Below are 249,445 nucleotides of genomic sequence, written 5' to 3' on the forward strand. Positions count from 1 at the left end.
TTCCTCTTGTGCACTGGGCCTTTACAAGGCTTCTTCAGGGTTCACCAAGTTAAGAGCTTTATAATTCCTCATAGATTGCAATTTAATGTCAGTTCAGAAAATATATGGGTTAATTCATTTTGAAACATTTAAGTTTTTGCTAAGATCTTCACTTGCCCACGATGACACAAAAAACTGTTTAACAATAGTGCCTACAAGAAAATATTTAAGACTTATAAAACTTAGACTTAAAACTTTAGTACCTTCTATGGTTTCTTTTGAAGAAACAATGTAACGTTTAAGCCATTTCAAGACCATAGTCATTTTCATTTTTGTTTCCTTTGTGGCTTCGTGGTTTTGATTGCTTCATATTTGTTGCTTAATGTTTCTGTTTTATTTTGCAGTGTACTTGAAGACTATAACCATGTTTACACCCAGTGTGGCTGGGCCCCCCCTCTTACCTCTACGAAGACGTGCAGCCTGGTGGTGAAGTGCCGTGCTGCAGGTCCTGATCAGATTTAGTTCTTGAGGTTGAGGAACTCGTCCAAAAGTACTGGCAGTGTTTAGGGATTTGATGGGTTATTTTTCCTCATTCCTGGTGGGCAGACTGAGTCTGACGCTGTTATGTTCAGTGTGCCAACCGTGAAAAATGAATCATCCTGAGAAGCCTGGAAATCTTGCTTCTTGGCAAAGAGGAAACGCCCACAAAAATCAAAGGAGAACGCAGCTAACTTTGTGTCAAATCACCATCCAACAAACCCTCATAATCCAACATAAAACACAACAGTCTTTTCCATCTTAGACAAAAAACACCTTGGAGCTTGGAAACAACAGTTGTCAAAACAATCTCACCACAAAGTGGATTAGTGGCAGTTCTGGGGCTTTCAGCTCTATCACGAGCTTCCTCAGCAGACTGAGTTTGCCTAACTAAATCTAAACACTAGAGTGGCACTCAGAGCGCACACGTCCTCCAAGGCCAAACAATCCTACACGTCTCTCAGATCTGGATAATCTGGATCAGCTTCAAATTGTACAAACTCAATAGATCTCAATGCATAACAAAATATTTTTTTCACATCAAGAGCCATACATTATTTCCAGACAAATTGGCAGAAATGTGAAAAAAAAAAAAAAGCACAATCATTCAATGTTAAGGAAAGAGATTTAAAAAAAAAAAAAAAATCCTGGATCTGCCTCAAGGGGAGCCACACCAAAATGTAATGGGTTCTTCCCTGGCCCATGGCCCATCCCTTCAGCAAGTTTCAGGAGTTTTGCGTAATCCTGCTGACAAAAAAACAAACATAACCTCCTTTGTACCCGTAATAATCACAGTCTCAGCTTTTATCACCAGCATGGTTGAAAAGTCCTTAAAGTGCTCAGAAAAAAAGAAATCTGAACATCTACACTTCTTAACAACTCCACCAAACTTGGTGGAGGGATGGAGCATGGGCCAGGGAGGGCCCCATTACATTGTGGGGCAGATCCGGATCATTTACTATGAATTAGTTTTTTCTCTGAAGTCTGGTGTATGTTGTTTCACACTGGCCGTAGCGGAGGACTGTGCTCTACTGAGCACATTTTTATAGTTTTGCATGCAGCCACTTCACTGACTGTTTTGGTATCAACATACTGCAAAACCAATGTATCAATTGAGTTGCACCCAGTCAGTATGTTGAACTTCTCTCAAGCCAAAAAACAAACAACCTGTCAGTCAACATCTAAGAAGGTCACAACTAGGTTGTTTATTTTATGATAACTGATACAGGATAAATGTTATACATTCTATTTTAACACTGATATTTTGCTTTTATTTTCAATGTCAGTATGCAAAAAAAGACAATGCAAAGTAAACATTTGGTGAAATCATGAATATGATACATAATTTGACTGCTTCATCAATATTAAACCAATTAATTTTAAGGACTCTGTTGCCCTGGTGATAATTTGTTTCGCTACAACACAAAAAAGGGAAAGAAAATACAAAAAACAAACTGCAAACATCAAGAGTTGGCTGACAGCAAACACTGTAAAGAACCACATGATCTTTAGATGTATCAATCAACTCATGTAGATGCATATATATAAAAAAAAAAAAAAAAAAAAAAAAAAAACAGGATCCCTGTTGTATATATGCACATACAGTAATGATGCAATTACTAGAGTTGTAGAGCCTGTACTGGACATACAAACAGACAAAATGAAGAGCAGGATACACATACATACACACGTTTACCATTATCTCTCCATATAAACACGCATGAACCAACCAACCAACCAACAAGCAGAAGGCTCTCTGGCTTTAGAAGCTAAAAACTACACTTGACTTAAAAAAGAAAAGGAAAAACAGACATTCACATTTCTGAAACAAATTTAATGATCTCATAACTTCTTGCCTGATCAACTGTCTCTGTCCACGAGTCTTATCAACTGTTAGTGCCACCAGAGAAGCTAGAATGATGAGGATGATGATCTCCATTTGTGCCGTTGTGTCCAACTCGTCCCATCACTCAGGGCCGAGTTCACTCTCACTGATCACTGCACTGTCTGTGTTGGTCCTTTGCTCCACATCATCACTCCTCTCACTGTGCACTCATTCACTGACTTGCTGTGTTTTTCTGCTAGTTTCTTCATCCATGAGTGAAAGTGAGTGAGTGAACATGTTGTGGAGGAAGGTGGAGAAGTGTGACTGCAGCTGTTTATGTCTGTGTTTAGTGTATGAATGTCCTGTAAGTCCATGCATTTACCTGTGTGTTCGCATACTGCACGTCCATCTCTATGCAGGCCTCTACGGTGAGGCCGGGGCTTTGCTACCGCTGTAATGAACTTGGTATCTGTTGACCGTTTGCCCTTTCACCTCGGTCGACAGGCAGGTAGTCTTGCAGGGGATCATGTCCTCCTCCTCCTCGCCCATTAGCCAGTTCTGCACAGAGCGTTCAGCCGAGGACGTAACGTGATTGGCCAGCCAGCCCTGGTGCCACTTGTCAAAGCGTTCGTGCTGGCTCGCTGCCACTCTGTGCTGCGACTGTGGAGGAAGAGAAAACACAAAGCAGGATTTACCCAAGAGAGAATGTACAAGCAGGGTTAGATTTTCCAGATGTCACCCAGATTCCCCAGAACACCTTTGACTCATCACAACATAAACTCGTGTGAAATTAAATGCAGATTGCACCCTACCTTCCTGGCCTTGACCAGCGCTCCTCGGCGGTACATGTAATCCTCAGAGTTCATGACAAACACCATCTTGTGAGTGTTGAGTTTAAAGCGACAGTCCAAACTCCCGGCGTTTTCCACGCCCAGCTGGCGGTGCCACTCTCTCCTGCAGCGCATTGCCTCCACCTGCCGCACCTGCCAGCGACGGAAACGCCGCAGGTTCCTACAAGAACAGACACATTTGAGAAATTCATCACATCTTAAAAAGGTTCATTCAAATCACACTATCTGTCCGACAAAATCTGAGAGCAACTGAATGACATATGAAATAGACCCTGTTAAACTTTACGAATGTTATCTGAGATGACAGGAGCTCTAACGGCAATATGACACTGAAGTCAGATATGTGTGGGAACAGGTGATGGCCCACTTCCTCCGTTGTGCAAATTCCACCTAAAGCAGATGTTTTGCAGCAAATGAATGTACACTGAAAGTATATTAGATAAAAAAGAAAGTTTGAATTCCTGCAGACTTTGATCACTAAGTTTTATTGAAAACGCAATGTTTTGTATGACCAAAATATTTTGTTTCTAACAAAACTTCCTGCTGACAGCGTGCAGAAATTCTAACTTTCTTCTGTTGTTGTAGTAGTGTAGTGCAATATACTAAAAAGTGTAGGAAAACATGTAGGAAAGAGAAAAGAAGCCCCATCAGATCTGTTCCAAGTGCATGGATAGTTTGGTCCTAACCACTTAAAAGGAGAAGTGGTTTGGTCTAAATGTCTTTAAATCAGATATGTAGAGACAGTAATGTCAAACCTGGGCAGAAATACGGGTTTGAAGAAGTAGCCCTCTGCTTGTGAGCACAGACTGGACTCTGTTCCTACAAACTGCTCCATGTAGCTCGACAGGCACTGAGGGAGAAAGAGGGCGAGTTCCATCAAGTTTAATAAATTCAGTTTAATAACTTCAATCAGAAAAGCAAGCATTTACACAGTTTTAAAGTTGTGTTTACCTGTACATCTAATGGGTCATCAGCCTGGGCCTCCTCAGTGTCCAGCAGCTCAATGGTCATCGTCACATGGCCCTTGTTTTGGATAAACATCACCTGATGACACAAGATGCAGAGAAACATAAGTAAAACAACCCAAATCAACTACAGTGGAATATAAAAGTTGTTTAAATCTATAAACACAGCTTTGGTACAAGAGAAAGATGCAGACAGTTATAACAGCTGATCCAATGATACATTTAAGTACATTTTTTAAAAAACCTGTTCCGTTGCTGTAGTACAACTGGCTGCTTATAACTAGTGTCACCTCTATGTCCAAATGAATACAGATTAAGCCCTATGTATAACATTGGAGGTGAAATTGTGACTAACTAAGCAATAGAACTGAACATCTTCTGAAAAATGAAGAGAATTAACTCTGAAGTAAAAAGATTGAAAATGATTCACATTCAGCAGCTCTCTTTTTCTACAATCATGATCATTATTCCTTAAACCCTCCATTACAAACACAGTTATTAGTGATGTACTTTGCTTTTCTGGGTGTATTTAGTGTTCTGAGAAATAGAAAACTATCCTCTAAAATGACACATGTACACAGCATATTTCTACTGCAGAGAAAATGGAGGTTGATAATAGAAAATTATTCGACTACTTCAAATAGCAGCAAAATGTCACAGCCAAATATATAACCCAGTACAACATTCATCAGGACATTGTGCTCACCTTGAAGCAGTTCTCCTCAGCCATGACTCTCTCAGCTTTCCACTGGTAGCTCGTCTCCCAAGCGGCTCTGACACACTGTGAGGACAGGTTCCCCCCAGCTGCCCCCCGCTTCCTCTCAGCCAGGTAAAGATCAACTACCTGCAGGCACACCTCGTCACTCACTAGGTGCTGCAACTGAACAATAAGAAGGTGGAGAGTTAGAAACAGACACAAGGGAAATGTGGAAGAGGACAACCTTGAGAAAAAAAAAGAAAAAAAGGTGAAAGTGAAATTTTGCTTACCTGCCGAATAATATTATGGATGACCTTGTCAATGGTAAAGCCGATGTAGGCATGGATGGTGAACATCTCTCTCAGTGTGTCTTCATACTGTGTGGAGTCCAGGTTGCCATCCAGCAGACTGCGCACCATGTCCAGGAAGGCTGGGTAATACTCCTCTAATTCCACCTCACCTGTGGAAACAAAGGGATGTCACTTCTGTTACAACAGCACATAATTACAATGTATTTAATGCAGCTATCGAGTGAGCAGTGTCAGCGTGGGTCTGTTGCCACAGCGAGGAGAGGTTTTGGACACTGTGTGCTCATCTTTACCATGAGTACAATACTGAAGTTCAAATGCAGTTTTCAGCCGAAAGCAGTGATTTTAATTGGGCAGTGTGGATATCAATAGTCAAAACTGATGCCGGATTTCTGCCGTAGTGCTACAAAGATTAGCCAATTAATCCATTAAAAGAAAATCAATCTGCAACTATTCTGATTATTGATTAAATGTTCAAGTCATTTTTCAAGCAAAAATACCAACATTTCATGGCCTTATATTATAGCAAATTAATTATTGTTGTGTTTTGGATTGTTGGTCGGACTAAACACACCTTATACCTGGTAATGATGTCACCTTGTACTCAATGATATGTCAGTTTTCATCATTTTCTGATGTTTAATTGATTAACTGAGAAGATTACTTGATGATTTTTGTCTTATTTGCAATAATTATATTGTTGTATTTTAATGTTTCTATTTTTTCGTTTTTAAATAGTACATAATTATATTATTGTATTTTATATTTCAGGTAAAAGTTGCTGTCACTAAGCAGCAGTTCAATGTTTTATTTGTCACATGCAGGTAGTGTACAGTAAGCAAAGCAGTGATATGAGGGTTGCACCAGCAGGGCAGACTGTAAAACTGGAAAAAAAAAAAAAAGATTTATTTTTCTCGATATTATGAAAAATATTTTTGAATGTCGCAATTCGATATTATTGAATACTGAACCAAGCCTACTTAGAACACCAAAAACAGATATTGTGCTACCCTCTGCTGTTTCAAATGTTGACGAGGCAAAGAAAAAGAAAAGCATCAGCCTTTCTACAGATCTGGAATAATTTTCAAACGAGTCTCTTTATCCCTTTATCATATAGTACCATGTGCTACGACTGTGTCCTGGAATAATTTAGGTGAAGTGATATCATCAACAGTTTTATTTGAATGTGCCTTATGAATCAGTGCTCATTAATTACATTAATGAATTATCTCCCTGATGAGGTAAAATGTATATTAAAGCTCTTAATCATAGGCCAAGGATCTGAAATAAAATAGCCTTCTCCTCTGAGCTTATTTGTCCTGTTGAGTCACATATGACAGCTGTTTGACCCAACTCAACTTCAAGACATTAACCATTTCAACAATTTGTATGACCAACCAGTGGCTGAACTTACTGGGCTGTTTGAGGCGGAGCTCCATGGCGAGATCACATGCTTTTTCCCTCCGTCCCTCGGCCATCAGCAGCCTCTCTCTGCTCTGCTCAGCTCGGTGCTCCAGCAGCTGCCGTTCTGCCTGTCGGTAAACCCTCAGCAGCCGCGAACACAGAGTCTGGTGCAGCCGCAAGAAGAAATACCAGTTGTTGTTGACGAAGAAAAGGTTGTAGACACCGTCCAGCTCCTTCTGGTGCTCTGCTTCAGGGTCACGCAGGTCCACCTTCTCCCCGGCTGCACCTGAACTCGTCTCCATAGGTGTAGATCCAGGGGTGGATGTGGTGGTTCCTGCAGGCTGACTCATGCTACTAGAGGTGGTGGAGGCCTCTGTGTCTGCAGGTTGGGATGGGCTGCAGCGCCTTCGCCTGGACTCACCGTTGAGCTGCTGCTGGGGTTGGGTCTGGGTCTGGGTCTGGGACTGGGCAGGTTGGGGTTGAGACTGACTACCTGTAGCTGCCGCTGCTCCTGATGCATTATTAGAATTACCATTTCCTCCCCCTGCTGCTGGTGCTGGTCCACCTCCTCCTCCTCTCTCTCCTCCCTCCTCAGGCTCAGCCTCCTCATCTGTCCAGTCTTCAGTATCACTGAGCTCACCGCGGCGGGAGAAGAACAGGTCAGGGACAAAGTGCTGGATGATGCGCTTGATGTGGTCCTTGTCGTCTTTGTGGATGGTGGGCTGACGTTTGACGTGGTAGATGATGAGCGAGGCAGCGTCCTCCAGGATCTGTTTGTCCTCGTACGTGAACACCATGTGAGGCTCGCTGGATGAGGCTGAACCAGAGCCGTTACGGCCCTGCTGGCCAACTCCACCTTCTTCTGTACTCTGCTCCTGACGCTGAGATAAACAGAAAAACATAGTTAAATGGGGTAAAATTCAGGAAGATATACTCCGACAGGCGGAGTTGGAAATTGAAAATCGTTGATTTTAATGAACCATTTTAATCGTGTTATTGACCTCAGGGAAATTAATCTCCTATCAACAGATATGACATTTTCCTCTAACAGCAGCACTACACAAAAGGATGAAAAAAAAATATCATTAAAATTATAATCATTAAAATATAGTGAATGTCTTATTTGTCCAACCTCTGGTGTGGCTTTACAAGCTAGCCCAAAAATTATACAGTAATGTCATGACACTGCACACTTAATTATCTTTTCATGTTATGATGTCCTCGTGTTAAGCTTGCAGATACGACGAGAGGCTTTACCTCATCATAGACGCTCTCAATCTCATTGAGAAGACTCTTTGAGCGCAGGGCCTTCATGTCATTCTGTTTGAAGTTGACTCCTTGGTGGTCGAGGGATTTCAGGTAGGCCTTCTCGTACTGCTCCCTCCATATCTTATTGAAACCCTGCTGGGCCTCTCTCCACTCCTCCTCCTTGGCTTTCAACCTGTAGAGAATGACACAACTTTCATGTAGCTACTTCAGAAAACACAGGCATGTTCATGAATTTGTAATGTTAACACATGTGCCAGAGCACTTGCTTGTCCAAATGTACAAAAGTTTCATTCTAAAGAACAAAGTATCAATGTAAGGAAACAAGTTTTACAGAATTCATTCTTTACGTAGAAGCCTGCCATGTTTAAAACACAGATTTCCAATTGCCTACGTGGAGTACACTGAGCACACAGACCCTTTTTAAGAGCTTTTGCTGGTATGGTTGACCCTTGTTAGCAGGGCGCACAACGATCCCTGCCTGTTGATACAAGGATCCTATTTATGCTATTGTAAAAACCAACATTTCCATCATATTGTCACTTGATTATACCTCCCTGCTAGTAGTGAAAATGTCTAAATGCAATGTGCACAAGCACAACAGTTCAATATGTGCTTAAAGTGTCCAGACAACATGTCCTATATGAAGAAGCTGGTGACATCTGAGATAGTAAGATCATAAACAGAGGAATTCAGCCTTTACATTTCTTTCAGTTAATGTTTAACCAGTGAGGAAATCTTAAAAAATGCCAACACCAAAGAGAAAAAAACAGTCCTGACCTCTTCAGCACCACAGGCACAGCGGTGGCGGGACTCCTCTTCAGTCCCTCAATGATCTCAGGGGCTTTGTCGCCATAGATACGATACACAGCACGACGCTGGATGACCTCAGAGGTGCCGCCCAGGCAGTCATCTAATCTGAATCGGTCTTGGTCCTCTGGTGAAAGGCGGGACAATTTCTTCTGGACGCTCTCTAACACCCTGATGGTGGCCAAGTTTGTCTCCAGAACCACGTCCAACTAAAAGCGGAGAATTACAGACGCAGATCTTTGAAAAAGACAGTATGTACTGTATTTGTTCTTTTAAAAGAGCAGGGTCACAAAAAGATAAAAAACATATTGAGTAATTTGTGATGTTTATACAAACCTCTCTGCTTTACAAGACACATACACAGATTCCCTGTTAGGATGTTCGTACCTCAAATCTTTCATCCTCACAGCGATGCAGCTGCTCCTCATAAGGAGTCTTCTTCGAGCTGACGAAGGTGGAGTCCTCTGACCAGGAGGGGAATGACACCCAGGTGTCATTCAACACCTACATACATACAGACACAAATCTCATTGATTAATCAATATCAACTGTATGGCCCTTTCCAAAGGGTAATATTTGACAGTCCATTCTATCATTTACTATATTAACACTAAATAAAGATAACCCGTGGAGTTTTTGACCACTAGTAGTGCTATAGAGAAATGTTTTTATGACTGGGTCCCTGTTTTGTTAGTACATGTGCACATTCATGAGTGCGCACAAACACAAGCATGCGGCTGACTTTTGATTTCACTGTATTTCACTGAGCTACAGGTGGTGATAATGTGCTGGAAAATGCAGCAATACACAAACAAGTGGCAGTGAAAACAAAAACATGGATGTCAACAATTGATGTTTCAAACTTTCATGTTTGTTTGACCTGGAGGATACACACAGTGTGTTTTGCTGAGAATCATTGAATGTAAACAGAAACTCTGTTTACAAGAAAACTCCACAGGGCACCTTTAAGCAATGCACTGATCTAGTGATTACTCTTAGTAAAACGTAAGTGGATGTACCTCCTTGCATAGGGCAGTGCGCCCGCTGCATTTAGGTTGCTGGTAGGTCTTGGGCAGTGCTCTGTAGCTGGACCCCAGGCGCTTGCAGGAGGCATAATCCACCTCCCTGCCCCCTCCCCCCTCCATGTAGCGATCCGACAGCCCTGACACAGCATGAGAGAGCTCTTTGTCCCCCAGAAATGACTTGAACTGTGTGTACAGTTCGGGAAACTTCCTGGAAGGAGATGGATGAAATCATGAATGACAGATAAATCAGGAAAAGAACAGCTGACCAAAGAGCAAGTGATTCTCACAATATGATTCCACCAATCTAAATGCGATGAGGTTTAAAATCTGTGTCGTATCAATACTATTGGAATCTAACATTACAAATTCTTAAATAGAACTGAAAGTCTTTTTTTAAATCAGCATTTTGTGCAGTAATACCATAAAGCCTCTTCTACAAGACCAGCATCATTTATCCAGCATCATCTTTCCATCCACTCACCCCAGGAAAGGAGTGACTAACTGTAGCAGCTCTGCTCCCGAAACAACTTCCTGGTTAAACAAGGCGATGCAGCGCAGGAAGTTCTCATACACTTCCTGGCTTTTAAACAGTCGACGAACCTGAATGATGGGTGGGTTGATAAGGAAATTAGACCAATCACATTATAAAACTTTTAAAAAATATGTAAAGACAGCAATAGAGGAAAGAGGAGAAAAAAAGGGAAGTACACTGGCAGCTGGTCAACAGAACAGTATGAACCAAGGAAAAAGGAAATCCAACATTGCTGCAGAGGAAAATGATGCCTCACCTTATCAAAGAAGGAGAATTCCCTTAAAACTCCATGTTTGCCAACTGAAGCAAAAGACTGATCTTTGGTACAGGAATACTTCATTTTTTTCTAAATAACAAAAAGACAACAGTACTTAATTATCTTTACAATTAAGCATCTGTTATCAAAGTTACTGTAGTTGGAGCTTTTGGGATGAAAGAAAGTGCTGTTGAACCTTTTGGAGATAAAGGACATGTATATGTGCACTGGTGCATAGCCTGAAGCAGGTATTCTATACACAGAATTTACCTTCAGCAGTGGGGACATGTGCTGCAGTAAAATGGGTCTGGGCCTCTTTTTGTTCTGCTTGGTTATCGTGTCGTCTTCCTCCGGCCTTTTCAGCTGCTCTTTCCCCCCTGTCAGTGAGCTCCCTGTGAACTACAGGAGAGGAAGCACACAGAAGTTGGGAAAGCTGATAAAACTATACTTCTCTAGACAAGGGCTGCAACTAACAATGATTTTCATTATTTTCCAAATTAATCATTTGATATATAAAGTGTCAGAAAACAGTAAAAATGCTTAAGGTTTTCCATTCAGCCGTTCACATTCTAGAAATCTTCATTTTACTTTCATCGATGAATAAAAATAACACATATTCACATTTGAGAAGCAAAAACCATTTACTTACTGACACTTTTGTTGAAAAATGTCTTAAACGATTAATCAATATCAAGATAGTTAACAATTAATAATGATAAATTGATTAATAATTTTGGTTCTTTTTGGACTGATCTGTAATGCTTTGTCAACTTCTGAGGGAAAAACACTTGTTTTGCACTCCATCTACAATTAAACATGAATATTATCGGCATGACATTTCAGAGCAGTAGCACAGAAATACAAAATGTCATTAGCAATTGTGACGCAAAAAAACAGAAAGGGATAAAAGTACAAACAGTACCAAGAGTGACCGCTAAATGTTTATGCCCCAACCTTTTTTATTTGTCATCTGTTTTGAAAGTGGAACATTATCTATCTCTGTCAACTGTTGCTTGACTGACCAGTGATCTCTTGGCATCAGGCAGGAACTGTCCAAACTCAGCCAGCAGGTCTTCTTGCCCCTTAAAGAGACTGGCAACTTTAGAAAACACCTCATCTTCTGTCATCCCACTGCTGCCCCGGCTGCCTCGACTCTCCTTCACCTCCAGCTGCTCCTTCTACAGGGTAGTAGGTAAGAAGCAGTGATCAGAGGTGAGGAACCAAACTTAATGCAAAGCCAGAGAGCCAAGGTGAAATTCTTTGGCCTGGCTACACATGGTCAATATTAGTGCAAGAAACACAATCATCGTCAATGTCCTCCAAGAACAGATTGCTGTGGAAATTTGACACTGGACAAAAGTACTTAAATTATGACTCTAATTACTTGGCTAATTCTTATTCAAAACACCATAAAGTAATTCAGAAGGGACTCATCTTTGCTAAAACTTTACAACAGTCAAAATATTTGAGGTGGAATACGAAAAACTACAACTCAGTAACTAAATCTTACTAAATCCTTCATATTATATTTTATTATGTTGTTATAATACATAACTAAAAGTAACTTAAGTCACCACATTTTATTTCCACAGTACCTGATATGTATGAAGAATCTCTAGGAAGGCTCTGTAGATCTCCGGGTGATCCAGAAAGCGGTTTTTGATCTTGTTTACGTAGCTGATGGCACTGTCAAACTCTACTGGGCTTGTCTCTGAGGCAGGTGGGGATACAGACGAGGTGGTGGCCTGATTCTGACTCTCTCTGCTAGTTAGGGGAAGAGAAAGTCTGCTGGGAGGCTCTGGAGGTCCTGCTGAGGTTGAAGAAGGTAGGGACTCTGATGAGGCAGCCTTGGCTTCACTGGTCTGGGCAGGTCCAGCTTCAATGTGGGCGGCAGAGGCACTACCTGAGGTTGCAGGCACTGCAGAAGTTGTGAGACTCTTCCCCTGCTGGCCCGGGGATACCTGCACAGATGAAAAACCGTAAGAAGATGACGAGGTAGATGACGAGAGGTGCATTAAGCATTAATTGTAGCAAATTCTTGTTTACTTCAGTTACAATTTTGAAATGAAAATTTGCTTGTTAACGCAAACGCAGGTGGTGGTTAAAATTTGGTGGTCAGCAATGTTAATGCACTACTACAATACACTACTGGTTTAACACTCTTGTTCACACACTCATTACTCCCTACATAATAATAAGACTAAAATAATTTTTGCATCCCTCTTAAAACCTTACAATTATACTCAAATTCTTTAAGGTGAAGCAGGATGAAAATTAAGAAAAACTCCATCTCTCCTTAACCAAAAAACCTCATGAATTTCATATTTTTCATATCTATAAAATGGTAAGCATTGCTTTACATTTTTAGGAAACTATACACTGCATAAATTAGACACTCAGGATTCAGACATTCATATAAAATGGCCCACGATAAATATAGTGCACTTAATAGTAAATAGAGAGTGATTATGGACGCAGCATCTCCATTACATTTCCTATTAAGAAGCCTCAAGCTGTAAAAAAAATATTATTTTGCACCATTTTGTGTTTACTTCACTTCAGTAATATTAGACTTATACTGAGTGAGATGTGTACATCCAAGAAGCCACTTTTAATGACCACACTATTATGTCAAAAAAAATTTTTTTTAAATCATTGTGACACTCAGAGATGCAGCTACTTTGATACTAACTCCTACATCTGAACTATATTCAGTGACAAATTCTAAAATCAATGTTGCTGTCAAAAACATTTTCGATGCAACAACTTCCACTTCTGCTCCGGCTGCCCAATCAAATTCCTTAGTCAAGCCATCCGCTTCTCAAATAAGAATGTCAATGACATTTTCTCTCCTAGAAGAAAATGTCACTGGCATTTGGTTCTTGGTTATTTGTTGTTTGCTAATGCTTGAAATAAAACCATGGATTTATATTGCATATAAAAACTGACAGAACTGAAACTAGCCTGTGCATTCCTTCCCACTTACTCTCAGCTAAAGGGCGCAAAATTTTGCTTAACGCATAAACAAAATATAAAATCATACCTAGTGTGAACGGAATTGAAACTGGATCTCCACTGAAGCAAACTGCATCTAATCAGTTTTGAAGAGCAGTGCATCAAATTGTTTTCAAACTTTTCGTTGCAATCATTTTTGTATTGGATTCTAGACAAGGTATATTTGTATCAAACTGTCCAAGACAGATAACAATTCAGTCTGGCATATTTCAAATTTTTTCAAACCTTCGGATCTTCACTAAAATTCTATTTAAAGGTTGGAATGCGTTTGTTTCTTCAAATCAAATACAGGAAAATGAGGCACTCCAATGGTAAAAGAGCAAAAGAATCTCCTCTATTTCTGTGACTATTATTTAAAATTAATAAACTGACAAATTAGCTGCCTTGTTTTCATATGAAGCTTTATTTGGAGTAATATTTTCAGACAGAGTACTGAACTGTTCTTCTGGGTGCAGAAGAAGTGCACCTGTTTCCTCTTAAGAATTTAAAGTTCTGTGGACTTAAATATAGAGTTATTTTCAGCACGCCATAAGTTTGTAGTGATGGACCTGCTGAAAGTTTCAAGTGTGGTCATTAATAAAGCACTAGTTTTGAGGATTTATTAACTTCAACTGTGAAAAGACTGTCTTACCTGTGTAGAGAACGGCGATTGGAGGAAAGCCATTCCATTCTTGGGGACCTCTATCCGATATCCCGGTGGGAGAAAGGCATTGAAGCCTAAGACTAAGTCTGGGTGTCCATGGAAGAGCTGTGACACGCGGTTTATCACCCCTGGTGTGTCGATGCTATTCAGGAGAACAGATAGAAGTCAACAGTGAACTACTAATCGAAGACAGTCTTACAGCTTAGTTTAAAAAGCAGTAACGCAGTCGAATTACTCATTATAACTTCTGTCATCCCACTATTAAAATTCATTTCAAGATAATATGAACTATTGCATAATTACAGTAGGAAGCCATCTGCAGATTCTTACTTATTGATAAAAGCTCTAAAATGTGTGGTTAATCCCTGGGTAGTGATGTTTTGCAACCTAATCAAATTCCACACACAAGCTCCACCATCACTATCTCAAGAGTATGTATGAGGAACCATCTCATTAAAAATGTATAACTAAAACTCGATAAGTTCTGGTACTCTTGAGACTGATAGTGGGTAAGTAGCATCTGGTTCTGTGCATCTCTGTATTACACTTGTATATTCTTTGTTTGCATAAATTGGCATAAATACCTCTGCGATTTGAACTCTTTCATGATGTCGAGAAACTTGTTGTATATGCCAGGATCATTTGCAAAACGAATTTTGACTTGGTCCAGATATGACAAGGCATCTTCAACCTAAAACACAAAGGAAAAAACAAAAGATCATTAATGCAGCACAAAGCATAATCAGCCTCATCTGGAGCTGTGGAGAAGCTTTTTGACAAACATCCTGCTGTGCTGTTGATGAAGCAGGATCTCACAGAGATAGAGCTCTCAGATAGTTTAACGTGTATAGCAGGACAATGGTTTGTCCATACATCAATGCTGCATTGTGTCTCACTAATAATAGTATATATCGGCAGATGCTGCCATCAAATTTCAAGAGGTGCCACTATACAAACAGAAATATTTGAATTTCCTAAGTGGGCATTTTCTAACATGAAGTTATATAAATAGGCAATGTTTGCTTTCTTCATTGTCAACTGAAGTGCTGTATCAACAAATGCACTAGTTAGCTGTACAAGCTGTACAAGTATCGCTATATAAATAAATAAAACGGGTGAATACAAGAAACGCCAAGCTGCTTTGGTTCACTGGATCTTTCTTTAATCACAACATCCTAGCTAGGTTAGGTTACGATAAACGACGTGTTCACACAAAGCATTGTCAGAAATTGTCCACATCTAAAGAGGGTTGTTGTAGCTAACGTTAGCCAACAGCCAGTCAACTGACGATAATAACTCCACTAACACTTACAACACCTACCCACATACAAATTTATACAATAGGTTTAGTCACAGCTGGTCTCTGGCCAACAGTGTCGTGTTGGCAAAAACAGTATAATAATATTCAAACACTGCGATAACAAAGAAATGTGTAATGAAGCTGCTAATGAACTGAAATAGCCGTTCTTGGCTAGCCTGGCTGACGTCCTCCACTTTGTTCAGGGTGGCTGAAAAAACGAACAAGGAGGAACTTCCCACAACCGAGGTTTGAGTTAACGTTTGCTTACAGTGGCTGTTATTGACATCGTAAATAAGAAACTACCACTAACTGTGCCGCTCGACTGTCACTCAGACATTCATTAATGAAACACAGCTTCCACATCTAACCTTAAATGTCAATGTTCGGCTGTTTAGCAATGAATTACTTTTAACAGGCCAGCGAGCTAACTGTCGTTAGCCAGCCGTTCCTTTCACTACTCTCGACGTTAGGGGAGAAAGAGAAAAGCCTCAAATCCAATGCAATGATCCGACGAACAAAATGGTTCTGACTCTGAGGGACTTTTCCCTTGTCGTGTCCGTTGTCTTCTTACCTTCAGCTTCTGGAAGTGCTGCTGCTGCACTTGCTTTTGTGTTATAACGTAAGGCTTGTCTTGAATTTGGTTTATTTGCTTCGCGGTGCTGTGCGCCTGAATCTTCGCCATTATCCCGGCGACAGGAGGCTTGAGAGCCGCTACCACAACTTGAGAGGGAAGCTTCGGTGTTACCTCCAGTTGTTGGCTAGCCGACAAACCTTCCTCTCGGTCGGGAAGCCAGCCTGCCAGCGAGCAACCCTACTTTGCCTAGCTGGACAGTCTCGGCTCAGCGCAGAAAAGGACGGAGTGGAGGGTGATGACAGACAAGCTGCTACTCGCTGCGACTTTGATTCAACATCACCATCGAATTAAACAAGCTAAGGCAAGAAGCGTCGGGAAATAAGCAAAGGGACAATGGTGGCCGTTTATCGTATTTAAAATAACTATTGCCTGTCTCTTTAAATTCGGCGGCAGCGGTCTGTCTTGGCGTCCGGAAGCCAGAGTAGGAGTGAAAAATTGAAAAAAAGGAGTGAAAAATTGAACTGCGCAGCCGCAACGATGGGAGGAGCTGAGTTCACAAGAATCAGATTGCTCCACTCCCCCTTCACTGCTACAAAGGAACAACGTTACTCCATGCAAACCGATAGCCACATACTTCACACTGTACCCGCAACTACAACATCAACGGTGGATTGAGCCGTCTGTGAGACAAATCGATACTAGGCTAATGATAATCTGCATCTTACTGGAGGCATATGAACAAAATGCAGCATGGACTCAGCTTGGTCTTCAACACTAGAGCTGGAGAGGCAGTATTCAACAACTTCATTGCATTTTAATGCATTTCAACGAAGACAGCAGGAAATACTTGGATTTAAAATTATTTATTAGTAAACGACATTCATATGGTAAAATATCAAGAGGAGTAATGATGAGAATAAACATCTTAGATAAAGTGTTGTTTAGTTACAACCACTACTGCTTCACAGTAGTGCTGCAATTAATGATTTTCATTTTCAATGAATTGAAAATAATAAAACCAAAAAACAAGTAATAAATGTCCTAAAGCAGCTGGAGACATCATCTAATATCTTGTTTTGTCCAACCAACAGTCTAAGTCCTAAAAAATACACTATTTATTTGAGTGTAAGCCCAAGAAAAGCAGCAAATGTTCATACTTGAGAAGCTGGAACCAACAAATGTTTGGTATTTGTGCTTGAAAAATGACTAAAACAATTAATCATCAAAACATTTAACAAGTAACTAATCATTGCAGCTCTGCTTTACACTGCAGCGTATTTGTGCATTTGTTAATTACTGCAGCTATGTCCAGATTAGCCTGTTATGGTGGCTCAAGGCAAAACTTTGCTGTGGGCCCCCATTGACCCCCACCTACCACCCTCTGAGCATGTGCCTTGCTGTCTCCATTAAGATCTGTGCAACCAAATCTCCCATGCTGAAATACTTACAGTCTCAGTTTGTGATAATTAGATTAAACACATCTTTATTTGGGAATGTGGTCCTCTTGAGGACAATATAAACTAAAATAATTAATGTGTTACAACAAATTTTTATCCCAGGGCACCACCACAAGACAGGACCTGACAATTAGCTAATAATGAACTAAAGGAATAGTGATGCAAATAACACATTTGTAACTAATCAAACTGCCAAACCAGTAAAAATGGATGAAACAGTGGCCTCATGGTCTGGGGCCCCCAGGCAGTTGCCCACTTTGCTGGGTTGGTAATCCATCCTTAACTATATCATGGACATTTTGCCACTGAAAGGTGCTGAGCGGGATCTCCTTTATATTTTTAAACTATGAGGTGTCCCTTAACAGGCGTTGGCAGCTAGTTTCCATCTTTGTAGCCACTGCTGAAAAGTCAGTCCTCCTCTATTGACATCAGGGAGGACATGCTGGACTGGTTGATCCCACCTACAAGTATGAACACACCAAACAAAAAATAAGTAAACCAGAAACTTAACACCTGAGCAAAAGCATAAATCCACAATAACACATTTATGTTCAGAAAAAAAATCTATACACAATCCAAGTAGTAAAGGCTTGACATCATTTCTGTCATTTTACTCAAACGTAAAATCACAAAATAATTGATGTTGAATTGAATGTGCTTGTGTTCCACTGTTATGCATTACGTCCGGCAAGAAAAACTTAGGTTCATAGTTCATAATTGCAGTTTGCATATCGTTAAAGTATGATTTCACTGAAACACAAACAATAATGCTGAATTATTGACCAGCCACAATTTGTCAATCACATGACACTTTATCTCCACAATGCAGTCTGTTCAAGCAAATGAAACGCCAGTAGTTAGATAATCAAATAGGTGTTAAACATATCTGAAGTTTAACACAGTTATTGAAATGACTTATGGTAAACACATCATCCATTGCATTGTAAAACAGTGTGTGCACACAATTACTGCAAGCACTATATCAAAGGTGAAGTTGTTAGAATACTAATAGATATTCAGAGCAGGCTGTTTGAATGAGAACTTGTCACATTTGCAGATGTGGTTTAGGTAACACAGTTAGACAGACTAGTTTCGTGCTGCTTTCCCTAATGTCCTCCACTGTAAAGCTGTGCCAAGGTAGAGGCATCCCCAGATCTCGACAATGAATGAACTGAAAGGACCAATGGTGAAACTATGAAAATAGACCCAGATTGAATTCTCCTTTATACACATTTGTGAATGCTATAAAAATGTAAAATGTAGTACATAGACTGTTTTACAGTACAGTAGATTATCTGCTTCAGAAATGTGCCTTACCAGTAAGAGATGGCAGTTTTGACTTGGTCCCCATAAGAAAGGCCCTGAGCACAACATTTAGTGAGGCCTCTGACTCTTGGGACGAGAGACTTTAGAAGCTTCCGATCCTCCTCCACGACTCTGGAAAGCAAGGCTAAGAAGCACAGTGAGGAAAAACAGTAGATTTGTTGTTACCAAAACCGATGTTTCTAAAAATGTATTTTTGCCAAGGTAATGTAAAGTCTGCATTAAAGACAGCATGTATACAAACAGCAAAATGCAGCACTTGTCACTGTGTCCCTTGAGCCTGATAAAAGCCTCTTTTGATTAGTTCCTCTGATTACCTTTTTGATCAGATGCATGCAGCATTTTGGCTTCCTTCTGTATTTTCTGCAGAGCAGCAGACTGAAGTTGAAGTAACTGACGGAGAAAACGTAACTCAAGCTGCTGGGAACGCGCCTGGAAACACAACTCCTCTGGAGCCTGAAGAGCAAGAAGAAGGAGAAAAATTAGTCTGTGTTAAAGTCAGAGAAAGGGGAAAAGGACAAGTAATTCCATATAAAAAAAGATAAAGTTACACAGTAGTGTTTGTAAAACTAGCAGATGTCCCTAAAAAGCAAACTCACAGCAGCCTAAAAGATACGAGGCTACTGCTGCTATGTCTCTGTGCAGTAAGACTGATTTTCATGGACATTATTTTTATCAGCTCTGTTAGTCAGAGGGCTGGGGTCAAGCGATGGCAGTGAGAGTCAGCTGGTTAATTAAAACCACTCCAGGCAGGTGGAGTTTAAGGAGCAGTATGAAGTGTGGGAGCTTCTAACACAACTTTTATACGAATCCAGTGAGTGTCCACAGGTAAATCTCACATGCAAAGTTATGCAGTGAATTTTCATGAGGGTGGGAACTGAAATGCATGGTTTAAAATGCATGGTTAGTTGCAATGTTAGATTCGGATGGTAATGTCACTGAAGCCAAAGGATATAAATAACTGAGACTGTTTTTTAATGATGAGCTGATTCCAATGATGTAATAAAAAAAAGACACACAACATTCAAACTGTGAGGTTTGATATCACGACTATGGGTTGGAAAAAGCTGCTTGACGGAGCAATTTTACCATAACTAATAACACAATTGATTTAAAAAGAAAACAGGTCTCTTGTGTTGTGTTTTTGCACATAACCAGAACAATACTAATACCATTACCATGTTATTCAATCTCAAAATCCATTCTCACATTGTCGTTATAGTTTACAATACATTTTTGGTCTATTATAAAGTAATTCATGCATATTAGTGCTCACCTATTTTATTATATTTATCATATTTTTTCCATTTAAAAAGAAAACATAATTTTCTCCTGTATCATTCAATAAATTTAACTATTATAGGATTATAACAAATAGTTACTCAATAAAATCATAAAAAAATAAGTTCAATTAAAAGGAAATTGCTTTGACCTGAATCATCAGCATTTAAATTATGAATTAAACAGATATAACCGAAGGACTGACATGCATGTATACTGCTGCTCTGGGCAAAAAGACAAAGGAGGAGAAGATCTCACTTTCTCAGCATTATATGTCAACTCTCACCTTGTACAGTGGGAAAGCCAGGCTCTGACACATTCTGCTGAAGGTTGAGGACTGCAAGCGATGGATGGACAACCACAATGCAGGGATCCTTTGAGTTCTTGAAATAAAAATTGTAAAAATTAAAAAAAAAAAAAACAGGAAAAAATGTCATTTTTCTATTTTTGTTCAGCACTTGATCAAGAGTATGATTAAAAACATCTCTTCTTGTGATACACTTTCTAAATGAAAGTCAAATGCTTTAGTGCACTGCAGCTGGAGCCACAGGTGTACCCCTGATGAAGGAGGATCATTTTCTGACAGATATTACTCTGCTTCTCTCATCTCCCTCCCTCTGTGAATTTGTAATTCATCTTTAAATCCAAAAGAACTCAACACAACTGAGGGGAAAAAAAAGAAAGTTGGCAGCCTGTTTTGTGTAAGCCTTTCCGATTTATTACCAAATACAGTTTCAGTTTCTGGCAGTGAAATATGTACTCAGATATGAAGTCCTCAGTTTGGGTATTGACTTAGGAACCTTTTTCTAAACTGGAACAAAAATAAAATTAGATTGCTTATGTACAAAATAGACAACTTTCTCTTACCCTTCAACAGTCCTGCGGTCCAGAGTGAGAAGCGAAACCACTCCAAACTGTCTGGCCTCCTTAGAAATAGAGTTCCTTAGTCCGTTTGCTGCAGTGGTGACATCTTCAAACTGTGGCAGCAACTTACCCTGGATGAATTCCTGTAACTGAAACAAAACAGAGGGAGAGAAATCCTCAAGAGATTCCCGGAAATGTGATACTTTGTGGCAAAAGCCACAAAAGAAGCCACAAAAGCTTAAAAACATCTCTTTCACAACAGCACAAAGCAAATCCTTGTCTACTTAAGTGTCACAGATGGAGAACATCCACACCTGTCTGTGTAGATGGATCAGCTCTGTCTTGGCCGTGGAGTTCCCCTTAATCAGACCTCTGATATGCTCCTGCCTGAGAACCTGTAGAGACACAACACAATATGTTTCACGATATATGTTGCAGAAATATTGACAGCTCTGCATTTTAAGTTCAGAAATCTGGCAATTCAAGATGTTTATCTCCAGAAAGTCAAAAGCAGACATAACCAAATCCTACAGACTACATTTTTCTGAATAATCACTGATATAATGTAACTAAATGGATATAAAACAAGAAGGAAATGGCTGTCAATTCACTCTCACCACTAGCTGCCTGAAGTCCAGGATGTTCTGCCACTGGCTGCGGAGGTTTCTCAGTGCCTCCTGTCGGCTTCTGGCATGTTGGTCCAGCTGTATACACCGGTCTCTGATGTGATCTCTGGCTGCTGCCTGCATCACACACTGGAGTTCCAGCTCTAGGGCTGACCTGATAGCAAAACACAGAGTAAATTCTTTGCAATAACTTTTTTATTTGACTAGGTGAAATAAATCTCTAATTTGACTCTTAGTTATATTTGTGTTTGCAACAAATGTATTATGACAAAGAGCAAACACTAAATGTTCGATCTTAACTTAATAACAACTGATAATAACCTCCTACTCTTAAAATAATTTTCCTGACTTTTGTTTTCCATCATAGGAAATTACTAGACTAAAATATTTGTGGGATCCATACAGTAATGTGTCTGAAGGTGTCTGATGCCCCATTACTCAGAATAGAAAATGTTTCAGAGGATGTATTACATTTTTGCATACATCTCAGTCTGGATTTCATGACCTGATCAATAAACTCTACAGTAAGTGGACTCACTGTGCCAAGGTGTCGTTATGGAGTTCATCTGCAATACCAGACACCTCCTGCTGAGCCTCCTTCTTGCGGGCCAGCAGCTGGTTTTTGAGCTGCTGGACTCTGGAGCGAGTCTGAGCCAGTTCCACCAAACTCTGCTCCACCTCTTCCCAGGCAGCCTGGAAACCCAGACAGAACCAACAAAAGAAAAATGCATTTTTCACAGATGTCAGAAAAGATGAACGTGTCCTCATTTTATATTATAATTTCATATTAAAGTGTATGTGAGTGTTTGTGTTTAGAACCTGTAAGAGGGTCTTAACCGGTGGCAACTCATTATCCTCTTCTGCTGACATGTCCAGCAGGTGATTGCTTTCATAGCGGAACCTGCAATGAACATGCCAAATACTGTAACACTGAAAACTTTGAATGAAATAGTCTGACATGAAAAGAGAGCATCATAGTAATATGGTGGTATGCCTTACCGCAGAGCTGTCACGTCGTGGGTCACATCCACAGAAGCCAGTTTGTTCTCTAGTTCCTTCTGTTCTCTGGAAGCTAAATATTGTAATGCTGAGAGGACATGGTTTGGAGGATAATCACCCAACAGGTTCTGATGCAATGACAAGCAACAGCATGTTAATTCAAAGTGAATATTACAGACATTATATACACAAGTAACAAAATATTTAGTAAAATTTGACAAATTTAGACCAACCTCCACAGCACTCAACCAGTAGTGAAACATGGCAGTCCTCTGCTCACGAGTCATACTGAGAGGGAGAGAAGAAAGAAGCTATTAATTCAAGAAAGAAGTTCACAATATTCTGAAATACAGTTTGTGATTAGTTGATTTCTCAAATACTTTATCCACTATAGTCCTTACCGTTTGGCTGCAGATTGCGCCGTTTTCAGTTCACTCTCTTGTAAAGACTGATAGAAGTGGACCCTGGCTTCACACAGCTCTCTCACTTCACGCTGACAGAGGAAAATAAAAGAAATGATGATGATTTTCTTCAATCAGCAGCTGATGTATTACAGGCATCTTGGACTGCATTACTCAGATTTGTGTAAATCATTTTTTATCAACTGTTTTTTTTTTGCTTCCAAATGTGCAAATTTGGAAGACTGAATTTCCAAAAAGCTGTCAAAAGAAACAGAAATCAAGATAAATAATGGCGAGACCAGCAGTAATTCATTGCAGTTTCCTAACAAAGATGGCATTCAGTCTATGTCATTTTGATGAATTAGTTTGTCTCCTCTGTCCACACACACTGTGTATATACTGACACTGCAATCGCCAGACAAACTGAACTGAGGAAGCTTCTTGGATGCGAAACGTCTTCAAGTATCTATAACGTCCAGTTCCTCAATTCAACCCTTCTTGGATAACCACAACCTGGATGACGGAGATGCAACACACTACTCTTTAAACTCTGCTCAGTAAAATACAGACCAGATTTCGGCAGCTCTTACCAGGACCTGCGCCTCTGTTGTGGTTTTGGAGTTGAGGTTGTCACCATCATTGCTGCTTGAAGACTTATCATCGAACAGAACTTCTACCTCTGCTTTCCTGTAATACACAAAACTTCCTTTTTTAAAATCTGAACTGCTATGTGATTATTATGGGTCTATAAATAAGCTAAATTTATTAGTTTCTATTTAACTTCAGCCTTACCTGGCCATCTGTTCCAGTGCCTGGCAGTGCCCCCTGATCTTTTGTGTATCGTCAGATAACATCTTGGAGCCCAAGACGCAGCGCTGCCTGAAGGCCTGGAGAAGCAGCTCTCTGCGCTGGCTTTCCTCCACCTGGCTCCAGGTACGACTGATAGACTGCTCTGTTGATTAAAGACAGTATAAAACAACAGTGTGCGAGATCACCCAGCATATTTTAGAACTATGAAACTTTTTTATATTGTGTACATAAAATACTGAAAGTGTATAACACTAAGTGAATACTGTAAATAAAGCAACTACCAAATGATACCCAGCCCTCACTGTATGAGATGGACTAACCTTGTGTGGCCAACTGTTCCTCTGTTCCACTGATCTGAGAGTCCAGGTGACTGATCTCAGCTCTCAGCTGCTCTATCTTCCTCTGTAGCTCTCTCTGCTTAGCAGCCTCACTCTGGTCCTCAGCCTGCTTCACCTGAGCAAGTAAAAACACCAACAGATAGAAGCACACTTCATTTAATCAGTGGCTTTCTTACTGAAACGAACAATTGCACATTCTGTATCATTAGTGCGATCATTCAGATTAATATTAATCAATCAGTACTACAACAGGGAAGGAAAACAAGTTGTAGCCTACCTCTTTGTCTTGAAGAACTTTGTACCTTGAAAATCATAGTGTCAAGGAAATTACCCAACAAATGTTGAACTGGCAGTGGTCATGGTAGCTGAGGAGATTCAGTGTATATTTGAGTGATACCAAGTATAACAATAAGACATATTTATAATTATTTTTGGGGGTGTTTATAAAATAGCCTAGTAGATAATTGTCCTAAGGTGGAGAGAAAGGGAGAGAAGGAATGGGATGCATCATAAAGGTCCCTAAGATTTCAACCAGGCACAACCAGGGAGCACCAGAACACCCAAAGAAAGCACACACTGTATATATACTGTCCTTTGCATACAATGACAGGACGAGCTGGGTGACAGTGGTGGCAGACACACTAATAGATTGATTGATAGAACATAAATATTCAAAAAAAACTAAAAAGTATCTTGAGCAAGATACTGTCTCTGTTCTACCTGATATGAGTGTGAGTTTTAGAAAAAAATCCAATAATTATATATGCTGGCCAGTAGCATCTTTCTATACACAATCCATTAATCTAACGATTACAATAAGAAAGGGCGTTTTACAGTTGAAAATAAACTTACAAACTATAGAATGGTGACACTGTTTAAAAGCATCCCTTTGGCATCTTTGTACAGTGCAATCAGAAAGTATTCAGCTTTATGCAAAAAAAAAAAAATCTGCTGTCAATCTACACTCAATGTCCCATAAAACAAAAACAGATTTTTTTTTTGCTAATTTACTAAAAGGAGAAAACTGAAATATCACTTTGACATAAGTAGTCAGATCCTTGGCTATGACTTGAAATTTAACTCACTTGCCTCCCATTTATTTTGACAATTTCGACATTTGGATTACTGCCTTTAAAACCGTCCCTCAGAGTGTGAAAGGATACCACTGAAGATTGCCACGCATGATCTTCGCGTTCCTGGAAAAACAGAAACAATCAAGAAGCTGTAATCCATTATTTGCCCAGTCAAAGTGAGCACAGAGGGAGAGACTGAAGTTTAGTTTAGAGACCAAGACATTTAGCAGATGCCACGATGTTCTTTATGCTGAACAGACAAACAGGGGCTGGGTTGGACATACAAGAAAATCAGCAGTAGGTAAATGACCAAAAGGTTACAAAACAGCAAGGCAGTGTGAATGCTAACCTCTGTTGGAAAACGTGTTGGATGACATATTTCCATATTGACTTCCCCGTCCCAACACAGAGCCTGGAAAACAAATGACCGACATTACTTCAACGCTGCAAAGTGAGCATCGATTGTGAGGACCTCTACTGTTCAGTGTTAACTATGATAGTATAGACATACTGATACCCACGTTTTAAAATAGCTGTCATTTGGCAGGCTGTCCGGGGGCAGATTGAACTCCTCTGTCGCCCAACGCTTCAACTCCTGCACAAGATTTCTGTCCGCCATTCTGACAGACAATAACAACAAGCTAGTAGCTACTGCCCCTGACAGCTAGCGAAGTTTGCTTGTGTCGTTGATCGAATTTAACCTGGCAAATTATAATCCTAAAACGAATCTCTCCTTTATAAGCCTAAATTAACTTGAAAAATGCATTTTTTTTATAAATCTGAAATTCTCAAATTTTCAACTTCCCGCCCGTTTGCGGTATTTCCGGTCAGTATATCCGTTGTGGCAGCGCCGCCCCTGGTTGTAGTCGGTTGTTGCTGGTGTTGTTGGTATCGATTTACAATGTTATGTATTTTGTTTTATTCATGGGGTAATTCCACTTGATAAAAATAGTGACTCCCCATTAATTTCATACAGTTTCGAGAAAAACTATTTGAATATGGTGCCACATAAAAAGAAATGAAAAAAATATAAATAAATAAAGAAGGTCGTGAAAATGTATCCTTTTTCACATATACACAGATATAATGTGCATAAACAAATACATCCAAAACTACTGTAGTCTGATCCACCAGTCATGCATTAAAAACTACCTTATAAATTTCTTATGTTCATTTTTTGATGAAACTGTTTTGGAGAGGTGTTGATTCATCTGAATAATACTGGAGGAAGCATTGCTGTTAAACTGACCTGCATTATAGTGCTATTTTTACTTAACCCTCACAGATATAAATGGTGTGGACAAAATACACTATGCAGCAATAATATGCAGCGTTATACAATCTAATCTAACATAATTGCAAATAAATTTTATTAGGTCCAAAAATAAATGGTAATGGTATTTGTAATTGAAGAAATCAAATATACACAAAGTCACACACCGGTTATTCAGTTCCATCATCTTTTATTTCTTCCTTTACTACAGAGAATCAACCATGTAGTATATGTCTAGATGCACAGCATTAGACTTTCTGGCCACAGTGGCAAACTGCATTACTTCAGCCAACCACTCTTCAACCTTAGTAATCTAAGGATCACAGTAAACATGGTGCACATACTGTAGAAGCCTTAGTAGGTGATTAGGTTTAGTTTTTATATTTTAGTCATCTTTTTCTCCACTGAATCTCCATTCCTCCATGACAGATGATTTGTTCATTGAATGTTTTACCACATAACAAGTGCGTTAAATAAATTAGACCTGAGTTAAACAAAAACTGAAAATGCTCTCTCCACATTTCAGATTCCACAACAATGCAAACAGTATCACAATATTTTTAAGTAAGGCGTATGATCTCTTGTGAATACAAAACAAATGGAAATCAACCCACTTATACATTTTTAAAAAGTAAAAATGTTTTTACAATCATCATGAAGGCACACACGTCAAAAAGAATCTCCCAAAACAATTATTAGCGTTAAAAAAAAATAGCTCAGTTGTTCTCGCTGCCATTTCCTGTGTGAAAAAATGCCACAAGATGCCTTAGATTGAAATGTTTGTCCTTAGCACCACGTTTATGAGCTGCCGAGTGATAACACCCAGGCACCACTCAAATTTGTATTTTTTTTAAGTTACCGTATCCTGGTGAAGAGATTTAAAACTGATACAGATTCCTGGAGAAAAAAAAAGATATAGAAACTTTGGTTAATTATTTTGCAGATCCGGGGACAGTGCTGAACGCTATGCCCAAACAAAGTGCTTTCTCACCTTTGTTGACCTTGTTTTGCTGAATACGTTCCAGAAGCGTAGAGTCTCATCTCCAGCTCCTGTCACTATTGCCTCGCCATCCGGGGACATTGCCTAAAGAAAAACTTTAAACATTTATGAGGCTGCTACCAGACTTTCTGGCAAAGATGGCAGGCTTTTAGCATTAATACGACCATCACTGACATCATGTACGAACACACACTGACCAGGTAAAGGACTCTGTAGGAGTGTCCTGTGAGCTTGGCCACCTGAGTGAGAGCTGGATATTTCCAGACCAAGATCTGGTTCTGAGAGTAGCCATGGGTGCTAACCTGGAAAGAGAGACAATAATTATAATTCACTGTGCTGTGTAAATTGTGCTTTGTGTAATATAATATCAGTAAAACATTACCACATTCAGTTAGAAACTCTACAGTGAATTTTACATTGTGCGACAGGAAGAGGACACACAGACCTCAGACCAAACGAGTAAAGTTTCTACGGTATCACAGTCAAATACTGAGAACAACTTTGAAGAACATTAGCACTAGACAGTGGCTACAATCATCTCACACATAGTTTCAAGTGTCAATAGAAATATGCTGTGATATCCTAATTAACAAAGCTATATAGTGCCTTTAAGCCTTTAAGGGTGTTTATAACCCTTGGATGTTTGAATTGCACTGGATGTTTTACAGAATTAAGCAGTGTCCTTAAAAAGAGTAAAACATCTTTACAAATTAATATAAATTAGGTGCAAATATCTTAAGAGACAAAATAACAAATTAAAGTATAACACTATATCACAGGTGTAGGACTGTACATCAGCTGTGCGCTGTGTGCATCTGAAGTGACTCACCAGCTCATTAGCATGCTTGGACCAGGCCAGGTTGCAGACCTGTGAGCCGGTGTCCATACACTGCAGCGGCTGCGACGTCAGCGTGTTCCAAAATCGAATACAGCGATCGGCAGTGCCGCCTCCAGAGGCCAGCAGGCCGTGCTGGTGGGGGGACCAGGCAATGGCTTTAACCGCAGCCAGGTGATCCATGTATGTCTGCACTGGGCTCAGTGAGGAGTGGTTCCAGACCAGCAGCTGAGATGACAAACACCGTCACCCTCATCAATGAGTACAGTGAGTAAATGAACAAAGATGAGAAGAGGCAGGTTTGATAAATGTAACAACTGTACCTTATTGTCATTGCCACCAGATGCGAGCAGCTGATGGTCAGTGCTCCACTTTAAGCCACACACTTCCTGTCTGTGTCCCTGCAGCCGTCTTTCTGACTGCAGTGGAGGCGTCCGTATGTCTCTTTGAAGAATCATACGGTCACGGCTTCCCGATGACAACTGGTCTGCATTCCATGCTAACGCTCCTGTAGAACAGAGTCAAGTTTAATTTATACTTGGTCACACTTTAAACATTTTGCTGTAAGAAGGCAGCTATCAAGAATGTCAAGCATTAATTCAGCCTAATGCTGACTGTGTCCAGTCTTTTGGATTCACACACTGTTAAGCCACTCTATAACCCACATTCAGGGTTTAAACAAAGCAAATGTTCACACCAACTCTAGCTGTGTGTCCTTCCAAGGCAAAGAGTTTCTTCCCAGCACCAGCGTCCCAGATCTGAACGTATCCTTTGTGAGTCCCCACTGCCACCAGGTTGCCCTAAAAACGAGAAGAATCATTTCATTAACAAAAACTAACTGAATCGAAAGTTCTGATGGCAGTAAGTTATGTGTACTTACCCTTTCAGACCAGCCAACTGATGTGACGGAGTCTCCTTCCACTGACAGATCACACAGCCTTGTTACCTGAGGAAAAGACACTTTAGTTAGAGATTAACTTTGACACCAGACAGTGATTAATGCTGCCAAGAAAAGCAAAGCATGAACACGAAACAGTTCTAATTCAACTTCCAAAATTAGGTGTACAGATACACAGAGTGTAGTACCTGGCTGGTACAGGCACTCCACAGGTAAACACATGTGCCTAGCCCGACACTGAGCACGTTGAGAGAAGACCAGTCCACTAAGTTGAGGTAAAAGTCGTCCTGCAGCTCTGGAGCATCAAGCACTTTAAAGGGGATCTTTGAGATCTTGCGAGTTGGCTTCCTCGGTGAACGTAACAATTTTTGACTGTAGCAGGAAAAAGTCAGACTTTATAAAATCCTGATACCAATATGTACATTTCTCTTCATTCACATGGTGACAACATTGATGAGTGATCAACCACAAAAGATCTATAAACCAAAATATTTGTGTATAAGTGCTTCTACCTTTTGTTGCTGACAGGTGATAGGGAGTAGGGGGAGATGCTGGTGCCATCATCTGGAGATGACCTTTTTGTATTGAGTGAAAACTGCAAAGAACAAACATCTTCATGTTCTCCACCAGCGTCAATAAAATAACATAAAACACAGAAGACAAGCTGTGCACTGAGTGAATAGTGGTGTTCTACTCTGACTTAGTTTTTCTGCCCCTGCTAAGGACCTTAAGGGCATGTCTCTGTTCTGACATGACAATAAATGTGCTATATAATCCAATATTTAAGGAGTATGAGATGAAATGTTCATACAGTGAAGAGACTCCTCTTCTCAGGGGTGGATGGCTGTAGACGTCTGTCTTCTGTCTGGGGGTCCTGAATCTTTTCTATTCCTGCTCCCAGAAGTTCATTTTTCAGCAAAGCAGAGTAGGCCAGCCCATCTGCTACATGCACACAAATATTATTTGATTCATAAGACAGTAAAAGCATTGAAGCATAAAACCACAATTCTAGATGCACATAAGCAAGAAACAGAATTTACAAAATTACATTTACAAAATTTATTTACCTTTGATATTATCAGAAGAAGCATCCTTTGTTTTTCTGTTCTGACTTGGTGACTTCTCATTTTCCTAAACAAAATCACAAAGATACTGTCATTGATGTGAGTCGGACAGAACTACAAACTATACACTATAAACAACTTCACCCAGACACTTTTTAACATTTTGAATACTGAATTACACATGAATACTATATTTCTCTTACAACAGCACCGACACACTGCTCAGTAAATTCACCCACAACATGTCCATACATTGATCCTGTGGAAGTTGATGTTCCAGTTGGCCCCCGCTCTGGTTGGGATAAATCGGTCTCCAAGCTTACTGGGTGAGGATAACGGGGAACCAGTTGGTGTTCGACTGTGATGACTCTGTATCAATTTCTGCAAAACCGACATATTACTTTAAAGTGTATTTGCTTATGAATTTATGGAAGCGTGGTAACCAGTTGTAATATATATTGCTGTACAAAACTTTTAGGCATATTAGATGTTTAGATTCTTATCTATCACACAGTGCTATCAGGGAGTTGACTGGTCCGGGAAAAAAAAAATCCAAATTCGGTCTGCAGCATGACAATGAGCCCAAACATACAGTCAGAGTTAAAAAGAGCTATGTTACTCAACAAGACGAACAAGGAGACCTGCAACAGATGGTCAGGCCTCCGTAGAGTCCTGATCACAATATCAGACAAATCATTCTTGGATTCTATGAAGAGACAGAAGACACTGAGACAGCCTGAATCCACAGAAGTACTGTGGCAAGTTCTCCAAGATGCTGGAACAACCTACCTGCCAAGTACCATGAAAAACTGTGCACAAGTGTAGCTAGGAAACTAGGATTTTTCTTTTCACTGAATTTTGTATGAAGTTAATTGATAAATAAAAAAACAATCGTGGTTTATCCTCACCTCACGTTTAGTTCCTAATACCTTTGCTCAATACTGTAAACCATCTAACAAGACAAAAGTTCAGCATAACTGTGATTAAGAAAAACAACTAACAGTAGGAGGAGGAGAACAGAAAGACGTTACTCACAACAGGACTCAAGTTGTCATTTTGAATGTTGATTTGGCGGAGGAGGCGATGTTCATATTCTGGATCCATCCTAGACCCTGATCCCACAGGCTGGGAAGATGGACCTGGCAAATACATTAATTAAAAACACTGTGTCTTTTTAGGGATTTCTAACCAGGGACTTGAACTAATGTTGAAAAACCATGTCACACATGAATTATTCAAATTCAAAGCAGAGTGAAGAACATGCCTGAAAATGACCACAATAACACAATTTTCCAAATTGTGATCAATACATCTATCTATCTATCTATCTATCTATCTATCTATCTATCTATCTATCTAACAATTAATTGCATATGGGATTGTTATTGGTGTTGTTCAACATTCTTATACTGAATGATTATGAAGGTAGCCGAGAGATTATGCAGTATCCTAATCATACTGATTTAAATCTGTAAAACAATGTTTAGAATGACAGTCTACAATGTTGGTGGAAAATGATGACATTTCACAGCATATTTCAAAGCCTCTTTTAAAGACATCTATGTAGCACTTAGCTTGATAATCACACTTCGTTAAATATCCCATAGTTGTCTGCATTTCAGCGTAAATAATGAAAATAGCATGACATATATCCTGTGTAACCTACTCAAGCGTTCCCACTCCACAGTAACAACAGATTCACCAACTCAGTTGTGACACGTCCAACTTTTAATAAGCTCGATGAACAAGATCGTGAAAAGCCCTGTAATGCTTATACATTTGGTGTGTTTATAATGTTTTTCTTCAGTCATGTTTGTACTAAAAAAAAAAAAAGCTAATGATAACTAGCATTAGCTAAGTTAGCTAGTGGTTAACTCATATTTGCAACAGACAACATACCAGCAACAACCGGGCAGCCTCTAAAACGGCAAACACCAGGAACAACAGTCGTCGCAGATATGTGGGATGAATTAAAGCGAGAAATGGAAAGTTATTCGCTATAAGAGGAAGGTGAATGTTTAGTTGAGGTGGAAAAGTGCATTGTGGGGGTTTCGTCACCCCCTGTGACGTACGCGTCGCTAATAAAAACACGGAAACGCAACTTACGTTTGTCTCCAGTAGGAGTTTAATAATCGCGACCAGAATTGATTAAGTTAAGAGTGAAGTTGTTCTGTGTTACTATCTATAAAATATAAGTGTAAACAGTGTAAACTCATGTGCAACACAGAGGTCCACGTGCAGGGATGAGATCGTACAAGTCTCCAAATACTCCTCCATTCATGAATGTTAAAGCCAAATATTAGGTTTTAGTTGAAGCGGTATTAATGAGGCATCTGCTCAACTTTATGGTAATCTTGGAGGCTGCAGTATGTGGTGCTGTGGACTTGTATTGCGTTATGATGATGTTGGTGTTTCTATTATTTTGTGCACCCCATTTATACTAGTAAGATAGGCTAAATAACAGACCGTTCTCTGTATAATGCAATAGTGTTCAACAGTACTACAAACTAAAGCCTCCTAAATGATCATACTGTTGAAGGAACACCTCTCTAAAACTTTTTCGACACAAACTGAACATTAGGACTGTTGTGTTAGATTGCATTAGTTTTAGCTAGGTGTAACTAATAAACTGATAAGTGAGAAATGAGTGAGTTACAAATAAGGGACATCACATGAAATCAAATGTTAATTTGTTAGTTTTTCAGCTGCAGGTGCAGGCTTATTGTCATTTCCATACATATGCATAACATAAATACAGGAAAAACAAAATGTCATGGACCTGAGTGCAACATAGAACAGACATAAAAACACCACAAAATCAATATCTGTTTAATTGACGACTGATACTGATGTAAATCGTTCATTTTGTAAAACTCAGTCTGACACACTGCCACATTTATTATGGATTTGTCCTCACACCAAAATATTTTGACTAGACCTTGGTTGTATTACTGCTTATGTATGTAATATTTTTGTTTGTATTATTATAACATGTTATTAGGTCTTCACACATTTTTTTTCTTGTAAAGTTATTGATTTTATCAGCCAAATATCACACTCATAGATTTACAATTTCTGGCAGCAAACCTTTATTTTCTTTTATTAAGGGAATTTGAACTTTATGTCAAAACTCTTCCCTAAACAAGAATTCTTCAGAAGCTGTGTTTTGTAATTAGCTTGTTCAATTTGATTTGACTAAGAATCCTGACAGACGTTTATTTTATTTTATTTTTTTATCTACATATCTTATCTCTATAATATTGTAATGGACTGTTTGTCCTTATCCTTATGCTTTCGTTGGTTCAATATTTACTTCACAGTTCAAATTTAAACAAACAAAAAAAAGGTTTCCTGCCATGTTGAAGTTTCAAACATAGAGGGCGTAATAGTTCCATTGTCAAACTACCGTCTGCAATGGTATAGCCTATACCTCACTTCCTAAAGAGTATGGGGCATCGGATATCTAAATGAACCTATTTTAACCATCATTTATCTTGCACCTCAGTTCTTGCCTGTAGTCTGACAAACATGGGCAGGCCTTGACATGAAACACCTTTGTGTGCCTTTGTATGAATTCAGGACACCAACAGCAATAAAAAAAAAAAAAACAACAACAAAAACAATCCTTTTTTTTGCAATAGACTTAAGGAGACACAGTATAAGAGATTGCATGAACAACACAGGACATCTAGTGTCTTGACCAAAACTGATCTCAGCTGGAACATATTTGCATTGCCTTTTGAGTTGTTAAAAAAAAAATCAATAGTAGGACCCTTCAAGCTGTTGAAGAAACTTTAGCAAGGAAATCTATTTAAACGGCTCTATGATAAAACTCCTACACAGTAGGAGTAGTGGTATAGGGACATTTTTAGAGCAACTCCAATAAAAAATGCAATGCGCTAAATTAAAAAGAAATGATAAAAGCTTCATGGAGCTATCGCACCCTATCATAAACCTCTTCCCCAGTGAGCTCAGTGACATGATCCAAAGAGGAAAAGCAACATTAGATTTTAGAGTCTGACACTTCTGTATGTCAGAAACAGATTAGCCTGTACACAATGGGAGTGAGTATGAATGTGTGAATGGTGTAGTCCAGGTCTGTAATCTAAGCAGTTACATTGTGTTGTATGTTGTTGTTATACAAATAAAACATAATTGTTTAAAGAAAATCCTGCTAAAACAGATATCAGTGAAATCCTGACTGTTCTGTGAAAAAAAGCTGCAGACTTGTAATGAAATATCTGATAATCTAATCAGCTGTGAAACCTGGTTTTGGGTATTTTTAGGTCTGATGGCCCTGCATGCAATCCCTCCTTCTTTAGATTATACTGTAACAGGATTATTTATTTGTAATGTGTGTGTGCGTGCCTGTAATAAATGTTTTGAGTTTGTTTACACGTTTTGTGCTGATCCAAAAGCACTGCTGAACGTACCCTCCTGTCACCACCCTCCTCTGTACAATAGTCTCTGAAATGCAATGTTAATGACCATGTAGCTATGACAAAAGCCTGAGCTCTGTGCCTTTAATGTTGGCAAGTGTAGTGATGATAATCACACACGGAGGGCACAGAGGGCCCCCTGTGAACTTCGCTGTGTGTTTTCTGGTGAGTGAGCCTATAGAAATGTACCGCATCAGACACACAACATAGTTCTGCAAGTGTGACGAAGCACCCCCCCACACCACCACCCCACACACACACACACACACACACACACACACACACACACACACACACACACACACACATACTCTGTCTGTCTGTCTGTCTCCTTCACACAGACACACCCACACAACACTGGCGCCAACTACCAACCCCCCTCCCCCCAACTGACCTCTAATTATGTCATGCGAAAAAGCTGTGTCCCATTGAAAAGCTCTCTTAATCAAACCCAATTAATTCCGCTATTTTCCCTTATTATCCTTTGCAGGGAACGCGTCTTTCCAATAAGACTGTTAACTCCAGCCGTGGCCCTTTCAGATCTGCTGGGGTGCAGGAGCGAAATAATAGACTGCACAATTAATCAATTAGTCATTAGGGACTCTGTTGTTCTTAATGAACACAGTAACCGTGTTGTGGAGGTGATTCAGGGCTTCCTCTAAACCGTTTGTCTTCCCCAACAACTTTTAACTTCAAAGATTGGCATCTTCATGACTGTGACCTTTACAGTGAGACTGCATTTGAATTGATCACCTTTCTGATTTTATATTGTTTTTGGTCATTCGGAGAAATATATTCTTTGTTGCTCTGCTCCTATAATTCCTAGGCCACCTGTAATTTCTTCACTAACTTGCAGAGCTGTTTTTGTTTTTTTTTGGAGCTAGTCCAAGTCAAGTCTTTGTGAGCAAAATTAAACAATCCAAAAAGTACATAGTGCATAGTACAGAGATGCTGTGATATATATATATTTTTTATAAAAAAAAACAACAACAAAAAAAACGTTTACATCAAATCAACAAATCTCATTGCAGTCAAATCTCAAGTAAAGTATCAAGGTACTTTGCTAAAGAAGGGCATAAGATATAGTCAAAATCTCCGGGAACAGCTCAGTAACCAGATGTTGGGTTTGGAGTATTTAGCACATATATTCTATATCCCGAAGGTCAAGAATGAGTCTCAATGCCCTAGTGTCAAGTCTTTATTCTACATATATTTCTGATTATATGAAGCCTTTTGCTACCCGTACTTGCAGGTGAACACCTTATGAAAGGCACAAGACTTTTATTGGTCATGTTTCAACAGCAATCGCTTCATTGTTGTGTTAAGAGACAGATTAATGTTCAGATTTATTGTCCTAAGTATCAGGTCAGGAGGATTAACAACTGTGCTTGTGTGTTTTAGCACCACAAGACTCAGCGTTTTTGCCATCTTTATTGTTCGACATCAAGCAACATGAGAGCAGATTGATTTGCTGTACAATCCAGATGTCCACATTAGATTAGGTTATGTTTTGGATGAACACATATGTAATACTGTAAAAAAAAAAAAAAAAAAAAAAAAAGAAAAAGAAAGAGAGATGCATCAGTCAGGAACACTGAGCTGAGACATTGTTACAGGATGTATTTGTATTTATGCAGGTAAAACAGGCATGTTAGGAGAAGTTCAGGAACTTCATGAGAGAGTAACTTGCAAAAATAGCATCTAATATTTCATTTTGGATTTTGCGTAGTAGAGAATAACTCTCCAGCCGCAATTTTTCATGTTGATCTACTGCAGCTCTTTTTCCCATGCTTTTCATTGTAGCACGCACTCCGGCTCAACGCATGCTTACCCCGGCCCCTGGCTGTGGCTATAGCCCCGACCTGGCCCCAGCTGAGCAGTGCCAAGCTGTCCAGTAGTTAGTTAGTGTCTGTTCAGGCCCGGCTCGGCCCGGCCTGGCCCGGGTACTAATCCCTGGGCTGTCAGAGGACCCCGCTCTGAACTCATCCTGCAACACAGGAAAACGCTCTAATTGGGGGATTTTCTACATCATTAACTCTGATGAGCAGCCATCCCACCCTCCCTCCCCTCTCTCTCTTCCTCTCCACTCTTACTTCCCCTCTCTCTGTCTCTCTCACTCCCACACTTTTACTCCAGCTTAATCTCTTTCTTAATGTTTCTCTTTTTACTTTCTCCCACTCTGACTTCCTCACATTCTCTGTCTCCCCTTTCATCCTTTCAAGTCCAAAGCATTTTTTTTTTCCATTTTCATCCACACAGGGTTATGGTTGTTCAGCTCTTTGAAAACACCTTTGAGATATGACCTCATCAAGTGCTACAGGTCTTTCTGGTCTTACATGTGCAAATGTTATAGTCATAAAAAGTAAAGTGCTATTTCCATGATCCCTGAGATTTGAGTTCAAATATGGTCTTTCTTTTGTTCCTCTTTACAGATGAAGTTATGTCACATGATAACTGGTTTAACTTTTGTTTTATGCCAACAACTAGTCTGAGTTTGTGCCTTTAATATATTACATTTGAGTCACAGAGCTAAGCCTTGGATTTTCTGAAAAATCAATGCAGATTTCTGAAAAACCCAGAAGGTTGTTTAACAACAGCCTGAATGCTTAAACACTCACATTCTGTCCACTGCACCATACAAAAGATTTTAAAACATTTCTCAAATTGTGATTGAATACTCCCAATCCAGGTAGCTGCTGGAAATTACATATGTGTATATATATATATATATATATATATATATATATGAATTTAAAAAACTGCTATATTCATAAAAATATTGGAAATAAATATCAATATATACCAATATATCAGTTGTATAAATCAAGCAAAGATGTGTTTGTTTGAATTTGGAAAAAGATGCCCAATTTGAAAAACTAGGTCAAAAACCTTATACTGTGCAGCCGACAAACTATTTTCTCATCCAGATGTTTACAGTATTTTTTTTTGGCATCTGTAAATGCCTTCAGATCAGCAGTAAGTGTTTGTTAAAAACCCTCTGGGTTTCCAAAAATACCAGTGGGTATTTATTTTTGGCATAATTGGATGCTTAACCAAAAACACACTGTTGTGTAATGCAGTATCTAATCACCTCAGGACACTGGCCTGTTACTTCCACTGGCCTACCCATATGGCCCTTGAAGTGAGGTCCTTCCAGGCCTCCATCTGTCCAGGAAAGTGATTCACACGCTGAGGAGACCAGCTAGCACGGCGGCACCAGTCCCTCTGTGAACATGTGTTGCAGCGGCTGAGCTTGCCGGCCTGGGGGCAATTAGGGAGCTGGGCCCTGTGGTCAGAGGCCCCCCTGGGAAGCCCTGATTGATTGGAGTCTCATCTTCCTAACAGGCTGGCACCCTGCCATCAAGCCACGGAACAGCAGAGAGGATTGGGAGGGGTAAAAAAAAAGAAGAGAGAAAGAGCTCTTATATGACAGAGAGAGAGAGAGACCACAAGTGTTAGAGGAAAAGAAAGAAAAATGTCTCTGCCCATGTATGTCAGATGATAACGATTATACTGTCGTAATCTTGGATTGCTCTTTAGACTTAATGGGGTAAAAAAAAAAAAAAAACATAGCGACTATGTGGGAATGAGTGCACAGGTCAACATGAAAGCACTGCAGTGAGAAAGTGGAGATCCATATTCTATCAAACTATATTTATTTTCAGTAGATCTTCATTCTTTCCAGAATATGGACATCAATGATCCAGACAAAATCAAAAAGAAAGGAAACAATGATATTACTAGGACAGATATAACTACAACATGTAAGAAACAAAACAGCCATACAGGAAAGAATATCCTGTGCATTTTCACATAAAAAAATTAAAACTGGCAAAGATCTAGTGCAGTTTTGTCCATTATCTAACCTTTGGCTTATTCTTGGTCCAAAATCACATTTATGTAGCATCCTAAAGAAGCTCTTAATGTGCAAGGTAATCCTCATTTCCTCTGTGGTCCTGGCATTGTCCAACAGGGAGTTTAAACATCACTAACCAACAACACTGAAAAAAAAAAAAAACTACATGAGGACTGATCATGAGCAGCAGATGTAACACTATGTTTTCCCTCTCTGAATGGTACAATAGATTTTCCAACAAACCAGAAATTACTAAATATTGTTGTTATTGTTTTTGCTGCTGATGTAGCTGTATTCACGAGTTGCTGTCAGCACAATTTTCACATTAAAGTGAAATATCACAACCATACAATGGGCAGTCTTGGGGAAAATGGGTCTCCTTTTAGAAAACAAAATATAAAAAATACAAAAGATTCTGAAATTGCACTTTAAGATTAAGGATTTTCTCTCCTTCTTGCTCCATAACCAAGACAGAAAAGTTACCATATAACTTTTGTGAGATGCTGTAGATCCTAAATATGTCAACACCAAATACTAATAAATTTAGCTCTACTCAAAAGAAATATAGGCAACTGTTTAGAATTGATCCTCTCTACCTTTAACACAATTAGAGCTTAACTCTGTAACAGATGGTAAAAGACCAATATTGTGTCACTAATGACCATAGCAGCTACAATCCTTGTTTCTCCTCCTTTGATTGAGAAAGAGAAAAAAAACTTCCATGACAAAATGGTTACAAGGGCCTATTTAGTGCAGCCTGAGACCGTTTCCCCCCCTTCAGTTACAGACAAAGAGGATACACTTGGATCAATTGTGCCGAACAAAGACTAAACTATGTGGGGTGACGCATCACACAGGGCTCTTTCTGCTGCCCTGCACGTACACGCAGCCACCCAACACTGAGCTGCCAACAGGTTTTCACCTCCAACAGCCACTCAAGCAAAAAGAGGGTTACTCCACTCACCAGCCTGCCTTCCTGCCTTCCTTCCTTCCTTCCTTGCTTCCTTGCTTCCTTCCTTAAAGCATCTCAGCACAAACCAGAAAAGGATTATAATCGTGCAGGATTATTTTTGGTATATTCTGCCCTGGCCCACTTAGAAGGTGGCATCATATCTCTGACTCTACTACAATTATGTATTTTACACTCTGTGACACCATAAGTGGGAGAATTTCCTCTCCCTGTAAATTGAAAACCATGAGCTGTCATCCTCCTCCAGTTATAACAGGTTATCTATTAACTGCAGGCTCAAATATCTAAACTGGGCAAGTAGCAACATAAACCGTGAGTGGGAGAGATGAACTGAAAACCAGTTGCACAGTTGTTAGAGACCAAGAGATGAGTGAGAGAGACGTGCATTTACACAGTCGGAGACATTGCCTTGATTTTCTTTAAAAAGCTGCTCTCACATTAAACCGAGACTGGAGCTCCATTCACAAAGTACTCAGAGACTCTGATTAGCTGACCCATGAAAATTCGACAATTGGATTAATTAGTAAAAACACAAACTTGCCGATGAAAATGGGAAAAGCAAAGAATGATCATCAGAATGTGATGTTCTGTCCGAATCAACCAATCTGATGGTTGACACAAATAAAGGAAAAACTGATGAGAAACGTTATAATACCTACAGCAGTGCTTCATTTAGGTGATTTTTTAAAATTATAGCATGTGTTCATGAACTGCTTTCCTCTGACATGAGCTGTGACAAGGGACAAATAAAATTCGCTAGACATGGAGAAAAGGATTTGACCTTTTCTTACATATAGGTTCAATGGCCCCTTGGAAAACCAATATGCCAATATTGCCACTATCAGCAGATAAGCTGTTCATGAATGTGGGTAGACCTATGCATTCAGTTAAAGGGAAGCATGTGGTTTGTTTTAAAGAGTGGTCGATAAGGAAACAATGTTGTGTGCAGCAGTTCCTGGGTTGCAAATAGTTTTTTAGAGCCTGACAGTTGACAGCACCCAAAGCAATGCATAACACCTACAGTTTGGAGGGAGAACAAGTTAAATTGAACAATTCAGAGTTCACTTGTCTGCTTCGTGTCCGTGAGATGACAAAAATAAGGGGGGAAAAAAAGAAAGTCCAAACTAAAAGTTCAAAAATCCTCAGTCTTCACAGTTCAAAATCCATTTCCTTTGATCCGTGGGTAACAGACACAAACAGTCACTGCCATTTTTTCCAACATTTGTTCTCAATGTCTGCCACCTTGAAACCCAAGAAAAAAATTTCAGCATCTCCCTTTCCCGACGTTACTCACATGGACTGCTAGGTTTGTTAGTCACATGGGTTGCCAGGTCTTGTCCATAGACTGGATGTGTTCCTTTGCTTTCATTCTCAGTGCAGCAATACTAGAGCTGCGCTGGTCCACGTCCTCCAGAGGGTATTTATCGGGGTACGGTGCTGGACACTGGTAAGGAGGAGGGGCCATGCTCTGCATCCCCTGACTCATGGACGGATGAGGATGAGAGTGAGGATGAGGATGAGGAGGATGAGGAGGATGAGGAGGATGAGGAGGATGAGGAGTGGAGTTGAGGAAGCTGTGGCTGGGGTAGCTGGGCTGGAGGCCTTGAGGTGGACCCATGAAGCCTGGGATGCTGTGGACCGGTGTGGCACTGGACAGGGGAGAGGTCAGCCAGGGGTCCAAAGGGAGGGAGTTGGTCATTGGACCCATGCTGGTGTGAACTGGTGCCGGGCGGTTGAAAGACAGCATGGGAGAGTCATGGAGCTTCATGGTGCTGGCATCCATTTTCTCCTGCCGACGCCATTTAGCTCTGCGGTTCTGGAACCAGACCTGGAAGACAAAATCAAGTTATTACTAACTGAACATAGATATAAAGAAGAAGTACATGAATTTAGGAAGTTGTTGAAGCTTCAAGCCCTGCAAGGATTGTCAATATGTGTTGACCCATGAAAAGAGTGACGAAGATCCAGTTGAGATCAAAATGTGCAGTATGCAGGTGTTCCTGCAGGTGTTATTCATTTCATCAGCACCATCGTCCAATAGCCTTGCAGCCACATGTGATGTGTGTACAATTACACTCCTTCAAGATTGTGGTGACCTATTCTCCATTAGCAGAGCCATAGCCTAAGCCCAAAGGCTTGGCACGATCCTGCAGTCCTTAAGTGCATCTCAAAGTTTGGAATCACAGCAATTTAACATGTGCTGTGAGTGTGAAGGCAAGATTAACACCTCCAGTTTCAACACGACAGCATAAAGCTATAAACAACACAAATCATAAACTATAACTGTCTGGTTACTGTGCCGCTGCTGTAAAACACAATGTAATAACAGCCCAACATAAGAGAAAACAATACAGCAACAAAAACAAACACTGACACCACAGACCCTGAATATTTACTTATGTAAACTGACAAAATATCTTAGGCTTCATCAATATTAGAACTCATGCAATGTACATATGGATCTCTGTGATGCTGGCTGTTATAACTATAGACTTGTTTGGATATGTTCATGTTGGTGCCTCTGATGTTGTGGTTCCTCTTACCTGAACTCGGACTTCAGGGAGGTTCACCTTCATGGCCAGCTCCTCTCGGCTGTACACGTCTGGGTAGTGGGACTTCTCAAAGGCACGCTCCAGCTCATGCAGCTGGTAGGTGGTGAAGGTGGTGCGGTTGCGCCTGTGTTTCTTCTTGGGCTGATCGTCCTTGCAAGGCTCCGGAGACTTTCCTTCATCACTGTCGGCGCTCTTCCTCAGCTCACTGAGTTCCTCGTCGCACTTATTTGTGAATAAGCCAGTATCTGTTAAGCACACAAGAAAAATAAACCAGGAGTTGGTATTTTCTTTATATATTTTTTATTTGCAAATGTTTATCATATACTCGGTATTCTACATGTGTAGGTGCAGTCTGAATATATTATATTAAAACTGAAATTTAGAAGAAAGGAAAAGCAGAATGGTTAGTTGAAATGAAGAATGTAGTTCCCACTTTCCAGTAGAGCAAACATTAGTTTGACACCTGCAACAATAGGCTACTGTAGGTCAGTGAAGCAAGCAATCCCCTGAACTTCAATGAAGCTCAAAAACATTCCTAATCGGATTTAGAAAACTTGTTTCCAGTGTTTATCTTCTCCAAAGGTAAACTGTCTTTTAAAAAAGACATTTGGAATCAACTGTTCACATTGTTATCGCTGACACAGGACTGCAAAGCCACTGTTAGTCAATTCCCACAGTATAGTTATGTGTTAGAAAGTATTAGTATTATGATCAAAGCAGTAGCCACAAGAGATATTTCTTACTCTAAAATGCATCCAAAACATGAGAATGTCAACAGTCCTGTGGACATTTGACAACACTAGCTAGTGACAAGCCTTTTACTGCAACTGTCCTTCCTCATGATCGTACAAGACAAACAACTTCCCTTTGCCTTCCTCTCAATTGTTCTTCCTCCCATTCATTCCTAATCTTCAGTAATATCTTTGTATATCACTGTCAAAACCAGAGAGAAAGATAAACTATCACCTGGAAAAGAATGAGGTCTAACAATGTCAAAACAAGATTGTGTGCCGAATCAATATTAATCTGACTAGTACACAATTGAGTTAAGCAAAGTACAAAGACGATGATCCGGCAATCAGATCAGTTGCACTTGAGAAGCAGCTACTTTACGAGCGTCTACATCTGCCAGGATCAGACCTGAATCAGATCCCATACGTCATTCAGGCTGTGTTGCATAAGTTGTAAATCACAGAAAGTATGTTAACTTTAAAATACTTTCCTGGCAGAGGCGTTAGGATTCTCAACGCAGTCCCCTGTATGAAATATAAATGTTACTATCAAAATAGATTAACAATTATTTGGCCAAATTATTCCCACAAGTGGAATAATTCAGAACTTGCATAAAATAATAAGTCTACACTAATACTTGTCCAATGTAGTTATGAACTAACTACCATATAGTTTGACAAAAATGTGCTAGCTGTTTTCAGAGCATTCAGTCGACGCTCACTTTCTTCTTCAGTTTGCTCAGTTGTCGCGAAAAGCAAGTACATGGATTTTAAACCTGAAATAATTGATTATTTGACTACTTAGGGGATTCAGAAAAAAGTTATGAGACATTTGTCACTGAACTTGTTAGGAAACAGCAACATTAACATTGATTTGGAGTCGTATTCCTGTCCACCTGATGAATGTAAGTGCAATATTCACTTTCTTTTGGCTCTGTTTTTGGCCTCTACCAACTCATGAGGGCAAATATCTGGCCCTTTAGCAAATGAAATGGTCCACTATATTCACCAGCTAATCGCTAACTGTGTGTCTGTCTGCAGTTCAATGCTCAGCAGGTAGTGTACAGTGGGTTTTTAGAGCTTTCAATGCAACGCTTTGAGGGAGGTGAGAATGAATCAAAACAGTAAAGTTGCTAAAAGTTGACCTAAAACTTGATGTAAAAGCTCTATAAAGGTTTGTCACTATGAGGGACGCCTTTCAAATTGTCAAATTGTGTTCACATTGTCATTTGATGCACTAACATCAAACAAATATCACTTATAGCCATTGTAAGTTACATTTAAGTTTCTAAAGTCAATAATGAGCCTTCATTTTTAACTACTGTAGACTTGATTGTTAATTTTTCTGATTATAGTAGGTTGTAGTTTGTATTTGTTCAATACATGCTGACAAGTCATTGTCCTTTCACTGCTTCAGTAAAAACAGAGGGTATATATATGTAAATGTGAGCTTGTTTCTGTTAATAGGATGTGTTGATGGAGAGAAAGGAGGGGGTCAACGTGGCCTTTCAACTGGCAAACGGGAGCAGAGGCAAAGGCAAAGCAGGATTTTCGGGGGTTAATTTATCCACCTCTCATTAAGCAGCTATGACAAAGGCCAGGCTCTGACAAAGGCAGAGGTCAGGTCTGGTTCAGTGACCAGCTCTTGGCCTGTCAGCCCATCACAGCCGCCGGTCTGAAGGCTGCCCACTGTTTATCAGCCAGCAGAACATCTCAGTACAGAGAGGGGGGCCGACTGACACCGAACTCTGAAAAGTTGCTCATTCAGGGGGAACTGGGCTGACTTCACAGGATAGTTACATACAAAAGGGTGATGTCATTGGTGTTGATGTACGTTAATCAAGAAAAACTAACGTCCTCCTGGATTGAGCTACTAAATTTGTATCACTTATTATCACTTTACTGGTGAGTCTATGAGGATATATCCATCTCCAGTTCATGGAAATGATATTTGTGTTGTTTCTGCCCCAAAATCACCAACCACCTGCCAGATCCTGCATGTGAAAATGGCTTCAGATTAAACGTGATAAATTTGATCCTGAGATAGAACGATAACAACACCCGAATGAACTACTGTACAATCTAATCTGCACAGAAGAGAAGATTAGGGGAATTCCACAAGGGGATGGGATTGTGCTCAGGGACATAAACCCCCTTACACCATCTTGTTCTGGGATTTATCTCTCAATCTCAGCCGGCACAGTTCACACAGCTAATGCAACAGGCTCTACACAGCAACAGTATGTAACACACTGATTCTGGATCTGCCTGTGAGCGGTTCCAAATGGAGCTGCACCAACACGTAGGATACAATTGTACTAAAATTGCCGCGTTTAAATTGGTCAAATTTCTAATTAATTAGTTGCCATTGTCTAACAAACAATGGCTCAAATAATGAAACAAAAAAATTGACTATTGCATGTCACAGGTCTCATGTCCACAGAGACATGGCTGCTGTTGTGAACACACAAGAACAGAACTGATTTCCCAACCCTTTGTTTATTTCAGAGAATTTGATAATTATTTATTAAAATGATGATCCATTGTTTGGTTAAATTGGTTTCATTTCTATTCAATAAACCTTTGGTAATGGGAAAAAAATATCAGATTCAGATCATAAAATTCAAGTAAATATATACACCTGCAGTGTATTGTGGATGTTTTTGTCTATATCTACATGTCTGTGTGATCTCTTTTAGTGGATATTTTATTGAAAGTTTTGAAAGGGCTTTATGCATTTATGTTTCCTAATCTTTTTCATGACAAGCCTTATACTATTAAACCTAACCAGTTCATTCTGGTTTTTGAAAAAAAAGTTTTGTTTGGACCATGAAAGACTGAACGATCATGTTCAGAGGTCAAGTAGTGCTCAGAGACCTCAATAGCCTAATGTCAGTGCACTAAACTCAATTGTATCTTACTCAGCTTTCCAAGACCAAAGGCGCTGCTGTATAATCAATACCCTTGACCATCACATATGTTTTGAGGCAAAAAATCAGATGATTAATAAACTTAAGCTCTGAAGCAATTGATGTGCACATAATGGGGACCTCCTCCAAAATAAAATGAGCACCCAGTGAAGTGAAACTAAGTGCTCTGAGAGGTGATAATGCTATAATAAAATAGACTCTGTTTTTCCAGGATGGAGGCCAGCATCACCATCAGCTTCTCTCACCATGGTACTGCTGCTGCTGCTCTGTGCTGCCATTTCTCAGAGACGAGAGGTGCCCACTGTAGGACGGGTGTGACGAGGGCTCCTGCTGCTTCCCAGACTCTGCCAGGCCCTCTATGTCCACTTTATGAGGTCCTGAGGCCCCAGCAGGACTGAGCAGGGGGTCCTGGTCTTTACTGAAACCGAGAATGACATCAATGCTGTGGACGCGGCCTCCTGCAGCGAAGCCCCCACCTTTCCCCATTTCGTGGAAGTTGCTGGGTGAGAGGCAGCTGTCGTCCACCATGCTCATGGTATCCAGTGATAAATGCATTCGAGCGTCTCGACACTCGCCTGGGCCTGAGGTCAAAGGAAAGGGGTTTAATTTAAGAGCTAAAGGTACAATAATGTGTCAGAGATCACCTGGTTACCCTAGATGACCGTGCTCATCCTTCTACCTAGTTGAACCCGATTATCCGCTGCAAAGGTGGCAGGGGATCGAGACTCTGAAAGCTACAGTGCATAACCAAAAGTGTACTGATGGAAACTATAGGCGTTTTTAAAGAATCCCTCGTAGAATAGTGCGTAAATGACATTGTACTGATAATGTTGCTTATTTCTATCACTTTTCAAATCGTAAACTCATAACAAAACAAGTCTTAATGGTCACAAAACCATGTCATGTTAAGTACAGATAGCAGCCATAGCCAGGATCCAAATCTTTAAAGACTAAGAAAACTTTTAGGAACTGCAAGTGCGATGTCTGAGGTTATGGGCTGGCAATGCATTCAGAGATTATATAACTTTTGAACAAAGTAATGCATGTTGGTCAATAAGAAATGAGGTGTCTGTGTCGGAAAAGATACAGTACATCTGCATTCAGCACATCATGTTGATGTTAATTAATATGCCCTGTCTCAAATAAATAAGAAATAAATAAAGTAAACTAAAATAAATTTACTCAATTGGAATCAGAAGGATTGTGTGAAAAATGGATTCTGTATTCCTTTATCTATTATTTGTATTCTGGTATGTAATTAAAACAAAAGAGTAAACTTCATGCCAAGAGCAGCTGGAGTATGTAGAGTTTTAATAAACTGTTCAGTCCATCCCAAAATTTACCTATTGAGCACACCATCTTTTTGGACTCACACATCTCCAGTTACTGGCACTTGCATGACAAATGACACAGTTGAACTTCAGTGTCAGTGAAAAGTATGACAGCATACAGTAAAATGAAATCGTGTCATAGCTTACCTCTTGGAAGTAAATAGGTTGAACTGTTGAAACTGCTGATGCCAGTGCTCCACCTGTTCACCCTCCAACCTCACTCTTCCTCGGATCTGCTATGTGCTAAGCTCACAATCACGTAGCCAGCTTTGCTTACCTTGCATCTCCTTAAATCATTTCTCTATGCGTGACAAACAGTCCCGACAAAAACACTCCAACAAAGTGCATGTAAATAAAACCACCCAGTGCAAAGAACATTCAACAAATGAGTTGAGACGCCATGCACTCCAGCTCAAAGAGGAGAGTGGAAGAGGAGAGAGACGGAGTGGGAGAGGTGGACAAAGCTGAGGGAGGGTGTAGGAGGTGAAACGAGAGGATTAGGAGAGGGTTATTAATTGGAATCCTTCCCCTTTAAGAGTGATTGGCAGCTGTTTTCTGCTCAAGTAATTGTTTTAAATGTTATTTCCATTCACCCCTACAGGAGGAGGCCCAGGCTAATGAACCCCGGACAAGACTTTCTTTCATAAATTTACTGTTTTAAAGACAAAAGAACCACTGAAAGTTTTCACTATGCACACCCAGCCCCCTTATTATTACTACTATTATTATGTGGAACTACATGGAAAAGGAAACTTTATTATGATAATACATGATGTAAAATGCAGTGCAACATACAGATTATCTTCATATAACAAGCTGATAATGATAAAAGACCTCTTAATTTGGGGCAATGTGTCACAGAAATGTATCATGTGGTTTAAACAATCTAACAAAGCATTTTGTTTTTAACTTTATATAATTTGCTAAAATTTTAAAAAGCATTACAAAGTGAGATATAGTCCTAAAAAAAATATTTTCTGACACTTCTGTGTGTGATCTGTCTGTGTTTGATCTGTGTCTGCTAAACCATGGCAAAATGACCGGAAAAGATTTTAAAAAGTGTAATGTAAGTGATACTGCTATTAACTGTAAACTCGAAAATAAAGGTGTCACATGCAACCACTCAATTATTGATGTTTAAAAAGGTGAAAATAGCAAATTTATCAATTAAAACAGTTCAGGCTTTGTTGTTTTAAATTTGCTTACATTACATACTGCAGTAGCCTATATGAAAAAAGAAAAAATGAAGTGATGTCACTTGAGTCAGCGTCTGTTGATGCTACTACAAGTATAAAAAAAAAAACCTGCTGTTGTGGAGTTAGAAAGTGAGTTTACCAGACATCTGTAGCCCACTCCTCACCAGCAGCTCAAGGCTACATTAGCCGCCACTAGCCTGACACAATCAAATCTCTGACCAAACTATCTGACTCAGCAGTCATGTTGCTCTGTGGGTTATAAAGGTGCCTCGTTTTAACCAGAAAGAAGAATAAATGGAACATGTTACAGGAGTACAATACTAAATCAGTGTAGTAGCTTACCTGTAGTGCTTTTACCTGATACAATTTGTACGTTTTGCTATTGCTACATAGCCAGTGTTAGCATTAACAGCTGTTTACTTACCAGTCTTGGCAAGAGCTTCAGCCGTTGTTGCATTTACAAGACAAGAGGTTATAATACATCCTATATATATATATATATATATACATACATATGATACTTCCTCTAGCTGGCTAGCATGCTAACTTCAGTACAAGAAAAGAAGTAATAGATATAGTGCCAAAACAAGAGGGTTGCTTTCCACTGCTGGAGACAGTTCGTAAGTTAAAGTTAAAAGTTAAAGAAGTTTGATGCTGAACTTGCAACATGTTTTCTAGACAAGTAAACAACTTTTAATGCTAACATTGGCTATGTAGTGATAGCAAAACTTACACCTTTGAAAAGGTTAACTGCCTCTGCACTACAAGTAAGATATATATTTATTGGTATTTAGGCTATCTATTCAACAAGTGGTGGATATAAAGTCTGGTTGTAACAAAGGGAAAAAGTTTCTTATAATATCAATGAAATTAAAATTTCAATGTAATAAAATTAAAGTAAAAGTCACCTTCAAACAAAATATTTAAATACATGGTTTTCTTGTTAAATAATTTAAATGAATAACCATCCAAATTTCAGAACAGAAAACCAGAGTGTAGCACAATTATAGCACATTATTTCTGCCTCAACAGCCCTTCATTACAAATACAGTCACCAACCAGTCTGTTGACAAAATGACTCTCATTGTCAACAATCTGACAGAGTAATGATGGTCGAAGGTGCTTGTTTATCGGCTCATGATTTTGTTAATACGTTTTTGTCCTTCCACTGTTTCTCTGTTATCCTAATTGAGCATAAATTGGTTAAGAAGGAGCAGTGTAGTTATCAAGCTGCTTAGTTTTATCAGATGACAATGTAAGTCCCCCTGATCCTATTAGGGGTAAAAAGCAGCTAATGTGTAAATGCGCAGTGTCAGCTTACTGAGGGAGGTGCAGAGAGAGGAGGCAGGAGAGAGAGAGAGAGGGGGAGAGAAAAAAGGTGAGGTGGAGGGAAGCGTGAGGTGGCTATGTGACAGGGGGAGGTGAACTCATGTGATCCACTAGTTCTCTGTCATGTAAAAGTGTACACACACACACACACACACACACACACACACACACACACACACACACACACACACACACACACACACACAAAGTCTCATACAATCTTTCTTCCACAGACATGTAAACAAACAGTTGACAGATAAGTAGCAAGTGCACTACTGCTGGCAGTTACATCTAAATAAAATCATTAACAACATTAATACATTAAATACATGAATAACTCTAATACACTAATTCGGCTTGTGCTATGCTCTTTGCCAGAAATATTACCTCCACTCTTCCATCTTCCACCTTATATGGTCAGGTGTGTCTTTCCAATTCATGTCCAATCAGCTAAATTTAGAAACAGAGATAAACACACTGTGTGATCCGTTCCTTACACTTGCAGGCAAATTAAAAAAGAATGGTCAAAATCCGTTTTACAGAGGCAAAGAGTTTTGACTTTAACTTGTGCCAAAAACAGTGGAACCTACACTCCCTTTAATATAATGTGTTTTTTGTTAGACCCTTCGTCCTTGCTAAATGTGACTTCCGCACGTCGCACCTCCTGTTTGCAGCGTAGGTTTTCTGTTATCTATGTGTCTTTTATTTCCCTCCCTCATATTGTGGGCATTTGTAAACCTTCAGTCACTGAATGATAACATTTAAGAAGCGGATTTTGATCCATTTGAGGATTATTAGAGCCACGGGCTTAGAAGTCATGCTCAAAGTTGTACTCTGACATCACAGGTAGTCTTTCAAGACTGAAGCCAAAACAACTTCATTACTCCTCTGCTCAGGTGTACATCAGGACAGTCATAGTAAGGGTGGGGTGAGAGGTATCATTGCCTTACTGCTACACCTATATGGCCAGTTACACAGTATGCAGTCAGTAAATTATTATATAGGCCTGTGTCTGTTGTACAGTGTGCAGTTTTATCTGAATTATTATCTATTTAATAGAAAATATATGTGTAGTAAAAAGTAAATGTAAAAATGTGTCAAAATAAATTTTTTCCCATAGTCAGTCCCCTTGTCACGCAAGCACCTCTAATGTCAGACATTGAGACAGATGAGAAAGACAGACTGCTCTTAACCTTATTCTTGTAATTGAATTACTGCTGCCCCCCCAGCAGGGTAAGCTTTCACACTGTTCACAGAGACAGCATGTTTAAGTTCATCCTGTCCTGATACCTGTTACAATGACTGTCAGCAGCAAAATATTTGCTGTTGTTGTATGACAACAAATTTGAAAAACGTGGACTATTTTTTCCCTAGTAAAGTTTTGTTCTTCACCGTTAGGATGTAAGTTGTTTCAGAAATATTTTAGCCTCCCAGCGTTAACTTTATTCTTCTTGACATATTTAATTCAAATTGTCTCAATTTGAGTTGTGTCCTCAGGAACAATTACTACATGATGACTAGGACCATTACAAAGACAGGCATGCATAAGAGAAAATGTGATTTTGAAATGCTGGCAATAATTGAAGTCTGTGACAGAGATGATAAAGTGAAAACCTCATTTACTTTCCCTTTTTTGGTGCAGTAATTCCACTCATGGACAAGTATGATCTGTTGCCTGTGAAGTGGCCAATCCAAAACTTATTCGCACTGTGTTAAGCCTGACCTACTTGGTACTGTACAGTATGTTCTTGGCTAAACATACTTCACACAGTTCCTAGGGCATTTTAGCAGGCAGTGAGCCTGTTGACTCCTGAATGGATTATTGATCTCTGTGGTATTACCAGTCAACTAATATAAAAATAATTTCTTTAGCATTCTAAACAGTAGCCATTGCAGATATCTTGAAGAGAAGTGTGTGAATGTGCACAAATACCAATGTTTGTGCATTTTTTGTAATCTGACTTCTTTAAGGTTTTCATGAGTAAGATCATGGAAAGAAAAGAGAGAAATGGTTCAACAGTTTTCGAAATACACTACTTGCATAACCATGAATGCCCACACCAACCTTCATGTACATCAATTAATAGCTATTGAGATATTTCTCTCGAGACCTCTGTGGTGGACCGACAAACCAAAGGATTCACTGACCACCACCACACCAGGGTGGCTAAACTAGTGTGGCTAACAGGGATGGAAAAATTATTCTTATCTTCTACCTAACTTATGTAACAGTAGCTATACCACCCTGTGAAAATCTGTTGCAAATGAAAGCTCTGCGTTCAAAATTTTAAAGTAAAATTGAAAAATCTGCTAATTTTAATTAAGTCATTTAGTAATTTTACCTACTTTTATACTGTTGAGTATTTTAATCTGTGTCATATTTAAGAAAGTATATAATATATTTAGTATGTAAAGTCATAATTTAAGAAAGATATAATTAAGTAAAAAGTACAATGTTTGTCTCTGAAATGTAGTGGAGTGGAAGTATAAAAGGAAAAGTGAAAAAAAGGAAAAGTAACTAAAAATTGTTACCGTGTCTCTTGTAACCAGAGAGAACAGCTTTAATTAGCTCATTATTATTCATTTTGTTATCTTGAATTTTTGCCACAACCTGGCTGCATAGTAGATTTCTGAAGCAGAGGAAAGAAGCTCCCGAGGGATGAGCAGCTGCTGAGATGATTTTTCTGGTTTTCTAAGAAGAGCATATTATGTACTTACATTGGCTCAGTGAGCTGGACCTAACTTGACCTCAGACCTCTGAGATGACCACAATCTACTTAAAGGCAAGAGTATCATATTACAGACAGAGATTTTAATGTGATCTTAAATTGTCCAAATACAGTTGTTCCCCTAATAATTGGGGGACAATTGTGTAAAACATATACACACAATAAACATTGTTCCAATTTCCTACATGTTAATATCCTAAAATTAAAACTGAAAGTCAGCACTTTCACTGTCCTACCACTTATGGACAGCACTGAATGTCAACCTCTGTGTTTTCTCTCTTTAGGAAAAACTGAAAGCAACAACTCACAGCTCACTCTTATGCCAATGCTTCGACAGATTAGCTCTTCACTAAGTATTAGTAGAAGAGCATACCTTGAAAAGGCATTAGACTCTGAGAAAAACATCTCAGCTCACCCATTAACATATGGGTACCAGGATAAAAGCTTTGTCCTTAGATCCCTACATCAGTGCTACCAAAACACACACTGACAAAGAGCAAGGACAAAAATCCTCCACCCAATAATGTATAACTCATCCCCATCAATGACACCAAATCTTTTATTATCGTTTGTTTTTTTTTTTTTAACATTTGGTTCCTTTATAAATCCTTGTGCAGAAGATTGCTGCTCATCCCATTAGAGAGCTTCGGGAAAACACAGCAGATTGAACAAATCGTGTCAGACCCTCACTCACACTGTATAACATGAGATAGAGGCTCTATTTGGGGTCTGTCTCCTGGGACAGAGACAAATACCGGGCTTACTTTGGCTTAAAACAAATCACATCTTTAGTTTGGTCTTGTGATGTGACAATAATCCCAAAGAAAGAAAGCTTCATTTGTGGTGAGTGGTCTTACATTTCATTGCATTTCTATTAAAAAGAGGCTGACAATTACATATTGTGAAATGAGTGATACATATCCTGTAATAAATACAATAACTATGTATGTAAAATAAACAACTGCAGTCCAAAACCTTTTCTTTTCAAGATAAGGAAAGCAAAAAACATTCTGTACCTGCAAAAAGAGCAAGAGATCCCAAGAGATGCTGGAAGAGGACAGCGGATGAAACAAAGTCGCTCCTATAATCTCAAAATCCCAATAAACAGGGAAGAGAAAGTAGTAATAAATACCGTATTTCCCTTAGATTTAATCTTACGAAACAAATTAAATTTGAATGAATTTAATCAAATTTGAATGAATTGAATCAAAGTCCGCCCCAAGTAGTGGAGGACAGAGTGGCAAAAATATTATAAAAAAAGTTGTGACTGCTGGCCTTCGTAAAAGTAAAAACAGCTCCCCACTTTAGGAGAAATAACCAAAGGCATACAGAGTATCTGCAGCAAATGAACTGTCAAATCCTCCCAATCTTCTTTGCACACGAGCAAAATGCCAACCATTTTTTAAACCCCTAAGTAAAATTCTTTAGTTATTATTTACCAGAAATAACATTAAATATTTTTCATATTAAGCCCTGAGTCCATGGCATATTGCTGAGCATTAGCGCCGGGATACAAGCAGATTTTGTTGATCTGTGATTAAATCCAGGATAAACATTTTTCCTTGTTCTTCAATTCTCTCTTTCCATCCTCTTTCCTACATACAGTATGTTTCATCTTTTTCTGACATCTCTCCGTGACATTACATCCAAATAACCCGTATTCACTGTTCATACACGTATGATACTCACATGGCAATAAACGGCCTTTAAATCCCAGTTGCTCTCATCAGACCTGAACTGACATTCAAACATGTGGCGTCATTCAAAATCAATGTACAGTCTTTCAAAAAATATTATGACGCTCTACTGTATTCATCATTCATACAGGATTAAATATTGCATTTGTTGGGGACTATTTTCATCAAGGGATTAATACACATTTTGTACTTGAGTGAGTATTTACAACAGCAGGACGATGTACTTGAGATCAACTCCAGTTAACTACAGTGACCATGTTCACGGTAATGAAGGAACATGTCACCCAGTGCAACAATGTGGCTCACTGGTGTGTTTGTAATTAATTTGGACAATGATGGAAGTCTGTGGCACAGAGGAGTAAATTATACCAGGCTTTGGTTACACAGACAAAACTTGTTAGAGGGATCAAGTCATTATTGGTTTAGGCTTTCAGGTGATTTGTTGACAATAAGAAAAGTGTACAATATCACCAGTTTTATCCTTTGATTTTCCCTTTAAAGTTTGACTATGTCTCACAAGTAGAAGAAAGAGTCTACAGCTAGCTAATGGCTCTGTGTACTTAGGCACTGTGGTGCTTTGAGCTACAATGCTAACATCAGCATGCTAACATGTGCACAATGACAACAGCAACCTGCCGATTTAAGCAGGTATAATATTTACCATATTCACCATCTTAGTTTGATAATTAGCACTAAACAGAAAGTACAGATGAGGCTGTTGGGAATGTTTTGCACAAACTGGCTCTTAAACCAATTGGACAAAGTGAAATTTGACCAGATGATGGTGCAAGATTTAAAAAAGGGTTTACCAAAGTTATTCAGCCTAATTGTGAGGGAGGACATGGATTTATGTACCAAATTTCATGGCAATCCATCCAATCCTTGTTATGACATTTCACTTGTGGCACTAGAAAAGGCAAGAGATCACTGAAGTCATTAGGACTTTTTCCTCTGGGGACCAGGAATGTCTGTATAAAGGTTTCATAACAATCCATCAACAGTTGTTGAGATATTTCAGTCTCAATATTAAAATGACCATACCATGATCTGATTCACATTTTGTTTTGCTCAGACCTGCTAAAGCAAAGTTAGTATATTCATGACTCCAATCATTAAACCTTTTCTTAGAGATATTACATGACGACCAGAATCATTGTCTCATCCTGTGTGCTGCGTTAAAGGAATCCAGTCGTACTCTAAGTGTATGAGAACATTTACTCAGCTGGTTCGTCTTGTGTAATGCACACCAACCCTGGAGCAACAATGTGTGGATAAGCTGTCCAAGAGGCGGCACTCTTCTCCGCTCATTGTGAGTTCAAGATTTACGACCAAGATCAGCAACCAGATCCAGACCTGATCCCATCTCGACGCTCTGACCCAGGGCTAGAGCTGTGTTCACCCATCTCTCGCTCAAGTTTCTCCCTCAGTTTGTGGAAAGCCGGTCTTCTGCGTGGCTCCTGCTCCCAGCATATCGTCATTAGGGAGTAAACACCAGGAGGACAGTCTTCTGGAGCCTCCATGCGATATCCCCCCTCCACTCTCTCCTTCACCTCCTTCAGAGACTACATGATCAGGAGCAACGAGGAAAGGGGGAAGTGGAAAGTGTGGTGACATTAGTTTGCGGTATAAATTTGAAATATTGGTAAGTGAAATAAACATTTTAAACAAATTTCATTAGTCGGGCAGTATTATAATAAAAAAAAACACTTAAACACTCTCTGAAACTTGATTACAAATAAAAAATGTTAGGCTCTTATCTGTACTATGTCGGTGAATAAAGTGTGCACACAGACACTCATACTCTGCCTCTTTGTAATTTTGATCATCTCTCTGTTCGCTCTCTCAGCCAGCAGATAACAAATTACCAGGTGCACAGTTTAATTGAGGTCAAAATAAACATGACCCAAATAAACCAACCCTCCTTAATGTTAAACAGGATGCAATAAGGAGATATTCATCTACGTTTAAAAGGACACCACTTTATGTAAGGTGCAAAAGAGATCAAGAACACGCTACTCTAACTGTCCCTTCAATTAATGCTGCCTGATCCTGCTGCCCACACTGGAAAAGACTAGCGTCCTCCTTTCATCCTAACAGAAGAACAGAAGAGGGACTTTAGTTAGCTCCGTCTCTCTGCTAAACCTCTATCCTCACTGACGCAGTACCATGATCACAGTGACCTGAAGTGGGTTCCTGCTCAGACGCACTAATTTGATCCACTGACGACTGACCACTACGGCTTGGCAGCTTTTCCACTGACACACCTACTATGTGATAAGACATGTATCCTGAGATGACATGCTAACAGAATTACGTAACACGCTTGATACTCCTTCCTGTTGGGTTTGGGGTGGGATGTTAGTCAGGAAGATGACAAATATTTGTCAGAACTTAAATGTAGATTTCTTACAGGGTGACTTCTCTCAACATCAACCTTTGTCATTCACACACACAGAGAGCAATACAGACAAGATGGGGGTCTGTGGTTTCTAAAAACAAAGGGTTGTGCAGTAATTTGACTGTGTAAAGACACAAGCACACACACGCACGCACGCACGCATACATCAACATTTGCATGTGCTACATACCATCTTAGGGTAAGGCAGACGACCGTATGAGAAGATCTCCCATAGAAGAACACCATAACTCCACACATCTGACTTTGTGGAGAATTTCTGCAGGATGGAAACAAACGTATGTAATGATGAAAGATTAAGTAGCCCTTTCTAAAAGGAACTCAAAAACTCAGTGAGTAGGAAACTTTGAAATCCTGATGAATTAATGCACTGAATAAAACTTACACTGGAGGAAAATATGCATCAGGCCCCTACAACAACCCGGCCCTTATTACCTTATTAATTACAAGGCATTAATAAATGATTGTTAGCCATTAATAGAATAATATTAAACAAACACTCTTTTTTTTGTTTCATTTTATTTTTAAATTAAGTAAAACATATGTGTAAAACCCAGTGTTTCTTTGGTGGTTACTTTGTTTTGGGATTGTTAGGATTTAGTGATGATCACTAAATGAAAGATAGTTAGCACACTTTCCAGCAAAGAAGGAGAATCAACTGCTGTTGAAATCAGCTGCTGGAGTATTTAGTTGAAATAACCATGAAAAATAATAATTACGGTTAATCAGTGAAGTATAGCAGGATGTAAAGATACAGAACAATAAAAGAAAAACAAATCCAGGGTAAAAGAAAAGCGGCATAGCAGTTATTCAAACTGACCTCTTTCCGCAGAGCTTCGGGGGCGGTCCATTTGACTGGCAGCTTGACATTATCTGACACCTTGGTGTCCATCTTGGTCAGGCCAAAGTCGCTGACCTTGGCCACACTGTCGTCAGAGACCAGGATGTTACGAGCTGCCAAGTCTCTGTGAACAAGCTTCTTAGACTCTAGGTACTCCATCCCTTCACACACATCACTGCAACATCAACATGCAAATACACACAAGCACTTCTCGTTTGACTTTCATAGAACACACTGTACAATTTTACACTGTCCATCCCTCGCCACAGTGTACACAATGTTTTGCTGTGGAGAACATTAGTAGAATTGAACTCACAGTGCGAAGCGGAGCAGCTGAACTGAGCTCACAACTGAACGTCCCCTTGTTCTGAGAAAGTTAACAAGGTTTCCCTGCAACACACAATAAAATAAGGTTAATAGGGTTCTATAAGTGAGTAAACTAAGTTCTAGACACACGGTTTTTAAAATGTCACCTAAAGACTTACCATAGATGAGGACAAGCCCCCAGCAGGCTTCTGGATTTTGGCCAGATTTCATTAACCAGGAGAGAAAGGCAGACAAGCTGCATAGCCATCTTTGCACCTTAGTTTGAATTTTTTGACTTGATTGCCCAGAACTAAATTCCTCATAACTAACTTAGTTTTCTAACCAGCTGCTGCTGCTGCTGTGATTTTGCCAAAAAAAGGCACATTTATTCACAGCTGATGAATCCAACTCTCTGTTTAGACAGAGGGTCTCCACAATGCTGTATATTATCTGATTAATATTGGTCAAAGAGGGCAAGCCTATGGGGTTTCACTTACTATATTTGGTTTTATTTTGTGTTATGTATTTTTGAACAGTTGTGCTTAGCACAGTATATGTTTTATATTTATATTGTATAATTATCTTAATCTACCTCTGATAAATGATGTGCTCACTGTACCTTAATCATGAGCTCTGTGACAATATGAAGCCCTTTGTGAAGAATGACACCCAACAACCGCACCAGGTTTTTATGCTGGAGTTTCCTGGAAGAAGTGAAACAACATTAAACTAATATAAGTACAGAGCAACAGCAGGAAACACTGAGTTCAGTCATCACTGAGCAAACACTTTGGGTGTTATCACCACTTAATACAAAGCTTCCTCAGATGATTAAGGAGATTTTGACAGAAGTTACAAAATGATGAAATCTTCAGACTCACGTCATAACTGCAGTCTCCTGCAGGAAGGCCTGAGCTGTGACGTCACATTTAATGGTCTTTACTGCCACCCTCTGGCCCATGTAGTCCCCTTCATAAACAGCTGCAGTTGAGAACCACACACATCATTTACCCATCAAATCTATATATATATATATATAATATATATATATATATATATATATATGTGTGTGTGCTCTAAGCTTGCTTTATCTTTTTCATTATACACCTTGTGGGGCACAAACATTGGCTGGTAAAAACAAGAGGGGAAAGCTCACCACCAAACTCCCCTTCTCCAATATTCTCTCCCAGTGTGAGCTTCGTGATGTCCAGCAGCCATCCAGCTGGAGAGGACAGAGACATGGACAATACTGTAAAGCTGCCGCACACTTTTAACTTGCTTTTATGCTCACTGCTATTAATAAGTGATATACTAAAAAAGATTCACGATTCATCTAAATGATTTAATAAAGAATCCCTCATCTTGTTAAAATGGTTTTCAGTTGTTTATATATAATTTTTATTAGGGCACGAATCTTAACACCAGACTTACTTTTAGACAGCTCTAACTCAGCTGACTTGGTTCCTTGTTTTTGTTTGGGTTTCACAAGAGTTGTAGCAATAGAGCCTTTGTTCTTTGAGTAGAACTGCAAAACACAAAACCAGATATTCATGAAACATACAGTTATTTATAATAGTTTTTTCAAAATCTAGAATATCATTTCGTCTGATATGTTCACACTTGGTTCAGTTTATAGAATGTGTTGCCAGATACCGTGCATGAGGTTTATAAACAAAAGAAATGTACAAAGAAAATACAGCTTGAGCTCTGCAAGAACACCTCCTCAGTTCTCAGGAAGTCATTTCACCTGTGGTCAGGGCTGTGGCTCTACTAGAAACCAGTGACAGTAAAACACAAAGCAATATATACCCTTAGAAATCATCTGCTCGAGGGGAAGGAAAGGGACCTTAAATGTATGAACCAGGACTACAATAGTAGTAGGTGCAGCGGATGGGGTTTCATCTCGTGGCAATGGCTAATCTGTCAATTGGAGGAACGGGCAGGCGTCTTGGCGATGGCCAAACAATGTGTCCATCATTTATAAAGTTAATCAAAGTTTGTTTGAACTCGTTAAAACTAAGCTATGTAATAAACAAATGCCTTAAGTGCACCAGGATGAGCAATATTTCCCAGTTTTGTAACAACCCCTTGGCTGGGTCACCCAGACGTAGTGTGAGAGAGAGCAGTTATAAAGTTTAAAAATGTAACAGCACTGAGTGACATGTCTGAATCTCTGTGTGCTACGTGTCCTCATCTACATTTGATCTCTAAATCTCACATATTGAGGGTTTCTGTGGCACCTCGAGCAGTTGTGTCGGGGTTCTGATTTAATTTCAGTTGTAAGATTTTCAGGTTTAAATCCTGAAGTTTTCCTGAGTTCTGGGAATAACCGCCACACAGTAAAGCATGAAGGCAGCGTCTGAATTAAACTGCACTGGGGCAGTAGCAGTTACAGTGTAACATGATTCAGCCCAAATGTTAATCTTGACTATCCTCCTTCTGTTTCCTCAAAGGACTAAGTCAGCTAGTCTTACTCAGACCTGAGGTCATCTGTAGTTTGCTGATAAGCTGCAAAATATGCTGCAGAGAGCTGTTGTCTCAAAATACACCCTCACGCAAACACAGGCCAAATACAGATAAACCAAAAAAGTGCTGTGCGTCAAAAGTTTTCCTGTCCGTGCTTCAGTTCGACACATGCTATATATATTTATACTGGTGGTTTTCAGGCGGACATAAATACAGCAGCCATCACAGTTTCTATGGCAGCTGTTTCCAACCTTTTTTGGCTTATGACCCCTCAAAATGAGGCAGTGCGCAGACATTCATGGCCCTCAGAGGATGAATCCTAATGACTTTGATGATCCTCTGACTTTTCCTCTAGCGCCACCATTAGGTTGACGTTTGAAGAAGAACTGAATGGACTGGATTGGATTGCCAGGAAATTTGGTATACAAAATGAATCCACCTCAGGATGAATTGTATTGAATGTTGTTACTGTTTTCGACCTACCAGAGCAGAATCAACTGGCCGAGGAGCATACAGGAAAAAGAGCTGAACTAAATTTAGGAGGTTGAATCTCCTGCAATCGCAGGCCACAAGCCAAACAGCTTTGGTCTCACAATAAAATTAGGTTCTTTACACTGCAAGTGTTGGGGAAGTTTTGTGAAGAAAGTGCAGGTGAAGCTGTTAAATGACACTGACTTTTTGAATAATATAGACTACATTTAGTCAGCAGGCCATATGTGCATTTTTTAAAAGACCCTCAGAGAAGTTGTGAACACAGCAGCTGTTTTTTTGTTTTTTTTCATCCAGCAGTCAGGTCATTTTCTCTTACCTCTATCATGTCAATGAGGTTGTAGAAATACTGTGTGTGGTCGATGGTCAGCTTGTTGTCCTGAAAAATGACCCGGTAGTGGATGACATCTCCAGAGACACTGATGCACAAGACATAGTCGCCGGGATGGCGGATAGACTCTCGCACCAGGAACAGGCCATCCTCAGCTGGCTGCAGCTTACCCACCGCCTCTGGACCAGAGATCTTCCCGTGAAACCAACTGATGAAAGACAGCACATGGTGAAAAAACCTTTGTCTCTGCAAATAAAGCTGATACAATATTCATTTGGGACCTAAAAAGCTCCCCAGCATCTCACAGATCCTAGTTTTTAACAGGCGGGAGGTGACTTCATGGATTTAACCAACATGCTGCAGCCAAACACTCCAAAAAAGGAAGTTAGAGTGATTAAACCTCAGACAGTGTTTGTTTGCTCATCAGCACATACTGTGTTGTCACAAGATGGATTTATGCTTACGTGAGCCCATAATGACACAGAGGCGAGCCTTCCTGTGACCAGCTCAAAGTTAAGAGGAGTAAAATTCAGAGGAAGAGGAGACGTACGGCATGAGGCTGAGGCTCGGGTCGACACGTAGAGCCTCTCTTTCACGAACATTGGTGGAGCTGATGAGTCCCTCCTCTCCTGTGGTGTTGTGTCTGGCCTCGTAAAATCCCTTCCTCTGCAAAAGAGCAGTCAAAGGTCTCGTGTCATATGGTGAGAGGAGGAAGAGGAACATTTAGTAGTGCGCATGAAATGTGCTTTGTTTTAAGAGAGCAATCACTTCTCTTCTACTAAACAATTAACATGGCTTGATTAAAACATGACAGTACTGTGTTCATGTCAACAATAGTGAGGATGTCTCCTTTGTGGTACGCCAGTTCTCCAGGTTTGGGTTTTCTGTGGTCTCCCTTTGCTACGCACTGCGTACCTGCAGCCCAGTTCATCTGCAGAGGCAGAGAGAGAATAATGACATAGACATCAACTCTACACTATCTCTGGGACTGTCTGAAATAATGGAGTCAGACTTTTAACTTTGTGTTATGGGTCTGTTATTACCTAATAATTTCTTGAAGAGCAATATCATTTGGTATTATTTATAGTAAATGTACGGAGCAGAGCCTGGTAATTTTAGTTTGCTGTGTTAAGTTTAATTGCCATTGTTGATTAGACAAGCCTACCTTCAAAGAATTGCTTAATTTAAACCCAAGCAAATATAAAAACATGAACTCATAAATAATTCATTACTAATAACTTTATTGTTGCTGCTATTTCCATGTTCTCCTTCACTGACTAAAAACTCTTGGTTATGCAACCTTTGCATTAAATTTGAATTAAAACATTGGAGATGTACCAACTACACAAACTCTCTCTATTTTACCCAGAGTTCCAATCAAACTGCGTAATTCTCTCCATGAAGATTTGTGTGACTCTTTGCCTTATACTATTATATTTATCCTTTTTAACCAGTGACAGTGTTTATATGGTCTTGAATACCTAATAGATCAAGAGATCTATGAGAATTTACGGAACCACTGAGTTCCCTTTCTGTGCCCAATGCACATGGAATAAATTGCAAATAAATTTAATCTCACTGTTGCTGTTCAGACAGTTAAACAGACTGATCTCAATCTATCAAATTTGATTCTAACAACATTATTCATCTGGCTGTATTGACAAACTTCACTTTAGCTCAGACTTTTTTTTCTTCTTTTTTTTTCCACATTCATGTTAATCTAGATAAACACTTTTTAATCTCTAAATATTTAACAGTTTAACCACAGTAACTCAGAGATCATGGGGGCTTGGTCCAGGCCCTTACATTATTCTATACTCAACGTGAACTACCGTATCAGCAGTAAACAGCTGCTGGTCTTTGCAGTACATACCTTTGTCATGAATAGGGCTGGAGGGTCGAGCACCTGTCAAAGAGAAAACTGTATCTGAATAACATAAGTGTTTGTGTATTATACTGTCGAGGAAAACAACAATAGTGGAAAGATGTATTTGTGAGTAGACAGGTAGTGACAGCATCGTGGCCTGCTGCTCCTAAAAGTAAGAGGCAGAAGAAAAACGCCTCGACAGCTCGTTTCGTCCGGTTTCTTGTCGACATGAATGTTTCAGTACCTACCTCCCCGCGGACAGACGCTGACAGCCTCTTCTCCTCGGGACAGCTGCTGCTGGGGCAGTAAACTGGAAGAAAGCACCGCCACGACCAATTTCAAGTCCTCAGCAGCTGCAGTTTCTCTTGGTCTCATTCAGCTCCGACATCTGTTGGTAAATTTCTGCGTAATAACGAGTCAGCACCAATTCACATCTCAGATATGTGGACCGCTGCTGTTGCGGAGCGAGCGCGGAGTCAGCCTGTCGAACCACTTCCTCAAAATTTAGGATAATGTAGTTCCTATTTAATGAGGTGGCGCAAGAAGTGATGCTTTAGATGACTTGCACGGTATTGCGTACTATGGCAATGTACAAATCGTGTAGTCCGTTACACGTCAACCATGATAAACACAAAAAAACCCAGGAGACAAAGTGGCTTAAAAGTGTTTTAATATCTCCCCTTAATTTTAGGCAACACTACAAAGACATTCAAATAATAGGACAGCAACGTTCACACTTTCCGTTTAAACAATACAAAAAATAGATCCTTCAGAAATAAAATAAGCAATACTTATATAGGATGCTCTTGGTAAATGAAAATCAAACTAAAACTGCACAATAATTTCTCTCACATCAACTTTTAAGCCAAAGAGTTGTGCAACAGTCCCTTCCCTGTCCTACATCTTTGTGAAATAAGATCATTACTATTAACCTGACAAAAACAACATGTTCCCCTTAGTCAGACCTCTGTAAAACACAACATGATGCAGGCACAAGGAAGAAAGTCAAAGGACGATAACCATTTGATCATTACAGTAGATATTCAGTCTTATTTTCTTACTAAAGCTTCTCTCTTCTGCTCTGGAAGAAAAAAAATGATTACTAGGTATATTATTTAAAATGATAAAATTATGGTTGCATACAGTCACATTGTCATTTCTTAAGTGCTTCATTCCCTCAGCATGCTACAGACTGTGCAAGGTAAGACTTGTCTCATCCGAAACAGATTTACTCTCCAGTGTGACCTCCACAGAAAACCCCACGGGGGATCTTGCACAAAGCAGAGTTTGTGAGTCTGATGAAACCTTAATGACAAATTTTGAAGGGGGAGGTTTTTTTTTGTGTAGTCTTCAGCTTAGGCTGCAAATGGAGGGCATTTGGTTGGATTTCAAAACTCTTTCATCTAATTGCCCACAAGTTTTCAAAATGTATCGGGGAAGTGTCGACAAAGGTTTAGAGGAGAGTTCAGAGGGAGCAAAGAGGGTGTGAAGAGTTCAGGAAAGACTTGTCAGGTTTGCTCAACAGCATCACACTATATTATTACTAATGTGTCATCTTAGGCACAATGAACATCACAGTACTTTATGTATGTAAATCCTAAACAAATTCAGTCTTCTCTGATCTCTCTCTCACTCTCTCGCTCAGTTTCAAACAACTTAAACCCAAACGTTTTTTTTTTTTTGAAACACAGACTGAAAACACATTTTAGTGTACATGTCATGCACCAACGTTACTTCAGTGACGCCTGACTCAAGAGTCGGATGGTAAAACTGAGCTGGCCTGAAGAGCATGAGAGTTCAAACTCTGGAAATAAAGCTTAAGGTGCTAATGATTTACTGGAGGCTTTAATATCATAGAAAACAATACAACTGTATGTGACAGTGGTGGTTTAACTATGGTGAATAAACACGGGAGTAATGGTCAGTAGTTAGTGTGCAATTATAATGAAATGGAATGATGCAATCAGTTATTTTCATGATTTTTTAACAGAGCCAATTTTCTGTGCACACTTTAAAATACACTACATCTGCAGGAAATCACAATACGGGAGAAGGATTTGCAGTACGGATTCTCAAACTTCAGTCCTCCTCCAACATATTATTCCTCTTAATTGAAGGGCAGACATGTAACATGTAAAGTCAGTTATATTCATATGTGTATAGCTGCGTGTTAAGATTTGTTTTGAAGATAAGAAAATTTTTTAAGTTGTGACATTCTACCAGTCTCTAAACTAGCAAACAGCTCCGCTCTGGAGGCAGAGGTCAAGCGCTCGCTGCTTCGTCCTTCTTGTCTTTTTTGCCCTCCCCCTCTCCCTCCCCTGTTTCGCTGACGTCCCGTCGACGTTTGCGGTTGCGAGCGCTGGCCTTGGACGCCGGCAGGGACTCCATGCCCAGAACCTTGTGGATCTGACGGAAAGCGAGCAGCCGCAGAGCATGCTGAAACCAAAGAAAACAGGAATGGGACATGTATGTTTGGTTTGGCTATTTTTGTTTTTATTCGACAACTGACAGCACAGACGCACACAGAAAACAGGGGGAGCAAGGCTGTAAAATAAGAACGGGATAATACCCAACAAGTGGTATATCCTTGCTGTCTGTCTTTCTCTCTCACACTTACCCGACACATCTCCCCATCTCTTGATTTTCTGTTCAGTTTTGCTCACATTTCCTCTCCAGTTCCCCTGCAGCTGCTCCTCAAACTCAGGCTACCAGCTCCTCTATAGCCAACATTATTTTAAAAGACCCGCTTTCTCTTACCGTTATTCAATGTGGACGTCCAGATTCACACAAATACCAAACACATTTGAGATTATTTTTGCGTGGTTCTCCCTGAGCAGCTATTTTATTTTGTCAGCTGTTGTTGGTTACACCACTAGCTCCAAGCTCTTTACCTACAGTTTAATACAGGCCCATTCATTTAGAACAGGAAATAACCAACTACGTCATAGGTGCCAGGTTAAACTGTGATTACTAAAAGTTAATCCACGCATTCAAGCCAATCAGAATAAGTGGCCATGGTATAAATGGTCTGTGTGGGTACCTGTGCGCTGGCAGTTATGTCCTCTCTGGCTTGAGGCATCATGCTTTCCAAAGCATCTGTTTGCTCCTTCTCACATGGGTCCATCAACCCTGGTCCATCTGAGTGAGGGATATATAAATTTAACAGTGAATTATTCCCCTTTCAAGGACAGATTATAAGAAAGAAATGACATGAGACAAAAGCTCTGAATGAGCATTTCACATTCATCAAATGGAGACATCGTCTGATCCGATGCAGCGTTGCCAGATTGGGTGGTTTTCCACCTAAGCGAACAAACTTTTTTTATTTGATTAGGTTTGTAAAAATGGTTTTGGGTGGGTTGTGATAGTTTGTGATACTTTTTGAAACATTTGGGCAGTTTCCAGTTTCCAGTCATCCGAGCAGTATGATGACTTGTAATGACTGATAACTGATTACTGTCAAAACCACACGTCATTTCAGTTCACTATAACTACCACTCTTCCCAATCATTATTCCGTCATAGCTCTGTCATGAAAGACTTGTGAAAGCTTACGTCTCATCATATGAGTAAAAACTCTTATTGCCTAATTATACAGACACATAGATAAAATAATCTGTGTATTCATGTCTCATTATAACTGGCTGACCTGGCAGCAGGATGCCTGTGGAGATGCACTCCAGGACTCTGCGCATGGCTTCCCCCGGGCTCAGCGGGCCTGTAGCACTACTGATCACCTTCTCCACCAGCAGCTCCATCGCCTGGAGGGAGAAAGACCACGAGGAAGATGTTTGGTATCCTCAAGCTATCTCCTTACAAGAGATACTGATACAGCTCATCTCATTTATCAGTTTTCATAAATATTTTCATAATATTTTCCCTCATACAAAGTATACAGAGCAGACAGGTTCACAAAAAAATTAAATTTAAAAGTCAAGACATAAAAGACAGATGAAGCCACTTACCCAGCTGGGCATCTTCCCCCAGGTGGGCACCCGCTGACATAAATCTCTCAACACCCGAATGATGATCACACACGACTGCAGCCCGTTGGCACGAGCCTTCAGAAATGAAGAAAAATATACATATCAATGAAAACAATAAATAAAACATACATTTTTATTCAATATCATAATAAAACATTTTCAGTGGAGACCAAGGATTATACAGAGCAAGTTAAGAGCCCATAACGAGAAAAGAGGGTTGGGCCTTTCCGACCCTAGACTACCATTTATCCTTTGAAATGGATAAAATAGCAAAATACTGGGATGTTAGGAGGATGAAGCAGCTCGGCTGGACATTGAACATAACCTGCGTTCACCATTCAACCCAACCAAAGCACTGTCTCAAACTGCCCAAAATATCACAAACCCAGTTCTTTTAGACTCAATGTATGTCTCGACCAGAAATAATAACATTTACACATAATTAACAAAGATACTCCTCATTATGACAGGACCCTGTAATCTGTATTGGAAAAAATACTGCGTAGTAGAAGCAGTGGCATTCCTGTGGTTTAAGCACTATCGGCGTGTGTTCCTGTCATACGATAATGTAGTGGAGTGATTTACCTTGGTAGGAAAAAGAAATTTGAGGAAGTACTTACAGATAAGAGGTTATATTATGTCTATAATGTGGCTCACAACTACAAACTATTTTAAAACTAACTCCTTCTTGAAAACCGAGTCTGTTAATCAGAATGAGAATACTTTATTGATCCCCGGGGGGAAATTAGATTACGTTACAGTTAAAATTATAAAGCTATATATACACATAAAATATAAGAACCATTAAGACAGAAACCTACAAAATAATGCTATGAATCACAACCCTATTTATATTGCTTAAATAGAGCCTCGGTCTGTTTTCAGCCTAAGAGGAAGTGAGAACAGTTCATCCAAATTGTCACATTTCTGCAGTATGAATGATGTCATCATCAAGTATAGACCCTTTTAGAATATTTTGACTTGTTAGAGCAGGATATATACAGGTTATAACTAATAATACTGATGTTGGCTCCAATGCATTCGGGTAGACCAATACTAGGGCTGTGTCCCTGGAACACCTTAATGAAATAACATTGTTAATGTTATCCGTTGCACCTGTGTAAAATGTGTGTTCTTGTGATCACATGATAACAAATCCCTGAACTGTTAATAATTACTTGTTTTTAAGTTCAATTTAATGCCAGTTACCATTTTGCACAATTAGATATTCTCAGATGTACTCGTTTTGTAAAATAACACTTGTTAAAAGAGGATCTATTATGGCAATCTTTAGTGTTCATCATTTCATTCTTGGTGTCTACTAAAATAGATTTACATGCTTTAATGTTCAGAAAAGACATTTTTATTCTTCTGTACATCTTTTACTATCCTCTATTCACCCTCTGTCTGAAATGCTGTTAAAGCTCAGGGCCCACGGTGGAGAACCGTGGAAAAATAAAACAGATTTCTGCAGGCAGTTGAGAACATGGTGTAATTTCGGCATGGCTACAAAACTAAAGAAAACTCTTCATTATAAGTAGTTATGTCGGGGCTTGCTTGGGGTGAAAGGAGAAAATTGGGTTTTTACCCCGACAGTTACTGCCTTTACTGCCTAAAACTCAGAAAAGCATAATAGGTCCCCTTTAAAACCTTTTACGGTCACACACAAAGACAGGACACTTCAGGATGCATTTACCTGAAACCACTTGGCGTGACGGAGAGCAGCCAGGTATTCCAGACATTTCCTCTTATTCAGAAGATCGGTAGGGTCCTTCTCAGCCACACCTGGTGGAGATAACATGTACTGGCTCATGACTTACAGTCAAACTAAAGCAAAACCCAAGTGATGACTGCAATTCATAGTAAGTGTTGTTACTGTTGATGTACAGTAGGGATGTCACGAGAACCAACACTGTGGTACCAAGATGATGCCAAAATTCTGTGATGGCACTTATTTTTTTTTACAGTACCGTGGGTACTGGAGATGGGATTCTTTTGGGACTGACGAGCCAGTATAATGACACTACTACTAGCTTCCTAGTCTGACAAGAAACTAGAAGAGAAGAAGAAGACTGGCAGACTGACTGTATGGAGGCGTGTGCGTGCATGTGAATGCACGAATGTGAGTGCAGCAGTCTCTGTTGTTTTCAGTTTTTTGCTCTGCTATCGAATTTGGTATTAAGAATGGTGGAATTTCATTGGTATCGGTACTGACTTCCAAATTCCTGGTATCACGACATCCCTAATGTACAGTCGCTGATCAGGGATGAGATTAAAAAGGCCCCTGGATGCTCATGTTTATCTGATGTGACCAGACATCTCCTGGAATCCTTGAAAACTCTCTGATTTGTTTCAGTTTGTTTGGTGAGAAAAACAACAAGGGGAAGATATGAAAGAAAAGGCAAGTATTTGACCATCAAATAAAGGAAGACTAGAGTCTATAAGTTTTACAGATATAGTCTGAGTGGAAAAAAATAGCAAAAAAATAAAAATAGCACAAATGTGTTTTTTTTAAGTGGAAGGTCATGGGTACATGCAAACATGAAGGAAATCCAAGGCATTCAGAGAAATGAGTGGTGGAGTTTTTGTTTTGTTTCATCTTTAGTTTAAGGTAACTAATCCACATGTAATATTTTTGCAGATTTGGTGTACACCATACAGATTTTAAATGACTTCAAATGAGAACATCTTTCTCCAGAAAGACATTTTGACTTGTCAAACAAAGGTGTAACTAATAACTTCACTAATGTCCACTTTCCATCTGTGTTTTAACGCCACAGCTGTGGTACCACATTTGCTCACTGTCACAGCTGAATGAGGCAGTTCAAATGGAACGAAGCCATTGTTAATGTTATTATTTACACCTTTGTTTTTTTTTTTCTGCTGTTGCAAGTCAACATTTCTTTTGTGAGAAAGGTCCATCAAATATATCTATTTTATGTCATTAAGCTAATTGTACTAATTGTAGCCTTTACTTCCTTTTTACTACACATATTTCCTCATTCATTATAATAACATTTCATGACTAATTTGTATGTAAGACCACATGTCCAAATTCAGCTTCTTTCACACCACCATGTGAAATATTTAGTTATTGTCAGCAGTTTTCCCATGAAGCCCTTTACTAAACTCCCACACTATGTGTTTTGGATTTCCTCTATTTTGCATTTGATCCTCTACTTTGAACGAGGGACTTTGACAGACATGTTACAGTAGATCCAAAGTATCTCATCTGCCACTTTAACAACTGAAACATGGACTTCATCTCTCCGAAGAACGGTCATCAAATTTGAGTTTTGGAAATAAGACCAGTTGTTGCATTCTCATTCTATACCAAATGTTTTTCATCGGCATTTATGTTAAAAGTAAAACTTCTCAAGCAGTTAAAGGCAACAAGAGCAAGGATATCATTCTCCCTTCATGCTTCCATAATTTAAAGGATAGGTTCACAATTTTTCAAATTTGTCTTCAAACAATACTGGATATTAAAAGATCCCTTCTTCATGTGCTTTCAATGGAAGTGATGGGGGACAAAATCCACAGCCCTTGTTCTGCGCAAATATGTAAATATGCATCCAAAAGTTCATCTTAACTTAATACGAGGCAGTCTAAGTTGGACAAATCAAGTGGATATCTTTCAAAGTTACAGTCTTTTTAGCATAAAATTCCCTCCTCGTGTGTGTGCCTGTCCATTCCCCGGGGAAGAATAGTAACATAAAGAGGAAATTCTGCACAATAATATTGCAACTTTGGAAGATACCCTCCTCACTTGACTAATCCAGACCGCTGAAGCCTCATTTTAGCTTCAGATAAACTTTTGAAAGTATTTTTGTACAGAATGAGGACTGTGGATTTTGTCAATTACACTGAAATCACATCAGGAAAAGATCTCTTAATGACCAGTAGGAACAGGAGGAATAATTACAGGAAGAAAAACCTACTGAAGCTGACTACTGTTTTAAGACAGATGTTCTAACCTATCCTTTAAAGTAACATTAACTTAAAAAAGCAAACCTATTACTGTGAAGTCAAATCAATTCAACACAATGTGACAAAGCCAAGGTTAACTGAGTGGTACTATAAATGTAGAATTCAAAGTTACGCTTGTGTCCGTGCTGGATTTCGACGTTCTTGAATGAATAAAAAGCTTTTGCACAGATTTAGGACAATTACAGGACCAGTCACCTAAAATGACAAATGACAGCTTTGTCCAAAACATTCAATTTGGTTACTGGTGACTACGATGAGGTAATATTTCACAATGCCAGCATTGGGGCTTTCCACACTTCCATGTTTACTAGAACTGTAGAAACAAAAAAAGACTTTTTTACAGGGGAAATGCATAACAAAAACAAAGCCACTTGTTTGAAGTCTACACTACCATACCACTTAGAATCAAAGACCCATATTTATCACGCCTCTTAGAGCTGGGATGTTTAATTTTGCAGCAGCTGAGCCCCTCTTATGGTAGTGAACAAGAGGGTTTTCCTACTCTGGAAAGCTTAATAAACATGGGCAACCTGGTTGCTTTAACTTTTCTATTCTTAGTGGTATGTGTACAAGTGTGGTCTTCAGATTAGCCTTTGGCTTGCCTAGGTCTGCTGATACAGAATTACGGGCACTGATCAACAAACCCAAACAAAATTTAAAAATGTAAAAGACAACGGCCACAGAAAACATTTCTACCATGTTTTCCAAATGGGAAAAACACATTAAAAATGCTGACAGTTGTTGGAGCAGGCAGAGGAGTGTTTGCAACACAATGATCTTGAAAATTACCTGCACTGTTGAATGGGGGGGAAATAAGGACAGTGGATTCACTATAGTCATTTTATTATTATTTCAGTACTGATCATTGTGAGGCGATAAAATGACACTCCAACACCTTATCACTGATAATGCCACACTATGATGCAGGGATGGTGGACAAGGGAATGGGAAGTCGCTGGACCTCAAAATCCCCTCATTATCATTGCCAAAATGCAACAAGGATCAAAACTTTTCTCAAGCCTAAAAATATTTATTTTATTTGTAAAATAGTTAATCAGTAGAAGTATTTCCATCCCTGGGCATTATCTGAACACTGACCATCACTTCAGTCGACTATCATAGTTTTCCAAAGGTGTTATCTGAGCATGTGTTCATAAAATAAACACACACCCGAGTGGCACAGAAAGGTCGGAGAGCCCGGCTTTTGATTCCCATGTTGTGGAAAAGAAAGAAATTGGCAACTAGTGTAACCGCAAAAAATGGGGAAAATGAAAAGAGTGGGACAAATGAATGTGAGTTCATTCTTATTTTAGGGGATAAAGGAAAAAAAAAAAAATCTTAAAAATTTTAAATGTGGTCTTAGTTAAAGTCCCACCTCTCATTCTGTGTAATTTAAGTTGTTCAGCCTAAAATTTAGGCTTCTAATGGGTGAAAAGGTGGAGCAAGGGTTACATATATGTAGTGTATTACACACATCGCTAACATTTGGTTGTCTGGTACTGAAAGCTTTGGCTTCTCTAACCTTTCTCAGCCGCTTTTCCTCCTGCCTGCTTGTCCTTCTCAGCAGCAGGGTCCTCCCTCATCAGCGGCGAGGTGAGAGAAATGGTCACCTGCATTTTGGGCTCCTTGCTTGAAAATATCACGATGTTCGCCTCCTCGGGGTGAGCCTGCACCTCATACTGATCTTCAGAAAATGTCTGCCGGTTAAAAGGACACTTGGGATTACTCACTACAGAGGAGGAGGGGTGTGGGGGCAAATAATGGCCTTGTTTGGCAAGGATACAGGGCAATACTGTTATGTTTTTAACCCTGGGTTTTTACTCTTGAGGCTATTGGGATTATAGTTCCCTTAGTCAAACGGGGTCAGAGACGAGAACAAAAGCATTTCTCAACAATAGTTAGGTTCAAGAGAGAAAATGGGGCAGTAAAGAAAAAATAGCCCCATCTCACTCTGTAGGATTCAGGTGTCATAACCAGGCAGTAAATCTAAAGATCAGTGAAAAGCACCTTCAGTGACGTTACAGCTAAAGCAGGAGGGAGGAAGAGTGAGGAATTAAAACATCACAACCTTGTATTTGGTACCAAACCTCTGTTTTGTGGGCCTTAAATGGAGGTTCACATGGGTTTTTCTCTTCAGCCAAGGGGCAGTTTAGTCATTTGTGAACATGGAAAAAACCTCCCAAACCTAGAATCCACACAGTTCGCCTAAGACATAATGTCCTTGGGATGAAGCCTAGAAATCTTCTAACAACAATAAATGGAAAACAGACTGAATAGGGTTTAAAAACTAGTTTTACTCAGTCATGGGAATGTCAGTACCAGAAAACACATGGATCATTTATCCACAGAGAACTGAAATACCAAGAGTCAAGTCTAGATATTTCATTCTCGACAGGAAGACGTTCATAATTGTAATTATTAATGCATTTGTGGAGGAGAAGCTTTTATTTCTGGCGGTGGGGGACAGTTGTACATGTTCACGAATGGCAAATGAACTGCTATAGCATAAGAGATAAACCCAACTAGCATGAAGTGAGTCTTTTTTCTGGTTTTGTCCAGTATGCTGCAATTACTACATCACAGCGTTCAGTTAATATATTTTAGTTGCTCTCCTCTATAACAAAAGCGTTAAGAGTAAAAACTTCTGTTTCCCATTCTATTTGTTATGCAACTTTAAAACCCATTTCAGACCCTTGGCATCTTGCTCTTATGACACAAGTCATAAGGCAGTGGATGACAAACAATGTGTTCCTCTTTTTTTACTGCACCTGACAAGATGATATTTTTGATTTCAGTTCTTCTATATGATCCCACAGACGGTAAACGTCAAAAAATATTACAATTTAAGATGAAACTTAAAATGTAAAAATGTTAGAGTTGTGAATTCCCAAGTAACCATAATCCCTCCCTCCCTCAACCTCACACACAACATGGGAAGAACAAAACATTTCCTAAATAAAACGGTCTTTTAGTTTACATGTGAGGTTTTCTTACCGCCAATTCCTTGGGCAGCTGCTTGGCGATGTTCTTCAGTAAAGAGATGGTGGGTTTCTTAGCAGTCAGCAGGATGAGCTCCACATTTCTGTCCCCACGAAGCAGCAGGCCTTTGGCCAAGATGCCCACCCTCATTACACCTTTCAGCAGCCGGGCTGAGTTCTCAGTACTGTCAGTAATATAAAAAAAGAGTTCAAGATAAAGACTCGCTGGGCTGGTTGTGCAGACATTTTTAATTCAATATTATCTTGAGGTGAAACTTCAGCAGATGCTCCGTGGATCCCTTTTCTGTTGCTGAAACTGATCTGTACTCAACTTACTCAGCCAGCTAAAGCAGCTGCATTTGGAGCAACTTGATGGATCTTAAACAAAGACAGAGTCATAATGAATATTTCATTTATGCATGGCTTCCACTTTCCACCTACTTGATACTCATGCATCTCTGCGTAGCTCTTTGTTTAAGTCACAACAATAAAAGTACCTTTAGGCTTCAACTTGCTTGATCCTTGTTTTCACCAAAATGCCCCCCAAAAAATGTGAATTATCTGCCAAAAGTCACTTTACCCTTTCTCCTCTTCTCCTTCAGTAACATCAGTGGTAACAGCTGGTGTCTCCTTCTCCAACAGGGAGTCAGACACCAGTTTCAGAGCTCTCTCAGAGTGGGAGACGATCCTCTGAACAGCCTGCAGCTCCTCTTCCACTGGGTAAATGGTGGAGTGCTTGGCCATGATGTGACGGTCATCAGGAGAGTCAGGCCGGCGCACACACGTCTTAAGGGAGACGAGAGAATCACTTAGCACTGACAAGTCTGTGAGTTTACACAACAAACAAAAGATGTGAAGTTGTGACGCTCACCAGTAATGGGGGCACTGGCATACCGGGGCGGCTCATTAGAGGTGGAGGAGCCATCCTGCGTCTCTGCTCCCCCCAGTACATCTGCTCCTCCTCCATCCTCCTCCAGTACATGTCCTCCTCATATCGCCTGCAGGAGAGGGAGATGTTTTTCACATCATTCATTATAATTTGTTTATTCCCATAGGACAATGTTATGGTCACCATTAAAATTACTCAGTTCTCCATAAAAACGCACTTTACCAAAACAATTACTCTGATCTACCACTGATCATATAAAATAAATATTGTACTGAGGTCTTTTCTCAAAAGCATTGCGTTAGCTGAAGAGGTCTAAAGTTAGAAAATTTACATTCCCTCCTGTAACAGAAGAATTAATAGACCTGGTACGACAAAAACGCCATTATACATAATGGAAACTGATTGGAGTGATTACCACTAATCTGGCGATGAAGTATTCATGGTAAAATCTCCACATGTAATTCATTTAATGACTTTCCTCTGATGGTTGAAAGACTGAATTTTACTGTACAATCAAGAAAGACTGTGTGACTAACCAAAGTCAGAGATTGAAGAAAATGGGAGAAGAGGCATGAAATTCCCTTTTTTCCAAGTGTACATGCGTCAGTCTAACAGTCAGCTGATGTACTTTAGGACTTCCCCTTTACTAATATTACCTGTGTGAGTGCATCTTTTCCTTATTAGTCTATTCTGTGCCGACCAAGGAAACTTGCAAACTTAATGTCAGAATGGGAACGAGTTTGGGTTTCTGACTAAGATGTTTGGCCACAAGTCTGACCTCATCTCCATGTGCCAACGCTGCTCGTCATCTCGCTGTCTCTTCAGCACCGCCTTCTGCTTCTGCTTCTTCAGCTTGCTCTCCTGCAGCTTCCTGGCGCGGTTACTGGGCTTGATCTCCACAGGAAGCTCTGGGTTCACTTTTTTCTACAGAAACACAGAGGACAGAACAAACCTAAGGCCAACGTGACGCGAATGTAATGTGTCAGTGGATATGAAATCCTGCATTTTGTCATGCCATTCCCACACTACTACAGATACAATGAAGAATAGTCTTTTTCTCTCGATTCTGAGCTTTTATTTGCTGTTTAAAGTTGAGCTGTTTTAAGCAATCGGCAGAATGACAACCTTTTAAGGACAAGGTCAAGTACTTCCACACAGCAGCTATGTGAAGAAGAAAACTTTTTGAAGCTTCCAATTCTCTCTGAGACTGCTCATATTGGGCATCAATATCAATGTCAATCTAAAGACTTACTTGTCTTGACAATGTCAAGGAATTACTTTAAAAGATAGCATTTAAGACCTGCTATCGAATCGTCATTTAATGGACACGACGTCTTCTTACAGCAGATACAGAACCAAATGTAACTGAAGAAATTTGCATTATGTATTTGTCCATAGTAAAGCTACAGTGAAGTGATCACAGAAAGAGTTTGAGGGGGATAAAAAGCTGCCAACCAAATTATCCAGACATTGCTGTCAAACCAGTCTATCGAAAGAAGAGCAAGAGATCAGACTGAGTGTGGGCTTGAACGTATGTATCTCAACCTTGCTCATAGCTGTATGACATAACTCATTCTCTTCTTCATCTCTTCCTTGGGCAACCAACCACACAGGGAATGAACTCAGTGATGTTTTAACCTTGTATTGCAGTCTGTGCCTTCTTCCCTTCAGGTGCATGTCTTTAGCATTGGGGTCATTGAAGCTGCACTCACACAGTTTACAGTGAAATCGAATCACTTTGCCGTCTTCGTTACGGACCTGAGAAAGACAGGGCAGAATTCACACCCATGCAGGACAATGATAATCTTATACAGTGACACTGAAGATTTCATGCATAATTCAATTACAGAGTTACAGGAATAATCATTACTACTTCCAACATATTTGCAAGTGAAACGTGACCAAAACTGGATATGTGGGAATACTTAACAGATTAATACAAAGTACAAATTTTGAGATCCAAAGTATTATTTTAAGACCCAGGACCAGCGTCTGTTCAGCTGTGATACACTACTTTGTTACTTTGAGACTGATATAAACAGGTTTATATTGAAAACCATGATAATTTTATTCTAATCTGCCTACCTCCTCTACATAGTCGTGTCCCACTGGCTGGATGTCTCCCTGGCCTCCTGCTCTATCACCGTCCTCATCCTCACTCTGAGGCTCCGCCTTCTGAATCGACTGCAGCATGGGCCCCTCCACCTTGGCAGCCACCACCACCGCTGCCGCTGCTGCTGTCACTGTTGAAGTGCTGGCAGGCTTATTAGCTGTGAGGCAGGCAAGACATTACAGTTACGCTTTATGCCCATTTGATTGAAAAAAAAAAATCATCTATTCTAGTCTAGAATAGTCCAAAGGCTGATGAATAAATTTCAGATTTCAGATTTACTATTTAAGATCTTACAATTCTTACAATTAAAGGAAGCATTTTGTCAGTATCTATGGTCAACCAACAATGTAAGGCTAAGGATTACAGAAGTACACATTAACGTGTAAAAGTATTTGTAGTGAAGCTGTAGGTATTCAGAATTAAATGGATCGGGGGGGGGGGAGTCCTAATTATCTACATAACAAATCAACAAACTTACAAATGACAGTTATTTTAGAAGGAGCTGGTTTCTTGACTGGAGGTGCAGTTTTAGCCGTGGCGTTTACAGCCACCTGTTTGGGTGTTGCAGTAGAAGTTGTAGTGGTTGAGACTGAGGCAGGAGCAGAGGTGGAGACCGGAGGTTTCCCAGCTGTTGAGGTTGTTACAACTGGAGCAGAATTCACCAACACTGGCTCAGTGGAAGGTATGGGTTTGCCCAGCTTGGTATGAAGTTTCACCACCTTTCCAAGGTTCACAAAGAGAGACAGAGGGAGATACAACCATTTAAGGCTGCCGATACTTAATCCCATCCCAAATCCCTCAGGGAGGTTTTGTTCCAAGACTTGGCAGCTCAGATGGAACATCACATGAGTACACCACAGCAATGTCCAGTAACAAAAACACATCAGTTTCTTCTACAGCTGCCTACATTTCCATCAATAACAACAAACATTGAGAAACTAAGACTAAGACAAAAACATCGGAGCTGTGCTAACCTTCTGGTGTTTGGCCCCACGGATATGGGCGGCGTAGGCATCCACTCCAGTGCAGGAGACGTCGCATAACTCACAGCGTAGCTGAGTCTGGACCCCTCTGGGCCCGTTGCTGGTCCCTGTCTGTCCCCCAGACTTCAGGGCTGCCTCTTTTTTCTTATGCTTCTGGCCCTCGAGGTGCTCCCGGTATGTCTGGTGCAGTAAATCAAACCAGTTAGCAAGATACGGTATCCAAACAGTGCAACAGTAGAAATAGTCATATTGTTATTAAGTGTTATTTTTCATTTGATTTGTATTTTGTTGATAAAATAAATCATATCAGATGACTGATGATAACAGTTATTTCATGTGGCCACTCAAACATGTACTCTGATCTCAAATGTTTGCATGGCACAATGACGCTGGTATGTTAAAAGAAATGGAATATTATATTCATAATTATGTTTTAATTAGTGTATAATCACATGAAGCTAAGAATCATTATGTTTTTGTTAACTTAAAATGAGCCCCTCATATCTACATAGGGAGTGGGTCATCTTTCACAGAGCCTGCCATGTTGCACTATCATGTTTCTACAGTAGCCCAGAACTAACGAACCAACCACTGGCTCTAGACAGGACGTTTTTATGTTACCGGACGGCCACTGTAGCTTCTCCTACATGCTTGGAAAGGGAGGGGTGAGGGGTATTCAGTTGGTTGCAATTTGAAACCTTACCACTAGATGGCGCTAAATTCTACACATTGGTCCTTTAATTCAACCTCTTATCATTTTTATTCTCCTACCTGAGGGCCTGCACAGCTGATCTTACAAATGTCACAGTAGTGGAGCTGCGGCTGCTTTGGAGGCCCTTTGGGCTTCTGCAGCTTGTTCTGGTGAAACGTTGGCTTTTTGTAGGTGTTTCCAGCCGGAGCTGTCACCATGTTGCTCCCTGAGTTGCTCCAGGATGAGCTTGTCAGTTGCTTGGGTGGCGGCTGGATGGGGGGCTGGGTCTGTTGGGGCTGCTGTGGCTGCTGAGGTGGAGGCTGTGGCTGGGCGAGAGTCTGCTGGGCCGGCTGGTAATAGGAGGGGGTGGATGTGGAGGTGTAGCCAGTTGAATCATAACTGGAGTAGCTAATGCCTGAGGGTGAGAGAGCAGAGGATGAGAGTGAGGATGGAGAGTTATTAGAGATAAGCAGGCAAGATCTGGGTCTAATATAAAAATCTGAGTCATGCAAACAAGAAGCTGCATTTTAATTTCACCAGGGGCAGCAGCCAGGTCAAATAAAGACAGAGGACGACAAAAACAATCCCAAAATTGATCCAACAATCCAACTAAAATTCTGTGACATGAGATTAAATCTTAATAATTTCAAATATCAACTGTAATTTATTATTCAAACCCAACATTGCAGATAAGCAGCCCAGTGTCCAGAGCCAGTAAACAGTTACTCCAACACGGTTGTCTATCTATTGGCCCAGCAAGCATGCTGGATCTTATCCTATGTTACATCTTATTTAATCTTACCTGAGTAGGAGGTGGCTGCAACGGTGGAGCTGAAGGAGGAGCCGAGGGTGTAGGATGAAATAGGCGTTGGGGGCTGTTGGACACTGGTGGACACTGGGTAGATGTTGTAGCTGGTGGACACGGAGCTGGAGGGGGCCAGAGGTTTCAGGGCTGTTACTTGCCTCTGAGGAGGAGGAGGCTGGCTGTACACAGTGGAGGGCGCTGGACTGTAAGCACTCTTCACTCCCACTGATAGAGAGAGAGAGATGGGGGGGTAAAAGAGGAGAGAGCAGGGTAGAGGTGGAGAGGAAGGGTATCAGAGCGTGGACAGAGCGAAAGAGATCTGAACCATGGGACTGCCTGTCAAAGTTTTTGGCAGGGCAAGCCGGATCCTCATTTCACTAGCAAATGAGCAGCTGACACATTTCACATATGTCATATTACTCTTCACAAGTGCAAAGTAAATAATACCAAGACTGATGACCGACAAATCCCCCAGCAAGACTAAGGTTTGTGTGTCGTGTTCTACAGTTAATTAGACCTGACACCCTAGTTATATAATAGTCAACATTCATTTTTGGGAAATTGATATAAAGCCTAAGTCTATAAAGACTTTGCAACTCACTCTTTTCTGTAGCTTGTTATAGTTGACTAGAAGAGAGCGGAGAGAGAGTTTTAGATACTTAGATACTAGTTTTAGAAACTCTCTCTCCGCTCTCTTCTAGTCAACTATAACAACCTACAGAAAAGAGTGAGATGCAAAGTCTGTTTTAATGTCTCCTCAGTTTTCTTCTCCGTGTTCTTACAAACCTGGCTGGGGTATTTTGCATCATTTCATTGTTGTATGTTTTACAACCATGGAGGAAATAAATTCCTGAAATAGAGTTGAAGAGGAGCTCAAAAAGACTAAGTCTGAAAAATGCTAACGGTCACAGGAAAGATCACAGTAAACAGTATGGGTTGTGTTTGAATTAATTAGAAACAAATTATGTGTTCGTTAGAATTAGTTCAAACCTGACTTTTTAAAGAAGTGACATCCCGAGAGTGTGAGGACTTTAAAGAACTGTGACGAAGATATTTTCTGAGCAGGACATTTTACAGATGAGAAATAAACTTTTCAGTGCTATCTAGTGGACAAACTATGTAATGGTGACACAACGAATAATTGGCTTTTCTGTACTTGTTGCTCTCAGGCATATAAATCCCAATAATAGGCTAAAATCCAGCCATAGTATTTGCCATGTTGATATAATATTGTTTGGGCTCTAAACAATAATACTGAATTATCACTCAGCTGCAGCACTGACTGACACATAATAATAAATATAAACTGACTCACCAGTCTGGTAGTAATTCTCTGTGGGTGTCCTCTGAGCTGGAGCTATACTCGTCTGGTAGTACTGTTTATTGTCATAGGTAGTCACAGCCGCAGGGCGTCCGTAGCTGTAGTTGTCCTGCTGGTGTTTATAAAAGAACATTCAATCCAATGGGAAAGCAGCATATTAAAGTAGATAACTGCAGCAAAATTCTATTTACACCAAGCACAGATATCTGAACACGACATTATCAAATACTGGCATAAGTTTATTGTTTGTGAAAAATTAGATAATGGTGATGAAAGTCAATGCAGAAACTGCATGCATTGTTGTCTATCCTGGTGTCTTGGCAGCTTTAAATAATACCGTAAAAAGTCACGTTATATGACTTAAAACACAAGCTGTTATAGAACATCAATAACACCACATCATGCAATTTAATAGTGAACAGCAGAAATCATAAAGGAAGCAGAAATAGACTGACCGTGTCTGGGTATACCTGGTACGTCTGTGGGGTGGTGGTGGGCTGTGGTGGGGCCGGTGGGTCTGGTTGCCTGTAGGCATAGTCTGGAGGGGCCTGGTGGCTCTGATAAGTAGGGTAAGGAGCAGTGACCACAGGTCGCGCTGCCTGGACTGGAGCCGGAGAGTAGGATGCAGTCACTGCATGAGCCACAGCTGGAGCTTGCTGGACGCTGTAACTGGCTGTGGAGGGATGGGAGTAGGCTGGGGGTGGCTGGGCACTGACGGGGGGGAGAGGGAGGGAAATTAGGTGATGCAAGAAAAACATTCACTTTATTACAATCTTTATCCAAAGGGAAAACCCTGAACTTGTACAAGAAGAAAAAAAAAATTCTGTTGGAACATTCAAACTAAATTAAGGCTTTTTAAAAACCTTTTTCAGTGTCTAACTGCTGTGTTGAGCTTTTATCGTGACAGTTTGAAAATCAAAGACAGCCTTCACAGCATCATCCATCTACGCCTGTGCAACACGTGTTCTGCTCAAAATATTTTTGCTTGCTTGTATAATGAGCACAGAAAAGGCAATCTGTGATCAAGTTACGTACATTAATACCAAGTGCTAAAACAAACTGCTAGATGATAGCTCAGTTATTTAAACCACAACCAACGCTGATGCCAAATTCCACAGTATACCCTGCATGGAAAGTGGCGTGGTAATCTGGATAATTTTACAGTTTCTTCTGATCATTCACTTTTTGCAGCTAACTAGTTTCACTGCACTTGAACATTTAAAAAAAAAATCACAGTCATTTCAGAGTAAAGCTGCAACTAACGATTATCTTCATTACTGATTAATCTGCCAATTATTACCATAACTATGCGTTTTGTGAAATTGTCAAATGTCTCAATTTGTCCAACCAACTGCAAATCATCACAGTTGAGAAGCTGGGATGAGGTAACACTTTGAAATTACTCAAAATAGTATCTTAATAGTTGTCAATAAATAAATAACCTACTAATGAATTGCTTCAGAGTAAACAAAACTGGCTTCAAATGTACATTAAGACACTAAACACAACATGTCAACATCAGACAAAGAAAGAAAAAACTGAGATTACATTTATTAATATAATGCAACTGACTGAGCAGCCCTGCACTGACCTCTCTCTAATCCCTTATGTCAGTCAGAAAACACAGAAATATGAAAACGCCACAGCAGTCTTGTCATTAGCATGTTTTGAGATGCAGGCAGCAGTTACTGGCAGCGACATCAGTGAGTGATGCTGTCAGCATTTTTCTTTATTAAGCTTTCTGTGTCAGGATGGACAAGAACAAGAGAGGGCTAAAATTAAACGATACCCTCAGGTCATAAAAGAGCGCACATGCTCTAAGAGTGATGACTGGTTTATCGTATAAAAATATACCAAATGCAAGCAAATACAGGACAGTAGAACAATAAAACATATAAAGGAAACAGATAAATACACACAAACAAAGACAACTGAGAAGAGACTGAAAAAAAACAATTTTTCCTATGTTGACTTGTCTGCATACTGTCAATTTAGCCTGATTTACTAAATTTCCAAGCTCTAACAATTAGATAGTAACATTAGAGTCTGACGCCATCCCAGATATGTCACCAGTAAAAATAAACAGGCAAATCAATAAGTTTAGTCAGACACCGTGCTGTTGACCTACTTGTCCGCTGTGGCCCGCCCCCACTACCAAAACTGCAACCAGAAAGCCTCTGTGTTACATGTTTTAAGTTCTGGACAAGCAATGCTTGCGCTTTTACTCATTGCTTATTAAATAGCTCAGAGTTAGGAACAACAGAGAGGCCTGGGCAATATAAAAATATATACTGAGAGACAATATAGATTACTTATTTTTACTACTTACTATTGTTTATACCATTGAAGCTATCCCTGTAATACCTGTGGGTGTGCCAGGTTACCAAGGGAAGATTTGCAATTCATGAGTAGACCTGCTTTATGGCAGTAATGTATTTTTGGGGATTTTTAGTACATTCATTTCTCAGAAATGTAATTTGCTGAAATAGTCATTCCTGTCAATTACATATACAGTGATGTAATGTGAATTTTATCCACATTTCCCGCATGTAATATACTGTAACCCTGCAAAGACTGGTCCAAACCAGGGGACTTCGGTGAATAAATTAATAAACAGGATCCGTGGAGAGAAATGCATATAAATGATATAAGGCTGTGGTGCAGAGAAGTCAATCCTCTCCTACCAAAGACATAATAGGAAACCTTCACATTTCACTGAGTGATAATTACATGACTTGCTATTTATTTATACCTGTCAAACTCACAGGTTGTCACACAAACTTGCCAAGCACCAACCCATGCTGCTTGTTTATCTTGTGAGCAGTGCTTATCTTCGTTTACCTAGTTTTTCCTTTGCAGCAGCGCGTCGTTATTAAACATGCAACTACAACAAATACTCTGTTTGTGAGACACAGGACCGTCAGTGCTGCCGAACCAGGGTTAGCCCTTTTAATCCTAAACGCCGGCCAAAACCTCACCCGTCACAACTGCAGCCAGCTCCCCCGACTTAACCAGCATCATGACACTTGCTGTAACTGGCCTTTTGTTAAAGTACACGAAGTGGTAAACAGTTGAACCAGCAGTAACAGCTTTCCGAGCGAAGACGACCGCACCGGGTTTCACCTAATGTCAGGCAGCATGTCGTGAAGCGCCGGCCTGCGGACTCAGCTCAGCGAGCTAACGTGGAGCTAACAAAGCTAGCTACGTCTCTCCACGCACTCAAGTCCCACTGACGACCCTGCCTCCGTCGAAACACACCCGCGACTGACGACTGAGGCTCCGCAGACATGCTGACACCAGCCTGCTTCGCTTGAATTACCTGTACTGCGGACCGGCACCATGTGTGAAGCCGAAATAATTGCTTGCAGCCATCTTGGCATCTCCAGTACAGTAGAGTAAGAGAGGCAGGCAGCAGTGAGGCTGAGACTGACTGTCAAGATAGTTCACCCCCCAGTCACCCCACCAACACTGCTCTGATACACCGGAACTGCGTAACACAAGACTTAGATCTCTCTCTCTCTCTCTCTCTCTCTCTCTCTCTCTCTCTCTCTCTCTCTCTCTCTTTTTAGCCAACCCTTCAACCCAGAACATAAGATTGGATCCCTCTTTCAGAAAGACATTGTCCTGTATGTTACTCATCACTGAGGAAGGTTTGCCTCAAATATCCAGTTGAAGAAAAGCTTTGAGACACTTGATGACAAACTAACTTAGAGTTGTTCTTCATCCCTGCGATCCAACAACACTCTGTTTGAGTTTAATTTATGAGCATCATGTTTTATAAACTCTCCATATTTTTGTATGTAAATCTTAATTTGTAAGGTAACTATAGGTGTAATAAACTCTGCAGCAAAAATTGCATGAAAAGTATGTTTCCCTCTGAATTGTTGTAAAGTCTAAGTATAAAGTAGCTTGAAAAGAAAATACTCAAATGTAGTAGAAGTAGGTTACCTCAAGTTTGTAGCCAACTTAATTACAGTACTTTAGTAAATGTACTTAGTTACATTTCACAACTGCAGTGAATAGGTTATTATTATATTATTATTAACAAATACACACAATGTCAATGTGTAATTTCAGGTCTGTGACATGATTTAAAGATCACTAGATAGTCAGGAACAGTGAAAACTGAAAAGGAATGAAGAACAGAAAATAAAGAGGATTATCACTCACTTCATTAAAACTAAATATACAGCAACAAAAAACATTTTGTAAATGTCTAGGATTCTGTTTAAATCAAAATTAAGAAAATAATGCTAAAATTATCCTCACGTACCCTACCTAAAAAAAATAAGAAAAACAAAAATAAGTTTAAGCGAATCCGGAAGTAGGTGGAAGTGAGTCCTCTCGCTTCGCTTGCATATTCTCCTGCAGTATCTGCTAAATGTCAGTCACGCTTGCACCGACTATAGAGATGAAATCTAATGTAAACCAAACTACCAAGCAATGAGTCTGTTGGCAACATATTTTAATAGAACATCACTTTCAGCAGCGCTGTCACTGTTGCAATGAACTACCTGCAAATCGTCATCTTACAGATGGCTAATAAGGTAAAAATGACCTTGAGTTCTGAAAAGGCAGCACATCAGGAGCGGCACATAACTCCAGACAAAAATGAAGCTCAGATAAAAATATAAACCTACTGATAATTATTACTACCGGGACATATAGGATTACATCAGATGCACAAATAACCTAAATTAGAAAGAGACCTGTTATAGGAACATGCAGAATAAGTTAGCATCCTATGCAGGGAAACTGAAGGGGTGATATGATTGGTTGGGTACAAATGAAGCAAGGGGCTGAATAATTAATGTGTGTGGGGAGAGTTGGGGTAGAGTAGGTATGAAAGATACTGGGGTGAGGAGACAGAGAGGGAGGGGAGATGCCATGGATGGGGAGAGATGCTGTTGCCAGGGAACAGCAGCCACATAGAGGACCAGTGAAAACCATAGCAGGGTTATCTAATGGAGTGAAGGGACACAGAGACTGGTGCTCATTTTTCTCCAAGTTGTTGTAGGGATCAATAAGCTGCTTCCATTGAGGGGTCCATTGAGGGACCATTGAGAGGGTTTGAACTGATTTTGAGGTGAGGGCAAAAAGATGCTCCAGCCACAAGCAGAGAAAAGGGGATGAGATAGAGAGTGAGATCGTGTTGCCAGAGCAGATGTAGTCTCATTTAAGGAATTTTGTGTCTTGGTGGTGTGGCTGTAGGAGCTGAGAGGCAGGCTGTCGGCTCGCTCTTCACGGCCAGTCTTTCCCCAACAAAGGTGGCCAGAGGCGGAGGAGAGGAGGGGGGGAGCCCAGCACAGAGGTGCCCCCTGTCTTCAGACACCTGCTGCTGGCTAGTAGCAGACATCGAGGACACTGTACAACTGTGTCTGTGCGTGAGTGTGTGTGTGCATGTGAATTAGTCAAAGACAGAGAGAGTGAGGAGAGATTTCAGCCCGACCCATGCTTTTCTGTTGGTGAGGGGAGATCAGGACTTACTCCCTTTGAATCCTTGCATCCATCTGTGACTGAGGAGGAAGGGAGGAATCACAGGCACGGACCAGTGAGAGGTTTTGAGGGGATCTCGCACCGCTCATGTGAGTATAGCCATTGACTTAATGTCCTTGCATTTCTAATCTGCTTGCACTATTTACACCTTGCACTGACTAGACATTGGATGTCCACTTACACATGAAATCCATTTGTTCTTTTTTTCTCTATTGACTGTTCCATTTGCGATGACCTAGAAAGGCTGTGGGACCATTTTAATTTGGGGTGCTGCATATTTGGCTCCAATTCATTTAGTAGATTTTCATTCAAAGTGAGTGGGTTGACAGGGGACAACACTTGTACAGGAGTCTTTAAATGACATGTAATGGGTTATAGATGCATATAAATACAATAAGTATAGTATAATATTAAATAAATATAGTCCATATTTGTCTTCAGGCAACGGTCAGTTTGTCCATAAAACAATTTTGTAGAAATCTTTAAATGGTTAATCGAAAAATTTCACATACAATTACTATTTCATGATTTTTCCAGCTGTCAAAATGTGCAAACGTGGTGTGAAGAAGAAACCTCATCATTTTTGAGAAATAACTGATAATGATTTAGTCTCTTTTCTTCATGCACCATTTTCTTTTTTTTTCCACCACTTTCTCTTTTGGGATTGTTGTCACATTTGATAATAGATGACTCTGACCTGCTACAAACAAGAGTGTGTAGTTCCATAGTGGATTTGACCGCATGCTGCAATCTCATATGTTTGCTTTGTTCCTCGTGTGTAATATAGGATCTGTGGAAATGAATGATTTCCTCTGTGTGAGACATGGCTGCCCTCCAGTTTATACTCAGCCACGAATGTCGCTGCCAAAACCACCAGAACCGCTGCACTCCTAGCAATTATATCGTAGAAATCCACTGCATGCAGAACCAGAGAGACAACAGGATGTTAGCTCCAATTAAACAGTAACAGTGTTCCTCTCCGACCGTTCACAGCGAAAACAGACCAGTTCTGCTGTTATTGATGTGTTACTATTGTGTACTGAATTACAGGGGTGCATCCTAGTCACACTGTTCATTATGCAATCAGTCACTGTATTGCCCAAAGCATCACTATGTGAATTCTCCATTATTAGATCCGAAGTGAAGTTTTTCTTTTAATACTATTGTTGACTTAAAACCTGAGTGTGACTAGAGATCAGAAAGGCAGCAGTCACATCAGTGAGGTAGGATTAAGGAGCAGTGAGGGAGGATTAGGCCTGAAAGTCGTCCTCCACACTGGCCTCTTGAATTCCACCAAGGAGCAAATTTGTACGTAATATTTGACTTTGAGGAGAGTGGAGCCCAGAAAATGGGCTCTGCCCGAGCCAGTCACATGCCTCTCACATGTGCTCCTGTGGGCAGGGGGATAAAACCCATGTGACCAACAGCGTTTGCAGCCCACAAATTGTAATGAAAGAGAGCAAATTATTTGGACAAAAATCCTCCAACAATGCTGACTGTTCCCTTTTCCATTTAAGTCAACCACGTGTCCCTGCGGTGCAACCACTGAGCTCACTGTCAAGTCAGTACCCTCGAGTTACCTGACAGTTTTCATCTGTTGTTGTGAATGGTGTTCATTAATAAATATTTCTCTTCACACCTGCAGGCCCCTGCTCTCCTCTCCGAGGGATGGGCACGACAGAGGCAACTCTACGAATGGAGAACATGGAAGTGAAAGACGAGTGGCAGGATGAAGACTTTCCCAGGTGGGATCCTTTTATTTTCTATTGGTCATCATCTATTCTGTCCTACTGATGTCAAATATAGGCAAGTTGTTGATGCTGAAAGTTGAGACTACTAAGTAAAAAAACTTGTGAATATGTGTTTGTATGAATTAACGGTACATATTAGTTTGTGGGTGAATATCTCATTATTTAAGATTAATTATGCATTTAATTAGTCATGAATCGCCAATTAACTTTATGAGCCAGATGCATAATATTATTTCCAGTTCAGTGATATTTATGTTACTGAATATTTTTGTAATATTGACACAGTGATACTTGACAGCCTTATCTTGTTTATGTTCTGCTTTCCAAGCATCAATGGATATGTGCAGATCGTAGCTGAAGGTTTTAATAACTGCAGAGTGCGACATTTGACAATGATCAATGATCTGCCACAGCAGTAGCAGAAACAGAGAGAAAGATAAATGAAGGAAAAAGAAAAGTGCACCATAGAAATTCATAAGGAATTAGAAAGCGTAGGAGAGGAATTTGATGTTCAGAGGTTTAAATGAGGAGCTTGTTGGGCAGGAACAGAGCACAAGAGAAGTGTGATGATAGTTAGTGCTGGGCTCCCTCCTCCCTCCTCCTTCCTCCCTCCTCCTTCCTCCCTCCTCCCTCCTCCTTCCTCCCTCCTCCCTCCTCCCTCCTCCCTCCTCCCTCCTCTGTCAGATGGGGAGGCAGGAAGCCAGAGAGCAGGTGCAGCGTCTGTCTGTAAATGGTCTCAGGCTACGTCATGTGACGCAATAGCAGTCGAGCATCGCCAGGAAAATGGTGGCAGGTTTTGGTTAAAGACAAACAGAGGCGGAGGAACAGCCAGCAGCAAATGGATTATTAAGGTAGCCGCAGAGAGATGCTCTACTCCGGCCTGTCTCTTATCAGCTGAGAGGACAGGGAATGAGTAAGCAAACCAAATATAAAGGTGTGTGAGGTTTAAAAGCTCATTTGAATCGGCTTTGACAAAAGCAGCCCTTGTACTCTCTCCAGAAGGTAAGCATCATTGGTTCATCCTGATATTGATGTTTGTAGATGAAGGACAATGCGGCCATAAACAGGAACAAAAGAGATTATCTAGCTTTTGTTAAAATAAGAAAATCCACATCAGTCTGTTGTGTTTATAGAAATGGCTTCATTTCTGACAAAGGAAGCGGTGGACTATAAATCACTGCAGGGGTCCCCGGGGAATAGATTCAGACCGTTCGTCAGTGCCTGTTTCTCTGGGCTAAAGCCAGTGTTGTTGGCTCAGGATGGGGCACACACTGTCACACACTGTCCTCCTGCAGATGGGTGGATGAAGCAGTTGGCTTTCACAGGAATGCAGCTAAAACCGCCTCTGCTGAAAAACACTGCGCTGTAGCTCTCTGCATCTTTTTTTTCTTTTTTTTTTACCATTTAGCTGAACAGCTGTAACTCGGTGTCGTTGCTGAAAGGCACAAAACAACACATGCATGTGTAAGCACATCCGTCATAATGTGCGTAGTTTGCTTCCATACAAATAAACACACGTCAGCACACAAACACACACACATGAGTATATGCAGAGGAATATTTGGACTTCTAGTCTGTGTGGGGTGTCAACGGTAAATAACTTGCAGTGTGAAGAGAAACAGAGCTTCACAACTTTGTCTATATGCAGTGACACACAGAGGAGTTCTTCCTCCCTCTCTTCCCCTCATTCTTTGTCTCCTATTCCTCCCCTTTCCCCCTCTCTGCTCTGCCTCACACCCTGCCCGGCAGCCATGTAATCTTCATCTCTCCCCAGAGAGACGTTAATTACCATCTCTATCCTCTTTTGCTTGCCGCTCTTTTTAGTGTTTAGCCAGATCAGTGACAACTCCCATGCCCTGACTGGCCCATTGAGCACCATCCTAATCACTAGGTTGCATTTTACAGTGTTGTGAGGCCGAAGTTAGAGACCAATGCAATGTGAAGAACAGAGATCAGAAAAATATATATATTAGCCAAAACCTATGGTTACTTTTATTTTAGGTCCCAGTAAGTGGGCAAAATCATGATTGTTTGAACCCCTGACGATTAAAATAAATAATATTGTACTAAACAAACTCAGTACTGGTTATCTGTATTTCCCTCCAGACCACTACCAGAGTACGGAGACATGGATTCCTCCTGTGGTCTCACAGACGACAGAGCGTGTAAGTAACACTGACCACTGGATGATCACTGATTGGAAACCCTGCTTCATGATTTAAGTTACAGCCTCTCCTCTCCTCTCCTCTCTCCTCTCCTCTCCTCTCCTGGTCTTGCTGCTGTAGCTCCCCCTAACTCCCTGAATGTGAGCCCACCCGGAGGAGGCGGCGGTGTGTCCTCATCCCACCGTAAACGCCGTACGTTGCTTGCCCCGGAGATGAACCTCTCCCTGGATCAGAGCGAGGGCTCTCTGCTGTCAGACGACTTCCTGGACACGCCAGATGACCTGGACATTAATGTTGATGACATCGATACTCCAGACGAGACAGACTCACTGGAGTTCATCACCAATGGCAATGAATTGGAGTGGGAAGGTCAGGGGTTAAAAATACATATGCTGGTTTATTTGCTGTTTTAACCCCTTTCATTACATATTATAATAACATATTATTTCCAAAACTATCTCTAAGATTATGTTTTGAGTTTAATCTGAATTTTAAAATGAACTTCTAATGCTGAACTACAGGGACTGTAATATACTGTATATGACTCTTCAGTGCTTGTAGATGAAGCTTGTAGAATCAGTAGCATATAATATCCTTATGCTAATTCCTATCCTAATTATGTCCTGAAAAACACTTTTATTTCCAGTTCTAATGTGTTTTATCGGTTTCATTTTTTTTCACTTTCTTAAAAACTAATTTTATTGTTGACATTTTATATTCCATACTTTTTTATGTTATGATCTAATCTGAATTTAACCGATCAAAACCTCTTTGAAAAGGAATTTACACTCAATCTGGGTTTGTATCTGTTCAGATGACACACCGGTGGCCTCAGCCAAAGCAGGTCCTGGCGGCGGGTCAGGAGACGTGGGTGAGGAGGGGAACGCCAACAACGGACGCCTCTGGAGAACAGTGATCATCGGAGAACAGGAGCATCGTATTGACATGCAGGTCATCAGGCCTTACCTGCGGGTCATCACACACGGAGGTCAGTGAAAGGGCAGAAATCAATCTGATGGTTTCTAGTAATACGCAAACATTGTGTTTTATGGACTAAAACATGCAACTTTTTACTTTTAAGATGTGTTATTGAGTTTACATGTAGAAGACGTTTGTCACTGTTGTTGCTGAAACAGTATTCATGATTTACTGAAACTCTCTCTCATCAGGTTATTATGGAGAAGGTCTCAATGCCATCATTGTGTTCTCTGCCTGTTACCTGCCTGACAGCAGCTGTCCAGACTATCACTACATCATGGAAAACCTCTTCCTGTGAGTTTGACATGGCTGCCTTTTATTTATATAAGTAAAGTGTTCGATGTCGTGCATGAATGGATTCCTGAACGGCTTGGTGCATAGAGGCTCCCAGATCAGAAAATACTGACTTAGGATCATCTTGTTGGAAATACACAGGGCTTGGATTCATACCGGCATGTCCCACTCTTGTGTTTTTTTATAGTTTTTTTGTTCCCAGTCCTTTTACATGTCTTAAAGTCCTTTCACGATGCTGTACCCTTACGTACAACTGTTTTGAAGTCAGTGTTTCCCTCGTCTCTTCTCCAGGTATGTGGTGAGCAGTCTGGAGATGCTTGTGGCTGAAGATTACCTGATCATCTACATGAACGGAGCCACTCCTCGGAGTAAGATGCCCGGGATCAGCTGGCTCAAGAAATGTTACCAGATGATTGACAGAAGGTGAGAAAAAGAAAAACTGCAGAAAAAAAATTGCTCCATCATATTGATTTGTGTCATGTGTATAAAACATTTCGTAATACTTATAACTACATTGTATGCTCATCTTAAACTTGTAAACACTGACCCCTCTCCGCTGACTGAATGGACTTGTTATTTGCGTTGTGACGGCAGATTAAGGAAGAACCTGAAGTCTCTGGTCATCGCTCATCCCACGTGGTTCATACGCACTGTCCTCGCCATATCTAGGCCCTTTATCAGGTGATGCACACAGAAACAACAACTGAATGGTTATACTTCAGAGTGGGCAATCCACAAAACCTGGTACACAAGTTAAAGTGCTTTTTGTGGTACTAATCACAGTAAACTGATGAAGGCTGGACCGGGCTCTTAGATATAAATATCCCTGTCATACAGAATTAAGTCACTTAAATTTTGGCAGTGACACAGAGTGCCTAGAACATTGTTGAAATATTATTCCATGTTTGTAAAGACGTTTCATGTGTCGGTCCGTTTGTGCTCATCTGTTCATGACTTCAATAATGTAACCACTGTAACTGTTGTTGTCTTGTTGTTGTCTCGTCATCATACAGTGTGAAGTTCATGAATAAGATCCAGTATGTCCACAGCCTGGATGAACTGGCAGAGATCGTCCCCATGGAGCATGTCCATGTGCCGGAGTGTGTGGTGCAGTAAGTGTCTTTGACCACTAGATGGAGAAAATGAGCTGCAGGAGTGAATCTCAGCCTCCAGGCGGCAGATGCTCCTGCTGTATGTCTTACCGGAAAATGATTATTCATGTTAATCTAATTGAGAACAAGTCTACTGTGATCTTATTTGAATAAATGTAAAATAAGATTACTATTCTAATTTAATGAAAATGGCTTAGGTGTCAGGATTTACTGTGTGAATTGGGAACATTACACTCTTACTCATTTTCAGATTTGACGAGGAGAGGATTAAAGCCCGGCGGGAAAGGTAAAATATATCTTTCATTTATCACTTGCACATACATATTACCTATGAAGAATTGCACTCAAAGTGAACTATGGTTTAGGCACTTAATCTAAACCAGTTGGCAAACCAAATGGGCATCAGCCCAACTGCCTACAATAACTCTCTCTTTCTCCCTCTTCGTGTTCATGTGCATGTGTGTGTGTAGGATGGAGCAGGAGCAGAGACAGCAGGAGCAGCATCAGTCAGTCCCACAGGAGCCAATTAAAAAGTCTGAGAGGTATTGGTCGTCTGTCATGAATTCACATTAGACAAGTTACTAGTTGGGGACATTCATCAGTTTCTGGCACAATGTTATCATTTCATCTTTTTATAAAGCTGTTTTTTTTCTTATTTCCAGGCCAAAGTCAGTGATTGTAGATCAAGGGTTATGAGAAGGACCATGATTTGCAGGTGAGGACAATATACTCCACTTCTGTATTTCTTATATTAGCCACAAGGTGGCTCTGTGCTCTGAAATGGATCCACCAGGTTACATTACCACCTTAATAGTGAGTAATTACATTTTCTAGTATATTGTTTTTCATATGTATTTCAGTACAGATCAGAATCACATATTTCAGTGCATGTGTTTGCTGTTTACTTGCAAGTTCTTTGTTACACTAGATCGTATAACATACATTTAGTAAGAATTCAGGTTTATCCATTTTGAGTAAAATTGTGCATGTAGCGGCACATGCATGGAAAACACACCTTGTCAATAAATAACATGTTGAAGTTGAGCAGAAATGAATATGAGTAACTGAATATTGACAATGTGTGAATATGTAGTGTGATATTATAATCTTTTGCACAATAACAGGATAATTAGGTGCATCTGTTGTTCATTAGACAAATGGGACTCATTACATTTGCATTCGCACAATGACCTGTGGAGAAAAAACTATGCCTGCTCCTTTAGATGCTCATCTGATCTGGAGCGTTGTTGGGGAGAGGTGCAGACAGAGTGAATGTGGAGGTGAAGGATTTGTAGTTGTTCGTGCAGGGTGTGAGTTGGGGCAGATAGGGGGTGTAACTCTATTTGTTAACCTGTTAACCATTCATATTCAGATTTGCATTGACCAACTGATATTCCTCCATTGTCAGGGAAGGTTATCTGACTACCTGTAGTTGGTAATGTTTAGCAAACCTTTTCACACTGATGCTCAGCCATTACATGAAGTGGCTTTTTAGCTTTTAGAGTGGCTTCTTTTGAATGCCCTTTTCTTCTCTTCAGTGTGCTCCCTCTGCCTGATTATACATTACACAGCAATGAGCAAAGGTTTCTTAGAACATCTTTCACATTGTGTAGCAGGATTACATTTATATATTTATATTTATTAGCTTGCAGCAACTTTTCACTTAAGCCAGAGTATATCCTTTATGGGAATTACACTGAGTGAAATATTTAAACTTAGACTGGTGTTGTGCATCATTTCATACACATTTCCCCAAAATTCAGCCTGACGTTATTGCAGTGCAATATCTTTTGAATCTTTGGGATCCCTGCAAGAATTCAAAATGTTCTGTTGTTTTAAAGAGTTTTTTTTTTGCTGCACAGTATGAGCTTGTAGTCGAGTTAACGCACAGCAAACGTCCTGGAGGGAGATGTCCTTACAAAGGCTGATGAAACAAAGGCTGCATGATATGAATAACATTTTCATAGACTGCAGCAAACAGTAAACATAAATAAGTCGTTTCCACAGCACTCTACTGAGTGTTAATGAGCTACTTACAGTAAGAGCTGGTTGATACCAGCTGGCTGAAGGATATACTGAGTCCGTCTAGCTGTCTGTCTGGGTCAACGGTCATAGAACTGAGACACCGATGATAAAATGAAAAAATAAAATAAAAAAAATACATAAAACTGATATTATATTGATTTAAAACAATAAGCAGTGTACAGGAGTCATTCTTGGCCTTGCAGTATGAAAAGAAGTTAAAACTCTATAGGCTAAATGGTGCCTTCACATAACTTCAGAGTTCGTCTGAGAAGATCCTTTTAGATCAGGATCAACAAATTGAACAGATAGGGAAAGTCAGGAAGGTCTTCATTTCATTAAATTCAGAATTTGATTGCAACATGTGATTGATTTGTGATTTAAAAATGCTGAATTTTAAATTTACAAACAAAATTATTTTCCGTAACACTGTATTCAAAATGATATTGTTACTAAAGACAGTTTCCTCATTCTCTTCAAAAAAAGGATCAGGCGTAGACAAAGTTGCATGAACATATTTCTTGGAATTATTAGTTTGAATTTGATTTTGATACTTGTTTTTAATGGTTAAATTTAACTTTAGCCTTAAGGGTAACATGTTTTTTTTTTTTTTTTTATTTATTGTCCTGTTTTGTTATCATCATCCACAAACATTTTCCCTCTCTTCATGCAGGGTGTGACAGAAGTGTGGAGCATGAAGCCTTTGATTTATACCCATAAGAAGCAGAAGTCTATATATGCTTCCTTGTTTTATCGACATCCAGCTGAAGATTTGTGCCATCACTTTCCAATCAAAATGGTGAATGCTCCATCTCTATTCCCTCTGTCTGGAACCCCCTTGTTCTTTCTCCCAGAGAGGTTTATATACCCAGCTTCTAAATGTATGAGGGAAGAAGCTGCTCTTTCGAGCTTAGTTTGCAAGAACTTGTTTCTTAATGGAAACTGTTGCTGAGTACATCAATTCATTACCCTGCTGTGTGGCATGACCTCGTGAGTAAAACAGTGAAACACTAGTTGTTTCTCTCATGTCTTAATATCAGTTGACAGGTTACAGGCTTGTCTCTCGGTTTCTACAATTCTGAAGTTTGTTAGTAACAGAGTACGTTAACTGGATTGTCAGCCTAAATTCCAGGGTGTTTTTATGAGTTACTTGGAGATACAACATTTTAGCCTGACAAGAGGGAGGTGTGCACATATTGTAACTTGACAGGACCAGAGATGTTAAACAGCAATGTCACTGATGTAACAAATGTCGAGCTTGGGTCTGTGTGAGCTCACCAGACCGCAGCGGTCACACACATTTATATTCATCCTGGTCTGTGTCAATATAATGTGTATATAACAACGACAGTATTCCAGTCGATCCAGATGCCTTCATCTTTATTTTTTGCCTCATAACTGCTGTATCATAAGGTCTTTCCAAACTCTCTCATATGCTGTACTGACATTTTGAAAATGTTAAAATGTACTAACATTCACTGACATAGGGATCATTTGATACTGTTTTTTCTGATCCCGTCTGCTCTGTGATAGTTTCCTCTGTGCCCTGCCATCTGTACTGTACCTTGTGTTATGATGTACCTCAGTCTTCTTGTGTGTAAAAAGGGGAGACATGATTTCCATTTGCTGAAAAACCTGTGTGTGAATATCTAGAAGAATCATATGTGTTGTAAATTATTTGTAGATGGAGAAGTGATATCTGTCTATTTTGTAGCATATGATTGTGGTCACATAAACAGATTTTATACATTACACGGACATGCATTGTATGTGATTTAGTTAGATTTTAGTATCACTATTAGTACCGCTATCTATTCTTAATAAGAAAAATACTAACCCTCAAAATACAAAACATAAAGAATAATGAATGTAATCTGTATGAAAGTGACTATAATCTGGACAAAATACACAAATATTGCACATATGGTTCTTTTACACAGTTTCTAAAATGTACATTTTAAACATAAAGTGTTGAGATCATTTATGATAAACTACATACTGGCAGTGATCAGGATTTCAGTGATTTTCCGGGCACTTGTGTTCCAAGTGTGCATTAGACAACACTAAGTTTAAGATGTACATTTTACTTTAATTCGCACAGATCATTTTCTTTACCACTGACTGTATCAGATATTAAGTGGCCTCTAAAAGGAAGGTCACGGCTAAGAAAGGTTGATGTTAATACCGATGGATGACCTTAATGTAGCTTGGGGTGGGGTCTTATTTGATTTATGATTTATATTGTTTGTTTGCATGCATAATGCAGTATGGATTGGACATTTTCTGGAGATTCCTTGATTTTTATCTCGTCTTCCATTTGTTCGCTAGTCAGTCAACTTATTGTAGCAGGAGAGCAGAGGAGTAAGAAATTTTATTTTTGTAAAGAACTACATACTTGTATTGCCTGTTGATATTGTTGTGCACTGCTGGATTTGGTTGTCGCATAACCTTTGAAGCATAGACTGTGATAGATTGGGAGGTGATGAGTCCTCTTCAATGTATTTGTGTTGTTGTAAAGGAGCATGACTGAATCATGCAGTTGTATTGTATGTTAGTGCGGCACACGCTTCTTTGGTAAAGAAAATAGGACTCATGAAATGTCTGTTTCTAAAGTGCCATTTCAGTTCTGATTTTCCTCTTGTTCTGTTGCCTTTTTAGTGCGTGGATGTTTGAGAAAAGGTTGGCCTTGTAGGGTGTCATGACACCAAATCTGAGCAGTTACATCAACTATTTATCATCCACGATGGAGCTGTCCTAGCACAGTAACCACAGTTTGTCATTCTTTGAGGGAAGGTTTCTCTGTTTGTAGTTTGTTGGGTGAACTGAGTGCCTATTTATGAACCAAATGTTCAAAGGAAATCCAGAATAAGTAAAGGAATGTAAAGTATAGCCTTTCCATTTATAGATTTGCTATATCGAATTACACCCAATATCAAAAGCAAGGTTTGCATATAAATGGATGATGTGAACTTTACAAAAATCTAAATGTTCATTTTGACTATAAAAGCACAATAAACATACAATTTATTTGCCTTCCATTTATCTGCTGTAAAATGTTTGCTCAGATTTAAATGGGAAAGATGATCTATCATCTTTCTAGATTGCCATGATTGTTTTTGCCTTGTAAATATAACAGAATAAATTGTTCCTCCCAAATTCTGCTACGTTGTTTGCCTTTATACTTTCTGTTTACTCAAACAGAGAGATAATCTGTAGTCTTTAGATGCATAAGTTGGCCTGGAGAAACCATACTTCCTAAACTACTAACTTACTAAATCTACCAGTAAAAGCCAAATACACATTTTGCTCTGCAGGATGTAGAAATATTGTAGATATGGTTAAAAAATGACAAAGAAAAAAACAGGTTTAAAAGAACATAATAATCCCAGTGCACACCAGAATTTCGAATAATTTCACATTAACATCATAACACCACATGTTCCAGATAATGTTGTTAAGTCTGTCTGAAAATAATATTTTTTGATAAACTGAGAGCCTCATATTCAGTTTTTACCTGGGTGTGTGAGCAGGCAGCTGTTCGTCATAGTAACTCAAAAGGTGTTAGCTTGTAAGGATACATAAGCATATGATGAAGACTGCGTGTGCATGTATAGCCTACATCTACATTACGGTGTATAATAAAATAGAGCAGTGCTCTCATAGGTCTGAACAGACACAGCAGACATTCTGACTTTCTGACACAGGTGTGACTAATAACAATAATTGCTGCACTGTATTACAATAATTTGGGGAGCAAAGATGTCGTTAACTTTCATTAGTTCCACCTGTGTAACATGAATGCCTGTTATTCTTAAAGCAAAAAGGGATGGACAGGTTTTTACAGGGAGGAGAAAAAAAAGCTGGAAATGCTCATCAAGCAAATGTGACTGTCATCAAAACATGATGATGACTATTGGTCTTGAGTTTACTGTCAACATGGCAGCAGCTTTTGTTATTCTTTTTCCATAAAATCTATTTTTAAGTAATTTAGAATTGACCAGAACATGTTAAGCAACCTCCTGAACTCATTTTGCTAGAGTGACTTCTTAAGTTTGAATGTCAAGCAGAAAAGCCACATCTCTAGCAGAAAGAAGACATGTATATACTCAAGGACAGGTTAAATTTGGTGCTGCCTTTTCTGAGAGAAGTTACCGTATCAGGAGGGCTGAGTACGACTCTGAAATACTTCTCTCTTGTGCTATGACATCATCAGTGTAAGATCGTCACAATCCCCCCCCCCCACACACACACCCTTCTCCCTTACACACTAATACTGACAGAAAAGGGAGACCCTTACTGTTGACCCCTGACCCCTGAAGGCTGTGACAGGATTCACATTGCACATGTGCCCAGACTCACAAATAGAAACATCCATGTTGCACTGACCAGGAAAGACAGCAAGGCTCTGGAAAGGAGGTAGCATTTTAAGAAGACACTGTACAGGTGAGTTATATCGACACACTAAAAGTATATTCCACAGTATATGACCCATAATGAATGCATTGTACATTACTGTCCCAGCTAGAACATTTGTGGCAGAAAAAAAACACTGAGCGTTCTGTATATCATTCTGGTTCACATGTGATGACATCTGTCCCCATTAGACTGATCTCTTCAAAGTCAGGCCCAAGTTTGCTGACTCACAGAGGGGCTCACACTGCCCTCACACTTCTGATACAGTTTACCCAACACATATAAGCTCAACTACAAAGTGACTATATTCACATAAAGTGTGTGCTTATCAGTAAGAAGCTATAAAGTATAGTATTGACTTTAAGATGTTTAGGGATGACTTAAAAATGTGGACATATATATCTATATCTAGATATATTTATGTATCTATATTTATATATAGTTATAAATTACTTTAATAATGTGGTAGTTTTCCACAACAGCATGATCATCAGGTGGATTACCTGCTGATCCTCCATCTCTGTTACACACACCAACAAGCTGCTGACGAATATGTCAGTGTGAAAGTTTGCGGGCTGTGATTGGTTGGTGGTCGGAGCTCTTCGCCGGATCTGATTGGCTGCTGCGACGACGTACAGAGTGGAAAAAAAGCGCGACCACGTCCGAGCACGAGAACGGTGGTGACGTAATAGGACGCAAGTTGGGTATAAATGGGAGTACCTCGAGTGCACAGTCTATGGAGCCCTACAAGGAAGAGCTGCAGTTGCAGAGCTTTAACTGTGTTTGGTTTTAAATTTAAAACTCCCCGAAGAGCTTAATTTGTGGGATTTTTTATTCTCGATCTTTGGTTAAAAGTAAGCTTTTAGACTGTTTCTTCAGCCGACGTTGAGCTGCCCCGTTGAGGAGTGACGAAAATATGAAATACATTATAGGAATTGGCGGGTAAGTTTAACGTTTTTCTTTTTTAAAATCAAACTGCCAGTTGTTTGATAATGTTTTCAATGTTTGCTAGCATCTGTAGTAATCTAAAATACTGCGACGTTATTGTGTTTAGACTGACTATTAGTTGAGTGGAGTTACCCGGTTTGTATAAGACAGTTGACTAAAAAGATCTTGTGTGCCATCATGTTATTGTTCCTGTCGGTATATTAAGTCAAAGTAGTGGTTAGTGGTAAAATTATCAATTTATGTAATAGCCTCTGGTCGATAGTTATTATCCCTTTAACCGCGTGTGTTATCAGCTGCCCGCCAGAAAGTTGCAAGGCTGGGCTGTTACACCGGTCTAAAGTCGTGTCCGGTGTGACTGGTTTGTTGTTATAAATCGAGCGGGACATTTGAAAATTCATCGCGAGACTCGTTTCAAAAGTGGAGGGAGAGGTAACATTTAGTGTTGTCCCAAACCAAAAACAGTTTAATGTTAACATTACCGTTTATACATTAACTTTAAAATGATGAAATGACAAATGTATTTTATTTTGTTGAAACAAATGCTTTTTATTCTGTCCCATGGTTCTACTAAAACGGTGCGACTTTTAATCACACATCACACACCAAATGTTCTTACAATTATTTATGCTACTGTATTTTAGCTACATGTACCGGTAACTTTTTCTCATATATGTACCAAAATAACTAATTAAATATAAAATGTAAACAAAGGGCGCCACATTTGTTACGGCAGAAAGATGGCACAACGGATTTATTAGAGATAATCAATGTGTATTTTTTTTTTTTTTAAAAATCACTTTTTGACTTTTATTCACAGAGTCACTAATGGTGGAAAAACCACCCTGACAAATAAGTTGATCAAGACTTTGCCCAACTGCTGTGTTGTGCACCAAGATGACTTCTTCAAGGTGAGTTTTAGCAGATGGTTAATTAGAGTTTTAAATTATAGTTTGCCTCAGTTTTCTCTTTAATGAACACTGCATGAGGCTTGCATGTAAGAAAAGTAATGGCTGCTATCCTGAATTACATCCCATCCTGCCAAACTCTGCTCTCTACTGTAGATATGGAAATAGATTTGATATCTATGCAAAGTAGTTTATTTTACCTGGTTATCTCTTCTTAATGCTTCAGTCATCTAACACACCTTAACTCAGTTAACTTTGCATTAATTCACCCTCCTTAATTTCTTCAGTTCTCAATCCCTTTAAGCACATTTAGGTTGTATACATTTTTGGCATTTCTCTTTTTCCTAATTTTATTAGAGTAATGTACTTTTGTAAATTGCTTACTTTATTTTGTGCATGCTCTTGCTATGTACCTTTTTTCCTCCTTTTGTGTGTGAGCGTGTGTGTGTGTGTGTGCACTCATTTGGCCGTACTCTGGTATGTGAGAGGGATCTGCATGTGTTCAGAGCTGTGAGGTTGCAGCAATGTTTTATTGGTGACTGTTATTTCAGAAACCCGATCAGATAGAAGTCGGGAAGGACGGCTTTAGACAATGGGATGGTAAGACTTCTCTGAGGACTGCCATTGACTCATTGTTTACCTTACATTCACATACCTGTCCCTTAAATATAATATACTCCCACCACCCAAGACTGCATGTATTATAGTCACATGACCACCATAATATCAAAATTAAGCTGATAATAACCTCCAGTAACTTGGAGAAAAACAACAAACACATTTCTGATATTTAACATTCTTTGCTTGTCTCTATTCTAATCTTCCCTCTGTCCTTTCTGTCATCTTTTCTTCTATTGATCTTGCTCTACAGTGATCACAGCTTTGGATATGGAGGCCATGACTAACACAGTAAAAGGCTGGATCGAGAACCCTGTGAAGTTCGCTCGTTCTCATGGTGTCACCCTGTCCTCTGTCTCTGACGTGGCCAACTCTGATGAGCAGATCCATATCCTGATTGTGGAGGGCTTCCTGCTCTACAACTACCCGTAAGTTTTTTTTTTTTTTTTGTTTGTTTGTTTTTTTTTTTTTTTTTTTTAATTCACGTGGTTTAACTCGTATGTGTGTGTGTGTGTGTGTGTGTGTGTGTGTGTGTGTGTGTGTGTGTGTGTGTGTGTGCTAGCCTAGAGGAACCAATGGCTCAATTTCTATACTGTTTGAACAGCATTAAGAAAGCTGAAATTTCAACCTTGGTTGCACTGTCCCACACAACTGACCTGCATGGATCTGTAATGATGATAATAATAATATTATCCAGTTTTATTAATAAGAAATGTGGTTTGTTCTTCCACACAAGTGTAGTTAGCACGTGTCTATTTGTGCAATTAATTCTGTGAAAGATCCTTTTTTCTAAATGTTACCTCAGATCTGTCAGTGAAGGGCAGCAGGCCATCTTGCTTTTTGTGAATTCTGAGAAATTCATGACAACAAACACATGATGGGCGGTGTCTTTTCTTTAGTGTCACGTGGTAATTTTTGCATGCTTGCTATTGGCACATGTACATGGACCCCTGTATTTAGACTTGGGCAGGTCCTGCAGTTAAAGATAAGAGGTTCAGCAGTAAGAGGCTCTCTGAGTTGTACTTAAAGCTGGGTGCTGGGTGATTGGTACTCTGCGTTCTAGGGATGAGTGTTGAGCCTACTGCAGAGATATAGATAACAGACAGCAGGAACAGTTGCCTAACTTTACTCCTTTACTCTGGTTTAGTCAAGGACATTATGTATCGTTGCTGATGACCTTGTTCATCACCTTGTGCATCTCCCCTTCAGGCCCCTGCAGGATGTTTTCAACAAGTGCTATTACATCACGATTCCCTATGAGGAGTGCAAGTCGAGGAGAAGGTGAGTGGATGTGAAAACATTTGGTTGTATTTAATCCCACATGTTCGCATGATCAAATCCTGTCATGGGAAGTGTTCTTTCTCTAACTGTGTGTTATCATTTTCAGTACAAGGCAGTACACTGTCCCCGACCCTCCTGGCCTGTTTGATGGCCACGTGTGGCCCATGTACCTGAAGCACAGGAGAGAGATGGAGGACAGCAGCTTGCATATTGGTATGTTGCAGCTGATTTAGTTTAATCTCTTTTTTTTAACATATGTTCTTTCTGAAATTGGGTATAATTTGCTTGTTCAGAAATATTCTGACAGTGTCTGTTATGAAAACATTTCTCATCTGAGCACTTCCTGTGTTGCAGGGTACCTGGATGGTTTGAAAACGAAAGAGGAGATCTACAACCAGGTGTATGAAGACATTCAAAATAACCTGCTCAATCGTTTATAGGTGAGAAGTCAACTACTATTTTTTATATATATATATATATATATATATATATAATATATATATATATATATATATATATATATATATATATATATATATATATATATATATATATTTGAGCCATGTTTTGTGCACTTTATCAGATGACACTAAACCGTGCAACTGTGCCTAACACTAACACTTTTTTCTCTGTTTCTTACAGCAGGAAGACTCCTCTCCATCCCTGTACAGATTTTGTAAATAGTCTCAAGGATTTTTTTTCATTTTTTTTTTTTTTTGTACATAGAACAAAACAATGTTAACTTATCATTGTCTTTTATTTCAATCATCTTCAGATGATCAGTGTTTTTTGTTTTTTTCCTTTTAAAAGGTGATTGTTGTACTGATCCATGTTACTGTTATCTTAAACCACTGACTTGTACTGGACCATTTATCTGCCAACTGCATTCTCCTACAAATAAATGTATTAGCTGCTGTTGACATACAGTACATGAAGCATTTGTGTGTTTGTCACCCGCATAAAATATTTGCTGCCGACATAATGATAGTGTTGAATTTTATTATATTGGTTATACTGAGTTGAGTGGTACCTCTGTCTGACTTTAATAAGCCAGTCTAGGCTTTTATTGCCTATACTTTAACACTGTCACATCTGTACAGTGGTTGCAGGTTGAATTAATGTCATTGTCATCAAATGATTAACATTACAGTGTTCATAGCTGAATTAATTAGTATTTGAGGATGTCAAGTCTCATGTCAGCTGCAACAGGAACAGTGATTTCCTACAAGGGTTGAAAGACGATTAACATGCAGAAAAAACATTTGTTTCCAATAGTTTTCATATACTATGTACTACTGGTAATACTGAATAGATTTACCCCTTCAGGCCTTTGAAGACTGTTAATTGAAACAATCCATGAAGGGAATATCGCTCTTAAGTTAAACTAGATGTGCAACCTTTGCGGAGGTCTTGTGAGTAGACATTATCAAGCTTTAAAGAGGCAGAAGCCAAAAAGGTTTGGGACTATTAGAGGGTGAACAAAGGCTGTGTTGTGAACTATAGAAAGAGAAAGTGGGTCAGTTTCAAGTGGGCTCACTACACATGGTCTAACTGGTGTGAAATTTAGCATAGTCATTTCCTGGATACCTGAATTACAGTATGCAAACAATCCATATGAACTACATCCAGGTTGAGCCAATTTTGCTCGCATCTATTTTAGAGATAGGAAAGGCCCTGTCACACACCTCTCTGAGCTCCTGGGGTTTTTCAACTCTGTAGCCCTGAAATAGCTGCCCTCACTTTCCTCAAGTAGATCCCTGAGTAGGTCATAGACTAACCACAAGATTTAGGCTATTATCACTAGATGTATAGCGCATGAGGCCTAGGGCACGTGCTGATATCACCTATGTTCCCACACATATAAATAGGCCAGAATAATTTCTCATTTCCTCTGAGGGAATACCTCATACTGTCACAGAGAAGACTGTATGAACTTCAGCTTATCATACCACAGTTAGGCTAAATAAAGAACAGGTCGGGTAGGTGCATGTATTTTAAGGGTTCATTTTCAAAGTGGATGGGAGTCCAGTAATACTTTCATTAGAGGAGCAAATGAGCATTTGTATGTCAAAGTGAGTCTAGGCTTTACATGTGTTGGCACAGTTGTTGGACTTGCTCCTCGGGGAAGTGACTTCTCAGTCAGAAAGCAGAGGTGATTTGGGTCATTTTGAGTCCCTATACAGAAAACATGAAGTTATGAATTATTAGATAGAAACGTTTTACTTCAGGAACCTGTCAGTTTGTCAGTGGGGCTTGAAGTGCATTTAAAGTATGAACACACTTTTCATTTCATAACCTCACTGTAACCATATTTTTTGACACCTGTTATGGTAACACCCAGTATCTCAGTTCCTCTCGACATCAGCTGTAGGTACATATAATCTGTCATGCGCGTGTCATGTGGAAATGGAGTGACAAAGTGGTCACTGTGACACTCTAACAGGTGGAAGTCGACTAAACCAAACTGGCCTGGACTCCTGGTGCTAAAAATGACAGCAGTATGTGCTGATGACTGTGAAACCACGCACTCAGGTGGATCTGCTCACCAAGGGTGAACCAGAGGATAAACCAGAGAACACACTCCAGAGAATGCGCAATAACATTTCTGTATTTTAGATAACAGTCATAAAAATATATCATCCTAACCAAAGGGTTTACATCAACTAATACGTGTTTCACCACACGCAAACAGGCAAGTGTGAAACAGTGGCTTTATTATCCCAAGCTGCTTTACAGCAAAGGGGAAACTTAAGAAAAACAAATCCAGTCTAGACATTTTCCCGGACAAACCTGACCGCATTTCTCACAGCTTGGGTGAACCATGTGACTGAAGCACATCGGTCAGCAGTGTGGGCTTGTCTGAAGTCAGTAATATCAGGTACGTGAACATGGCTGTGCCCAGGAGCAGAGTGTAACACTGAGGATGTAGGTTATTTTCTGTTTTTACGATGTCAGTGCTTACATGATCCTCTGTTTGCAGCATTTGTGCGCACATACAGAACATTGCAGTGTAGGTTTGTGTGGGTGCATGTGTTACGAGTCATCCTCTTCTTTCTTTGCTTTGCAATCAACAGGTATTTTATTCATTGTTCATTTCTTTTGTCCAGCTGCCATCTCCGAGATCAAGAATACACCTCAAATTGTGATTTGGGTTTTACAAAAAGTGTCTATCAAGATTTTAAATTTACACTGTCAACGAATTAGAAAGTCTGGCATTTGTTTTTGATTCACCAGCCTGTTCTCAATGTGCGTCATGGGACACAAAGGTTTATTACCTACTTGGAAAAAGTCTCATTCGCATCCAGACCCAGTGGCGGAATATAACTATGTACATTTACAAGTGCTGTACTGAAGTACAGTTTTTAGGTCATTGTACTTTACTTGAGTTCTTCCATTTTATGCAACGTTGTTGTAGTCTACTACATTTCAAAAGGGAAATATTGTACTTTTTACTTCACTACATTCATCTATCAGCTATAATTAATAGTTGTGGTGCAGATAAAATGCCCACACACTGAGAATGGACTTCATAGTGAAGTAGCAGGAGTCAACATGCGTCCAGAAATTAAACATTAATTATTAATTTTCTGGATTTACAAAGGAGGAGAAAGAGCAGATCTAATTTCAAGATGTTTTAATTTACTTCAAAAAGTACCAGTTGGGCAGAAATGGCCTATGTTGATTTTATATCATCATATATATTATTGAATTTTTGTAACTGGTGCATTAACACATAAGCAGCATTTTGATGTTGCTTTATGTAACTGCAGCAAAGTTTAACTTCTTTACTGTGTTTAATGGATCATATTTTCAAACTGATCATGTGCTTTGTACATATTAAAATCTTAATATGCAAAGGGACTAGTAATTATGTCTGTTGTATAAAAGTAGTGAAGTAAAAAGAACAATATCCAGGTTAATCTGGTAATTATGACAACAGAGAAACTAAAGGCAGTGTTTATTGACGGTGTCAGATATCATATGTGGGACATGAGTGCCAGGAGGCGGCGGCTTAAATCATGTGTGTCAACGAGTGCTTACACAGTGAGAGACCACCCGTCATGCTGGAGCAATGACACCCATGCGGTTACAACCTGCCTGATCCAACTAGACCTGCACCCCGTGATTGTATTGCACGAATCACACACACACAAACACACACACACACACACACACACACACACAACACACACACACACACACACACACACACACACACACACACATGTATCCATGCTTCTCTACTCCTGTTTCTCACACTTATTCATGGATTTATAATCACACAGATTGCTGAAAGGCTCTGAGTGCCTGCCGGGGTATGTGGGTATATTTAGAAGAGGGTGGGGGTGGGGGTTGTGGGGGGTGGACGTATCCAGTCTGACCTCCTATAATCTTCACTGTGTTGGCCGACTTCGTCACCATGCACTCGGGACTGACACCACGTTACTGGCTACCTGTCTGTTGGCACGTCCCTGCAGTATGCATGGGAAAAAAGAGGGGAAAGGTGAGGGGACTCTCACCTACGTCAAGGCAGTTGACAACCTCTTTATCATTGTATAAAGAGACAGATAGATGCAGCACAAAAGCCTGAACTACTTGTGACTGTCATCTGGTGACTGTGGTTTTCTGTGCTTTGTTCTGGTACTGTACGTGTGTTATGCAGGATTCCTGCAAACCTGGAACAATTCTTGAAAGTGTGCAGATTTGAGGAGACTATGATAAGGTGTTTTTAAAAAAAAAAAATAGACTTCATGGAAAGCATTTGACTTTGTCTTTGGTATTTCTCAGCCCCGTGAACGTCTTTCTGTCCAAGATGATGCCGACATTTAACATCCTGATTTAAAAAAGCACCTGTTATGTCAGTTGTGGTTTACAGGCCTGTTATTCAACAGGATCATAAGTATTAAATGAGGCTTATTGGACCAAAACATGACAGTGTTTCCAACCAAAACATGCTACTCGTGGAAAAAAACAGAAACAACAAATTGAGTGTCACTTATCATTGAATTTAGTGTCAGGGTGTGTGTGGAACCAGTGGTACTAAATTGCGATCACCAACAAACCAATTTCTCCAGCCGTCTCATAGCAACATTGTAGTAGTGTTTTATAACCCACAGTGGGTGCTGACAGATCAGATGCTCTGTCCAACTGTGTGACGGACACGAAGCACTATACTGTTGAAGTGGGCCGCATTTTGAATTCATCCATCCTCTAAAAAGGTGCTGGAAAGTTAATCATAGAATATACAGTAAGATGTGAGACCTGTATAGATTTATGTTACACAAACAAATACTGTGTGTTGAAGATTGATTTATATATATGGTCTGTAGCCTGTAGGACGTCAAGCTCTTTACAACTTTACAGAGGTTAAGGGCTATAAATATAAACTGACTTTGAAGTGTGTCACACAGCACAAGCTTTCATATGAAGTGTAGACATCTTTGGGGCAATAAGACAGATCTGTAGTGGGTGTTGTATATAATACACACATTGAAGAACGTACTTACGTTTCCATTGGTTGACAAGAGTTTTGAAAGTTGGAAAAAACTTTGATTCATGAATACAAGCTAGGAAAAAGGTTTATCTTGATCCCAAGTAAAAGTGGTTTTGAGTCGCATGTCAGCAGAGAGCTGCCGGTCTGTGAGGATCCACTGCCATCATGTGGTGAAGAGGGCGACTTGGCCTCAGTGTGAGGATTCAACAGGCTGAATACTTTTCAGTACAGGCATTACTGCACTTAAGACCACCAGTACCACTGAGCTCTATACTGCATCCACAGTGTGACAAGTACAAGGAACTTAAATTCCCTACAGATATTAATAGATTTATTGTCCTTCTCAGGACTCAAGTGTTTCCATTGTGGTCATGTTCTTTGAGTTTATATAAAATCATAAGTGCACCCACTGGCACCTTCCTCTTGTAGAATAGCCATATTTCATCAGTTAGGACATACATATAGGCTTATCACAGGAATTATGATGGTTGAATTCAATGCGCCTGTGCTTCATGACAGTTTAACATGAAACTCAGACAGAACTTCTCATGGCAGTGACTAAGCTACTACACTTTTTCTCACCTTGACATAATGTTAATAAAGAATGTGCTGAAATGGTTCAAAGGTGACAGGAGAGAGTGAGCGCCGCTCCTTGCGGTGGATGGGTGGATAAGTAACTCATATTACAGACACTAAACACCTCCTCATCAGAAAACACCTCCTCATCACACATGTCAAACTCAAATGTTCGTCGTTAATGTCTCAGTGCTGTAAATCTTCAGATAGAGACACCACCACACGGAGCCATGGAGAAGTTTGCCTTTCTTTTGCTTTTTCTACTTGATGTTCTGGTGTGTTTGGGTACCGGTCAACAACATTTACGCGCGAGTGTCGGACCTTGGAAACACCGGATTCAGTGGGAGAATAACGGTCAGCTGTACAGTTTACTGAGCACGGGGACTCAATATCGCTCCCCCGCACAAACTAGAAGACGCACCCAGCTTTTACTAACAACTAACAATTTTAACCGAGTTAACCCTTCCGTTACACCCAGTAGATCCACGAGAACCAGGTCAAACCTCGAGGACGCAGCCCGGGTTCACCCTCACCAAAACGACCTCAGTCAAATGGATGCATCAGTTCTCGGTGCTGATGAGGGTCCGTATTTACTCGCCTCGGGACGACCAGGGACACCAACTCAGTCGCCGCCGCGCGTGACCTTTCCCGTGGCTTTGAGATACCGTTCACACCACACTCCGTCAAATAATAGCGCCACCCAGGAGTTCTCCGGCAGCGGAATCCCACGCGGAGGCCGGAGTGCAACCGGAGATGATGCCGGTGCACAACAGGCCCCTGTCCCGCCGGCAAGATCACCGGACTTTACGCACAGCCGAGGCGGCCAGATAAGATCTGAGAACTCGGATTCAACTGCCGGGTCACCTGCTACGTCTGGACAGGTCACCATGGCCGAGGATAGTGAGAACTTACAACGCATCCCGCAGCAAAACGCTCGCAGTGCGCACAGAGCGCAGTCACTGACCAGAGTCACACCTGAGTTAAATGTTTCTCCCACAGCGCTGTCCAGTAATGCTGTAGAAATACACTTTCCTCGTCCAAGGCCGGATACAACACGGACTGCAGACATGAGCGACCCACGAGATCCACACAGCATTCATCACAGGAACTCGGTTTTCTATAATGTTTACCCACCAGACCGCAGAAACAGGATCACTGCGCGCCCTCCACCAGGAACCGGCTATGGCACCAGATTCTTCCACAATGGTGAAGCAGGCAGATAAGACAGAGAAACCAAAGTGTATAAAAGTAGTTAGCACGGTACCCAGAGTATGAACATAATAAAAACGCCCTAAAACCATGTAAAATCAGAATAATCATCAAATGCAACTCATTCTTGAGAAGCAGTGATTGGAGCTATGAGGCACAGATGCCTCATGCTCATCTCCACATTCAAAATTTAAATTCACCCAATTTATGGGCGTTTTAATGTATTTTTAATGAGAGTCAGAGTTAATACCCCCTTATGACAAAAGTAATGACTCCGGTATGAGAGCCTCTGAGCAAAGTTAATATTAATGGTTGGCTGGGAGCGAGTCATTAGTACTTATCCAGCAAAGATGGAGAAACTACATCTCTAAGTTATGACAGTGTAAAGTTTCCAGACTTTCCTATTCAATATTCTGCTCAAGTAGGTAGATTGCTGTTTATGCAATGTATGGATATCTCCACAGATGAATTTTAGTACAATTTCCTTTAGCCCTTACAGTACCAGCTGAGCTAAGCACAATCCCACTGACATTTTTCAAATGAGCCAACAGCCAAAGTTTTCCTTAACATCCTTTTTGTAATCCTTAGTCACAAATTGTTTTTTTCGATCTAAAAAAAAAGATCTGTTGCTTTTTAGGTATCCAGGATTTATGTTGTGCAGATTTCAGTGACACTGTATTCCTATGGGATTTTCAACATTAATAGTGTGTTTATGTGACTCACAACTAAATATAGTATGATACAGAAATAGCTGTCTCTCAAAAACTACGAGTTACATCAAAAGCTTGGTACCACTAGATTCAAAACAACTTCAATTTTAATAATAATACATGCTTTGAGTTTTAAAAAGAAAATCAAATTTGTCTATCAATTCCAGCATGATAAACGTGTGAAATCTAAATTTTGATTTTGTCATGTGTCTTGACAGGTTGGCAGCAGATTTTGTGTTTCCACCTCTAAAAGAAAAAGCTCTGTGCAGCTTTTCCTTAACATACTAAATGTAGTGGATTGTAATCAATGGGTTAAAGTATTTGATATTCAATGTTTAACATGATGTCCTCATTGACATCACGTAAACAATGCAGTAATTTTTAATAGTTAAAATGTGATCTATTCCCTATATTTGTGTATCACATTAGCAGATAGAGATAGATGTTATACTTAATAGATACATGTACACAGATAGATACATCTCTGTTGATTATTCCCAATCATTAGATATATAGATAGATAGATAGATAGATAGATAGATAGATAGATAGATAGATAGATAGATAGATAGATAGATAGATAGATAGATAGATAGATAGATAGATACTTTTTTTATCCCCTAGGGGAAATTCATTATGTTTAAAGCCACAACATCCTCTGAACCGTTTACTGCAGAAACCATTAAATAAATGTTAAAAAGTAAACGCCCCCTGTGTTTGTAGCTGAGTCCTCACATATCAGTGATTTATCAATATGCATTGATTTTTCCTGCAGGTCTCCCAGACTTGGTTCCTGACCCTTATTACATCCAAGCTGCCTCTTACATCCAGAGAGTGCAGATGTATGCACTTCGCTGTGCTGCTGAGGAGAACTGTCTGTCCAGGTGCTCTCCTTTATTTGATCAGTCATTCAAGTAAAAAGCACTTAATCCCATAATCTGTTATTTAATCAAGATTTCTGTGTGTAATATGTAATGATTGTTGTATCGCACTGTGTCCCTGTGGTATGGCTGACATTTTGAAACGCATCGTCTCTCTGCTGTGTAATGAATCGTGTTTTTAGACACAGAAATCAACGGGGTTCACATGTATGAATAAAAAACAAGATAACCATTTAGAATTCCTTTGAGGTTGCCACATTAGGATGTGTGTTGGCCTCCGTCCCGTTTGGAAGCTGCAGCTGAGTGACAGAGTGGCTGGACACAAACCTGGCAACCGCCCGAGATTCTCTCCTCTGATCTGAGCAGCCACTTTGCCAAGTAAAATAAGCACTGAAATGAAAGGCAAAGCATTCCTGAGGTGAATGCAGAAGCTTGTTAGGCAAGACCAGAAACCACCTCTGTCACTTTGACAGTGGATCATCATTTGTCTAATGGCCAGTGAAGGACGAGAAGGAGTTCAGTGTGCAGTGAAGTATATACTCTGCAGACTATGTGAGGTAAAGATGCCACAAACTAAAAGGCGACCCCGGCTGCGCACTCAGTGGTTCAGGTTTTCACAGTGTCATTTCAGCTCAGAGTGAAAAATCTTGGCTCATTCATTTCCTGTTTCCTTTTCCTTCAGGTCTGCGTATCATCCGAGTGTGAGCGACCTTGACTACAGAGTCCTGCTGCGGTTCCCACAGCGAGTGAAGAACCAAGGAACAGCGGACTTCCTCCCGGTGAAGCCCAGGCATGAGTGGGAATGGCACAGCTGTCACCAGTGAGTTAGGAAAACTGTACATTTATGTAAATACACTACCCCATCCCTGCACTCTGGTGTAGACACGATTTTACTGAATCAAAAGTTTTAAAAAGGCTTAAAAGTCAGTTGATGATAGGAAATTATAGTTTAAAATATTCCAGTGTTACCTTTACTTGTTTTAGGATCTCCATTAGCTGCTGTGATGTAGTCGCCCCTGTGTCCTCACAGATGTGAATACGACAACAAAACAGTCGATCTGCAGCACCTGTTTGGTGAAATAAATACAACCACCCTTCATGCACTCAAAATGAATGAATGAAAAGAAGGGTAGATTTCTTGAAGACGAAACATTTCTGAGCTATATTTCTGAAGAACTTGTGCTGTGTTTGATATCTAAGAGCCAGTCAGGTTGCTCTGTTTTATGACAGTTAAAGGTTGTTCATTTCTTTTTTAAGAGCCGATCAAACAATATTTTAAATGTGAGAAAATAAATGACTGTACAACTTTATCCAGAATAGAAAATGACTCACAAGAGGTTCAATATCATGCCACATTAATAATTTTCATCATTAAACCGTGAGCAGACCAGGACAACAAGAGAATGACAGTTTCCAGAATAAAGCTGCAGTGCAGCTGTTGTTTGGATCTCTGTCTCTCCCCAGGCATTACCACAGTATGGAGGCCTTTAGTAACTACGACCTGCTGGACGTCTCCACTGGACAGAAGGTGGCTGAGGGACACAAGGCCAGTTTCTGTCTGGAGGACACCTCATGTGACCCGGGAATAAGACGGCGCTTTGCCTGCACTGCTCACACACAGGTTGGTCTGCACCGTCTATGATTTATTTATTTTTCCATTGATCCATCCATTCATTGTTCTTTATTAATTCAATGATTCATTCGTGCATTTGTATACCACTGACACATTAAGACACACATACTGTATAATGATAATGTAAGTTTGCATCTTTCTCAGGGGCTCGGTCCTGGTTGCTACGATACATATCACGCAAACATTGACTGCCAGTGGATTGACATCACTGATGTACCACCTGGAAACTACATACTCAAGGTGGGTGTGTGGAGCTGCTTGATGAATAGGACATGATAAAGAAAAGAAATCTATCTGGAATTAAATGAAATATTTACATTTCGTGGCTATTTCTGCTGTTTTTTCAGGTGACAGTGAACCCATCTCAGCTGGTCCAGGAGTCTGATTTTTCCAACAACGAGGTTCTCTGCGACATCAGGTACACAGGAATCTACGTCCAGGCACGGAACTGCAGGATTACTGCGTGAGTGAAAGACGTACACTGTTCTCACCCTTTCATCACAGAGATGAGAAACACAAACACAAGCTCGCCTCACTGATGTCTATTCTTTGTTTTGACAGAAGCTGACGTGACTGAAGACAAATATTTCCCCACAGAAATATATATTAATACTTTCTTGTTGCTCTCAGTGTACAGTTGCTACTCTGTTGTGCAGCTTAAATGTTTACTATTACCTAAATTTGTTTGTTTGTATTTATAACATATAATATATTGTAGCTACAGCCATGCTGGGTAGATGTTATCTTTGTTGTAATTCATTTTCACTGGGTTTTTTTTAAGCAATGCAAAATTTCAGGACCTTGACGAAAGCGTGTTACCATAATTTACAAACGTGAAAAAAAGAAAAGAAATTAAAACTCAAAAGAAATTGTTTCATTCATACTTTACAGACTGGAATGGTGCTTATATTGAAGGAAACGGTGGTGCTCTTCTCCCCTGAAATATAACATTTTGTCATATTAGATAAAATTTCTGATGTTTAATGACCAAATATGTATAAGTGCTATTACAATATAGAAAGAGCAAATACTCTACTACTAATGTGTGTATTTACAGCAATAATTCTGTGCAGATTTCCCCAGCACAGTGTCAATGACAATGTGAAGTTTGTCTAGTGAAATGGTTTTGAATGCTTGAAAGGTTTTCAGCGTTTTTATCGTATTTTATAATAAAGTTTGTTTTTTATTTCTAGAAACCAAAGTACCAATGAAGACTGATGGCTTACTTTTTTTCCCCCCTTGACAACCCGGTGATCAAAACATAGGTTTAAATAATCACTAGCAATGGGATAATTTGAGCAAACACTCAAAAACATGAAGTCATTCCACAGCTTATGTCTATTAAAAACAACTTGAGTTAGAGTCTGGAGTGCTAAATGTCTTAAATGCTTTTGGAATAACACGCCTTGGAGAAATATGTGGGAATGATTCCACTCTGCATGTTTATGTCGCTCGGAAATAGCAGCGGAAGACGTACGGCCTCACACCACGGGCCTGCTGTCGCTGCTCTGTGTTTGTCATGTTGTGTTACAGCAGATGAGTGATCAGGAAAACATTTATTCACCCGGCAGTGACTCCATATGAGGTGTCTGGGAATGCTTCACTCTATTTACACTTTGTCACCAAAATCATTAGGGGCACTGTGTGAGCGGTACGTGGAAATGTATAAATAATCGTCAAATTTTTTTTTAACACAATTCATTCGTTTTGCTCTTTTACAACACTACTGTTTACTGTCCAGCACAAATACATTGCCTCATAGTCTTCCACTGTTAAATACATACCACAAGAGTAAGTGAAGTAAGAGGTGTTACTGTTTTTGACTGTTTGGACAGCTCCTCGTTTCGCCTTCCCCTCGTAAGATGTCAACTCCAATCATTCTGTGTGAACAAACGGAGGAACTCCTCTAATGCGTTCCACTTAGCAAAGCTTCAAAAGGCTGTCATGGTTGTCTAAATGAAACATAACAACTGGGGAGATTTGTGCCTCAACAAAAAACCCACTGGTGGTTTTCAGAAAGTGGGAGATTTCAGCAACTTTCACGAAAAAGCCTTGACGCGAAAGGGAATCAGTTTGAGGATGTTTATGAGATGAATATGAAGGCAGGTGGGCGCGGAGGTCATGGAGTCTGTTCTCTCTGCTGCTCTACAGCATCTGTGCTCTGTACACTGCTGTTCACACAGCTATAACCACGAAGACACAGACATGACCCCCATGACCATGACCACCAACGTCTCCACTCTCATCGTGGTAATGCTAGTCTCTCCGTCTCTTTTTTTAACCAAGTTTGCCGTAGGAGTTGGTGTTGACCATCTGTTGTTGTTTTTTCTAAGTATTTTTTACGAAGGCATCCAGAAAACCAGGAGACAGTTTTAGAGAATTCTGAAAGGAGCATGGGATGCACAGTCAGTCAGTACAGTGGTGGAAGAAGTATTCAGATCCTTTACTTAAATAAAGTAACAACAATGTAAAAATACTGCATTGCAAGTAAAAGTCTTACATTTACAATGTTAAGGAGGTAAAAGTACAGAGGGATTATCAGCAACATGTAGTATTCGTTCTGCAGAAATATTGTACATGTGACTGAAATGTCATCATATATAATATTACTTGATTATTGATGCTGCGTTAGAAGCGTTTTGCTGTTGTAGCTGTTTGCTGATTTTAACTACAGTTAGTGAACTTAGTCCAGTGGCTCCTGACCGATTGATTAGACTCCTCCAAACACTCACAGGATGTGTCTGGGGGATTGAGAGATGATTTATGGGGCAGGAAAAAGAGGAAAAAACAAAGGTCTGACATAAATTTGTAATAATTTTTCAGACTTTTCTCTGATCTTTGCTTCTTTGTGAAATACTGGATCATTTAATTTATTTAGGCCTTGAACAATTATTTAAATAAAACGATATAAGAGGTTAAGGGGAGAAATGTGTCTTTGGTTGAACTACTGACAACTCACAGGCATCTGAAACATGACGAGGAGCTTTAACACTTTTTTTTTTGCAAGGGGCCACAAGCCAAAAGGGTTGGGAACCACTTGCTCAAATTTTAACAATGTGTGGTATTTTATAAGCCTATTACGTAGGTTTTAGGGAAAATCTTAATCTGAAAAGTATTCAGGGACTTTATCTGTCAGATAAATGTAAAAGTAGAATAAAAAGTACAATATACAATCTCCTGAAAAGCAGCGGAGTAGAAGTAGCCTAATGTAGTTTCTCTCTATCACTACACTGATGAAGGCACATGGATGCAAAAGATGAAAAAGTATCAGAAAGTAAATTAAAATCTCAGTGCACCACATGTTGTATATCCACATCACACTGGGCTTGAACCCATTTTTACAAATCCCCAGATTTCACTCATCCCTATCCAAACATGGCCTCCCTGTCGAGCCCACACCATCTTTGGTCAGAGAGCCCTCGAGGTGAGCCCCCTGATGTGAATTTGAGTGTGACAGAGGGTCAGGACAGAGCCTCCTCTGCCGCTCCAGGTGCTGTTTGCTCAGGGCAGGCCGACGTGCTAAGCCTGCAGGGCGTGCAGGATGGGCAGAGCTGTCGGTCGCCCCTGCCCGCATCTTGTGGAGATGACGGGGAGGAGAGAAATTCCACAGATCCGCAGACGGCCAGCAAAACCCGACTGCAAACTGCTGACATCAGCAGCACCAGGGCTACACCGTCCTTATCACGGGCTGACTGTGTGTGAGGCTTAGCTGTGCCCAAAAGGCCTGACTGTCTGAGACTCCCAGTCAACAAGTGTCAGAGCCAACAGGCTAGACTGCAGTGACACATGATGGTGGAGTTTGTTCCCTGCACAAACCATCAATAGTGACTGCTTTAGCCTTCACACTCCTGATGCTTCCCTTTTGCTTGTGCCCTAGGGTAGAATCAAAGGTAGATTTAACATTTTTCTTTTCTTCAGCATTTTGTTATACAATAGTCCTACGATTCTGAACTTGCTTCACTTCAGCGATATCACACTTTATTAAAGCTGCGGTCATCGATGTTTTTGGATACTCAGGGCCAGCGCTTCAAGCCATAAGCACAACACTTTATTATCACCTTACAGAGTTGTTATGATGAATGCGCTAGCAAATCATTTCCAATGAACAAATCCAGCAGACACGAAGCAACATTAGTATTTATTCTGAGTCATGTTTCTGGCCACTTGATGAACATAAGTCCAGTATTCACTCTCTCATTTTTAGCTCTGTTTTGCTCTCCACCAACTCATGAGGAAAATATCTGTCTCTGCTTCATCTTCTAGTATGTTCTCTGACTAGTCACGAACTTATTCTATCTGCTGTTTGGTGATTGGCACGAGGAGTCCGGTGGGTTTTTAGAGCTTCGGTGCTGAATGAAACTCCAGAGTCTCTGGGGTTGGAAAAGTGAATCCATTTCTTACAGTGTAATCAACATTGTGCAAGTGTTCGTATGAGTCAGCATCCATCAGAGTTAATTTAACACTTTTAGATTGATTTGAACTCATCAGCTCCACGAGTGGGTAAAGAACAAGACAATCAACATTTGTCAACTATGACTAATCAGCCAATGATGTGACATTGTGGTGTTAATCAACCAAACAATGAGAGAGTGATTTTCCAGTGCTGAGTTTTCATCAGAGTTTTATTTTGGGTTGACAAGAACAGATTGGAACGCTGTTTTCGCCCCACAGAGCTGATTCAGCTCTGTAACAGCTGTTCAGGACTTATAAAAGTGTTAAATTAACTCTGATGTGTACAAATCTGCACATATATTAGTAATGACACACTGAAGTGTTGATTTTTAACGCTCCCTGCTGTGTGTGTAAAGTCTGGAATATGAGCTTGTGTCATTAGTGAAATGATTTGACGCCACCTCGGTGCTAATGTTCTGTTTCTCCGTCTGGATATATGGTCTGTGTTTACTTTACAGAGAACTGTTTGTTTATAGCAAAGAGAAGAAGCTATTTGTGCGAGCACAGTGGAAATGACTGAATATTTTTCTCTCCTCCTGGTAATAGAAGAAGGAAGAAGAATCTTTGCCTAATGACCCCTGTGCTTTCCCTCCTGGAGCTGCTGTGTAAATATTAAAGGACTAAACAGGCGGTCTTAGTGAATGCATGCTGTTATTAATCCTGTTATTGTATTATTTTTGGGCTGGGAAGTGGGAATGGGCAGGGAGGAGGTCCGGATGAAACTGCAAACAGGGGAGGAGAAGGGTGGTGGGGGCGGACAGGTTATTCAGCTGAAATCCCTCCAGTTATTTTTGTTCTGAATTTTGGTTCTAAATGCCCGTATTGTTTTATGTTTTTTTTTACACATGAGTGTCGGACAATGTTAAGGGGTCGCCGCTCGTACCAGACATCTGTTCATCTGTCAGGCTTCCAAGAGAAGGATGCTTTATGGCTCCAGACACATACGTATAAAAACACACGCACACATGCATTCAGAAATGCAGGAGCAGACGTGAGACTCTCGGTGTCTACTGTAACACAAGATGTTGTTCTACTGTGAAAATAAGAGGAATGTACATGTACAGTCATTTTTAAGATTGGACAGACATCTAACGCTTAGCTGTTGGAGAAATTCCTTGAGAGGATGATGGTCGTACTCACGGTTTACTATATTATGAACAATAGATCTTGATACAAGCAATACGAGGCACGGTTACTCAGAGCCAGCCATTCCTTCACAGCTTGTTTCATTCATCAGAGGATACACAGCTTGGTATTCTGATAGTGTTTCACAGAAACAGCCTGGTTTTAAATCCCTTGAAGACATTGCCAAAGATGTTTTCTTTACAACTGGTGGAGGATTTTTAATAATTAAAAGAAAAATCAATATCTTTCTGTATTCTCCAAATGACAGTACCTAGTTTATAATTAATGTGTGGTGCAATGAACATTTAATACAAAATTAATTAACTGTACATACATAGCCTAATATGTAATATTCTTTTACTGTTAATTGTAAGTCTAAACAGGCTGTATATACTGCACATATACTCTATTCATTATATTCATTAACAGATGTGCAAGTAACAATTTACTTTTTTGCCAGCTGTGATTATCAATATATTGTCTATTTAATAATCAAACCCAGGCAGTAAATAATAACAGACTGTGCACAAAAACTCAACACCCACTGATGAACCCTCAGACATCAGACTCATGTTGTGCTCCGTAAATAGCCTCCATTTATCTGTTTCCATCCAAACCTATAGGAACATATTGTTTTCTATGTTTTAACAAGAAATGTCAGTGACGTTAATGGATCTCATGAATTTGAGAGACAAGATGTACTCTCTGCCCTCTCCACTTTACACCTGCATATGACATCCTGGGCTGCTGCCAAGCAGTAAAAAAGAGATGCAGATATAACCACATGTTAGTGCGTGTGTATAGTCTCCTGACGTTTGCTCAGGTTTCATATAAAATAGATCTGATTTGTGTACATGTAAGCATTATTTTAATGTTGCTGCTGATAAAAGTGGGGTTCATTTCAAATACTTTATGTACTGCTGGGTATCTTAATCTATTAGAATCCATCATAGTTCCTTCATTGATTATATTTTGTATTAATAATTTCAACTGGCAAAAGAACTAAAGAAACTGAAGCTGTTAGATAAATATAGTGGAATAAAAAGTGTAAATATTTGCTTCCCAAATGCAGTGATGTACAAATATGAAATAGCATAACATGGAATAACTCAAGTAAATTTATATTTATTTATCTTTTATTTTTATACTTTACACACTTTTTTTAATTTATCTATCCACAACAGCTGACCTCAAGATTTCCAGCTGGGACCATCTCTAGACCCAGCCACACTCCACCCTGACAGCACAGGCTCCAACCACAAACCTGTACAAACGTACAAGCACCACAAAATTATATTTAACTACTAGTACTTGTCTGTGTAGTTAATTTCCAGGAATAGTGGGTCCTGATAATTCCATTTAACCTTTTGACACTCTCAAGGTGTGTGATTTTTCCTGGAGTGGTCTTACATAAATCCAAATGCAGATGTTCCATTGGTGGTCATACTGTCCTGTTACTGTAACAGTATAATAATACACCGTATATAATTGGTTGAAAGGGGGTGACACCGTGTGGTCAAGAGTATTACTGTACTATAACGATCGTGTAAAAATAATTTTATGATTATTATTTAATCCATAAGCTGAACCAAACAGTGGTAACTTTTCTTATGCCATGTGATGGGGGAGATACTGTTTTTTGGGGGGTGTTTTTTCATTGTTTTTGTTTATATTTTGTTTTTGTCTGATGTGTGACGCGGAGTGTGACGACACTCAGTCGACGGGGCACCTGAAAACCGGGGCTTCCACTCTCAACCAGCGCTACACCGCTACCTACAAGAGCAGGAAGATATGGCGACTGAAATTAACTTCTGTGTTGTGAACCTGGCGTTTCTGCTCGTGTTCGTGTCGGTTGTTGCCTCCGATCCGGCAGAGCAGATGAAGACGGTGGAGTTCAACGTTAAACCCGGAGGAGTGGTGTACACTTTCTCCGAGGGAATAGTAAGTGACCGTGTCAAGTATCCTCTTTATTTTACACTGTTAGCTTAAGTCTTTAAACACCAACTTATTCACAGCTGCAGTGATGCTCAGTCTAAATCTTTACCGTCCTCTGCAAGTTTCAGTGGAGTCCAGTCCACCGTGTATGATATTGTACTCGCGCCACTGTTCCTGAGTAGTCAGTCATCAAAAGACTAATAACAGTAGCAAGCATATTATGAATTGTACCGTGTTTAATAGTCGTGTTTCAGTCATTAAACTGTTGCACATTTCATATATTTGACCATCATAACAGCACAAGAGAAAAAACTACATTCATTGTGGTCGCAGTGTGATGACGACACAGCCCGTGAGCGGCTGACACGTCGCTGCCACAGCGGCTCCGCTCATTGGCTCACAGCTTGGATGAATGAGAGCTGCTGTGTCCGGGTTCATTTTCAAAGGAACGTTTAATGTGATGTCTGTGCATTAAGAGACTGATAACTTTTGTTTTTTTACTGTCATTTATTCATATCTATCTATTTTTCTATAATTGATCACGAATTAGTCCATAAAATAGGTTAAAATAATAACAAATGTAAATTAAAATAGGTTCTTTTTCACAGCAGACATTTTGACTGGTCCTAGCAGGAAAAGCACAGGTGTTACTAATGGTAGAGTAGAGTGGCTGTGGGTAGTGCTGCACAATATGGTGTAAGCAATTATTATCATATTACCGGTAATTAGGATATTTGCTGATATTCATAGGCAAATAGAAAGGCAAATGTATGCAAAATCACATTAAATAATCAAACTGATATTGAAAGCAGTGCCCTACGTACCCATGAGACTAAACTATTTACAGTACTTTGTACAAGTTTTAGGCACTAAACGTTAAGTGGGGATGCTTTTGAAAATAATGCCAGATTTCAGTTAATTTCATACAAAGTACAGTAACAAGAAAAAAAAAAAACTTTCATCAAATCAAGTTGATGTGACCACACTTTAGCCTTTAAAACGGCACCAATTCCCCCCGGTATACTTGTGCAAAGTTTTTTGAGGTACTTGGCAGGTTGGATGTTCCAGTATCTTGGAGAAATTGCCACAGTTTTTCTGTGGACTCAGGCTGTCTCAGTGTCTTCCGTCTCTTCATGTGATCAGTCTGGCTGCTGAGATCAGGGCTCTGTGGGGGCCAGACCATCTGCTGCAGGAGTCCTTGTTCTTCTTGTCACTAAAGATGATTCTTAATGTCTCTGGCTGTGTGTTTGGGGTCATTGTCATGTCTTAATATGAATTTGGGACTGATCAGACGCCACCCTGATGACACTGTGTGATGGATAAGAATCCAAATTTGATTTATTGCCGAACCCTAGCTTAGAACTGATTCCTCATTCACAATCCCAGGGATGTGAAACTGGCACATGTAAATTTAGGCTGCAACTAACGATTTGCTTCATTATCCATAAATCTGCCGAATAATTCTTCAATTATTCAATAAATCATTTAGTCTACAAAACATAAAGAAAAATGAAAAACCTTTAAAACAACTTTCACATATGACAAGCTGGAATCAGTGAATGTTTGGCTGAAAAATAACTTAGTTGTTACCAATTATTTTTCTGTGGAACGATTAATTGACTAATTGTTTCATCTCTCAAGAAAATGCAGCCATGTATAGTGACAGTAGTTATGTAAGTTAGGTTATTTTCAACCATTAAATCAACACTGACAGCAGTCTGCATTGTCCCTCCTGTTCAGGTCAACCTGTGGCACAAACAATTAGTAGATTAATGGAACTTGTTAATGAATATCAATATCGAAGTAATTGATATGTTAATAATGAATGTAATATGCAGGCTCAACTATGCACTAACTACCAATATGTTTCACTCTTTTATTACAGAGGGATTATGAATGCTCATTCACTTATGCTTCACAAGGGGGAACCAATGAGGTGAGTCTCTCTCTCACTGTCAGCCTATTACTGATTCATCATATTATTGATTTTTAATTACAGCAGCTTTTAAGCACGAATGTTTGTCTGCTTTTGTGCCAAACAGCAATGGCTGATGAGTGTAGGTCTCAGTGATGATGACAGACTGTTTTCCTGTTCTGTGTGGAGGTGAGACACGCGCGCACATACACACACACACACACACACACACACACACACACACACACACACACACACACACATAAAGAGCTGTCTGTGGCAACTGAGACTCCTCTTCAGCTCAGTGACCCTGATGTTCAGTGTCTTCAGTGAAAATCTTTCCCATCTGTCTCTGTTTACACTGAGTTGAGTTCTTTGATTTTGGTTAATTGTGACAGTCACAGGAGTTATTAAAAGAGAAATAAACCAACAAAGTTTCCAACATCAAATGTATTCATGCCGGCTTTAATAAGTGGATGAATTTATGCAAATGACTTAAAGATGATAACAAATATTTATTTTTTTGTTTCTGTCAGACCTCAGGGGAAATCGTACCTGTTTTTCACCCAGTTCAAAGCTGAACTGAAGGGAACCAAAATTGAATATGCCAACGCATATGTAAGTATAAAGAAACCCTGTTATATGCAAATGTTTTTATGGCGTCCTGGTTCTCAACCGCCAGTTTGACCGTCAGCAGCTGAGTACTTAGTCTGAGTAACTGGTGGATTTTTAATTTAACTGCTGCTGTTTAATGTTATAAAAACTGCCAGTAATGTCATCTAAACCATTCAATATAGGAATTAAGGTAACCACATACAACATGGCTTGTATATTAGTCAGTTATGTCTTAGAATTAGCACCATTGTTATGTAGATCTCATACAGTGATATCATAAAACAAGTTTAATGTAAACTTTACGAAACATAAACAGAAATCTTATACATGTGTCTTTGCCTCTTTCTGCTGACTCAAACTTAAAACTCCAATTTCAGAGCAGGCTCTTCTTGTGAAATACTGGCCTAATCCAGTCACTGCTATGTGGTGTATCTTTAAAAAATTGCACATCCCTAGTCCTCAATGTTGTAATTTGTTGGAAGCCAAATTGCACCACGGCCTGCACAATATAGTTATTAATACTCCTGGTGTAAGACATGACGAACCCTCGCCTGTGTTTTCGCTCCTCAGCTTTTCTCCCACTGAGTGATTAGTTGGAGTGGAGCTTGTGTTGGACAGCAAAAAGCTCAAAGGACTTTTACTACCTAACAAAGACAAAGTGTAGTAAAGCGTTTTTCCTTGATATTACCTCGCAGTTTCAGGCGCCCTGTCAGTGTAGAGATTAAAGCTTCTCTTAGCCGCCCCAAATAATTTTAGGGGGTAGAATTTAAAGTGTCTGCACAAATGTCAGAAAATCAAGGCAAAATATTCTTGACGATCTTTTTTGCATAGCCTGCAAGTAATAAACCATCCACCTATGCACCAGCAATACAGGGATATATTTTATAGGGTAAGTGATAAAATTAGAGGCAGATTTTTCCGTCTTGCAGTTTCCTAACTAAACGGATGGAAACAGCTGTCAGCGTGTTATCTTGGTTTCTGAGACAGCAAAGGATTAATGTATTGCTTATTTATCTGATTAAGCCCTTAAATTGGAAAATTGTTATCTCAATGTCCTAAAGCCCAAGCAGACCTCTACTGATTTCTTGTTTTGTGTGTCCAACAGTTCACAACCCAGATATTCAGTTGATGATGGTATAAATCAGATAAATGCATTAAACAATTAATCACTTGTCAAAATGTTTGCAGATTAATAATTGATCAATTGTTTAAGCTCTAAATTTAATATTTATTTAATTTTAAATGTATGCTTTTTTTTTAGCCAACCATAAATCAGCGATATCAAACTTACAACCAACAAAGTGTCTGCTTCTAAAAGTTTTCATTTCCCCAAATTATTCTGATTAAATTTTCTCCAGACGTCTGGCTCACCGAGTGTCACTTCACATCATCATCTCACAGACAGAGCAGCGCAGAACCTGGTTGACTGTAAAGTCCCGAGCAGAAGTGATTAAAACTTGCCGTCACTTGCTTTACTACACGTCCCCTCCTCTCATACTCCATGTCTCCATGGCAACCCATCACGCGCTCCACACTTCCCTGTACGTTGGGACGGTTTGAGCTACACTCCGGCTCGTACCGTCACAACAAACCCAAGCAAACAGAGACAGTCAAAGTAACACAAAAACTTTTTATTTGTCCTGGAAGTCAGACTCAGAATCGTCGTGTCTTTGCACATAATGTTTCATGGAAGGTTAATGTCTGAGCTCAGTCACTTAGCGGAGGTCTGCCGTGTCTGATGTGGTCGTCGGTGAAGTGAAGCACACCTTGACACGCCTCCTTCCCCCAGCAAGGACAGTCCTGACATTCTGCCATTAGTGAGAGCACATGTTTCCTCCTCCTGCTCTGGCTCCGTGCCCTGCAAGTAGAAGACAAACACACAGGAAATAACTTCACTAAATGATGGGACAGGAATAACCTCGCATACACAAACAAAGACACCTGCCACCCCCACACAGCATGTCATTGACCTTGTCGTCACATCCTCCAGCTTTCCCGGCCGGTCTGTTGCAAAAAAAACCCAAAAAAAAACAAACAAAAAAAATTGTCGTCTGCTGTGCCGCCTCTCATCCTGTTTATTTTTTTTTCTCCCATCCTCCTCTTCATCACTGCTGCTGTTTGTGTCTCCAGTCACAGACAGCGGCGGCGGGACAGAGTGATGTGCCTTTGAAGCCGGAGGAATTTACCGTAGGAGACTCAACAGGTGAGAAATTGATTGTATTTCCAAGTGTTCAATCAGCTTTCTCTGCTTGTCAGGTCGATCTGTCACTCTTTCTCTCTCTCTGCCTCTCTGCCTCTCTCCTTCTCTCCGTCACGTTGCAAGTTCCCTGCTGATTTCCCTCTAAAGCATATGCTCCAGCTGTGAGTGGGTTGCCATTTTGTCCCTGTAGCATTATCTGTTGTTATTCAGTTCCCACAGAAAATCCCCACGGTGGCTTCAGTTCCAGACTGTGATTAGCAACAAGTCACACCGAAGAGCAATTTACTGTAACTTCCATTTTCAGCAGATTAGACGTTACAGTGCAGAGGCTTACATACTTACAAACTCACAAACTATCACAGGCATAAGGATAATCCCGTCTCTGGAAAACAATTCCAGTCATAACTTTTAGGGATTTTAGATGCCGTAGAAGTTCTTAAGGGAGCTCGGTCACAAACTATAAATATGTTCACGTTTAGCAGGCTGCAGATTCTCCACAAGGGGGGAGCTGTTCAGTCATGGACAGACCAGCTTTTCCACAGACAAACCAGCGTCACCTACAGGCAAAGAAAGTAACAGCTGTTGCTTTGTGCCACCTGCAGGCGATGAGTATTACAACTGAAGGTTTTTATATCTGCTATCATGTGAAGTTAATTACTGAACTGAAGGAGTTGGTAGCCTCGGCCAAGCTAGCTGTTTTCACCTGCCCCTAGCCTTTATGTTAAGATAAGCTCACCACGTCCTGACTCCACCTCTGTACTTGACGCACAGACACGAGTTTGAAACCGATCTTTTCACGTCATTCTTCATTCTTGGATAATGTTGCACGGTATACGGATACTAGACAGGTATCACATTACCCTGCTGTTTGAAATGGTACTATGCCCTATTTTATTAATACTGATTCTTTAAGAATGAAAGTTTTCTAAAAAAGAGCCGTATTTCCTGCGTCAGTGTATGACAGTGGGGCTGTGTGTGCGTGTGTGTGCAGCGCTCTGCTTCCACTGACCATGAAGGTGACAAAACGAGAGGCATGGGTGCAAATACAGGTGCTCTTGCCGACGGTCCACGGGTTGTCGACAAAACGAAATATGGCATTGTTTCAGTTACATAGCCGACAGTCAGGCGAAGCCCATGGACACCACAAAGCTGTAAAATATATTCTAAATTTCCGCTGACCAAAAGGAGCCAAAAACATCCAACTCGGCAAAGCATCTCGCAGAGAGACGTGCCAACCTGTTTAAAGAATTCAAAGAGCGACAGGTTAGCGAATGTGATAATAACATAATGACATCATGTCCATGCCGTCGAGTATAAGTCAAACAAGTCATTTATTTTGTGACAAGAAACCTTTTTGTAACCATCGCAGTTTGATGACTCAATAAAGGGCAACAATAACTGTGTCACTTTGCTTCATCTATAATCTCTATGCAAATGCATTATTCACACTGGTAACGTTAACTTAACCATAACTTGCAAGCTGCTAAAAATCAGGCGAAATGATCAGTTTATATTCAGTCAGTGCTGGTAATGGCAATAATGGCATGCACATTTTCGTCAGTAATTATTCTGTTACTATCAAACATGCTCAGTAGAGCACAGACTTCCCCCAAGGAGGTGTACTGAGTCGTATTAAATGCTGTTTAAAAAGGGATATTTTGGCCTCAAATATCAAAGAGATCACATAAACTCAAGGATAGGGGACGTCAGATTTCTACATACCATGTAAAAGCTTTCATAACATTATGATCCTGTTCTAATTATTTACAATAATTCAATTATTAAATGTTATAAATATACTAATTCATTGTTAAAAACACACCTACGTGTATGAAAAACATACACACTCATAATGAACATAAATGATGTTAACTGAACGTCTGGGACTCTGGCAGCTCCCAGGATTATTAGGCTGCACTCTGCAGACGCACTAAAGTAGACTAAACACAAACGACTCAATACACCTCCTTGGTCTGCAATCTGCTTTTTAAAGATATATTTAAAGATGACAATGAGAACACATGCTGGTGGTATGGCGATATTTAAGCAGGCGTTGTATCAAAGTCATATTTTGGTATCGTGATAACACTGGAAATCTCCTAAAATGCTGAACTATTCTGAAAATTTTCAGACACATGAATGTGAGACAGGTGTTGTTGGATTGGAGAAATTAACACCCACCCAGAGCTAATTACTCAGTTCCACTACTCAACAAAAGATATATATAGATTAATACAGTTAACACCAACGTTCACATTAAAAAACATTGTCAGCCTGCATTGATCAATTTTTTCTCTTTGTATCACACCACTGTTTATCTATCTTTGGACAAATAAAATCTGGTGAGGACCTCCCACTCCTTTCATCCAAAGTTATCTGGAGAAGAGCAGATACACTGTGAGCAGAATAAAGCTCCTCCTTAGTCAGCAGAAAATATGCTCTAGTGAACAGAACTGTTACATTTTCAGGTTGAATATCTAAACCATAAAACCTCAATCGCACAAACAGCAGCCCTAAAAAGAAAACAAATGCAGTCATAGCGTTCATTGCCTGCAGGTGGCACAAGTGTCAAAGTTGCAGCAGCTAGTACTTTCCTCGCTTGTAGATGTTGCACATCTACATCTGCTGGGCGAATGTCCCCAACAGGCAGTGCAGGTTGGACTGGATCTGCAGGTCTGAAAGCTCTAGCTCTGCAGGTCTGCGGTCATATGATGCTGGCTGGGTTCAGGTGCTTTTCATCACTGACACTGTGTGTTTGTAATTCTGTTAATATATTGTCTGCTCTCCCGTCTGACCTCTAGTGACCCACAATGATGGAAAATTCAGCGCTCAACTCTCCAAACTGACCGCCATTGGAAAGACGCGACACGATGAGCTGTAATTGATCAGAAGTCGGACTCGGCTTTGGTCATGTTTCGACCAATCGGAGCAACTTGTTGAGCTGAGTCGGCCCTCTGCTCCAGCTCAGCGGTCAATGAAGGATGGATGTCGGAGACTTTTTCCCGAGTGACAACCAAAATTTGAAGTAGGATGACACTGATATCACCTTCACAGCACTGTGTGTCAGTACAATAATTACCTGGTATTTTTGTACCATAATGGATTTATGCTACTTGGGACAAAAAGAATAAAACAGTGAGGTGACAGTTGATTATCTTTTTTGTTTGTTTGTTTTAACATAATATCCTAGATTAAATTCTGCCATAAAATAAAGTGCTTCCATAGTTGTTTCTTAGTTTCTGAGGCTGTAAGATTTCCAGAGAATAAATCTGCCCTGATCCACTGGGGACGTATGTGAATGTATAGAGGATTGGTGTTGGGGGGTTTGTAGAGTATAGATAACATATTTAGAGTAGGGAGGGATTTATCCATCTTGTGTAATCCTGAGAGGAAAGTGACTAATCCCAAATATCGTCATCGCACAAACATAAACAATTACATTTTCTTCAGTCTCGTTCTGTTGTGAGCTTCTGTTGAGACGTCGTCATCGCTCTCTCTGTTTCTCTTCATCTGTTCCACATTACTGAAAGCACCACATTCGACCCCCCCCAAAAAATCACAGATCAGTATTATTTGTGATAAGTTTCTGTGGTGTTCTTGTTTTTGGCCTGAAGCAATTCTTGTAATTGAGCAGATAGCAGCTTCATCATATGGTGTTAAGAGAATAATAAATAGTATACACTGAAGATCATGTTTTTGAACACACTGTATGGCATTTTTGGATAAAGCTCAAAGAATATATAATAAGTGTAAAATAATATGTAAATTAAATAGAAAATATAAGAAGGCATGAAGTTTCCAAAGTCCCGAGAGATAATCTTTTTTTTTGTGCAACAAACTGAACATAGTTCACACACATCAGAAAGTCTTATTGATCAGCAAATCAGATCAAAGACTCTGCACGAGAACCAAGAAATCTGCCCCTCAGTCGATCACTTGAACTCATTTTCTGATGTTTTGGTCCTTAGACCTTTATCAAGTAATATGCAGATTTTACATGAAGATCTGAGGACCCAAAAATCAATAATAAAGTGAGAACAAGTGATCAACAGTGTCTGATTTCCTGCTTCTTGCACATTAGACAAAAATGCATCATTGTTTTGGACATGTGGAGCTCTTTAGGGAGAAATAACTTGAATTAGTCACATTTTATTAGAAATATCATCACTGTCAGTACACACCTGTAGCTGGCAACAGTGTTCACAAAAATCCCTTATTTCTTTCATGTTCTCGGGTACTGTTTTCTAATTTTAGGTTAATTTAGTGAACTTTCAGTGGCATTGTGTACAATGTGACCATAAAGCTAAAACAGTGAGTGCACAGACGTGGCGCTTGAGCTTTCATCCTTCACAGTCACCTGTGGATCAGCGAGGATATTGTGCATGTTTCAGAAGTGCATCATTATTATAGCCCCCCCCCCCCCCCCCCGCTCTTATGTAGCGAGTAGGATTGCCTTTATCTTCCTTACACTGATCCAACCTGCTTAGATCCAGAGGATGAGTTCTGGGGATTGATTTCAGATTTGAGGATTGTGCTGATTTGATTCTGCGGTCGGATTACTTTCTGAGGTTCGTACCTTGTTTGGTCTCGGTTTGGTTTCTCTCATCTGTCTAGATGTGATCCCCTGGAGTTGGGGAAATGCTCAGCAGGGATGTTTGTGTGTCCCTTTTGTCACCATCGAGGCTTCCTCCGGGATCACAACAGGAAATAAGCACATCCAGATCCTGACCCGGAGTGGAAAAAACACACGAGATGTTACTTATTTTGTACATGTTTTCTTTTTTCTACTTCTTGATTGTTCTGATTCATGATGAAATGTGATGGATGTTTCAATAAAGACATGTTGTCACTGTTCTGGAGATAAGTCAGAGTTTTCTGTCTTGTTATGTCAGTCATAATCTGATTGAACCACCTACATCTTCGTTAAAGGGTAAACATGAAAAGAGAGGAGAAATCTGTGCCAGCAAAGAGGCATTAAATATTCTGAGCACTGTCAGAGCCGGGCCAGAGCGAACATGGCGGAGAGCATTTTTCTGCCCCTGTCATATCTGTCCAAAATAACTGTAGTTTTAGTACCAGCACGAATGTATTCCTAAGTAAAACTCAGTTTGTGTGCAGCGTAAAGGAAAGCCAGGTTGTCTTCATATGAGACTTAACATTAAAATAAACATCATGAAGAATTCACTTGAAAACGTATTCTGCAAGCGTACTCAATTAACATATATTGTCCTCGGATAAATGTTTGCATGCGATAAAGCGCCTCCATCGTTTCTTCTTAATTTCTGGGGAGAAAGGCTTTGCAGGGAGGATATACTAAATCCAGAGGCACATATGGGAGTGTATAGTGCGGTGATCTTTGTGGGCTTATGGAGATATAGAATCAGGAGGGATTTATTCATCTTATGTTAAGCCAAGAGAAAATCAGTATTCTTGATTGTTCTCAAATATATACAGATACAGATACAGCAACTACATGCAATTTAGCAGTGTTTCAATGTAAAATGTAGCCGTGACTGTAACTATAAAACTATGAATTTTAGGTCGAGAAAATCTGTGAGTTTCAACAACATCACAACAAGCTGAGCCAAGAAACTCCCACAGAGTCTCCTATTTGTGATTAAAGCATCTTATAGCAAAGCTGTGACTATTTCAGACTCTCATTTCCAGCTTTGTGACCTTGTGGAAGAATATTTCACACTTTGTTCTCAAGATGGTTGTTCCATTGAGTAATAAGTCTTTGTAGCATAATAGTTCTTTGTTTAGTATCAGTTCAGTCTGACTCTGAAACTCAGAGCTGCCTCTGCTTTCATCCAAACCCTAAACACACATATCACTACTGTTAACCATCTGGTGTCAGCAGAGATGCTTACTTTTAACTTCCCCCCCCACAGCAGGACTGTCAGGAAAATACATACACTTGATGCTGCGGGCTTAGATTACGATGGCAAGCATTAAAGAGCTTTGATCAGAAACATTTTTAGCAATGCTACCAGCATGAAGCCGGTCTGTCCACCACTTTGGTCCAGACTGAAATAGCTCAACAACTATTGGATGGATTTCTATGAAATTTTATACCGACATTCATTATTCCCAGAAGAACAGTCCTACTGACTTTGGTGATTCCCTGCCTTTTCCTGTTGTATAATGCTTCATAACCTTTTTGGCGTTTGGAAGTCTGAAAAAATATGCACAGCTTTGTGTGGCATTTCCTTTTCTGTTCATCATCTCACAGCTCCACAGATTTACCTTCTGACCCATCATCATCATCATCATCATCATCATCATCATCATCATCATCATCATGATGTAAAAATTAACACCCATCAGCCTCAGTGGTCCTTTATGTCTACTGCTAATTAACAAATGTTAGAAACCCACTAAGATGAGTTGGTGAAACTGCTTAACATAAGCATGTTAGCATGCTAATGTTAGCATTTAGCACCTCTGTGCCTAAGACACTGGCAGAGCTACAACATATTCTATAATTTTCTATAATTTTCTTAATGTCGACAAGTCCCCTGAAAAGACCAGGACTAATAATGAATAGCTCCTTCTGACAAGTGTTATTTTGTGCATCTTTTGTTGTTCAGTGCCTGATACAGCTCATTCCTCTTTGCCACCGACCTCCACTGCTGTCCAAAAACTATTAAAAACACATCAGTGAGCCACGATGTTGCATATTGCTTCCCTTCGAACATGAGCACTGTGATTAATTTTGAGTCAATACCACATACACCGTCCTGCTGCCAGAAATACTCACAAGAGTATCGAATGTGTATTAATCCAAAGTTGAAAATAAACCCAACAAACGCACCATTTACTCCTGTTTCAGAAACGTTTTCTAAAATGGAGGCCTGTTTTTAGGAAATCACAGAGCATTTCTTAAAAATGAATACAACAATATATTTATATTTAATAACAAATGGGCTTGAGGCCAGACACGAGTGAGGAAGGCAAAATGTAATGAGAGATGGACTGACACATTAATGGTTTTGGTCTCTTTTCATTTGATTCATTTACAATCAGAAACACATAGAATAACACCAGCTTAATCCTTACACAAAGAGACAGATCAAGGCACTGAAATGCACTTCAGTAACATTTTTCCGAGAGGACGACATTGTATGAGCCAAATGAATGAGCCATCGATTTGCTGTGCTGTATTCATGTAATCAATCTGACTGGCCTTGCAGTGTTGTTTTCTCTCTCTTTCCTCTCACACACACCTGCCCCCTGTTTCTCTCTCTTTGCATCTCCTGACATTTGGAGGGGAACAGATGGAGATTGTGGCCGGGTCGGTCAAGCCAGAGGCAGCAAAGGAGATGGGATTTCTGTAACACCAGGGGCCTGGTGAAGGCTACATCGAATGGCCAGCTGCCCCCTGTCTCCCCTGACGCACACCCCGACGCCGGGCTGGTGACCCAGTCAGCACAGAACCACTCGGCCTGTTCGCTACTTATCAGGCCTTGCTAAGTTTCTCATAATATGAGACCTTTTCCGTCTCCAGATCTATCACAGATCTCCGGCCCCTGTGTGTGTGCCTTTCTCACCGCTGAGCCAGAGTATCCCGCTGAGCTCTGAGTTCTCGTTATACCATCACGAGTCCTGACAGCAATTATCTGACCCAGACATTACTGATACATGTGAATGGGAGTGTCTGGCTGCATAGGATGAAGTGCACAAAAGCAATCAGTTCTTACTTTGTCTTGTCATCTTGGAATAATTACAATTTCCCTCATATTTCTATCTAATTAGCCCTTCTCCTTTGCCCTTTAACTGTGCAATCTGTGGGAATCTGAGAGCTGGAGTGCAAAATGAGCATCTGTATAGAGGCTCTTGTTACCAGCGCAGTAACCCAGACAGATGTTATGATGCCCTGTGTATGTTCAGCGCATGTACTCTAGAGGTTTGTCTGGAAGGGGAGAGGGAAAAGGACGTCAGCAGAGCCAAGCTGTTCCTCCAGACATACTCACCCCAAGTTGCATCTACGTCCTGTCACCTTGGAAACTTGGTCTCAGCTCAACTTGGCGAGCCTTAAATCACTCTCCACTCTTGCGGACTCGCGGCTGGTGCTGTTAATATGGCTCTGTTCGATCAGCCTCCTCCCTCCTGCTGCAATGTCTCACACTGTGGTCGAGAGCAGCCTTCTTTTCTCTGGATACGGAGGAGCTTTGCGGGTCTCCTTCGCTCTCTTTGTGTGTTCAGAGAATCTGTGGTGGGGGTAAGGTGGAGGTTTGCGACCTCTGCGGCTCTGTGCTACGGGTGGTTTAGCTGTGGCTGCAGAGGCGGCACACACTTGTGAAGCTGTATGAGCAGGTGCTTCTGAGGACGCTCGACTCTCTCTGTCAGCGTTGGACACAGCTTGAGTTTCTGTATCGGTGGGTGGGCAGCTGGCACACGGAGGCTGGGTCGATGATGGAGAGAGCGAGCCAGCAGATGGGTGGTCACTTTGTGGGGTCTGATAGGACCCAACTTTGGTCTCTATGATGACAGATGGGCTAAGGGCGGGGGGTGCTTGAGACTTCGGAGACAGAGGGGAAGAAGGGGAGACAGGGCTGATCCTGAATGGGGAGGATGGAGCAGGGGAGTGAGGCTGAGAACCAGGGCTGTTGGGGGGATGAAGGTTTACTGTTAGAGGGGAGAGACCAGGAGTGGGAGGCCGTACAGGGAGGATTCTTTGGGGAGGCAGTGTAAGGTCATCGGAGGTGAGGCTTTGAGGTTGAGGTGGACTAGATGAAGGGAGACTGTTGTATGGCATCGGTCCACTTTGTCTGGGAGGAGACCCGAGACTACAGGTGAACCGGAGAGTTCGACTCCTCTCTGATGAAACACCAGAGGACACCGGGCACAACTGCACACTTGGTGGAGATTGGCCCCTGCTATGATGATCTCTCCTGAGGGTGCCAGATGAGTGTGTGGTTACTGGCTGGTCTTCAGGCTCTGAAGGCCTCTGATAGGTGCTGCCTAACGTCACCTCGCTGGAGCTGGAACCCGAACTGGAGCTGCTGTCGCTGGGAGGCTTGGCACCGTCGCCTCCTCCAGTCCCCTGCTGCTCCTCCTCATTCAGATCAATGGACGAAGTTAGATAGTCAATCTGCTGCACCACCTAGAAAATAAGAGCACAGATGGATAAAAAATACAGTATGATGATGAATAAAAAGATGTAACTGCAGATGGGAACACCACTGATTTTACACCTGAAGATCAGTTTACTTCTCATGAGTACCACTTGTTCTCTGTAGGTCTGAATGGGGATTTCTAATGAGAGTCCTGCTTTACAACCTGGAGGCATGGAGTTTGTTATGAGGGTGTTTACCAGACAGGGAGGGTGTAATCATTGAGTTGCATTATGGGAAATGTGACCCAAACTAGGGACTGAATGTCAGAATATCTTAACTACTGCTGCTTCGCTGAGCATTTTGTTTTTAATCTCTGTTTTGTGAGTCCCCCGACTTTATGAAAGTGCAAAATCACTGGAGTATCTTTGGAGACTTTCACATAGGGCTGCAACTTATGATTATATCTATTGCTGTTTTATCAGATTATTTATTTCTCAATTAATAGTCAATAAATTGTAAGAAGACAGTGAAAAATGTTGGCCACACTTTCCCAGAGCTCAACATGAGGTTTTGTCCAACCAACAGTCAAAGATGTTCAATTTACAGTTAAATGTTAAACAGATAAATGCAACAAACCTTCACATTTGAGAAGCTCGAGCCAGAGAATATTTGGCATTTTACATGATAAATGACTCACACGAATATGAACATTTCTGTTGGTTAATTTCAGTTGATTCTTAAACACTGTACTATTGATACAAACAGTGTTCTTTCAATGGGAGACAGGAAGGCACTCGCGCTGTCGCCTTAAAGTTTTCGGAAATGAATTTTTCTGCATCAGGCTGAATTCATAATTTAGAGCATTTTAGCAGTGAACTCTCACCATACGTTTAGCTCTAATCTGTAAGTGTGTCACGTGGAGTTTGTACTACTTAGAGTAAAACTGTTTACCTCAGCCTAGAAAAGATGAGATTACCATTATGGGAAATGTGTGAGCTAAATTTAGGTGGGTTTCCCTTCTAATACCTCTCACTGGGAGAGTGAAAAGCACACTGTATAATATATCATACACAGGCATATATGTCTCCATGCACGCATTCAAATGAGTGCAGAGCGTGGAGTGTGTGCACAACACACCTACAGAGACACAAAGACACAGTCGAGTTGCTACACACACACACACACACACACAAACACACACACACACACACACACACACACACACACACACACACACACACACACATGTGGAAAATGGATAGATTGGAGAAAATTACACTGGGGAAAATGTTTGACCTATCTCTCCACCTGCTCTATGTGCACAGATAAATCCTCGGCCCTCGCTAGAACAGATGAATTATTGTTTTGTTCTCTATGTTCAACAACATCCTTGCTGATGTCAAAAGATGACCTGGTTTGTCTTCTTTTTTTTCTTTTTTTTTATGATGTAGCTTTTTGGGCGAGGCATTTCATGTTACTTTGAAGTACAGCGTGTATATGCACATCAAGTGACTCTGGGCAGGTGCTGCTTGTTAATGTCAGGAATCAGAAGAGATAAAAGAGCAGAGGACCCTGGTTTTCATCTGCTGCTCCCGAGAGTGTTTATTAAAAACGTTTTTTGACCCCTCAGGTCTTCACGTCTAGCGCCGATGAGTGCTGAGGGATGTTTTTTCATGGTTTTTCATTTAACTCTTTCAGTTTAACTCTGTTGTTGTTTCCCTTTCGCGTTCTGAAATGCATTAGCTGTCACGGCTGAAGGGAGCAACGCAGACAGACACGTAAGCAGGTTCAGCAAAGGAACTTTCAGCGTAGAAACTGGAACATAAGCAGTTGATCCGACAAGTTCTGGCTGGGAAAACGAGCAAACTGGTGAACAGGTGTGTGAGTGGGCCGGGAAGGTGATTGGCGGCAGGTGAGCAGGTGCGTGTGGCAGTTGGGTCACTGGGATAGGGAGAAAAGTCTGAAGACATCTGCTGGGCGGAGAGAGAGCGGCAGTAGATGGAGGCCAAAATAAACATGGCAGGAGACAGGAATCCTAACAGGAGGGACGGTAAGTCGACCAAGAGAGCCCAGAGACCAATCATGACATTAGCAGATCGCTATGTGAAGTCATGTGAGAGCTTGCTTCTTGTGATGTTTTCTCCTCTTGCTGTGTGAGAGAGGTCGTAAGTGTTCCTGTAATATTTGTATAGCCTGTCTAAAATGCTTCGAAGGCTCACTCAAATTCCTTTTTATAACATTGATTGATTATTAAATAAAACTGAGGGTTGCTGCTCATGCAACAGAATGATAAAACAGGGCTTTGAAATAAATATGCGACCAAAGTCTTCTCTGGTGCCTTATCTTCCTTTGATCTGTCATCTCCGTTGTGAAAATTTGGGAATTTCTATCACAGTGCCTGCTTGCCCCCCCCACCCCCTTATTGTGTAGCCTATGTGCTCTTTCATCAGTGTTATATTAATACTGTCACACAAAACCTCACAGGCAGGATGATGAGGTTAGTACCTCGGGTTTAGCTACAACAACTGTAGATGCAGATCAAATGCCAAGAGGCGAGATTTTCATGTCACTTTTACTGGATGAGGAATACGAGACAGAGATACTCAAAGACATAAATGGATTATAAAAAGCATCGGACCCTATCCAGCTGTGCCTGGAGCAGCATCTGTCCATGAGGAGGGAGAGTGGAGGAAGAGATGAGAGGGGATGTTAGAGGAGCAAAGACAGAATGAGAGATGCAGAGATGAAGGCTTTGCCTAATGTCACACATCATCGTCTCAGCAATCTCTGAATGCATCAGGCAAATGGGGCATAACTATTGTCTCATTCACCTCAATGAAAATGTGGGCTTGAATTGAGCATGAGTGCAATATATGTTTGGAGACGGATGACAGTGGAGAGTTGGAGAAACAGTTTGCATACTGTGGTGGATTCATGCAGCGTTGCTGCTGACTTTTTAATGCATGTTAAATTCTGCTGAGGATGTGCATTTGTAGCCTGCATTGTTATCTGTGAGAGTACAAACCCTCCAGGTTTTTTAGCAGGACGAACATTTCCTGCAAGAGGAAATTGTCTGAATTAATATGAGAGGACATATTACTCTCTGGCTCTATTAGGTACTGAGTTGTTTTTGTTGTTCTCATCAGTCCTGGAAAGAAATGTGATGGTTTAGTAGGTGAAATAGTCAATTATGAGACACTACAGCTTTTGTCTTGTTGAGCTCTGCAGAATCAACAAAAATGTGTCACCTTACCTCTTTCATTTCCTGGTGAACATCCCTCAGTGCTGTAAGCACCTGCTCCAGATTGTTCACCACCCGTTTAATCTGGTTTCGAACCGCCTTCCTGCTGCAGCCTGCTTCTTTCCTCTGTGACTCCCCTTCACTGGTTGATCCGTGCCGGACCCACGTCTGGTTCTGGCCCAGGACTGCAATGCGCTCCGAGCTTGGTCTCGGTTTCCTGGGGCCTCGTAGAGTTGCGGTACAGCCTGGGTCTCTCTGAGGAACTTCAGTGGAGAAGATGACTCTACTGAGTGGCCCATTGAAACCCTCCACAGCTGGATCCCTCAGTGCTGTCAGGTCTCTCTGGCTCTGGGAATTCCTGCTCTGTTGTTTGATGTAGCTGAGGCTGGAGCTGAACCCATGCTGCCTCTCGATTAGTCCCCGAGTGTCTGGGCTGAGCCAGCTGCATGAATGGAGGTCTCTCTGGCGGTAGGTGGTCTGGCTGGCGTAGTCCCACACCTTCCCCTTCCTGTCCTCTGTACACACCACAACAGGCACCTTACAGTTTGACTCCTCAGCGAGCAGTGCAGGAGCAGGAACATGAGGGGGTCCCACCAGTGGGCCATATTTCCTCGCTGAGGCACTAGTCCTGTCATTCTGTGAGTGAAGGAGGCTCAGGTGGCTGCTGTGGTTCCTAACAACAGTGTGATTGTCCTGGGCAGAGCTGGAGCTGTTGTCCAGACCCTGCGGCCCGTCCCCGGGGCTGATCTGTGTCTTGGAGTCTGGGTCTAACTCTGGAGACTGGTTCCATCTAACAGGACTGTCCTCCCTCCGCTTCCCCAGACTGCCTGGCAGGATGTGGGGTCCCCTCAGCATCACCGGTAGCATCCTCGCCATCCCCACGCCATTACACCGTAGGTCGCCCTTCTTCGACCGGTCCTTTCCCTGGATGGAGAAGAACCCGATCCCTTTGGCTCTCTCCAGCGGGGTCAGATTGTTGCGGCCCTCGGAGTTGGATTTGTACGGTCCGTTGAGCCCCAGGTCACTGCTGTGGTGGGACTTCAGACTATTGCGCAGCCACGGGATGAAGTGAGGGGCGTGGGGCTTGAAGCCTCTCTGCTCCCCAGGTGCCGGAGCCTGGCTGTCAGAGAACATGGTGATGGATGATGTCCAGCAGCCTCACAGAAAGACAAAGATGCAGAAGAAGAACAGGAGGACTCCTGAGACACAGAGAGCTTCCTCCTCTTTTTCCATGAATCTCCCCCTGCCTTTTCCATTAACATCTGCTCTGTCTTTGGTCTCTTTTCTCCTTCCCTCTCCCTCTGCTACTCTTTCTCCAAAACTTTTATCTGCTTTTCCCTCCTCAGCTCAGATCCCACCCACCCAATCCCCTTTTCCTGCTTGAAGCCTGTTTCTGATTCTGTCACCCTGCCCTTTTCCCTCTTCTTTTCCCTCAGTTTCTGCTTCTCCTCCCACGATCCTCCTTGGTTGTAGTGCTCCTAAGCCCCTCACCCCCTCATTGGGCCGGCCTTGGAGATGCCGAGGGCCTCTCTCTCTCTCTCTCTCTCCCTCTCTCCGTCTTCTCTCTCAGCCTGCCTGCGTCTCACTGGCTCAGTAGCAGTGGAGGCTTCCTGTCTCTACATCTCCCTCTCTCTCTCTCTCTCTCTCTCTCTCTCTCTCTCTCTCCCTCGCCCTCTCTCCCTTCCTGTCTCTCTCTCCCCCCCGCACTGCGCTGCGCTGCCTCCTATCCTCGCTCTTTCTTCCTCCCACTCCCTCTCACTGCTCTAACTCCCTTTCTCTATTTCCCTCCTCTCTCCCCATCTCTGTCTCTTCTCCCTGTTACTCGCTGCTCTCATCTGAGAATCCGTTATCGTCCTCTGTCTTTGTAACTCTCTTCTCTTTTGCTCTCCTCTCTGTCACTCTCTTTCTCCCCTTCTATTCCCACCTCCCATTTGCCAGAGAGCAGCTGAACTTCAATCAAGAAGCCAGTATTATTAATCCCCGGTTAGCCAATGTATACCCACGTGATTCCCACTGCCACTGTTTTCATCTGATTACTCCTTCCCCGGTTCAGCCCTTCACAATTAAATGCTGCTTAGGATACCAGAGGGGGTTTAAAGGAGTAGGGGAGGATGGCAGCAGGAAGGGATGGAGGAGGAATAGTAGGGTTGTGGGCGGAGGGGCACATAATTGCGACCTACAAGATCAGAGATCAGCAGCAGTTTGACAGAAACTATAAGCTGCCCTGCTACAAACAACAGCCTGCCTGTGGCACGGCTCTCCCCAGCTTATTGTAACTGTCAGCAAATAGTATCACGTTACATCCCAGTTGTTTTCTTGTTTTATTTTCTGCTGCATATCCAACTTCCATTTGTTCCAATTACGCGGAGACAGCTGCTATTTTCGGGTCTCTCATTCAAATTCCAATTCTTGGCTGTCTGGATTAGATTTCTTGTGTCTGACAAGCCCAAATATGCCTCCTAGGTGCCTTTTCACTCAACTGCGGCTGCATGGATGAGTCCCTCCCTCTCTGGCAGCATCCAAAATGAAAAGACGGCGGCAGAGCCGCACAAAAGCCCTGACAGTTTGCTGTCACTCAGCAGTGAGACACTCAAGGCATCTGTCTTGCTGTTTAGTCAGCATGGCAATCTATTCCTCTGGTAGTGCCCTGTTGAAATATTACTTCATTCACTGACATATTCTACTATACAGGTATGTGGGGGGGGGGACAGACACAGGCTAAGAAGATTCCTGCCCACACGTTGACAGACTGCTGTCAGCCTGTAATGACCACCAGTCTGGATAAAAAAATAAATCAAGAGTAGAAGTGATAGAGCAGCCACTATTAATCCTTTCGAGCCTCTTGTTCCTCACGACATACTGGTGCACACAGCCCAAGTCTGTGTGTGTGGAACGGTGGGAGGTTGCTCATGCATTTAAAGATGTAACTGTGAGTGTACTGCATATCTATACGTGTCTGTGTGTTAATGTTTAAACGGTTTTGCGTCATGAGAGTAAATTTCACTTTGAAATAATGGTCGATCATTCAAGTTCAAATTTACTTCAAGCGCTCAGTCTCATGCAAAAGTAATTCGATGTGCCTTACACAGTGATAAAAGATAAATAAGATTAAAGATACATAGATACAGACACACACACGCATATATATGTATACACACATAAATGGCTCAATAAAAGCTGAAAATAAATAGATATTTTATATCTCAGTTTATTCAGTGCTGATGTAAACCATTTTTTAATTTAAATTTTTTTTTTCCAGGTAATCTGAAGATTACCATGTTACACGTGTGTGTGTGTGTGTGTGTGTGTGTGTGTGTGTGTATGTGTGTATGTGTGTGTGTTCATGTCTCTTAAAAGTCTCACTTTTCCTCCAATCAGCCACCCACTTTGTGAGGTCCATAAATAACATGGCAGCGAGACACACAATCACAGCTCATTTTAAAGTCATTGTGGAATAATAAGTAGCTGTCACAGCTGTCCATTTAAGGCTGGCTGGGCAGCCTTTTCTGAGTCTGGTCGTCTTTATTCCATCCATTATATTATTGTGCTGAATATGTGTGCCAGTGATTGAAGGACAAAAACGGACAGAGAGGGGGGAATAAATCTCCTTCTTACGCAAACTCTGCTTTTCAAACAGGAGGCCTTTTTTGTCACGCAGTTTTCAATATAGGTGCAGCGGTCGGGTGCTGGGGGAAGACAGACAGAGCATATGGCCTCATTATAACCTTGTCCACTGCCTCCTGTAGTGCTGCCTCGCTTGTTTTGAGTCGTGTAACAGGCCGACTGCCCATCGAGAGGCAGCAGAGCATGTAGGCTGGGACACTTCAGATGCATGCACGTGTGTTTGCTGAACTCAACTGCCACTGCAGATTTGTAACAGTTTCCTGGTCGAATTTCTTCAAGGAGACCCAAAGAGAGGGAGACAGACAGAGAGAGACAGAGAGAGAGAGAGAGAGAGAGAGAGAGAGAGAGAGAGCACCACTGAACACCTTACATAACTTGGTTGAAAGGATGGATGTAAAAGCAGTGCTTTGAAAGGCAAAAGGCCTCGTGTCTGTCAGAATTTCCTGCACAAAATGGCTTTTAGTCACAGTGTGAACGCCTCAGGGCACTTTGGGAACTTTCTGCAGCCACCTGGACAGAGAAAACGTGTTGTTTGGAAGTGATTATGTGCTCTCATTGTATTTGACACTGTACTTACAAAAAGTGAAAATGAGAAGTTTTCCTGAGAAGACAATGTTCTTTTATTGCAGCATCAAATATGGAAGCGAGCAGATGCTGTCTTCCCTGAAGTGTCCAGTGTCATGCTTGTGATAATCCTCAGGGCTTCGCCAGTGAGTTCTGTGTGTATGTGTGTGTGTGTGTGTGTGTGTGTGTGTGTGTGTGTGTGTGTGTGGTGTGTGTGTGTGTGTGTGTGTGTGTGTGTGTGTACAACACCGTCTTTCCCAGCCTCTCATGTATATTTTTGTGTTGTTTGCTTTTGGATTCCCCTCCGCCGTGCTTTTCATCCTTGAACAACACGTCAGTCAGGTGCTCTCTGAGGACTAGAGAGAGTGAGGAGAAGAGAGAGGCGTGGGGACACCAAGAAAGAGTAAAAGAGAGACAGAGAAAAGGGGAGGAAGACAGGGGGGGGGGGGGGGGGAGAGTTTTGAAAGACTTCTAACTTCGAAGCTGACTGTCATAGCTGTGCTTGCCAGAGGGGAGAGCACCTTTAAGCATACTGGATGAGTAACGATGTACAGGGACTACAAAAGCAAAGTAATACATAATAAGCAGCGCTCACTCTGCTCTACGCTGCCAGCTAACCTACATGAGATTGGTGTGTGTGTGTGTGCGGAAGTGCTCAAGAGGTCAGCGAATGCCTCGTGTGATAGGCTCTTCCGCGTTAACACTCTGCACGCACTGCGATAAGATTTAGAAAGTATGGATGTCACTGTGAGATTGGGATGTCAAACCCCAACACATGGATTTCCAATGGAAATGAGGAACAAAAAACAGACGATGTAGTGTCTAAATCAAAACGTGACAAAATGTTTTACATACTGTATGTAACCTCATTTATATTCAGACAATAATTCACTTCTCTACTTCAGGTACATCTGCTGCTGAGGAATATAAACCCACCGCACATTTATGCTGCAGCATAAATCAACAAACATATATTTCTCTGCTGGATTTATTTGAAAAGTATAATAAAGATATCATCACAGAAACAGCTGCATCATTTTGCAGTTTCTTCTGTAGTGCCACTCATCTTTTGGCAGCAATCCCAGTCCTGTTTCACTCATTAGGGCCTGAAAGGCATTTATCACTTGCATCCATGGTAAAGAAAATCTAGAAATATTACTGTGTGGTGTTGTATGAATGTGGAGTGTTGCCTGCTGTTTCAACACAATGCCCTGTGGTTTGTTTTGCTGCACCACCCAGAACTCAAACATTAGGGTGTTTGTGCCCGCACTGACAGGCAGCCAGACTTTGCAGTGTTATGCCAAAACTAACTGCCTGTATCCTTGCAGGGATAGACCGTGAAAATCAGGCTTGGTTTGTCCTTTCTAGCAGCGTCGCACATGAGCACAGCCAAGCTAGAGACTCATCCCTTTGTCATATTTGATCCTGGAGAAAAGTACAACTGCTCGGCTCAACTGTTTAGTTCAGGTTGGGAGTCTTCGCCACAAATCATAACTCAGTAATCTGTGCTTGAACACGAGTGGAAAGAGTAATGGGTCCTCTGCACACTTCATCTTTTCTGCTCCATCCTTCTTAGGATGCAGGACAGCTCCTTTGTAGTCACTTCATTATGTAGAAATGATAATTATGCCCCAGTGGAAGCTAGCTTCACCAAAATGTATTAGAGCCCTCATTCACATCCACTGATAATCAAGTCGTGACTGTCATTTTGAAATTTTAATTTTCTGAAAGTGTTTGAGCAAGACACTCACACACAGAGTAAAGTAATCAAAAATAATAAAACTCAACTTTTATCCCCCCCCCCTCCCAAAAATACTTTTACCACTTACACAACTGTCCTAAAATAGAAGGCGGGCACAAATGAATCATTCAAGTTGATGTCAGGATGTTTTTACTTTATTTGACATCACAGTTAAGTCAAATAAGAAGAGGAGGTAGCACACAGAGAGAAAACAAGATGAGACTGAGCTGAACTCACATCTCAGTTTAGTCAGAGCTCTCTGAGCCCGAGGGTGCATTCACTTAAGAAAAAAAGAAAGAAAAAAAAAAAAAGGAAAGAAAAAAATGCATGTTGAGATAATGACCATTAGAGGATAATTGGGCACTTGGTACTGCAGTAGCCTTTCAAGTGTGCTGCAGGGAGGATCTGCAGACGTGCTACAGGGCAAATTATCATTCTAAAGTCTGAGAAGCGGCACAAAGTCAATGACAGATTAAACTCAAACTGAATTAACACCGAGTGTTACTCCATATGGCTACACTTGAAATTAAACTACAGCTGAGCTGAATGTCTAAATTTCCAAAAACAGAAGCAAGAAGTCTTTCCGTCTTACTAATTTCCTGTTCAACCTTTGACCGCTGTGTGGGCTTTTTGAAAAAAAAGAAAAAAGAAAAAAAAGACCCAAACTTGAATTATTTGTCAGTCGGATGGGTTTGTGGTTGCTTTCATGGCTTCGTAACAATGCCGGAAGCATGGAGGAAGGGATTTTGCTGACTAAATCCAGGTCAGACATAGTCAGATTACCTTCCTGATCTGGCCAGAAAATACCAACATCCAACATACAAATGGGAATTCTCTCAGTGCTTGATCAAGAGAAAAAAAAAAAAAGGACAAGAAATGTATTGTTTTAAAAAAAGTAAACTGTATTATATTTGTTGTGTCAGGATACAATATAGAGACAGAAAAACAATCATATGTACATAAGTGAAAAAAAAAAAAAAAAAAACATTTCACAATTCACAATAGTAAAAATGCAATGTGAAAAGTATGCTTCATTTGAGAGCTTTAGTAAAATAAGTGAGGCTGTTGCAGAGGTTCCTAATCTTTCAATCGTCATGGATTTTAAACTGAGAGAGATTTAAACTAACCCTGAGATGTGGAGGGATTGGAAAAAATGGCATCCAAAGACAATTAAAGTCAACTGTTTTGGAGGACTTAAAGAAAAGGATTTACTTCAAAGCCTCCCACAATGATGCAGTCAGAATCAAATGGGTTTAACAAACAGGAATATTCTCAGGGAACTCGTCTAAGAATTAAAAAGGTGAATAATAGTAATTTAAAAAAAGGACTGAAACCACAACAGCCACCACCTTTGTCTTCATTATCACCATTAGCAGGGTCACAATGATCAAGTGCATACTGTTTTCTGAAGTGTTCCTCTGATAAAAGACTGAATTCTAAATAACATCAGTCTTCTTTTCTTTGGTGTAGCTGCTGTGGATGAAGTTAAAGTTTCAGCAATCCTATCTGGAAAAGCACAGCGCTTATTACACAGCTCAATTTCCAATTCTCTCACAGGTACGCACACAAACACACACACACAAACACACACACACACACACACACACACACACACACACACACACACACACACACAGAATACAAAATGAGGCCGCAGCACAAAACAATCTCCCAGACAGGCTCAGTGATACAAAAACACATAGACAAAAAGGAGAGACAGCTATTATGTGAGGTTGGAGAGGGATAGTAGTAACTATTCATATGCTCCTTTATAAAGGAAGAAACAACAACATCTTTCACGCCATTAAAGGACATGCGTCGCACAAACAGAGATGGTTATCTCCATCACATTACATGAGGCTGCTGTGTGGTGAAATGGAGTGGCTGCTCGACAGAGGCAGGCTCCATGCCATTATACCACCCCAGAGCGTGGAGCTATAATTGCAGTGGGAGAATACAATCAGGTGCTGTGTTTGTCTCTGCTCTAATCTCTATATCCTGCCTGGCCCCTTTCACACACACCAAGCTGCCGTTTTCGTCCGGCCTTTCATCTGACTGCTCATGGGGAGTCTTTTTAGTTCATATCTGTCAGAATTCTAACCAGAGTTTTTGTGCTTTTAGGATAAACCTGAGGCAATGCCAATAAATCTGAAACACAGCTGACCTGGGGCTCCAACATCTATTATGACGAGAGGTTTGCCAGCTCTAGTGCTTTATTCCCATCTGATAAAATGCCAGAGCAACCTTTGCACCTGGTGCCACATTGTGCCGCTTCCTTGCTGTGATTATGACATTTACAGTCACAAACTAGAAGTTTTTCTGAACAGATGAGACCTTCCAGTCAGCGCAGAGCCAATTAATAATAAACAGCACAATCAAATTCCTTCATGTTTACGGTCCCATTATGACCCAAATACTTCATCTTTACTGTGTTAGCTGCAAACCAGACGATTAAAGGAAAACTGGGTTTATAGGGCCTTCTAAACAAAAGCCTGGCCTCTCTACAAATTGGAGTTCAGTGCATGATGGTGAGAGCTGTAAAATGCAGGCTAAGCAGGATTACTCGACTGCCATGCTTCACATGGTTTCACTGTTGCACAAAAGTACAGTACAGCGCTTGTTCAGGATTGAGTGCAATACTACTTTTAGAAAAAAACAAAACAAACAAACCAAAAAAAAAAAAAATCACTTCTTTATGTCTTTGGGTATTTGGAAAAGACGGAAATTCACTTCCTCTCCTGGTGCTCCCAGAAACATTTTCGTCCATTAAAAAGGCACCTAACAGAGATATAACTGGAGGCCTGTGCCTGGATTCATGTCTTTTTGATTAAGTAAGAGAGCAATGATAATGCTCCTGGAATGAAGAAAATCTTTTTTTGTTGTTGTCTTTTTTCCAAGGCACAGTTGTCAAGACTCATACCCCTGCATATACTGATTAGAGCATGGAGTTTTACATTCATTAAAAAAGAGCATCTGCTGGGTTTTGTTTTCCTGTGAAATAACAGAAAGTCAGGCTGGAGAAGAAAAAGACTTTGGACTAACTAGCCAAGAGAATTTCAGTGTTACAGTAATATATCTGAAAGGCACACACAAACACAAACCAACAAATTAAAAATAAAATGTTCATGATTGTCACCTTAAAAGAATAAAACCTACAAGATGGTATAAGAAGGGTGACTAGAGGTAAAGGCGCCTGATGACGAGGCAAACAGAGGTCAGAGGTTCCCGTCATCGAGCATCTTGTTGACACCGTTACAGATCCTCTGCAGGTGAGCGCGATAAACCTCCGAGGGCCCGTAGAGAGCGGCCAGGAAGTCACAGTCGGCGAAATGATTGAAGACGTGGTTGACTCTCGAGTGGCTCTTGGCTGTCAGGTGGCGTTTGATGGCCTGGTGTAGCAGTTCACGACACTCATTCAAAATGGCGCTCATGACGCGGCGGTCAAAGGTGAACTCGATCTGGTGGAAACTGACTGCCGTCATGGCCAGAGTGTGGACTTTCTTCCTGTGAGACGACGAGAGAGAGAGAGAGAGAGAGAGAGAGAGAGAGAGAGAGAGAGAGAGAGAGAGAGAGAGAGAGAGGAGAGGCTGTCAGTTTCTAATTCTGACTGGAGCAGCAGAAGTATGTAAAAATAGAAACTGCTGTCTTATGATTTTCTTTAGAAAAGTTTTACAACCCCCATATATCAGTTATAGTATTGTCCTTCACAGCGATACATCTCCATGCTAACATAATCACCATTCTCCATACTGTGCACTTATGTCAGCTTCACATGCCTCCAAGCTCAGTTTTACTCTTTTAGTGGAAAATATATAAACTGATGTAAAAACCAATTTCCTTAATTTGCTTCCATCAGCAGGCAAAAAATGTTCTTGAACTGCAATCCCCTCCACTTTAAGCTCTCAAACAGGACTAAGTCCTTTTTGTTTCATTATTTCATTAATTTAACTTTATTTAATTTTATGGTAGGAGCTCTTCATTTAAGTCCCTTTAAAGAAAACATTTTGGAAAATACATGTATCTGCCTCTTTTCCAAGAGATTGATGAAATATCTCTCATGTTTAACAATGGAGTGACCTTGAACTTTGATCACTAAATTCTAATCAGTTCATACTTGAGTGGAAGCAAATGTTTGTGCCTTATATCCATATGTCATTCATTAGAGCGTCAAGCTACCATGACCTTGTGAGGTCACAGTGACCTTGACCTTTGCCGTCTGGGCACCATGAGTGTCTGTAGTAAGCTGTGTGGAAATACATCCAATAGTTGCTGAGATATATCAGTCTGGAGATATACTGCATATATCATGGTTTTATGGGAAATGTAACTATTTCTTGACAAACACCAGCTGGGGGCGGTGACTTCCTGAATGTTGTCATGTGACTCTACAAGTGTTGGTAGGTGGATTTTGGAACCAGTCTTTATGCTAAGCTAAGCGAATTGCCTCCCAGCTCTAATTGGTATCAATCTGCTCATGTAACTCTTGGGAGGAAAGCAAATAAGCACATTTTCCAACATGTCAGACTAATCCTTTAATGGCTTTTCCTGCATACCTGAAGTTCTCCACCAGGATCAGCTCCTCGCTGTTGAACTGGTTGTTTCTATAGAGCACTCCAAGCTTCACCACCATCTTGATCAAGTTCTTGATGATCTTCTGGGACTCTTTACGGTTGCGGGTGTACTCCTTGGTGACGCGGTACAGCTCGTCCAGCACTTCGCTGCTGGTGTCGTCGATGAAAAGGTTGGCCATGCTCTTGGTTGCCATCTTGCTCATCAGCTTCTTCTGCGCCTGCAGGGCTAAGCTCTTGGTGCTGAAAGAGTCCATGGTCAAGTCTGAGTCAAGATGAGATAGAGACAAGAGAGAAAAGAGAGGAAGTCAGTCTTGTTAAATGCTTATGCATTGCAGCAGACATTTTCTTCCTGCAGAAACCTTTTGAAATGATGTGAGCAAACATGTTTGTTTGCTGGTGTTCTACAGTTACCATCTAACTAGAAATGAAAATGAGCGGAACCTTTCCTTAAAAATCCGTTTAAACTTTCTCATCCTGAAAGCAAAAAGGGCCAAACATATTACACTGACAGCACTGCAATGTGTGAGGTTATTGCAAATAACATCTTCACTAATACTGTTTAAACTGCAGGGCCAAGAACTGTCCCCTTTATCAGATAATGAGCCGTGGCAGCTGTCAAATTAGTCCCAGAAACCCTCTGGCTCAGAGCCTACAAGGTAGTTAGCGAAGAATGTGTCATTACGCGTGTAGGAGTAAAAGTCAGTTACAGCACGACCACGCAGAGCAGACAGCGCAATCTGGACATCTCATTTCCTGAATGCATTCAGAGAACAAGGTGTGCATGCGTGTGTGAAAAAGTAAGCAGTAGACAGACAGCGGCAACTCATTCACTGCACGCGTACGGCTTGATTTATGTATGATGCTGTGTGTTTGTGTGTCTGTGTTGATGTTTGTGAGGTAATGCTGGGTGACTCAGTGAAAAGCTGTGCCCATGATGGAGGCTCATGAATAGTGGGGGTCAGGTCCGCAGCGTACCACATCATTTCAGCAGTCGCATCTCAATGCTTTGTGCAGGTCACTTCTACAGGTTTGTACTTTCTGTTTTTGAAAAATAAAAAACAAATCCATTTTCCCGTACACCCCGTCTCTCACCTTCACGCGTCTCCAAGGATAACCTGGGAGTAGAGGAGAGAAAACAGGCAACAAAAAGCAATGGAATTTGCTACAGATATTCAAGGTCTCTACAGGACGAATTCTAATGACCACAGTGATCCTCTGACTTTTCCTTATAGTGCCACCATCAGGTCAAAGTTTCCACTTAACCAGTGATATATCTCAGTGTTTACTGGGTGGATTGGCACAAAATGTGGTACAGATCCTCATGGTGTCCATACTACATACATGTATGTCCTACACATACACATGTTGACAATAACTGATCATTCCACTTCACAAAAAAAAACCAGAAGCAGGAGAGAAGTGAAAGTCACAGTCTGGGGAAGGACCTAAGCCTCCTTGAATATTTGAAAGGTTCCGCTTCATTTGTTAGACGAAAAAAGGGTTTTGAAGAAAAACATGTTTGTATTTCTCAAAGTAAGCTACTGGATAAAAGTATTATTTTTGTGTCATACTCCAACTCATAGGCACCTGTATGAAAAATGATACCTAATGTTATTGTGATGATTCAGAGGAACCAAGGAAATACACATGCAAATATCTTCACCTCAGGAGAAAAAAAATAAGCATAAAAACAGTCTCACCAGTCAGATCTTATTTCCTTCGTACATCTCCCTGTCACTGAAACGCTAACTGTAGCCTAATAGGCAACTGCCAAAGTGAAAACAAAATAATCATGTTTAAGCAAAGTGTCCCCTTCACATCACAATAGGGGATTAATCTTAATACAATATCCTTTCAACACTAAAGCTTCACTGCAAATCCGTTTGACTGGTAAACTGCCTATCCATGTGCTGGAGAATAATAAAAGTGCAGCAGAATAAATGAGTGGTGACATATCCCTGCTGGGTGACTTGTGACTTTTACTGTTGTTGGTACTAGAAGGCAGTGCTAGTATAGTGTCTGACTTTCATTCTGCTCTTTCTCTCTCTCGTCGCAATGCCTCTCTAAGAATATCAATAAGACTCCTTGGAGAGTGTCAGCAGGATGCTTCCCAGGGAGGAGACACATGAGGAGAAAGAGAGCAAAGACCGAGGCAGAGAGAAAAAAAGGGACGGGGTGTGTTATATATCAATACCTGAAACGTGGGGGAAATGTAGGTGCTGAATGAGAGGTCATTTATACTGCCTCATGCTGAATCTAGTTTTACTCCCTCTCTCGTTGCAGGTGCTGGATGTTAAATCGGGCCTCTCGCCGTGCTGATCAAGGATGACTAGCAGATCCCATCGACCGTTTCAGCGTGATTGTAACTCTTAACTTGCCAAGCTGCACTTGTTACAGAAAATCCTGCTCTGATGCAATGTGTGTGAAATGGATAACAAGGAGAGAGACGCTAATGATCAGGCTAAAAAAAAGAGAAATAAATACACAGAACTCGAGATATTTATTTCTATATGAAGAGCAACTGAAAACAATCGCTTAGTCCTGCTGTCACCCTCTAATCACAACAGTTCTCAAGAAAAGAATCACTTACAGCAACAGGGCGAGTCTACATTTACCTCCCTCTCTTGCCTCTTCACGCCTCTGCTGATGGATGTACAAGAGTTTAGGAAAGTGCAAATGGGTAATGGGCACATTAAGAAAAGCAACCTCTTTCTCAGATTTGGGGGGTGGGGGGGTGGGGGTGATTTCATAGTGCTCATTAAAATCCACTCTCGCCTGGGACCACAGCCATCATAGCTGTCAACTCGCATGAACAACAGAAAGAGAGAAAAAGAATGAGATAGGGAGGAGTGATTGTCTTTCATACCCATGAAAACAAACATTTTAAACACGGCTGCACTGTCTGATAGTTCACTTAAAACTGAAGCTTGACATAACAGCCCCGTACCACTCTTATCTTGAGGATGGAGGGAAATCCTCACTGTGGCTCTTGCTTCCTCCCCTTCATCTCCCCAAGGCAAGAAACTAAAGGCTTCATGAAAAAAAAAAAATCCTCAAGGGAAAAGTGCTCAGAGTGATGAAAAGGTTTTTGATCAAGGAATAATTTTTTTGGTAACTTTGCAGCATGAGAGTGGTTAGTGTCAAATCTAAATAGCTTGTGAAGTCCAGTGCCCAGCGACACCCTGGCCAACCCTGACACAATGTCTCCATAGTATACAGAGGCAATAATGTAACCAATTTAAGGCAGAACGAGACATGTCAGCAGCAAACACTGCTGAGAGTTGTTGCAAAAATATACAAGCCACAGTCATCACAGCACACACAAATCATACAAGAACAAACATCTGCACACATACATGCACATTACTGACAGGCCTGGTTTGCCAAGCAGCTGAAAATGAAATGAAAAACAAAGACAGACTGCAGCATAATAACTCAGCGTAATTACAGCAGTTAGACGAGCTACAAACTCATCAACTCACTCAAAACAAGCCAGCATGCATTCACAAGGACCAAAGCTCAGCAAACATGACTCATGGAAATGAAACCAGACCCTGCACAGTATTGGATAGATGTCTTGTGACAGTGAGAGAGTCCCTGGGTAATGTACCCTAGGACTCTCTCACCCTCCTGCAGGTGTAGACAGCACTGTAAAGTCTGCATGGCCGAGGTAAAAAGAGGTTGTGATGATGAAGAAATAACCTCCTCGTCCTCTCTAGTCCTTTGAGGATTAATGAAGCAGGGTCAGATGAAGCTGGAGAGGCCCTTTATTATCCATGTTTCATTTGCCTTGCCTCTTTGGGCTTCAGGGCAGGTAAAGCTGATGTCAGGATTGGGGACGCTTCAGCCGAAAGCTTTTCAAAATTCATTTGGAGAAAAGGGAAAGAATGGGATGACAACTCCTACTGTCTGCCATTTTCATTTAGTATTTCTATAATGTGGCCACTGTCAAGACCTTTGAGACTGACGCAGTGAATAAGGTCAGAAAAAATTTGAGTTGAAGAATTTCATAACTTAAAACCTACAAACTACACACATTGTGTAATTTAGCTAAATTCCACTATTTGAATTATATTTATTTATGGAAAAAAAAACCTATCAATAAACACTATTCATTTTTCTTCAAGGTGATTGTACGGTAATGAAAAATATATTACATTATTACTAATTTATACATTAAGGCTGCAAATAATGATTATTTTCATTTATCAATTAATCTGTTCATTTTATTTGGGCTTGATTAATACTTTAACCCCCGTTTCCAACCTGTGGATCGGGACCCAAGAAGGGTCCCTAGAATGATTAAAAGGATGAGAAAGAGTTTATTATTTCTGACTTATCTCTTAATATTTTCTTTTTTCTCGTGAAATACCAGATACTTTCATGTCTTTGTGCCTCTAAAATACTTAAAAAAGAATGGTCCGCCATTTTGGGAAGTACACTCAATTGTTTTCTTCCCAAATGTTATACAAAAAGATTGATAACACTAAACACACTAACAACAAACAAGGCTACAGCCAGCGGCTGGTTAGCTTGGTTTAGCACAAAGACTGAAAACAGAGGGAAAACAGCTAGCCTGGCTCTGTTCAAAGGTTACAAAATCCAACTACCAGCACCTCTGAAGCTCATTCATTGAAACTTTATACCTTGTTTGTTTCACCCTTAAAAAAAAAAAAGAGGTTTTAAAGAGCTTTTGTGCTGGGCTATTTCTTGGCCAGAAGCAGTGATGTAAAAGACATAGTCCAGCACGAAAGCTAAACTAACCAGCTGCTTATGCTACCCTTATATTTACTGGACAAATATGATAATGATATCAATCTTCTCATCTAAAAGCAAGAAAGTGAATCAGCGAATTTCCCAAAATGTCAAACTACAGCTTTGAACAAAACAATCTGACAAGGAAAAATCCATCTTTGGCTTGCAACTTATGCAACTTATGTCTCTTGAGCTCTTGAGTTTCGTTTTAAGTGGTCATACACACACACAAAAAAAAGAAAAAGTAAAGCTGAAAACCTCTAGTTCACCCTTTAAAATGTCAGAAGAAAATGGAAATAGTGTCACAGACCTCGGAAAACAACTTCAAATTGCTTTGTTTTGTCCACACAACAGTCCAGAAACCAAAGCTATGCAAATTATAATATAACAATCTAAAACACAGAAAAGCTGAAATTCCCGACATTTGAAAAGCTGGAAACAGCTATTTCTTTACATTTTTCCTTGATGAATACCTTTACTGAAATTGACCATTAATTGATCGACTTATCAATTGTTTCAGTACTATAATGATATTTTCTGTTCATCTGAAATCGGTGAACTTGCTGTGGTTTTTGTCGCCTGTATTGGCTCACCAATTCATAAAATCAAGAGATACAACATAAACATTCAATGATACTTGATATGAACTGCAAAATGCATTTGCCTTTGGCCTGCTCATATTTAGGGTAAATCCAACATGATGTGAGCGTGGCATTGGTTTTCCAAGAGGGGTATTGAGCTGAATCCAGGATGAAGCCTCTGCTTTGACTATATTCACTTGTCAGTCAAAGTAAAGCTGAGGTGTGACAGGTGAGAAAGGGCCAGAAATTGGATACACCTGTAGCTTCCGCCCACTCTAGACCATGCCATCATGCCTCATAAGGAAGAAGAGGCCACAGCACCCAAAATATCACCACTCTAATACCTGCTGCCAATTCAAACAGCTTGGTGGATACTGATAACAGCCAGCACAAAGGGAGAACCGGTGAAGAATGTGTTTCTACACTGCTTGGACACTGCAAGTTGCTAAAAGAGCTTTGGCAGAGATTGCAGAACTTTCCATGACACTTCATATTACAAGTGATTGGTTGATGGCAGCAGAAAATGTCACGACTTTTGTGCTCTTCAGGGATCACCAGTCACTGGGATTGGGGCACTCTGACCTTAAAGAGAGGACTCCATCAGCAGACAAAATCTTCACTGCTACAGACAAAAAACTGATAACTGAGAACAGCTCTGTATTCTGTGGTCTAATCAAAAGACTATGTTAAGGCTTTATTCATATTTTCTTTCTTTCTATTTTCTTTTTTCATTCAAGTCCTTCACATTCACAAAAGCACAATCCTTGGTGATCCAGAGATCTGAGACACATACCATGTAGCTGAGACGTCCCCAGTTTGAGTCCAGTCGATGACCTTTACTGTATGTCCTTCCCCCTCTTTCCCTACCCATCCCCTCCCTCCTGCTGTTTCCTGCTGCTGTCGACTGTCCAATAGATGAAAAACACTATAAATAGAATATTTTAAAGGCTCAAAACAGTTCAAAAACTGAACAGATTTCCCATAAGGTGACATATTAAATCTGCTTGTTTTGTCCAAAACCCAAAGATATTCTGTCTAATGTCACAGGAGACTAAGAAAACCAACAACTATTCACATTTGTAAGGCTCTCTTTAATAAAACAAAAAAAAAATCAACTATCACTGCAGATTGGTTTTACGTCCACAAACTAATCATTTAAAAAAATCTAGACAAAAAAACAAAAACAAAAAAAAATAAAACAGGAGCAAAGCATCATATTTGAGGAGCTGGAACTATGAAGTTTTTGCCATTTTTGTTTGAAAAAAACAAACAAAAAACAATCAGTATCATATTATATATAATCCAGCACTTGTGAGGACGGCAAAATAATATTAACACTTTCCAACACAATATAACACGCAATAACAATAAGATGAATCAACACCTCTCTGACACGGTGCCAGCAAAAAATAAACATGACAAATGTTTATTGCAAGGCTGTTGAACTGGATTGGATGACAATAGACTGTGTACACACTCTGTACATATTCTATTTGCTTTGCTGCCTTTTGGTAGAACTCCCACAAGTAAAATGTAATTAAGAAACAGCCAACGTGTGAAAATGGAGTCTACGGTACTACTGTCCTACCTTTTCCACTGCCAATTACAATAAAGTCTCACACAACATTGCACAGTTGCGAGAAAAAAACAAAATGACAACAAAATTGTGGGTTGTTGAGAGGAAGTTTGAAAAAAACAAAAAACAAACAAACAAACAAAAAAAAAACGTATGTCCTTATAATGAATTCATATCAGGGAATCTTGAATGAGAAAACTTCTTCCTCCACATATTCTCATGTGCTGTAGGCTATGATATAATCCGTCACTGATTTGTGAAACAATAGACAGTCCTGGTTGTTATATAAGGTACATCCGTGCTTTGTGTTCAGAGAGGACAAGTAACCACTCAAATGAGCTGTACTACTGGAACCACTTCACTGTTAGGGAATCAACAGCAGGATTTCAGGACAACTGAATGCTGCAATTTCATCTTTCATCAAGTTTTATAGTGTTTGTTTCACTCTTCTCTTGAGATGTTGCATAACAGAGGAGGTGCTGACTGCTAATAACAGAGGCAGTGCAGGGAACATTGTGTGTGTTAACAATTGTATATGGCAGGCGTCTGTGTAATGGTCTCTCTTTCTACACACACCCATCTAGTCCAGCAGTTCTGACACAAGAGCCATAATTGCGTCCAGAACAGATGCAACACACATAGGAGCACATGCTACATACAGGCTTTCAAATGCAGTCGATTTTTGTATGATGGTTGTGTGCGTTTGCGTTCTAATCTTCCCACACAGTCATCATCTGTGAAGATGTGTGCAGATCTGCTGAGAAAGGAGGCAATCAGCGCCTTTCGCTCAGACACCGTGCCCCGTCCTACCCTTTTTTAACAGTTTTCTCAGATCTGCCAGAGCCCGCTGAACAATTAATAATTAACACATCGGCATATAATGGATCGGGGATAAATAATTCAGCCTGCCGATTTGGACTAAAATAGACCCGAGGCTAAGAGGAATCTGCTACAGTGCAACAGGTTGGGGCAGAGATGTGAGAGAGGGATAAAGGGTGGACTATCAGTACATTAAGAGACAGTGGCTGCAAGCTGATAACATTAATTTAGGAACATCAGTCAGAGTTACGCATTTATAATAAGGCTGGGAATACAGTAACTGCTGCTCTGCCCAGGGGCCAACACAACACTCACTGACAACATTTGTTCTAGCATTAAAATTCATGTGTGCGTTGTTTTATGGTTACAACTGAGCTGATTTTATATAACATATCTGTGAACGGAGAAAGAATAATATAGAACAAAGAGTAAAAAGGCCATTCCACTCTTACGTGACTTCACTTTGACTGCCATGTCCAAGTTTTAATTACATATTATTTACAATATAATTAGCATCTTAACAGCACTGCAAACAAGGCAAGACATAATCAAGGTGCTAACCGGTGCTTGAGCTATGACTGATGTCTGGGCCAATGACATTTTAATTAAGGCCACCATAAGAGCAGGGCACATTATGACTAATTTTCCTTACTTCGAGCCTAGAGAGCATAATTTGTTAACTTGGTATGTTAATGGAGTGGCAAATACCAGTGTGCTTGGCTGCAAGAGCAGCAGGGATGGAGATGGAGAGTGAAAACAGAAGGGGGCCAATATGAGAGGACATGACTGTGACTAATACATGACTCAAGTGGGATCTCAAATGAGTCCAGTCTATTGGCAGATGACACTGTCCCTCACTCTCTCTATTTCAAACAATGGCATGATATTTGCAGGTGATGTGGCTCTGCTCTTTCAGACAAGGCCACATGCTCCGAGTGTTTCGGGTTTCCAGGGAAACTGCAGGCCACCTGCGTGCTCAGCTGAACTTTGCAGCCTAGTAAAAGCAGGTCAAACACTGCTCTTGTCTTGTCAATGAGTTACCATGGATTCTCCTCTGCAGGAACAACAGAGTCTCTACCACTATTGCTGCAATTTCAAGCTCTGCCCCTAATAACACTGCATGGGGAATGTCTGGCAACGTGACTGTATTGTCCTATTCTAAAAGACTCACAGAGGGGATCTGCACAGATACAGTTACACTGAAAAATACATAGATGAGGCCCAGAAGCCTCTGCTTAATCCTGCTGGGCAGTTATTGTATATTATTATATTATTTATTGTCTTTCAGAGTCATATTGTGCTGAAACAATTATAAAGCCATTGTGAAGCACAAAGCTATGATTAATGAAGAAAAGCAAATACTCATTAAAACCAGTCATGGATGAAATCTAAAACAAATGGACTTCTATTGTACTATGTTGCACTTTCACTATACTTCCATGCTGCCCAGGGCAATCGACACCACCATTATTTTAGGGCTATAAATGACGGTTATTATTCTTGTTATCAATCATCATAATGATTAACCAATTCACCTTTGATACAATAAATGTTCAGAAAATAGTAAAAATGGCCATCACATGCTCTAGATGGTAACTTAAGATAGTTTAGTTTGTCCAACCAACAGTCCAAAAACTCAAAGATATTCAATTTACAATGCAGACATTCCTTCTTTTTGAAGCAATCAGATGCCAAAAAAGGTTGGGAACAACTGGGTTAGCCCATAAAATGTCAGAAAAAAATAGTGCAAGCAATGCCCATCACAATTTCCAAGGAGACACCTTCAAATATCAAATTATCAAACCAGCAGTCCAAAATCAAAAGATATGCAATATACAAGGATATACAACAGAGAAAGGCAGCAAACACTCACAACTGAGAATCAGCTAGAGTATATTTTACAATGAATCAATTATCAAATTAGCTGGCGACTAATTCTGCCAATCAACTAACCATTTCAGATCTAGATTATTAAGCCTATATGTATGTTATACTGGTAGATATTCTACTAGACCCACAGTTATTCTGTGATATTCATTTTTGCCTTGTGTCAGCTCTCTGCTTTTCAGCTGGTGCTACCAACAACAAAAGACACAAAGGAAGCCCTGGCAACTAAAACACAGTGGGTTGAAATACGCCAAACTATTTCACCACTGACACTGCTAATGCAAGGAGAGAAGCAACTTCAAGTGCTAATGCAAGGCCATAATTCATTTGACATGTCTGTTGAGGCTATGCATGATAATGTGTGCTACTACCTGCCAGAGCCCAGACTGCACAGTGAAGCTATTCATCCACACTCAAGCCTTGTTCTGGAGAGGAACTTTACAATGTAAACACAGCAATGTGTTATAAAACATATCACTGTTTGCAAAACATATGTGTCACCCTTTTCTCTTAGTTTGCAGTGGATTACACTGAAACAACAAGGAGTCTTACTGTGCTTTCAAACAAGCCGGGATAAATCCATCTTCTTTATCTATCCTTATTTTCTTGTTCTCCTACACTTCCTCCATAGTGGAAGCATTGTGCAATCATAATGAATGTAAAACGTAAGCTTCTTTACAAATACTGTCTTTATTGACCACTTAATATGCACAGTCTCTGTGTGGCTAAAAAAAAAATCGTTTTATACAAAAAACAATGCATGTCCAAATTTGTCAGTGTCGTTCCTTGCAACATCCAACAAATATGAGGAACTTGGTTCAATCCAAACTAAAATTACATTGGTGCAAATGGGTGTACCAGCTGACAAGATATCAGGATACTTATCAGTGCCTTATAAGCCTATGTGTTAAATGTGGTCAACCACATGATTTGAAAAACCTAAAACTTGTTTATGAATGCTCTTTTTATCCTCTCATCACTTTATATGCTAGCTGCTGAACGGTAATGAGTTTCTAATTTAAACAAACTTAATTGTAGGTCACTGAATTCTAATATTGCCAGTGTGTGCTGCATTATGTCAATATCTCATAAATCAGTTTTATTATTAAAATAATCGCCCACTGTAATGGCCCTGTTCACCATACATGTTGAAAGCGTGTCTGTTGCCAGTTGCTGCTAGCTTCATCATCATAATGCTATATTTGAATCACGTCCCAACTGATATTTGCTCGAAACAAGACTGACCGTTACTTCCGCTAACTTAGTATTAAAAATACAGCCTGTGAAAGAAAGATAACTGACCTAGCAAACAAAACTGCTTCTTATTAACTTAATTTTGTCTGCTCCATCTTTGAAAAGGCTGTTCCAAATTGACACAGGTTAACTTTAGCGGTCAATTGACTCAGGAGTGATTTGACCACAGGCCTCTGATAAAGAGATCTGGCTGTTGCTGTGGCCGTTATTGTCCGTTGATTAGATGTTTCATTAAAAACTGGTCGAGCGTTAAGTTTAAGCAGCGACAAGGTGGACTCACCTTCCTCTCTCAGCTCAGTGGGACACAGGAGTGGTCAGTCAACAAGATGACAAGTTAATCTGAACAAAATCTCTCAAGTCTTCATCCTGGCAGCGCAGGGAAAAGTCTCTTCACAGCATGTTTTGTTGTTTGTTAGCTTGTTTTGTTGGATCTCCTCGATACAAAAAAAAAAAAAAACCCTTCCTCCTCTCGTAACTCCGTTTTTGTTCTGTAGCGGTGTATCAGGCACAGATGTGTAAATTATTGAAAGAGTGTTTCCTTGTCTCAGCTGCTGTGAGATCGTTTACAAGAGTTTGTTGTAACCCGATTCCACCTCCTTGTAAAAAAAAAAAAAAGTTTCAAACTTGAGGGGACTTGGAAATCAACAGATTGATGGGGGCTTGGGCCAATGAGGGCGCAACAAGGGGGAGGGCACCGGCCCAATCAAGCCCAAAGAAAGGAGCGTTTTACAGCCAGCACATTCCCTGCCCCCATTAGGGTTTCCAGTAATTATCCTTGTCCAGTTCACAGTCCCAAGGCTGAAAATTTCCCAGAGGAAATGGTGTTAAGGGAACAATGAGCAGGAACTGTGGGGAGCAGTTTTTCTGTCATGGCCAAAATGATTTACTGACTCGTTAAGTTACACATCACTGAAATACAATACTGAATTTTTTTTTTTTTTATTTCATAATTTGCATGTGATTTTCTAACATTAATTAATAATTATATTAATTACTACCTAGGGTAGCAGAGAGAGAGAGAGAGAGAGAGAGAGAGAGAGAGAAAGAGAGAGAGAGAGAGAGAGAGCGAGTGAGAGAGAGAGTGAGAGAGATTTTGTCAGCGGATGTTTTCTGGACAGGGGAAGTTTTTCCTCATCTGTCTAATGAGGACACCGGAATTCCCGTGGTCAAAATAACCTTGCAATGCATTGTTATTGAACGCTGAGGTAATGTTATTGTATGGATATTATGCACTACATTGTCAGAAACCCACGGTCAGCAACTGTAGTACTACCCCATACTCTTCGTATTGTATATCTAAGTATTAGCTGCAGGTCTCTGTCGTAATAAAACACAGGCTACTGTAAAACACCTGTAGTGGTGAAATGGATCTGGTGCGTCCTCTAGTGGTATAATATGATGAGCGGGGGAAATACAGTAGGCTAAGTGTACTGAAGTCTCACTAGTGGGGATACTGAATATGCAAAAAGTGAGTGAGTGAAAAAATTCTGCATGCCTTTATCAAAAACAACAAATAACAAGAATTATAGATTAAAGTACTGTCAAATATTTTAAAACATATACATGTACATACAATTGTTTTTATTTAATTATTTTTTACAATTGTTTTTCATTCCTTGTTTTGTCTGACCAACCGTCCAAATCTCAAAACTATTCAGTTTTTTCAAATGCATCTAAAAGTGAGAGTGATTACTAACCATCAAATGTTGCAGATAGTAGTTGACTTATTATTGTATCGTTAATTATACCACATCTAGTCAGTGAATAGGTTATCCTGGCCATGCCTTGTAACAAGTCTGATTTGTCAGCCTAGCTGCCTTTTCCTTTGAGGATTACAGTTTGGCCACAATAATGTACATCTGCATGTCTGAGAATTTGCTATTGGAGGGGTAGAGAATTAACTCGCCATTTATCAGATAATGCACCGAGCCCAGTAGCCTTCAGTTCACCTTTCATAAAAAGCCTAGCATGGCCCTAAATAGTACATTCATGGTTGATATAAAAACAAAATGGATACATAACAGTGCAGTGGTACCTATGTGGAGATATTTTTACGGCAAAACAACACAATGTGGTATATTTTAAATTGTTATACTATTAACCCACCCCATAATAACCCCCTGACAGAGTGTCTTCATATGCGTCGGTGTTTTTCTTGTTTAACTCCACTTCCCACAATCCTCAGTACCAAGCAGTTAGGTGACGCATTTTTGCTACGTGTCAGGAAGTTGTCTGTAGTCAACATGGCGGCGCAGCAGGGTGATGTTGATGAACTCTTCGATGTGAAAAATGCTTATTACATCGGTAGTTATCAACAATGTATCAACGAAGCTCAGAAAGTGAAGGTAGGTAACGTGAATTAATAGCTGAATGTTTTTGAAATGTTTCATTTTCCCCATTTTGTGCCTCTTTCGCTCACAGCAGCCAACACTGCGTTTGCGAGCAACAATGCAAACAAATATATATTTTTACCTAATATTTCTTTTAAACTCTGAATTTTGTTGCACCTCGTGTTTTGTCTTTGAAGCCGTCGTCACCAGAGAAGGAGACTGAAAGGGACATGTTTTTGTACAGAGCATACATTGCCCAGGTAAGTCTGAGTGCGATGTTAGCAAGTAGATAACGTATGTATCACACTGATCTGTGTCTTGTCATTAGCCGAGAGTTTGTGTATATTTCACCATCACTAATTAAAAACATGCTCACCCTCACCTGCTGTGTTCTCTGCTATTTCAGAGGAAGTATGCTGTTGTCCTGGATGACATCAAGGCTAATTCTCCGCCTGAGCTTCAAGCTGTCAAGATGTTTGCAGAATATCTGTCCAGTGAAAGCAAAAGGTAAGAGCTTGCATTTGACATTTAGTTCAACTTGGAGCTGAACGATATGCCTAAAACATAGGCACTTTGTCAGTATGCTGTACAAACAGTAAAACTCTACACATCCATTTATAGTTTTAGCAGAGGAATTATTTTACTCGATATCAAAATTCGACTAAGCACCAGATAACACGTAAATTATTACCTACCCCAGGTAATTAATATTATTACAAATTATAGAATATACTGTATCTCTTAAATGCTCAATATATCACCCAGCAACAGCCTTTACAAGGTTAAATTCAATTTTGTATTAGCTGATTGTCTCAGCTTTTTGCTTAGTTTGGAGTTTAAAGTCTTATTGTCTGGATAATTTCCTTGCTGCTATTTTCCTTTTTTGTGCAGGGATGCTATTGTTGCTGATCTAGACAAGAAGATGGCTAAGAGTGTGGATGTCGCTAACACCACCTTCCTCCTCATGGCTGGCTCCATCTACTTCCATGAGATGAACACAGATGCTGCTCTCAGGACTCTGCACCAAGGAGAAAGCCTGGAGTGGTAAGAAGGGATCAAGAGTTGACTTTAAAAAGTGTCAGCAAATTTTGTTTGCAATGCAAACTGATTTCAAATAAACACATAAAGAATAGAAAAAAATAAAATAAGACTGTTACCTTGTTCAAGGTACAACCTACTTCTATTGGAATTGCAACAAAGATCACATAGTAAATTTGTGTCATCTTTGTTCCTTGCATTTAGCGGTCATTAAATCACCCAGGTAATATGTACATGAATATAAAAACTGCATCATCATTGTCAATGCACAATGGTGCATTCAGACTAAACAGGTTGATATTTTCAAAAAAGATTATATAGAAGGTTTCTCCAGCCACAGAACTGCACCATCTTTGTATTTTACCACAAAAGATAAAACACAAAGAATTTAGTAAATTCTAGTTTCACCTACCACACCTGCTCCACAGAGCTCTCTGATGGATCACTGGATTTTGTGAGGTTGTTTTAATTTTGAAGACAGCAACATGAAACTGAGCAAAATTACATAATCATTTGTTTGGTTTTCAGCATGGCCATGACCATTCAGGTGTTGCTGAGTCTGGATCGTGTTGACCTGGCAAGGTATGGCTAAGCTCATAAACAGTAGATTAGCATTGCATTGTTAGGTCAGCTTCTTTTATCTGAAAACATCCTGGTATTTTCTGGCTGTGTTAAGTAATTTCATGATGAGAATGGATGTATTCTTCATTGTAAACTAACCGGAAATCTACTGTATATAAGGTTAAGTCTGAGCCAAAAGAGGCTTTTCTCACACAAAGTTATGTACTTTATTTTTGAATTGGGACTGTGTTTCTCAAATAATGATGGCATTGGTCTCTTTCTCATTTCCAGGAAAGAGCTGAAGAAGATGCAGGAGCAGGATGAGGATGCTACTCTCACACAGCTGGCCACAGCCTGGGTTAATATTGCTGTGGTGAGGAGTCAAACATCCATTCATTTGTATAACAGCACCAAAATTTATAATTGATTTATGAATAATTCTCTATCATTAATTATTTGCACCCCCCCCCACCCCCATACATAATGGAGTGATCGCATAATGTGTCTGTGTGTATACCAAGTACATTAAATTCCAATTAATCACATTATGAATATCCACGTTGTACTGTGATTGACTGAAGTTGCAATCAGGTTTGAAATATTTGGCAGGCAGGGGGGTGTGTAGTATTTCTTGGAGCAGTATATGGCTATAGAAAAGTATGACCAGTGTAAGAAGGACTTTGTTCCTTTGAAATTGCTCATATTATTGCTCAAACTATAGTGCTTACAACTCTGTAGCAGTGGGTAACCCCTACACCATTAAACAGCAAAACAAAAACAATCAAACACCTGGGATTAAGCACTTTTCAGCATGGTCACTGACTAACACTCAGATTATATCTCTTCTTGCCTACATTTTATTGCATTCTGCTTGTTGTTGCAGGGTGGAGAAAAGCTGCAGGATGCCTACTACATTTTCCAGGAGATGTCAGACAAGTACTCATCTACACTGCTGCTTCTCAATGGGCAGGCGGCCTGTTACATGGCTCAGAATAAGTGGGAGGAGGCTGAGGGGGTGCTACAGGAGGCACTTGACAAGGTTAGATGACAGTTGAGGCTTTGTTTTTGTCTCTGTTGTTTTGTCTCCTCCTCTCTTAAATATTAACTGACAGTGAACACACTGTGGTGTAAATACATGGGCAGTTGTTTATTCAGTTAACCATCTTGATGGCTTGTTTCAGAGGCTGGTATTAGATTCATATCCTTCATGATTAAATGGCTGCTAAACAGGGGACTTGTGCCAGAGGAACTATAGGTACAGGGTTGAACCTCATCACAAGATGCATTAAAATGATTTTAGAGTAAGGGAATATTAAAGAGGGGGTATTATGCAAAACAAAAAATGTCTAGGACTGTGCAATATAACGTAAAATCTCATCTCAATATAGGTCTTTTCATATCCAGATAACGTCATGATCATCATGATATAGCACGTTTTCTGTAAACTGTGTATCCTGGGTAGAGTCATGTAATAGCACCAAATCACCAAAACCCCGTTTCTCTACAGTGTAAATTGTGGCCATGTCTTTGCAGATGTAAGTTGTAACAGCAGCTATTACATCCTTCCATCTTTATGAATCTTTGCTTTTTGGTGGACTGCAGGCAAAAGCATCTTGCAGAGTCTAAACCTGTGGTTTGTTTTAGCACTCTGTGGCTCTCATCCGTCCTGTTTGACACGATTCCTGTGTAGGTGGTAAAAGAGGTTAGTGGGGTTTGAGTCTGTTGTGGGGACCATCTGTGGCATAATTCCCAGTATGGTTTTCTGGTCCATGTAAGACTTTTGATACCCAAACCACCTCCATGTGACAGAAGCAACTCCTTTTCGTACGAGCACCTCGCTTTGTCCGAGTCCTTCTCCTGTTCAGAATTACTCTGTTCTATATTGAAGAGTGTGATTTGTGATACAGTGAAATAAACAATAAAGCATAATATAAAGCGATAGACGTTATAGTGGGAGATTTTGCTGTTAGAAATATTATTTAAGTGTGGTTCAACCACGAAGATGATATTCCTCACTGCCATTTTTTTGTAAAAAAAAAAAAAAAAAAAATCACTGTGATTATTTTAGCAGATTTTGCGATATGAGTCATGGTTTCAGTTGGAATAGTCATTTTTGAATTTCATTTCCACTGAAAAATGTTTTAAACGATGATGATGTGATTTTTGCCTGGGCTTGTACCAAACAAGCATGTTCTGTTATGTATGGAGATTATGATTTGTAGCCTGGGGCGTCTTTGTAGCAACACAGGGCTTATTTATGGTATGTTGTGACACATTGTACTTTTAACAAAAAATTGCAGCTCCTGCAAGTTGGACATTGCACTATGCCATATTGTGATTTTAATTATATTTCAATTCATTGTGCAGCCGTAGTGCACTTTGACACGAAAAAAGATAAATTAACTGCCTACATTGTAACAGCAGATGGCATGGTTACGGTTTGACCATTGTGCACAATTCACAATATAGAACTAATTATTGAATTTTTGGTTGTGGTTTTTTTCTTTTTTTTTTCTTTTTTATATATTTTCTAAATACTGTTGAATGTGTTGAATCTCTGCTCTGTGGTTGTAAATGTTGCAGCTCTCTGCAACATGTTTTCTGTTAACACTAACAATGTTAGCAAGACGACATGAATTGTGAGATGACTTTGTGAAAGAGCTTAAAACTAAATCAGCTGTTTATGTCAACTTTCTGAGCTCCCTTTTTGGAATACCTCATGTTGGTTATCTAGATAACTTTGATAATTTAGTAATCCTGCTTCATGAGGTAGGCCCCAGGTTAATGATGCTTTGAGTGGGAGTCATACTGCAGCATTAACTGGTTAAATTTTTACAAAGAATTAGTTTTCCATTGATTTTATCTCTCACTAAACACACAGAACATAACAGAACTGAAATGTGACTATACATTAATAACGTCAGTGCTCACGTTCTGCCTAGCTAAACCATACAAATGATTTTATGGTGACAGATGGAATTAATAAACATAAGTTTTAGTGTTTGAGTCATGAGTACAGAAATATACACTTTTAGAGCAACACATAGTTTTCTGCTACTTTCATGGCAGATGTGTTAGACTGGATCACTGCACAATAGCAACCTGCACCACATTGTTGTCTGCTGTACTTATGACAGAAGAAATGAATCATTTCTGCTAAACAGAATTCTGCTCACTTTCACTGTCTAGTTCCCACTTGACTATTTAGCTTTGTGAGAATAATTCTCTGACTTCCTAGTCATCTTTGTCTTTTTGTCTTCCCCCCTTTTAGGACAGCAGCCACCCTGAGACGTTGATCAACCTCATAGTGCTGACTCAGCACCTGGGCAAAGCTCCCGAGGTGAGACTTTAGACCCAAAGTTGTTAAGGAGAGCACTTTCTTTAACAGCCATCCATTTTGCAGTTTCCTATAGACAAACTCACCCTTGTTCTAAGAAGTCTTGGAAAATCTTTGTCCAATAACATTATTCTTATGAGTGCAAGATTCACTTCTCAGAAATGTTATGCAGCATTGATTAAACCAGGAAAATGCGGTCAGGCAATTTCTTGATTGTGTTTGTTTTTCTATCATAAAAAAGTGTCATCTATGCATGTTTGCTGGTTTAGTGCTATGTGTGAGTTATATACCCTGGAACTCAGAGTTCATGAGATAAAGACTCAATTATCTTCCTTAGTTTTGATGGACTTGATAGTAATGCAGTATAATGCTGACCATTGACTCAAAGCCATCATTAAAAAGTTTCCAACTGTGATAACCACTGATTAGCACACCTCACCCAAGGTTAACTGGAATTATGTAGACATTTTTTTTTACAAACAAGCCTAATCCTCAGGTATGTTAGAAAAGAGTTATCTTTGAAAGGAGTTTTAAATGGTGTAATCTAAACTAACCAATGTTAAAGTTTGTCAGTCCTCCTATTAAATGGCTTCCGGACGATGGAGGAAGTTCAAATATTGTTAATTGTCTTAGTCAGCTACTTTTGTGCTCTGTTAATGCAATAGGGTTTGTTCTCTGTCTCCACTCACTCCCATCATTATAGAAATCTCACAAAAGCAGTTTGAACAATTTTAACACAACTATACAAAGATCAGCAGTATCTGAAGTACATCATGGCCTTAGCCAAGAGGCTGAGACAGGAGAGTTTCGTTGTGGTTAGATCTTATTTTATTGACAGTGGCCGGCCAACAGATGCAAACAACCTTTGGATTTTGAGTGAAACATCACCTTTTTTTTTTTTTTTTTTTAATAAACAAGCCTCATTCATTTCAAACTAGAGAGTAGAGCACAGGCAATAACACAACTGCAAAAATTTCTCATGTGACACAAACACACAAAAACAAACAAAACTGCAGAAACGTGTGCTTCAGGCACTGAAAAACAGGTTTGTTGTTGACAAGCTTTCATTACCTTTACTTTGTTCTGCAGTTTTAAATACCCTGAAAATCTTTAAAACCTTGTTCAGGAGTTTTTTCTTTCGCTGTTGTTTACTGTTTTCACTGTATACCTTTTGTGTGATCTATTTACTTCTATCCTCAGGTTACCAATCGGTACCTCTCCCAGCTGAAAGATGCACACAGAGCTCACCCATTCCTCAAGGACTATTTAGCCAAGGTAACTTGCTTATGTCAGGATGTGTTATTCAGTGTGCTTTGTTACACTGTAATTGTGGTAGACTTTCCTAATTGCTCTCTTTTAACCATCCATTCATGACTGCTGTGCAACTGTACTGCCATTATTGCTTTTGAACTTTTGATAGAGTAGAGTGATTACTGATTAAAAAAAAAACAACACAAAATCAAAAAATATATGAGGACACCTCTGACCGGTGGCCAGTGCTATTTGGGTTCACAAAAAACCACTCACAGTTGTTAACAAGCCTTCATAACCTTTACTCTGTTTATAATTTTACTACCAGGCTTGGTTGTTTTGATGGTCAAGCTGAGGTGACCTTGGAGAAAAGCCAATTAGAGCATTAAACTATAGTTAGCCTTTGTTACACATTGTGTCAAAAGTATACAAGTGTGCAGATGTACATAAACATGCTGAAACAGGGTTATGCTGTTACCAAACAAACCATGCGATGCACAGCTGTTCCTATAGTCAGATGTTTTTCCTGGTGTTCAACTGTTTCCTCTGCTCTTTGTTTTTCTTCAGGAGAATGAGTTTGACAGACTATCCATGCAGTATGCTCCCACTGCTACAGCCTAAGACACCTGCTTCTGCTCAGATGTGTCAACAATGGACTTAAAACACTCTCTGTTTCTCTCACACACACATAACTATAGTTGTTTTGATATTTTTACTAGAAAAAATGTGCTTAATTAAAACTTTGGTTGTATTATTTAAACCAGACTACAGGTCATTGTTTCCCTTGGGCATAGATCAAACATGTCTGATTTGATATCCATTCTTTATAAATTTGAATTGTCTTATGGAAATCAACACATCTGTTTAGTGTAAGCATTCCTTTGAAAAATAATAAATGTTTAATACATGTCTTCAAATTGTGGGTTTGTGAACAAACAGAACGGCTGTATATGCAGACATCACGATTTTAAGTCAAGGCTGGATTTCCCAACTGGGCAAAATGGGCAGCTGCCCAGGGACCCTAGAGCCACAGAGTCCAAGTCCAAGTGAACATATTCTTGTTTGTGTGACAAACAGTCAAAAACCAAGAAATGCTGCGTTTCCTGTCATAGAAAACTGTGACAACTGGCAAATATTCACATTTGAGAATCTGGTATCCAAGACTAGATTACCAACTGGGCAAGGCAAACTGCCCAGGGGCCCCAGAAGTCCCTGGTTTACTCCTTTAAGTACACTTCAAATGGTTCTATTGTGCACTATTCATTATAACAGTTCCTTCATCCTCTGTCTTGTAGCCTTGTTTTGTGCTCAAATCAAGTTTTAAGACATTAATTGTTTTCGTTTATATTGTCATATTGTATTAGTATATATTGTGTAGTTGTGTTATAAGAAGTTGCTTTCATTCTTTCTGTGTCTCTCAGAAACCTGTCCGTAAGGTCGTATTATTCTATCATAGAAGTACTATAAGGCTTCCACCGATAATTATTTTAATTGTCAATATATCTCATATATCCCTTTTTTTTATTAACTGATTGATTGCTTAGTGTATATAATGTCGGAAAATAGAGAAAGACATTCCTATCATTAATCCTTGATGTCTGACTAGCAGTCAAAAACCCAAAGATATTTTCTGTTAAAGCAAACTAACAATTATTCACATTTCAAAAGCTGGTAACATCTTTAGCTTAAAAATGACTTAAACAACTATTCAATTATCGAAAAATGTTGCCAATTCATTTTCTGTCAAATGACTTATTTCATTTCAGCTTAAGAGTACTGGCTGGTTCCTGGGTGCCCAGAGAAATAATGATACTACAATGTAATAGTTGGAGTCAACAGCAGATTTTTGCTTTAGGACCCCTCAGGAGATAAATCATGATTTAAGCCAATAATGAATAATAAGCCATTAATGTTGTTTTTTGTGCTCTCTGACACATTTGTATGATGATGTGCGTAGTCTTCTGTTCAGTGGTCGTCGGTACTGTCTCTTTAAGTCATCCTCTATAATCCTCAGTGCTTCAGCAGGGGGTTCAAAAAGAAGATAGCGGTCCTAATTATGTCACGCCCCCTCCGCTTTTTTCCCTTCCTTTCTCATAAACGTGCGCTGTCCCCGTTTCAACGGACCAGTTGATTCCTATTGAACGCAGAGAGCGGCTTGTCAATACGCAGCCTTAAATACGTTGACCAGCCAGGAACAGCGGCAAAGGCGGAGGAGGGGGGAGAAGCGACGGAAAGAGCCTTCTTCAGAGGATAATATTCTTCACACGAATTTCTTTCTTTCCACTGGAATAACTCGTCTTGTGTAGAATCTGCCGCTCTAACTCATGAGGCGGCACAGAGACGTTATATAAAGCGAATAACGGACAGAGATGAGACCGTACGTTACAGCATAGCGGCACAATAACCGCATGTGCTGACTGGGCTTGGCGCTTAAGGGGCGACAGAAACCGTCAGACCTCCACTTGAATTCGGTGATGTATGTGTGCTTCATCACGTTTTGTGTTAATTTATTCAAGAAGCGAGCTAGCTTGGGGAGCTGCTGCCAATGCTGGTCCATTCACTATTGTGTACGTTTGATTTAACCTAGCAAGGCGGCTAACCAGGACGCGCTTCTGCCGCTGACGATCCCGTGTGCGTAGCGGAATGATGGTCAGAAGAAACCTCCAACAGACAGGCGCTAATGGCTCAGATTAATTGTCAATTTAGTAATTGGTTTGTATGATTATCAAATCTCGCCACAAAGGCGGTGTGTCTGGTTAGACCTGGTGGGCCCTGCTATCATTCATAAAACTATCCTTAACGCGAAGAATGGGCCCATGTCGTAGTGTGGAAAACAAAGAATTAGGCTACTGAAGAGAGTAAGCTGGTTAGATAAGCTTGTTTTATCGTTTTTAGGTGAGCTAGCAAGCTGGTTGACGGATTAGTCACACAGCCTGGACTGAACTGCTCCCCGGACTCGCTCTGTCCCTCGGTTGGAGTTATTTCCCCCCCGGTTTCCACGTTTTTCTTGTCTCTGCGCCGCACCACAATGAGCAGTCAAACCGGAGACGCCGGGTCGCTTGAAGTGGAGCCCATGCCGGGGTACTTGGACCTCATCACCAGAGCCTCCTCGGTCATGCTGCGCGCATGGAGGGACTGTAGCACTTGCGGTCTGGAGCTCTCCAAACGGACTCTCCTGGATAACGCTTACATTACCTGGACGGAAATCGCCCTGTTCTTTTTTTGCGCCTTTTTGTGGACGCAGGTCAGGCGGGGACTGACAGAAAGTCTGTTTAAGGTGGGTGACACAGAATCACAACACATACAGATCCCCCAGTACCACAAGGGTAATTTAATTGCATCCTTAATCAATGGGTTTAGTAGCTAATTTCTCCAATTAGAGCCCCTGTAGACGTGTGGCCTCTGTGCCTCCCATCTCTCAGGACTTGTTACTGAAGGCACATGCTCTGTGCACAGCAGTCTGAATGTGAAGCAGTGAGTGTAAGCTGGTGAGTGGGTATAACATTGGTTAGCAATGGATCCAGCTGTAGGTTTAAGATAAAGAAAAAGTCAGGAGGAGCAGTAAGACAGCCTAACCACAACCATTGTCAGAAAATATTAACCTGACCCAGAGTCTAGCACAAACACAGCTGCTACACACACACAGTTTCCGATAGGTCCTCATTTGGGTCTTGTGAGTCATTCAAGATGGTGGCAGGTTCAAGTAGGGTAAGGAAGTGTTCAAATGTAACCCATTCAGCTCTAACAAATATACTGTGTACGGTAGCAGCCATGAGGTTCAAGGCAGATACCATGGACATGTTCTCTCTCTCTCTCTGTCTGTGTGTGTGTGGAGGGGGCTGACAAGGATGACAGGGGACTCCTAGGGGAAGAAATGTGTGCATGTTGGACAACACCCTGTTCTAAACCTATATTAGGCAAACATTTGAACTGATAACGTGTAACAAATAAAAATGAAAGTAAAGAAATCTTTTAAATAGTATTCACATTTTTGGTGTGGATACTTTGGAACAATATTCTGTAGTACATGTAATTGAACTACTAGCTTAATTCCCCACATACATTTTACATATTAAAGCAGCATCTATTTCTTGTGTATGTTTTTTTTATTATGATAAATACTGAGTATTATCCAAACATGCCTTTCTATATTCTTTTCCATCTTATCCCTTCTTAATAATATCGAGGCTTATAGATTTCTGTTAGTGCTTTCAGGTGCTTTTTGAGACATGGCAGCTAAATCATTAATTGCAACTATGTCAAATTGCAACTGATGCAGATGTCCATCATTAATCCAGTGTATATAATCTTATATCACATCATCAGTATATTGTAAAACAATTTTTTTTGTGGAAAAATTAATAGATAAACTCTGAGTAATACAACTAGACAAGCATGTGATTTTGGCCAAGTAGGCCTAAATGAAATAGCTGAGAAATCAAAGTGTTTCATCACATTTATGCAAAAATAATGTAGAAGTAAATTATTGCCATCAATGACTTTTGTGCATTGATTTGCAACATTTCCTCCAACAGCTTCTTACACTCAGCAATATTGCGTAAAGGGATCGTTCCTTTGGTTTAAATAGTTAGGAAAATCTCAGTAACCATTGTTGTTGCTAAACAATTTTATAGCATCCCACAGTATCAGTCATATTGGCCAATTTACAAATATGCATTTATTGCATCTACATTAGACTCTGAAACCTTTGAAATATGCTGCTAATGCAAGGGTAAAGAAAAATAATGACATTCTTTAAGTTACAAAGGACCTTAAGAGTGCACTTACAAAACTGCAGTGTCTCTAAAAGCAGCATCACTATATTCTTTCTAACCACAATATGTCACTGAAAGGGCAGATGCTCAGGCTATACTCTGACAGATTGGCCTTATGCCCAGGTCTCCTATATTCCCGTCATCCATCCAACTCCTGAGTACCTCCACCCAGTTGGTGCTCTCAGGGAGGGGCCCTCTCTCCACACATAGCCAGGATGTGGCCTCAGGCTCGTTATTCTGCCATCATCGTGGGTGGGGGTGGAGTCTCTACACGTGGTAGATGCTATGATGATGCTATAGCAGGCTGCTGTAGCTCAGGGCCCCATGTGTGAAGCCAGATGTGACCCGAGAATGCAAAGAATGAGGCCTGTTTTCCCCTTTACATTATATTTGTGTGTGTGTGATGCACTGACTCCTATGGATCAGTATGGAATGGACCCCGTTGAAGGCCTGTGAAAGACGATTTGAGTTTTTTAAATCTATACCAATTAAGAATCAGCCAGCATGCCCGTGGTTATTTAGTGCATGTGTAATTCCACCTTTACAGTACTTACATTATGGATAAAGGGGATGAGTTCAGTGTAAGGTCAGCCAAGCTAAGTTAATGCTATATGACTATTGTTGTTATACCTCACAAAAGCTGGGGTGACTTGTCAGAAGTGTACAACCACAGTATTTGAAGTCTTATTTGAGTACAGCATGTGCCACTGACCTGGACACAATAGGATGCTTTGTCACTTGTCAAGTCTAATGTTAAGTAAACTACAGTGAAATTAATATTGTGTCAGTAATGATTGAGTGTGTGGTTTTCAGTGTTGAGGGAAACAATTGCTTTGGGCTCAGATTTGGAGTAAATTGGCAATCAGAGGACAATAAATAACAGCAAAGACAATCAAAAGCACACATACTTAAATAGATTCAGGGCTGATGAGACCCTTTAATGTTAAATGTTTGTGTAGACATCGGTGGACAAAGTACTGTGTAATCCTATCCTTTTGTGATTTTGTGTAGACTGGTGTGATCTGAAATGTGAGAAATGAATGTTTGTTCCTCTGACATGCTATAAAACACCATTTAAGGACTTCAAAGAATGGTGTACCAAAGAAATTATTTATACATCAATAGGTCTGTCATTTAAAGAGATGGATATTTGTTTGTCAGATCATGGTAAACTTTGGCTCTTTTACAAATTTGTTTCTTGTCTAAAACCAAGCTCTACTAGCAGAAGTTACTGGGGCAATTAAGAATCTGTCTGCCACGAGAGCTGATGGATAAAAATAATTAGTTTCCTGTTTTGTTACTTACAGGACTCGCAGTCACGTTTGAAGAATGAAAGTTGACCCACTTAAAATCTCTTACTCTGGTCTGCATTTTCCACTGTACAGATCCCAGTTGTGGAAGAAGCCCCAGTGATACCTGCCTTTTTAGACTTTGTGTGTTATATGTCAGTTTCACCACAATGACAATATCCGAACTGTGGTTTGAGACATGTGACTCTTGGTAGAGCCTCTCTGCTGGACCTTATGCAAGAGATATACATTCTTCTTTATTTTCGGAGCTTTATCTTTAGAAAAAATACAGGTGACAAATCCAATCACATTAAAGCTCTCAAGCACACTGTGGGACATATGATGAAGATATATATGGACACTTGCCTTTGTGGTGATTTAACTTGGTCCATAAAAAAGGCTGTCCAAGATCTAAGAAATGAGGTCAACATTGCAAACCTGGGGGTTGGATGGATCTTCTTTTGGTCTGAATTGGACTCTATACGTTTTTCAACCTTTATCTATTTATGTTGCCCAAAGAAGGGAAACCAGATTCCACATGGCAGCATCATTTCACATGTCAGTGAGCATGCTGTAGAATGAGGTAATGCAAGTGTTGGGGGTGGGGATGACCCCTACGCACAGCCCCGTGTGGTTGAGGGAGTGGTTTTCATTTCATTGCACATTCAGTTTGATGTGTGATTGAATGTATTACAGCAGAACCTATTCAGGTTAAAATAAACACAACTTGTTGATAAGCCACTTGAGCTCTGCTGTTACATAAATACACTGTGGCGCATCATAATGTCCTGACTTATCCATTGGCGCTTTTAACATTTAAACAAAGGTAAATGTGTCCTTTTAAGCTAAGTGTTGAAAAGCTTACCATTCATCTCAGGAAATTGGATTAAGAAATTTTGAAATTTTCTGCTGTTGTAAATGGTACCTAGAAATCTTCTAAAAATGTTATGTCAAAACATAGGAAACTGTGAAAGTAGCTGTACTTGTTCCTCATTTTCTTTTTAACTTCTCTCTGCGCAAACATGCCTATAAGAGTGTGTGCGGATTTTTGCCTGCATGATTTAAATGGGTGTTCATCTGGTGGTTTATGAGTTGTAAATTGCATTTATATGCATGTGTGTGTCTGAGTGTGTGAGGTTTCTGATACTTCATAAGTTTGTGTGCTTATATTTTGTCAGTCAAAAGCATACATGTGCCACTTCCTTCTTTAGCAGTGCGGGGCCTCAGAGGATGAGAGAAGGAATCAGTATGGAGAAGGCAATGGGAAAGTAGTGAGAAAAAGAGAGTTTAAAAAGAACTGAGACAAAATAATACCACTGGGGTGAGAGCAGGAAGGTGGAAAAAGAGGAGATGGTGTAATCAGAGAGGATGAAGGAGCAAATAAGGAAGGGGGAGTCAGAGAAAGGAAGGGGGAGTCAGAGAAAGGAAGGAGCCGAGGAGAGAAGTGGGCTAATGGGTTGTCTTTCTTGGCCCAAGCCTGCTGACTCAGCATTCAGCACCCAATCCTCACATCACAATTTACACACATATGTGTATTTGTTGGTAAAAGGACATGCGGTTTGTCTCAAACACACAAGCAACTTCTGTTGACTGCCAAACTTTTATACCCAGCACCATCAAGGCACATATGAAAGAGGCAACACACTATCTGCTCAGTACAGACAAACAAGGCAGGCACTGGTCAAACCCTCTCAGTAGCAGCAGTTTATAACTGCCCTCATAAATGCCTCCCATACCCACTTCAAACACACACACTTGCACACACTGAAGCAGTCACTCAAAGAGGAGAACAGCAGTGTGCTTGCCAGCTCCTGCCGTGTTGCAGAGCTTATCTCCCTGCAGAGAACTGAGCAGCACCTCATCCACTGCTGTTGTTCTAAATGTGAAAGCAGCCTGAGGTTTGACAAAGTCCCCAACCACAGATCCCAGATCACCTTCCACTAAGCTCCTGCCCATTGTTGTGCATTAGAGCCAGAGAGAGAAACCTGATACTGGATTTGTGGTTAAGGGGAAGTGTTATCCATTCAGCCAATAGTGCCCACTCAGGTGATACTTGCTTGTAATTTTGACACTGATTGCAATAAGCTTTGGTTATTGTAAAACACTCACCTCTCTCCTTTCCTCTTCTCCTGTGACTCAGCTATCTAATTCATCATCACATGGCCTTTAGGCGAGCAGCACTTTCACTATCACCTGACATGTGATCTATGGCTCTATGTCCTTCAACCTGTCATACATCATAAATACAGAACACATAAGGGTCCACAAAACAGTCAGCCCTGCTGCTTCTGACAGCTTGCACTGCAGTTAATCATAATTTGTCGCCTTGATAGATGCAGCTTTGTAAGTGTAATTGTATCATATTGTACTATCATATACTGTATACATACAGCATTTTTGATTATGTTTATATTATACTATGCCTAAAACCAGCACCACATTTTGTTCCTGACCTCGCGGGTCTGCAGAAAGTTGAATGTCTGATGCCTTTCTGCACTGATGCTGGGCTTTGTGCACTTGTGGGATTGGCTGCCTGCAGGGTTGTTCCAGCTTGTAATGCACTCAGGATCAAGCTGACCAGTTCAAATTTTTCAATGATGTAATTGGTGGCGTGCTGTTTTCCATATACCCGCCAAGGGCTGAAACCATTACTCTATTAATCGATTGGTCAATGAACAGAAATAGGCAACTGATATGATGATTGACCGTTTAAGTCATTTAAGCCATTATCTTTTGTGGTTTTGGCTTTTGACTGTTCATACAAAACAAGCAATTTGATGAAAACACACAACTTTGATGGAGATGCAGCCTTTTTGAAGCCTCTGGACCCTTTGTGTTAACTATTTTGCCATTTTGCCCATTTTATATGTTAGTTGAACAAATATGTTGCAACATCAGCAAATTAAATTTTATTTGTCAAGAGAGTAGACAGTTAATATACATCAATAAGTCTATGGGTCGATGACGGAAAAGGGTATTGCAGTTTCAAGGAAATGTTCGCATTCAAAAGTTCTTTAATTTCCATGATTGATGTTGTTCAGTCACTTGTTTTGTCACATGTGGAGTACTGCCCAGTTATTTGGTCAAGCGCTGCTGAGAAACATCTTAAGAAAACTTCAAAGTGCACAGAACAGAGCAGCCAGATGAGCTCTTCATTGTTCTTTCCATGCTAATGTGTGTGAGATGCAAAGATGATTATCATGGCTAACTGTAGAGGCTAAATTAAAGTCTAGTTTTCTGTAATCCATGTAAAATTAGGAATAATACACCACATTTCTTTTGTGAACAAGTAGCATATACAGATTTTTAGCATGGGTATGATACACATGTCATCTGCTGGTGCCATGTATACAAACAAATTGTAATGACAGCTGTTCTTTTATGCTGTGACAGGCATTTTTTCACTTCTGTTTGACATTTCATAGATTAAACAAAGAAACAAAAACTAAGTAATTAAATAGTTTATGAAGCCTCTTTCACACACCCTGATGTAGTATGTGCCTGGGCTTGTAATCCTGAACATAAAACTAACACTAAAAGAAGAGAATGGAGAATGGTTGGGAGCTCTTTAACATGGTGAATCATAGCTGAAACAGCCATGTATACCACCAGCTACAAAGCAGGATCATGAATCAGCTCTGTTTGCGGGCTGTGACAGTCAGACTCTGCTGGTCAACAGGAATGTGCTGTGAGGCCTTCACTGCTACAGAACCACTGCGGCCGGCCTCTCAATCTTTTCCCTCTTCCTCTCTCTTTCTGTCTCACTTATTTTCCTCCAGATAGACACAGTGGACAGGCTGTGATAAGACAAGAACACACTGTCACTGTAGGCTTCACACTTGGCAGCTGTCTCTGTTCTAACAAGGCCGCTCTGTAACAGTGTGTGTGTCAGAGGAAACCAAAGCTAATTTTTGTCTGCAAAGATAACCCATCATATTTCATATCTGTTTGTGAGTGTGTGTGTGTGTGTGTATGTCTTTGCATGCTTGCCTGTGTGGTTCATTGATGTCCATGGTATTGGTAATGACGAGGATGCTTCTGTTTACTTTAGTTATGGACAGGATATCAGAAGCATTCTTGGGATGCAATTAGATCAGTTTTTGTCCCAGTCTCTCTCCCTGTCTGTCTCTGTCTCTCTCTCTGTCTGTCTTTGGAAGAGACTGTTAGATCCGCATGGTCTCACAATCAGAAAGGGAGCACTTTCCTATACTAAATGTGATCAGAATAGTTGCCTCTGGCTTTCTTCTTTGTCCTCTTTCCTATATTCACCTTATCTCACCTTTCTTTCTTTCTTTCTTTCTTTCTTTCTTTCTCCTCTTTCTTTCTTTCTCCTGTATATGTCTTTCTCTTAGGCTTGACCTAATTTTTATCAGTTGTGCTCTGCCCTCTCATTTCTTCTTCTCTGTCTTGTCCCCACCCACAATGTGGTATTGGGTTTGCAAAGCCACATAGCTAGTTAGCCCAGACCTGAAGGTTGAGAGTAGAACCAGAGGCGAACTCATCACAAAATGACTAGTGAGGGACTACACAGACTACTGACTTGTCCCTTGGCAAAGAATGACAACTATCTTCTAGTGTTAGAGGCAAAGATCAGACACATAGTGCAGCATATACAGTATGTGAAAGTCTGTGAAAGATAGGTAATATTTAATTATATACATTTAAGGACATTAGAATTAAATTGTCATAATACATTTTATACAGAATGTGTATGTTTATGTTTTACCTAGGTTTTTTTCTTTTTTTAGTCATTTTAAAGGTAATTGTTAGATTGAAATATTTTGATTGTCAAAGTGAATGAAAGCTAAAGTTGATACAGGATGACATTGTTTGATTAGCTGCTCAGGTTTATAGTCCCACTGTATGACCACACCACAGAACCCAGGGCTGTGCGTCTGCCTTATTCTAGGTGTTTCCCAAACCTGAACCAATAATCTAACCTTAATCCAGACATCTGATCACCATTTAACTTCATTACACTGTTACTGTAATGAGGCCTAACTGCAATATAGGAGCTATAATCATCAGCCTGAGCTCAGCTTCTCTAACCCGTAGAATATTCTGGCTAGTGCACACACACAAGGTATCACCTGTAGTGTCATGTGGCCTAGTAAGCAGCGTTAATAGTATTAGTGATCAGCAGGGAGGGACACCAAGAGGGATCTGTCAGTATGATACTATATTGAGATATAAACATACATTTGATGTACAGTGTGTATATTTATCATTGAAATTCAGTATCACCACTTTTATGATTTCTACTTTTTTGATCTTTGATGTGGAAGTGTTGATTGATACCGTCAATGAGAATCAATATCATCAGAAAGAAAGAGAAAAGATGGAATTTATGGGCAGGTTTCCGGATTATTCAGCTCCATATGGTGTGAAGCCAGATACTGTGGTGTTTATATTGGAGAAATATATGACTTTGTGATGACAAGGTTTCAAAACAGCTCTGATTATTAAGAGCTCGGATTCAGCGAAGTCAGTTGCTGCTTGAAGCTGAACATTTGTTTTCACTTTCCATCCCATGTGTTCGTACTCGTAAACAAGGAAAGAGTCAGCTTCATTTTTACCCACTTTGAACTAAAAGCAAAAACAACATGACTTAAATACACAGACTAAAAGTATTAGTGATAGAGTTGTGTGTATGTGTGTGTGTCTGTGTGTGTTTTAAGACGGCTTTAAATTATCTGTGGGTGAATAATTATGGTGAGTTCACGAACCCGCGTCTGTTGTTGCATAGTACAGTAGATTGGCCTGTTGAAGACGCACACATGCATTTATACTCATGCACACAGTCAGTCCTCATTCTCTGTGTGTTGCCTATGGCAAAGATACTGCATTATGAATGACAGCCATATGTTTTCTAGCTGTCAGTTTGGAGAGGGAGCAGCTTGAGTCAATATCTTCACACTTCACTGAGACGGAACCTGAGTATCTTATTTTTCCTACTCTCTTTCTGTTGCTTTTACTGCTCACATGTTAGTTTTGTTCCCTGTGGAGAGTAGCAACATATATATATAATGGCAGAGACGAAGACTGAGACACCACTATAGTTTTTTATATATTTCAGTATGGTGGTTATCAGACACAAATAAAAACCACATGACTGCACATCACAAGCTTGATGTGAACAGACAGTAGATGTGCAACTGCATCAAGTAAAGGGTATTTTATGCTACTTATTTGCTCCAGTGTGTCTGTACACCATTTCTGCTCTGAGTGGAATAAATATAGCAGGGTAGAAAAACGACTTTTTGTCTGTGCAGAATGGACAACTGTACAATCTTCAGCCAAAATCTCACAGCATGTTTAATGAATTAATAGTCATGATAATTAATATTAACATTATAAATTGTAAGGGATACATTTTCTTATTAGCTCCAAAAATTCATGTTGATTTTTTTTTTTTGTATTCACTACAGTATGTGCAGCCACAGGTAAACAAGATAAGGGAATGAAGAAATAATGAAAATAAAACTAAAGAGTGGAATGAAATATTAAGAGCTGAAGAGGCTGTTATGTCATTATGTACTATTCCTTATGACGCTGTGGTAGATGAGAGTTAGTGTTGCACAGTATGTGATTACTTAACAGGTCTCTGAGGTCTGACTTAGATGGTAAAATGTGCTGTAGCTGATTCTAACCAAAGCCAGTACATTTTTTAAAAAGCTCTGTCTTATGTCTAATGTCCAAATGTGGACATTGATAGTCCTCTTCCAAAGCTATGACACAATGAACAAAGCTGCTAATCTGTGAAATAATCAACAAAAAATGAATGTGAAATTGTTGTAGTGGAAGTAAATGTATGTTTACACTTCATCCAGTGAAAAGTATTTTGCTGTGACGTTCATGTTCATTATCTTTGATGCTCCAGGAGTTCATTTGAGAACCAAGTGTGGCGTTAATGCCTCCACTGGGATCAACTAATAGGCTAGACCAGGTGCAGCTGCTCTTTCTCTCTCTGCCCCCCCACACACACACACACACACACACACACACACACACACACACACACACACACAAAGTTCTGACATAAATGCTGGGAAATCACAGACATTCCCACACACTAAAGACAGAAAAGCTTCAAAGCTTTTCCTTATTTGAATAAGTAATGTATTTATGCGGCAGGAACTGAAACCATTGCAGGTGTAGCTTAGGTCTTTGGTGCATCTCTTGCTATGAGAGCCAGATAAAGACATGTGAATATGTGTGTTAGTTGCATTTGCTACACCAATCAACAGGCTTTAAAACAGATTCAAAGATTGAAATGCTCTTTTTCATTATTGAAGATATTTTGAGAACCTCAGGTTAAATACCCTGCATTTATTGTCACTTGTAGTGCGGTGTGGTCTGTTAAGTAGCTATGTTTGATCACTTTTGAAAAAGAAAGTGGGCTTGAAAATTTACTTAATCGGTGATGGTCAGTGGCAACCAGTGAGGTAAAGTCAGCAAATTCAAATATTTCAGAGAGTGTTTTTCTCACGCCATTACAGGCTGCTGCAATAGATGTTCAAGCATAAACTTTGTTCACTTACTCACTTGTGGAGGCTGGGCGGGTCACCGGTGCCTGTCCACTCAACTACTTATGTGCAAATTAGTTTGCTCAGTGGCAACAGTGGCTAGTATGATTGTGTTTTTAATCAAATCAGGTTCAAACGTTAAGCCAGACTCTTGATTCAACATCAGTATGCCTTCAGTGTTGGACTGGCCACCTGGAGTCATGAGAGTTTTCAGCCAGCAACATCCATATGGAAAGACAAAAAATATCACATGTCTTTGATCATGCATTAGGATAGCTTTATCCAGATGTGCTTTATAAATTTAAATTCATCAAATCCCATGATCCTCTGGAAACAAAATATTTTCCCTCAAGGTCTGTATGGTGGGGCTAATTTCTTAGTTTCTTAACTTAGCTGCAAACTTCATGACGGTGTGTTTCACCTTTCACTTACCAAGCTGATAATAAATTAAATGTTACCTTGTCAAATGAACATGTGGGGACTGTAGGGGTTTTCCTCCCATATGCCATATAAGATAGTAAACTTCACCACATAACTGTTAAACTTGCATTTCCTGTTGTGAAGGCACACAATCTAGGTGCAAGAGAGAGGGCCTATATATGCTTGTTTCTTGCTTTTCAGTTCACCCTGCAAAAATATTTCATTTCCAGCCTACATCAAGTTCATTCACCTGCAGCTATGTAGCTACATCAAATATATTTAAATGAAAAAACTGGTTCTAAACCATGTGGTGTCCCTGATCTGACTGGCACGTGTGTGTGTGTGTGTGTGTGTGTGTGTGTGTGTGTGTGTGTGTGTGTGTGTGTGTGTGTGTGTGTGTGTGTGTGTGTGTGTGTGTGTGTGTGTTCCTCAATGTTATTAGATCAGTGAGTGAGTTTGAGTTTTTTTGAGTTTTTTCTCCTCTGATTGGTCGGAGGCCCTCACAGGACATCTTTTACCTGTAGTCCATTTCTTCTTTTTTCTTTTTTTTCTTTTTTTTTTTTGTTGTTCAAGTTGTGTAAATAGAAGTTAAAGGCCTGAAGATAACTCCCAAGACTTTCAAGATGCACTTCAGCGAAAAACATCAGCCTCCTAGCTATGTTACGTGCACTGCTAATGCTGAAGATTACAATACTGAGAAATCTGATTTTACAATCGGCAGATTAAAACGGTACACTTTTAATTTTTGGGTCTATTGTGGTTGAATTCAGTAACCATTGCACTGCATTTTGTTAACAACTGTGACCACTCAGGTTTGCACCTCTGGACAGCTTTTTCTCCATGGCAACATGAGGCTCATGGGTATTGAAGTATTGTAGAGCCATTTGTCATGGCAAAATGATGGATAAACCACAGTTTCTCAGAAACAAAGCTGAAATGATTGAAACTGGTGGCCATAACATAAAGAGTCCTGTGTTTCTGTGTTGAGCAACATTTGGGTATTGTTGAAAATAAAAACTGAAATAGGAAAACATAAAAGGAAAAGACACTTCCTGCATCACATAATTAAGACAGAGATCACCTATTACAATATCATTCCTACCATATGGAAAATGAGCACTAGTCAGGGTTCCCAAAGATATAGACAGTCGCCAAAGGATCCTCTGGATCGTTCCGCCTCCGTCTGGAGCAAGATCTTCATCCCCAATGACAGCTGTCCACTTGTTAAGAACAAGGGGGTAGATGGGTGGGGTGGGGTGGGTGAGATCCTTTTATTTATATAGTGGCAGATATTCTGTTCAGGTTGAGGTAAAATACAAGTGTAATGAAGAGGATATTTGGTTAGGAAGGAAAAATAGCGGACTAAGGTAAAAATAGTTGATTATAACTTGATTAAGAGCAGAAGAAGACGCCTCAAATAGTATTTCAATACACTGTTGTCACAGACAAATAGGCCATCCATTGGATAGCCAATCTTATTTTCCCCTAGTCTGGAAAAACATGCGAAGAGAGCGTCCATATCAGAACTTGGTTTAAACGTGACGCCAAGACGGACAGAGTGACATCAGAACCAATAAGAAAGCTCGAAGCTAGATAGAGCTAAAGGAATGAAAGAAGGTTAGTGAGAGATCAAGCCTTATTGAACAGATCCACACATGAGCCAGCATCCTGACTCACTGGCCCAGTTTATCTTCTTACGCAACAGGCCAATGGAGTCCATTCTCTCCTCGCTCGTCACTTGCTTCCAGGAAGGGCAGAGGAGGGGGAGAAACTGAGAACTTTTTAGAGAGTGGAGGGTGAAAGGGAGAACAGTGTTGGTGCAGCTGCAGATTAGCAGGGAAAGAGAGGAGAGAGGGGAAAGGACAGATGAGGTAGGACTGAAGTGGAACAGAGTCACATAGAGCTTTGCCAGCATCCCTGCATGGTTGCTAAGGGAACCACTTATTTGTCGTCAAGTCTCTTTCACACTGACTCTGTAATTACTTTACTGTTTCTCTTCCATTTTCTTATTTTCTCCTCTTTTAAGGCTGCTTCTTTCTCCTTAGCAGGGAGAAAGAGATGGTAGCGGACAGTGAAATGAAAGCTAGTGATGCCCTGAGCTAGAGAATGAGTTCAGCCAGCGTCTGTCTGTCAGAGAGAGAAAGGAAGAGAGCAGGGGAGCCGCTGAATGGTCGTAGGTCCCAGCTGAGTGTAATTCAAGGCCCTGTCATTTATCCAACAGAGGACAAGTGGATTATCTCAGTGTCCTTGACCCACTATACCCCCATTCTGTAATGCTGGCATAGAAAACTAAAAGGGTATATGGATGGAGTGGGTGGATAGGACCCAGAGAGATGGTGGGCTGTGTGGCACACAGAGACAAGAATGGATGGCAGGCTGTTATATAATCTCAGAATCTGCATTTGAAACAAAGAATTTGTCCCTGCTGTGTCCTTTGGGCCGGGACTGGAATATAGAGAGACCAACTCTATTCAGAACTGGGAGTTTAAAAAAACAGCACATTTCACCAATAAACACCTTGAGTAACTAAACCTGAAACACAAATCTGCTCTCCTTTGTACCAGGTCATATCACTCACATCAGTCAGAGTGATATCACCTGGCAATGAAGGCCAGCCAGCAACAAATATTTTAATATTTAAATTTAGCGTCCAAGTATTTGCCTGTGAATATCATCCTTTGTTCAGATTTGACTTTGACTTTTTATCTATTCTTCAAAAACAAGTGTTGCTGTGATTGAAATGTTAAATGTTATTCCAGAACCAGCACTGCATTAAAAAATGCAAGGGGCTGCTTTGCTGTGGATGGGTTGCAACAGGTACTGATCAGCACATAAAATACAAACCAGTGCCAGTTAGTAACTTAAAAGTAAACCAGTTTTATTTTTATAAAACCATATGTAACAAATTACAAACTTGCCTCTGGGGGCGTTACACCCTTTGTCCTTAGCGCCTCGATTCTGATAAGGAAAAACTTTATGACATGGATGCCATATCAGAATGTCAGGTGTCCAGAAGTAGCAGTAAAGAGTACAAATTAGAGTACATTTACAGAATGGACAATCAAGATGACAAAATTATATATAGATTTTATATATGTGTATATATATATATATATATATATATATATGTATACACAGACGTATAGATATATATGGTTGGGTTGTAATGGGTTCATGAGTTCTACAGATAATCAGAAACTAAAACATTGCACAGTGTAACCTTGTGAGGAAGGATTTCACAACTCTGAAAGTTATCACAATGACAAAGTAAACTGTAGAATTTTCCATTCATTTTTCAAAGTAATTTAGCACGACTTCACTTGTATGTATTTGATTGGCCAATGCAGTTCTTTGTAGAATGACGTCCAAACTTTTGCCACTGGTTTGTGGCAAAAGTTGAGCTGGGTTCTGCTTTTTCCTGAATTAAAAATGTTTAGTTGTTTTCGTTTCTTTTGACCCTCTATGTTGGCACACTCACTGCATGAATGTTGTGGGTCCATAGAAATGGATAAGCGGGGTGCAGCTTTTATTTCTACATAGTGCTAATGTCAGTCTGAACATGGCCTTACAGGCTGCATCTGTAGTGTTGGTGTCTGTGACTTTCAGCTATGATTACTAATGTGAGACAATATCAACTCATGCTGATCTGAAATGAGTATAAGCAGATTAATAAACACAGTTGTTTCTTTGGCTAAACTTTCAGTTGCCATGAAAAATGGCTGTAACCATAGTACAGTTTACTAGTTTCATTACCAGTATTTTAAAACACTACTTTCGAAATCCCTTCCCTACACAAAGAAAGCAATAATTAGCAATAGCCAGCATGGTAAATGTCATACAATGATGATGTTGCAAACTGCAAGTTGACAAGTTGTAGTACAGTCTGGAGTGGAGCTGAGTTATTAGTAATTGTTTAAGCCAGGTTTCAAAACGGAAATGCCAGGCAGGTTCTCAAAAATGAGGATTTGCTCCTTTTCTTTTTCTTACATTAAATAGTGACAATTTTGGACTGTTGGTCAGACCTAAATTCTGGATTTAGCTGTAAAACATGTTTGAAACCTTTTTCATAAACAAACTCACTTCTCATGCAGGTTCATATGCAGTGTAGACGTTGCCACAGAGATACTTTAGATGACAGGAAATAGCATAGATGTGACGTCAGAAGAAACAGAACAAAGTGAAACAGTGGGTAGAAGAATAATGAGGTAGATGAAAACGATAGGATGCGGATATGTGAGCATTAGTAAGACATGTAACAGCAGCGAGATGGCAGTAAAGACATGAGCTGCAGAGGCATGGCTGGTGTTTGCAGAAACCTCTATCAGCCTCTGTTGTATTTCAGTCTGTGCGAGCGTGCATGAGTGTGCGTAGGCTTATGTTTTTGTGTGTTGGGGGGGCAGATGATGTGGTGGAAGACTTGAGGGGGGGGTATGCTGTGTACTGACAGCTGGCCTCTATAAATAAATGTCGCAGGCAGGGGGGTGGGGCATGAGGGCGGAGAGAGAGAGAGAGAGAAGGAAGGAGCTGGGAAGAATGAGACATAAAGGGGAAGGAGGGGGGAGGACGGGGGACAGAGGGAGAAGACAGAGGATGGGGGGGCTGATAGAGAGAGACTGATACAGATGTACTGAAGGACTTAAAAGACTGTGGTGAGTGTCCTGCACTCCAGTCATGACTTACTCAACATGCAGCACATGTCCCCACAGTCTCAACCAATCAGCAGCCCCCAGTGGGGTCATGTGCTCCCTGCATGTTGCCTCTCTTTTCTCTAAATGTGTCAACGACTGAGGACTGCAGAGTGTATTGCTGGTACATTTTAACTCACATCAGTGTTGCTCTGTCAGCTTCCTTCCCTGTCTTGTTTTGAATCCTTTGTGTGTGACGCAGGGAGCTCATCAAATCCAGAAAATAGAAAGAGGGGAAAAAAGAAAAAAAGGGAAGCAAAAGAAATAAAAGTTAGGCCAGAAGCAACAGATCAAAGACAGGACAGAGTACTGGTGTCATGTTTTTTATCACACAGACAGGAAAAGTATCAAACAAAATTCCTGTGAGAGTGACTGTGTAAGTCTACATGGTTTACATTTAGCTGTAGTCGCACTCCCTCGATTAATTTGTCATGTATTTGGTCACTGAGCCTCGTCGGATCATGTCCTGTAGACTAGCTGCTTAGTAACAAGTGATTGAGATGGACTGTATCGCTGACACAGGCCGCTTTCACTTTCATGCCTCCAGTTACATGGTTTCATTGCTTTCCAAGGGTGTGTGTGTGTGTGTGTGTGTGTGTCTGTGTCATTTTGTTTATGAGGCGGTGAGCTTGGTTTGGGTTTCCTGTCTGGCACAGCTTTGAAACATTGAACACCTGCCTGTCTCACAGACCAACGGATGTACCTATCTTACCTATTTTACCTGTCTGCCTGCTCGTCTTATCTGTTAACCTCTGTGTGTGTCTATGTGTGTTTACTTAACATGTCTGCCTGTGTTTGAAATCAATTATAAATGTCACATCCTCAGCATTTCCTTGATTATTAGTTGTTTTCTTTAAAGTGAATGATTGTCAGTCAGAGTATCTGCTGGCACAGCTGTGAGAGAATCTGAGGGAAAAGTAAAAATGGAAAGAGGTGGGAGGAAGAGGCAGTAAGACTGGGGAGGGGAAGTAGGAATATAACACAGACCCATAGCAAGAAATTGGGTGGGGTCAAGTTATCAGGCGACATCAGCACGTCTTCTCTTTGACTTCCTCCATTTTTGCTTGCATAGCAAACTATAGCAGACTCGTGAAAGACATGCGTCTTTGGGAAGTCACATGTTTGTAATATACTATAGCTTACTGATGATTAGCGCATGTACACATGTGGGTCAGGGAAAGAACCACATACAGAGGATAATGGAGAGCATGTGTGAATGTTGTGATACATGATAAATACTAATATATATGTTTAAACAACCTCCTGACAATGTTAGTAGTACTGGCAGCAGGTGGCCAAATAGTGGATCATCTTAGACTTTCTATTGACATCTCAATATAAACCGCTATAAAATTAATGAAGTTTATTCATAATACTACTAGAGTGTGAGGATTGTTGTTTGAGTTGACAAAACTAAAAGCTCAAAAGTGGTATTAGTTTCGCTGTTCCATTCTGTTTGTATCACTTCATGTTTTTTTGTCAGCTCTCTTCTTTCTGTCTTGAATACTCTGTGATTAAATTGTGGTGTTTTAATATGTTAACAGTGCTCTTGTGATTTCAGCTCCCATTTAGGCCCATTAGCTTTCTGTTGCCAGTGTTTATTAGTTCAGAAAAATGTGCCCTAGAATTGTTACAACCCCTTTAAAAAAAAAAAAAACATCTGTTCTCCAACCAGCCTTCGTTCTCAGACCTCTCTCTAAATGTCCGTCCTCATCTCCATTTCATAAGATGAAACTTCAAAAAACTATATATGGAAAAAAAAAATCTATAAAAATGTGTTTGTTTTAGCCTCGGCACTACAGCAAAAAACAAAGGCAGCTCTTTACAATACAACAGAAACAACTATTCCTCTGAGCTCAGAATCCACAAAAGTGCATTAACAGACTGTGAGCAATATGCGCAGTGAATTGTTCGCTTCAGCACACATATTGAATTGAGGGCCTCATATTGAATCTACAATAGTGAGAAAGAACACCATCTAAATTAATCAGTTACTCTGTCCAGAGACCTCCCTGCAGTTCCCCCAGCTGCAGGCCTGTAGAAACAGCTAAATGTCTATCTGAGTGTGACTTCCTCACACTTCCTCTCCCCTGTCTGACTCGTGTCCTTCTCTCTTTTCTGTTGCTGCAGCCTCTAGCACAGTGGTGTAGGCTGCTGCCCAAAGATGCTGCCAAGATGCCGGAGAGTACGTGGAAGCTGGTCTTCTACACCATGTCATGGTCCTACAGCACCTACCTGCTCTTCTTCACCTCCTACTCCTTTTTCCATGACCCGCCCTCTGTCTTCTACAGTAAGATACACAACAAACAGATAAAGTAACATCATTTGAAGTTAATTTATTTAGCAGTTTGTGCACCATTCATCTTTTGGACCTGTTAAATTGTTGCTCCTCTTCATCACTTAAAATGAAAGAAATAAAACTAAATCTATTTTCTGAACATGTTGAATAGAAATTGATTGTATGTATTCAATTCATTGTTTGAAGTTGGTCCATATTAGATAAATACCATAATCAGTAAAAGCATATTTTATAGCACTCTAACAGAATAGGTTTCTCACCTAACCTTTAAGGGTAGATAAGAAGCTGAAGTCATTTTATTTATAATGAAGCAGCAGGCAGCACAGTCTAATCCTATAGAGACTCTGGGGGTGGGGGTGAAATGTCACTTTGACTATTCAAATGGATAGATATTTATAACAGGTGGTTCATCTTTGTTTTGAGCCTTGAGTTGATCCCGTTTGTCTGTCATACACTAATCAGTGATGTGGTTATTGATACAAAAACTTTTATTCACCAAATTGAATCCAACATTTAGAGAAGAAAGTGTCGATTAGATAAGATAAGATAAGATAGGTCTTTATTAGTCCCACACTGGGGAAATTTGCAGTTGTGTTATGTTGTTTTTGTAGTCATAGAAAGGCATAGGAATGATCAACCCAACAGTAAAGCAAAGGTTTATAATATAATACATTAAGACAAAATGATCTGTATAAATGTTGCCTAATGGAGAATAGTCACTGTTAGAATGTTTTTCTGATGATTCTCATTGCATTGATAATGGAGGATAGATGTGTAATGGGGATTCCACTTATAATCCAGGGATGTCTTTTATAGTTTCTCTGCCTCTCCCATCAGACATGGAGGTGTCAGGGCTCCCATCTAGCTCCACTGCTCCGAGTGGAGCTAGCAACGCTGCCAGGTTCATCTTTCATAGCTGCAGTCAGCCTGAGATCTGTACAGAAGCAGTGTAATGTGGCTGGACTGTTAGGGAGCGAGGGAGAGAGAGAGAGGGAGAGAGAGATGTGAAGCTACAAAGAGAAGGTGAGAATGTGGAAAAGGAGGAGAAATCAAAGTAACAGTGTGGCATAAGTGAGGAGGGTTAGTGTGTCCTGAAGAGAAAAGACGGGGAGAAAAAAAAAAGCCTAAGTCTCCAGGAGAAAAGAAGGGGCTTGAGTTCCCATGCCTCCCCTTGGCAGCTCTTCTGTTGTGATCCATCTAGCAGCCTTCTTCTCAATGTTTAATGACGGAAGGACCAATCAATAAACATTACACGCAGCCCAAACGTAACCCCATCCCACAAGAGACAACCCTTACTCAAACATCGGAGGAGGAAGTTTCCATCCAACATCTGATAGGTTTCAGAGAAGTGAGCTGGCCTAGCAGCCTTAACATACATTTGGCCTGTTTCGCCTGTGGTACCTCAGAAACCTGCTCTGATTCTCTCGAGGTTAAATCCGATCCCTCCAGCCTCCTCCCATACTAACCCCCACCACCACCACCACCCACCGGAAGTCATTGTATATAATTCAGTATCTGGAAATAATGGTTATACTGTATTTGTGTCCAAATGGGTGTATATAACAATGATACTGCTGTATACACAAGATATTCGTCTGTGTGAGATGAATAATCTGTTACATCACTATGTGATGGAGCTTTTTCTTGTGGCACATTAACTGCATGTATCCATATGCGACCATATTTTATTCAAATGCGGACAAAACTGAAAGACTAAATGATACAGCAGGAGACGCATTAATTGTAAAACTGAATATTTTTAAGTTATTTTTCAAATCCACTTCAAAATTCAATGGCCTATTATTGAATCACTGAACAATAATAATGAATTCATTTGGATGTTTAACATTTAATCAGTTTATAACTTAAAGGTCCCACATGACATTTCCATGCCTGTTTTGATTATAAAGAAGACCCAGTCACAGCCCTTCATCAGAACAATCTTAAATTGAGATGTCAGGAGCTCCGGGAAGAAGCGTGAGGGGGGAGATGTAAAACTATGTTGAGATGGTTTTAAAGACGGTAGTTAAAACCGCAAATATATCTTCCTCTGGATATCAAAACTTCACATAAAACACTCAGTAGGTTTTTGAATTGCATCAGTGCAGATTTACTAGCCTTAAAAATTATCATTACCATTATTCTGTAGCCTCCACAGTCATTTGCAATATGTAATTTATTACAAATAGGCCATACAGTTGCTGAATCAGGATTAGCTTTGAGACATTGAATGGTGTCATTTTAATACTTAATGTTTGATTTAGTGCATATCTAAGATTTTGGGGGATTTTAACCTCACTGCAAAAACTGATCTTACATGAGAAAGAGGGTGACAACCCAGTAGACCACATTTTGGCAGAGACAGAAAGTGCCTCCTCTGCTTCAGCGTGTGCTAATACGCAGTGAGTCTGAAGTAAAAAGTCCTGTTGGCATGCCTGTTTCCAACTCTGTGATAATCCCAATGTATAGTGTGAACAATAGTCTGAGATCCCCAACAGGAAACAAGGGTTACACAGTTACAGTCTGTTCCCGAAAGCTCTAAGAGAGTGCATACCTCTGCAATTCCCTAAATTTATTATGATAAAAACTTTTTCATTTGTAATCTGAATCTGGAAGTAGATCTGTATCAAAATGCACATATTGATTGCAATTTATGGTGTCTGGCTGAAGGACTGCAAAATGAGTAGGACTTAACAGACTTTGAGCCTTACTTTATCATGTTGCTGCAGTGCCCCCTATAGACAGCATGCTGTCACATTTATTTATGGATCTTAAAATGAAATGCGCCATGATTACAACATAAAGGAAAAAAAAATCATTGCATGGCCTGTACAGATATATTTGTCTTGATCCAGAAATCTAGATAAAATCTTTGCTTTGCAGTCTAGCAGTTACCAGCTACAATAAAGTGGCTTACAAATGTCCACATAGTAGCATGCAGCACTGTATCAGGATATGCCTCAAAAACAAACCTCAAACATCACAGGAAGGAATCTCTCCTGGAGCTGCTTTATCAGTAGATTTTAAGGTGAAAGCTGAGATGCTTAGTGTTATGAATCTGTTCCTAACCGCTCCCCATGTCTTCTACAGACTGGAAGAGCGGTATGCCAGTGCCTACAGATATCGCCATCGCCTACCTGATCCAGGGCAGCTTCTATGGCCACTCCATCTATGCTACAGTCTACATGGACGCATGGAGGAAGGACTCTGCTGTCATGGTGGTGCACCACATCATCACACTGGCACTCATTTGCTTCTCCTACGCTTTCAGGTATTTTTGTTCAGTTCACTCTTGTGCTCGTCAAAACATTCTTTTGACTTTTATAGTTGTTGGATGGGCATAAAACTGTTAATCACAAAACAAAGGAATGTAAAGCAGCAGCTGTTCAAAGTGTCCTATCACTGAGAAAGGGGCACAGATGCGTCATATAGTGATGAATTACACTCTGGTCATTGTAGTTCCTTAACACGCTGTCAGCACCTGGCAGCATTAAATCTTGCTTCATGCATTATTGCACCCAAGAAAATGTAAAACAGAAACTTATCTGGTTGGCTGATTTTTTTAAATTTATTTTAGAACTGAAACACCAATGTAATACCCAACAGCGTGTGCATGTGGGGTTTTCGGCTTTCTGCCTGCAAATACAGGGGTTTTACAAAAAACATGAGACAAGAGCCACAGTTGACAGAGTTCAACGAGAACTAGAATAGAAGCAGGTAAACTGATGAAGCCAAAATCAAAAATGCTTCAGTGTGTTCATTTTCATTCATTAAATAAAAATAAAATGCAGAGCAACTGAAAGGAAATTGATTGTTAAATGTGGGAAGTGAGACACCACTACTGGTTGTGTTTTTGCTGACTGTATAATATCTAATTTATAATATCTAATTTACAATTACAGCCACTACAAAGGCCTTAACACTTTTCTTCTATTAAAAATAAGATGAAATGTACAAACAGTGTGCTGTATGTTCCCGCCCCTCAGGTACCACAACGTAGGGATCCTGGTGTTGTTCCTCCACGATATCAATGACATCCAGCTGGAGTTCACCAAGCTCAACGTTTACCTGAAGTCCAGAGGTGGAGGCTATTACCTGCTCAATGATATTTTGTCCAACATGGGCTCCGTCAGCTTCAGCATCACTTGGTGAGGCTCCACACACACGCGCGCACACACACACACACACACACACACACACACACACACACACACACACACACACACACACACACACACGTACACTGACTAATTTACTGTCTCTCTCCGTCTCTTCCCGCCCCATTCATTCAGTATCACAGCTGAGTGTTTTTCCGTCTGCCTCTTACTCACTCGTGAACATACTGAAGATGAATAGATATGTATAATATTTCTATTTCTGGTCTCCACTGTGTTTCTGTCAGGTTCTGGTTCCGTCTCTACTGGTTCCCTCTCAAAGTGCTGTACGCCACATGTGTGTCCAGCCTTCAGTCTGTGCCCAACATCCCCTTCTACTTCTTCTTTAATGCTCTTCTCCTCGCCCTGCTGCTCATGAACATCTACTGGTTCCTGGTGAGGAAACACACAGATACACAAATACAAAAAAGGATTCCAAGTTTATTGAAAACTTGCAAAGCATTTATGGCCAGTGTTTGTTTGTCTTAATGAAACAATGACACAATCTGATGCTTTCCTGTTTCCAATTTTCCTCCCTCTCTTTTTCAGTTCATTGTTATTTTCGTAGTGAAGGTGCTAAAGATGAAGGAGGTAAATGACGTCAGAGAGTACGAGGATGAGGATGGCAACAAGACAGCAGCAGGCCTGCACAGAAACCCTCAGGCAGCAAACAACGAAGATGATGCTGGACATCACAACTCTGCCCAGGGGTGAGCGACACCTTCAGATGCTGTTGATTGTTTAAGAGGCTACAGCTCAGGGTAGAAAAGTACCATCAGCCCACTGTTGGCAGGTTCTCACTGTAAATGGTGAGTTTGTTTCGAGTAGCAGGCAGTTTGGCAGGAAACCAAACCCAGCATCTTTAAGGTGGTGTTTGTAGAGTTTCCACATCACTGCATTATTACTTGAGAGGTCATTTACATGTAACGAGCAGGACGGTTGCAGTGACAGGTTTTCACACCAGTGTTAAGTTCTCCCAGAGCACTGCCTTGTACTTATGGTTGAACTAATGCTATGAGACGGAGAACCAGGGCCTGTATTTATCAAACTGCTGAAAGTTCAATTTTGGACTTTAGTGAAAGATAAAATAGAAATCTTTCACTTTTACTCTTAATCACAAACTTAGGAATAAAAACTATTTATCAAACTTCATTTGAAAAAAATTGAAAAATGCTCTTAAATGTAAGAAGCTGCTGAGAGTATACTAAATGCTAAACAAAACAAAACAAAAATTAAATAAATTGTTGGTGGTGGTGGTGACCCAAATATTGGAAAACAAAAGATGTCTATATTTGGGAAATTAAAATGCCAGTTGCAAAATCGCAGTTTGATTGACAGTTGACACATATTGTTTAATTTCCTGTTGTGCAAGTGTAAAACGGTGTAGTATAAAGTCTAGTTTACCGTGTGAACTTGTGGTAAGCTAATGCCACACATACTGATGTAACAGCACATGTAATGTTCACATCTTAGTTTAGCATTATAACATTTGCTAAACAGCACTGAACAAAAAGTACAGCTGTCATTGGCCACTACCACTGGCCAACACAAACGACTCTGCATTTATATGGTCTATCAACATAATGCAACTGGGCATTGCATTATTTTACAGTGTATGCCTGTAAAAATAACAAACGCAGGCCTTAGAAAAATTTGAATTTGTTTAAAATATCAAACACTTGCTTACAAAGACACACAGAGATCTAGCACGGGAGCTAAAGGACGAGCACAACTAAATACTGTGCTATTTTCTAGCTGAAATCACATTTGAATTTATCTTTGACATGACAGGAAGCTGTGGCCTTAATGGGGAACTGTGGTACTCATTTAGGAATAGACGTAGAGTACCAGTGGCAGAGCCTCTTTAACTTGGTCTCATGTGCTCACAGTAACAGTTACAGTTAAATGTACAATTAAACATTGATGTTGGAAAATGGTGCATGTAGCACTCGTAAAAAATGGTGGATTTGATCAACATTGGAGCCTGGCAGTCATTGCAGTCGGTGGATAATTATCATTGCTCTATAAGAGGGCAGGCAGTAGAATATTATGGGGCACTGCAATTGTTTTCTCCTTTTTCTTTGCACTGCATTGTGTAATACAGAGGTCTCTACTAATGTGTGAATGAGTACTCTGCACTTTTCAATAGTGAGCTTTAAACCAGAAAATGCTAACTTGACTAAAACCAAAGTATATCTGTTTGCGCCTTTTATCTGAAGTTGTGGATTCATCTGTTTTTATCTGTGGAGCTGCCTTTTAGCCTTGTATCTTCCCGTCATGTGTACCCCCTATCATCTTCTGATCATTATCATAGTAGCCTTTGACCAGCTCTGAAGACCCTGAAACTGCTGACGACTTTATACCCCAGTCTCTCCTCTTACTGTCAGAATAGTCACAGAAAAAAAAAAAAAACTTGTCCTATTGTGGTACAGTCCAAAGATGTGATAACTCGAGCGGGTTAAGAGTTCATCCCTTTTGGCTCTCCCTCCCCTCCTCAAGGCAGGTATAGATGCGGAAAGAGCAGATCGCCCACTGAGCTTGTGCAACACGCAGCGCTCATAGACAGATGGGATCAAAGAACCTGAGACCATATGGAGATGTGATTATGTGGCGCTCCTTATCTGCCTGGCCTTGAACACTGCTGATATCCCCTCTGCCTGCTAATGCCTCACATCTGCTGATCACCTCACCAGACAAGCTTATTCCTTCTCTCCTCAGTTCCCAAGAATCCTTAGCTTCACTCTCCGTTGTCTCTCTCTCTCTCTCTCTCTCTCTCTTTCTCTGTCTCTCTGCAGGAAGCACGTGCAAAACGGGGTCACCAAGGAGAAACATCTATAACGGGCTCTCCGTCGCCACCACCAGGCACTAGGCTACAAGTACAAGCAAGACAAGACGCCTTCCTGGGATGGCTCGCGCTCAAAACGTGGCTCTGAAGGGAAGAGTGTCACAAAAAGAAAAGGAAAGAAAATACAAAGTTAGGGCGCAATGAGTTTTTATTCCTTTTATTTGTTTTAGACCATTTCATTTCATCGCTGTCATTTTGTTTTCGGTCTTGTTTTTATTAGAGCACTGTGAATGTTATTTCAGGTGACCTTTGTCTTATTGTTGATAACTTTACATTCGATAGATTCAGTAGAAACAAACCAGTTTGAGTGAGACTTGGACTGTGATTGTCACGTACAGTAGTGCAGGGTGTCATATTCATCACTATCACCCTTAACAGCAGCACAACACCCAGACAAGAACAAGGTTTAGACCTGTGGGTCTGTAGACATTTAGACCTGCAGTAACCTGCAGTAACAGACAATATGCTGATTCAGTAGGGGTGAGCTGCGTTTGCCATCAGTCAAATATAATCAATTCCTTTCCTCCTCACCCCTTTTCAAACTCCGTCCATTTTCTCTGATTCAAGACATGAGGAGAAGAGGATAAAAAAATAAAAAAATAAAAAATCGAATCAGAGGGAAACATTACATTGTTCCGAGTACTGCTCTTCGGGCTGCAGTGATGCCGGAGAGCTTGTCTAGCATTGTCTGGTGCTGTTTCACCACATGTATTGATTTTCATATCATTGCACAAGTCAGTGGTGGCGACCGCATAGCTGTGGCCCCCCTGCGTCCATTAGTTTGAATTGAACAGCCACATTGATGTGTGTGCGTGTGTGTGTGTGTGTGTGTGTGTGTGTTTGTGTTTGTGTGTGTGTGTTAGGTGTTACAGGATGGGGAGAGTATGGATGTAGCCGAGTCTTTTAAACTCACAACATTTCACCTCTCAGTTTCTCTTTTACTGATGATCAACAGACATTTCAATATTCACTTGGCATTCCTGTACGGAAAAAGTTTTCTTTTCTTTTTTCTTTTTTCTTTTTTCTTTTATTGGCCCTTCCCCAGTGTGTGTTGCAAAGCATCTGTTGCTGCACTGACATGAAGGCATACAAGCTGATTGCTGGTTTAATGACAGCAAATAGCTAGAATTGATTGACTGGGTTTAAGTGTCATCCTCATGATTTAATTTGTTAAAACCGATATGGATCTGAATTACCTTTATAACCAGTTCATGGGTGGTGGCGGCTATCAGGTTCACAGGAAATCAGAACAGTAGCCCAGAATTTGTGTAAAGATAAAAATCAGTATGATTTAAAAAAAAAAAAACAATATGTATGCACACATTATGGTATTCAGGAATGCATGACATCGGAATGATTTTGGAAATATGCTATGAAATTGTCTTACAAACAAACAATGAAGAAAAAAACTAACTATGTAATCATAATGTCTTTATAAATGTCTAAAATTCATCCTAAAAGTGATATTTTTTGAAGCAGCAGTGACCACTGAACACACATAGTGTTGGCAGACAAATACATACAAACCAGTGGGTGACAAAACCTTCTTGTGGCATTTAAATGCGGAGAAGGAATGATACCGAAGTCTATTTTGTCCTAAGAAAACCCACATATGGGAAGATGTTAAAACTACACTGAAAGGGAACTATTTCATTTGACTGCTTTACCTGTATCCCACTGCTTTACTATACGTGTGTTTAGTGGAAAACAGCTGCTGCACCTGTAGAAAATAAGGGATATTTCTATTTCTTCCTACCTTCTCGATCAAATTCAAGCTTGTTTTGATGAACAGCATGCTTGTACTGCTGGAGCAGGCCGCAGATGACGTCTGTCCGTAGGAGAAGCGTCCGTTCTGTTTTAGTTTATTTTTGTCTTCCATGATCCCCACATCAGCAACTTGGGGCGTTGAAACTAACTTTTTATTTTACATTCAGCTATCATTATTATTATTGCTGTAGTTCAATTTATAATTGTTGATTTGTTTTGGAATTGCTGCTGTTTTTTTTTGGTTTTTTTTCCTCTGAGAGCACTGCTTGTATTCCAGTTGTTGTTTTTCTGCTGTGTATGAATCGCTGATAGTCTGTTCAGATCAGATATTTCCAGGGACCAGGGAGAGCTGTTTGTTCATCTACATTACGAACATTTAGATTTAGTATCAGATCTCTTCCTTTTAATCTGAATGCTGGCTCACGCCCGTTTTACTGTAGTCTTTACACATCTGTACTGTAAGTAACATGCTTTATCAGACATGTTGCTGTGTGTAATATATCAGATGTTCAGAGTCCCGTGGCTGACTGACTTTACTAGCATGGTGTTCTGTGACCTCTGAGGTCCTGCCTGCTCAACTGTGAGACTAGAGCATCCATAGTTTGCTGATATCTTTTGTTATATGATGACAGGTGACAGGTGAGTGAAGTTTGCAGTAACCCCACAAAGAACTGTGATCTGGATTAGGTGCAACTCATCCCAAAAATCTGGTATGGTACTATGTGCAAAAGGTGCACCTACAATTTCTCCACCTCTCTCCCACTGTGTCGTACTATAAACGTGATGTGTGAGTAACTACTACTAGGGGTGGGCAGTATGATAATGTAAAGCCTACAATAAGTTTCTGCTATAACATATTACCATATTTGTTTTTGTATCTTTGCAAATTTGAGCATTTCTCATTCGATTTTCGATGCAAGAGAAAACTTTGAATTCCCACACACTGTCAGCACTGAGTTTATTTGAGATATGTGTCCTGATGGATGCCCCACAATGTCCATGACTAAAATGTATCTCTAATAACCTCAGTGTGTATGAATTCAACCTTTTCTTTCACATGAAAGTATTTCCTACACACCTGTCTACAGGTGATCCAACTGAAATTTGTCATATTACCCTGTGTATAAATATTACATGAAGTTACATGTATTGTGAAGGGGAATTTATCCATATTGCTCACCCCTAACTTTTATCCAGAACTGACAAAACTATCTGGAAATTGAAGGAAGATTTAGATTGTCAGTTTATTTTTCTTTCTGACTGGATTTGGCTAATTCTTATTAAAATGTTTGACATTGGCAGTTTGACAGTTCAGGTTGTCTTTGGTTTAAGTTGTTGGAAAGATGTTGCCTGTGAAGCTCACTCAGTCAGACAACTCACCTGGGGAAGATTTATTCTGGGAATGTATTCTTCAGAGTTGATATTTGATGTCACTCTCCATTTGCATACACTAAGCTCAGCACAGAGAATCAGGGAGTGGCGATATGTTTGCAAACCGAGTAGTAAAACAGCAGCGATCACTGGACCACCTGACTGCAAAGGTCGCAGCGTGTAGAATATCATACATTTGGTGTCCTGGTTCTGACCTCGTCACTCCCTGTTAGCATACACTAAGCTCAGCGCTGAGAAAATCAGGGAGTGACTGTAAAAAATGACGAATCAGTAAACTAGTGTAACTGATAGGAACACCTTAATGCAAAAGCTGTAGTAGATTCGTGTAGCAGTGAGTAGAGTATGATGTAGTTGGTGTCCAGGCTCTGACCTTGTCACTCCCCATTTGCATACACTAAAATCAGCACAGAAAAGATCAGGGAGTGACGATAAAACTAAGCAGCAACTTTATTGAAAAGGCTGTGTTGGATGTTTTGTACTAAATATGACGAAGTTGTCTGTCTGAACCGACTCGCAGGCTCCACACCATTATGACACAAAATATCTCCCATCAGTGTCGATTGTGCCAAAATGTCCACCCAAATTAAGAAGCAAGTGTTTGTGGGAGCTGGTGATGAGTGAAGAGGAGAGCTAGCAGAGACTGACGGGCGGAAAAGCCCTGCAGGTATTTCTTATAAATTGCACTGTAATTTATTAGTATTATTTTTATTGTTCATTAGTAGATCAAATTTAGAAAAGGGAAAGGAGAATTTGGGAATTTTTATGACTTTCTGGGAAGAATCATTAACCAAATCTTTCATTAAAAGTGTATTTTAATGATACATATTTTTTGGACCACTGATATAAACTGTAAGCTGTACAAATTGCCCCATTTTTTTTTTTCCAAGCTCTTTTAAAATTTGATCACTTTCTAAATTCAGACCACTTGATAAAGACTTGCTCTTTTGTAATACAATTTTAATACCATTCAGCCAATGTTATCGTTTCATTATTTTCCCCATAAAATAAAACATGTCAGTAAACAAGACACGTGTTCCTTGTATTTTCTTTTCATTTATTTATTTTAATTTTTTTAATCACAACTGATATCATTTTCATTGCAAAGATCAAGTGTTGTGGATGAGGCGAAACAGAGTTCAGACCAGAGGAGAGTTCATCTCAGTGCACAAACAAAAACTGCTTCAATAAATTAAAAATTCATATGTACCACACAGTATTTCCCTCGTGTTGGTAAATAAAATGTCCTGTCGATGTTACCATGGTGATGGGGAGGCTACTGGTCATGCAGCAACATTTGGAAAATACAAAACTGTGGGGTGGGGGGGGGACAAAAAAAAAAAAACACCATTCACCCACAACAAGGCAAAACTAAGACAGAAAGGTCAAGGAAACACTACGGTAATTTTCACAGCAAATTCTCACTGAACTAATATTCTGGATGTGTCTAAGACATTTTTCCCATTTAATCCAACACCCTTTGTGTTGCTGCCCATTTTAAGACATCCAATGCTGCAGTGCTGGCTTGACCAAAATCTTAACACGGCTTTAAGAATTTCTGATTAGGTCACAGTTTTGCCGCAGTCAGCAAAAGTCCACGCACAGCACAACATGTTTTCTACTGATAAAAAAGGAGTAAAGGGGGAGTTTTATCTTGCCAGGATGTGTTGGCGTTGTACTCTTACACACTAGACACGTACATGCTCCGATTAGACAAGAAAACATGTTTTTTGCATGTGACCTTTTGTAACATGAGCTTTCAGATGAAAGCACTTCACGGACATTACTTTTTTGTTTAATCAAATCAGGATTTAAAAAGACTTGAGCGATGAAAATAAGACATCAAGTCACACAGCGACAGAGAAACAAACCTTTAAAAAGGTGACTCAAAGAGCAAGGAGGAAACATTTCAAGGTGGAATCTGCTTAGATTAATAGAACTATATATATTAAATGTGGAGAAAGGGGGAATTTCATACATACGCTAATTATTTGGCAAGGATTTTTGTCCCATTCAGCTCAATGTTTCTTCTAATAAATTCACTGACATCAGGATTATACACACACTACTTCACATTGTATTTAGACAACTTGTCATTTCCGTAAACTGTATTTGTGTTTGAGGAGTCATTTTCTTTCAGCATTTAAAGGACGAGTTCAGAATTTTTCAAGTCTGCCTCAACACAACACTCACATCCTCATATCTACACACAGTTATTGGCCGCTGCGCTCATTCCTCATGTCCATACTGGAATATGAGGTGCTCCCTTCCTTGCATGACTACACTTAATCAACAGAAAATTAAACGCCAATTAATCATTGAAGTCATAGGGACAAATATTTGCTGATTCCAGCTTTTTGAGGATTTTTCTACAATTATACTGTTGTAAATTGAACATCGGACCGTTGACAGAAAAGGATATGTGAGGATGTCACTTTTGGCTCGCACAACCTGCAATGGGCGTTCGTGTACTAGTTGACATGTTTTAGTTGTAAAGTTAATCGACAAATGATTTAGTAATTAAAATAATTGTAAGTTGCAGCCCTAAAGGTCCAAAAGACAAAAGGCCACTGTCCTTTCTGAAGTTGGTGAGGCTTCAGCAGTTTGAGTCAGCCAAGTGGAAATCTTCTGATATTACAGTCTTTTTAATGTGGCATTCTCTCTGTGTTTTCATGGACAGTGTTTCTTTGATGAGCACAAGGAGGGAACTGCGACTTATACTTTATAACTCTGCTGAAGCTTCATTTCATCTTCAGCTGAACTTTAGGGAGCGTGAGTATTGTATTAAGACAGACTTGACAAAATGCGAACCTGTCCTTTTTTACAACACGGTTGGCGAACACATCTCTCAACAAAATAAATTCTGGGCTAAACTCTGTCTGGTCAGTTTCTCCCTCTAGCTGCCCGAGAAAACATGTGACGTCAGTTTGGCTGAATGATCACTTGTACAGTATACTGAGGAGAGGAATGAAGCGATCAGTGGCACAGCAACATCACAAACTCACTTAATCTCGTCTAGACCTCTGAGGTGTGGACAAATGGTTTAAAATCAATCACCAGAGTCAAATAATGAAGTATTTCCAATCCGAGGGATTATCAGAAATGAAAGACAAAGACATCTGTGGAGAGAAGAATGATTCCTGATTATTCTGGTCGCTGAGACCAAATGGATTAAGTTGGCAGCAGGACAGGATCTGACATCATAGTTTGTGGATCAGGATGAAGGAAAAATGGAAGCGATTCTGCTGGTTTGAAAACCATCATGACAACAGCAGAGTCCGGAAAAGAGAAGGTGTTGGTGGTTGGTTTAGTGGACCTTCGCCTTGGGTTGGGTGATTCTACGGACAACACTGTAGAGGACCCCGAAGTTCTGTAGAGAGACCACAAGACCAGAGACCGTGTTCATTTCATATTTCCAAACAAGAAAACAAAACATCTGCACATTTACAAGCTCTTCTCTAATACCGGCCACATAATAATGTTTTGGGCTCAAACATAATGTTGACAGGACAGTTAGAGACCACGATGCCGACATGATGTGTGCCATTTGTGAGAGGGAGTTGTAAAGTAACAGGCTACATCAAGGATAGATTTTAAAACATATTTAGACACTGAAGACTCAATTAATGATCACTGTGAGCGGAAGGGACGCTCACTTCCTCTGACCTCTTGCAAAACCCCTTTTTAACTTCCTCATTAAGTTTATTAATAATATAAATTGCAATAAATAATGTCCAACGGTTCCCAGAATGACTGCAAATTAAGTCCCTACTCTTCATTTAATACGCATGTGCCCACGTGCTGCATGTAAATCATTGTGCAGGATGTTCTTTTAACCGACTGTATGAATTAAAGTTTAAGGGAGGAGAATTCTGGTTATTGTGGCTTTAACCTTTTCTTTTTTTTTTCTAATGTGCTTTACAGACTTCTATAGACCAATCTGACATGAGAAGAATCCCCACTGCAACATCAAAGCAGCTCATTCTCAGTACTTCGTCTTTTATTAAAGTGAATTTATTTTCTTTGTGCACAGGAGGTGATAATCAAATTATGAATTTATGACAGTGGTGGAACAAGACGTGCGTTCGACCTTTCTGTCGTTACTTTAATCTGACAGCATTCATTCATTTAATCTGCCATCATGACTTTTACATAAAAGAGACTTGAGCACTTCAAATCGAGCAGGCATGTAGAACTGGAAAACGCATTTGTGCATTTATGTGGTGCACTAACATGGTGCGTGTCTGAAAGGAGCTAGCAACTGCTGCATGAATACAGTGACTTACCTGGATAGCCAGATACATCATCCCTAAGTAGGCTGCGATGCACACAGCCAGTAGCAGGTCAAAAATAGCAGGCTTCACTCTGAGGGAGAGAAAATCGCCGGAGTGATTATCAAAAGAGAAACGAAAGTCAAAGATGATCTTTCTCAATATGTGATGGCTGTTTTTACTCTGAAATTTAGAAAACTGAGGATTAATTGAAACCAGAGGAGACGGCCTCATGACTTTACAGATAGCCGTGAGCTGGAGAGCTTTCACAAAGCTATTGTAAATCAGCATGAGCTACACTAAAGCCTCTCAGAGGAAGGAAGAGGAGCTCATTAAAGCGTACCTGTAAGCGTTCATAGTCTGCTTGAGCTGGTCGTAGAATACAAACTCTGGATCCCTGAGGAGGAGAAACGGTAAAAAACTGTCAAGAAACCAGATCACAATCTACAAGTTTTATTAGATCTGTCATTTCTGGGAATATACTGGAAAGACTTATTACTAGTTGCAGTTTTGTGACAACATATTTCAACCAGTGTCAACAGGCTGATGTTACAGTCAAATTTAAAACTCATGTAATTAGTCTTTTTTTTCTTCTTTTCTTTTCAAGACTATGCTATATCAGACGGGAAGATGGGCTCACAGTAGCAAAATGTGTGGCAGCGTTTTCTGTTCGCCTCCACCCTTGTGTTTACCTTTTGTCAGCTTTGACGTAGTGTCTCTTTACATCCTTGAGGTAGCGTCCGAGGTGATACTCCAGAGTGGATACCACGCTGCTGTCTTTGTCCACCAGCTGGGCGGCTCGCGGCTGCGCTGTGAGCCAGTCCACCACCGCTGATAACTGCTCCTCCTGGACCTGCTGATGTGACGCCAACCATATTACAACAACAGCGTACAGAATGAACACAGCCACTTGTACAGCTGCACAGATTCACCATCAGCCTGTGATGGAAAGCGTTACATACAGTGAAATAAATTGGAAATAATTATTAGATTGAGCAATACCCATTTATTTTTTTTGGCATAACCTGGTCCATTTGTGCTCAGATTTCACAACTAACCAAATTATAAATATTTTGAATGGCAACGCAAATTATGTCCTTGTTGTTTCAGTGATACTAGGATGAGTTTGTGATTGGCAAAAAAATATGGTGATTACATGAAAGATGATGGAAGACTGAGCATTGATTGCACAAAACCTTGGCACAGAATATTTTCACCGATTCCAGCGGTTGAGCGAATAGGCGCCAACAAAGTGTCAACCGTTGGCACCGACCCACGGGGAAGAAGAAGTAAGGAGCATAATACGATGGCATCTTTTTCTGCTAATATACAGGACACGCACATATGACACAGGTCTAGTGAACTTTGTTTTCAGTTCAGCTGTGATGCATTCAGATGAATCAGCTGACATGGATTAATCTCTGGTCGTCGTCATTCTGCTACAGCAAAGCCACACTGCTAAAACTTTAGAATCACAACTGCCAGTGATTAAACCTCCATCACTGCATCACTCAGACTCATAGCACGTGCATGTAAGTTTAGTGACTTACCATTTGTTCTGTGAAGATCTGCAGGTCTCCAGGGGCCCCCTGTACAGGAACAAAAACATCACACATCACAGGCAGGAAAAACTGGCACTGCATGTAGTGTTGATAGATTTTCTCCATCCGTTTATACCTTCTCTGTGAGGTTGTAGATGACCCTGGCCAGTGCTTCTGCTACCACCTTGGTGTTCCTACCGAGTTTCTTTACATCAACGTGAGGCCTGTAAGACACAAACACAAGTTTCCAGACAGTTAGAGAAACAGAAAAACTCATCATCAGAGGAGAAACCAGAAACCCTGAAGAGAGACGCATCACAAGAGCATCCAAAGTCACACAGGCCTGAGGGGGACTTTCTTAAATTAATAATTAAATCTATCTCTGTGTTTGCTGTCAAGATGGTGGCGCGCACGAGTGCAGGAGCTCTTTGCCAAATGTGTCTTTGATGTTGCTTTTCCTTTGCACCAATTGAGAAGCACCGCTCCTAATTTGGTTGCGTGCAGAGCTTACGATGACAATAAAGGCTTTCTAATTCTAATTCTAACCTCACACTGGTCGAACTCTCGAGCTTTCCCACCTTAGTTTTCTTAAGTTTTTATGTACTCTGTTTTGCTAAAACCTCTGGTCCAGACTGTCTTTCCACTTTCTCAGGTAGAGCCCTTTTGAGTCTGTAAATATTTTTTCAATATTCATGTGCCTTTGAGGTTTGAGGCAGCAAACATTCAGCGTCACAGTTAAGTGTTTATGTGTGTGTGTGAGAGAGAGAGAGAGAGAGAGAGAGAGAGAGAGAGAGAGAGAGAGAGACAGAGAGAGAGGGAGAGGGAGAGAGAGAGAGAGAGAGAGAGAGAGAGAGAGAAATCGCTGCGCACAGCTCTACAGCAACATCAGATTTCAGATTTTACTCATTTGAAATAATGGAGGAAAAAAAAGAAAATCAATGTGGCGGTCAATGTTGATATTGTGTCGGGCCGCCACAAATAAACCGATGTATGGGAAACACTGCTCACAGATCAAGTGTAGAATACTCACACAGAACAGATGAGTGGTTTACTAACAGACACAGTACAGAAGCAGAGGAGGATTAAAGAATGGAGAGTAGAAAAGAGAGGACAAACGTTTTACTACCATACTGAAGAGGCTTCAAATGTAAACCTCATACGCCAAACAAAACCCCCAACACTGCAGCGCTGACAAAAAGTGACATAAAAACTGTCATTGATGATGGAAATTATGAATGAAAGCAGCTAGAATGGAAACTCTTTTCTTTTGGTGATTCAGAGACTTGCAGTAATGAACCCACCCAGCAGGGGGCTCTCCCGCTCCGTGGCGAGAGGAGGGGGACACTGACCGCACGTCCATGATGCTGGAGCGCTGAGCCAGGCGGTGCGAGGGCAGATGGGACAGAGTGAAGGCCGGCAGCCGGCGGATCCCGAAGCGCTCGTGCTCCCAGGCCAGCATGTCTTCGGCCAGGTTGATTTTCTTGTGGACCATGGAGAATTTGACCTCCGGGTACTGACTACTCACCACCTGGGGGGAAGTAAGAGGGACAGAAAAACATAGTGGCTGTTAAACAGTATACGCTCAGTTTATCCTGCAGGTGTGATGATTTGCCCGAAACTTTGATAATGATTCAAAGAGGTCGTACCGGGCAAAAGCTGAGCAGCACATGTGCTCTGGTTCACAACTCACATGATGTGACTTAAGAAAGAAGTAAAACTGCTGTTGTGTAACAGTAATATCTGCAACTTTAAAAGGGCATATTCTGAGTTTGCATGGGCATTTACATTTCTATGTAGGATTGTCTTATATGCCACCATATAAGAGGGAATTTTTGTTGCTGTTTTAGGTTCTAGTGAGAGATCAAAGTCTAATTATACAAGTGACTCACTGACAGGAAAGTGGGAAATCAGACTCAAGTGTATCAGGCCTCACAATACTTACCATCTCCAGCTCCTTAAGCAGAGAGTATTGAGGAGTTCCCTCTTTAGGTGGTTTGGACACATGGAGGTGCAGAGAGTCTCCATTCCCGAGAGTGTCCAGACACAACACAAAGGCTACGTTGTCCTGTAGCAAACTGGAGTCTATTACCAAAGACAGGGGGACGTATAACAGAGGAGTAAGTTATAGGGAAAAGATATAGGGAAAGAAAAGAAAGGGCACATAACACATTTAAAGACAAGCATATAATAAAAAACTAGGACTGGCACAAACAGCCCAGTACACTATAGCCATGTTGTCATTTTGTTCTGATCTGCTTCAACAAGAAGCTTTAACATGCAACTCTTTGGTCTACTATATTGTGAGGAACTGTCTAATTTTAATGTATCCATTTATTTATTTTTTTGATTTTTTAAGACCATACCAATTCAGACTATGAGTATTTCATTAAAACTGAATCGTGGATCCAAAATTGAATATTGAACAAAATCCTGCTTCATGAATATGTATATACTCTTCTGCAGGTTCTGTGTATGAATACTGAACGGTACCTGTATGGTCCAGATTCTCCTCCAGCCAACGTTTGGTGCCCTGGTAGTTAAACTTCCCTCCACCAGACACAAAAAACAGCAAGTTGTATCTGAAAACACAACAGGATGCTCAAATGAGGCAACGCTGCAAGGGAAATCCCCTGAGAGAAGCCGGTAGAGGAGAATATGTGATAGTAGAGCTGCTGCTTTCAGACATGCACTGCAACCCTGAACTCCTGAAGAGGCTGTGTGTCAGAACACAAGCGTCTGAATGAGTTGGAACCAGACATTAAACAGACTTTACCCTGCCAGCGCCCTAACACAAAGTCTGTGTAATGTCTAAATGGGCTGATGTGTGAATAGAGCCAGTAATTGTCAGGAGAACTCACAGTGAGGTGTTGATGACATTTCTATTATGTGGCCGGTGTGAAACCAGAAGAATACAAACATCTGAGAGTGAAGACACTCTGTTGTTTATGATGTAAACATTGTGAAACACTCCTGCATGCTCTACCCAGGCCCCACCCATCGCCTAAACCAAAAACAAACCAAAAAAAAAAAACAAAACGAATATTGAAAGAGGACCGAGTATTTTCAGCGGGTGACAACGGGTCTGACAAGGACAATCTCCTGTTGTGTGCTACACGTTTAAAGAGGGCAACTCTGGACAATGTCGGGACATAATTCTCTGGACACTGTCTGGAGTTCAAACGAGAAAACGGCTTAGGATAAACAGGCATAGGGATTGTCTCTGTGTTCCTGGAAAATAAATGACCAGGCATACTTTGAAATGATGGACATGTCAAGTGAGTAGTGCTGACTTTGATCCCATACAAACTTTATCTGATTCAGTGCAGTTACAGTAAAATCCATTACTTTTTTAGCAACCGCTTTCCGTCTCTGAACGAAGTGTTTCCTCCCACTCAACTACGGTGAAGTACATTTAGACATAAGAATGAGCCTGTACCTCATTACTGACCGCTTCCAGTGTTTAACACAGTCGGATGTGATCATTCTAGCCAGCAAAGTGCACAGATAATGTTCAACATAGTTCTCAAAAAAGCATTAAGAGCGGGACACTTACTATAACAAATGTGATAGACATAACAAATAGACTTAAGCTAAGATGAACCGCTGGGGTCAGCAATCAATACTGCTTCTACTGTTTCATCATGTATGCAATGAGTAAACTGAAAAGAGCTTCGCTGAGGTGTCTGTGTTAACATGAATGAGTAAAAAAATGTACAATATGGTGCTTTTGATGCAGCTACAACACAATAAAAACTGCTGTTTGAGATTCATGAGACACAAAATGATCCAAAAACCAATCTGAATGCGAGTGTTGGCGTCATTACTCACCCGGCGTGAGTTCTCTTGTAGGTGTAGAGTTTCGAGAAGAGACGAGCCAGCTCTAGTAACATGGACACTCCGCTACCGTTCGAATCGGCTCCATACGACAGCCACTGGACACAACAACATACAGTCAGATTACTTTCCTGGTCTGCTCTCTTGTTAATGACAGCTGTGTGTAAATGTTACTTCCTGAGATGTTATGTAGAAGTTATCCAAAGTCCTACAAATGTATTTCTGCTGCTAAATTTCCTGAATAATTTGAAGATGTCACTGAGGATTTGTAGGAAAGAAGGAGCAGTGAACATACTGGAGCAACACCAAAGGAGTCGTAGTGAGCCACCACAACAATAGTGGGCAGGTCCTCTCCTCCAACTCCAGCCAGACGACCCTGGTGAACAACAACAACAGAGCCATTAGACTGGGCAGAAATAAAAACAGAACAGAAAGAGAAAATCTGTAGTTTTGGATTCAGCTACACCAACACCGCTGCGTGTATTAAACTGTCTGGCAGCATGACTGTGCAGAGCTGAAGTGGGTTACAGTCACAGTCGACCTCCTGACCACAGACCTCCGAGAAAAACCTCAGTCTGTCTCCTAATCCTCTGCAGTATGACTAAACCACTTTCTCCTTCTGGTTTCAACACAAAGCTCAGATTAGAAAGTCCTGAACTGACACTTCTCTGCTGCTTTATTTTCTCACTCAAACTGACCGATTTAAATCCATGTGAAAACTGTGAGCAATGCCACTCAAATCCCTTCACGAAGCATTATGAGCCACCAGGCTACAGAACGTGTGTAAATGTTTGCACATATAAATAAAAACTGCAAATATAGTCTCAATTTAATCTGAAAAATGTTACACTGCAGTTGATTTAATTCTTCACTGTGTAACAACACAAACACTGAATAAACACTAAATAAAACTGGTGTAGTTGTAGGCCTTTCTGATCAAATTCATCGAGATTTCAAACCTCCACTTTCTCTACTCTCTCTTGCTCCACCTCACAAGTAGATACTTCCTAATTTTGGACACATGACTCATTTGTGAAACCATTTTCTTAAGCAAAGCCAACCCAAAATGTCAAGTATTAGTTGTACATTGCAGGAGCTTTAAACCACAGAATTGGCAAATTTACATTACTTGCCTTGACAACGAGTGGAGGTTTGTGCTTGAATATTTTACCATTACAGTCGAGTCACAGAGCCTTTTAGCCCCTCTCTAAAACATCCGACATGAAAAATGGGTCTTTAAGGATTAAGACAACACCTTCAGAACAGCGTTAAATCCTGTGAACTGACCTTCTGGGGGTTTTCAATGACTGCCAGAAATCAGATGCTGAGCTCCGTGACTCGAATGTAATGGCGATTCATGAGAGGCACAAACTGGGGCTCGTAGAGACTGCACGCTACACAGTTTAGGCTACAGACACGAATGATAGGTAACACTTGCTTTTTTTATCAGTGTCTCAGAGAAAATGCAACAAGCAAATTCTACTAAAAAACCTGATCTTTTATCTAATTAAATACAGAAATGTAATTAAACACTGAAGCCGTTCGAAACTGCGAACAAAGAGCAACTTTTCAAAACTTTGCAAATGATTATGAGATCATGATACACAGTCTCATTCAGTTGTTTCAGTTTATCCGAGCCCGTTGACTATGGGAGGAACTGGATCAAGCACCCACAGGAAAACAAACTTTAAATACCCATATACATAAGATAAATATTTAAAGTTTTTTCATTTACAGTATTGGAATCAGTATTTTGAATCAACCACCAACTTGGAAAGCCTTCCTAATCTTACACTCGAGTCTCTCACCTCTAAACTGGTGATGGCCCAGTCACTGATGGCTTTGCTCTGCGCTCCACTGGTGACCATCTGGAAGCCGTTGGCTGTGGCCGTGTGCAGCAGCACTGCAGGAAAAAACAAACAAAAGTAAAATGACACTTATCTTAAATGTTGATCGAATGGACTAACGGTGTATTTTCATGTCAAGCAGAGTGCCGATCCCACACGTCCTATCCACTCTATCATCGGAAGACTTTTAATACCAACAAGCACTTGGTTTTGTGTTTAAAACGCATACAAATGGATCACACCAGCAGGTGCAGTCTAGCGGGATTAGTCGCTACCTTCAGCTGCTGACAAGGAGCCCTGCGAGGAGGAGGAGGTCAGGGTTTGGGTGTAGATGGACAGCAGCTCATCATCCTCCATGGCAAAGTACACAGGGACGATGGTCTCGGTGGCCAACATCTCCGGTTCCAGCTCCATGAACTGCTACACAGGGTGAACAGAGGGGAACATCAGGTTTAACAACATAAGTCACACAGCTCCATTTGTTTGATCTAGAAACAGAAAGATTAAAATTGGAGTTCAGTGTTGCACACATGTTTTGGGTGGAATTTGAAATGCGCCAAACATGGTTTTAACTTGTGTAACCAAATGAGTAACTCATCAAATGCCTACTACTGCTGCTTTCCAGAAGGATTACTAATCCCACTCAGAGTGGGAAGTCTAATTAGTCACAACTTGTGCAATGTGGTTCACTGAGATAGGACTATGGGTTACCAATTGTGACCTGAGTCACCACTCATCTTTTTGGTGTCACCACTGTGGATGTGCCTTTGAACGAGACACGTATCCCATACAAATCATCTCAAAGCAGATAAGCTCACGGCTGACTGTGACTGTGGTTCAGGGCACTGCTCATCAAACTGGGGATGCTACTCGTGACTTGTACACATTGTCAGATGCTGAGAGCAAAAAAGGAACCATGCATAAAGACTGACACACAAAAATGTGGATGGCTGTAATATTTCTTCTCATGTTTCTATATCTGTAGATCACATCCACTTAAATGTTGAATCACCAGCATTCTTTGTGGCGTTTTCTTATTCACGTGTCACAGGTACCCCTCAATAGTGTGTCTTACTTTTTCTTGATGGTAGAGAGGAAGAGCTACATTTTGTAGTGCGGTACCACCTAACATATAGTGGAGAGTGGAAACGGTCAAGGGTTAAAGAGATAAAAAAAAAAAACATTTTATTTGCGACAATGGCGTTTGTGTCAATACCTGTACTATGTCCTGGGGCACAGCAGACATGTTCTTGGGCAGGGTGATGACCACAGCTCCCGCTGACTGGCGCAGGGCTTTCTGGTACTTGTCGTAGGAGAAGTCTGCCAGCCGCATGATAACACAGCGACGACTTAGTACCTCTGCCTCCACAGTACGGGCCTCGGTGTTCAGGATGGCATTCCTGGTACCTGAGGATAACACATACACTGATCATCACTTCTCAAACATGGACTCCTGATATTAAAGTCAACAGGAACTGGCAAAAAAAAAAAAAAAAAAATAGTAATATAAATTGAATCACACCATCTTGCTAGACAAAGATCATAAAAGAAAGGTTGGGGTTATTTATCTATTTATCAAATGTAATAGTTTCCATTCATTTTCATCACAAACACTGGACAAAATGTGACCTACATTGTCACACTGTGTGAAGTGGGGAGAGAGGAAGAGATACTGCTTTCCCCACTGTGCTTCAGACTAGAAAGCAAAAACCTTCACTAACACAGTTATACAGCATTTAAACTGTCAAATAAGAAAAGGTAAACTATCACCTTTCAGAGTACAACCCTAAAAAGAAGCGGAGTAAACACATTTGTTAGCTTATGTTATGTCCCTCTCCAATGTAAGTTGGATTTTTCAGTGTTGCTAGGCTAATGGTGATTTAATACTTACAGTTACAATTTATTGTGGGGAAATCGTGAATGTATAATCTTATGAACATCCATGGGGGACACACACTTTAGCTCTGCACACGGACCTCATTTTAAGGAGCAATGATCCTGATTTGGTCCTTGATGCTAAGCTACATTAGGAGCTAGTTAGCTGTAGCTACCGTTCACTGCTGTCATTTGAAGCGTTAGCTAGCGAGGCTAGCTACAGTTAGCTGTTGGAGACCGATCTAATCACTGGCCAAGTCATAGTAGTGAGGCTTAGATTAACTCCCGGGTGACAAACAGGAGAAAGAGCCGACTCACCGTACGGCTGTCCCTGCAGGTCGTACTGCTGCATGCGGTACACCGTGAACTCATGTGCCGCCTCAGCCGGGAGCGGTGACACAAGGATCAGCACCGCGGGGATAAACACGATAAAGGTTAGGGGAAACGAAGATTTAAACATGTTGTCGAACACCTCGCTGGCCTCCTCGAACATTTTGGCGATTGTATTCAACGCACAGCTCGGGATGAAACAATATACTTGGCTGTCACTGGTCTCAGTAACTGACAGCCGGGGACCGAGTTCAGCTAACCGAGCGGAGCTACAGCTGCGTGATTCTGATCAGGCGAATAAACTGGACCATCTCTTGCTCTGGACTGGGACACCAACAAAATCAACACTATTGCTAGTTTTTGAAAAAAGACCAGCACATTTTATTGTGTATTTAAAGGTACGTATTTATTTAAACTATTAGTATGAAAATCAAATATTTCTAAGCTGAATAACCGACGGTCCTCCAGGGATCTTACAGGACAGCTATAAATACAGGGACATGTATTACTTTATGGTCACTAGATGGCGCAGTACACCACACATGTATTCATATAGGCTGAATTATTACTATTATTATTATTATTACTATTATTATTATTGTTCATAAAATGACAAAACATTATGTAAATAAATAAATAAAGATATATACATATAGGCTAAAAGGCTAAAAGGCGAGTCAATCATGGTGCCAAATTGAAGTAGACTACTTCTGTGTCATCAAGTGTCCATGATTTGGTTTGTAGTCAGTCCATTTTCTCTTAGGATTGTGGAAGTGGACTGGATTATAATGAACTGGTATTTTGTTAAAACTGCTGACAGTATTTACAACCATAAATCTCCTCGTGTAAAGTTAATTGCTCCGGATAATTTCAGTGTCTTTTTCACACACAAAAGCACTCAGGTGAAGCACATACAGGGCCATAACCACAATTTTAGAAATACTGTGGCCTGCGTGTTAGGTCACACCAATGACCGACAACAGGCTATTTTTGTTTTGGTTTTTTTTTTTTTTTTAATGTCATGTTTTAAAATAAATCCAAAAAAGTGTGTGTAGAAACAAAGAAGCAGGACCCTTGAACCAATATATTATTCTACATCATGTTTATCTTATTTGTGGGGAGTTTGGACTGTTGGTCAGACAAAATGAGACATCTGAAGAATTGAATCAGGCTGTGGGGAAATTTACACTATTTTCTGGAAATAATTGTTGTTTGCAGCCCCAATTCAGCTGTTCTGTTTTCTGTCCTTCTGTTTGCCCATCAGGAGCTGACGTTGGAGCCAAAGCCAAAATTTTAAAATCACAAGCTCATCATTTCCCAGGAGGATTATGTCCACAAGAATTGTAAGTTACACATGGTAACAAGTTGCTGAAACCCTCACATTCCCCCCAAAAACAAGCAAATGATCCCAGTGGTAGTTACAGCCATGAGCACAGAGAGTTTAAATTCAGTTGTCCGGTTTGTCATTACTGAACTACGTATGGCAGCGCAGTCTGTGGCAATGGCATTTTGGCTCAATGATGGCATTGAAGGCAAAGTGGAAAACAAAAATACATTTAATGTTTTTTATTTATTTTGGCAGAGACCATGTCCAAAAACATCAATCTCAAACAAGAGAAGAGATATTTTGTGCCAGATTAGGTTCTTTAGACTATTTTCCATCAGTGTCTGTGTCTTAAGTGTCCTGCTGTCTCTTGGCATATGTCAATTAAGTATGAAAAAAACATTGAAACTATTTATACATATAAATAGTCTCTTTCCCATCTCGTAAAATATTTTTTGCTGACTCATCTTGCTCTTGGGGGCATGTAGATTAACTCATCGAATCAAAAGGAATAATTGTGTTTCTTTGAGGGAAAGGTAGCAGGATTGTTAAAAGATCCAAAACGCTCTTCTTCTCTTTTTGGGAGCGTTAATGTCTATATTAAAATTAGTTTGTTTAGAACTACCAGATGAAGAGATTTGAAAAAGGAAAATTTGGCCTCATTGTGGCGCTAGGAGAAAAGTAAGGAGATCACCAGCACACCTTATGACAAAAGTTTTATATAGTAAAAAAAAAAAAACTAATAAAAATTAAAAGCCTGAGTCCAGTTGGGAAGAGCTGAAAATCATATTCTCTCTCCTCTCCTCCCTCCCCGTCTCTCTCCTGGGGCTGCTCTGCTAAGTAGGAGATTAATGCTGATATGATGTCCTGCCATCCCACTTAATGGACCTTGGCGTCATTATTTCCTGTTGTATGAGTAATCCATGCCCAGGCTGGTGAGAGGGCAAGCAGCACACAAAGCACAAAACCAATTTAGCGTGGACGTTGAAACTCATTGTAATGATTACACATTATTGAGATCATTTGGAGATCCGCTCAGATGACTCCCTGTCTGGTCTGAGGGAAGCATACTGCTCAACATAAAGACACAAGTAGAGAAGAATAATTGTTTCAACAGGAAAATAATGTTCCTGTGTGGATGCTGCACATGAGCGGCACGGCACCAGTCGTGTCACATGAATCTAATTCCTCAAAATTCATACCATCCTGTAATCACAGGATCTTCGGACATAGTGACTCACAAGAAAGCGTGTCACGTTTTTTCACTCGACGTCCGAAAACATTAACATCTTTACTAAACATGACTGTGTGTATGACACACTGACAACTATGTGATGCAAAAACAGTCAAAGGCAATCACACACACACACACACACACACACACACACACACACACACACACACACACACCACACACACACACACACACACACACACACACACACACACACACACACACACACACACAATGCATGAGCTGTTCAGTGTCCTCATTTCTTTCCAGTGCTCCTGGGAATGTCCTGAATCAGACCAGCCTTTGCTCCTGACCCGCGGCCACAGAAAAACACTTTCTCTGTGCCACCACACAAAAGGTGCAGTCAGTGTGTTTGTGGGTAAGTACCATGGATTAACGAGAGATTAGCTACCTAGCAGTAAGTAAGCAATTTCTGTGTAGCATGCCTATGTAAGCAGCCCCCCCCCCCCCCCCCCCCCCCCCCCCCGCCCTCCTCCTCGGTTTATTGCCCCTTCCCATTCTTAGAGGATGCTGTCATTTTCTCACCACACTGGCAGGTTGCTCAAACACTGGCCACACTGAAGTGCTCAAACCGCTCAGCGACACGGTCAGAATCACAGAATACCAAACATGTACTGTAAGAGGGAGTGCTCTCCGGCCTGGGCTCTCCACACTGACACCACTGTCACCACACAATGGTGGTCTTTCTAACTAAGACCTATGGAGCAGGTCTACCGAGTCATTCACTCCTTAAAACACCACCCACCCTTGATAATGAGCAGAAGCTTGAAAAACAACTAAACCCTGCTTGATGGATAGATCTACGAACAGGCGATGGGGTGACAGAGCGGTCAGACAATACACTGTGTGAGTCATTTCAATATGAGAGTTTTTAAAGAGTAATTTCACACTCAATCCACTTTTTGAGCTTGTAAATCATATGAACAGTCACTTGAATCTTGGCCTCATTACATTGTGTCCTCGTCAGGTATACAGGATATACAGGTTTTGTGTGTTATGTGTTTAAACAGTGTGTATTACATGTTCTTGATGGGCTACGTTGTGCCAAAGCCACAAAAGAAATATGTTCTACTTGGTACTGTTATCTGCTAAACTTATTTTGGGTGCTAGCATCCTGGAAAAAGATCCTTACTCAAGTAAAAGTGTTGAACTATTATCGTTGAAATTAAAAAAGAGCCCTCATTTTGGAGGCAGACTGGCCCCTTGGATTGTTAACACTGATGTATTAATGCAGTATTTTGATTTTGTAGCTGGTCAAAATGGAGCTAATTTATCCCACTGTATTTGTAGAAGGGTAATTGTCATGTTTATGAGCTCGTCTTATTAAATAAAATGCAATGGAGTAATAAGTGTAATATGTCTGTGTGAGATGTAGTGAAGTCGAGTATGAAATCACATAAAATTAAAATACCCAAGTAAAATACAGACACCTCAAAAGTGAACTTTAGTCCAGAGTGTTAGTAAATGTATTCAGTTACCACCACTCTATAATCATCAATATATTAACACACTGAGGAAGGCACAACCTGGACCGTCTCTGTGTTTTAGTGGATAGTTGCTACTCGCTTCATAAAAGAAGATGCAAGATTAAGAAAATATTATTTGTGAGTTGTTAAATCACACTGGAAGATTCAGTCTGAGGGTTTGAACTGTACATGTTCTCTCAACATGACCTGGTAACGATGGATCTGGCGTGTGTTCTGAGATGGCAGCTGCCTCTCAATACGAAGTATGACCATCCTTTTCCTTTCCTCTCCTGCTGATTTACAGTGATTTGTGGCCACAGGCCCGGTGGAGGCAATATTACCCTGGCTTCTTTACGTACCAGGCAATTGATTTACCAGTCTTTTTCATTAGGGCCGGTGGAAATAAGACAAAGAAAAGGGGAGAACATAGTGTATGACAGCTGAGCTGCAGCCACTGAGACCGTGAACCTATTTGGTTGCGCAGGGCAACCGTCAGATAATGGATGACGAGGCCTCGTGGAGCCAGCCGTTCCATTAGGTTTTGTTAATGCGGTCAGAGGAGGTTGGCGTGGCTCATCCGCCTTCATATCCACTTTCAGAGACGCTCACTCATGCTGGCCACTGGATTCAGCCTATCTCTCGCTCTTCCTTTTGCTCTCTCTATTGTCTTGCTTTTGATTCTTAACTTCCTCTTATGCTTTACATCTGTTTCTTATTGTTTTTCCACACTATTCTCTCTATCCTTTTCTCTCCTGCCTTCTCTCTCTTTCTGCCTTTATTCCTCTCCCCTTTGTCCCGTGATGCTTGGGAGGTTTTGAGATGATCCACTTAGTGTTGCTGTTTTAGATTAGTTGGTGGTTTTCTTGCAGTGTCATCACAGTCCTTGCATAAGAGTCATAGGTACACATCGTCTCTGAATTATTACGCAGAGGGATTTGCGGTGGATTCACACTTTTGCAATACAGAATTCTTGGAAGCTTATTTTTAAACCTGTGTGCTGCTCCAATGCTGTATGAGCATGTCAGTGCAGCATGTGTGGCAAACTGGGAACTTCAGGCTTGTGAAAGAGGTGCATGTGTGAGCACAGAGTGAACTGTACATTTAGTGGGTGGGACATAAAGAAATTCATGAATGGAGTCATGGGCGTGTACTTGTGTGTGTTTGTACTGTATGTGGCAATCACTTTTCGCATAATGCTGGGAATGTTAGTATCATGAGGGGGAAGGATCTTGCCTAATGGCTATCTATCTATCTATCTATCTATCTATCTATCTATCTATCTATCTATCTATCTATCTATCTATCTATCTATCTATCTATCTATCTATCTATCTATCTATCTATCTATCTATCTATCTATCTATCTATCTATCTATCTATCTATCTATCTATCTATCTATCTAGTGGAGGGGAGGCTCCAGGCCACCAGTAGCTCATATCTGGTTGAGATTTAAACAATTACCACCATATGTTCAGTTGTTCTTACTTTGATATCCACTGGATAAAGAGGCTTTGATATTTTATTTTCTGGAAACTTTGGGGCAGTAGAACAAGAATGTGAACACAACACTGACATATTATCACCTTATAAACTTGTTGTGGAAAATGTGTTCACAAACAACAACATTATGATTCATTCTGTGTTTTTTTGTGATCACTCGAGAAAAGGTTAGTCTCTAGTTTGCTCTTAGCTCTGAGGGACACATCTGGCTTTTTAAAATGCTTCCCTCAACTTCATTCATTGCTGGTAAATAACTTTGTCCGTTAGGCGTTTGGTGCTGGGCAGGTTGATGAGAGCCGTGAGTGAGAGAACAAACACAGTGAAGTTGCAAAACAATGAGCAGAAAGATGCTAAAATGCTCTGCGGAGCTGAGGGTGACTGCAGAGTCTGGTGATAATTCTCCAGGGCTACGAGCAACATCTTTCATATTGCATTACACTGATTTGATTCATTTCTAATATAAAGATATTGACTGATCCAGCTTCAAGACTATGTCAGCCACTATAAGACACAAAATAATGAAGTTACTTTGTGGCTGATCCTGACCTATCCTTACCAAACAACGGGATATTCTATCTTGCTGATCAAGGTGTATTGGTGACAAATTATTCTAAAAGTTTCCTCCATCCTTCTTAAAGTGATGTTCACATCTTGAGTCAACACCGCGCCTGACCTTCCCCTCATCGTTCCTTCACACCGCCTCCTTCCTTTGCATCCACACCTGAGCGACCCTGATTTCTCCTAGACCGGGGTAGGCCTTGCGCTCCTCGTCTGTACCTCCCTGTCAAGTTTTCATCTGCCCGGCTGGTGCATCACAATGGATGCCTGTGCCTGCCGGGCTCCCCTCTGACCTTCTCCCTCACCCAGCTCTCTCTCTCTCCCAGCTGAGTGGGAAGCTGCCTCTCTGCCAGCCTAATAAATACAAAAAACAAATTGCAGCAGGTTAGAAGTATGCAGCGTGGGCCCGAGCTGTTAATGTAATGAACTTGGCTTCATGGAAATACGAGGCAATTAAACTCCCACGGTGCCTCCCTTTGGCCTAGACAGGCAGACTGAAGGGGGGGTGTTAGAGACCCAGGAGAGAGAGATAGGGAGAGAGAGCAGGGAGGTAAAAGAGAAAGAGAGAGAGAGACAGAGAGAGAGAATTGGGGGGGTTGACAGAGAGAATAGAACCATTTAGCAGGCTCGCAGGAGTAGGAAGTGTGCTGACTGTGATTGAGCTTAAACACCAATTAGTCATGAGGCTGCCTCGTCCAGAGGTCACGTCGGGCCCACAGGAGCACCGTTCGACCATCGCTCACCCTCCCGCTGTTTGTTTTGGTTGTTTGCCGCCCTGATTGGCCTGATTGCTGACTGATTGCCAGCCAGGTTTAGGTCGTTCGGAAGGCGAGAGAGAAACAGGAATCAAGAGGGGGTTTAATGTCGCTTTGTGCTCTTTGTGTTTAAAGCTGGTCATACATTGTTAGTACAGTAAGCTGTCGCCTCTCCTTGCAAACAGATTGTTCTGTGATCAATCTTCTTCCATCTGATGAAAGAAAAACACTTTATAATGCCACCTCATCTCATTTACTGTTCTCCTTGCTGCCTCAAGGTGATCATAAAACCAACAACTGAACGTTTGAAAGGCACTCTGGGACATGTAGGACTTCACTTTCTGGAGTATGATTTGGCAAATTGAAAGAAAGGTGCAACAAAAGTAAATTATACTACTTTCCTTCTAATTCCAGTAAGTTCTGTAATTTATTAATCCACACAATTTGATAATATATAAGAGTTTGAAAGGGGTAAACAGTAATCTCAACGTGGACAAAATAGATACAAACATTTTGCATCGACATATATGCAGTATTTGTCATCCTAATTATTCTGTTTAAAGGAACTGTGGTATCACTCTCATGCCTGTACGTTCGATCTGAAGCCACAGCCAGAAGCCAGTTAGCGTAGCTTACATACAGTAAAGACTGGAAGCAGAGAACAGCTAGCCTGGCTTTGTAACCTACAGCTCCTCTATAGCCCACCATTTGTTATATTTTGTTTGTTTAATCAAAATCAAAATGAAGAAACGAAATGTACAAATGTTGTTTCAAACAAACAAAATATAACAAGTTAATGAATGAACTGTAGAGGTGCTGGTAGGTGGATTTTGTTGCATTTGGACTGAGCAAGCCTAGCTGTTTCCCCTCATTCCCAGTCTTTGTGCTAAGCTAAGCTACGCTAACCAGCTGCTGGCTCCAGCTTCATATTTACCACAGAGAGCGAAATCAATCCTCTCATCTAACTCTCCCCAACAAAGCAAGTATAATACAACAATACAATAAGTGTATTTACCAAAACATCAAACTATTCCTTGAAGATGTTTTTGAGCAACATAAGAGCGCAACCATACAACAGGATGACACTTATAGAGTTATTCTCTGTTGAAGAGCAAAGCTCAAATCAAGAGACAGTATCAAACATGAGATTTTGATCAGGTCCAATCAGGAAGGCCTGATCCCTCGGCTTTCACCACATCTGGTTTGTAATTGGCCGTGCTGCTGTAAGGATGATGCAGAGGGTTGAAGGCTTTGTTGTCTTCCATGCAGCCTGCTGGTGGAGGTTTATGAGGGAAGTCCAATATCTGCCAGCAGCCCATCACAGCATGGTTACAGCATGGTATCTGCCTTCTGAGCCACACTGCCTGAGTTATTCTATATCATTCTCTCTTTTCCGTGTGGATTCTTTGTTTGTTATGAATATAAATATTGGCTGGCATTTGCCAGATGCACAAGTGAGGGAGGAAGGAGGAGGGGGGGGACATGATTGAAATTCTAGTGAACCTTCAGGAAGTAATCTGGACCGGGGCATGCAGGAGAGAGCGAATGGTTTCCGTCTGCTTCTGTTTGCACTGAGATTTGTGTGAAATGAGACTTTTTTGCCACATGGCCCACACTTTTTCTCTATCTGTCTCTGTGGATATCTCAGTACTGACCCACAGCTTATCGATCCAGCTGCTTACACGATATCAGCACGGGGCGTTAACCTGATCTCTCCACACAAACACAAAACATCTGTGCTGCTCATAAAGCTGACTGACCACCTCAGTGAGAAACTGTATATTCAAGAAAGCAGAGAAGGAGCTGAAAGAAATCTGCTGGCTTTGAAGCTACCAGGAAGCCCTTCTCTCACTCAGCACAGATAACACTCAGACCTTAGCCAAAAACTCAGATCCATCTGCTTGCTGCACACAGGAAATGAAGAAAACGTGATGAAATGAGTGAGGAAAGCAAAGAGTGTGAATTTCAAACAGTTAAAACCAGAGCTGACCTGGTGTATGAACAGGGTTTGTGTGAGCTGTGGACTGATGTGGAGTGATGACTCATTTTACCACAGTGAATCTACAGCATATGAGAGTTTGCTTACGTGTTAACTTACAGAACTGTAAATGTTGTTTCACTTCAGGAATGCACAACGCTATGCCGAGGTGCAAGATGAGTAAAAACATCACATATAGAGAAAAGAAGGCTCTATACAGTTCAGCTAAATGCAGGTTTTTACTGTGATGATGAAGCCATTAAGCTTTCAGTCAATAGATCTTCATCGGGGCAAATATTTCAGAAAACAGAATCTCAAAACGTCAATCAAATCGATAAAAAAAAATGACAACGAATACAGCACTCTGCAACTACACATGGGAGACGCAGTGACGAGGGTGGGAGTACCTGGTAAGATGGAGTGCAGGTGGCAGATGAGGCTGAATCTCTCTCAGATGATAATCAAAACAGCAGCAGGTGGTGGAAATCTTTCCACTGTGTCTTTAAGTGCTGGCAGAGACAGTGCAATGCCTTTCTGTTTGGATTCAGCCACTACAAGCCATGTAAAATATGTTTTAATTATATCATTCATGATGCTGTCGTTACATGTGGTTGTAGTTTAATTCGAGCTGGCATACAGTAAGCTGCATATGCCATTTTGTGTACAGAATTGAGATGGAAACCGACCAGTTCACGGGGGCACTGTGCCAGCCGTGCTTCGGCTGCATCCTTTGCGTACTCCACAAACACAACATAATACAAAAACTGAAGATAAATCAATACAACGGAAGGAAATCTAAATAATGGAAAGATATATCCAGAGTAATAAAAGAGAAGGAAATATTGTTAATATTGCACAAGAACCAGGAAAACGGCCATAAAGTGCCGTATCTACACAGCCCATCAGCAAACTGCATTTAATGCTCATATTAAAATCCACATTTAAAGCCCTAGGATGTAGAGTGGCTGAACTGCAGCCAGGAAAGTTATCCTTCTCCCATAAGTAGAGGTCAGATTCTGAGAAAAAAAATATATTTGCCTTCATTTAGATGCACTTAATGTCCACATTTTGTGATTTTAGTAGAATCATTTCACAGGCTTGAAGAAACCAGTAACCAGGAACCCTCCTATGATAATCCCACAACATTCATACTGTACTACATTACAGTGCATAATACAACATGATAGGAGCAGAAATCTTTCTATGTGTTACTGTGATAATCACCTCGCCTCAGGAGATATGAGTTGTATTTAAAAGTACAATGCGGGCCGAAGGTGAAGCTCCTCTCTCCGTACGGCTGAATCCCAGATGAGGATGTGCTGAGGACCTGACAGGAGTCGATTCATCATCCCTCACAGGTCATCCATCACCAGCGGCAGGCGCTGGGCTGGGTGAGAGCTCCGGACTCTGCTCCGAGTGCCCCACTGGGTGCTGCAGTCCAACATGTGCTTCAGAGAGCTTCCTGTGGTGCAGTGATTAGTTCAGCCTGTGTCATGTCCACGTGTTGAGGTGATAGACTGGTTAAAAAAGAGAAAATAGGCAGCGGTTACAGCATGATCTATTAATGTCATCTCACAGGCAGAAAGGTGCAGTGTGAATCCAGGGTGGGAGAAATGAATCAGACAGTTACAGTTTATAGGACTGAGCTGAGTATGATTGAGTTTCCGTCTGTGTTTTGATTATCTAACTTTGCTACCTTTTGATCTAAGAAATGAAATGAGGTAAAATAAGAAGATTTTTTTTAAAAAGTGAGAAGAAGTGGAGGAGGCCTCAGGTGAGGAGTTCCTGTAAGAGAGATCAGTCGCAGGGAGAAGTTCGGTTTGTCAATACAGCAGTTCCAACAATCTGCTTTGATTTATTATTATTGTCAGGTAATGTGGTTCCCCTCTGATAATATTTATCACCAAACCTTTTGTTGAAAGTATTAATTCAAAAAATGTTCAGGCAGTATCCGAAACCCCCTCCCACCTGCCTCAGACCATTACTCTTCCTTACAATATCCAACAGTGTGCGCCACCATTAGAACAATTATTGCAACCTGCCCCTCTCGGTTGGTGGGTTTCTATCCACCTGTTCTTATGTGCATTTTTAATTTGTATTTGATGCCAGTCCATAAGGTTTAAAAGAGCTGAACTCTTGTTGATAGTATCGGTGCATGCATGTTTCTGTGTCACAGGTGTGTAAAATGTGTCTGGAGGTCTTTGCATAATGTTTTCATATGGATATATACAGTATGTGTGTGTCCCAGTTGTACTGCCCAGCCACCTATCTGTCCGTCTGCTGCGTTGTTTCCTTTGATGCTGGGCGGTGGTGTGTCATCCAGATGTGGCGGCAGAGGAGCGAAGAGTTCAGTTAGTCCCTGGGGATTTTCCCCCCTGAGCCCCTCGCACAGGCAGGGCCGCTGGGATGAGCCATACAGCTGACATATGTGTGTGTGTGTGTCTTCACTGGCTTACTGCTCCTTACCGCTCCTCCATCTCCCCCATCTCCCTCTCTTTACCCTTTCACTCTTGTATGACTCTCTTCTGCAACTCTACTTCCCATTTCCACGTTCTGCTACTCCTTCATCGTACCTGCTGTTCCCTTCTATTTCATCCCGACTGCAGCTGATTTGCAATTTGTTATCATATGAAGATCTAATCTACTGGATTAGGGGTAGCAAAACCTTCAGGATTCTCTCCTGTGGCTAATTTGCTTCACTTAACTGTGTCTTTCTTTTTGTCCTATTTTGAAGTCAACATTCATTATATCAACATCAATTTATATCAATTTCCTGCCCCTTTTTTTAGCAGCTCCTTTTTTGTGTCATAGCAGGAGAAGCACAGGTCTAATTAAAAACATTTATAATGCCCAGGGCTCTGGTATTGTGCACGCTGGCTCACTGTCATGGCTCACAACTGTAACTGAGCCATTGTTAATGTTATTACTTACACCTGTGCTTCTCCTACTATGACAAATCAAAATGTCTGTTGTGGAAAAAAAAACAACTGAATCAAACAGAAAATGATCTCATAAAATTGGAAAAAGGTGTGTAATCCATCGCATTAGACAGACTGGAGAGGTGAAAATGAACACGCATGTGGCTGTTATAAGCCGAGCTACAGATGACCTTGTGCTTGAGAAGTATGGGAAAGAACAGAGTGAAAACTCTTACAGAGAGCCCTCCAGGCAGCATGCATCACACACAATCCCTCTCTTTAACAGCTTACAGCAAAAAGTGCCTGAGCTTTAGGGAACATATGTGTCTATTTTCACTCAAGAGTGTGAGTGTGTGTGTGTGTGTGTGTGTGTGTGTGTGTGTGTGTGTGTGTGTGTGTGTGTGTGTGTGTCTGTTGGCTCTTATTTGAGTTACTTTTTCTCGTTATATCTGGCCAACAATTGAGGGCAGCTGCAGAGAGAGTGCTCTAACGGTCACTGAAGCTATTGATGCAACCAAAAGGTTCAGTGCTGTAAAAACTGGACCTCCACGGCAGCAGAAACCAGGCTGTAGCTATATGATGTGAGTCCTGTCTCAGCAAACCTCTGCCATGCTTAAAGTGCCCTTGAGCATCAAACTTAACCGGGCTCTCTAACCTACAGGGAGAAGAGAAAAAAGTATCTTTCAGTCTGGTAGAAGAGCCACGCATGAGTTACAAGGAATTGGAAGTCATCAAAGTTTTTATATTTAGAGAAGAAAACAAATAGATAAACATTCAAGAACTTTCAATCATCAGTGTCATTTTTCATCTGTGGCCATGATGCCGCCCTCTGTGAAGAGGCGAACGCTGGTTCAGTCTGGAAACAGGATGTGGGCAGGAGAACTGGGCATCTGCCACATGCCATGGAGCCTCTGGAGCTCATTTGCATAGGTTATGTATGTGCGTGTGTGTGAGTGTTTGCATAAGAGTTTAGTTTGTGGCTGGGTGTCCATGGAAATCCTTGTGTGCATGTGCGTCTGTGTTATTGTCAGTTTGTGCGTGTGTGTGTGTGTGTGCGCTTGTAAATTCTGGGTTCATGCCCCTGTTTAGTGAAATGCTTGTATATAACAAGTGTTTGTTGTGTGCGTGCATAAATGTGTGTCTGTGTGTGTTCCCTCCCCCATTTCTTGCGTAGGCTTCTTTTCCCGGCACAGCACCATGCATGGCATCCCCGCTGGCACTGTCTTCAGCCCACCCTGGAAAAGTCAAAGACAGGCAGCCAGGCTGTCTGTCTCCTTCACTCTGTCATCAGCCTCACCTCATGATCTTTCCGCTCTGGCAGCGTGCGGTTCAATATCAAAACATGAACACGACGGTCAGGACAGGAGCAACATGCAGCAAAAATATTTACCCTAACAAGTGCATAAATCTTGTTCTGAGACTTGCAAGCATCATATGTCTTGTAATGAAAACAACTCGCTCAGCAACGGCTGGCAAAAAAACACAACAACCCATTTGATTACAGAACTGAAGATAAGAGATCGGGACTCCAGACAGACCTACAAAAATTAGGACATGAGACCTGGGCTCCACTGTTGTGAGTGACTTAAGATTTAAAGTTCATTTAAAATCAAAACATTTTTTTATTTAATCATCTACTATACATACACATCTACTGTGTGTACAAACAACAAAAAACACTTTTGTTAATAGAACATAACAGAACAAAAAAAATTCATTTTATTTATGTGTCAGCATTTAGGGACCTGAAGAAGACCTGCAGTTTGACGGAGGACTCAAGCTGCTGCTGCTCTGTTTTTGTCATTGTGTTATAATGGTTAAAGCACTCACCTTGAACTGCAATCTCTCCATTTTAAGTCCAGCCAGGGACCTTGTTGCATGTCATTCTCTGTCCCTTTAATTTGCTGTCATCTCAAAAATCTCTATTTGAGCCATAAAATACATTAGAAAACACTCGTGACCTTCTTGGGCTTGGAGTCAAGTCTCCTCTTAATGGTCGGGAGCAGTATAGTTGTGCCAGGAGAATTTTATTATTTTTAAAGCTGACCACAAAGGGTAAAATCTCTGTGTTATAATCAGTGACATGTGCCTATTTAATTCACCCACAATGGGCCGGTAGCATTCGCACACTGTCACTTAACATCTGCCGCTTGACTTCAGGGAGTATGGATCACTATGGAATTGACATTTGCCATAGGAGACATGCACATTTTGCAATCAATACTGGCCCACAGACTATAGGGTGAGACGGCTACTTAATTATGCATTTTGAGTGAACTATTCCTTATTCATTAGTCTAGCCACACGTGGAAATTGGAGAACTTTTCACACCTCATGTCTAAACATAACGAACCCAACCAATGAAGGATAAAAGTACGAGCCAATCAGAGGCAGAGTAGGGCCCGTCATGCCTTCACCAACTGAGGACAAAAAAATAAGGCTTGCATCAGGCAACTGAATGACGTGCATCTGAAGGGACTGAGAAGTGGGTAAACACAGTACTGACTGAAAAATCAATGTGCCGACATTACCTTTAAAGAGGCTGACCTCTTTTCTAGGATGAAGATGATGCCACTTACTTCACGTCACACTGGAAACAAGAAAACTTCATTGCATGGCACAATGTCTCTAGTGTCCTGATATACAATAATGTTGGTTTATGGTGTAAAAGGAAAATATTAATATACCGGTATGTTCTTTCTTCAAACAAGGCCACATCATACAAACAGTAAGTGACATTGTGTATAAGCTTCAACATACAAATGCGAAACAGAGCAAAACACATTGCATGCAGAGAAACCACTCTGCTTGGTATTTTGTGAATGTTTGGTCTTAGTCACTGAAAATGAGGGTATGATCCCAGTCGGTCACCCTGCCTCTTTGCTTTATCCTGGCTCAGTCTGCTGGAAAATCTGAACGCTTCAGACTAGTTTAAACAAACAAATAACCCCAGAGGGAAAATATGAGAAATACAGGCAAACATCAGCACCCTGGCTTGAGTAATGAGCACCCATTACTGTTTTGAAAGATGGCTTGTTTTGCGCTGAGATGGCATCACTTAGGCCTAGGTGATCTATGATTAATGTTGTCATACCACGACTGTTTTCATCCCGTGAAGCTTTTCTCTCATAAGTGAGTGAAGAGTAATTTCTTACAGTCAGGTTTATTTTCCCGGGGTTTGAGATATCCTGCTCTAAGATTTCTGCCTCCTTCGCCAATACAGTGGAGGTGAATGGAATTTTATTTATTGTGCTGAAAAATTACTTTTACACCTCTTTCCAGAAATATCGCTCCTATATTATTCTGGATAATCCACTGGATGAGCTGTCAGAAGCGTTGAAATATATCTGATGTTGTGCCTGTTGGAGGCTGTTTCCTTGGTTAGGGAAACAGCTGACAAGCAAGAACACCACAACACTGGCATTATCAACTATGAAAGCTGTTGTTTTTAATCAAACATTTCCCTCTTTACACATTCAGCCGTTACAGAGCATCATGCACATTCAGTTGGAGCCATGTTTCACTCTCCTTTTAACTCTGTTTTTGGTCTCCACCAACTCCCTGGGGAAATATCTGGCTCTTTAGCTGCTGAGTGCTCCACTATGTTCACCAGTCATTAATGTTGTCTGTCTGCTCTTTGGTGTTTAGTTAGTGTACAAATGGAAATGGGATTGATGAGAGTAGCGAGAGTGAACCAAAACAGCATAGTTGCGGGTCGTAACCCCAAAACTCTGAGCTGAAAGACGCTGAAGCACTTTGAAGGAAACTGCCAAATCAGCTGATAATTCTCCATGGTTTCGTGTCTGAGCTCTTTTACATCTTTCACAGTCAATTAATCCAATGTTACTATCATATAAAAATATTAATTAATGCATCTTTAAGCACCACAAACCTAATTCCACTCACCTTCATTGCATGAGGGGTAGAGGCAGCACTCTTAGAGATGATGTTTTAAAGCCTGCAACACCTGAGCTCAGCCTGGCCAGATACCATTAGCAGCATTTGAGAAAATATGTTTTTTTTTTGTAGTTTGAGGTGTCTATCACACTCAGGCCATTTGTTGAGAGAAACATCATTAGCTTCCTTTGCTATGAGCTCAGAAACAGAGAAAACCAAGCCTGGAAAAAGACAGTGAAGTCTAATTTTGTGCAGTGAAATGATAGATTGCACTGATAGCTGTGAGTTATGAGACGGACAGACGGCTCCAAGAACATTGCAGGGGCTGCAGTTCTCGTCCCCCCAAACTGCTTTTGTAAGATATTATCTAACTTCAAAGAGAACACAAGAGTTTAATTAATGAATGTTATGTCTGGACATGTAATACTCTTTGAAATACAGTCTAATCTTTGCTGCTGCCCTCTAATCATTTTAGATTTACAGCAGGGAGCAGTTGGAGCCACCGGGAGCCATGTTGCTACCTCAGAGGGACATCATTAGGATGTCCCTGCTGAGTGTTTTCTTTACTTTTTATTCACATATTCTGTTCCTTTTTTTTTTAACCGACTGGAGTTATTTTATTCAGACTGATTTATTTTATACATTGAGTTTGAGGGTTCAGCATTTTCAAAGACCTCAGCAGGACAGAAAAGCTGTTTTGTTGTGGGGATAGAAATCTGTGGCTTTACAGGACAGTCTCTCCGCTGGGCCTCCTGTCACTCTCCAGTGTCAGATTTAAAGGCCAAGTCCAAAGCTGTTGCAACGTGCCTGCTGCTGAAGCACTGCCACCCCTCCACTGGCTTTGTTGACAGAGTGATTTTCTGTGTTGAACATATTGACGTCTAGGCTTTTGAGTGGATGGGACTTTGTAACCTCTAACATTTACTTTCATATATTTCTTTGCTAGAAAATGTATAAAAACAATTTTGTAAGATGATGACGTCCGGCTGATTATGTTCAAGCACAGAAAGCTAAGAGCGGTGGGGCTTCTGCCTCAGTTTGAAATTAAAGTGTTACATTTAATGTGCTTTAATCCACTGAAACTTGGTTTAGAACAAACATGCTATGTGTTGAAATCATGATATGTTGTGATAATATGCTTCTTACTGTTATTATGGTCATATACTAAGTGGCTAAATGGGTTTTCTGCTGTTTCATTGATTCTACATTCATATCTCCCGCAGTGGTACAGTAGACCATTAGTTCTGTAATGGCAGGTGAACATTTGAGACAGTCACAAGGCAAACAGAGAAACACAATCGATGCCTCTCAGCCTCAAGAAATGTGATTCTGCACCTGGACTCCTTCAAAGAACCTCAGCACCTCCACGAATATGCAAAAAGAGAGACAGTGTCCCTTTAAGGGATAACTCGCAGAGGAAGAAGAAAAGCTGCAAAGAAGGAAGGAGAGGAGGTGTGTATGTGTACGTGTACATGTCAAACTGATAGACACTTGGGAGAGAGACTGAGAAAGACAGAGAGAGAGAGGAAAGAGAGATAAGGAGAAAGAAAGACAAAGACGGAGAGACACAACATTGCATTAGGCACTAAGAGCCATTCCTCACTCGCTAAAGGCTAATGCAATTGCCACAATAAGAGTGTCTCAGCGGAGGCTGCAAAAAAAAAAACTAGAGAGGGGAGTGAAAGAGGAGAGGCAGGGAGGGAGTGAGGGAAGAAGGGAGGGGGGGAATGGAGGGAGGGATAGAGAGGAGGGAGGGAGGGAAGAAGTACTGGCAGCTCTGCCTTTAGACTCTCATATGGACAGTGGATCTCTTGGGACAACTGGCTGAAAGTCTCTCTCTGTCTCTACTGTTACTCTTGGCTGTGTGTGAGTGGCTGAGTAGGTTGCTGCTCTGCTGTGTCTCCAGAGTGATTTGTCAGGTTTGCAGGGAGGAGAGACAGGGGGAGAGAGGGGGAGACAACTCCGGTAGCAGGCAGGCAGCAGTTACCAGCCAGCTGGCTGGGTGTGTTAACTCCACAGCTGACCTCTATGGGAACAGAGCAGCCTCCACTCCTCTCCTCCTGGCAGGCTGTGGGAACAAGGGTGGACAGATCTTCATTTTTACCCCTCACTCGGCTTCTCGCTGGGCTGTCGAGCTCAGGGAACCAACCCTGAACAGAGCAGGACATGACAGGACAGGACAGCTTTGGCAGGGAGACCTCAGCGGGAGACCTCGGCTCTGAGGATTGCACTGCCGACTGATTCTTGGATCTGAAATGGCACAGTGAAATGGTCTGGTTGCCAGTCATGGCAGCCATGCAGTTGTCAAGTCAGTCATTAGGCAGTCAGATGGTTAGTTAGTCAGCCAGCAGATCGGTCAGCGGGGTCCTTCCCAAAGGGTCAACTCTTCCACTTTGTGCATATCCTCATCCGAACTCTGAGGTGACTCAGACCTCCCGAGTAGCAAAGGCGGACCTGTGGGCATGGTGAGTGGCAAACCCTCTCTCTCTGTCTCTCACATGCTTTTTCACACACATTTTTTCCCTTGAGTCTTCTCCTTATGTGGGTGTAGCATTTCATTTCCAAATTTTATTAGTTTTGCTCCGTTGTGTCTCCTTATTTCTCCATCCTTTCTTCTGCTGGCAGCTGACTTGTCACAACCTCAAGACAACAGATTTGATCAAAGCATCAGTGTGATGTTACGGAGTTTATCCAGTTGTCATAGACTCGCTTTGATCTTTTGGTGATGGCACTTGGGAAGACAGTGCATCTGTTTGTATGACAAACAAGTAGTCGGTTTAACAGCCATCATTGGCTCACCAAAGATATTTCACATGGATGGTTTAATCTTGTTGTTCATGAGGGTCAAATCTTTATTCACTCGAGGCTACTTCACGTTGTGATTTTTGTAGTGCCATATCAATAAAACCTCATAAAAGTTGAATAAACCCGTATTTGATTTTGAGCTCTGTGAACAGAAAAACAGATAGCATTTCACACACACACACACACACACACACACACACACACACACACACGCGCACACACACACACACACACACACACACCTGCATGACTTTTGGCTGCTGTACCAGCACTTTTTCTCAGCAAACTCATGACTGTGGGGGGTTTTGTAGAACGCCATAATCTCACCACTGTTTGGAAAAGGAGTTTGGTTTGATAAACTAACCCTAAAGTCAAGTGCAACAGAACATTTTTGGACAAATAGTTCAAATATTTGAGCGTGCTCCAAGGCTTTATCTGGGTCTGCTAAATCAGTAAGTTGTTCCCATGTATAAGAGACATGTTACACAAGGACAGGCGAATGCTTTCAGGAGAGCTTTTACACTTGTGGGCACTAGATGCAGCAGTGTAAATGACAAGGAGGATTCTATATGCGAGCTTGAAACTGCATTTAGTGATATTTTGGTATTAACACTCAAATAACTGTGTAATGTGAAAAGGATTCATCGTTATTACAAACAGACCAAGAATCCACACCCAACTATAGGCAGCTCTATACATCTTCTTCTTCTTCTGCTTCTTTGTTGTGGCACAGAAACTTTGTAGTTGAGTCCCACAGCTCTCATCAACTTCCCAGTATAAAACCATGAGCAGCCATTTACAATGCACAAATGTAAACAAACTTAGACGCAGAAACAAAATAAATGGAGATCTTTAGCACGTAGGAAGATAACAAGCCATTTTTCCTCTGGAGTAAGAAAATGTCAAACCAGAGCCAATGAGAGGTAAAGTAGATTTGTTGGTTTGCAAGAAATTTGACTCCGATGTTGTTCCCTTTCTTCTAGAAGTTTACTAATTATTCTTAACGTATTAGCCATAACAACTTAATAAACTTACGGTGTGTTAATGCTGTTTTTCTCTTAGTTTGTGCGTGAGTCTTTCTGCCCTCTAGTGGTCAAAGATCATGTGATTGAGATTTAAATCTAAACTCTTCTGAAAAGGCCAAACTCTGCGTACTCGCTATCTGTGGCAGATGTTGACATGGGCGTTGTCTCGAGTACAGTGAACAGATGTTTGTTATTTAGGTTTGGCTGCTAATTTTGCTGTCATCAATCTCATTTACGTGAGCATGAGCGCATGTCTCATTGTGTGGTGCGTGTTCCCCCGCAAGACGTGCACCTGTGTGGCTCCACCGTAGTTTCTTGTGTGTGTCCTGTGTGTGTCCTGTGTGCAGCCATATTGCCTCCTCCTCTCTCATGGTTTCCCTGCACTTTGTGTGATCACTGGTTCCCCTCAGATCAGCTGCCGGGTGTCTAAGTGTACAGGACAGCATGGTTTCCCTCGGCTCTTTCAGCCCGGCCATGCGTCTACCACAGAGAATTTCTGTCTGAGCCGTGGCAATTACAGCACACATCCAAAGCCATCGTAGCCAGGAACCAAATGAAGGAGCCTTTGATAGGCCCCGACTGATGCATATTTACTTTTTACGACCAACCAAGTAGTAAACAGCTTGCCTTGTTGGCGCTGGAGTGAGACTTTAAATATAGGCCTGTTCACACACAAACATGCAAATAAACACACACACACATGCATGAAAGCACACACACACACACACACACGCATGAAAGCACACACATACACACACACACACACACACACACACACACACACACACACACACACACACACACAAATGGACAAAGACTTTTCAAGAAATAAAAAGAAAAGTCCACATCCATTTCTTCTTCTGCCAAGTCAGTGAACACCACAGAAATACCCTCGTACTTAGTGACACTGCCAGCTCTGTTTGCCAGTCACTGATTTCATAATCAGGTTTGTCGAGCTATGCCTTTGCTGTTTTTTTTTTTGTTTTGTTTTGTTTTTTTCTGAGCTGCAGACACAGCAGCAGCGGCAGCAGCAGCAGCAGCAGCAGTAGCCTCCAATTGAAGCCATGTGTGGTGGAAAAACAGGCCTCAGTTTGTGGAGAGATTGCATGCTTGGAGTGGGAGGGAGCCTGCCGGTTACAGAGGTCATGATCCGAACACGCCAACTCCTCCTGGCCTTCTCACACACCATGCTGACGGATGCATCTCAATAGTCAGTCAGGAATCCCTCCCAAACCTCCTTCACTCCTTCCTCATCTTTAAATGAATTAAGTGGGAAAGTGTAGCTCCAGCCTCTGCTGCACGTATCACCTGTTGTTTTAAATTTAAAAAAAAAAAGAAGGATAACACAGATCAAATAAAGGCAACTAGGAAATGCCCCCTAGCTGGCTTTTGTTCTTATAGGTGGTGGCTTAAACTGCAGGAACGCTGTGTTCAGGGTGTGTCACAAATATAAAAAGCGGTTGGTTTAGTCGAGTCTGGTATAAGACTTTATTGGAGTTAGGTCTGCTAATAGCAGTGCTGATACATCCCTGTGTCCTCAGATGAACCAGGCAGTCTGTTCCGTCTTCCTGTTCATCGGCTTATCCCAGGTTCTTGCTGAGAGTCTTTCCCTTCTAGACAAAATGTTATCAGCATAGCCCCAGCTATTAGCTAATAGCTGAGATAGCTACAACTATCAGATTCAGAGATAGCCTATGCCAGGCTTTAATGCAGCTGTGCCATTTCCCCTCATGCATTATAATCGATCATATTCCTGTCAGAGCAGAGAGCCAGATCATTTTTTTCATTTCATTGTTCCTATAAGAGGTGAGTCAGAGCTTCCATAGAGGTAACATTCATATGAATCACATGATGAAGTACTTTTTGATAGAAAATTCCCAGATCCCTTTAGTCTCATATGTCTCATTCATTGGTTCATTTCTAAGAAAAGATTGGTAATGATTGATTTTGCATGAAATTACATCCCCACCAAATTGCATTAACGCTATGCAAAGTGGATTATTGTTAATGGGACATGTGAAAAAGCTCCTGCTTGATGCCTGCTCCCTTCATCAGTCACATGTGAGGGCTGGTTTATCGAGACTGAATGATCTAATGAGCTAAATAATGAAGCCCAGACCCAACAAACACTGGTAATGACTTTTTAATGCTCATGGGATCTTTAGTTACCTAGAGAGGTGTGATTGGTCGAGATTGGTTCATGTTTTATCTCTCTGATCAAGTGTGGCTTATTTGGAGGAAATGGTTGTACATAACATCTCCGTCTCTCTTTGATGACGGTGTAAAGGTGGGGTGCTCCAAACACGTTGGATGGCAAAAATATTTATAGCTGTGAACATAATGATAATAATAATGGTGCACATTTTTGGACTATCTTTCCTCAGAGGCATTCATGACCTTGCGCATTTGTATACACAAAAAGCCACAGAAAAAAATTTCATGAAGAATGAAAAAAGTGATCTTAAAAGGGAAGTTCAAACCCCGGCTTGTTTTTGCACAGTTCACTATGTGACTACGTCAGATTGTCAGATTGTCAGATTGTCACTTACTGGAAGTTACAGAAGTTGTCAGCTGCAGCCCCTCAACGTACATATGTACGGGTGGAAGAGGTTTTAGTTGTCGTTACATACTTGTATAGTTGAAAACAGCTTGGCAACATATTCAGAAGGCACGGCCAGTGTTTTATTTTTTGGTGAAGAATAAAAAGAGAGAGAGAGAGAGAGAAGAAGTTAAAACCCTGCGTTCTTTTTCACCTCCACACATCTGACCGATCACTGCGTGAACTGGGCGTGATTGGCGGTTTTGTAAATTCACAGAGATTGTCAAACGGCGGGTTCAATGTGCTGTTCAACTACCCAACATGCACTGGAGCATACTGGCGCAAACATTCAAAGCCTTTCCTCCAAAGGTTGTGGATTGAAAAGATTTTCATATTTCATAAGAGCTTTGCACACTTAAAGACTGGAACAGCGTGAGGGTATGGCATTGATAAACCAAGGCTTTTTGAATGCACTTAGGCTGGATACTGCTCTCTCTTTCCCACACACAAACACACACGTTCTCACACACTTACATTTCTCTCCACCTCTTGTTTCTCCTTCTCTCTCTCAACACTTTGCCTGTGTTTTGTGAGAGCAGGGTAACAAATCGCAGTGGCACCGATGTGTGAGATGCAGGGTGACGTCAGCGCTGAACGTCTGGGTTCAGATGTGAATCTTACGCCCGAGGTCAACACCCCATATATCACAACATCTCCTGTGTAAACACTGCCAGCTGCCAGGAGCAGAATTACATGAAAAACTGCTTGTCAGCAAATGATGTGTGGTTTTTGTCATCTTTGTAAGAAAATGATGAGAGAGGCAAGGAACGTTTGTGGATTTTTATCTTTACATAGAAATGTTTATGAAGTTAATTTTGTAGCTGCCGCTTTGAGTTTTTAGGGCACCAAATGCCACTTGAGCTCTGTGTTATTTCCACTCTAGCTCTCCTTCGGCCCTTTGCCCAACAAGCAGTTCCTCTAGGCTGCGTGAATGAGGTCATTTTATTCGGCTGAGAGTGCAAACCATGCGCTTTCTAAATGTGGTGACTTGTTCGCACCTTCAGCTGTGTGTACAACAATAAGTTCCATCAGGCTGTAAAATATGTTCATCTGGACTCACACAAACTGGAGACATGACATTATGCTTCCACTAACCACAAACAAATGACAGTGAGAGTCAAGCTTAGTTGCTATGGACATATGGAAATGATGTCAAATAAATACTTGACCTCCAGCAGGTTAGAATATCAGTTTTGTTCTTTTAAAAAAGTACTAGAGAAAGTATTTTCCTTATCCTTCCTCATTATGTAGTAGATATCTGCAGCATCTAATGTAGAGTTGAACAGTTATTGGACTAACTTGAATCTTCTGCAATTATTTTGAAAATCATTTTTGTTTGATTGTTGCTTAGATGTGTGACAACCTTACAATAATGTCAATTATTTCCCATATTGAGCCTCCACACCCTGCAAACAAACGCTGACCACTCCCTTTGATTCACTCTCACCATTTTCTTCTTTTCTTTCACACAAAGCAGATCAACTCATGCATGCACATGAACAACACCAACGTTGGCAGACACACACACGCACACACACACACACACATACACACACACACACACAAACACACACACACACACACACACACCACACACACACACACACACACACACACACAAACACACACACACACAACACACACACACACACACACACACACACACACACACACACACACACACACACACACACAAGCAGGCTATCCCTCATTGCACTTTCCTACAACTGCTCAGTGAAGCACAACTTTAAGTTCCACATCTCACAACCTAGACAAACATATTTATTCATGATTCCTGAGCAGGGAGGGGCAGACTGCTAACGCTGCTTGACAGGACAGGCATATTTCTGTGTCTGGATGGATTGTGCACGCCTGCGTTCGGTGGTACAACATGTACTGTGGCTCTGCCCATAAACACCAGGGCTTTGGTAGACACCCAGTTCCTTTATAAAATGATGTTCGGATGCCAATGACATCCTGTCAGCAGACATTGTAATGATTTTACGTACATTCAAGTGTAGACAAGAAGAGGGCTGTGACTTGAAAAGTCAGTCTCTGTGTATTTTCTTTGTAATTATCAAGATTTCAAAATGATAGTGCTTTCAGTGTGTCTGCAATGTTGATTATAGACGGATCTCTACAGTGTGTCCTTCACTCTCATTTGTCAACTTCTCACTGGAATTGGCACACATGTTGTTATGTAATCTTAAGCACATACACTAATAAGAAATAGAGCAAAAAACACACAGTTGACACACACAATTAACACACAAGAAGAGAGAGAGAGAGAGTTATATGAGAAGATTGATGCCAATCTTCTGACTTAGCTTAGCTTAGCACAATGACTGAGGACAGGGGGAAACAGCTACTCTGGCTCTCTCTAAGGTGAGAAAACCTGCCTACCTGCATCTTTAAAGTTCACTTATTAACAATTTATATCTAGTTTTTAACATTTGTATAAAACATTTTGTACAAAAAACGCAAAGAGCAAAAATGACAATTCACCATTTTACGAGGGATTATGTGCTGCACTATTTCCTTAGTCAACCAGGGGACCGTACAGGAAGTTACTGCTCCCTGCCACAATATGGTCTGACACTGTTTTGTGAGATTTTTGTGGCATTGTAATCAGAGAGTTCAGGTCAATTAGAAGGATTTTGTTCCCTTTGGACAGAGCCAGGCTAGCTGTTTGCCCCTGTTTCCAGTCTTTGTGCTAAGCTAAGCTACTTGGCTGCCGGCTGCAGCTTGAGCGTGATATCCCTCCTCTCATCTAACTCTCTGTCAGAAAACAAATGAAAAAGTCTCTATTCCAGAAATTTAAGACAACAACTGCATGTAGCAATAGAACATCTGATCATGGTGTTTCAAAATCTTCAAATGGAAAAACATATTCAAAAACTTCCTAAGTTACTCCAAAACAAAACAAACAAACCAAAATGTATGGTTCTCCAAACATTTTGACTCTCAAATTAAGGGAGAGGGGGACGCTGACCATGTATGAAAAGTGATCAAGGATAGACTGTTGAGACTCAGCCCTAACCTCCTCACCGCTCAACAATCCTGTCATTATTCCTTCCCCACCATGGTGGGCCTGGAATTTTCCCTGCAAAACAGAACAAAACAACAACAACAAAAGATAATAATACACGGTGACGTTCTAATTTTGCAAGAAGGAAGTTGTAAAAAAAGAGCAGGAGTTTGTTTTCTCTATGTCTCCCCTTGTGATCCACCCAGCAGCATCAAGCCATTTACTGTGGGAAAACGAATGAAACAGACCTGCAAACCGTTCATTTAATGGGAGACAGAGACAAAACAGACCCATGTACATTTGTCATAGCTTGCTCATTATTTGGTAAAAGGAACAAAGATCTCTTTGTGGTGCCCGTTCTCCTCGGCTGACATTTCATAGTGAGAGTATTGACGTCCAGGAGCAACAGACAGTTTGCATTGCTCTTGCCATTTCAAACAAGCAGTGTTTTCTTTTTGCCCCTGAGTTGCTTTAAACAAACTGACCAGGTAGCTGGCTCTGCATGTTCCAACTAGACTCCACATCTGCTGCATCCTGCTGATCTGTGAAACAGAAAAGTCTGCAGTCATTCTTCACATCCCACAAATTCCTTTTCTTTTTTTTTTTCTTACACAGATAAATTGTATCATCTTTCATCCCAGGGATACAGATTATTATCAGATCAGTTCAAGTTTGAATGTAAAGGTTTTGTTTAGGCTCTCTGAGGAGTAATGTACCCCACATGTCTCTCTCTTTCTCTTTCTTTCAGGTCACAGGTGCTTCACAGCTGCTATGGAAGAAAGCATCTGAAATCCAGGAGGATGTTGGAGAAGATACAGTGGGCAGGGAAGGGCAGAGAGGTGCAGAGTGGATCCAGCCTCTGCACCGGCTGTGGTGGGGAGGGTTCCTGGCACCGTGATTTGATGCACAAAGAGAAACAAAAATCACATTGCCAGGGATTTCCACTCCTTCACAGCTCAGCAGATGACCCGGCCGCATCATTATATTTCCACTGTGGGATGCTTTTGTCTTTAGTCTCCTTCGCTGTTCTGTTTTTTCAGTTGATATCTGATTCGGGATGTTGCTATGGAGTCAAAGGAATAAATATTGGAGAGGTTAGACGGATATTGTGATCAACTCTCTCAGTGGACTTCAAGAGGTTAAGTTGTGGGATCAGACTGTCACACGGAAAACTGCGAAAGAATACGTCTCCCTTAAAAAGTGTCAAAATGCATTTGAGGCTGCAGTTAAATGCGCAGCTGTCTGGAATTTATACTGTCTTCACTGTTCTGTCCTTTTAAATCAGCCAGGGAGTCAATGTTAATGCATATGAGAGCCACACAGCATCACACCATAGAGCACATTTTTGCAGGGAGATCACGTTTCAGCTCTTGGATTTTAAATTTATAAACAAGGAGACAATTTTGATGTTTAAAATTAAGACTAGGATCCTCCGCTGGCAGCACATTGACACGCCATATGAGTGAGCCCTATTGAGGGCGAAGCAATCCTCAGCGACATAAGCACTGCAGACTGACTTTGTAACCCACCAAACTTCACCACTGAGCAGTCACATAAAGGTCTGCATGAGTCTCTGTTTCCTCAAAAGCCAGCCACCCACTTGCTAAAGGCACAGAGCTTAGCTAATTGGTGAGCATTGATCCCTGCTATGTGTTGTTCACAGTGGCTAAGTTCAGTGCCTGAGGTGAAATAGTTGATTCGACGGAGGGGATTTGTTCCGGTGAATGGAAAGAACCTGATGATCTCGGATATGAAGAAAGGAGGAGGGAGAAGGAGAGTGAGAAAAGTGACGAGACATTAGGTGGAGAAAGAGGGAGGGAGGCTGGGATGTGAGAGGACAGAGAGACTGAAGGTCTTACGTGGAGTTAAATGTGTTTCTGTGGACCAAATGTAGGTCTTGATTGTGCAATACAGTTCATACGTGAGACGAGCTGTGTATTTTTTTTTTTTGTTTGCCTGAAGCAACAACTGTCTTATCTAACCTTATGCATCTGGAAAGAATTATCATGCATGCCAAATATATTTGAAAGCATTTTAATGAGACAGTTTGACCCAGGTTTAATGTGGACTTAAAAATGCCACAGGTTGCATTGAGATTTTAGGAATGTGGTGCTAAATGTCAGCTCTGCGTGAGCATGCCCAGGTTATATCCAACTAAGTTAGCTCAGGACCAGTATGTCAGTGCCATACGGCAGCCTGGACTCACGTGTTATAGAGGAACCCTGCATACACTTGGACAGTAACCTTAGCCAATTAGTAAAATATATTAAGTTGCCAATGAATGGACAAATGGATAAACTTTTTTTTTTTTTTTTTTTTACAAGATTATAGTTTTAAAAGGAGTCACATGGACACATAAAAAGTCAGCTGAAAACCAGTTTGGAATGGAACTAATGTTTAGCTTAATTAGCTAGGTGGCTAATTAAGTTGATCAAATCTGCACTGTGGCAGTTGTCATCTGGTTGTCAGCAAGAAATTATAAGTCTGCTTTTGTAAGTCTCTGTCTGAAATCAAGGAACCATTGTTATAAAAATTACTAAGAATTTCAAGTTTGTCACGATTCTCATTGTAAGCCGTTTCTGTGCAGTGCAAGGTCTAGCGGCAGTAATTGAAGGGAAGACAGGGCATAACGGTCAATTTACCCTGCCAGAGGTTGTTGTCTTGTTTGTTGTCACAGCTCTTACACTGCATGTTACATACCATGTAATCTTTTTTGTTGGATTAAAAAATGCCTTCTGTTTTAGCATGCAGACGGCACCCTGCATTGTCAAATGATGTCTGGGCTGTGCCCTCCCGTGCCTACTGAACTGGTATCAGTGTTTTACCTGAAAACTGGCTCAGTTCAGCAGGAACAGGAGTGGAGCCCTCTTTCTAGCAAGATCCTGTCCCGTGTTCTCTCACCAACTCCCAGTGAGCACGTGGCAAGACAGCCCAGCCCAGATTCAGCATTTCGGTTGCTGTATTCAATTGACCACACCCAACACAGAGCTGCATGGGATGTTAGCCTCAAGCTCCTGGCCCTGATGAAAATCAAACCCGAGCCTTCAAACCTGTCAGACGACGCCACTGAGCCCTGAAGTGTATGCAAAGCAGAGCAGCTTGAGTGCGATGACTGTCCCTTTCTTTGCTAAAATATGAATGTTTCATAAGCAGATTTACCATTTTTTGCGTAATAGGTAGGTCCTGGCGTCCTGAGCCTTTGTGTGAATACTGTTACATACTGATGCAGTCAATCTTATTCTGCTCAGCCTTCATGTTTATTTCAGCATTCTTCCTTCAACAAGGCTACAAACACGTCTCTCACTCTCTCACGCTTCTGTCTCTCTCTCTCTCTGACTCCCTCTCCGGTTCTGTCTTTCTATGCTGTCAAAGGCCAGACTGAGACTGGAGTTCATTGTGAGGTAATCCCAGTGAAATGTCTGCTATGCCTGTGTAATTGATGTCACCCAGCAGTCCCCATTATCAGTGATTGGGAATGTGTGCAATGCTCCTTCCTCCCCACTCTCCAGATAACTCAGCCACCAAAGGAGAAGTGCTTCATCTTGAAGATATTCATACCCACAGGAAAATGGAAGCTCGTTAGCAAGCATGACGAATCTGCTCTTATCCAGCAACTCCACTGATCGTGGTTGGCACCACAAAATTATATTTCTGTAACTTCGAATTTCTGCAGATAAATGTTCCACGCAAACCCTTGAGGAGATTACCCCAAGAATTGTTAGAAAGTTGTTTTTTCATTGTGTCAGCGGTGTGATATTGTCTTCAGGTCATTGTTCAGCCAGGTGGTGCCACTGAGAAGTTCCCTATGATTTGTGTAAGCATTTAATTAAATTGAATGAGGAGGACAACGGTGCATGAAGTGAGTAACTCTAAATGTCAGTAGGTTTCTAACTACTTCCAACCGTTTGGAGTATGATTTATTTTGATGATACCAGTGTAACCAATATTTCATTCCATTACTAATCTAGCTACAATTTAATGCAATAAAGTTTGAGTGAGCCTGAGAAAGAAGTAGCATTGTTTTTTATTCAGTACCGTAAGATAACATCATTTATCCCCAAGAGGCAAACATGTTGCAGCAGGAAAGACCAAAGGTGGAGACAAAAACAAAAAAGGTCATCAAAGTGTGAGAACATCTCTGTGGTGCTGAGAAACTAAGAAAAGATGGTTTTAATTACACATAATTACCACAATGTTGTGTTTTTGGGTTGCTCTGTCTTTACAAGAGTGACCTCAGTCTTGAGGAGACTGAGGTCATGAGGTCAGTCAAGGGGGTTTAAGAAACCACAAGTTCCTGTTTGTCACTGGGGGATATTTGATAAGACTATTCTCAGTGTGTTCAGTTTTGACTGCTATTAAGCCAATTCATAAATAAAAGATTTGTTATTTCCCAATCTGAATTTTATAGACAGCTGAAAAAAAAGGGATCAAAATTGATGCAGCAGCCATTTCTTCTTCCTTGTCAGAAACTGTCACCTACATTACCCACAATGCAACTTGAAATTCAAACTTGTAGTCCTCAGACCCAAGCCAAGTATTTTTCATACATGCTGTAGAACTCCCCAAGACCTATGAAAAGACTTTGTTGTATATAATTGGTGTATTGCCCTTTTAATGACAAAATGTTGTTTATGGGTTGAGAGTATTTTCCTACTTAAAGGTCCTTTAAGCCATTACAAAACCCCACTGGTTTGAAAAAAAGCCTCTAAAATAGGACTTTTAACCCTAAGAAATGTTGATATTGTGCCAATACATGGTTTTGGTTTTCTGGGATTAAATGGTGGAAAATAAAATTTACAGACAATGTAAATGACCAGTTAAGTGGAAAAAAAATCAAATGTTTAAAAAAAAATCCAAAATTGAACCTGTAACTGGGGACTTGAACTTTTGACCTCATTGCTGCTTATTGTCACTGTTGCAGCAAACAAATGGCAGTTAACTGCAAAAATTCAAAACCTCAACTTTCTATTTGAGTTACATCTGGTTGCCTGTTATATACAGTGAATCAATACTGACAAAACACAGTCGCTAGTTTTCATGAAAACCCACTCACACATCCACAGAGATGTATACCCAGACCAAAGCCTCCAGTTCTCCTTTTAGTCACCATAGCGATGTCAATATCCCTTTCATCTTCAGGCCTCAAAGGCTGACCAGATTTCATGATGCGGCTGCTTTATTGAGCCTGATCTGCTTTTGTTGCCCCCTCTGCCATTCAATCAGCATCCATGTGGTTCTGGCCCGTGGCTGTGAGCTTGCGTGCGTAATTTGGTTTAGAGCTGAGCGGGAACATCTGTTCTACAAAGCCTCAGCTCCTTCCGTTCCTCAGGCCTCATGGAAAAAAACCGAGGCTGGCGGTGAGGCCACTGCTGCAGCACAGGTCCTCCAAACCTGCGAGTCACAACCTCGAGTCCAAACCCTCTCAGTAATAATCTCAGCAGTGACAGAAGAAGAGTGACAGCTATTTGAAAAGCAGACTTCAAATGTGTGAAGTGACAGGGATTAAGACTATGCTTAATTGATTTCATATGTACAGCAGGAGGATTAAAATGGGACAAAGTGTTCAAAGAACAGATATATGATGTGAATACAGACTGTGTACAGTTATGACATTAAATATTGTTAGTGTTCTGTCATTCATTTTTTACTGCACACTAATTTTAAAAACAAATGTATTATCATGAAAAAGATTTTCACTAATTAATACTTATGAATATCATTGATGACCAGATGACCTGTGATAACTTTGGTGATCCTTTGACTTTTCTTCATCATCATGTCAGAATTTCAATTTGTCTTATACATTATATTAGCAAATATTAGCATGCTAACTTGCTAAACTAAGATGGTGAACATGGTAAACATTTTACCTGCTTAACGGTCACATGCGAGCACGGTCACTGTGAACATGTGAGCATACTGAGCACAGAGCAGCTAGCATACCTGTTGATTCTTAGCCTTGTACCCTGCAGATTCCATCTTCAAGAAAACCTGCATCCTCACTTTGGAAACTTTTGGAAACCAAAGCCAAATCATCACCCTTGGAACATCTTTCACAACACAATTAGTTAAGTGGTCACGCCGCTCAGCCAAAGCACAGCAAGAATGAGAGAGGGGATTAAGAAAAGAGAGAAAACATGCTCACATACATTCCCAAGGTTGAGAGCTAAGTCACTGCAGATGGCTGACATCCAGCCCTCAAGAGAAAACTTGTGTTGTCTTTGATAATTATGTTCTACGCTCACAATGAAAGAGGGATGAAAAACATGTTTGTGTGCTTGTGGCAATTTTTCAACTTGTTGGAAAATGTAAGACTATTTATCAATTTTTATTTTAAAAAAGGTTATCATACGAGAATTTGTGTTGACAGTGTCTGCCTCGAACACCGCTGGCCTGTTCTTCTTTGTTTCCGCTGTTCCACTATCTAGAATCTGAGAAAGAGGAAACAGCTGGGCCCAGAGATGGCGAAGATTTTAGGAGCCCTGCCTCATCTACATGTACTCAAACTGGCATCGGCGTAAATGTCGCCAGGAAGGGGTTCTTGGGTTTACCTCTGGGATACAGAAATTAAAGATGAAAAAAAAAAAAAAAAACTGAACAGAATTGCCCTTTTTTTTCTCATCCTTCATTTTTCCACTTCAGTTATTCTCTTCCTGAAGTCTTCAGTTTAAAAACCCAATGTATATTCGTGGTATAACAGACATGTTTGATATGTGTTTACGCACAGCTATAGAAACAAACGTAACTGTAGCCAAGAGAACATAAATCCTAAATAAGATCCAACAGTGCTGCTGGCTTTTTCAGAGAGGATTCCTCAGCCAGGTGCAGTCGACAGAAACCGACACGTGAGGAAGACAGGGTCTTAGCTGAAAATCTTTGATTTGTTCGTGTGGACATGAAGCGGGTACGCCCTTCCTGTTCTTTTGTTCTCCTTGTTGGCAAGAGCATGATGTAAGCTGCCCAAAGGAAAATGGCAAACGCACTGATTGATTGGGTATAACTATAACGACAACACTGAATATTTGCACAGCCATTATTGATGTCTGAATGTGGACTGAGATGCTGTAAGGTAGCCAAATAAATGCAATATATTCTTGGGGAGTTCTTCCCAGGGAGCGGGCCGGCTGGGTTAAATAGAGTTTCCTGATGTTGCCAGTTCATGAAATCATCCTCTCTGTGAATGAGAAAGACCAGATAATGACTGCATGCCCCAACGGACACCTGGCAGTTACTGTCTGGGTTATATCAGCTCTGTTGTGGGATCACTGTTACTGTACATCAATGACAGCGCACAAGTAACACACACACACTTGAATACATACACCACATACACAGGCTGACAGACTTTTAGGTGCACGTGTGTAATTATTGTGTTTTTTTCCTGTCATGTGTAAAATATAAACGGAAGGGACAGCAGCTCTGTGTAAATGATGATGATTGTGATAGATATAACATGTCCACTATGCAAACAATTTTTTTTTTCATTCCATTAAATCCATTAAGGTGCAGGTAATTTTGCAGACAGGTTCTTAAGTCCCACAATATTATCAATTTTACAGTTTTAGGAATCTAGGCAAGTCATTATTTTTCAGCTACCTACATATTTTGCTGTGGACTGCAACACAGCAGAGCCAACTCAAATGGTTTGACAGTTAAACTGTCTCCAACTAGATGTTGCTCTCACATGTTTTCCCTCCTCTTTTCCGTGAGCCACAGGAGGTACAGAAGAAACCTGAACAATATGTCACAAGCTCTCTCTACTGCATTTTTCCACTCCCATGTGATCTGCATCTGTGCGTGTCAACATGTCAGCACAACAGGAATGATAATCTTTCCCCCATTGAATACAGTGTCACTCATCTGAGTCAATACATTCCTGTAAGTTCAGATGTTTATTTCATTGTGGGACTGTTGTGTTTGTTTTTTAACCCCCACCCCAAATTTTTGTCATTTCTGTCAGTGCTTTGAGCTGTGTCTTTCATCACTTCCAGTCTGATTTCTTTAAGTGTGGTGTCACTCATGGTTATGGAGCTTATATACACTATGTTCATACCTTCTCTTTGGCTCCTGTCTGGGTCAGAGAGTCAGAGTTCATTCTTTGCTGTGGGTGAGGGACCAGTTTCTGCAGCTTCTGCGGTGCTGTTACTGCAAGGGAGTTTTCATAACAGACTCAAGTGGTTTGTGATCAACCTTTCCACAATGACTTAAGAGCCATAGACATAATACTGGAAACATTTGTGTCCAAACAAAATAGCATTAAGATTTTTTAATCTTCAAATTTAATGTAGCAGATTCCGCAGTTTAATCCTAGCAAAATTGTGTTTAATCCATATTTGAATATATCCTGTAGTCTGAGTTTTTTGCTGGGATGAAAGAATGGCTAAGGCTGGACTATTTTAAATCCCAAATACACTCAGTAAACTCCTCGAGAGCTGACGGAGGGGACATTTATAATGAGGGGTTTGGAGAAATATTCAGCTAATTCCTTTAATTCAACCTCACCTTTGTGTTAGCTCACCTTTGTTGCACATACATCCCTTTTTTTCACAGTTGATCTTAATTCCACACTCTGTGAAACACTGGTGGATGCTGCTGAGGTGAAGGGATTAAAGAAATCAGAGGAATCACTCTAATGGTCGCACTTACTGGAGAGGGTTGTGTATGAGTACTGGAAGCAGAAGCTGTGCAGTTTCCCATTGTTTTATTTATCTTATTTTATTTTATTTTATTTTATTTAGTAAGCCTGTGGTTAGACTGCATAGATGTAGATTAGGCTAAAGGAGTGGGTTATTTGGTTTATATAGTGGCTAGATAGATAGATAGATAGATAGATAGATAGATAGATAGATAGATAGATAGATAGATAGATAGATAGATAGATAGATAGATAGATAGATAGATAGATAGATAGGTCATATTGTAACTGGCCTGAAAATATGTTGGCCTCCGCCCTGACGACGCACTTGATACTCACAAGGTTTTGCGTGGCGTATATCTTTAAATTGTGTCTGTCAGTGTATCTCCACAATGAAGCTTGTAAAATGTTAACTGATGGGAATGATGGCCCAAAATACAAAATTAGATTAGATCTGGGTTATTTCCACACACATACATACACACAAAAGATCTAATTTTACTTTAACAAATAAAAAAATGCTTTGAACTGATGACTAAAGTTTTTGAACAGGCTTAAATCAAAAAATCTCACTTATCTGTTAAGACATTAACATTTTTTTCCTTTTTCCGGGCTGTTATGGTGCATTGAGTACTTGTGCAGCACATGTGCCATCGAGTTGTCGCAGTGCTGATGGCAAAGTATCACACTCTCCCCCTGTAGCTACTCTGTGCCTCACCCGCTGCCTTCCCCTCTCCTCAGACAGTACATCATTAGCTGTCTGCTGAACACCTGGAGGCAAAGCCAGCGAGGTAATTATTGAGGGCATAGCCACGTCTGCACGCAACCATCATTAACCCATCGTACCTCATTTAGAACAGAGAAAAGACCTTGTTGTTGTAAGGGGAGAAGGAGAGGGAGCAATGTGGATTGGTGATCAACCCCTGACATGTCAAATATGATACAACGAATGTCTCTGAGCCAAGAGCTAATAAAGCCTGGAATTTGCTGTTGCTTTTTCATCAGGCACCGGACCTGGAGATGTGCCAGGACAAAGGATGAGGGAGGCTTATCCCCTACTCTTAACCGTAAAGATGCAGGAATTCTTAAGAGGGGAACTCACACAAACACACACACACAACCAGCAATGACTTGTTTGCTTCCATAGCCACAAAAAACAGGAAAAGATTTTGAGGTGAACCACCTTCGGAGATCCTTGCTTCTAAGAAATCTCATAAACAACTGCAAGGACCGGCTTTAGAGAGAGAGAGTGTGTGTGTGTGTGTGTGTGTGTGTGTGTATGGGCATGTTTGTCTTTGAGTGTGTGCACATGCATCTTACTGTGAATGCATGTACTGTATGTGTGGGCCCATAGGTTATGCATGTACATTTCTAGTCTGTATTTACATGCTCCTAAGTTTGGAGTTGCTTTACTGTTATATGCAATAAATGTGTGTGTGTGTGTTTGTGTGTATGTGTGTGTGTGTGTGTGTGTGTGTGTGTGTGTGTGTGCGCTTTCCTGCTGCTATAGCAGGGTGCAATCACCCCAGACGCTGCGTGGGCGGCCATTTCAGGTAAAAGCTCAAAAGGAGAGTTCTTCCTTTCTCACCTCAACGCCTCATTTCCCTTTTCCACTCGTCACTGACGAGCCCGTGCAGCTCACACACGTCATGAACAGGAATGTCTACGTGGCAGGCTGGCAGGATAGTGAAACATCTCAAAAGTTATTATTGATAAGCAATTCAATTGTTTTTAAAGTTAAGTTGACCTGCAATTGTTGTTTTGTTTGGGACCAAGTTGAATTGCATTATATTTCTAATAGACGTTATTATGTCTTGCCTGCTTGTCCCAGTTTATTGTAGATCTTAAGTTCCACCTAACTTCTGTTACACTTTCTTTCATACACTGCAGTGTAATTTCTTTTTTCACTGTCCTTTCTGAAAAACGGAAACTTAATATGAGGTTTGTCACTAAGGCTCATGGGATATGTTGTTTTATGAGATATTGGCTTTTTCTTATCTTTGCTAAAATGAAAGGTGTTGAAAATTACAATACACTAGCTGGTACAGGAGTAAATAAATACTCATGAGACAATGGACAGAAAATCCCAGTATCATGTTTGAGCTTTTAAAAACCCCCTCTATGAGAAAATACACTTCCTGGGGAGGCTAATGGAACTTGAAGAGGTGATGGGGCTTCAGTGTTCTGGTCCACGGGGACACTTTAAGGTATTTACAGCAATGTTCTTCAAATTGTGGCTGAGGAAAAGGATTAAGGATATTTCCACCATTTTACCATTTTGCTTAATCTCTTTTATCATCAGCATAGGTTTGTGAACATGACTCATTCACACACACAAACACTCAGACTCTTATCTGTATCTGTATCTGTAATTTGTAAAAATCATTCATAATGCATCAATTATTTTTCAAAATGTCCACTGGCACATTATTATTTTAAGGTTTTCGTTCTACCCACGTAGGAAATAAACCATGTAGGATTTTAATGGTTAGTTAAGTAAATAAAAACAATTAAAAAAAACATATTGATGGGACAAAATAGGTTCTTCAAGGTTAAAGGACCTGAAACCTACTTTCTCAATCAGCTTTTACCCTGAGTGATTTGGGGCGCCATGAACACACTTTTTCTTACATGAGCGATTTCAGTTTTTTGTGTTTTTGCCTGGGCCTTTTCCCCACTGCTTTAGTGGGTGGGCGTTTAGTTGTGGTGATGTCACTCATTTCTAAGCACCAATCAGCATTTAGCATCATTTAAATCTGAACGTGGTGACAGTTGGTGGGTTGTTTGCTCACATTGTCACGGTCAATAAAATCTGATCACCCCACCCTGCAACTAATTAGGTGAGTTTTTTGGAACTAAAAGCTTAAAAAAATTATAATAATTGTGGATGTTTTTTTATTAACTAAGCCGCTGCCTCAGTGTGAGAACAGATACTCAAGAAAGTTAGGCAAATAAATTATTCTGAAAGTGGGAACTTTTACTTCTTCTTCTAACCTTTAAATAGCATACATACAGTATTACCGAGTTCTCACAGTTAGTGAGACTGCACCTTATGGCTATGATCTATTCCAGTCACAGTTTCATGAAAGACAAAGTGAAACTGACAGAGACACTCGCTTTACATACTCTGCTTTTGCAGAGTGTGAAACCTTTGGTTTGTGACCATACCCCCTATAATCACAGCTCAAGACAAAACAAGTAGTTCCGGTGTGCAGCAGTAGAAGTACAGTACAGTAGCCTGTATAACTTATGGGTGCATAGTATCTGCTAAACCTTATCTATCTAGCCTGCCAGACAGTCATAATGAATTTATCAATTAGCCCGGGCTGTGTGTGCCCTTGGGGCTGCAGTCCCAGCCCTCACCTCCTCTGCACTGAACTTCAATCAGTCATCCTGTCAGAACAGCAAAGAGGGAAGAGCAGTCTTGAAAAGGCCTTTTGATAAGTCTGTTAGGTCCAACAAAGAAGACAAATCTTC

General features: G+C 40.6%; 15 protein-coding genes and 2 long non-coding RNA genes across 31 annotated transcripts; 8 read left to right on the top strand and 9 right to left on the bottom strand.

The window, feature by feature from the left end:
* Positions 1-1,696: 1,696 nt before the first annotated feature.
* sin3b (SIN3 transcription regulator family member B) lies at positions 1,697-16,583 on the bottom strand. The gene is made up of 19 exons (XM_056378861.1): positions 15,985-16,583; positions 14,698-14,804; positions 14,102-14,255; positions 12,051-12,416; positions 11,478-11,633; positions 10,726-10,854; positions 10,456-10,545; positions 10,149-10,267; positions 9,662-9,875; positions 9,030-9,146; positions 8,613-8,851; positions 7,824-8,007; positions 6,577-7,447; positions 5,145-5,314; positions 4,864-5,037; positions 4,144-4,236; positions 3,948-4,042; positions 3,154-3,352; positions 1,697-3,001 (listed from the first exon to the last, which is right to left on the bottom strand). Exons 1-19 carry the CDS (start codon positions 16,093-16,095, stop codon positions 2,765-2,767), a joined length of 3,825 nt encoding a protein of 1,274 aa, XP_056234836.1. The 5' UTR covers positions 16,096-16,583; the 3' UTR covers positions 1,697-2,764.
* Positions 16,584-16,831: 248 nt separating this feature from the next.
* haus5 (HAUS augmin-like complex, subunit 5) lies at positions 16,832-26,360 on the bottom strand. Its single transcript, XM_056378863.1, has 19 exons — positions 25,681-26,360; positions 25,509-25,571; positions 25,250-25,282; positions 24,364-24,388; positions 24,069-24,201; positions 23,731-23,890; positions 23,529-23,625; positions 22,939-23,030; positions 22,771-22,825; positions 22,538-22,665; positions 22,358-22,439; positions 22,077-22,231; positions 21,530-21,692; positions 21,227-21,307; positions 20,916-21,061; positions 20,335-20,431; positions 19,085-19,223; positions 18,762-18,894; positions 16,832-17,905 (listed from the first exon to the last, which is right to left on the bottom strand). Exons 1-19 carry the CDS (start codon positions 25,776-25,778, stop codon positions 17,803-17,805), a joined length of 1,983 nt encoding a protein of 660 aa, XP_056234838.1. The 5' UTR covers positions 25,779-26,360; the 3' UTR covers positions 16,832-17,802.
* A 205-nt stretch (positions 26,361-26,565) lies between these two features.
* On the bottom strand, positions 26,566-32,276 carry LOC130171075 (fizzy-related protein homolog). 2 transcript variants are annotated; one of them, XM_056378865.1, is made up of 14 exons: positions 32,129-32,276; positions 31,265-31,368; positions 30,482-30,610; positions 30,233-30,296; positions 29,977-30,104; positions 29,678-29,760; positions 29,354-29,537; positions 29,148-29,213; positions 28,965-29,067; positions 28,591-28,775; positions 28,262-28,495; positions 27,630-27,734; positions 27,424-27,516; positions 26,566-27,329 (listed from the first exon to the last, which is right to left on the bottom strand). In XM_056378865.1, the coding sequence occupies exons 2-14, from the start codon at positions 31,331-31,333 to the stop codon at positions 27,288-27,290; spliced, it is 1,485 nt and encodes a 494-aa protein (XP_056234840.1). In that variant the 5' UTR covers positions 31,334-31,368; positions 32,129-32,276; the 3' UTR covers positions 26,566-27,287. The 2 variants fall into 2 exon arrangements, with proteins under 2 accessions (XP_056234840.1, XP_056234839.1); XM_056378864.1 differs by having other exon boundaries at positions 26,568-27,329; positions 29,977-30,107.
* Positions 32,277-38,307: 6,031 nt separating this feature from the next.
* Positions 38,308-47,496, bottom strand: rx1 (retinal homeobox gene 1). Its single transcript, XM_056377701.1, has 4 exons — positions 47,186-47,496; positions 45,953-46,288; positions 42,038-42,291; positions 38,308-41,322 (listed from the first exon to the last, which is right to left on the bottom strand). Exons 2-4 carry the CDS (start codon positions 46,260-46,262, stop codon positions 40,810-40,812), a joined length of 1,077 nt encoding a protein of 358 aa, XP_056233676.1. The 5' UTR covers positions 46,263-46,288; positions 47,186-47,496; the 3' UTR covers positions 38,308-40,809.
* Positions 47,497-52,353: 4,857 nt separating this feature from the next.
* Positions 52,354-63,180, bottom strand: matk (megakaryocyte-associated tyrosine kinase). 2 transcript variants are annotated; one of them, XM_056379492.1, is made up of 13 exons: positions 62,954-63,180; positions 62,712-62,744; positions 61,656-61,769; positions 61,389-61,504; positions 60,827-61,046; positions 58,984-59,077; positions 58,709-58,774; positions 58,434-58,533; positions 58,172-58,256; positions 57,563-57,636; positions 57,226-57,331; positions 56,578-56,664; positions 52,354-55,551 (listed from the first exon to the last, which is right to left on the bottom strand). In XM_056379492.1, the coding sequence occupies exons 2-13, from the start codon at positions 62,718-62,720 to the stop codon at positions 55,324-55,326; spliced, it is 1,299 nt and encodes a 432-aa protein (XP_056235467.1). In that variant the 5' UTR covers positions 62,721-62,744; positions 62,954-63,180; the 3' UTR covers positions 52,354-55,323. The 2 variants fall into 2 exon arrangements, with proteins under 2 accessions (XP_056235467.1, XP_056235466.1); XM_056379491.1 differs by having other exon boundaries at positions 57,226-57,421.
* Positions 63,181-63,358: 178 nt separating this feature from the next.
* Positions 63,359-83,890, bottom strand: zfr2 (zinc finger RNA binding protein 2). 3 transcript variants are annotated; one of them, XM_056378899.1, is made up of 19 exons: positions 83,780-83,890; positions 80,931-81,171; positions 80,455-80,572; positions 79,137-79,364; positions 78,415-78,749; positions 77,635-77,823; positions 77,139-77,379; positions 76,633-76,817; positions 76,186-76,305; positions 75,326-75,471; positions 74,530-74,656; positions 74,239-74,444; positions 73,675-73,843; positions 72,203-72,377; positions 68,387-68,475; positions 66,670-66,765; positions 66,354-66,465; positions 65,746-65,843; positions 63,359-65,141 (listed from the first exon to the last, which is right to left on the bottom strand). In XM_056378899.1, exons 1-19 carry the CDS (start codon positions 83,830-83,832, stop codon positions 64,968-64,970), a joined length of 3,102 nt encoding a protein of 1,033 aa, XP_056234874.1. In that variant the 5' UTR covers positions 83,833-83,890; the 3' UTR covers positions 63,359-64,967. The 3 variants fall into 3 exon arrangements, with proteins under 3 accessions (XP_056234874.1, XP_056234873.1, XP_056234872.1); XM_056378898.1 differs by having other exon boundaries at positions 80,455-80,569; positions 80,916-81,171; XM_056378897.1 differs by having other exon boundaries at positions 80,916-81,171.
* Positions 83,891-85,370: 1,480 nt separating this feature from the next.
* On the top strand, positions 85,371-97,434 carry atcaya (ATCAY kinesin light chain interacting caytaxin a). 4 transcript variants are annotated; one of them, XM_056379480.1, is made up of 14 exons: positions 85,371-85,546; positions 85,672-86,045; positions 87,602-87,701; positions 89,814-89,872; positions 89,993-90,241; positions 90,687-90,860; positions 91,042-91,144; positions 91,436-91,567; positions 91,739-91,825; positions 92,158-92,256; positions 92,507-92,542; positions 92,727-92,798; positions 92,919-92,971; positions 94,952-97,434. In XM_056379480.1, exons 3-13 carry the CDS (start codon positions 87,625-87,627, stop codon positions 92,950-92,952), a joined length of 1,122 nt encoding a protein of 373 aa, XP_056235455.1. In that variant the 5' UTR covers positions 85,371-85,546; positions 85,672-86,045; positions 87,602-87,624; the 3' UTR covers positions 92,953-92,971; positions 94,952-97,434. The 4 variants fall into 4 exon arrangements, with proteins under 4 accessions (XP_056235455.1, XP_056235454.1, XP_056235456.1 ...); XM_056379479.1 differs by having other exon boundaries at positions 85,371-86,045; XM_056379481.1 differs by lacking the exons at positions 85,371-85,546; positions 85,672-86,045; positions 87,602-87,701 and adding an exon at positions 88,411-88,709.
* A 1,943-nt stretch (positions 97,435-99,377) lies between these two features.
* mibp (muscle-specific beta 1 integrin binding protein) lies at positions 99,378-103,378 on the top strand. 3 transcript variants are annotated; one of them, XM_056377656.1, is made up of 8 exons: positions 99,378-99,633; positions 100,457-100,547; positions 101,096-101,144; positions 101,416-101,590; positions 102,372-102,443; positions 102,550-102,656; positions 102,798-102,883; positions 103,089-103,378. In XM_056377656.1, the coding sequence occupies exons 1-7, from the start codon at positions 99,608-99,610 to the stop codon at positions 102,881-102,883; spliced, it is 606 nt and encodes a 201-aa protein (XP_056233631.1). In that variant the 5' UTR covers positions 99,378-99,607; the 3' UTR covers positions 103,089-103,378. The 3 variants fall into 3 exon arrangements, with proteins under 3 accessions (XP_056233631.1, XP_056233630.1, XP_056233632.1); XM_056377655.1 differs by having other exon boundaries at positions 99,380-99,633; positions 103,086-103,378; XM_056377657.1 differs by lacking the exon at positions 101,096-101,144 and having other exon boundaries at positions 99,382-99,633; positions 103,086-103,378.
* A 5,275-nt stretch (positions 103,379-108,653) lies between these two features.
* On the top strand, positions 108,654-114,147 carry loxl5a (lysyl oxidase-like 5a). Its single transcript, XM_056378817.1, has 7 exons — positions 108,654-109,719; positions 111,208-111,316; positions 111,996-112,133; positions 112,778-112,934; positions 113,091-113,186; positions 113,294-113,409; positions 113,508-114,147. Exons 1-7 carry the CDS (start codon positions 108,744-108,746, stop codon positions 113,512-113,514), a joined length of 1,599 nt encoding a protein of 532 aa, XP_056234792.1. The 5' UTR covers positions 108,654-108,743; the 3' UTR covers positions 113,515-114,147.
* A 6,075-nt stretch (positions 114,148-120,222) lies between these two features.
* On the top strand, positions 120,223-130,042 carry mydgf (myeloid-derived growth factor). Its single transcript, XM_056378990.1, has 6 exons — positions 120,223-120,464; positions 122,344-122,394; positions 122,501-122,562; positions 122,910-122,991; positions 125,119-125,191; positions 127,990-130,042. The coding sequence occupies exons 1-6, from the start codon at positions 120,315-120,317 to the stop codon at positions 128,067-128,069; spliced, it is 498 nt and encodes a 165-aa protein (XP_056234965.1). The 5' UTR covers positions 120,223-120,314; the 3' UTR covers positions 128,070-130,042.
* Positions 124,605-139,415, bottom strand: LOC130171134 (arginine-glutamic acid dipeptide repeats protein). Of its 3 annotated transcripts, XM_056378988.1 has the most exons (4): positions 137,501-139,415; positions 133,162-134,294; positions 129,765-129,912; positions 124,605-124,846 (listed from the first exon to the last, which is right to left on the bottom strand). In XM_056378988.1, exons 1-2 carry the CDS (start codon positions 138,620-138,622, stop codon positions 133,311-133,313), a joined length of 2,106 nt encoding a protein of 701 aa, XP_056234963.1. In that variant the 5' UTR covers positions 138,623-139,415; the 3' UTR covers positions 124,605-124,846; positions 129,765-129,912; positions 133,162-133,310. The 3 variants fall into 3 exon arrangements, with proteins under 3 accessions (XP_056234963.1, XP_056234964.1, XP_056234962.1); XM_056378989.1 differs by lacking the exon at positions 129,765-129,912; XM_056378987.1 differs by lacking the exon at positions 124,605-124,846 and having other exon boundaries at positions 129,601-129,912.
* Positions 139,416-143,544: 4,129 nt separating this feature from the next.
* tnfaip8l1 (tumor necrosis factor, alpha-induced protein 8-like 1) lies at positions 143,545-159,444 on the bottom strand. The gene is made up of 3 exons (XM_056379483.1): positions 159,141-159,444; positions 147,971-148,250; positions 143,545-146,921 (listed from the first exon to the last, which is right to left on the bottom strand). Exons 2-3 carry the CDS (start codon positions 148,240-148,242, stop codon positions 146,633-146,635), a joined length of 561 nt encoding a protein of 186 aa, XP_056235458.1. The 5' UTR covers positions 148,243-148,250; positions 159,141-159,444; the 3' UTR covers positions 143,545-146,632.
* Positions 159,445-161,051: 1,607 nt separating this feature from the next.
* cope (COPI coat complex subunit epsilon) lies at positions 161,052-168,288 on the top strand. Its single transcript, XM_056379472.1, has 10 exons — positions 161,052-161,205; positions 161,388-161,450; positions 161,597-161,697; positions 162,082-162,234; positions 162,757-162,810; positions 163,081-163,162; positions 163,673-163,828; positions 166,061-166,129; positions 167,327-167,401; positions 167,945-168,288. The coding sequence occupies exons 1-10, from the start codon at positions 161,104-161,106 to the stop codon at positions 167,996-167,998; spliced, it is 909 nt and encodes a 302-aa protein (XP_056235447.1). The 5' UTR covers positions 161,052-161,103; the 3' UTR covers positions 167,999-168,288.
* Positions 168,289-169,472: 1,184 nt separating this feature from the next.
* On the top strand, positions 169,473-199,556 carry cers1 (ceramide synthase 1). The gene is made up of 7 exons (XM_056379471.1): positions 169,473-170,654; positions 188,203-188,362; positions 191,462-191,642; positions 192,358-192,519; positions 192,774-192,921; positions 193,075-193,235; positions 195,321-199,556. The coding sequence occupies exons 1-7, from the start codon at positions 170,406-170,408 to the stop codon at positions 195,361-195,363; spliced, it is 1,104 nt and encodes a 367-aa protein (XP_056235446.1). The 5' UTR covers positions 169,473-170,405; the 3' UTR covers positions 195,364-199,556.
* On the bottom strand, positions 196,365-212,510 carry ncln (nicalin). Of its 4 annotated transcripts, none has more exons than XM_056379470.1 (15): positions 212,213-212,510; positions 211,236-211,426; positions 210,295-210,439; positions 209,981-210,075; positions 208,468-208,548; positions 208,167-208,270; positions 206,829-206,917; positions 206,281-206,420; positions 205,688-205,866; positions 204,475-204,562; positions 204,348-204,386; positions 203,490-203,650; positions 203,141-203,194; positions 202,813-202,891; positions 196,365-201,896 (listed from the first exon to the last, which is right to left on the bottom strand). In XM_056379470.1, exons 1-15 carry the CDS (start codon positions 212,385-212,387, stop codon positions 201,834-201,836), a joined length of 1,683 nt encoding a protein of 560 aa, XP_056235445.1. In that variant the 5' UTR covers positions 212,388-212,510; the 3' UTR covers positions 196,365-201,833. The 4 variants fall into 4 exon arrangements, with proteins under 4 accessions (XP_056235445.1, XP_056235444.1, XP_056235443.1 ...); XM_056379469.1 differs by having other exon boundaries at positions 203,490-203,653; XM_056379468.1 differs by having other exon boundaries at positions 205,640-205,866.
* A 25-nt stretch (positions 212,511-212,535) lies between these two features.
* On the top strand, positions 212,536-215,200 carry LOC130171451 (uncharacterized). Its single transcript, XR_008828142.1, has 3 exons — positions 212,536-212,622; positions 213,489-213,567; positions 215,053-215,200. It is a non-coding gene; the product is annotated as an uncharacterized LOC130171451 (long non-coding RNA).
* Positions 215,201-229,659: 14,459 nt separating this feature from the next.
* LOC130170398 (uncharacterized) lies at positions 229,660-240,128 on the top strand. Its single transcript, XR_008827978.1, has 2 exons — positions 229,660-230,341; positions 238,082-240,128. It is a non-coding gene; the product is annotated as an uncharacterized LOC130170398 (long non-coding RNA).
* The last annotated feature ends 9,317 nt before the right edge of the window (positions 240,129-249,445 follow it).

This window comes from Seriola aureovittata, chromosome 6 (genome assembly GCF_021018895.1).
Source record: "Seriola aureovittata isolate HTS-2021-v1 ecotype China chromosome 6, ASM2101889v1, whole genome shotgun sequence".
NCBI lineage: Eukaryota > Metazoa > Chordata > Actinopteri > Carangiformes > Carangidae > Seriola > Seriola aureovittata.

Excerpts from the sequence above, each read along its gene's own strand:
- sin3b (XM_056378861.1), bottom strand. The coding sequence starts at position 16,095 with ATGGCGAAGATTCAGGCGCACAGCACCGCGAAGCAAATAAACCAAATT. Across the intron at positions 14,805-15,984 it reads AGCACTTCCAGAAGCTGAAG|GTTGAAGATGCCTTGTCATA; the intron begins GTAAGAAGACAA and ends TTTGTGTTTTAG. Across the intron at positions 9,876-10,148 it reads TTAGTCACTCCTTTCCTGGG|GAAGTTTCCCGAACTGTACA; the intron begins GTGAGTGGATGG and ends ATCTCCTTCCAG.
- haus5 (XM_056378863.1), bottom strand. The coding sequence starts at position 25,778 with ATGGCGGACAGAAATCTTGTGCAGGAGTTGAAGCGTTGGGCGACAGAG. Across the intron at positions 25,572-25,680 it reads AATGACAGCTATTTTAAAAC|GCTCTGTGTTGGGACGGGGA; the intron begins GTGGGTATCAGT and ends TTTGTTTTCCAG. Across the intron at positions 17,906-18,761 it reads AAAACTGCCATCTCTTACTG|GTGGGATCAACCAGTCCAGC; the intron begins GTAAGGCACATT and ends TCATACTTGTAG.
- LOC130171075 (XM_056378864.1), bottom strand. The coding sequence starts at position 31,333 with ATGGATCCAGAATATGAACATCGCCTCCTCCGCCAAATCAACATTCAA. Across the intron at positions 30,108-30,232 it reads TTCTTCTGATAATATCAAAG|CAGATGGGCTGGCCTACTCT; the intron begins GTAAATAAATTT and ends GTGTGCATGTAG. Across the intron at positions 29,068-29,147 it reads CAGTTGGCTGGTCTGAAAGG|GGCAACCTGGTGGCAGTGGG; the intron begins GTAAGTACACAT and ends TCTCGTTTTTAG.
- rx1 (XM_056377701.1), bottom strand. The coding sequence starts at position 46,262 with ATGCATTTATCACTGGATACCATGAGCATGGTGGACGACAGCTGCCTC. Across the intron at positions 42,292-45,952 it reads GCAGCAGCAGCAGTACCATG|ATACTGGCTTATTCACAAAT; the intron begins GTGAGAGAAGCT and ends TGTGCTTAACAG. Across the intron at positions 41,323-42,037 it reads TCCCTGAAGTCCGAGTTCAG|GTCTGGTTCCAGAACCGCAG; the intron begins GTAAGAGGAACC and ends TTTGTCTTCCAG.
- matk (XM_056379491.1), bottom strand. Across the intron at positions 58,775-58,983 it reads TGAGTTAGAGCTGTCTAAAA|CTGGATGGCTGCTGGACATC; the intron begins GTAAGTCTGGTG and ends TGTCCTCTCCAG. Across the intron at positions 58,534-58,708 it reads TGGAGAAGGGGAGTTTGGTG|CTGTTTATGAAGGGGACTAC; the intron begins GTGAGCTTTCCC and ends TCTCAACTGCAG.
- zfr2 (XM_056378897.1), bottom strand. The coding sequence starts at position 83,832 with ATGGCTGCAAGCAATTATTTCGGCTTCACACATGGTGCCGGTCCGCAG. Across the intron at positions 77,380-77,634 it reads GTGGGGCCAAACACCAGAAG|GTGGTGAAACTTCATACCAA; the intron begins GTTAGCACAGCT and ends AACCTTGGAAAG. Across the intron at positions 65,142-65,745 it reads ACATAACTGCCAGCGCACAG|CATGCTCTGCGGCTGCTCGC; the intron begins GTACCCACACAG and ends CTTTGGTTTCAG.
- atcaya (XM_056379479.1), top strand. The coding sequence starts at position 87,625 with ATGGGCACGACAGAGGCAACTCTACGAATGGAGAACATGGAAGTGAAA. Across the intron at positions 87,702-89,813 it reads CAGGATGAAGACTTTCCCAG|ACCACTACCAGAGTACGGAG; the intron begins GTGGGATCCTTT and ends ATTTCCCTCCAG. Across the intron at positions 91,145-91,435 it reads ATCATGGAAAACCTCTTCCT|GTATGTGGTGAGCAGTCTGG; the intron begins GTGAGTTTGACA and ends TCTCTTCTCCAG.
- mibp (XM_056377656.1), top strand. The coding sequence starts at position 99,608 with ATGAAATACATTATAGGAATTGGCGG. Across the intron at positions 100,548-101,095 it reads ACCAAGATGACTTCTTCAAG|AAACCCGATCAGATAGAAGT; the intron begins GTGAGTTTTAGC and ends CTGTTATTTCAG. Across the intron at positions 101,591-102,371 it reads TTCCTGCTCTACAACTACCC|GCCCCTGCAGGATGTTTTCA; the intron begins GTAAGTTTTTTT and ends TCTCCCCTTCAG.
- loxl5a (XM_056378817.1), top strand. The coding sequence starts at position 108,744 with ATGGAGAAGTTTGCCTTTCTTTTGCTTTTTCTACTTGATGTTCTGGTG. Across the intron at positions 111,317-111,995 it reads GAGGAGAACTGTCTGTCCAG|GTCTGCGTATCATCCGAGTG; the intron begins GTGCTCTCCTTT and ends CTTTTCCTTCAG. Across the intron at positions 113,187-113,293 it reads CTGGAAACTACATACTCAAG|GTGACAGTGAACCCATCTCA; the intron begins GTGGGTGTGTGG and ends CTGTTTTTTCAG.
- mydgf (XM_056378990.1), top strand. The coding sequence starts at position 120,315 with ATGGCGACTGAAATTAACTTCTGTGTTGTGAACCTGGCGTTTCTGCTC. Across the intron at positions 122,395-122,500 it reads CACAAGGGGGAACCAATGAG|CAATGGCTGATGAGTGTAGG; the intron begins GTGAGTCTCTCT and ends TGTGCCAAACAG. Across the intron at positions 122,992-125,118 it reads TTGAATATGCCAACGCATAT|TCACAGACAGCGGCGGCGGG; the intron begins GTAAGTATAAAG and ends TTGTGTCTCCAG.
- LOC130171134 (XM_056378989.1), bottom strand. The coding sequence starts at position 138,622 with ATGTTCTCTGACAGCCAGGCTCCGGCACCTGGGGAGCAGAGAGGCTTC. Across the intron at positions 134,295-137,500 it reads TTCACCAGGAAATGAAAGAG|GTGGTGCAGCAGATTGACTA; the intron begins GTAAGGTGACAC and ends CTTATTTTCTAG.
- tnfaip8l1 (XM_056379483.1), bottom strand. The coding sequence starts at position 148,242 with ATGGACTCTTTCAGCACCAAGAGCTTAGCCCTGCAGGCGCAGAAGAAG. Across the intron at positions 146,922-147,970 it reads ATCCTGGTGGAGAACTTCAG|GAAGAAAGTCCACACTCTGG; the intron begins GTATGCAGGAAA and ends GTCGTCTCACAG.
- cope (XM_056379472.1), top strand. The coding sequence starts at position 161,104 with ATGGCGGCGCAGCAGGGTGATGTTGATGAACTCTTCGATGTGAAAAAT. Across the intron at positions 161,451-161,596 it reads ACAGAGCATACATTGCCCAG|AGGAAGTATGCTGTTGTCCT; the intron begins GTAAGTCTGAGT and ends CTGCTATTTCAG. Across the intron at positions 162,811-163,080 it reads GATCGTGTTGACCTGGCAAG|GAAAGAGCTGAAGAAGATGC; the intron begins GTATGGCTAAGC and ends TCTCATTTCCAG.
- cers1 (XM_056379471.1), top strand. The coding sequence starts at position 170,406 with ATGAGCAGTCAAACCGGAGACGCCGGGTCGCTTGAAGTGGAGCCCATG. Across the intron at positions 170,655-188,202 it reads TGACAGAAAGTCTGTTTAAG|CCTCTAGCACAGTGGTGTAG; the intron begins GTGGGTGACACA and ends CTGTTGCTGCAG. Across the intron at positions 193,236-195,320 it reads CATCACAACTCTGCCCAGGG|GAAGCACGTGCAAAACGGGG; the intron begins GTGAGCGACACC and ends GTCTCTCTGCAG.
- ncln (XM_056379467.1), bottom strand. The coding sequence starts at position 212,387 with ATGTTCGAGGAGGCCAGCGAGGTGTTCGACAACATGTTTAAATCTTCG. Across the intron at positions 210,440-211,235 it reads TGCCCCAGGACATAGTACAG|CAGTTCATGGAGCTGGAACC; the intron begins GTATTGACACAA and ends CACCCTGTGTAG. Across the intron at positions 203,654-204,347 it reads AGATCTTCACAGAACAAATG|CAGGTCCAGGAGGAGCAGTT; the intron begins GTAAGTCACTAA and ends GCGTCACATCAG.